At 39.0% G+C, this 288358-nt stretch overlaps 3 protein-coding genes and 1 pseudogene across 4 annotated transcripts; 1 reads left to right on the top strand and 3 right to left on the bottom strand.

The window, feature by feature from the left end:
- Positions 1-89491: 89491 nt before the first annotated feature.
- On the bottom strand, positions 89492-96952 carry gja1b (gap junction protein alpha 1b). Its single transcript, XM_042503037.2, has 2 exons — positions 96794-96952; positions 89492-93788 (listed from the first exon to the last, which is right to left on the bottom strand). The coding sequence occupies exon 2, from the start codon at positions 93770-93772 to the stop codon at positions 92606-92608; it is 1167 nt and encodes a 388-aa protein (XP_042358971.1). The 5' UTR covers positions 93773-93788; positions 96794-96952; the 3' UTR covers positions 89492-92605.
- A 50241-nt stretch (positions 96953-147193) lies between these two features.
- Positions 147194-148520, top strand: LOC148186932 (uncharacterized; annotated as a pseudogene).
- Positions 148521-150091: 1571 nt separating this feature from the next.
- On the bottom strand, positions 150092-171674 carry lbr (lamin B receptor). Of its 2 annotated transcripts, none has more exons than XM_042503736.2 (14): positions 171499-171674; positions 166803-166977; positions 164165-164380; positions 162453-162551; positions 160142-160328; positions 159031-159227; positions 158464-158518; positions 157165-157359; positions 156955-157058; positions 155210-155335; positions 154836-155004; positions 154519-154599; positions 154190-154312; positions 150092-151088 (listed from the first exon to the last, which is right to left on the bottom strand). In XM_042503736.2, exons 2-14 carry the CDS (start codon positions 166965-166967, stop codon positions 150928-150930), a joined length of 1878 nt encoding a protein of 625 aa, XP_042359670.2. In that variant the 5' UTR covers positions 166968-166977; positions 171499-171674; the 3' UTR covers positions 150092-150927. The 2 variants fall into 2 exon arrangements, with proteins under 2 accessions (XP_042359670.2, XP_087945675.1); XM_088089549.1 differs by lacking the exon at positions 171499-171674 and adding an exon at positions 169962-170065.
- Positions 171675-175191: 3517 nt separating this feature from the next.
- On the bottom strand, positions 175192-268346 carry enah (ENAH actin regulator). Its single transcript, XM_088089311.1, is given in 17 exon segments — positions 175192-179977; positions 182140-182197; positions 184885-184969; positions 187764-187830; positions 188090-188141; positions 189337-189385; positions 189727-189869; positions 191351-191565; positions 191598-191684; positions 194593-194844; positions 194847-194896; positions 194898-195381; positions 202353-202720; positions 216098-216170; positions 243494-243671; positions 249396-249561; positions 268081-268346. Coding segments are annotated over 17 exon segments (2457 nt in total). The 5' UTR covers positions 268173-268346; the 3' UTR covers positions 175192-179939.
- Positions 268347-288358: the final 20012 nt, after the last annotated feature.

The raw sequence follows: 288358 nt of genomic DNA, 5'->3' as shown, positions 1-288358 counted from the left end.
TCTCAATGCAACCACAGTTGGTGATTGTTGAAACAGTGGAAAGATGAGACTGCTTTTGGGAGTTTTCATTTGTTTCCTTCTGACTTTGAACAAAGTGTTTCACGATAATAAAATTGCCCTTTAATTGAATGGAGTCTGGTTGGTTTGCTGATGGCGATTTCTGGGCTTTTTCCGGTTCAATAAAAAAAATTTATCACTCTTAAACAAAAGAGTCTGTATCTGTCGGGATCTTTTGCTTGTAAGTGTATAAACAGGGCACATTAGTTTCTAGAAAGACATGATTCAGTTGTAACAAAAAGGGAACACAATTATGTCCAGTCTGTGGGCCAACATGGTCATACCATTTGGATGTTGGTGCCACAGCTATCAGACATGGAGATATGTGGTTGCTGAATAGACTGAGTATGCAGTCAGCTGTTAACTTGAAATGCACTTTAGAAGATGTCTGTAGGCAATTAGGAGATGTTCTTTTTAGATAGAGTTTGGAGTCCGCCTCAAAGCAGAACGGTCTCCGATTAGCTCTCAGAGTCACTCCAGGCCTTGGAACTGACCCACAAGCAGACCATGTTAACATATTTGCTGATGCCTACAAATATTTCAGGAAAAAACTGACAAGAGAATACTTTGAAAATGCAAAACTGAGCTTGGACTGTATGTTTATTCTCTTCAAACTAAAAATTAGCAAAAATAAATAAATAAATAAAAATAATATAAAATAACCAAAAAAATTAGGGTAAAAAAGAAAAGAAAAAAGGTTTTAAAAAAAACAAAAAGTAAACAAATCTACTAATTTCTAGCAATTTGCATAAAATGTCTTGCCAAGTTGCTAATTAATTAATTAATTCATTTTTTTTTTATTTTATTTTTATTTTTATTTTTTTTTTTACATTTTTTCAAAAGAAAAGCAAACCATTTCTTAACCAGGGTTAAAATACTTATGGAGGCCTCTGAATGCAGCAGTGATGCTGATCTGGGTTTCAAAGGGTTACTGTGTAGCAGAACCACATGGATTTAAAATGACCAATGTTGGTTCTAGAGGGTGCAATCAGAAATATTCGTAATGCTCAAAACAACCAGAATATACCTGTGTTTCATAGTCCCAGTGACCTGACATGAACTATGTGGTGCCAGCCAGAACAGCAGTAAAACACTGTGTGAGGGAAGTTCCCCCGTCACTTTCAATCCTCGGGCCAGTTAATGAATGCCACTGTGAACACAGCACATGTTCAGTGGCAGCACACACACTAAAGAGTTTCATGCAGGTCCAGTCCAAACTTAACACTGTGCACAGCAAAGGTTGAATGCTTGCAAGGAGAAATTTTTTAGTAGCAGGAAATGGACCATTGAGTGCACATGCAGGGCCAATGCAAAGGTCAGACTGCAGGCAGGTCAGACTGCAGGCAGGTCTGACTGCAGGCAGGTCTGACTGCAGAGCAGGTTGAAACAAAATGCATTATGTATATGCAGGTAAATGAGGGCCAAACGCTTTGATAATTTGAATAAAGAAATTGAAACACTAAAAGCTGAAACTGAAACTTAAAGTTTCTTGAATTTGAATTTGAATCTTGAATTTTTGAACTGTAGTGACTATTTAGTGGCAGCAGAAGAAGTCAAAAACAGTTGTTAGAAAGCAAGATTATAGTGATATATTTATATTATTATATTAATTATATATATATATATATTATAGTGTACATACTTTCTTATATATATATATATATATTTTCTCGACTGTTTTTGTTGGCACATTGTAATTTTATTTTATTCTTTAGTTTTAGTTACTGTTTTTGCACTTTTTTTTAAATCATGCTTGGCACCTTGTTTTTTTATTATCTATCATTTTAATATTTTATATTTGTAATTATCTTTTTCTATTGTATTGTTCTTTCTCTGCTTCTACTTCATCGTACCTCATAGCTGCTGTAACATTGTGAATTTCCCCACTATGGGACTAACAAAGGATTATCTTATCTTATTCTATCATTTCTTACAAGCTCGTTTTTTCATCTCTACCAACTCCTGATGGAGACTTTTGTCTCTTTAGCTTCTAAATGCTTCATTATGTTCACCAGCTAGTTTCTAACTGCATCTGCTGTTTGCTGCTGAGCTGAAGTGTAAAGTGGCTTTATCAGAAGCTTTTCACTGACACCAGCTGCTAACAGAAATGAGGATGATGAGGGCAGAGTCAGTGGGCCGGAAAACCAAAATAATGAGCTAATGAGCTAACAGCTAAAGTAGCCTATAGTGTTTGCAGACTTGGGAAACTGCAGAGCTGGTGATATTTCTCTGTTGGTTCATCACTGTGGACACCTTTCCAATCACCTGCTGTTAATTTTTATTAAAAAAATGATCAGTGCAACTTTAAGGCAAAAATCAGACAGATCTGCACACTGTATTGAAAGCTCCCAGTAAATTTAAATATGCAGTGTTTCACTCTTCATCAGGCATTGTCAAATCACCATCACAAAGCAGAGCAAGCATTATATAGCCACAAACACAGCCATCTTTCAGGTAATTGTAATCTGCATGATTGCATGAGAGTCAGTCCATTCTCAGGCTGAAACAATCAGGTTGAGCCAATCAGAGCAGAGCAGAGTTGAGCACGCTCTGAATGCAACACATCAAAAGTTACATCAAATATGTGTCAGAAATCATCCAAAAAAAACATAAAAACTGCAAAATGGAAAAATACAGTGAAAACGTACAGAAAACAAAACAAAACAAACAAAATAAAAAACCCAGCAGCAAATCATTTTCCCAAAAAACCAAAAAAAAGACACAGCCAAGTTGAGTCTGGCAGAAAACTAGATTTTGTGTTGGTAAGACAGGGAGGACAACCAGCATGTTCTCTTCCCAAGTCATCATGTGTTGCCGCTTTGCAGTAGACTTCTGTGTCTTCATAATACGCTCTGCATGTGCTATTTATGCTCTGCAGTGCTGTGACAAATGCACATGTTGGGATTCTGCTACATGTGGCTTTGCTTACACAATGCAAGCACATGGCAACCCACGGCAGGGTGTCAACAAAAGCACATGCTGGCACAGATGGCTAGGATTAGGCAAAAGGGCACATTTGTTGGACCCATGCACCACCTCTTCCACCTGCCCAAAAGGGACTGTCATGTTCCTTATATTACAGCGTTTTGATCTGACACTGTCAGGTGAGGTATAATGCAGACACAAGAGGTTCCAGACGGCCAGCCGGTACTTACAGTACTGTCAGGCAGCGTCTTCAGCTGATGCTGTCCAGTGGCCTCATGCAGACACGAAAGGGGACTTTTTACACTGGGATCTTATGCAAAAAGAACTGCAAGACCGGCGGTATTTGATGACAAGAAAGGACAGAACAAGAACGAGCTGGCTACAGAAGTCGCTGCTCCAGATGGTCATGCGGTAATAGAGTTTTTTTCAGGCTTCTGATTGGCCAACATCTTCTTCTTCTTCTTTGCATGGCTTTGAGGGCGTTCCACCTGTTGGTTGGGTATGCTCTTGACTGTGCCTCAGTTGTGTTTTGCATTTTCATTTTGATGGAAAAAAATATACCTGTGCACATGTGGACCCGGCCATAGTGACATGCATCATTATGGTTTTCTGTGTATGCGATGGTGTTGTGTTATATTACATTTACTAGTAATGGAGCTTTACAATAGGACCATGAGTGTCTTTGCACCCAAACTATAAGCTGCTTGTTCTGCTCTGTGTGTATAGTATGTGTTGTGGAGGGTTTTTTTTAGTTCTGAGGACACACTCAGAGTTGCTGCTTTCCACAGGGTCTGCTCCCAGAGGAGCAGTTAGACAGAGTCACTGTTTCCTCTGTGCACACTCATTTCCTGTGTGCAGCCGCTCAGTCAGCATGCATCTGACTTCTGAAGGAGAGAAAGCTTTCACATTCCATGCATTTCTTAATAGCGCTGAATTTGATTTCGTCTTACTGTATTTTTCAACAAACTACTTTAATGCGAGAAGTTAGCTGTATTTGCAGCATTTTGTTACAGTGTATGTTCAGACATTGTTTTAACTCCACATTAAAACTGTTTCATACAGATTGATAACAAAACTTTTACCTGGTGGTTCAAAAACTGTAAAATTTGAAATTAAATTTTCCCCTTAAATAGCAATCCCTCTCATGATCACTGACCAATTTTATTTCTTTAGGTGCTTTGAAGACATCTGAGATGTGCTGAAGAACAATCACTCAGTGAGGTAAATTTGGTAATGTAATAATAAATGCACACAGCAGTAAATTAGCACAGTAAAAAGCATTCCTTGCGATTGATTTGATTATCATTGGCTTTCCCACTTTTTCCCACTAACCCTAACCCTAACCCTTATAGTAGTTATTATGTGTTGTCTAAATGCTCTTCATTGTCAGATCCAGAAAATGTTGACTTTGGTTCATTCCAGCCATGACTTTGCTTTATGTATTTGTCCATGTAAAAAGCAGAAAACAAGGGGTTGCAAAAAACTGACCTTTAGAAAAAGTCAGCCAAACCATGAGGAGGTTTTAGTCAGCAGAAGCCTCAGCGCACTATTGGTAGCTAATGTGCCATGTTGTCAAGCTTTTGACGTCAGCTGAAAGGAATAAACTGAGTCTCAACTCCATTGATCTGGTATTATTTCCCTGTGGCAGGATGGAATTTTCCAAACCAGATCGTGGGTGAATGAAGCCAACAGCTTTTAGTCACGATGGCCGGAGGCTGTTTTACTGAAAGGGAGAATTAATGTTCACCCATGACTTAAGGTTGTGGAAAAGTTTTTTTTTTGTTTTTTTTTTTAATAAAAGCAGAGTGGAGCCAGGTATTTGTCCTGTGTGGAGGAGAGTTATCAGTGTTGAAAATGCCAGACGTAAAATTTGTTGCATACATTTTTACACTCCATTTAGATCATAGTAATAACATTTCCCTTGTGCTGCAGCTGACACATCATGGCACCATCAGTAGCTTATCTGCCATGAGTTCAGTTACCGGATGAAGCTTTGGAATAAGATATATATAAGCAATTATAGTTAAAGGTTCTACAACAGGAATTATTATTCAGCTTGTTTTGGATAAAAAAATGTTTTCCCTTTTGTTTCCATGGGTGCTAAGTGCAGGTTGTGGCAGTGAGACAGAGGAATGTTGGAGCAGCTCTGTAACATTTCCTGGTCACCAGAACCACTGACGAGCTGCTGTGTCATTTAACATGCGGCTGACCGCACCGGCTACTAATAGAAAAAGTCAAACTAAGAATTTATAGACTCTGTTTAATCCTAGACTTGTTAAAATACAAAGCTAAAGATGTGTTCATTCTCAAATCATGCTCATTTTGAGGTTCAAACTTGCATGATGATGACGTGGTTCCACAGACCTTCTTGTGAGCAGTTTCATGTAGGAACTATTTTCTTTAACCAAACTAGCTCCGCCAACTGTATCACCACACAGAAGTAAGTGTGAATGTTGTAGAGAAGGCGGACATCTCTATGGCCGTTATGTACTGTTGATTTCTGGGTGAGGTGTCCCTTTGAGGGTTGGTTCACCTATATTTTCTCTCTTACCTCTGGTGGCATCTAGCTTTGGTTTTACTGTATTTGCCCAGGTTTTCAGGTGCCTAAAAATGTATGTCCTCATCACGAGTTTATGGTGCTTAAAGCACTGAAAACACTGGAAAAAGTCTTTGCACAGTCAGTGCTCCACTTACTGTCAATGATCCAGGGAACATGCTGCCATTCGATTTCATACTGAGTGCTTCTAAATTAAAAAGTAGTTCCACTGGATTTATCCTCCTCAGACAAAGTTCCTGAGGACAGTCTGACTGTTTTTTTTTTTTATAATTTGTGTTAAATTTTCATCTTGTGATTGGTGTCCCAGTTCTGTCCCTCATCAGCCAGATCCTTCACCAACTCGTGAGTTCAGAGCACTTCTGGTAAAAGGCAAAGATGGATGACTGACTAACTGATGAAACTGGGTGTGTGCTTTGGTTTTTGTTTGAAGCTGTACTTTGAAGACTCTGTCACACATGCTGGCGCTCCCTCTGCAGTGATGTCGACAACACGGCCCATCCAAAACTAACAGTCCACAGTGAAACTCGCAGCACTGATGGCACACTGTAAATACTACTGGACTCTACCAATCTGCTTCTTACTTCAAAACTGTCACCATCCTGCACAGCAAGGCTGCCCTGCCACATATTATAGTTAGGGTAAAAAGCACTGTTTACAATTTACTTCCTACATTCAACCTTCCAGCTTTCAAGTGAGTCGTTTACTTTACACATTCCTCCCTTTGATGAAAACTCTGGAAAACTGACCACAAGATTTGACAAAAACTGACACGTAAAAATTAGCATTTTCATCCCATCAGAATGTCTGTGGTTTGATCCCTGGTCCCTGCAATCAACATCTCTGCAGTCAACAACTCTGAGTGTCTCTGGGCAACATACTGAACTCCTTTTTGTTCCCAATGGCTGTGCCATTGGTGTGTGAGTGTGCATGTGAATGGTTTTCGCTCCTATGAGCAGGTGGCATCTTGCGTGGCAGCCACTGCCACTAGAGTATAAATGTGTGTATGAATGGATGAAGGCTGGCTTGAGTTGTAAAGCATTTTGAGTGGTCGCCAAGACTGGAAAAGCACATGAATGCAAACCATTTACTGCAGTCCCACAGTGAGGTAAAATGTTAAACTCATCTCTTTACATTTCCTTAGCAACCTATGTTGCTCTTACAACACTTGACACAACACTGACAGCTTGTCATATTCTGTGATATAACCCATAATATCCTTTGCATGCATATAATGTTGAGTTGGTTGGCTGTCAACAAGGTGATTCACAGTTTAGACAGAAAAAGGCAGGTGAAGAGAAGCAGATATTTCTGAGTTGTAGTTGTCATCCACTGATGAGAATACACTACGACTGCATGAAAAAAGGGTTAAAAATGAGTATTTCTGTGACACTGTGTGTGGACAGTCGCTAAGGTGCTAAAAACAAAAGGCTCTGGAATGAATTGTGTGTGTGTGTGTGTGTGTGTGTGTGAGAGAGAGAGAGAGAGGGAGAGAGAGAGGCAGAGAGAGAAAGATGTTTGGATGAAAACACAGTCTTCGAGACCAGAAAAAACCCCAAAACACCACTTTCTTGAGTCCAACACTTTTACACTTGCTGTAAACAGTCATTATCTGGAGAAAAGACGATGACTGTTTACAGTTACAAAACAAATCAAGTTAGTCTTGTGAATAGAATGTATATTAGATTTTGTCATATTATTCGGTTATTACTGCTTTTTCATTTTTCTTATTGACACGTCTCTCCTCTGACAGCACAGAAGATCTAAACAATCAGCACAGGTTCAAGGTGAACACCAAAATTAGTGTCACCAGTTCAAAACCTGACCAAATGTCTCCCCTTCTGTTCCTGATTTGATGAAAAAGTGTTTTTGTGAAATATTATAATGTCAAAGAAGAGTTGACCTTTGACATTTTGGATTTACGATGACATCATTCACATACATTATTTTATCCTATTAGACATGTGTGTGAAATTGTCATATATTAATCTTAAGTCTTGAGTTACAGCCAAAAACATGTTTTGCAAGGTCACAGTGACTTTGACCTTTGACATTCAACCACCAATTTTGAAAAAGCTCATTACTGAGTCACAGTAGACATTTGTGCCAAATTTAAGAATGTTGCACATAAACGAGAACACAACACATGGGCCCACCAATAACTGTGCTGTATCCAGACCTCAGCAACATATCAAGGTCCTACAAGCAGCAACATCCGTCGTCCCTGTCTGTGTTCTAGTTGTCTTTGCACCCACACACACACACACACACACACACACACACACACACACGTTTTCTTTTTTAACACATTCTAATTGGACAAAATATGAATCTAGCCATTTATCTTAATCAATGAAACGGTCCTCCCAGAGAAAGACAGAATACATCTGTGAATGAAAAGGTCAACAAGTTAAGGGAGCATTAAGTGTACGACTGGAAATTACACATTAGTCGAACATATAGGTCTAATAGCTAGTTATTTATCTAATTAAAACCAGAAAAAAAAACGCCCTTTACCCATAAAACTCAAATGTGTGTGTTGTGTTGGCTGCAGCTTTAGAGCACTGGCACTGGCTTTTATTCCAGTTCCAAGGTGCCAAAATGTGATACAGTGTGCAACGTAACGTGGTGTGGTGATTCAGACTCTCTGTTTTTCTAATGATCTCTGAGGGAAATTTTTACATACTGACTAACATGCTGATTAGTATGACACTGGTTGCGCTAGTGTTGCTATGTGGGACTACTTTACAGTGGTGGAAAAAAACCAGAGGAAACAGAGTCTGTTCGTCACCTCGTCTTGCTCTGGATGCGCAAATGTGTTGGGCACATTGGCTGTCGACTCCTATTATTCAGTGTTTTCATTTTAAACAACATACTGGCAAATCCAGCCGTTATATAGTCCTGTCTCCATACCACACGGGGCCAGACTTTATGGTGGGGCAGAGAACACACAGAGGCTCTATATTTTCAATTGCTAAATTGGGTATAAAGAACAGGTTTATTGTGCAGCTAACAATGCTATTTTCAAGCGATTACAGCATACTCTTATATAGTGCATATGTGCTGAAGGTCTGATATCGTGTGTGTGTGTGTGTGTGTGTGTGTGTGTGTGTGTGTGTGTGTGTGTGTGTATGCATGTCGGTGAGTCGGTGTCTATATGAGGCAGTTGAAAAGGCAGGAAGCAGGGGAACAGTGCTGTTTTCAATTAGCATGCCAGTCTGAAAGTCATGTTCGGGTGGGAGGACTTTACAAGCAGCTACACTACATGCTAGATGAATGAGAGATATATACGCTATCTCTGTGTGGGAGAGAGAGCAACACTTACCTCCTGCTACTATGTAACATATTGTAAAAGTTCTCTCTGGATGTGTGTGCGCGTGTGTGCGCACGCGAGCGGAGTCTTGGCCTGTGTGAAACCTTTCCATTTCTCCCAAAGGGCATGTGAGGACACGTCAGTAGATCTACACCAACTCTCGATTTACAAAATGACTGTTTATGAGGGACTTCGTGTTATTTTGCTCACTTTCTCCAATAAAGATGTTGCCCTCTAGACACATGGTTACTCACCGACCCATCAGCCTGTTTTAATGGGAGAACTAGTGGAGGCTCAGTAACAGATTTATTAAATTTAGCAGTGTAGAGGCTTGCTGAATGTAAGTTTTGAAGTGGCCTCTGGGCATGGGATGAATTCCTCCTGTGTTTTATTGGACTCCCTTGTGCAAAAACTGAAATTCAACTTATTTGAACCTGTGTTCTGTGTGACTGGATTAAAGAGAGCACAAAATCATAAAATATATGTTAATATATGTAAAATATATGTATGTATGCATATATATATATATATATATATATATATATAATGGAGATGCATGTAAGATGCGGTGGCCACCTAAACTGACAAAGCAGCAAAGATAAAGGACCAATCAGTCTTTTTTTTAACCACAAATTACAGGATGGAATAAAGGCCTATTTATCTCCTGTTGTACAAAACAAAGTCATGCAAAGAAAGTAATAACAAATATAAACCTTATTGAGAAACTGATTGTTGACGATTTTTAAATTGTTTAAAAAGTCTGTCTCATTGCCATCTCCTCTCACCAGACAAGACGATATTGGACAATTCTAGGAATCCCGAAATTACATTAAATAACAGCATATTTATTAGGATCTCGCTCTAACTTTTGAAATATGGCAGCTTGGTTTAATGACCCTATGCATCAAACTATGATGCTCTAGGCAGCTCTAGCATCAGTTGTGGGTGCTGAAGGACGCTGTATCAGTTTCTGTTTGCACAGTCTCTTGTCCAAATAAACATCCTTATTCAGCACAAACATGGGATTTGTCACCAAAACTACTTGAGGTTTAGCCAATAAAATGACTTAGTTAGGTTTAGGAAAAAGACCATGCTTTGGGTTAAAATTGCTTATTTTAATGCATGGTAATATAAATCAGCTTGGTAAATAAATGAACCCGTATGAGATGTGACATATGTGACATGACATATGATATATCGTATGTGACGTATGATAGGTATGTCACATGACATGTATTTCACATAATATGTATGTCACATGATGTTAACCGTGTGACGTAGTAAATAAAAGCTCATTGTTGACTTTTGGTTTCACATGGGACACAAACAGTGGCTTCCTGGGTGAAAGTCCTGTGTTCATTTGATCTGTCCTCATCCCCTCCCCTCCCATGTGGACTTTCTAGCCTCATACAAGGTTTATTTGTGCGAATCAGATGCTGACAGCGACTGAAAAGTTTCCACATTAGATGCCCTGTGAATGAGATCGGGCTGCTTGGTAACTCCAAACATATAGAACATCACCTTCATTTGTGGCAAATGGAAGTATTAATAAATTCAATACTTTCCTACAAACTTGGCTAAAATAATGTCAGAAATCCCTTACACATGGCTGCGCCCACGTGTAAGGGGGTTGCCTTTCCGTTATCGCTCTCATAATAAGCCTACGTCACCTTCAATTGGAAATAATAGTGAGGCCGCTGCGATAGAAATAAACCTGCTGGTGTTTTGAACACGCCATGCTTCTTAGAATGTTATTGTGAAAGGAGAAATCGCAGAACATCGCTCAGTGGAAACGCAGTCATCTCACAATCATGTTTTAAAAACATAAAAAAATATCGCTCGATTTTCGTGCAAATTTTTGTGCAAATCTGTAATGGAGACCCGCCTATTGTGTCACTCGATTGATAAAAAAGCAAACAAACTGTGTCAGTGTTTGTGTTGAAATACCACTGTGACCCTGTGCTTGGTAGGAGAAAGAACTCAGCGTTATTCGTCTCCACTGGTTACACTCATAGATGCTCCAAGTTGTCACAAAACATTCAAAGAACAATGATGTTGTTTCTAGGGCTATGTCCTGGAGAAGCAGTGTATTTGCTACATACCTGAATGTGGATGTATAGGTGTGCATATGTTTTGAACCTTCGGCTGTAACACTATTGCTCTCAGCAGCTTGCCGTCTAAATAATAAAAGCATTATATCCTAAGCCAAACAGGTCCATGCAGTGTTCAAAGTATATTGCCTTTTCATAAAACCAAGCGCTGGGATTGAGAGGAGACCTTGGAGGGGTTTCTGGGTACTTTGCTGTTTAGAGGAAGAGGCAAAATGAGCTTTTCATTCCAACTTTGGCACAGTCTCTATCAAAGTGGGGCTTAAAAGAGGCAGTATGGAGGTTGGGCTTCTCAGTGTGCTTTTCACGTTTTCCCAGGCACATCCAAAATAAAAGTCCCACGGTGCTTTTGTTGCTGATGGTTGCACAACTTCAGCAGGACTACCCAGTGTTTTTCATGGACCTGCACAGCTGAAGGACTTGTGTTAACTCCTAGGTGGCATAGATACATTAAAGAAGGTTTCTTCGGTGATTTAATAGTTTTTCTTCATGGCTGCGGACAAAAGACCAAACAGCATGAAGCAAACAAATCTCTCATCAAGTGCAACTAACTTTCTTAGCAGCTCATCAAACAGCTTCATGTGATTTTTAGGGCACATCCACACCCTTGTGCTGTGTTTTTAACACACTGGCTCAGGTATTTTGTTGAGTGCATGTTTTCCAAGCCTGTTGACTGCACATACATACACAAGAAGAAAATAATATTTTTAAAAGCCTGTCAGTGTATTACAATTCATCACCACATACTATTAAAAAAGCTTAAAGTAGGGACAGGAAAGCAAGAAACAGAACTCCAGACAAAAAATGAGGACAAACTGACAACAAACAAAGGAATCAAGCAGGTATATGTAGGAGACACTACTTAGGGAAGTGAAAACAGGTGAGTAGACTGCAGGACTAGTGAGGGACAGGTGAAACTATTCAGGGCGGGGCAGACAATCAGTAAGGTCAGAGAACACACAAAGGAAGGAAGTAAAACCAGATATCACGTATAAGGATTAAACCTACAAAATAAATCAGGAAACAGACTAAAGATAAATTAATACATGAAACAAGGAAAAACACCAATATATGAACGTGTGTGGGTGAATGTGACTTATAGTTTGAAAGCACTTTAAGTTGTGAAAATGTCAAGAAAAGTGTTATTCAAGTGCAGGTCCATTTACCAATATTATAACTCTTTGGGATCATTCTGCCCAACAAGTACTTTAACTTCAGGACCTTTTACTGCCCATGTTATTGTAAATTCAGTACCTGTCAAAATTTTGAGAACAACCTCAATTTTCCCATTTTTTGGTGTAATTTAAGCATTTGGAGTCTGGTGAATAACCTGAAATGGCAGAAAGGTAAACTGCCAGAGGTTAACCCTTTAAAGTCTGGATGGACATCAGTTTTCTTGCACAGTGGTAGTACACTTTTCGCAAGTATTTAAACCTTTGAAATGGGATTTCTTTCAAAAACACAGAAAATGAAAAATCAGCTGTTGGAACAAACTATGTTACTATACCCTCTGATTATTATGTGCAATACTGCAGTGCAGAAAGTTCTATATTGCTATCATAATGGCAAGACAAGAGCAATTAATAAAGGAAGCCAGATAACTGATATATCCCTTAAAAGTCTAGGATTTTCCTTTCGGGAAATTGCAAAAAAAAACAAAAAACAAGGTGCACAGTTTCCCACATCATCAAAAGGCACTTGCAGACTGGAGGAAACTCTGACAGGAAGAAGTTTGGCAGACCCAAAGCCACAACAACATCAGAGAACAAGTTTCTGAGAGTCAATAGCTTGCATGATAGGCAGCTCACAGGCTGACAGGTATAAGCACAGCTTAGCACTGGTTGAAGTAAGTAACCAGTTTTAAGTTTGAAGAGAAAACAGGTCAAATGGAAATAAGAAAGGTATTGCTATGATAAGAAGAGTTTTGGCTGAGCAATAAAGTAACGCTAGCAGAATACTAAAGACGGATAGAAGGTCTTATGGCATGCAATACCCTCTGGCCAATGCCGTGCTGGTCAGAGGTTCATCCTACATCAAGATAATTACCCAAAACATGCTCTATTTACGGGCTATGTCACAGCTATCTTGGAGGAAAAAACAAGACCTTTGGCTTCAAATCCTGGAATTGGCAGCACAGCCTCTGGACCTAAACCTCATCAAGCTGGATGGGATGAACTGGGCAGAGGGGTGAAAGCAAAGCAATCTACAAGTATGACACATTTGCAGGAACTTCTGCAACCATGAAGGGAAGCATTCTCCAAACAACATATAATATTTTATTTACAATATACTGCAAGTATGACTGACTCAAAAGAACTGGATATAGCCAGCTTAACATCGGTCGTTGGCTTGTGCTGTTCTGAAGCCTCGAGTTTGGTATGTTGGCTGTTACCATCTTAGTGGATCAATCTGCAAACCTGAGGAGTATTTTGTGGCAGCATCTTGTAATTTGCTACCCATGCTCTAAAACATACCCTGCTTTACTGTTTGTTTTACTCTACATGAGACTAAAATTTACAAAATGAAATCATGTTGTGTTGAAAAACATTCAAAACTAACAATTACGGCCATAATCTCATAAGGAAAATATTTACTGGTTATAAAATCAAGTGAGAGGTAGGGTCATTTTTATACACATAGTTGTATACAATTGGACTTCAAAATCGCCACCCACTGGCCAATAGAGAGAATGCAGGTTTACTTTATTTGGATATTAGCTTCACTTTTCTGACCATGGAGATTCCCTAATGGTTTAGCTGTAATATCTTCAAGCAGTACCTACTTTAATTACTCAAAAATGCAGGTTAAATTGAGTTAAAACAATTATCACCAATTGTTTATTTGTCCTGTGCTTTATTGATAGAATACATAGAAATATTACACTATGTAAATTACAACAAAAACAGGGAAAATAGCTTTGTTCTAAAACTTTTGACTGGTGGTGTGAGCGGTATCTGGAACATAAGACTTTTAATTGTGAGAGAGTATTTTTACAGAGTTGCTGCTCAGGATATAACTATTTCTTCCACTGCTGACCTCACACAGCTAAACAATGGGCCTGCCCACCTAATTCAAGTGGGTGTCAGCTAACTCAATATGTTGGAAATAATTTTAAAATCACTTTGTTTATTAATTTCTGACCATAGTCTGAAATCTAACCAATAAGCTACTTGAGCATTAACAAGGATAATGAGTCACTTACAATCTCCCTCGAAAAAACTGGAGAACTTAAAAAGTGCTGTTTTCATGAGAGTCAAAGATAACAGAGGCAGACTGATATCATCACCACATCTGTCAGACTTTTGCCTGGCGCCTGTTGAAGACACCACTATCACCATTATCCCAGTGTGCAGTGTAATCAGACAGCACAGTTCTTTAGATATTGGGGGGAAAAAAGGATCTCCAAAGGATGTAATCAGGTTCTAGTTTCTTTCCAGTATCAATTCCGAGAATCCACCAAAGGCAGCTGTCCTCATTTTCTATTCATCAGGCCTACATGAGCCCTGGTCTGCTCTTACCTTGTCCTGTTTCCTTTGAACCTCAACATCGTGCTCTTTCATCTCAACATGAAAAGTTGGAGGAAAATACTTCAGTTTAGATCACACGGCAAAGGTACTGCCCCCTGACTGGCTGACACAAGCCCTGTCAATGGTTTGATTTTCTCTGTGCTCTTCAACATTCATAAAGCATATACAAATTTAAAAGAAGATTTCTATCTTATTCCCTGAGTTGTTGTATTCTAACGTGAAATCAGCAGACTTGAACCAGTTGCTATTGTACATCCGGCATAAGAATTTTAGCACAATAAATTCATAAGGCCGGGGCCAAAGAGGTATTTTATCTTTATTACCAAGGAAAGCAAAAGGTATTTAAAGTAGCAATTGTCAGAAATGTAATATGACTATATATACTATATATATATATATATATATGTGTGTGTGTGTGTGTGTGTGTGTGTGTTGTTGTGTGTTGTGTGTATATATACATGTTTTTTTTTCTTCTTACCTCCTTTTTCATTTCTTCTCTTTAATTCTCTTTTTTTTTTACTAATTTGCTTGTACTTTGTACTCATTTATTGTTATTTTCAGGGCCATTTTTCCTTTCATTGCTCATTGCCTTCTTCCCATGTTTGTGAAAGAAATCAAGCCAATTTGTGCTTAGTATAGCAGGAGTCAAAGAAAATGATGTCCAACAATGTGACATCAAAAACTTGAACTTGAATCATAAATGTGTGTATGAAATGGGGAAATGAGCATTAAATCACAAACTGTGTCATTTACATTTAAAAACATTTAAAAAAAAACTTTAAAAAAAAAACTTAGGTATTGTTTGCCACAGAAATGAAAAGTTGTTGCTTTTCAAACTGTTCTCAGCCATTGTCTCAGTCATATGGAACATATTTCTCATGCTTTTTCTGCAGGCTTGCTGATGGGTAGTGTGATGCCCAATCTTACATTCTTGGGGGCTTTTAGAGCTTTTGATGAAACAGTAGGGGAGAGAGGCTGGCGGTCTGGGCTGACATGTTGGGGAAGGTAATTAGTGCAGAAATCCCACAGAAATATCTCTCATTAAACTCCAGTCAGACCGCCGTCCCAGCTTCCATCTGGAGGCCTTTCCCTCACTTTCTTTTATTGACAAATGTTAGAGCTTTTATGACACATTTTTATAGTCCCCATCAGAAACCTATCTGGCTGTATTAATTCAAACATACATTTAAAAAGCCTGTTCAGATTCACAGTGTGGACCCCCAGGACATATACGGTACTCAAATAGTAGTTCATAAAAATAGCACATACACATCGGTATGCATTTTAGATTTTTTTTTTCTTTCTATATACTTCTTACACGTTTGTCCATGTGCACTTTATGTTTAATGAACCACATGTTTCAGTAATGCAGAACTGTTAAAGCATTCTAAAGCATGTATATGTAAAAATACGTTAAAAAATAAAAAATATTTTAAACTTGGGCTTACAAATTTTAAAATTAATTGGTGAATTTCAATAGTAAATCGCAATTAATCACATTTTTTGCAAGGTTTAGAATTCAGTTTTTTTGCATTCCAAAAAGAAATTATTACCAGATTGCATTTATGAGAACCAAATGACAAGATTTGCATCTTTCAAAGTTTTAGTTTAGTTGCTTTCTTGAAATTATACAGGTCCTTTCTGCTTGAAACTGTCCTTTCCCACGTTAAAGGCATATGACTGGTCAAAACATGCCAACCTGAGGACATCACTTAGACCTAAGTCTTCTACAAGTTGGTTGATCTGCAGTCAGTTGCCACCCGTTTAACAGCACTGTGGTTAACTTCTACAATTTAGTTTTGCGTCTGTGGCGATTCATCCACTCCAAAATAGTGGCTTTGCTGGATTCAGTGATAAAGATGCCCGCTGACATCAGTCGGTTAGTTGGACCTGTGTGCCCAGCTTGTAGGTGGTAGCAATTTCAAACCTGTTTAGGGACCCTAATATGCAGAAGTATTCTGATACAATAGGCAAAATAACACATTTATACTGCATGCAAAAAACTGCCCCAAACTGTATGGGACTATGGGTCTGTCTGTTACTCACAAGTACCCATAGAACCATTTCCATTTGGCTATGTTGAGTTGAGAAGTTACGGGAATTGGCCATAGGGTTTTTACTTGTCAAAATGTAGCCTAAATTTGGAGTATTATTTGGCCCCCTTCCCTCAAATGTAACATGACATAGTTGGTACCACGTGATTTATTAGGTCTTCTGACTACATACGATACCAATATCATCACGCTAGCTTTAAAACTCAGCCCAGTACAGCCTCTTAAAGACAGGAATGCCAGCCAGAATCACAGGTGATGAATGCGATTTAAAAAAAGATAAATAAAATAAAATAAAAAAAAAAAACCTTATGAGATTAACACTTTAATGCTGACAGCCCTATCGTATGCTGTTGTCGAACTGGGAACACTTAATGATAGCAACACTGTAATTCACTGATAATCCACTAGTTTATGAGAAAATATTCTTTTTTCTATCAGTTGGAAAAAAAACATCATCATAATTGCCAAGATGCACATCATAAGTATTAAAGAAATTATTTTAGTAAATGTCACATCTAGGACAGTCCAGTAGACCTTTTAATAACACTGGCCTATACAGTGTCCTGCCAGAAACATTAACTTTCATATCATGGGCTTGTGACTGCTAAAGGAATGCCTCTTTACAGTAATAACACAAAGTTAACCTTCAGCAACTGCTACCTGCCTGCATCCTCGGTCCAAGTCCAACGATGTGATGAACGTGCTCTGACAAGGAAGTCAAGTGACTCATCAACACATGGCGAGGGGCACCTACTGACCTGTGTCAAACCTCTAGAGTCCACAAGGAACCTTGGGTCAGCCCTGGACCTGTTTACAATCTAGACTGAAGCAGCCCATAATGGCTCAATGATACCCAAAACACTGCAGTGCTGTTTCAGAGCAGTAGATCAATACTTGCTCAGCCAATATTCACTTCCCAAATATAAACACGTCCTAGCCCGAAACTGACCTGTGTTCAACACAAATTCTCTCACTGACCCATTCAGATCGACTGCTGACACACAGGTTAAAAGTTGGGATTGGGTTCTTAATTTTCTAAAATCAGTGGCAGTTTAGTTCAACCCCTCTCCCTTCCAACACACACACACACACACACACACACACGCGCACACACACACACACACACACACACACACACACACACACACACACACACACACACACACACTTCCATACCATGAAAGCCCCACACACACTAATCCCTGCTGTCGGCGGCCTCTTTGTTTTCAGCATCATTTCACTTCTTTACAGGTGACTGAGTGACCCCTGCCTGGAGATTAACTAATTTCTTTAACAACTTTGAGCAGCATGTCACATTTACTACTGTCTCTGCCTTCAGAAGACATGACTGGAAAACGGGCAACTGAGCTTATATATACTGTAAGTGTATGTGTATGTGTGTGCGTGTGTGTGTGTGTGTGTGTGTGTGTGTGTGTGTGTGTGTGTAATGGAATCCTGTGTTGTCAAGTGGCTTTGATGGGTCACTATCAGCTAAAATCATTTTAGAAGAGATTATTTCCAAAGGGCAGAAAGACACTGTAATGAGCTGCTTGATGAGTCAAGATGGATTCCTGAAAGAAGACTAGAATACAAGATTATGAGAGTCAGTGATCAGGGAGCTGACCCGACCATTAGGTTTATCCCTATTTTGAACTGACAGGCAGTCTCTGTATTATTCAGGCAGTAATATGTGATCAGTTACTGCTAACTGATGTTAATTCTATAAATTAACTGATTACTTAGTGTTATTTCAGTCACAGTACTGCCTGGTCATAATACCTGGTTACAAGAACTGAACCTTTCCAACCAGTGTTGGAGGAAAAGTTTAAAGGTTTTTTTGTTTGTTTGTTTGTTTGTTTTTGTTTTTGTTTTTGTTTTGTTTTTTTGGTTGTTTTTTTTGTAGATTTTTGGTTTGGTTGGCTTTTTTTCTTTAATATGATTATTTTGTGTCTTATATATGAATGTTAAATTATTGTTATCATAGTATTATTACTATTATTATTATTGTTATTATTTCCTTTAATAAAGCGTGCCGCAGGGTGAAGGGTGGTCGTGGAGGGAAGAGTAAAGTGGGCACACTTGTATAATGAACTATCATCTATCTATTTGATTTAAATCAAATAAAACACATCCACAAAGTATGACTTGAACACACCCTTTGACCTTCCTATTACCTTTGGGGTAAATTCGACCCAGAGGATAAAAGTGTTAGTATATCGCTACCTAGCTGACTTACAGGACCTAAGCCATCTATTCATGTTCTATACCATGAAACCTGAGCCACTTTCCATTACCTAGGCTACCTAACTGGACCCAATTTTCAATTAAACTTACTCTTTCGTGAGCCAGTCATTTTGGCTAATCTCTAAGGGTAAAGATCTGCATATGAATGCAGATACATTTTTTTAAAAAGTTCAATAAAGCTAAATTGTCATCATGTTCCAACCAACAGGCTCTGAAGTTGCGTTTTGGCCCATGCGTTCAGCCTCTCAACACGGACTGTTTGCCTGCCAGTCAAATGAGATTGGTCAATACTACTCAGACTACAAACAGAAACCAGAACACTTCCAATGCCAAAATGTCACGTCACCTACAGATTCTGCATATATGTATGAGTGATATGTCTGATATAAAGAACATCATCCAAGGACTTTGGACCATTGATCAGTTATGGTTTTGTTAAAATTGTGAATGTGGCGATTTAGACATTGCATTTCACCACTTGTTACTTATGTATATGTCAAATAAATCAATGAATCTGTGAATACTTGACAGTGAATTGAGCCAGGTTTTTTAGGCTATTCCATCCACCTACCCATTATGACCATTCACAACTCAAGTACCACCTCATCAGCCTCACCCATCTCACTCAAGGCTCTGGGCTCTTGTCCAGTTTGTTAAATAGATAAATATTTAGTACAAGGCCTTTGGCAAGGTCCTATTAACAGTCCACCTGTTTGTTGGACCTTGCAGATGATGATGATTGCACAGTTTTTTATCTGTGGCTATGAAGTCAAACCCAATTTTCACTTTCCAAACTGTTTTGTCTTAGCAAACAAAAGACGAGTCCCTTGGTTTCCTTAATGTCGATATACAAATGTATTTCTGCAATCTTCTCACATATACTGGTCACCATCAAGTATCTTCATCACTACCTGCAAGGGATGAGAAAACACAAGAAGACCAAGCAGGGTAGGTACACAGCATGGGTTGTTGCAACACTGAGTAAGAGCTTAGATGTAAGGCAGCACTGAGAAAGCTGAACTGCATAAAGTGGTAAAGTCCTCACTAACCTAAATACATGCCGTGTGAGGATCTCCTGCCATCTGTGAGTAATGTGTTTTTATTAAGTGCTGCTCCTATTTTAAAAGCACCTAAGAACCTATTTTGGTCAGATAGCGCACTTTCTTGCTTTGTTAAAGGTTGAATTCAAGAGGTCAGATGGAAACATTTGCAGCTGACATTATGTAATCTAGAGTGATGATTTACTTCATCAGGAGCTTGAAGGATGGCTTCAGGATGAAGGAACCACAAGTATCTATCTGGATCACTCACACATGAAAAGATTATGGTCTGTGTTGAAAAAGGGATAGGGTTAGGGGACCTTCATTATCATAGTTACAATAATAACCTTGTGGGTAAAGTCAGGGGAAAACAATGTGACCTCATAAAAAGGTTGCTATGATATCCTACGAAAATGTACACTCAACAGTATGATACTCTTTGAATTAGGGCCTAAAAATGATTGTATATACTTACTACTATATAAGTTGTGTACTTAATGATAAGTTACAGAGGTTAGGGTTAGGCAAATAAGATTATTGTAGTTAGGTTTTGGAAAAGAAACATGGTGACAATGTAAAATGACTCAAAGTTAACATAGGTCTTTGGGGGAAGTCCACCCTGCCTCCTTTCCAAACCGCTCTCATCTTTACTCCCATCCATGCATTGGTCATACAATCACAGCCTTCCCAAATATGTGGGTATTAAACAGATTACTAGTTTGCAATCATGTAAAAATTTTGGTGCATTTGTTTTTGGCATAATAGCCAGGCTAGCAACTTCATTGTAATTGATAGGTGCCATCTTGGGGTCCAGCATCTAAGTATTATTAAAATCCATGAGCTTGTCTGACCTAGCATCGCTTGACTAACTAAGGGTGCTGGGACTTTGGATTGGTCAACTATGGCCAATAGTGGGCGCTGTCACTTCAACAGACATGGATGTTGTTGAGGGGTTTTTGTTGGAGCGAGTGATGCTGTTGTTCCTCTTGACAGTACAGTTTTAATAAATGATGCATTGAGTGTTCTTAGTAGAACTGCAACAATGTTTAAACTAATTACTAACTGCTGTTGTTTAGTAACTGATGAGTCTTTTCAATCATGCATGCGCTCTTTTCCCACAGTTATCATCGAACACTTGAACTTGTGATCCAATGCTGTTGATATCCCACCAACAGCTGTATGTGGGTTTAAATGCTCTAAAGTAAAGTCCTCATTCTAAACAACAGGAATATTTCAAAATGACCCACAGGAACATTACTGAAATGTAATACAATCAGAACGCTCTCTGATCTGCCTAATTCTAACCACCTCTTGGTTAGGGTTAGAGAAAGATGGTGGTCATGGTTAAAACAAACCATTGTTGGCTGTAGGTCGTAGGTGGGATGTGAAACAAGATCTCTGGTTTCAAAGACACTTTGTACTATCCACCAGACCTCCTTCCTACAAGGTTTTGTGGTGCTATAAACAATGTCATGCTACAACCACTTTTGCTTCTGAGTGATGTCAATCATTACGCACACCACCACAGATGCTGGCTTGTTAGGATAAATAATCATAGGTCATTTTAAGTGCTGGAGATGCTGACTGATTGTAATCATGATCGGAATAATGGCTTCTGAATATGGTACCTGCATTTCATGGACTAACCAAATTTCTGTAGTCTGTCTGTCTGCACTCTAATTGCACAAGAAAGTCAGCAACAAATGATTCATACTGCATGTGACTCATTGCTGTAAACTGGCAATTATGTCGTTAGACTTTTCTTTTAATATCCACAGAGACCATTTTGGGACTGCTGTTTAAGTACAGAGAAGTTTCAAAGTAGATTAATTGTATGAAATAATGATACAACAGCTGTTGTTTGAAAAAGCTTATTGAGGCAAATAAATATATCATATGTATGTAAATCTTATATTATTAGCTGGATATAACCAGCATGATGGAGATGAAGCTAAGGTTGTGCACCACTGCTTCCTCTGGTTCATAATAAATGCATTAAAGAAAAGCTCTAGGGCACTTATTTTTTTGGATGGTGGTTTAAATCTTTATACTCAAAGAGATTTGACTGAATGTGAAAAATTATCAGTCGCCTGTGAGTCCTCCAACCTTATGTATGCGAAAAATTAGACCACCGGAGTAGCTCTTTTAAAATGGACATGTGCGATCAGTTGGAAACAATTAAAAGCTTAATGTTATTCATTTATCAGCGCATGGCACACAAGGGAATTTGCTCAAGGAGTGATGTGTAAGTTCTACAAAACAAACCAAGCTGTTCAGGCTGCAAACAGGTGATCACCAGTTATTTATATCTATTTATATTTGTCATATGTTCATGTTGTCCTTCTTGTCAACCCAACTGCCACAAAAATAGTTCATATTGTATGTTTCTGCAAACCATGGATAAGGTAGTTTTGTGCATTATTTTTAGCAGGTATGAATCTTTATATTTCTCAACAAAGCTGTGGTGAAGGTGTTGTTAGTTTTAGGCACAATCACCACTTGGTTATGGTTCGGAAAGATCATGTTTTGGCTTGAAAAACAAAACCTCTCATTTGTTGGCACAAAAGCGGCAAGAAAAGCATGGCCAGGTTGGTGAAGAAAACACAGGTTGCATGGCTTAAATGCCACTGGGAAACACCACGATAAGTTGGAAAAAATGGTGGCTCGAATGCTGCTGGGAAATGTTGCAATGTGTTGGAAAAACTCCCAGATTACAGTGGCACAAATTAAACTGGAAAGTGTCTCAATGCATCGATGAAAAATGCCCAGGTTCTGTGGCTAAAATATTGCTAGGAAATGCTGCGATGTATAAGTGTAAAACACCCAGGTTTGGTGGCTTAAATGCTGCAATGTGTTGGCAAGAAACACCCAAGTTTTATGACTCAAGCGTAGCTGGGAAAAAAAAAAGTGTGATGTGTCGGTAAAAAATGCCCAGGTTTTGTGGCTTAAACGCAGTTGGGAAATGCCGGGATGTTTCAGTTAAAAACACCCATGTATGGTGCCAATAAAACCAGTGGATATGCTGCGAGGGGTCACCAAAAATTCGTTTGTTGGTCTGGAACATTGGTCAGCATTTTGGCAGCCATCTGGCTTAGGTGTCACACCATCCTCCATCTCCTAATGATAAAATCTGTTGATATACTATGTCACTTTAGCAATGTTAAAATGCTATGAAATGTACAAATGTATCCATAGTTTGCAGAAACGTACAATGCAAACGTCTTCTTCTGGTGACATGGGCTTCTCTTGCCCAACGGCCAGTAAGTAACCAAGTAAAAAGTGTGAATCCTTGCAGTCCTTTACAGAGGCTGCAACTGTTTTATTTAAAACATTTTATTGTTCAAAGGGAATAACTGTCTTTTATTTAGGAGGCTCAGGTGGTGCTTTTTGAGGGAAAAATATGTGTCTCCAAAAATACATTTCAATTCATATTTCTGTTATGACTTTTACTTTTTTTTCTTACATTACAAATACTTTCTAAGACTGCACTGTATACGGGAAATGTCAGGTCTTGTAATTCACAGATCATATTTGAACGTATGCTCTCTGTAGGGGGGAGGAACCTCTGCACAGTTGGAGACATGGCAGGCTCAGCATGATGCTTATTACGCCCAAACGACATCTTTACTGTGGCTTGAGAATAAATCTGGGACAAATTAAACCATCAAATGACACGTACCAATTACAAAGTTACAAAGTAAAAAATCTGTTCACATAGTTATAATCCATTACCAATGGGCTAGGTTTTTATAATTGATGCCAGTCTGACTCAGTCGCTGATTGTTTTAATTGGTAGCACGTTTATATGTTTGTGTGTGTGTGTGTGTGTGTGTGTGTGTGTGTGTGTGTGTGTGTGTGTGTGTGTGTGTGTGTGTGTGTGTGTGTGTGTGTGTGTGCGAGGGGGTCGTTCTGGCCTCAATAAATGCCGAGGTCATGGTGACACTTAGATACTTCCATGTCAGATGACTGAGGGAGTTAATTGGAGGGTAAGTAGGGGAAGGATCAGAGTTGGGGAGGTCTGAGGGTGGGTTGGGGGTAATTTCCAGCAAAAAAAGTCTATTTTGCAAAGGAACATGTGCAGTGTTGGAAGCTGTGACAGTTAAACGTGCTCGAAAGAGACAGAGAAACAGAGAGGTCCAAGTCAGCTAACGTTGAATTTCAGGAATGCCTTTGCTGCTGTGAGCAACCACCGTAAGACTCTTTGTGGCGACTAGGAGACAATCCACACAAGAGAAAAATGCCTCAACCGCTCGCTGTGCATTCAGATTGTAAACAGCACTGCACAGAAAAAAATGTAAGGACCTGTGAGGATTACTTTGAAGGTTTATATTAGATGCCAAAACAATGCAGAGCAATTTATAATGAGACAAATGTTTACATCTCTGTTAAGTTATTAGTGACTCTCATTCATTTTATCCTTCATAATAATCTAACCAGGAATGTGTGCTTGCACATATTTGTTTGGCCAATGCAGTGTGTTGCTGGGTGTAGAAGGGTTCAAATTTGTCTTTAATTACTGAATGAATGAGCCAAATATTAAACCAAGCACCACTATCTTCTTGTTTTATTGCATGTTGTAAATAGTCAGCTAAATTAAGTTATACAATGTAATCATATTTGCAGCTAAAAAAGGCTAATGTTAAGCACGTTAGTCTTTTCACTCATTGGTGCCAGCAAATACCAGACATCCACTTAAAGTGCCACCGGGTAATATAAGGTGTTTAACATGGCCTCATTTATGCTTAACAATTTGGAGAGAACATGCAAGGTTCACTGAAAACCAGGAAATGTCACCTTTGCTGCTGGTGCTCAGACTCGTAAACTTATATTTGCCATGCAGTTCAAGTAGTGGCTGACATCTGTTTACATTTGATAGGGCAGGAGCTCTCACATAACTTGCACCTGACCTAGTTAGTAATGCCTTGTGAAATTAAATGTTGCACAATGTTGTATGAGGGAGAGCTGCGAAAAAATGTTTATGTGATGCAAAACTGTTTCATTTTGTATATATATGTATTTAAAAATTATGTCTTTCTGCAGCGATGCCAGAATCCACCTGAAGCCAGCACTGTACCTAATGGCCCCCCACAGCCTCATAGAGGTGGCCAATTGAGTGTATTTATCTCCATGGTACATATGCATATATATATATATATATATATATATATATATATATATATATATATATATATATACACTCTCACACACACACACACACACACACACACACATATATATATATATATATATATATATATATATATATATATATATATATATGACAGGGCCAGGACCACATATCCAACTTTTTTCCAACTGCAGAAATGTATGTTTGACCATTTAAATCCTTTGTTCTTACTAATGTCATACCTCCAGTTCATTGGTGCCAAAATGAGTAATGTTTAATTGATTTGCTTTCTGCTTCAGATGATATGATGAAGTTGCTAATGTAGCTGATATGCACTTGTCAATGTGATATGTTGTTCACAGAAAGTAACAAACAGACCACATGGCTAATTATTACGCAGAATTAAGTTATTAGACCACTGGGTGCCATTCTGTCAGACCATAATCAAACCTTCCATGGTTGGCATTATGTAGTGTGTCATTCAGAGGTAACATTATGACGGTACTTGATCGCCTTATTGTTCCTTTATGGATAGGTGATCGTTTGTCAGATCTGAAGTCTGTTGGTAAGGTTGGCACGTTATCAGACGTCATATACTGATTTTCCCAATCCAGTATTGGCAGTTACAGTAGTAATATATCTTTTCCAAGTAGTACGAATTTCTAATAGGATTTACGTATCACAGTTACCCCAAAAAGAAATAATTTGTTACGATCTTTGTTTGTTGTTGTTGTCACCCAACTACTGATTTGAAATATAACGATCAATCACATCCTCAGATTCATTTTCACAGTTGTTGTGCATGTCACCAAGCAGCAAGCCAGGCTGGAAGATGGACATTACAGACAAAGTTTGTAAAGTTATTAGCTCTATTTCTTATTGAGTCTTTCATTTAGCTACATTACAGCTAGCAACATTAGTGGTTAGCAGTTTAGTACTTATACAAGTGCCAAGTTCCACGGTCAAAAAAATGAAGTCAACACAGAATTTTTTTGTTTTCTTAGTGGTAGTAAAGTACTGAAGTGGTGTTGATCATACAGTAAATACTAGGCAGGGTGTGTTTGTGCCCAGGTCAGGTCTGAGTTGGTAGCTGGGGTATGCCAGTGTGCCTGACAGGCCTCCTCCAGGCTCTCTCTAATAGGTGCTAATTGCATTCCATCCTCGCTGGTCAGCAGCCAGAGGGAATGTGGCTGTTATTACGGTGGAGTCCTGGAGCCACGGGCCATCAGCACATTCTTCTGAACTCAGTCAAAACACGCCTCCTGCAACCACAAAGGTGTGAGGCAGGCTGCTGGGAGAGCAGCCCCGGCACAAGGCTTTCTGATCGGAGTGGAGATGGACATGTGTGTGTTCAGGATGATATTAAATAAGGAGTGACAAAACGACAAATGATAGCAGCTTGCGAGCCCTGCCAGGAATGCATGTTAAACAAGCACGGAGTAACTGTCAAACTGAGGCTGTTGCTTAAATAAAATGACCAGTAACACATCTGATCCCCATACATACTGTATATATAATGACAATGGAAACCAGCAGATCAAATGTGCTTATTTATTGTTAAGTTAATTTGTGTTTTACTTTATTTTCTAATTCAAACATCACTTTTACATCAAACATCCCTCAACAAGAATATCAGTGTTCAGAATAAAAGTATGACCTGAAAAATGAAAAAAGCCTCCTGTGAGTGTGTAAGAGTCTCTTGTTAACCTCATTCTTAAAGCATGTTCTGTTATGAGATGGCACTTGTGTTAAGATTCTGAATTTTAGAGTCCCCTTAGTCTTCAGATGTTTTTTTTTGGAAACAAGGCTTTAACCTTCAGAAATTCTAATTTTTTTTACCAAAACTTAAAACATCTCTGACAGTACCCTCTCCTGGTTCTAGTTCTACCTCTCTGACAAACAGTGGTATCCTCCAGGGTTTGGTGCTTGGTCCCCTTCTTTTTATACTTTTTATGCAGATGAAACTCAACTCTACTTCTCCATAACCATCACTGCTGCCACCCAATTTTCTGAAACTTAAACTGCAGTAAAGAAAAGTTACCTGCCCCACCATATTAATTTTTGATCACATGTAAAGTGTACTATGGTATTAATGTTAACTGCTATCCATGTAGAGTGATATACTATAAAAATAAAAAGTATATTATATATATATATATATATATATATATATATATATATATATATATATATATATATATATATACACGACTGGGTTTAAAGGCATAGATGCTAAGCCCATTTATTAAAGGCTTTTTTTACTTTTGCAAAGCAGTGTGCCTTTCTGTTTCTTTGGTTAGGACTTATTGACAAAGCAATTTACAAGTCTTATCTCTCCCTACTTTTTTTGGTTACATTTGTTAATTATCGATTTTTATTTATACATATATATTTGATTTCTTAATCTAAAGACTGGTACAAGTAAATCTCAGAGCAGAGTAAACAGTATGACAAAGAAAGAGGAGAGGCTTGGGAGGGGAGGATTTTGTGGAAAAACAGAGTTCAGTCTGGTTAGTCTGTCTCAGGTTCTCTGTTAGCTTTTCCATTGGCTGGCCCACTGGTCATTGTGTGAGACCACGCTGAGGACTGGACTACTGCCAGCTGAAGACAGAGGACACACAAAATTAAAGTAAAACACCAGCTCCCACACAGTATGGATGCTCTCATCCAGTGAAATGTTAATACAGTGTTAATACTGATGGGAGCTGCTCTCCCACCTGAGGAGTCATTTCATAACTATTCTCTGGTCAGTGGGATACTTAAAGGGCCTCTAACTCTGTGTGTGTGTGTGTGTGTGTGTGTGTGTGAGAGAGAGAGAGATGAAGTTATATTAGAGTTGTGGGATGACCTCGGATCCGGAGTCCCCCCTGTGAAAACACTGAAGGGAAGTGGGCTATGTCGGTGCCTGTCTCTCTCTCTGTCTCTCTCGCTGTCTTCCCAGCAGCTCATTGTGTGCCAACGACCGGAGAGGAAGAAAATTAACTCTCTTATCCTTCCTGCCTCTCCTCAGCTGATTTGTCTGCTTCCCAGTATTGTTCGGGGCATACAGCAGATGAGTAACACACGCACCGAATGTGGGTGTAGCTGTTCTTCTGTGGAGCAGCGGTTTATAGGTTCTATGTAAAGGCGATGATCATTACCGAAAGTGACGCTGATTAGACTGAATGATGTGATTTGTGTTCAGAATGTTGTCATGAATCAGTGTTTCTTTGTGAATAAAATACAGCAATCACTAATTTCCCTGCGTGTTGTGTGTGTGTGTTAGATGCAAATGTAGGTGGACCAGTTTGTTTTCCAAAAGTTGAACGTTGAACAATAGAATGAAGGAGACAGGTCAACAGGCTGACAGTCGGTCCAGAATGTTTTCTCTGGCTGGTAATATTACGTCAGATCCCTCCCATACATTATTTGAAGAATATTAGCTTTTGCCATCACACAGGAGATTTAGGGTAACAGGTTGCGAAACTCTTTTGTTTCTCAGTCTGTTCAGTCTATTAAATCAGAGTGAGACTTCGAAGTAGCCTCAGTGTACCTGAGTTGAACACTGAATGTATCAGGTAATGAATAATATGTTGCACAGCATTTGAGTTTTATGTCTCTGATGATTTGTTGCATTTATTGTTTGATTTAGTTGTTTAAATACTTGTGTTTTCATGTGTTTTTATGTGAAACAGTTGACGTCCTGGGATGCAAGACAAATTGTAGAATTACTTTTGACAATAAAGTAAAATCTAATTCAGAACTGTTGGGGTAAGCCTTTAGTGGATTCCATCCCCTCGTAATTTGTGTTTCTGCCCGTGCTTCCTTCTTTGGGCGGCAGCGGCAGGTAACGGCATGGGGCAAGGCATGTCGACATGAGCTTTAGCTGTGCACAACAGTCTCTGCTGTTATTCTCCTCTCCATCTCAGCACCTGCTGGTTCAGTGGGGTGCAGCAGCATGGAGCCAGGGCTCAGCCGCGACTGTTCTGTTATCTAAGTCAAAGTGAAAGGATTCACCTTACTGTTGTGATTGTCATGTCAGAGGCCCCTCTGAAAGCTGCTGGGAAGGAGATAACAAAGCTCTCAGGCGGGGCAGATGGCTCTCTCCATCAACAAACAATCTCTGATCTTTGTTGAACATGGCTGTTTGAGCAGATGTGTCAAGTCAAATAAATAGAAGGGAGAGTCCATTAAATCCAGATCTTCTCTCTGAGTGAGAGGGCAGCAACATATGCCAAGCTGAAAAATAATTCCTTTTTTTGTCATGTTTGAATACTATATAATATAGCATATGTAACGCTAATAGTACAAATCCCAGAATGTACCACAAGTGCGTTGGCACGTCAATCAAGACCTGCAAGCGTCCCCTCCTCCTCTGTTGACAGTCATTAGTCACCTCGGGCAAATTTAAGCTATTCCTCCCAAAAAATGGTGGACTTTAAAAACAGGAGCTTTCTAGACAGGTGAGAGGCAGAGTATCTGTTCATAAACATAAAGGACAGACCTGGTTGGATTTTCATTGAAGAAAATTAGTAATATTCTTTGATTGATTTGTTGTTGGCCTGTGAAAACAGGTTTCCATTGAAAATGAACTTGAAAGGCTACATATAGAGAGAGGGATTTTTTATTATTATTTTTTTTATTTTTTTTATTTTTTTATTTTTATTATTTTTATTTTATTTTCTTTATTTAGATTGAAATAAATGAATGCCACTGATGTGTTTTTTATTTGAAGTTTATTTCTCCTGTGTTTATAGTATTAATAAGCTTTGCTTGTTTCAGATTCAATGTTTACACAAAACTTAAGTTTGTTTCCATATGAAAAAGTTTATCATCATATATCTGGAGAGAAGGGAAAACATGCTCAATTGTAGTCAGTTTTTCAATTTGGCCCACTGTGTATTTGAGTTTGACACCCCTGGTCTAGAGGATCATTCAGGATTATAACCTTATTTTCTATTTTTTTTTTTTTTTTTTCGATTTAGTAGCATTATCCCTACCAAAATAACTGCTAAGATCTAGAAAGATCTGAATTAAAGTGAAGTCTGACAGGTCTAGAAACACAGTTATTAACTCTTTATCCAGATTATGTAAACTAAAAGTGAATGTACCTGAAAGGTTGATCATGATCGCTGATGGCACAGAAAAACTGTGCATTCATTCCTGTTATTAATAAAGTCGTCAAAGTAGAAGTATATATATGTATATATGGGCAAAACTACGATAACGTGATACAAGTCATAAAATAACAGAATTATCCTTTAAGAAAAGCACTAATGGTATGGTGTCCCCACCATGCTATAAGGTCCACTTACTTGGATATCCTAAAGCTTTTAGCCACATCTCATGACCTTCATCAATGGATGAAGTTTTCTCAGTTGTCATGTCATCATCATATGACTAAATGGGACAATGGACAATAGGAGAAAATGCCAGTGATGTTGGGTGTTTTTCTTCGCTCTGTATTAAGTTTTTTTTAACCAGGGGTGTTGAGGGCGCCTCTGCAAAAATGCAAGGTACATAGACTGGAAAAACTCGAGGAGCTCAGCAGTGCAAAAGCAGCAAGCATACTCTTCACTCTCAGTGCAAACCTATACAGAATGGAATAGTTTCTGCTGTGTGGCATGAATGATAAAAAAACATCACAGTATGTCATCTTGTTGCCTCAAAAATGCCAGAGAACAAGTTAGTAGGATATACCCTATTGGGGAACTTGAATGTCTGAATAAATGGCATCTTAATCCATTCAGTAGATGCTGGGATATATCAATCTGAACCAGAGGTGGACAAACCGACTGATCGTCAGACAGACATTACCTTCCTTAAGGCCCCGCTGCTGGCTAAAAGAACAATCCTTTTAGGAATGATTGCATACCTTTGAATCCTGTCTAAATCAAAGGCTAATCTTCCTCTGCAGTGATGAGAAAGCTGAGAGCTGGACTGTTTCAAGTGGAGATAAAATCTGTGTTGTGTGAATGACAAACGTAAGCAGATGGCTGTGCTGTGAGCTTGAAGTGAACTGTGGTGTGCAGACATCCCTAATCAAGTTTAGAAAATGTTTCGAGATCTTACAGGAGGAGCCATGTGGTCACACATGTATGCACGCAAATGCATGCAAATGCAAACCACATCTCTCGAGGCTGTCTACTTTTAGTTTGGTGTCTTCATACTGACACAGTCCCAGAAAGTGTGTGTATGTGGTTTGTGTGTTGCCTGTTTAATGATCTACAGCCTGAAGGGAGCAATGACTGCAGGACAGTGTCATTTATATATCCACTGACAGGAACGTTTGCATTGAGGTTGTAGTTCTTAATCAAAATATACCATTTTAACAATTCGATTAGCCCAACTAATTTCCTGCATTATGTAGTCTGTTAAAGTGGATTCATCTTGCAGTTGTACTTTCCAGAAAAAGAAAAGGGGGAAAAAAGCAAAAACAAGAGAGGCAAACAGATGTTAAAAAGTTCTGACCACAGATACATATCAGATATCCTGATCTTATCAATAGTGCTATTTATTAGTGTAGATTGTTTGTTTTTTTTTGTGCAAGTTGCCAAGAGTTCAAGATATTGGAACTAGATGGCACTTGGCTCGTGGTGCTCAAAGTGCCAGAAATATATTTGAAAAACATATCAGCAATGTTTCTCTCCAGAAATCATGAGCCAGTTACTTAAAATAATCCACAGATAGCATGTCTGGAAACATGCTAACATGACATAACTCTGTGTCCTGGGATAAATTCCTCCTTCAACCTGCCTCTTTATGCTGATGACTTTTTACTTTTTACTCCCATCGGCGCATTGGTTACCATATCGCAGCCTTCCCAGTCATGTGGATAATTAACAAATACTGACTCATGATTACATAGTATTGTAGATGTACGTACTAACTGTGCATCAGAACAGCCTGTATATTAAACTGCTCACAACAAGGTCTGTTGATAAACTTCAGTAACTGGCTCATGATTTTTGGAAAGAAAATTGCTGTTGAGCTTTTCAAAAGTATTTTCTGGCACTTTGAGCACTTAATGTGAGCACCATCTAGTTCCATTATATTTGAGATAAGGCAGATATCTCTATGACCTATATCTACAACACAGCAACTCATACCCAAACAATCTAGACTAATAAACAGCACTACAGGTAAAAGGAAATATTTTTTTTAATTTGGGTGTGAACTGTCCCTTTAAGTCATGATCAAGAAAGCATTATTTAAAATCACATTATAACAAAAATCACTGGAAATTTGTTTTCTCAATGAAATTCAGTTTTGCTCATCTTTAATATTAGATATCATAACTAATACAACTTTTTCACAGCCTGTCCTGCTGCCAAGGTGGACCCGAGGAGCTCGGTTATTCCCTGCCGTGAGGCTGTAGAGGAAATGCATGTCATAACGGCACAGCTTGGCACGGCAAGTCTAAAGCGGATCCACCTGGTCCCAAAGAAAAATCCTAAACTGTTGCTCTGTTTCCAACCTTTCTGTTCATGTTGTTGTTATAGTGATATCACCATGCAAATCTTGACAATGACGGCCAAATGATGGCCAAAATCCCAAACTATAACAGCAGTCAGTAAAGCAGTTAGTAAGTCTTAAATGATTACTGACAGCTTTCCATCTCTGTAAAAGATTTCATAGATTGTTATTTTAACCCATAACAATTTGTAGCCAAACAATCAGTGAGCATGTCTGCACTGTACAGAGTTAAAATCAATGCGGAAAGTCTCAGTGGACATGGGTGAAGACTGTCACCAGGTTTCTTTGCAGTGTGACTGAAACAGCTGCGACTAATGTGTCCGAACAGATGTGTTTGAAGTCCAGACGTGCCAGTGGGCGTCGCTCTAAAGCAGGGTCCAGTGTTAGCACAGTGTCATGTCCATCCTGGTATTATTGTTGGTGTCAAGCGTGGGGATGGAGGGGAGCTTGGGAACCAGTGACTAGCTTTGTTCTCTGCCATTGTATGTCTTCAGGATGTCCTTCAGGAATGTTACACAGGAGGTCAGAGGAGCAGCTCTGTATTACTGCCTGGAGGAGAGCCAGCAGGACCCAAGTCCTCTGATGTCCCTGGAAGACTAACAACAAACAGTCAACCTTTTGTTCCACTGGGATACAAACTGTTCATATAATGTGGGTAGGTGGGGCTTTGTGCAAAGTTGTTGATGCCTGGTGCTTTATTTACTGACAGTATTTTAGGTAAGAGTTTGTTGACAATGCCACAGCCATCTGCAGTTTGACTGAATAACCAAAATATTTTATTTTACATTGATAGATCAGATTTTTTTTTTAAAGCAATTATTTCATGTCAGCTTTACATTATTGTACTTTACTCCCCAGAAAGAGGCAAGCACTATGCCAAGAAAGCTCAATTTAGCAGCTGGAATCTGTGATCTTCCCCTTACGGTTGCTATCCAAAAGCTCATGACCATGTGTAAGGAATGAAATCTAGATCCACTGATACATCAAGTGCTTCATCTTCAGGATCAGCTCCCTCTTCATCATGACGCGCTATGGTAAAGCGTCAGCATTACTGCTAAGACCTCACTGATTGATCTGTGGATTTCATGTTCCCATCATATCTCAAGATACCTTAACTCCTTCACTTGGGACAACAGCTCACAACCAACCTCTAGTGACCAATGGAAAATAACATATAATGTGCCTGCACTTTGCATTGCAGGCACCCTAAGCTAGTGTTGTCATGTATAGTAATCCTACCTCAAATGCTGATGCCATTACTATAATAAATAACCGTTTTGTTTTATATTTCTGGCTCTAAGACAACTCATTGGAGATTAATGGAATTTAATCCTTTTAGTTTTGCTCCTATCCACAATTTGTTCTTATTTTGTAAATATCCATTGATTTCTGGAATTCATCAATGTTGTTTTGTTGTTGTTTGTGGTGGTGTTTTTGGGGTTTTCCTTTAAACTCCTCTCCTCTCTTTTTTTATGAGTTAAGAGCACTCTTACCAAGATTAGAGAAAAACATCTAATTTTCACAGTCCATAAATTGTTTATCCAACTCAAGAAAACATGAGTTTTAAATTTCAGGAACATAAAATGCATTAATTCATTCGTTCATTGGCCATAACCACTTATCCTCTTATGGGTCGCAGGGAGGCTGGAGATGGGGTACATCTTGGACAGATCCACAGACTGTTGCAGGGCTGACACATACAAACAGACAACTGTTCATGCTCACATTCACATCTACAGTCAATTTAGAGTCACCAGTTAACCTGCATGTCTTTAGACTATGAGAGGAAGCCAAAAATCCCAGAGAAAACCCACACTGACCGCACAAAAAGAGCCCACGCATCCAAGGTCTGAAACTCGCCCCAACCCAAATTTGACCCTTTTGCTGTAAAGCATCAGTGCTAACCACTACACCACCATGCTGCTCATAAAATGCATGAATATCACATATATTTTATGTTTTAAATTAATTATAATGATGGTCTTATTAAATGTGTGGGCTAAAGAAATGTTTTTGGTCCAATGATGCCAAATAAGTTTATGAAAACCCTTGGGCAATGTGCTTTTTTGCAATTTCCTGTCAAAACATTTCCTTTTCATTTCAGATTTTTTTTGCAATTTGGGTGGATTCTTAATGCTAAACCCACCGGGGTCTTCAGATTTTCATTGTTGTAGTTTTGTCCATCATTGTAATCAGTAATAACATTGTACCCATCAAGATCTGAAAACACTTTGATCACCAAAAGGGACAAACATATTCAAGAAAATAAATGTAAACTTTAAAGAAAATATCACATTTATGTAGGCTAAAGTATCCATGGCAATTTATTAATGTGCAGTCTTTAACATTTACCTGTTGGGGAATATTTTACACCCAAATGATCATTTGCACAACCAATCATTCACCCATTATGAAGAATTCTTAAAGAAAACGTGTTTGTCTTGCATGTCTTTGGTGAACAAAGAATCCAAAATGGATGTAGTTTCTGTCATTGTTAGACTTTAGTGTCTTAAAGTGTTAGTTCAGATGAGCCAAAAGTCACACAATTACATAAACTTACTAACTGATTGAGGCAGTGTTAGTCCAGCAGCTCCCATGTTTGGCGAGTTAAAATTATTTTTTTCGTCAACAGAGTCTGGCTTTGAGGAAAACATTGATATTTTTAAACTTTAAATCTTTTCCCCGTTGGAAAGGACTGTCTGTTAGGGAAGTACTGACTGAATAAACGAAACTTCGATTATACTGCACAAGTCCTGTGAAAGTTTTTAAATGGAGTTTTTGATATAATTTTGCTTTTGTTAAATGCAGACCTCTTTTACTAAGTCATCAAGATTTTGTCACCGTGGAGGAATGCTTGAAAAAACATTCTTCATGAATACAAAATAACACAGGGTTGAGTAATTGATATACAAATGGTAATTTGGGGGATGAAGTATTCCTGTAAGGAACTGTTGGACAACTAATGGAAATATGCTACTTGTTCCAACATAATAATTTCATATGTGTGTGACAGAGTGTGCTGAAGGTTATTTTTTTTTTATTTTCTCTAAAAAAAGACACAAACAATACATGGACAAGGTTCAAGGCCAGTCAAGTCTGTCACTCATGTACCCCGCAGATGTTGATTTATTCATCGCAAAGGGTTTTATTAGAACAACGATTGTTGGACTTGGGGTTTTTTATGGATTTCCTGAGTGGATTGGCTCTTCAGACAATAGGCTCCCCCATAGAGTCTAGAGTTCAAATTACAACCAGCGATGGTTGGAAACATCTGTCCTCAGTGTGGTTTCCTCTGCTCTATGTTCCCTGGTAATGAAGCCTGTCTGCACTGTTATTTGTACTCAGCAACAGTGGGGTATACTGATGGAGCAAAGAGGGCACTATTTGATCCTTTGGACTTTATGTGTGTACGTGTGTGTCTGCGTGTGTGTGTGTGCGTGTGTGTGTGTGCAAAGGGAGCTGGGAAGGCAATTACATGAAGAAGCAACCCATGACGGCATTTACTGTTCTCATAAGCAAGGCGTAGAGGAGTACTGAGTGTGACCAGGCAGCTTGAAGAATGTCAGCACACACACACACACACACACACACACACACACACACACGCACACACACAAACACACACACACATAGGCACGCTTGCTCTCACACCCACTTCCATCACTTTATGTGTATGTAGTCGTCCGTCCAGGCCAGACAGTCTTGTTTCTCCTCTTTATTTTTCAGCCTGCAGTGAGACGGTGTGATTTGTGCCATATCATCATCCAGCCTGAGAGCAGTAATTATCTCTGAACATGGATGTCAGTGCAAACATCAAACCCTCATTTAGTGCCTGGCTGGCTGCTGAGATCCCACCATAAATAATGATATTTCTCATTTTGATATCCTCACTCGCTTACATTGTGGCCAACTCTCTATTCTTTGGTCCTAAGTGGCATTTAAATCATTGAGATAATTACTATCATCTTCTGCAGGCATTATGCCGTATTTAAGAGCTGCGACTACAATAGCAGACATTGTAACAAAGCTGAGCTTCTGTTTTTCACGTCAGGCCTGACACAGATTTAAAACAGTCAGGGTTTGGAACATGGGAGGAACCACACACTGAAATTTGAGTCAAGATCTTATTGTTTTATTTACTGGCAAAATAAGTAAGCAACATTTGAGCAAAATAGTCAAGAGTTTCACTTTGTGGAGTAAAAAGAGATAAACATCTGACTTTTAAAAAAAACCATCTAATTTTCACAGTCCATAAATTGTTTGTCCAATTCAAGCAAACATGAGACTTAAATTTCAGGAACAAAAAATCCATTCATTCATTTATTAATAATAATAATAACTTTATTTATATAGCACCTTTTAAAACAGAGCTTACAAAGTGCTTTGACAAACAAGGCAGAGCAGCTGTGAGAGGTGTTTCACGGATAAGTAACATGACCAAAAAGAGCCGAAAAGTAATACTGAACTAAAGCCAGACAAACGAGGGAAACCATCACAAAACAGAAATATCAACAGCAACCCTTTACCAGTATGAATAAATGCTGTTTGAAGAGTGTTTGCAGTAATCACAGAATTAATAGTACTTGTAACAGACTTAAACATTGCCAGGGCAGAATGAAAATAAATAAATTAAATGATAAAAACAATAAATAGATAAATAAATATATAAAATAGATGAATTAAATAAACCAATTAAAAAGAATTAAGATAAGATAAAATAAAATTAAGATAAAATTAAAATACAGACAACCATTCATGCTCTGAAACTCGCCCCAACCCGAATTTGAACCTTTTGCTGTAAAGCATCAGTGCTAACCACTACACCACCATGCTGCCCATAAAATGCATGAATATGATATATATTTTATGCTTTAAATTAATAATAATGATTGTATTATGAAATGTGTGGGCTAAAGAAATGTTTTTGGTCCAGTGATGCCAAATAAGTTTATGAAAACCCTTGGGCAACGCGCTTTTTTGCAATTTCCTGTCCAACCATTTCCTTTTCATTTCAGATTCTGTGCGTCACTCTGCTGCTGACATGGCATTACAGCATCACAAATGCTTTTTCTGCTGCTGGGTTTTTGATATTCCTGTGATGCCAGTTCGGAAGTTTATTTAACAGTAGGTCAGTGTCATTACTGCTGAAGTTCTTCTTCTTACAACCTTTTTTGGTTGCATCTCTCACCTTTTTGAGTGTGTGGAAGAGTATTTGGATAAGGCACAAAACCTGCCTTTATATGTTACATATTGTTTGGAGTAAGGTGAGGTAGATGTCTGGCTTTTGCATCTTTTTTGTGCTTACAACATCCTCATCCTCAAGAAGCTTATTAGGATTATTATTTCAATTTTGTTCTGTTGTTTTTTATGTTCTATACATACACACCATGTTAAATTCTGTACATCACTCTCCAGTACCTATCATGGCCATACCTATAAAACCCACCACTTTCACACTTTCTGTTTTGTTTTTACAGGAATAAAAACACTACTGTTTTACACTTTCTGTTTTGTTTTTACAGGAATAAAAACACTACTGTTTTACACTTTCTGCTTTGTTTTGCACCAGTAAAAAAATACTGCTGTTTTTTTTCACAAAAAAACTACTCTCATTGTTTTATCTATCTATCTATCTATCTATCTATCTATCTATCTATCTATCTATCTGTTTCTGTATCAATCTATCAATAAAAACACTACCGTTTTACACTTTGGGTTTTTTTGTTTGTTTGTTTGTTTGTTTGTTTGTTTGAAGGTTTTTTTGCACAAGTTTAAAAGATAAATTAACTTTATTTTGTTTTTGCAGCATCAAATGTTTTTTTTCTTTCTTTCTTTCTTTCTTTCTTTTTTTTTTAAACAAGCAGCTCAAACAGCTATCAACTCTCAGTTGATAAGGCTGCGACCTCTGCTACTTGTTCCAGTGGAAAAGTAAAGTATTCATTCCATTGCTGAAAAAGATCCAGCAGGTCAAAGCAAAGCTTTATTTAAAAAGCATGCTGCCCAGAGCAAATGTGTGTTATGGTCTTCAGTCTTAGATGCCTTCAGACTTTTTATGCAGACAGAACAAAGTGTAAATGACTCATTTTAAGTTTTTAGTCTGTCTATTTTCAGTTGGCTGGTTTATTATTCAGAAGATTGTGCTTTCTAGGTGTTTGAGTTTCCGTTTACTGTGTTTTTACGCTCCTGTGTTTCACTGCTGTCTTTAACTCATGTACCCATCTACACACCTGCTCTGCATCCGCCTCATGAGTCCTTCCTGCTCCTCTGCTCCTCTCAGCCAATCAGCTCCCTGCCTGCTCCTCTGTCTAATCACCTTATTCCCCTCACATGAGCGTTGAGGTTTTATTTGGTTGTGAGATCTTAAATTTACTGTTTCCCTGCTTGGAAGATTAATCTAATCCAGTCATCTGCATTCTCCTGCATTTGGGTTCACCTACTCCACAAGTCATGACAGTGAAGAATGAAAACTTGTAAGTTACACAAAATTTTGATAAAAAAATTTAAAAAGCATGGTACTACACTGTGGAGTTTGCATGTCCTCCCCATGTTGTCACCCATGGTCCAAAGTCATGCAGGTCAGATTAATTGGTGACTCTAAATTACCCGCAGGTGCAGCTGTGAATGTGAGCCTGAATGGCGTCGGTCTTAGCCCAGTGATAGTCTGGCTCCGTTCACCTCCCACCAAACCTTAATGGACAATCTGCACACAGATGACTGAAACAAGACACAGGTGAAACATCAAAACAGCAGGAAAACTCTGGAAATAAAAGTTAAAGAAGGTATTCAGGATTCTTTCTAATAGTCATTCAAACAAATGCAGTGTATATCTAGGACTCCCAGTCACAGGCTGCATATTTCTACCAGCGGCAGGTTAAGTAAGGTAAAAACACAACCTGAAAGAACCCGCTGACTGTGGTTGGGCCCAATTGAGTCCAGGCAGAGAATCAAACCTCTAAACTGGATTCACTTACTGTGAAACAAAGTGCTCATATGGTATTCAGCTTACAGCAGAGCTGTCTGTAGGAAACCCAGCCCAAGCTCTATGTTTTCCCACCGCTACAATTATTTTGAGAGTGTGAGCAAGTGCATTAATAAAAGAGCTGACACCCAAAAAAACTGCTGTTTATAACCTGAAGAAACAGACATACTGTATATTACACGGCTGAACTCTCCCACCCTCATCTACAGCAGCTCCCACCACACCTAGAGGTCAGGACCTCTCTCACAAGCCGTAGAATGGGCTTCACATAGGCCCGACCCCCCCTGAACCTCCTAATGCAACAATAATAGGAGGTGTTCACTCCAAACACATGGAACAATGATTTGCAACTGGCAGATGTTTTCGTTTTCCTCCGAGCTGCTCTCATGCTCCACAGTCACCTGGCCTGGAAAAACACTGAGGAGCCTGCACTAACACCATCATGTTGTCCTTACATACAAACATATCCTCTCATCATTTTTAAATACAAAAAAAAGACTATAGTTTGTACAAGCAGGCAATTATAACTCGTGTTTACATTTAGCGTTTACATTTTACATTTACCACACTACAGGTGGCGACCTGTAGTGACTGTAGTAATAATGACAATAACAATGGATAAAGTCATATGACAAGAGCGACAAAGTCCAGGTAAGAAGATTTGGGATGTCAGACCAGTCAAACAAATACAGGACATTAACTTAAGAGACCAGGTTTGTGTCCCATGTTAAAAAAAAGTCAGTGTTGAGTTATTTTAACTCTTAAAAAATGGAGGGAATTGGCTTGATGTTTTTTTATAATGGGAAGAGGGCAAATAGCAACTTAAGAAAAAAAAAAAGATTAAAAAAAAGGTTAGGCCTGCAAGAAAATTACCTGAAAGTTATCACAAAAAAAGTTAAATGAGTTTTTAAAGGGTTTAAAAAGTATTAAAATATGATAATATTAGTAAATGCAGTTTTGCATAACACAATTTTAATTATCTTATTTTAATATAGTTTTCCCTTTTTTGGATAATTTTCCAGTGATTTTCTCTCTCTTTTTCTCTCGCTTGTGATATGGAAATTGAGGAAAGTGATTACAGTACATTAAAGTGTTGGATGAACTTGCAGGCAGCAGAAATACAAAAGAGAGAAAAGTGATTTTTCCACAACTTGACTGATTTGCCCAGTGTGGACCCAGTCGTCATTACAAATTACCTTGTCCTCCAGGATAAAGGCAGACTTTGTTAGTAACATAGAGGCAAGTACCAAATGCAAATAAATTACATTTCTATTGCTGGAATAATGATAAGAATAAATATGAACAAATACTGTATGGGGTTTGATATACAGAAAATCCTGTGGACTACGAGTTGATGGGGTTCAAACCTGTTAAGGTTTGGAAGGTCTGAGAAGAGGCAAAGTGCAGATAACAGGTGTGTCTCGGGAACTGTGTAAATCTGGAATTTAATTGAGCTATCGCTAAGCCCCGCCCTCAAACACCACAAGCCAATCACATTTTGTGCAGCTGCACAACGCACTCTGACATTCTGCTTGTATACCTTCATAGAAAAGCATCAGAAATTTATATTTTCCTGCAGTTTTATTTATATTTGTGCAAATATAATTTTAAAAATGGTCAAACGATGTGCATGGGGTAAATGTAACACTGACATATCCTGAAAGGCTGGAGAATGGAGTGTTTTTTATCCTGTTCCCTAAACCTCACATAAACAGAGCAAAGTGTCTCCTTTGGATTATGCTTTGTGGCACGTAAAGAAGAAAAAAACACAAAACAAGGATGTCTACATTTCTTTGAAGGTAAGGTAAAATTTTGTTAGCAAAATGTGCTGCAAAGTGACGTCACCAATGTCACCTTGTGGCAAACTTTGCTAGGTAATGCTAGCTTAAGTTAGCTAATAGTCACTTACATCATGGCCGGCTTCAGCTTCGTAGCTCTTCATGTCATCTTTTCAACTTAGTCTTACGCCATGTTCACACCAAACAAGATAAAAATCTTTGCGTTGCATTACTCTCGCACATAAAGCCGTTGGAGTATTTTTGGAGCATTTTGAAACTTGCGAAAATTCACCCTCAACAGCAGTGGTTGTGCTTGCGTTAGCAAGGAGAGGCAGCTAACGGCTAACGGGGTTTGCAGTGAAATAAAACAGAAAGCTGGACGTAAACACGCAGGCTCTGTGCTCTGACGCAGAGTGTACCAAATGAACCAAAACTACTGCCACAGCAGCACATTACATGCCATCCATTGTTTACGTCCACACTAAAAGACCATTTTCAATGACTCAACAAAGTAACTCAACAAAATAGCTTACACAAGACACATTTTATTTATTATTTTATTTTCAGCGCTTATCATGAAATTGACATTTTTTTTGTTGCATTCAAATCTATTTTTTTTTTTGTTTCAGACAGTTTTTTTTCCTCTTTTACTTATCTTTATTTTGAAAAGGTTTTAATTTTTTTTATTATTATTCAAGATCAAAACTTGAACTTCCAATTTTAATTTTTTTTTTTTCATCTTTTTTTTTTCCAAACTAACAAACCTTTTGGCCTTGATCTGGCTATATACTCCTGTCCCCAGAAGTTCTGTTTCTCATCACTGGATATGTCTTTGACAATGGCAGCTGCTATTGTTAGTTTAGGTAGCTTGCAGATTGTTTGTCTGAGTGAGCTAGGGGTGCGGGGATGAGCAATAGGGCAATTAAATTTAAGCTCGCCAACTTTACAGTTCAAGTAATGAGGCAGGTATGTGAAGAAATACCGACTTTACAGTAACATTTCTATTTTTGTTCTGACCAAAGCAGAGCTAAATCAGCAGAGTTAAATCAGCATAGTTTACCCTGCATCTAATAATAATCCAATTGTGTCTCACTGATGTTTTGTTCTTTTCCACTGATTAATTTGTTTATTCAGCTGCCTTTGCTGACACTCATAATTTTCTAAAAAAGCAAAACAAAGAGAAACAGTCACCCAGCACAGAGAATTACAAACCAAACAGATGAAGTCAGTTCTGATAAAATCACTTTTGGCAGCCTGAGATGTGACCTGACGTTGGGACAGTAATTAAATATTGTCTTAAAAATAACAAAACAATGTGTCATCTGTTATGTTAGCTTTTAACCTGTTAGCAGCTCTGTGACAACTCTTGTTTCTGATAAGTGAATGACTGAAAAATGTTGTAATACCGCAAGTGTTTCATAAGAACTGATCAGTAATTATGATTTGATGCTTTTCTGATCAGATTGTCCAGCCATGTGGGTGTGTGCGTGTGTATGTGTGCGTGTGTGCATGCGTGTGTGTTTGCCTGCATTATATCCGTTTGTTTGTGTTTCTGTACTTTTGACCTTCGAAGGGTTTCACCTCGTCCTACCTAATTGCTCTCACGCAGAAATTGCTCAGTTGTGGCACAACTGAGCTCCTGTTTGCAGAGCTTTCAACCTTCATCAACATGAAGCTCAGTATTTGTGGAACTGTGGATGTCCATTGTTCATTAACTTCTATTTTCTCCTCCAAAAAAACTTGTCTTGTTTGTCTTGAGCTTGTTTCAAACCTGTGTAATGGTCTCATGTTCCTTCTTTTCAGTGGTGTCACCATGTTCCCAGATGTCAGAGATCAACCTAGTGAGTACAGTTTCATTATCACAGATCTAAATGATGGAAAAAACTAGACCTAACACCAAAAAGAACTAAAGCCACACATGGGCGGTCATGGGACAGTAGGCCATTGGGCACAGACATGCAAGAGGCCCCACCACCTCCACTACACTTTTTTGTTTTACATCTTTCTTTTTTTACATCTTTTTCTTTTTGTTTGTCACAAACTACAAAACCAAACCTTAAATAAAAACAAGCTAAAAAGTATAAATAAATAAATCATAAATACAAGCTCCAAAATGATCTGCTTCTTCACCAATGTAATTTTTATAGCACTTAGTTTTTGCAACTTTTTTATAGTTGTCAGCATCTTTTTGTGGATTTTGTGTCTTTGTGGTAATTTTGTGTTCATTTGTAATCATATGTGTCTTCTTAAAGACATGTCTGTGTGGTTGTAGTTCCTTTGCCTCTCTATGTAGTTATTTTAAGTCTCTTTGAGTCTCCTCCTGGTTGATATGTGTTCATTTAAGTGACATTTTGCAGTTGAAGGGCCAGGGGGCCCTTGACACATTGCCCCCCTGGGTCTATGCTTGGTAGGCTGTACAGCAATGCATCCATGAAACTTGTAGTTTAAGGATGTAACAGTTAACATCAAGAGCAAAGGTTAAGAAATGAATGTAATCAATTTCCTATGATGTAAACAAGCACAAACTTAACAGGGTGTGTATGTAATCGTGTGTCTGGTTTTTGACCCCGGAAGGCCACAGACACTGATCCGTCTCGAGGGTTTTGAGTGCTGTTAGCACATGAGAGTGTTTATTTTAATCTAATAATACATGGTAAAAGGCTTTACTGACTGCTGTACACAGCTGAAGGGCTTATTCTGTCTGTTTCATGTGATTCTCATACTGAAGTACTTGCAGCCACAGAAGTCTATTATTTCACTGTAAGCAAGCCGGGGTCTGCAGCACTTTGTACCAAAAGAAGAGCCATGCTGTTGCAGCAGGTGACATGGGTTTTTCATTTCTTCTTAAGCTATCAAAGCTGTATAAACACAGAACTGTGCACCTGTGAGCATGCTCAGTATGAGCTGCCTGACACAGAGCTGCTTGTCCATCAAGTCACACAGATGTTTCAGAATAAACTGCACTTGATTGCATTAAAGTTACTAAGTATAATGTTGTACTGCTAAACTGCAGTGCCATGTAAAACTCAGCCCTGCTGTTAAACCTAATTTTAAGTACAGTAGTTGTAGTTAAACTCAGATTTACTCATCTGCAGCAGCTGTTGTCTAGTCATGGTTCATTCTACTGACCAGTTGACATACTTACAGTAGACGTGTCTTCTTTGGTTCTGGGGGAGCTTTGTCAAGACTTGAGAGTCTAATGTTGTCGTAGTGATGTCATCAAGGTTATCTTAGCTCGGCTTTAGACGTGACAAATCCATAATAGAAAATCTGCTTTAGAAAAGGTGTACAGTTTGAAACGTGTGGGTTTTTATCACGCAGGGTGGGGCTAATGACACGATGCCATCAAGCTGCATGATGGTAATGGAATGTGGCATCCCAGCTCATACTCACTCCCAGGTCGTCAAATACCGACACGTTGTCACACCCCTCTGTGTGTTATCGTGACACTATAATACACACTAGCTATGAGTCAGCACATCTATGTCTGACCCAAATATATTAGGTTAATTGTTAATGTTGTGAAATGGTCACAATTAGGTTTAGTCCACAAAACAACTCTGGGAATGAGAATGAGCTGAGTATCCATTGTTTTCTAAGCTTGAGCCATACTAGGGACTGAAATTAAGGAGAACTTACTGGAGTACTCTTTCAATGTGGGGTTCTAAAATGCACTCAACTGGTGATGATGCACCATCGATGGTTCCCATCAATCCAAGGCTCCTGACAATACTGCATTGGTAAACACACGTCATTTATGGCTGTGTGCTCCTCAGGGACCTCACAAAGTGTTGTGTTATGCTGGCTTCACACTGGGCACGGTAGAGCTGTGAAACGCACCGATTTTTCATAAATTGCTACCTGCTAACTTTTGGTTTTCATGTTAACCATTTGTGCTGTTCAAAGGAAGTTTGCCGTGGTGCCAAGCTCTGCTGCTGGCTCACAAACTTACAGAGAAAGTTTCAGCTTCTGGTTTGTTTGTTTTTTCTGCAAGCTGGAAACACACTGAAAATCTATTGCAAATGATTTAACACTCGGTCTACCAGAATTCTGCAACTACTAGAATGACCATAGCAGTCATTTTGACTGCTCGGACATTATTTGATTATAATTTGGATTATCATTAAAAACATCTAAGAATAAATTGGTGGAATAGGTAAAAAACACATCAAGACACTAAATGAAAACTATAATGAATCAGTGTTTTATTTATTTAATTGACACAACATAACTTCTCTGCAATTACACAGGCAAACTCGAACTGCAACCATTTTCTCTGTGAAATAAAAACAAATGTACCCTGCTTTCAAAATAGGTTGGTGTCATCATTAGACCTTAACAATGAAAAATGTTAACTATTATGAAGATTCCAAAATGCTGTGATGGCTGCCAGCCAGCTGAAGACACTAAATTAAATTATTAAATTATTAAATTATTTAGAGGCCCCCTGCAATACCTAAATAAAGGCTAAGGCTAAGGCTAAAGGCTCACAAGATCACATAAAACTAGCACAGGCTTACATTACAGAAATATGCATTATAGCAAACAATAGCCTAATAATAATGATGATAATAAGGAGTCCTCCTGTAGGCCTCATACCTTGAAAATTAGCAGATGGGATGTCAGCAAGTGTGGAATTCGATGTTTCCAGTCGTCTTTTTTTGCTAGTGGGCATCTCTGAAATGATTTCTGAATCACTCTCAGAGCTAGATGAAGCTTCTTCCAAACACCAAGAGACATCACTCTCTGAACCTGCTCCTCCATCAGATTCTTCCTCATCAAGACTCTGAAGCAAGGCTGAAGCCTCCATAACAGACATTTTCTTTCTACTTGTCATTTTTGTCTCTCTTGGGTTTAGAGTGAAGCTATAACTAGGTTTTAGCTTCACAGAGCATAAAAAACAAACAGACAATAGAGCAGGAGAAAGAGCGGGAAAATGTAGCAAATAGTGAAATATGACACCCCCTGTAAAAAACATCATTGGTCATTCGAGGTAGTAATACTCAGTGTTTTGAAATTTTAATAATAAAACAATATTAAAATAAAATATACACACATTTAGGAAAAGTCAGGGTCCTATTGGTACATAGGTTTTTTTTAAACCAAGTTATGACGTCGCAAATTTTGAAAGCAGTCAAAATGACTGCCTTGGTAGTTCTAGTGGTAAAGGACATATTAGACTGATATAAATAATGTGACTAAATTATAGAGTATGCATGCCACACTTACTTATTTAGATGATATGCATATTATTATTATTATATTTGTCAGTTGTGTCTAAACAGGGAGCAAGAGAGATGAGTAGACACACACACACACACACACAAGCAGACAGAGACAGAGCTCTATATGTGCTGAGAAAAGAGCAGAGGAGCAAAATTGCTCACTGACCAGTTTTTCTTTCTTTGTCTTTCTTTCTTTCTGTCTTTCTTTCTTTCTGCTGGCAGCTGTTGCTCCACATGTGTTATGTGTATTATGTAAAAGCTCCTTTTCTGCATAGTAAGGAAATCTTCAGTGTATGAAAGTTACTCTGCATTTTTTTTTAACTGTGGCTTTATGGTGATGGCATAAAGTGGGACACATGAAAGGCAGTGTGGGCGTAGCTGTAACATCAGTGTAAACACAGAGCAGATATGGAATGGCGGTCATCCGGCCACTTCCTGTCTCCTTGCAGGCTGATAGTTGACATGGATGGCCTGTATATGTCCTTTGGGGATACAGAATCTTTATTGCTTGTGTGTGTGTGTGTGTGTGTGTGTGTGTGTGTGTGTGTGTGTGTGTGTGTGTGTGTGTGTGTGTCTGTAGGCCCCAGCAAGCAGCACTGGCTACCAGATGCAATAAAAAAAGCTAAATACATAAACACACACAATACACTCTCCACTCGTACTCTTTCTTCACTTACATTACTGTTTCAGAATGAGAATAATTTCAATACACTCAATCATATTTATGTTTCAGTGGGAGAAACTACAGATTTTTTTTTTCAAATTCTATGCACAAACATGATCCATGCAGGCATTCAAATACAGTACAAATGGCAATGCCTGGTCTGACCGGCACATCACGCAACTCAGGTGAACACTCTCAACTTGCACCATTATGCACCGGTGGCAGTAACACACTTTAGTCCATAAGGGGGCGATCAGACGGCTGATCTGATCTGATCAGACGTTTTTTTTTATCTGTAGTTTCAATGATGGAAGTGGCATGAATATGTCAAACGACATGTTCAGCTACAGCTTTGTTGTACTGGACGGTCGTGGTTGTTTTGAGTCGAAGTAAACCCAAGCAAACGAAATCAGCTTTCTCTGTTATTTCATGCTATAGCGCTCAGTAAGGGCAACACTCTGACTGCAGCTCGTGCTTGTGTTGTGTTAACATTCTGCGTTCATGTACTTGTTTTTGTGCCCTATCTTGTTAAGCAGTGGTGCCATAGCTGCCTCTGGGGATATGGAGGTCATGTCTTTGGTATTCTGTCTGGGAATTTAGGGTTTTTTAAAAAACATTCTGCAATCAAAAACTTGTTTTTTTAAAATAGGCTGATGCCAGTATTTTTTTGAGTCAATGTATTTATTTTGACCACTTTTTAACCAACAAAGGATTCATTACCAGAATTCAGCATTTCTGCACCACATGTTATTCCTGGTAGTGTGGATAAAGGGAGGGGGTGTTGGCACACGCATCACCATATTGTTTTTGTATCTGGCTTGTTGGTTTGGCTATAACAAGAGATGGCAATGCAATTAAAACATTTGTTTTGGTGCCTCGGAGTGAAATGGATGTGACCAATGTTTTTTTACGACAGCTTTTTCTCATCATAAAGTTTTCAAGTTACGACTAATTGCTTGTTTAGTGCTCCAAGGAACAAAAATAAAGTACTTGCCACTGTGTGTTTGTGTGTGTGTGTGTGTGTGTGTGTGTGTGTGTGTGTGTGTGTGTGTCAGGGTTCAGGGTGTGATTTCTACAATCTAAACATGGTGTTTTTCCTCTTACCAGCTCCTCTCATTCACACAGTATCAGTATCCAGTAAACTTTGACTGGATGTTTCCACAGCCATGGTGATAAGGCCTGACTCTAAATGATCTTTATTTTTTTTATTTTAAGTGCACTTCTAAGTTTAGTCTATTTTTCTTCGTCATTCATATTTCAGAGAACATAATCTCATCTTTTCATGAACTATAAACTGTATATTTAGTAAATAGGCTGTCCTAACCTTGGACATGGACTATGTCAAAATTTATTTACATTAATAATATCCTCTGACAATAAGATGACCAAGTGGTGGATGAAGAACTGAAGAAATCTGTTTTTGAGTCTGGACAAAACATTGCTTACTGTTAAATCCAATGGTTGGAATAGGAGTCTGGGAAAACTGGCCTGGGATCAGGGTTTAGATCAAGTTAGCCTGCCATACAGTATGGTCCTGTACCACAAGATTAGTGAGTTAGTCATATATCTTTACAGCTAAACCAAGTGGCAACTACTAAGGCTGAAAAATAAAGTCAATGCTGAAGTGCCAAAAACTGCAGTTCCTCTAATGGCCACTTGAGACTGGCCCCAAGAACAAGTCAATCCATGTAGACACCTACTGTATATCCATGTTAAAATGACAAACTTTGCAACATAAATAAACTTGTTTACAGCCTGGTACAAATAAAATGTTTTTGGTTTCTATGGCTAATTTCAACATTTATGATAACTGTCCAGTGGTGAGTTGGGTTTTTTTTTATTTATTTTTTTTTATAACCCATCCATTTACATTTTTATTAAGGCCCAAAGTTTCGTATATTTAAGGAAATTGCAGCTTGAGGCTGTCTGGAAATCCTCATCACCATCTCATCTATGAGTCATATCCATCCCTTGCTCCTTATCTCCAACCTCTCATCCAAATATGGTATCCTCTGGCTCGAAAAAAAACCCAAGATGGCAATCTCCAAAAGCCTGAACTCGAGGCTTCAAAACAGCAGTCTACAAACCAGCTGTTGACATCATGGTAGCTATGTCTATTATTTTACAGTCTTTGGGCTTAACTCAAGTTTCCCAGTATCACAAAGAAGATCACCATGGTAACCTATGCTGAAAAGCTAACCTCCTCCGAAGCAGGTTCAGTTCAAGGAATCAGATCAAAACCTGTCAACAGCCCAATACTGGCCAATCAGCTCAATGGGAAGATGGAGTCATCATTCAGCATCAAACAGGATCCTGACGTGGATCAAAATGTTTTTACGGTGGAGTGCCAAGTGACACAGAGTTCCAATTTTTAAAAGATAATTCAATTATAATAATAACAATAATAATAATAAATAGGATAATTTTCTTCGTTAAATTTCTGTTATTCCTTCCAGGAATCCTGAAATTAGACAGATCTGTTGACTTGCTAGTTCTCCTTTTTTGAAATTTCTTCAACTTTTTTTGTTGTTTTTATGCTTGTTTTTGTTACTAGCAATTGGCAGTAAATGTAGGACTTCTGCTTCTACTCTCAGTATTACCTCTGCTACCTCTGGCTCTGATACAGCCATAGACTGTATATAGGGAGTGGAGGTAGCCACCATGATATCACCCATTGATTTGTAGACCGCAGTTTTAAAGCCTTAAGTTCAGCATTTTCGGCTGTAATCATCTTGGCTTTTGGAGCCATCGGTGAGTGGAGCTGTGGAGGAGCAATGGGTGGATCTGACTGAGAACCCGCCATGGCAGCAGCTTGTCAATTACAAAGTAGCTGCACCCCGCCTCATACCCTGCCTCATCATCTCTTTTACGCTAATTAGGAACATAATTTAAAAAATAAATACCATGCTATACTGAAGACTTCAAACTGGCGACTGAGACCATAACCTTATTATGAAAATGTTTATTGAGGTAATGGATCAAGTCAGAAACAGGGTCATTTTCTCAAAGATTTGTATACAATCGCGTATCTTTTTGTTCCCAGTGGAGTCGCCCCATGCTGGCCACTTGAAAGAATGCAATTTTAAGGCACTTCCAATTTGGCTTCACTTCTCAGACCCTGAGATAACCCCTGACTACTACAACCACCACTCCACTTGACTGGTGCTGACTGTTCTCCCTAATGACCCATCAACTCCCTGTGGCCTGTTCATTCCTGTAATAGGAATGGTTCATGTCTCCATGCGAGTGTGACATGGCCATGATATCCTTTTACACTCTGATGACTAAATGCCTGCACTGATTATCAGGTCATTCCACTGACACTCCTCTAGAGTTCACTCTGCTTGATGCTCGCTGCTCACAACGGACACACATCTTTATAGAATCTTCAACATTTTTACCCTTGTGCATTTTTTTAAATCTAATGACTCTCCGTGATATTTTACAGCAGCAAATAGCACTCTAGTTTCATAATGTTTTCCAGCTCACAGCTCATGATTGAGCTTGAAGATATCAGCAGTGAGCTGGGAGGAAATGAGGGTGCTTTAAAGTGCTATTAGATGCCAGAGAAATTTTAAAAATATCTTGGCATTTATCTGTAAAGTTAAAAAAACATATCAGCTTAAGAAATTATTTTTTATCGATGAACAGAACAAAAATGTCTTGAGCAGAGGGGTGACACAATGGTCAGTGTATGGTCACCCTTTAATCACGCAGATTTCGCGATTGGGCTGCAATGGAGACGCTTCATTACGCCAGCTTTGCTTTATCGCACAGAGCCAAAAAATGGCGGCATCAGGTCGCCCCAGTGTGTGATAGCAGATAAAACGAAAAACTTCTACTCTACTATATTCCTGAGGGAAATGTTGTACTTTTTGTTACATTTATCTGCAAGCTTTAGTAACCAGTTACTTTGCAAATTCCTTTTTTTCAAAAAGCATAAGAAAGACTTGTAAAATTTGAATCAAACTACCCAAAAGCTAATACAAATACAGCTGAAACAATTAGTCCATTAATCAGTTAGCCTCAGAAAATCTGTTGGCAACTATTTTTGATCAATATTTAGGTTGTTTTCTAATTTCATATTTCATAATTTTGAGTTATTTGTCGTTCTTTTGTTGTAGTTTTAGATTTTTCTAGAGTGGGTACTTTTACTTGTAATACTTTAAGTAATTGTTCCTAATTATTTGCAATGAGGAACTTTTACTTATAACAGAGTATTTTTACAGTGTGGTATTAGTTATTTTATTTCACAGTCCTGTCCTGTCCTGTCCTGCTGGCTGTCCCTTTTACACAGACATCAATTCGGCACTGTTAATACCTCCATTGCTCGCAACACATATGAAAAATACTTAGATAGACAACAGTGTGACAATCCCACCTGGAACATACTTTAAAAGGGGTTAATATTACTATGGCAACCTTACCTTATTCCTGCTCATTGTGAGAAATCACTCAGTGTATCACTAGTCTATTGAAGATGTTTCTGGAAAGTACAGCTTTAGGCAAGTCAGTAACCTAGTGGGATAAAACATTTTATGCTCATAGGGCCTTATCATTTATACTCATAATGTGCAGTAGCTTTCAAAAACCAAGTCATCACCCCTCACATCCTCAGTTCACTAGGTCTGATTAGTCATCAGGATGAAAAAGGTCTTTCCAGCAAAGACAGAGAGCTATTTGTATGTGGGTGGGGAATGTGGATGTAATCACGTAACAGAGGAAACATACATATGCACTCAAAGACCTTAGCCCCACTCTGCTGGAGTGTGTCCAGTGAACAACAGGAAGGACTCCCCCTGTGTTGTGGTAATGCAGCATGAGCTAGGCTGTTTATGACTAAACTAGTTTCTTGGTTTTGGAAACTTGACGTAAAATTCCTTCCACAAGATTAATGTTTCATTCTTGACAACTGATGAGGACAGAAGGAACGTATTTGTACAGTTGTAGTGATTCCATATGAATGCATGGGAAACATACATGGGAAATGATTTCTTCATGGCCCATAACAATACCACTTAAAGCCAGGAGCAAAGCCAAAACTCCTAAAAGATGGGTTAACAATTTTTCAAGTCTATTTTTAAACAATAGTCATTATATGAACTTTGAAACAAGTTTTTCTTGCGGTGATCATTCCTCCTGTTCATAACAGTCATTAAGTGACCCCATTCCAAATGGAGTATTGGACAGAATTCACATTCTCTAAGTGGTTCCGTGTAAAAATATATTATAATATATATATTAGTACCAGTACCAAACCTTCACTGTAAAGGTGGTAGATCATAAAACACTGACGGGGATTTTTTAAACAGTCCAGCCTAGTTGCCAGAATGAAATGTTGGCGTTGTACATATCTGCAAACCACAGATACATTACATTTGTATTTAATTCGTATCATATCAACTTTTCTAAAGGGATGTAGTTCTGATTACATGCATATGAACTGGGTTTCTCATCATGAGGGCGGGATGGTGGATGGCAAGACACCGGGCCAAGATGGCTGCCAAGCAGCAGACCACTGTTTGAGACCAATAAACAACAAATTGGGTATTCTTTTAAAGACACGGGACATTTACAGCCGTGTTTGTGATGACCAAACTGGGTGTTTTAAGTGAAAACATGATCTTCTCCCAATCCTAACCGTAACCAAGTGTTTTCTGTGCCTAAACTTTACCACAACTTTGTCACAATGTAAAATATAAAGTTGAAACTTAAGAAACATGCTTAGGTTTAACAAATCTGCTGCATATGAAATGTACAAATGTAAGATATTGGTGGTTTTCATTACCATAATGCAACATGTATTCTGTCGCCTGGGTTAAACAATCACATGGGTTGTTTTGGATGATACTGAAAAATAAATTTTCTTGCATATAGATATGAGGACATGTTTGTTTATCATCATTTGAGATATATAAAGCATGTCTGATATGACATCAAACTGATTTGATACCAATCAGAAGGACAGACGCTTGACATTAAAACCACCACACACTACAAGGTATCTTCACACACTTCACAGATGTATTGTAAACCCCCAGAGTCTGAAAGTATTTCAAGGAATTAAAACACATGACACAAGAAAAGAGCTGGCTCTTCTTTTCCAGCACAGCCTCATAGAAATGCATACAATGGACACAACCTCTGAACAATGAAAGTGGTGGTCCGCAAGAAATGTTTTAAAACTGCAAGCTGGCAACACAAAAGCAATGTCAGTGCAAAGTCTATTACAAACGTTTGCAGTTTTGTTGGGTGTACAGAAACACTTTAGAGTTAGTGAAGAAAACAATGCACGGTCAAGTCAAGGAAAAGGTTGTGGTTTCTGTTAAAATATGCATGTATGGGATGTAAGCTTGTGTTTTGCATACATAAAGTATCAATGTAAATTACTTTGCGCTGTTGAGTCGATAAAATCATGTAACTAAAGTGACTTTTGGTTTCTGCAGGACATAAACTGCAGTCTCCTGGTTGAAAAAGTCACTATCTCCTGGTTAAAATGTGTGTTTGACCCATCCACATCCCTTGCCATCAACCCCACATGGACTTTCTCTTCTCTGTTATACTTAATTTGTGTATCCGCCACAAGAAGTGATCCACATTGACTTTGCATTGACATCGTTTTCGTGTTGCCAGCACTTAAATTCAACACATTTCGTTACCAACTCCACATACTGTGTCGTTAAGACGTTGTGCCCATTTCATACACTTCTATGAGATCATGCTGAGGAAGGTACAGACTGAACAGTATCGATCTCAACTTACACAACTGTTTCGGTGACTTTTACTATCTTATATATACAGACACATGTTCTTAACGCAAGAGGTCTATTTGTAGTATCACTTGTGGGAGAATAAGGCCTTCGTCTCACAGTCAGCACCTCACAGTATCATTACATAAGCCATGTTAATGCAGCCAGAGCACCGGGGGATTAGAAAGGACTGTTATGTTTGTTCCAAATGTCCTGCAGCCTGAGCAGCCAGCCTGAGCACATATTACTGTCCTCCCAACAATTAACTCCCAGTCACACACAACAAAGTGAGCAACATTATGGTGTGTGTTTATGTCCTCCTGCTTTCATTAGACAGTGGATGATACAGTATAATCAGTGTGTATGACACTGCTCAAACTCAGACTATTAACTTGGCACAATCCACTGACTTTTTTCTTCTTTTTTTTTAAGTAGTGGTTTATGTTATTTTTCAGGTAAAAATGTGGCTTTAGATTGTTGTTCTGCTAGCTATGATGCACCATCGCTTTAAAATATTGCTACTTTACCTAATGCTGTTTATAAAACCTTGCACAGATGATATGTTTTCGGAAATGTTGAAATAACTGCAAAGATGAGCGTGATTGGCACATGATCAGGAGTTTGTTTACTCTGTAAACATATAGAATCTCCCGGCCGTCTCATTTGTGTGTTCAGCTGAGTGTTGCTGAATTGAGGAATTCCATTTTCTCTCCACTTCGCCCTCTCTGCTGCAAACATTCCAGAGGAGAGCGGAGGTCACAGCTCCAGCACGGCAGGTGTATACTTCATTGCACATGTAATCAGTGTTGTGCACGTTCACACTTTGACAGAGCTAGCTCCAAGTTGCATTCACACGCATTAAAATGAACTAGTTTATGTTCATTTCTTCAGTTAAAAAAAAATAAAAAATAAAAGTGATCATTATTCACTTGCAGATATTTCAACCCTGTCTGACACCTAAGTCATCAAATTCTGAAGCTTGGTCAGCGGTCATTAGCATCAGACACTGATACACTGTGGCACCTTTAGCAGAAGCGTGAGCGACACCTGGTACTGGCAGTTTTTGAAGCTCTACTATATTATAAAGAGCCAGAAAATCCAGGAACAGGTTGTGAAGGAGAGGGGATGGAGGCGTCAGAAGGGAGGCAAAACGGCCAAACAAACTACAGATTTTTACCCAGAAGAACAGTTTGTGTCCCATGTGAAGTCAAAAGTCGTTCAAGTTATTAAGTACTACGCTAGTGACGTATATCATCTAACATGTTACATTATATTACGTTAGTAACAACGCACTAATTTTAAGCCAACCAATAATGTTTTTTTCTAAACCCAACCACATGCCTTTTTGTTGCCTAAACCTAAGGACGTAAACCTAAAATCCAAGTGTTTTTTTACATACATTGTAAGTTTATTTTGTGAGACTGCATGCATTTCAGGGGCAGAAACTTATTTTCTTAGTTTATTTGTGGAAGACACCATGCACGTAACCGTAAATTGACAAGCTATCCTTGTTAGTGCAAAACTGATGCAGGAGAGGTACCTGTTGTGTCATATTTTTATGCAATGAGTCACTGAGCTGATTTTTTTTTTATCCAGAATTTTTTTTGAAATATTAATGTTAACTGGTTCCAGCAGTACTGTTATCTGCATGAATTATGCCCCCTCCTTCAGGTGTAGGAAAAGGTTTGGCTCAGATTTAGGCAGGGAGAAACACAAATCAATGGGGAAACAGTCTTTGACATAGCAGCAGCATCACCCCTGTGTAGATATATAAGATACATTCAGTCCAAAGTTCACTGAAAACATGACAAACAAAGAACACATGCATTTAGCACGCTCATGCACAGTGCTGCATGTAATTTTATATATTGTAACCTCACACCCACATTACCACAGTCTGTCATGTTTTAGCTACGGAGAAGCATCAGGTCTTTCTAGAAATCTGTTCTGATCTGCTCTTGGAATAAAAGCCCATGAACTATATTTTTTACTCCCTAGTTTCTCTTCTAAGTATTTCCCAAGCCTTTCTTTTTTTGTGATTTTGCCCAACTAGACTCTAAGCCTCTGTTGGTGGTTTGTATCTGTCTCTTAGTCTGACTGGATCTCTGTCATTTTCTGAATCGATGTTCATTCTTTTTTTTTTTTTTTGGTTGGATTTTGTGCTGATTTGTTCTTCAACCCCTTCAAGCATTCATGTAAACTGGCTTCAGCATTATCCGTAGCTGCTTTTCTGAATTACCAGTTTTGCTTGCTATGCCAGTCTTGTGTCTAAGTCCGTTCCCTCATCAAAAAGTGATTCCCTCCTGTTTAAATGTGTGAAGCCACTCTCCATGGTCAGGTGTAGGAAAAGCTTTGGTTCAGATTTAGGTAGGGAGAAACACATATAAACGGGGAAACAGTCTTTGGCATAACAGCATCTTCAGCAGCCTGTGCAGACATAATAAGATACATTCACCACAAAGTTCACCGAAAACATGACCACGTTCAAAGAACACACGCTCAGTTAGCATGTTCTTGCATAAAGATGCATGTAATTGAATATATGTTAACCTCACACCCACACTACCACAGTCGGTCATGGTACAGCTGTATTTTTATGGAGAAGCATTCGGTCTTTCCTGAAATCTGTTCTAGTTCTGCTCTTGGAATCAAAGCAGAGAATGGACTAAAATGTTCAGCTTCTCTAGCTTCTCTTCTAAGTATTCCCTCAGCCTTTCTTTTTTCATAATGTTTTCCCAACTAGACTTTAGACCTCTGTTGGCGGCCTGTTTGTGTCTATAAGTATCACGGGATTTCTATCATTCGCTGGAATTGGGAGGATCAAGACCAGTCTGCTTTTTTTTCTGTTGTGTTCTGTACTGATTTGTTTTTCAACTCCTTCAAACATCAATGTGAACTTCAGCAGTACTGATAACTGTGCTGTCTGAATTACCAATTGTGTTCGCTATGCCGGTCTTGTGTCTAAGTCTGTTCCCTCATCAAATAACGTTTCCTTCCTGTTTAAGTGTGTAAACCCTCCCTCTATGGTCAGGTGAAAGAAAAGCTTTGGTTCAAATTTAGGTAGGGAGAAACACGTAACAATGGAAAAAACGTCTTTGATACAACAGCAGCATCATAAGCCTGTGTAATAACAAACATTCATTCCAAACTTCACAGAAAACATAACCATGTTCAAAGACTATGCATGCTCATTTAACATGTTCATGCACGAAATTGCATGTAATTGAATATATTTTAACCTCACACCCACACAGTCTGTCATGGTACAGCTGTATTTTATGGAGAAGCATCAGGTCTTTTCTGAAATCTTCTCTAGTTCTGCTCTTGGAATCAAAGCCCAGAATGGACTAAAATGTTGTACTCACTAGCTTCTCTTCTAAGTATTTCCTCAGCCTTTATTTTTTGGTGATTTTGCTCAGCTAGACTCTAGACCTCTGTTGGTGGCCTGTTTGTGTCTATAAGTACCATGGGATGTCATTTGCTGGAATTGGGAGGATCAAGACCAATGTGCCTTTTTTTCTTCTCTGTTGGATTATGTCCTGATTTGTTTTTGAATTTCTTAAAACAGTCATGTGAACTGACTTTGGCAGTACTGATAACCACAAACCCTGTCTGAATTACCAGGTGTGCTTGTCATGCCGGTGTTGTGTCTAAGTCATGGATGTATTGTAGAGTCTGGATACAGCCATGGGGGTGGGGCCTTGTTCATTCCTATGAGAGCTGCTCAGTGGCGCATGAGGCAGAACAAGCTATTTTTTTGGCTGTAGGGCCCATGGAGCATGCATACTAGAGACTCACAGTGTCCGAGTGCATCCGAGTTTGGCCAAGTGTGCCCAAAGGGGTAACTTCTGCTGACAGAGCCACTGACTTCCTAATTAGTTCCTCACTAGCTTGATTTACAATCCAAAAAATTTTGACTCTCGTAGACTTTCCAAAATGTTATCGAACTGGATGTTTTAAATCTACACAGTGAAATAAGTTGTTTCGCAGGCGGGTTCAATGCACACAAAAAATTATTTACTGATTTACAGACGTCTCTATCCCAGTGTTAGTGTCAGTGGGGAAAAGTCTTTCTGGGCCATTATCACAAGATCAACTTAAATGGTGTACTTTCACTTTTGGCCACTATGTAAAATTTGCATCAGAGTCTGACACACTTCCTGGGGGCTTGGTCCAAGTCTGTTCCCTCATCAAATACTGTTTCCTTCCTGTTAAAATGTGTAAAGCACCCCTCTATGGTCAGGTGGGGGAAAAGTTTTTTTTCAGATTGAGGTAGAGAGAAACACATATCAACAGGAAACAGTATTATATCTACAAAGACTATGTCTTCAGCAGCCTGTGTAAATATAATAATATATATTTAGTCCAAAGTTTACTGTAAATATGACCATGTTCAAAGAACACACACTCATTTAGCATGTTCTTGCACAAAGTTGCATGTAATTGAATATATGTTAACCTCAAACACACACACACTACCACAGTCTGTCATGGTACAGTTGTATATTTATGGAGAAGCATCAGGTCTTTCCGTAAATCTGTTCTAGTTCTGCTCTCGGAATCGAGGCCCAGAATGGACTGAAGTTCAGCTCACCAGCTTCTCTTCTAAGTATTTCCTCAGCCTTTCTTTTTTTGTGATTTTGCCCATTAGACTGTAGACCTCTGTTGGTGGCCTGTGTGTATCTGACTGGAAGTCTCACAGGATCTCTGTCATTTGCTGGATTTGGGAGGATCCAGACCAAACTTACCACAGTACACATTCCTCACAGCTTTTTTCCTGCTGTGGGACTCATGCAGTCGTCCTCTGCTGCTCTTGATCTAGTGTTCCAGTTCTTACTCTTAATGATTTTAATGATTTGTCCTTCAGAGCAACCTTTTGCAGCCCCTGGTAGTATTTGTAATGCTGCACCCTGTGAAGGGGCTAGACGCAGTGAGTCTGCATGATGTAATGGCTGCATATTATGTCATTTAAAATGTAATAAAACTCATAATGTAATAACTTGCCTGTAATGTAATAATAATTTTGAGCTGAAAACACAATAATTACATTCTTGCTTGTTTCACTGATGTATGATTTTGGCACCAATAACTGAGGGTTTTATGGATAAATTCACAGTTATACTTTTTTTTTTTTTTTTTTTAGCAATTATTGTTACTGTTATACTCAAACACACACATCGCAATATCAGCTATGGACCACACATCCCAAGCTATGTGTTTTAAATCCTAAACAAGTGGGACCACATTTTTAAACATTTTTAATACATTTATGTAATTTACATTGTATTACCTGTATTGTATGTATTATTTTCACTGATAAAAAAATAAGTATTTGAAAACTTTTCTTCCCACCCCTGAAGCATAACTCACCTCTTCTGTACTGTAAGATTTCCACCAGAATATGACTTAAATAAACTGCCTCTGACAATCATTCACCAGTCCGCTGACTAAACAATCAAAAAGTTGAATGTAAAATTGAATTTATGGACTCGGGAAGGTTATAATTTCAAAAAGATAAAGTGCAATCAGTGCAAGTCAGAATTTCTTTACACTAAATTCCAAATATTTTTAGGTTTTTGTCATCAAGTAGCCTTGAGTTTGACTCCTTCACGTGACATGACTCCACATTTCTGGTCCACAGCGAGCTGAAAGACGCAGAACAAGGATGTTATACATGTGCAGCCTCTAATTTGAGAGAGGTGTATTGTAGGCTACATGTATATTTTGGAAAATGTCTCTACCAGGAAAACAACATTACATGTAACTGCAGAGGTGGACGTACCTCAGAATATTGACTCAATTACTACTTGTGTTTCTATTTTATGGTACTTTATACTTTGACTCTCAAAAGTTCGTACTAAATCATTCTACTTTTACACTACTACTTACTACTTATTTGACAGATATGGTTACTACATTTAGGCTGCTACACTAGTTCCCTTGAAACTTAAAACTTTACCCCAAAATGAAGTGCCAAGAACTGCAGTTCCTCTAATGAGGCTGGCTTGAAAACAGTCAATACCTATAGACCCCCAGCAGAAATAAACACATTTACAGCCTGGCACAAAAACTGTTTTGGTCTCTATAGCTAATCTGACAATTCATGACAGCTGTACAAGGGTACATTTTCATGTAACGCACCCATTTATATTTTATTAAGGCTCTAAATTACACATAATTAAGGGCGTGTGGTCGCTTTGAGTGACGGGCTATCTGTGAGGCATCACCACAATACTGTTTATTGCACATTTTTATTTCACTATAGTGTTACCAGGGCAACAGCTAATCTTCCTGGGGTTCATTTTTAGAACATATTTCACACACATGCTTTCACATACATGCACACAGAAATACATCACATCACTCAAAAGATCCAAGATGACCAAACTCAAACTTACAAACAATATAATGATCAGTTTATGAACTTTGGTTTTCAACTAAAGAGGTGGGTTACCATGCTAATCAATAGCATAATAAAACACCTCTTAAGCTGAAACCTAATATCATATAGATTAATTGACACATCTACACATTTGAATGCTGTGTGCATGTTAACATGTCTTCAATAACAAATAAATTACACGTTATAAAGTAATCCCCCAAAAACACACTTCTGCATAGTAATTACCACTTTTGAAAATTAAATTTTTGCTCATAATAATCCTGTTCTTTTACTTATTTTATAATAATGGCATCCAAACTACGGCCCAACAACATCAGCTGTGTCTTGTTCAGAATCCTGACACTCATTTCTACAAATTCAGTAACTACGTTTAACCAGACCAAGAGTGCAGTTTTCTCATCCTACTGATATTTTGTACTTGTTTGTGAAATAAACTCTAATATAGAAGAAAATATGACTTTACAGTAAGTTCGCTGACTACTGGCAGAGCTGGGTTTTTTTTGTTTGTTTGTTTCTTTTTTTGTTTGTGTGTGAGGGGGTCATTTAAATTATTAACACTATCGCATTTTATTTAGGTATATTGCAAGATATTTGATTAAGCGGCAATACATTGCTGATTAAGATCACTGTCAAATGTAACAGCCAGTGCACATTTGTGCGCACCCCTTTCAGGACTCAAGCAAAGTTTAGAGATAAACTGATATGTAGAGTGGAGGGAGTGTGTGTGATTGTGTAGAAAGCAACACAGAGGTAGAGGCAAGACAGATAGAACGAAAGAGACAGTGAGAGACACGAAGAAAAAGAGAGTGAGATTAAGAGAGAAAAAAGAGAGAGAGAGACTGGGCCTTATGCATGACTGAGCCATTTGTTGCGCAAGAACCATAAGGTGTAAAATTGACTACATAAACTGAACCTCTGGAATGGCAACTTCAAACCGTTGTGATAAAATAATACAGGATTATGTCGGCTCAGCACGGGGACAGCTAGTTCCTGTGAATAACAGCCCAGAAAACCTCCAGACACCACAGCCAGCCTGATGCACATCTGAGCTCCACAGCTGCTCCAATCAGTCAGTCACTTTATCAATTTATTTGTCACATGAAATCACACAAGGTACAATTCTGGTAAAATGTAATTCAGTTAGCTTTAGTTCCTTCATGCGTCCTTAACTGCTCTTTTTACACTCTAGGTTGCTATTTTATAATTGTCCATGTTTCCAGACTGCAGCCGTAAGTGTCTGGCTGCAGGGCATCTGTTTATTGTTCAGGTGTTGTTATTGAATATTAAAAATGTTCTTATTGTATATTTTGTATTTACACTTTCCATTAGACAGGCAGATTTAAATGGGTAGTCCAGTCATTTAGTATTGCATTTCCATATAGCTGCAAGTTATGAGAGACAAAATAAATGGACGGTCAAAACCGAAGCAGCAGGTTCATCAACAAGCTTATTTTGTCTGACTTGACTGACCGCCTCCAGGGCACGTTGTACAGTTGTTATCACAAGCTGCTGAGTCGCAATCATGACAAGCAAACTGTCCTTAATGTGCAACATTAAGATATTAGTTTAATTAGAGGTCCTTTTTGTTTTTACATGTGCACATAACTGATGTGGTTCTGGAGGTTAAACTGGCATTCGTCATTTTAACATGCTGAAAACTGTTTTCTCATCATGGTTAGTACTTAATGTATGTTAGTGAAGCTATCATGTTGCACTTGAACAGATTTTTAGGGGGTTGCCCACATCTCCGCTTTTGCTGCTCTGTGTTTTAATCTGTCTCTTAAAAATTGGATTTCAAAATTGCCATTCTTTATGGGATTTTTCATACACATTAACCAAAAACAAACCAAACATCCCAGTATGTTAACTCACCATTATTTAACAGCACAATACATGAATATCATCATCAGGCAAAAAAAAAAGAAAAGACAAAGACCTTCCGCAACCAATGTTTTTGAGAGACATATAACCCAGAACAGAAAACTACAGAAAAGTTTTACCATAATACGTGAAACACACATCATACCTACACACCGAGATCAAAGAGATTCTTGGCTTTACTTAAAAGATCTACAAGAACAAATGCTGGTCTGTTTTGTGATTTCAAAGACAACTTATTTCAGCAACACACACAGGGGAAAAGGCATCTCCCTTAAAGCCCACACACTCCCAGAAGAGGAATCATGGGGGGGGGGGACTTGAGGGGCGTGATCACAAAGGTTCCTTGAACAAATTTGCTCCTACAGACGAAATTCTATTAAAAAATCTAATAACTACTGTATGGATTTTTCTATTAATTTACCCTTACAGTTAAGACAGGATCCTGATTAAGATATAGGTTCAAAGAGCTTCTAAGGCAAAAAACTGTTAGGAGAAGTGTAGGAGGATTTTTACTGTCAAGCGTCCTGCAGACTGTGCAACATGGATCTAATAAACTTGGGTACGACATAGACTTCAATGTATGCAGACTGTACAATGACAGCTCTTACTGAATCACAGGCTACAACATACATCTATCGACGTCAATACACAAGAACAAAACATCGGCATGTGACATCCATAATGCTGCTGTAGTGGTAAGACAAAATGTAAACAATAAATCGAGCTCTCGCTATACTGGCATTCATGTGTCAAACAAAGTCTGAAGAAGAGGGGGAGGAGAATGTGAACACGGTCATGGCTGAGGAAAAGAGGCCAACTGGCATACTAATTTTGCAACGATAGCCCGAAGTAAGTGTTTATTATCATCTATTAACATTTAGCAGTGTTGTGCTGATCAGTGCGCCATTTCACGCTGCATTTCCATTGGTGGGTTACCAGACAAAGGTCATAACAGCAGTCACACAGTTATATGGTCATCCCAAATTTCTGACACTGTCAGAGCTTTATCCTGTCTTTTACCGCACAACAATGGCCATCCCTTAAGCTCTCTCACTGAGTGACATGGGACCACTGTTTTAGAGCCACGACCAAAGATATCACCACGTTTCTTTCACATTGGTCATCTTTGGTCTGGAACTGTCCAAAATCGCACAGTGTATACCAATCTTAAAAGGCTTAAGAGTTTCCAAAAAGTCTAGTGTGTAGGATTTTTTGGATATCTAAATCGATCAGCAATTTTGCCTTGCCTTAACTTCTAAACATAAGGTTGCAGATTGAAACCAACTGAAGCCTCTCCAGTGTGCCGAGCATGTGGAACTACAGTGGCCAATGTCAAAACACAAATGGCCCTTTCTACAGCCGGCATGCATGTGGATAATAGGCGTAACAATAGGCATGTAGGGACACTAATGTGTTTCAAAACCAAAACTTATTAGTGTTGATGTTGCCTTTATCACTGGAATCTGCAGAGTGGCTCATTAGGAGCGATGGCTGACACCTGGGTTGGTGTGACTGCTCAGCTCTCTGGGTTACTGGGTTTGGTTATCTTTGTTTTCTTACATCTTTACATGATCACACATCCACACACTGCACACATTACTGAGGAGCTTACTGCATACTTAATGTTGCGCCATGACATTATGCAGACAGGCTTATCATCCATACATCAGGCTGACGTGTAAATTGAAGCAGCTTGAGTTGAGTTGCAGTGGTCAGTATTACTCCCAGGCACAGCATCAATCCAGTCCAGCCAGTCAGTTTACTGCTACAGCGACTCGCTGACTCAGACTTGTTAGGGAGAGTCAAGCCAGGCCACAAACAGAAAGAGCTGCAACTTTCTCATGTAAAACCACTGGATACTGTACACGCTGTGTGTGCATTTGTGTGTATGTGTGTGTGTGTGTGTGTGTGTGTGTGTTTGCAAGAGGCTGTACACATGGCATAGCTTTTTTCTGCCGAGTCAGTTCTGTTCTCGAGCATGCAATTGATTGTGCTGCGGCTTTGCCAGCCAAAAGCAGTTAAAAATACCCAGCCCAACCAAATGAGGTGCAATTTGTTTGTTTCTCTTCAAGCCTGTAAAGTGGAACCATGTGAAGCAAAGACTTATATCTCCTGGAGGCTGTTTTCTTTCTTGTCTTCTTTGAAAATAATTGGAAATCTCGATATTCTAGTTACCACATTTCAAACATAATTACAAGCTGTGGGCATTGTTCTCTTGTCTGATGTGGTCCCATGTCTTTTTTCTCTCTGGTATAAAAAGGCTAAACAAGCATGAATTGTTTCTTTTTTTTCTGTCTTCGTCCTAATTTGTTTCAAAACTGCCCTTTTATTAAAGTCCTGTAGGCCAGGAAACGTTGAGGCAAGCTTCAAATTCGACTCTAAGAATGCAAAGGTCGACTGACTAATACATATCCTCTTTCATGGCTCTGTCTTCTCGAGTGTGCAATAACTGCAGTCTCAACAGAAAGTCGTTTTAGCTTCAGATCACGTGTGCTTGTTCTCCAGAACAAAGGTGATGAAAGATAGTCTGGACTCCAGCGCAGGATAGATCATGGCTGCTCTTTGGGCAACGCCCCTGCAGTCACAGTGTGGTGAGGTGGCTGAGATGAAGCCCGGCAGCACTGAAAACTATAATCTTCAAAAACTGTAATCACAGGCTGAGGCTTGGAGAGAGGCATCTTCTCTCCTCTGTCAGCCTCACAGCGTTTTCACCACGGGGAGAAACAGGGGAGCTGTTTCACGGTTTGTGTTTAGGGTGTGGTTCCACTTTCTACACAAAAGTTGAACTACGGTATCTGATTAAATGATTTGTTTTATTTGATGGAATCATCACACAAACATCTGTTTGTTACCCTTCTCTTTGACTAAGAGGTGAACGAGGGTTGAAATAGTGGAGTCTACTTCTTCTGCATATCTGAGTGGCTTTTCATTAGTTCTCAGTGTGGGACAGCAACAGATAAGGGCAACGATAAATGCAGATGTATAGTATTTCTTAGGTTGATTAATATAGTTTCTAATCACTTATACAACTTAGCTACTCTAGTTGTTCATGTTCAAGACCATAATTGCTGGCAGCTCTAACAACAGCCAAGAAAATGTTGGCACTGTACATTTTGGCAAATTGCAGGTGCATTTGTACATCTTAAATGTATCTTATGATTGTTCCTATCGAGGGGGCCTCTATGCTTGAGGCTAGAATATGGTGATGGTGATATCATTCAGTCTGAGCAGTAGCAATATTTGCCGTGGGGGAGTTCCCACCAAAACACCTATGTAACCAATCACAAACAGCCCCATTGAATGGGAGCGCATGGATTGGCTGACACAGCTGTCAATCATGGTGGTAAATCCCCTTTTTGTAGTACTGAATAACTCATTTAAACCAAAACATATCATATAAACAAACACTTGAACAAACATAAGGGTGATTAGAACTACCTTCAGTGTCAGAAACCATCTTTGAGAAAAAATTTATTTGGTGTGTACTTTAGTTTTTAGCTTGGCCTGTATTCCATTCACTAATATGGAGGGGCAGGATTTATGATCTATACTGCAGCCAGACACCAGGGGGCAATCGTGATTAAAACATTACAATTTTGGGGAACTGTCATGTTGTCCATTTTTATATACAGTCTGTGTTTGAAGATTATCAAAACATAACACTGGTTGATTTTTTGGCGACATGTCTGTTGGGATTTCACGTTCTTTAAGATCCAAAAGCAGACTCAATAGCAATAGCAAACCTTGTTTCTGTCCAAAGATGTTCTCTCAGATATGAAAGTCCAAAATCAAGTCCTGGTTGATGACCAGTAAATGCTTTGACTGTTGTTGGCCTCAGGTTTGCTATATGTCCGTTAGTTTGTCATAATTTTATAAAGATAGCTCTGTATAGGAATATGCACGATGTAAGAATAATATCAACTGAATTACCAAAGGTAGATTTGAACACTGATTTTTCTTGTCTTCTGGGTGGAGAAGCAAAGAGCTTAAGCTAGTGGGTGGTTTGTGTTAAGTGTTGACTTCTCGTGACTTGAAGACTATACGTTCCAGCCATGTAAGGGAGAAGTGGACCTTGGACTTGGGATTACTTTGTCACATATACCGTTGGGTTTCATAGACGTAGAGTGATCTCACCATATTGTCAACAAGTTTGAAATAGTGTTCTTTAAAGCCTTTGAATTTACTGGTTAACTGTATAGAGTGCTTGCAGGACTGAGTCCCAAAACCCAGAAATTAATTTGCATATTTGCACTTCCTGTTCTCTCTCTCTCTTCCCTGAATGGCTTTAAATGCTGGTTGGATGCCTGAAATGAGATCTGTGGTTAATACAAACTTAAAAATATTCATAGCATAGTGTGGGGGGTGTCGAAGTCATGCGAATGTGGTGTAGTCTGTTTATGGCCTGCTGTCTTTTTTACTTCTGACGATTGCATTTACAGTTCTAAAATCATAAAAGTTATGTACATTTGTGACGAGCCTTGCTGAATAAAAAGTGTGAGTATTAAACTTCTGTTTGCCACAGAGCTTTGTATTCCATAATCCAAAATCCAATGGATAAATCCTATCGGGTTTTGTCAAACTGGTCTATACCCAAATTAAAAACTGTTTATGCAAATGTGCAAATCCTTTATAGGTAGGATTACAGTTATTAATACGTAAATGCTTTTAAACATCTTAATATAGAATAAAGGGCTTAGTTCTTAAATGAATATGTGAAAAGATTTTTTTACATTCATGCTTCTATTTTGTATACAATTTATACTGCTCAGGGTCATTGAGGGCTGGAGCCTATCCCAGCATGCATTGTGTGAGTGGATGGCTACACCCTGAATAGGCCTGAGCTAACATGCAAGTCTTCAGACTGTGGGAGTGAAACCCACACAAACACAGGGCGAACATGTAGCCCATAATTCACACAGAAAAACTCCAGCCAGCAGGGTGGCAATTATTAACTGTTGCTGTATGTGTAGTAAGGGTACATTATTATGTGCTTTCATGTGTGTTTATTTGCTCATGTTAATTGTCTGTGTGCTATAACAGCAAACAGGCATCGTATACCCCAAAACACACACTGTGGGAATGTGAGAGAAAAAAAAAAGATACAACAACAACAGATACACCAACACAGGTTCACAGGCCTGTTTGTGGAAAGGCTTATAACATGACGACATTTCCTGAATGACTCTGTTGTGACAGCTGCGACAATGTTTGAAAGTTGTTTCATCCCTGCACACTCAGCAAGTTAAAATACATTTTGTAAATATGTTCAGTGCTTCAAATATGAAATAACATAATTTCACCCTGATTGTGGGTTTCTTAAAAGAGCTGTACAGCATTTAGATCATATCCATAATTGGTGTCTGACTCAGATGGTCTGCACACAGCTCTAAATGTAAGTTAGTGAGCTGAGCTAGTAGTTATTGGTGCTAACAGTGCAAACTGCACTAACAATGGCAACAGTGCTGATAGAGTTAACAGTTTTAAGCTTGGGGGGGTCATCAGAGGGTGGGCGATAAGCTTCCCTGATTATGCCGTGGGTCAGAATGGTGTTATCAGCAGTAACCACTATATGAGCGGAGTGCAGAGCAGCAGCAATCAGCAGTATACACACAAACAGACTCATAAACACTAACGTGCACAGGCAGCCGGAGTGTCTTTCACAACAAAAAATAGAGAAGCTCAGATCACAACACACACACAGGCAGCATTATTTCATTCTTTGGTCAAAAAACTATTAGCAAATAGTTGCTATAATATTAATTCTCTTAATGCCCTGTATAGCTCCTTTAAGCACATTATTAGTATAGTTATGGGTTACTGTAAACTCCAAAAAAGTACTTGGAATCCTGCTAGAGGTTTAGATAAGATTAGAACAAATATTGAAGGTAATCATTGTAATGTTTGCCTCAGTTTTGGTGTCATAATCACTTTAGATAAGATGCTGAGACCGGACGCATGTCTGAAGGCTCCTGCTGCTCTGAGAGAGTCTCTTGAACAAGAGAGAAAAAGAGAGAGAAAGAAGCTGGCACAGAAAATGTGTGTGTGTGTGTGTGTGTGTGTGTGTGTGTGTGTGTGTGTGTGTGTGTGTGTGTGTGTGTTCATGTTTTAACATAGGCATCTTACAGGACACATTTCAGAGTAAAGACCAGTTAACTGGGGGCAGCTTGTGCAACTGGGGACAAAGTCTTTGTCCCAAAATGGGAAAAAGCAGATTTTTGGGTCAGTGGTTAAGGTTAGGGTTGGATAGGTCAGGGTTAGGGTTAAAGGTTAGGCAAGTTGTGGGTACGGTTCCGGGGAATGAATGTAGATCTATGTAATGTCTCCAAAAGTGACACAAGTATGTGTGTGTGTGTGTGTGTGTGTGTGTGTGCGTGTGTGTGTGTGTGTGTGTATGCGTGCTTCAGGGGCAGGGACACAGTCAACAGCCAAAAACACTTAGCTATAAAAGGGATAATTTCTTTGTTTCTGCTTCATGCTGACTGCACTGCCTGGAAACCCCAAATCATTTCACAAGGCATTTAAGACCCAGGAACATGATAACTAGAAAACCAAATAAATTGCCTCAGCTCCAAACAATCGCTTTTCGAGACCGCCAGACTCTTTCTAACGACTTCACCTCCCAACCTTTTTCTTAGCACACACAGTTTCTTCACTGAATTTTATCTTTATTATTGTCCTGTGCAGATTTTTGGCCTTTTATCACCACAGTTGCTGCTGTTTCTAGCAATTGTTGACGTGGAGAGAGCTTTCAACATTTAAAGGTCCTCATACCAAAAGACTATAACCAGTTGTCAGAAGTAGGGATGTAAATGAAAACCAATATTTTTTTTTGGATATGTGCAGATACAAAAAGTCATATATGCAGTAATATTAATCTCCCTAACAGGCCGTACCTATTCTTGTTATTTACATACCTTTGCTTCATTCCCACTCCACAAAAAATCTGCTAACACATGCTAACTAATGGCTTTTTAATGAATTAGGAATGTATACAATCAGCATTTACATATGGGCCAAATGACTCTGCAGTAGTAACAGGTATTTATCACCTCCGGCTTTGATCGGTATTGATGGAAATGCAATACCCTGATTTTAGCCCCTGAACAAGCGAAAGTAATGATACGCCACCTCTAAATATACACAAAGAGGTCACGACTGTAAAGTCTTCACAGAGCTCTGATACTGCCGCTCTCTATGTTTTACCTGTTCTCCAGTCTGTTTGTGACACATGGACACACAAAAAAAACCACCCACACACAAAATGCACACTCGTCTGCTGCAGAGCCGTGTACAAGCTCTGCTTTACTGTCAGTGGGAAAGCAGCCCCCAGCCTCTTTTTATTGGATTTACCTGTTTTTAAAACCCACCTGTATGCACAAATTTTGGTGGGAAAGGGGTACATGATACAATCAGGCCTTTGTTTTAAGTGGCTAAAATATGTTTTGCTGTCAGCTCCCCTCAACACAGGTTCATAACTGAGCTTCTGGGGTGGTGGTTCTGTCTGTTTCTGTGAACAGGTAGTGTTCTGACCGCCATCTACTGTATGTAACAATGCATCTCATACAGCCCCACAGCACAAAACCCGAACTATCCCTTTACAATGTGCATTTTTTAGGATAGGAAGTAGGTAGGATGTTTTTTAGACTAAAATGTTTTTGACTTGAATAAATCTTTGCCAAAGATTAAACACACATTAGCTTAGTAGGTTTCCATCAACATTCAGTCCGTAGTTTGTGTTTCAGAACACAAATGTTCTCATTTACTCAAGACATAACAGCACTTGCAGAGGGATAGAAAAGTGTTTCTCTTTAAGTGCTTTTGTCCTCCTCTCTTGTAAAGTGTTCAGCTGGCACCTCACCTCTTGTGATCATTTCCTCTGCAGACAGATCTCAGGCTACAATTAAGGCAACTCACAGTGTGAAAGTCAGTGTTTGAACAGGGACTTAGTTCATCCGGAAAAGAAACATGAGCTTCCTCAGAAGCAACAAAATTTAGAGTTTGGAAGGTCTCGAAAAAAGGGATAGATAAAAATTAGGATTTCTAATGCTTCAACAAATTCTGTATACAAATATATTACTCATGACAAATATCGTATGCCTTTGGTCATTTTAAATATGTGTGCACAACAACAGGATCAGATGGCTTGTAGCAATGGCTCGAGTACCCAATACTCCCACACTATTCCCTGCAAGACTGCAGCCTGCTCCAAGTCAACAAAACACATGCAAAGTGTATGGTCAAACTCCCATGACTTCGCACCATGCCACATCGCAAAAACTGTTTCGGAATAGCCTGAGGAACATGACAAATTGCTCAAGTGTTGAGCATTTGTTGGATGTGCCGGTACTCTAGAGAAACCCTGGATCCATGGTCAGACCTCCTCGGATCAGACTTGGCTCTGATGCCTCTGGAGTGTCTTGTGGTGTCCGGCACCAGTTTGTTGGCAGGAAATCCTTTCAGTCTTTCAGATTTGTTAGGCGGGGCACCAGCAAACCCACATGTGCTTGATCAGGTTGGGTTGTGGGGAATTTTGAGGCCAGGTGAACGACTTCAGGTCTTTGTCATGTTTCTTGGGCCATTTGGCCATTTCTCAGCAATCCATTGACAGGACATTTCCCATCAGAACATTGCATTGTAATGAATTGATGGAAGTCAAGAGGTTTTAATGTTTTGGCTGAATGGGGTATATCATATTAGTAGCTGTCCATCTTACAGAAGCTCTGCTTCCTTCCCCGCCAGAGAGGTGATTTTGCATAATCCTAGAACCAGTCTGTGATGCCAGGGGTCAGAATACCTTGGACTTTTCTTAGCCTTCTGCGCCACTGATAATACACCTTACCCAATACCTTCCCTTATGGATGGGACCACAGGGCAGCAGCTCCATAGTTCTTTGGGGTTATGCCCAATTGGGCTCAATGGGTTAAGGCCCAACCTCTAGATGCTCCTATCTCCAGTCTGGCACCAGTCTTCCCTTTTCCATGTATCTGTGAATCCACACAGGTTAAAAAACCCAGTCTCTGGCGTCAAAGTCCTAGGTTCTGAATATATAGCATCCACTGGGACCACCTCACTAGAACTTCTCTGTGGTTAAAAAATGTCATACTTTCTGGATTAGAAAAAAAGTTGCCAAATTACATATTTAATGCAGCAACAACATTTGCTACTGTAATGTAATGCACTTGACAAATCTATTTAAAATACACCATAGCTTTAAGAAGACTGGTTGTGGGACAGTTCCATAAACATTGCTCTAAATTTGTACTTTTAGCTTAATCTATATCACAAGTGCTGATTTCAGCAAAAAGCCTCACCAATGAGCCCTGAGTGCCAACACTAAGATTTAACGATATTTTATAGAAGTCATATCTGGGATGGCACATTGGAAAAGTTAGTTAGCACTGTCACGTCACAGCAAAAAGGCTCTGCCAACCTGCCAGCCAGAGTTTTTCTCCACATGCCTGTGTGGGTTTTCTCCTGGTGTTTTTGGTTTCCTCCCACATTCCAAAGACATGCAGGTTTGGTTAAATGGAGACTCTCAATGTGTGTAAACGTGACCTGTCTAGGCTGTAATCCATGGGTATATATGTAGGTGATGGAGGGTTTTGTTTTAGCATGTTAACTTTTAGGTATTTTGAGCTATAATTATATTAATTTTTATGAAATTTGCATTTTATTGTTTCAAATTCAGAATAACCTATTAAGATGAATAGACCTCAACACTGGGCATTTTCTGATATGCATGCTGCTGTTAATGGATTATTCTTTATATATGAGAAGCTAACAGCTCTGTTAAATGAAAACATGTCTTGTTCTTTCCTCTGCCAGTGCTGCTGCATTAATTGTTTCCAGGGCTGTAGGTTCCACTGAAAACTCTGAGGTCACATTCTCTGTGGGTTTTATTCTAACAATTTAGAAGTTTTAGTAACCTGAAATGCAGGTTAGTTACATATCGTAGGCCATGTTACACAGTTACAGTATGCTAACTGTCTGTTTCTGTTTATATGCTGACATAATTTCACTACAGGCTGGTGGCTGTGCAAACTACAGGCACTATTCTATCTCGCATTGAATGGAAAAATGTTTAAAATCAAGGAGTTGTTGCAAAGCTGTGTGCTAAGTTTTGGTTGGTAACACAATGGCTTTTAATACCTGAAACTAGTACAAGCAAAATCCTGACACAGGGCCAATAAAAAACGTTGGAGGATACAACAGACAGTGTTGGACTGGTTTTCAGTGACAGTCAATCACATCTGCTCTTCTCATCCTGACACCAAAGAAAATGATGTTATCAAGGAGAAATTGTATTTCAAGCTTTGCTTCAAATAATTATGTCCTATATTTTTTCTTGGAGCTCTGGATGCATGTAAGAGACATACATATTGCAAATGATTTTATGCTATGAACCTGGAATCTGTTTGGAATAAAAGCTAACTAGTATAGGAGATAGTTTACCTGTTTTGTTCAACACACTCTCATCTCAACTCTTTGAATACCACCACCTTGACAGTTGACCGACACATCAAAATATGACATACTAGGTACATTCCTGCATCTGTTTTGGATGTTCAGGATGTGTCAATTTATGCTTGCTACATCTATTGTGTCTTTTCAACATACACTGGAAATTTACAGTTTCTGCTCACCTCATGCAAAAATCTTTTTCAAAATGAATTCAAATGATGGTAAAATATTTTGTTATTTTGTTTATTTCCTAAACTTTAAGTGACAAAAGTCTGTGGTAGATTTTGACAACAAAAACACGGGATAGGTTAAGAAAAAACTTGTCGGGGCGTGTGGTGGCTTAGTGGATAAAGCAAGCACCCCATATATGAAGGCAGTGTACTTGCTGCAGTGGCTGGGGGTTCATTCCAGCTTGCAGCCCTTCGCTGCATGTCATCCCCTCTCTCTACCCCTTTCTTGCTATCACTCTGTCCTATCTAATAAAGGCAAAAATGCCAAAAAAAAATCTTTAAAAATAAAAGAAAAAGAAAAAAGAAAAAACTTGTCTAGATTTGGCTTGTCACATACGTCACTAGCAAAGAATGCTACACATACTAGCAAACTATATTATTCTTGGAATCACTAAACTATGGGTTTCACATGAGAAATATACAGCTGGCTCCAGAGTGAAAGTCCAGAGTTTGTTTGACCCACCATGAAGGGTGCCTCTTTGCATTGGTGCCTGATGCTGACTTCCACTGTCAAAGCAGAGGTATTTGACGAGTTTCGTTGTTGCCTGCTGCATCAAAAAATTGCGCTGCCCAGTGCGCATCCAATCGCCGTAAAGGGTGCCTCTGTGCATCAGTGTATGATGCTGCAATCACTGACCAGATGGCAGTATTTGACCAGTTGGGAGTGAGAACAGGCTGGTTTTGTTATATCCGGGTGCTGTTAAAATTTTTAAATAATTGATGATGGGTCCATTGTGGTGTTATCATGTGTAGATTATGTCCAACACATCCTTCAAATTCAAACTTTTAAATGAAATTCATGTATCATGACTGTTGCTGTATGATGGCTACAGGTAAAAAGGAAGGATTGTATATATTCTCCAAGCAGTTATGGGTGACATTCAACTAACAAACATTAACAAACAAAGAAAGGGTTTATGTGGCGGTCAGTGTATGTCTCGCCACAACTAAAACCACAAAAATGTGTTTCTGTGCTTGTGTGATGTGTTGGCCCGAACAGAATGTCATACCAAAATTACACTGTGCTGCCTGATCTGCATAAACACAACCTCAGCAACACCACTTGGCACAAATAGGTTTGGTTTATTTGGAGCCAGGAAATTACCAAATCAGACACAAAAAATAGACCAGAAGTAAACGGCATCAAGGCTGCATTGGTGATACCACGGAATGCTTGGAAATGGTAACTGAGGAGGCAGTATGCAGGACGCCTCCAGGCCTCCTACTGCCCACCGCTCTGTCTCTGATGGATGTTTGAGGCTCTTGCTGAGTGCAGCCCTGTATTTCATGAGAAACAGGGAAGTTAGCTTTATTGAAAAAGCAGCACTCACTGATTTAAAGCCACATAAATATTTCACCAGACACTTAATAAAGCTCAGCTTCAAAACACGAGACAAGGCTGGAGGTCTGTACGACTTTTACATGTCGTCTCTTTCTCTCTCAGTTCTTTACATTCGCTGAACTCAACCAAGAATGAAGACACAGATGTTACCGTTCAATGTCACGTAGCGGTGTGGTGTTACTTTTAAAAAATCACTGGTGTGTGAAAGAAATACAAATCTTGTCCAACAGGTTTTATATCTGTACAAAGACATGTTGAAGGTTAAAAGGAACTCAGTGGCTCTATAAACTGTCTCCCTGCCTTTGGCGTTAAGTGGCCATATCTTTTCTGACCTTATATTTGATCTCCATCAGCACTGTAAGCGGTCATGTCTCTGGGTTTTGGCTCTGAAATCTTAACAAAGTGCCACAGGGCTGAACATAATCATAACTGTGTCTAAAGCCAGGCCTGCCTGCTGTAAACCAATGAAGAGCCAAAATGGACTTCTTGTCCCAGGGCACGTCTCACTCTACCGCCTGACCGCAGAAATTCAGAAAGGAGCTCTCTCGGAGTTCATTTTATTAAGATGGAAAAATGCAACGAGTTTATTTTGAAACACAAGAAATCTAAAACACACAGATGTGTCTAAGCAAGTCCCTCAAACTGACAGACAAACAAGATTGCCAAAGTCTTCATCAGGGTTGTTTTTTCTCATGATAATGTATTAATTTGAGATCTCTGGGATCTTCTTTTATCTACTAACTTACTTATCTACCTCACCAAAGAGCATCCGTGAGACAAGTCATCAGAGCCAAGTGGTGCTACTGTCTTCCATTGTAACCTAATTTTGTTATGTATTTCTTTCCAAAAGGTTACATCTACAGGTATATATCCTGAATAAATGAATCAGCTTTTTCTAAGTACCTTTCCACACCATCACTATTACAGAAAGAGTAGGTGAGGCCATTTTCTGATTTGCCACTCTCTGTGGTAAAACATAGAAACACTATGTCGCTGAGGTCAGTGAATGATTGCTCTCATCCTGATAATATACCAAGTTGACTGTTGACATGTATTGGGGAACAAACTGTGCTCTCTTATTTCAAAGTTAGGGACTTTATTGAGATATTGAGAAATGCTGTTGCAATATTGTGGGTTAGAGTACTCAATTGTTTATAAAGTACTTAAAATCGGATAAATTAAGCATTAAGTATGGCCTGAAAATGGTGTTTTCACAGTAATTCATCAGTATAAACAAGTACTATAATATAAATCTTCTGTTCATTTGTTTGTTTAAAAAGGGCTAATCATGTGCATGTGTACTTTTATTTTTGATCGCATTTTGATGATAATATTTCTGAACCAGTATTTATACAGTGTGTGCCACCTTTAGGAGAGGAATACTAGTTAGAATTAATGATCAAAACTTGTTTTTCTTACATGCCTTCACAGTGAATGGAGAATCAAAAAAAGTGAATAGTCTTCATAAAGTGACGTAAGCTAGGCAGTGTTTAACAACAGCAAAACTTATAGTACTTTAAGCGATATTTAAAGTATTTCCAAAATACATGCATTTTTGTTTTTACGTTATGATTTAAAGGCTACCAACGGGCCCTGATCATGAGCATGCATACAAGCTCTGTTTGAACAGTTCAAACTTGTGCATGAGACTGTTTGCACTAACATGTTTGAAATGACTTTTTAGCAAAAATGCATGTGTTGGGGGAGTACTGAGCATATTGCATGACTTTTGTGAGAGTTTGTGAAGAGATGTTTTGATATAAATTTGCTGTTGTTAAATATCGACTCCATTTACTTCAGTCAATGAAGAATGTTCACCTTGGATTCTGTGTTCACCATGGAGGCATGTTAGAAAAACAAGTTTTGATCACTAATTCAACAAAACACGTGGTGAGTAACTGATATACAAATAGTTATTTTGAGAGTCAAGCAAGTATCGGATCTGGGTGCTTCTTTCACCACTGCAGAAAAGTAAGGCTACAGTCAAACACATAAACAGTTGGAAACGCGGAAATCATGGAACCATGAGAAGCTTGTGAATTATATCACCCTGTTTAACAGTGTGAGCTCACTGGCTTCTTGTGCGCTCACCATGTGCACACTAACGGGCTGCTTCATAATGAGGAACATTAATAATGAACTGTAATTGCTGCATTAATAGGAAACAACAAAGCAAATGGAATACGTACTTCTGGGCTGGGAGGGTGTTTGTTTTAGAACCTCCATAAAAGCATCCAGCATTTGGCATGCAGTTTAAGTATGTGTCAAAGTCTTTGTTGCTTCAAACACAGAGGCAAACAGTCCAAATGAAGGGTGGAGGAATGGAGGATGAGGAGGAAGACAGGAAAAATCTATTTTGTCTTGTTATTAAGCGCAAAATATTTCCTGTTATCTCCCTTGCTATGGAGGTGAAGCCTTACTTTATCCTTATAAATGGCCCTTATCTTTCTACACCTTGCAGAAATTTCGTGTTACTGTTGGTTTGCTAACAAAGCTTGTCATTGAATATTCCAAGACAAAAAGTACACAGACACGCTAAAGTGCTAACCCTATCCAAAATATCAATAAATGATGTGGATTCAACATGACAACATTTATACAACAGCTAACAAGTGTATGCTGTATACATTAGTCCATTTTCCATAACGTGTACAACGCTGGGTCAATCGAGGTAGCTCAGACCTTTCCTTCTAATACTTGGGACTGCAAGATGGTCCCAGGCCAGGTGGATCACATAAAGGTGTTCTGGGACTGCTGGGTCTCCTCACAGTTGGACATGATTACAGAACTGCCACAGGGAGCCATACAAAAGGCATCCTGATCAGATGCCCAAGCTACCTCAACTGACTCTTTCTAGTGTGAAGTTCTACCCCGACTCCTTCAGCATGTCTGAGCCATAGACTGTATAAAATAATGGACTTAGAGGGTGGAGCTGTTGGGTGTGCATTTGTCATAAATGTTGAAGTTATAGAGACCAAAACTGTTTTTGTACCAGGCTGTTAACACATTTATTTCTGCTATAAAGTTGGTCATTTTGACATGGGTCTCTATAGAAAACCCCAAGAATGAGTCCTTAAACTCAGAAATGAGTTAGCATTACAGCACCTCCTATTCCCTCGTGTGGAAGTCAGTGGACTTTTTGAATGGTTGTTGGTTATACACCTGAAATAAGGCTGTGGTTAACCCAAGCTTCAGAGACTTTCACTTTTCGTTCAATGTCAGAAAATACCCCACTTGTGAATTTTAAAGCTTTTATGTGCCTTAAAAAAAAGGCGGTCACTAACTAGGGGCATGAGACAACAGAACGTCATCAAGCGGAGCCGCGCTGAAGACTTTAGAGACTCATAGCTGTGGCAACGTCAAATCCTGTGACTGTAGTGTGGTTTGTTAATAGCCTAACAATAGCATTTTACTTCTGGCAATTGTATTTAGTCTTTAAAAATCCTGAAAGTGGTGATCATTTGGGAAGTTTATCTTGCGGAACAAAACGTATAAGTATCATAAATGTTTGTTCGCTACAGAGCTTATTGTCTACAATGATCCGAAGTCCAATAGAAAATTCCCATAGGCTTTTTAATGAGGGAACCATGGCAATGTTAACTTCCACATCAGCCTAGAGAAAAACATCATCCCTGGAGCACTCTATAAGGATTGACTGGCTTTTGGAGCCAGCCTCAAGTGGCCATCAGAGAAACTGCAGTTTATGTCATTTCTGTGTTGGCTTCTTTTTTTTTCCCTGGAGGTTGCTACTTCTGAGTTCCCCCAGCCACATTTCAGACACTTCACCATCAATTATCTCATTATTTCAGTTGGTATTCACAGCTCATGACCATAAGTGAGGCCTAGAACACAGATCATCAGGTACTATGACTGTCTGGTGCAATGCTTGTATCAATGATCCATTATTCATGCATTGTTGTGAGTGGAGATGTGAGTGAGGAAATCAAGAACTGAGAAGGTTGAAGCATTTACAGTATATGTTTTGATAATTTTACCAAACTTCCCATATAGACAACCAAACCTGCACACTGGGTTGCTAAGACACATTCACACTTGTTATTCAAATCATTTAAGCTGGCACCTGAAAGGAATCTCCAAACACAGCTGTTTCCTGTCAATTTCACAGTCAGAAGAAATAACACACATAGTTTCTGCATGTGTATCCAATACAAAGAAAGATACATGTAGTTGATCTGGCAGATTATACAAGCTTAGAAGAGGAAGCATAGACTATCAACAGAGGAAAATGATAAACTTATGGCCAAAAGTCAGTGGACACGTCTACTTTTTATGTAATTCAGGTGTTTTAGTTCCACTCATTGCCAACAGATGCATAAAACCCAGCATAAAGCCATTAAATTCCCTTAGGCAAACATTTCGAATGGGTCATAAAGAGCTCTCTCACTTTAAACATCACTCTTATACAGAGGCTACCTTCTAGTTTTAGAAATTCTAGAAGAATAAGTCTAACTTGGTAAAGTTTTAATTTTATTTAAGAACTAGGCTTATCCAGTAAGAGGAAATTCCATAGAGTTGATTATGTTGAATTCTGAATGACTTTTTTTTTTCATTTTAAAATAAAACAGTCTGACTTCTGCTGACTAAAATCATAGGGTATAAGCAAATTTGGAAATGCTGCTTCACAACCTCCCAATTTTCCCTGCTTAAGGTGGTTCTTCATCAAATAAAAGAAAATACAACCTCATTAGTCCCCATGAGAGAATTAATCTTCTGTATTTAAACCATCCAAACACCCTACACACACAAGAGAGGCTTGAGAAACAATGGCAGGAGCTTGCAACTGCCCATGACTCCCTTAACAATCTAATTGCCAGCTGTCTTATTAAAGGATTTGAACTAACAACCTTCAGGCTATCTACTGCCAAAGTTGCCCACCTATTATTTCCACCAGCCCACCCTTATAGAGCACATCTAAACCAGCCCTGTGCACAGTGCATCATGGGTAGTTCAGGGAGCCTCTTAGATTAGAACATTCAACACAAAAACAGGACCGGCTCAGCCTGTTTAGACAGCTTAAAGCATCAGCAGCCAATACAAAACCAAAAAGGTGATTAGAAACTAATAACAAAACGTAAAAGCACCAGTCCTAAGTAGGTCAATGACAGGTGAGGGTCAAGTTATTTGTTTGTAATAAACTATAAGGAAACACAGTCACTGCGGCACAGTTGTTTGGTGCACGTGCATGAGCTGGTTTGGTGACCCTGAAACCTTGGGCTGAACCCCTGCTAACTAAACTAGTGCCCGTTTTCCATCTGCTTGTTTCCATTTTCTCCTCCTATACAAACGGTCTTGTGTTTGGACTTAAATGTCATAATCGTTTGGTTTAGCCTCTTAATGCACTTTAAGCCATTTTCCGACACAGTACATAGACACACATGCACATACACACCCTGTGTACTAACAAACAGCTTGTGTTTCATTAAGGCTGTAGGACCAGTAACTGTCCGTTGGACAGCCTTAAGGTCCAGGCGATGAGAACCGACTGAACTCCTGATTCAGCTTGTCAAGGGCAGATGGAAACTCACCTGAAGGAAATAACAGAGAATGGAAAAACACAAATGGACCCAGAATGAAATCCATTGAAAACCAGGAAGATATTTATTGCGTTCTAATGTTGTTTTTTTAATATTCCAAAAAATAAAGTGTAAATTTAAAGGGATTACTTTATGGAAACGAGGGAAGATTTTCTTGTGCATTTACAAGAGAATTACACAAATAATAGGATGAGACATGAAAGATACATTTAGCTGGATTTACTGAGGTCTCAGTATTTATACCGGGCAAATTCTCAGTTTCTAAAGAACCAAAAGAATGGTTGTGTTAGGGGGGAAAAGAAATGGGCATTGAACATAAACTTAATTATAACCAAAAATGGAGTAGTAGAAAGAAAAATTGAACATAGGCTTTGACTGATGAGTACAGACACTAATAACTGTCATGCAAAGGAATAGCTGAAGAGGTTTGTGGTTTGTGTTCATTAAATTTGCACTGTACAGGGTTCCCACACGTTTTAATAGACAAGATTTCAAAACTTTTCCATGACTTTTCTCTTTTACCAACTTTTTTTTCCCTTGTCCTACTTGCCCGGCTTTTTTTTAAACATATCAGATTCAAAGTATATTTAGACATAATTTCAGGTATCTGGCATACGTGAAGAGAGAGACAGAACAGAAAAAATAGAGAAATGTGCATGACGGGAAGAAAATGTCACAAATCGATACAAATTAGAGTGACATTACAGTCGAGAGAAAGATTACTGTAAACTGTTTCATTACACAACAAAATTCCATGACTCTTCCAAAACTAATTTGCTAATTGCATCACTTTTCCAGGCCTGGAAAATGTGATTGTCAAATTTCATGACTTTTCTAGGTTTTACATGACCGTGGCTACTAAACTTTTATTCCTTTTGTTAAGACATTTACAGTGTGGCTGCATGTCCCTCGTCACAGTTCGAATATGCTGGAGCATTGATGGGTATGATGTATGAAGTTTATGTAGGGCAATGAAGTCAGTGAAAATGAGAAGGCAAAAGCCATCCAGAGAGCAGCACAAAAAAGTTTCAAAGGAAGAAGACAAAATTGTCAAATTTGCATATACTTTATTCTGTCAGCGTTTGTTATTTATTGTTATTTGTTAGTTTTGTAGTTCATTTGTGTTGATTCCTGATTAGCTCTTGCTCTTGTTTGTAAGAAATACAACACAGTGATTTGGGTTGGGGGATTACTGCCTTGAGCACTAAATGTTCTAGGTCCAGCACTGGTTCCTTGCATGTATTTTCTGTATGTGGTTGTCTTATTATATCACTCCTTTTTGTTTTCCATGAACAAATGTAATGCTTCCTGGTGTGCTAACAATTATGCTAAAGACCACTATATCATACTTTTATGAGTAGGCTAATACTTTGTTTTTTCCTTCGGTCGAGTTGGCCACAGTAAAAGGAAACAAAAACACTACGTCATCAGTTCTTCATGAACACAATGATCTAACAGAAATCCCACAGCTGTACTTATTGCGCTCTCCCTTACTCGCAGTATGTGTCCTGGTGGGTAGTACCAGGATCAGTCCAGGAGCTGACTGAGCTTCTGTCTTAACAAAGTGGTGCTGAATGAAAAGCGCAGTGTACACCACAGAATTCATATTCAAAAAAACACAGAACTAATCTTACTTGTCCTTTTGGATGGGTTTGCACTCCTGATGTGAAGCTTATAAATGGCTTTTTATGATGGTTTTCTGAGGCTGATTTATTAGGGCTGCATGAGGAGAGGCACACTGGAGGTGTGAACAAATGTAAATAGAGGAAGGTGAGAGATGTGCATGGTAAGAGAATCAGTAAGGTAACTGCAGTCATGGAGAGAACAAGAGGACACATGAAAGAAGGACGGAGATAGAAAACATACAAAGAAAGTGTCTACTCTATATATGAAAGCTTCTGGATCATTAACTTCCAAACACAAGCGTGTTTGTTTGAGCACATTTCTACAAGTTTATTGATCATGAGTCACACTTTCCAGATGTTTAACCATTTCCAACTGCACACACACTTGTCAGTAGGACATTCCAGTTTATGTCCCAATTTAAAGGCTCAGATGCTCAGGCTTATGCTAAACTAACCAAGTATGGTGGCCAATTTCAGAAAATAAAACCTTTTCTAAATGCAATTAGTGATGAGTCACTTAGTCGTAAATTTGTAATTGTACTTTCACAAGCAGCCTCTAGCAGCCTAATACAATTATTGCAGGAAGTTAGATAATAAGTTTGCACATGTTGCCTTATTCAACTTATTTCTGAGTAATCAGATTTATTCCTTTTTTCCTAGAATATTTATGTGCCAGTATTCAAATCAACAGTGTAGAATTAAAAGTCTGGCCCTGTGAATATATGCTTTCTTTCTCTCTGAACTGAGAAAGGATGATTATACTTCACTGGAGCAGACAGACAGACAGATGAACAGGTAGGTAGGTAAATAGATAGATAGACAGATAGATAGATAGACAGATAGATAGATAGATAGATAGATAGATAGATAGATAGATAGATAGATAGATAGATAGATAGATAGATAGATAGATAGATAGATAGATAGATAGATAGATAGATAGATCTAGACATATATAATGACATTTAGTCATAGGGTATGGAGAACAAACCCAGCATCTGCAAATTGTCATATTGTTTACGTCCACAATGAGAAATTGTAAAATTGTCAGACATTTAATATATGGTCAACCTGATTCTCATTCCATTCATAATTTATCATCTGTCCAACGTAAGAGTCCAACATCTTCCTTATGTCATGTTGACATCTTGCGCCAGCTGGATGAGGTCATTCTGCTTCATTTATCATCAAGATAACTATCAAAATGCTTATACATTTAATCTATTTGCCAATATCAGACCATGTGTTTAGTTGAAAGTTGGCTGATGTCTGATTTTACCTTCTTTATAAAAAGAAAAGAAAAATCTTTGATTCTCAAAAATATCAAATGACGGTGTTTTGATTGATTATTTTGCTCCAGTCTTACAGTAAGAGTGAGCTCGATATTGCATTAATAACAAAATAATTAAACCGTTTCTTGTTCCGTCGCCAATGCTAAAATTGGGGAATAGTTAATAAAATACAGCATCTGGTAAGACTGATGAAAAAGAAATATATCCAAAGCTGAATCAACAGCTCATTGCGAAAACAGCTACAGGATTAGAAACAGAAAACAGAAAAATGTGAGAGCCACAATTCAGAGTGCAGTATTGATGTAGGTTGCAGTTGTGTATAGTACACTGATTCTGGTTAAAAGGAATGCCTTAAAAGAAATGCAATCTATCAAAAACTTTTTCTTGATGCTCTTAAAGAAGTATCATCACTTTTGTGCCATAGTTAGTGTCACAGCACAGATGATACTGGTAAAATAATTTATTAGGTCTATGACTTTCAATAACTACTAAGTCTCTACATACAAACGATCCCCAACAAACTTTGAATGTCCTAGTTGCCAAAAGACCCAAACCTGACTAGCTGTCTTTATCTCTCTTCGGCTGGTGTTTTTTGACAGGCACATTTTAGACCTGCTCTGTTAAAGCAACAAACCAAAATCATAAATGACAACTATGAGACCTTGACATTAGAGGTGGTGCTGTGCAATATAATCTGAATTTGTACTATTTTCCACACAGGATGCGGCAAACTTTTGAAAAAAAAAAAAAACAGTGTTGCATGTGGGACTGAAAGTGACAATGGATAAAAGTCCTCAAAGATCAAACTTAATGTCTAGAGTGTTTTGAGGTGACGTCCCAGTGCGTCCTGAAACAAAGACACTGTAAGAGGACTTGTTACTGTAACACTCATCCTTGACAAAAACCTACTATGCAACCAAGGCCATGTGTGCAGCATGTTATCTTTTAGATAGGAGACTTCTGTGTAATTTGCCACTTAAAAGCACTCCGATGAGTTTTCTTTTAACAAGCAAAGTTCATTTCACATCTAGTACTCCTCATCCAAGTGTATCATATGTAACTTTGAGCTCTAATAAACATGCATTTCAATGCACTTTCTTACAATGTATTTCCATTTCATGAGGTGTTGTTTAACACTTCCGAGAAAGTTGATGTCTCGGGTAACAGGCAGCAACAGTTAAAGATAGGTTAACTACAGTATGAGCTGTTTTTTTAACTAACTAACTAATTTTTTCCTAACTGATAGAAAGTCAATCTGCATTACCTCCCTCTTCTCCTTTTTCCTCAAGAAAATGTGAGCAGACCAAAATACTACATGGTTCATCATAGGATGGAAACTGAACACAGTGCCATCTCATGTTGCAGTTAATGGCATTTTGTTGATGTAAAATGTGTGACGCATGTACATTAGAATGTATTCTTGTTATCCTCATATGAAAATATTTAATAGTTCATAGAAAGACCACTTGATTTGTTTGTTTTTTTTCTTCGGCATGACATCTAGATGAAGACACCTGTATGTCTTGACGCATGGTGTTGATGATGGTCACTTATGGGCTATATCTAATATGGCAGTGTTCAGTGGTTTATGTGCTCTTTCACAACTGTGCTCACAAAGAGGGCATTGTACGGTCATTGCGTATTAAAATGGTACATGCAAGGACTATTGTGGTTGTGTGTTTGCCAGACATGCAGAAATGCAGAAATGCAACCTTTCAGTCAGTTGACGTGATAAAGAGCTTAGGCTGACAGCCGGGTAAACAGTCCCCATTCCTCCTCAGAGTTACGAGGGATGATGATACACACTGATATGTGTAAAAATGAGAACATATTAACAAACTGACCCCATGTTTGGCACAGGAGTACACTGTGTTTGACCCATTCATATTAGACTCTTGGTACTGGTTAATTTCCAGCAAGTCCTTCAACCCATACAACCATATAGTCCATAAGTCTCAGCCCATTTTAATTCTAGTCATCCATTACTGCCCCTTTTGCAGTGATTTTGTTGGAAGAACCTGACACCAAAAGCTACCTTTCATGGCTATGTGATATGTCACTTGATGGCTGGATGGCACCAGCAAGATACACGGATGGCCGGCGTTGTTGATGTCCCAGCATTGGTTGCCATGTGCTTTTTTTGCCTAAACATAACTGCACGCTTTTGTTGCATAATCTCATCATGTGTTTGTTGAAGACCCGGTGTCAGTAGAAGCATCTTGGAGCAGCAGATGCAGGGGGATACCTAGAGCATAATATGTAGACGTGGAAGTCCACTGACAAAGTGGCAATATGTGATAACCCTTTGACCCTTTGTGGCAACAAGCCTGTACTGCACTGAAAAATCTTGACGCTGTCTGTCCTTATATTTGCCTCTGGTAAATATAGTGAACCCAAACGGAAGCAGAAGCAGGAAGGTTGGTTCCCATATCATAAAACTAAACGTTGACTATGTTTTCTTTTTGAATTCTCTTCCTAAACTTTATCCTCCTGTCTTTGCTGGGCTTTTTTGTGACATCAAATGCATTTTCTTGCTGCCAGCTGGTTTTGGTTTGAACATGACGTCATGGTTCAAAGACCTCGTTGAAAGGCCATTTTTAGCAAGCACCCTCGCAAATATACACACTATCTATGTATTTTTGCCAAGTAAGCCATAGTTCCACCCTGTCTCTGTGGTGTGCGGTTATAAGTCAGTCGGTGACGTCTCTGGATGTCTGAGAGCGGCAAACCAGCTGCAGTACAACAGCTGCCACCCTCAATGTTCATTTACACACCAAAAATAAGCCCAGCCACCATGACATGCGTGCACAGTGTCTAGCCCAGTAAAATAACATTACGCTTGGAAACATTTACAGTCCAACCCCTTTGACTTTTTTTTGTTGACTTTTTTCCCACATATGGCTCCACAATTTGGACATGGAGTATACTATACAGTTATGTTCTGAGCAGCTTTACCCTTGAAAAAATGTCTGTGAACATGGTCTATGCAGCGATTATGTTTTCCATCTAACGCCCACATTCTAGTTAGGGGTGGAAGGTGGCTTTTGGCGTCAGGCTCGTGTGCCGAAAGCACTGATAAAGCTGTGCTATTTGACAAGTTCGGAGTGAGAACAGGCTGAATATTTCAAATTTCCACAGAAATGTTGAAATTTAGGAATCTAGATATAATCTGTGTAATTCAACTGGAACGCAACTTTTGTTCAATGTTTTGTGATAGCCACTGAGATCAGCTAAAAAAGTCTGCTAACCACTCGAGGTTGCTCAGGTCAACAAGGTCATGGCTTTCCCTCTTAGATCTCCAAGAATAGAAGCTCTCCAGAACTGTCAAACAAGTAAACCAATGCACATCTGATTGGTACATTATGTTAGTGTATTATTGTTAGTGTATAGTTTGCAACAGGAAATTCACTGTAATGAATCGCCTTTGACTGGATGAGATTAATAGTTTTCACCAGGGTGCTCATTACATTACAAATTGCTTCCTGTGACTGATATTCCCATGTGGTATCAATAAAACTGTATTTTTGAAAATATATTTTTTATTTTAAAATTATTCACGGGTCATATGAAGTAATTGTTGGGCCACAGGGCCTGTGGGTCATAGTTTTGACATCCGTATTGTAGAGCCTTTGTAATGTCTTAGAATATCTTCAACTTCTAGCAGTTTGATATAGTAACTTCTCAATACTCTATGATACAGTGCCATTTCAGCTGAAGGTTGGATATGAAACAGGTTAAAGGAGTTACAGTGTGTGCACATTTGACCAGGAAGCATCAACTGCAAAGCACTTTTAAAAACAAAAACAAGCAAAAAATATAGAAATATATGAAAAGTAATAATAATTACAATAATAATAATAGTTGTGAATATAGTTTTGTAGGCATTTTCTGTATTTTTTCTAATTGCTAACTTCAAATAGTTTCTCTCTCTTTTTAAAACAAAAATTTTCAGTCAGTTTCCTAATTTCTTGCAGTTTGTGGGACATCATTCATTCATTATGTTAACTGACTTTTTAGCCACATTTAAAAAAAAAAAAAAATCAAACCAATTTGCTCAAATTTCAAAGGTTTAATGTTTGTGAGAAGTGTCCAAACACAGCAATAGAAAACTGATGTTTTTCCAGGTTTCAAATGATCGGACCTTAAAATGTTAGTTCTTTAAATTCAGAACTTTACTTTAGTAAACATTTGAGTGTCATCGTAAATTCTGACACTTTAATATTCTATTCCTAACAAAGACAAATATGCTGTGTTTTATGAATGTATCTGAAGACTGCCGAAAAAATAACACCAAACAAAAAACATCCACTGCTCTCCTCTGTCTGAACTTCACACATAACAATGGAATTAAAGGGCACCTTTTGCTCTGTGAGAAATACAGGAATTACACGACATCTCTAATGCTGGTCGATACACCGTCAGCTTCTTGAAATTATAATAAATAAGTCATTAATGAAAGTCCTCCTCTCCCTTTCTAACTGTGAGCCACATGTGGTCTCCAAGCTGCAGCTCAGCTCTCTGAGCACATGTGTTTTGATTTAGTACTGTGGAAAGATTAAATAGGAAACTTGGAGAAGCGGAAAAGAGCAGTGTCCTTTCATATTATGAAATTTAACTGCATCTCTCGGAAGCCTTTATCAAAGCCACAGCATACTTTAGGACTGATTACCTGCTGAACCCAATCGCTCTGCTTTATCGGGAGCATGGCTTGGTTTATGGTGTTCACAAGGCTTCACCAGTGATGGCTAGACAGAGTTACCTCTGTTTTAGGCACATGATGCAATCCTCCAGAAATGTTACAATAGTAAACTGAGAAATACTTTCATCGTAAAGTTAAAAGATCGTATAATTGCTAATATGGTCATATTTATGAATCCAAGGTAACACAGGGTGAGTCATTGACATACTAACGATGATTTGGGGGAGAAAGTATTCATGTCATTAACAAAAAACTGTGACAAAAAAAGATTTATTTGTGACCTTTTTACTATGACAACAGACTAAAACACAAAAAAGTAGCATTGTTTAGTTAATGTTATGACACTGTAAATGTCAGGCAAGAAGGAGTATCACATCAGCTGGAACTAACCATGAAAACATGAAGACCAGCATTTTAAAAACAGAAAGCTAATGCCAACAAAACATCATCAAGGGCTAAGGATCTGAAGGTAACACTTCTTGTAGTTGATGACTTTTTTGTATTTATTAACAGAAAGGAATGCAGAATTAAAGTCAGCCATCCAAGTCTTTCTCTAGATTAGACGTCCTCACAGTTCAGACTCTTGTCCATGGCAAGTCAATCCAAACCCAGCGCACACCTCATAAAAGGAGTGCAATAATACAATGTAATGAAGTGTACATTTCCTACTTTTTACGCTTATGAATAAATTGTTTTATACAATATGGTCAATGTGGAGACAGTTACAGCGATCCTGGCCTGAGATTAAGCCTTAAAGGTCATAGCTTCCCTGTTTTACATCATTGTCATGGCAAATCATCACGTGTCAGAATTCAAGGTTTGGCTTATAGACATTTGCAGGAAATGTGGTATTACATTTGTGGGAAATGTATTACGCCTGTGGGATTATTACACTAAAAGTTACGGATTTGTATTACGTTTGTGGGTAATTATATTTGTGGGCTGTTATTATCTTTGCAGGTGTTACATGGGTATTCACGTTCTGTCGTGCGGGAAAGAGAAAGCAAGACTTCAGCATCTTCTGTCAGAGTACATTACGTCGCTAATGCAGTGAGGTAAGTTTTAAACAAATTTAATAAAAGTCATTTGCTTATCACCAGTCGTTCCAGACCTTTGGCCTTGAAAATAAATCAGATTCAGACCTTTGTATATTAATTTTAAGAACCCCCGCTCTCGATGGTTACTTCAGGAATACAGTGGTTTTAGCTGCGTGTCTCAAGTTAAACCCAGACAACAGTAGCAGAAACTGTAGCAGACAGCAAGCAGCTCTGTTTTAACAACCAGACTTTTGTTTTGTAACAGCAGCTATAACCTCAATGAATGAAAGGCATGCAGTACCCAATCTTGTAATAATTTCCTTAAAATGTTATTATACCTGAATTAAATAACATTTTCAGAAATGTAATTTAACACAATGTTGTAATAACGTGACCAATAATTTGATAAAATGTCCTGACTGATACTAATACCTTTTTACCAATCATGTTATATTTTATTACATTATTGAGAATTTATTATATAGTAAGTAAAAGCAGTTGCTCTTAAACTTTTTGAAGTCAGGCCCCCCTTTCATAAACTAGAAAGTCTGTGATTAGATCACATCATCATAACCCATGGCGGTGCATTTGAGTAAAAGTAAAAAAAAAAGAAAATCTATTTTTACATGTACTTAAGTGTTGAGGTAAACTTTTTTTCTTTTTTTGTCAATTTAAATTTTTTTATTTTGTTTTTGAATGCAGATCAGGTGAAGCGACACACTCTTCATTCAATAAAATCCATTTTTTACTTATAAAAAAGAACGTTTCATGGAGACTGAATCGACTGCTTTGCCTTTATTGTTCGTTGTGTAACATTGGTCATCTTCTGCAGCCTTTGTCATCTTCTGATGGTGTCTACTCTAAGATCCACAGTGGTCTAATAGACAGCCCTTTACTCAACGACCAATCAGCATAGGTACTGGTGGTTCATTTTCCAATGATAGGGATTTTAGTTTAATGCATCATTGCCTCATAACAACATACCACTTGACATCTGTTCATTTCAAATAAACCTGACTCACTTGAAATAAACCTTAACCATAAACAAAAAATGACAAATGACCTTAAAATGTTCCTAAAAACAAATGTACTTCTGGACTGGCGGTTCATTCAAATCACTGTGATGCCAAAGAGAAAGCCTTGCAATGAAACCAATCAATCAGTGATTAAGACAGAAAAATATTTATTGGTTAAAATAGCTTTTCACAGATACAATTAATGAGTTTTTTTTTTGTTTTGCTATCATGCACTTACACTGTACAACAGTGGATCCCCATGGATTAGCATTGTCTGACAAATGACTATTGCTCCTGTTCTGTCAATGGAAGACATCTCTCACAATGAAACCAGTGGTCAGATGTCCGATATTATGCACTGTAGTGATTTCTGTGTTATAAAATAAATTAGTAACATGTGAAAACTCTTACCACTAACGTTGTGCATCATATTACATCTCTATCACCAAGATCTCAGTGCAAATGCCATTGTAGCTGAAAGATCCATGACACATGTAAGTACCGACAAAATGATGCACAAATGACAATTTATTTTTTTTAAATTACAATAAAAAAGGAAAAAAAAGCCCAAATTGAGATTCATCCTAGTGTTTGGTAGTTGTGGAGCTACATTGGCATACATTTTAATATAACTGACTAAATATTAGTCCAGATCTATAAGCAGTCTTCTAAAAACTCACATTTTTTTTATTGTGACACAGTTAGCTTGATTTACAGTACTAAATATCTATTTCTCAAGCAGCAACGGTTACATTGAGTCTGAAAAACAAAACAATACCTACAAAACGAAAAGAAAAAAAATCATTCATTCAAATATGTAAAACACAGATAATCATTCTACTGTCTTTCTCTATAGCCCATGAAAGATGAAATAAAAATAGAAAAGATAACACACAGTAATAAAGCCTTTCTTTATGGAAGCCACATAAAAGCAGATCAGAATTTGCTGTGTCACAGAAGCCTGAACCCTCAGCCCTGCCACTCTCACACACACCCCAAAAAAAGACAAAATAAAACCACAAAATGAAAACATAACACCACATAAATTCAAAGTTTATCAGGAAACAACAGTCCATGATGACTGACGAAGTTACTAAAGAGGAAAAAAAATGCTTTTACTGTCAATAAATATACAGTTTGTGGGGAGTTAATGTTAGATGTTTTCTGTGAGTGAGAGATACCGGATAGTAGTCAATTTTTCCTCTTAGTGGTAGGTGTCCTACAGATGCCAAGCAATAAATATTCACTACAACTGATATTAAGCATTCTCCCAAAATCCCCTTACCATAAGTAACAGGCAAAGGATGAGCCAAGTGATAAACACTTTACATACAGTTGTCTGGACAATAACTCTTGTCTTTGCTGTGACTGACATGTGATTTTAACTGAGAACTGTTTTAAGAGTTTTGATGTAAGTGAAAACAGAAAAAAGATGTATTAATGTTGATTTACACATACATTTATTACACAAGCAAACTGTAAGAGCAAGTCAACGCAGGTAAGGCCATCAAACTATCTGTTAATGCAAACATGCATGTGTTTGTGTGTTCATTGCAACTTGGATTTATTGTTCTATTTCATGCTTGTGTTGGTCTTTCCTGACGGTTATGATAATGCCTCATTGATAAGCACAGCTTTATAACAGTGCACCTAGTGATCACACAGGGCTGTCCTCACCTAAAAAAAATGTCATTTTTTCAAACAAGCTAATATGCTCACGACTTTTCTCTCTCAGGGGCTAAGGTGGAAGTAGTGTGACATCATTCTGCTGTAATACCTTTTGCGGATGAAGAAAGTGATGCAGAGTTTACATTTCCCACCAAAACTAAGTCTGACCATAAAAAAAGACTAACTAAATAGTTTTAGTTAATTGAGACTCAGGGGTGGCAGATTAGAGAACTTTCATGAGTCAAGTTTGGTTCACCTTCAACTTATACTGCGTGCACATGGAATCAGGAAGATGGCAGACAGCAAACAAGGTATCATTTTGGTGAACGAGAGCAGAACGGTAAAATAAGGTGAGCTCAGGAGAGAATACCGGCAAAGCTAATGGTAGACAACATTGCCATTCAATGCTGCTATACTTAAAAAATAAAAAGTAATGACTTTTAACTATAATCAGAGTGTCTCGAAACAAAACCATGCGCCTCTATCACACCTAGTGTCTTGACCCAGTGCAGCACCCCCTCATTTTTTTCTAAAATACTCAAATTTTTGCCACCTTTTACAACAGAATTTACAATAAGATGTAGGTAGCTCCACACAAGGCAAAAACAAGGATTATCTGGACAGTTACTGGAAAAAAATACATAAACTATTAACACAAAATTACCTTTTTTAAATATATATTATTCAGTTTTATGTAAACAACACATCACCATAGTAACATAACAGCATGCATGTTTGGTTTTACCACCCTGTTGTACTGTTTGTCTTTGTTTTTACCTGTGCTGTTCAGAAGCTGTTGTTGATCTGAACTCTACTGTCCGCCTGATCCCATGTGAACGCTGCAGTACTTTTTCAATTCTAAATTGTACGTCGTAGATAATTTGACTAAATTAAGGGTTTGGAACATGTGGGTATGGAGATTTTTGTCTTGCACTACTGGATTCTTTCTTTTTTGTCTTTATTTGACAAGAACAATGCTCATGGATTAACAGAGACAAAAAGAACTGTAAAAAAAAAAAAAATAAACCAGAGTTTACCCAGAAGGCAAATTTTTAATCTGGTCCATGTTAAAAAGACACAACTAAGAAGGCACCCTGTTGTAAAGCTGTCACCATACCTTCAGAAACCAGCTATGACGGTAAGTAAAATGCTGTCACCAATAAGAAGAATAGCAGAAACTATAAAAACAAGAAGAAAACAGAATTGTCCTTTAATGTTACCATGGCAAACCAGATCAGCCACTTTGACCAGTATGGTCCTCTGTTCTTGAACTGATCAGTGACTGGTTCTAACTGGTTCTCACCTCTGCACCATTCCCGTGGCTGCTCTGTTCTCTTAAAGCTGGGTTAGCTCCACTAAAAGGTTATGGTAACAGTCATTGAGAAAAAAAAAATATTTGCAACTTGTACCTTTGACAGTGTTACATAACAAGTTTTAATGTCTCTTCGAGTGACTAAGAGTCTCTATGTTGAAGACAGTGATTGAGGTTAGCCCCACCTCTCATATGAACCCACGTGATTGAGGGTTTCCTGATTCTCTGGCTGCAGCCGCACATCCCGTCAGCCAGGCAGAGGTGGGAGGAGGCGGCACCGGGGCTTACACGTCCAGGTCGTCTGGCCTGGCTCGGCTGCTCATCCGGCTGCTGGCCCGGCTACAGGGCCTGGCGTCCATCAGCGCCAGTGGCTGCAGCTCGTGTCCTGCTGTTGAGGACAGTTTCTTATGCTCATGGGTGTCATCTGGGAACTCAAAGGCTTGTGCATGGGAGTTTGAAATAGTGCTTCCTCCACCGTTCTGGCCGAGCCGGTTCTGCTCTGTGGAGTAGTTGGCCCAGTTCTGCTCATTGGCCTGCTTATTGTAATTACGGCATGAGCCGGTTCCCCGCTCCCCTGTGGCCAGTTTGTAGCCTGGGGGGGACATGGGTGAGAGAGGGGCAGTTGGGGAGGAACAGCCGTTATAGTAGGCATACTTGGTGGTGGACAGCTCTTTAGGGGTTGGACTCAAGGTGCCCCCACTTGGGTAGAGCATGGGCTGCTGTTTGCCTTTCACACGATCTTTGATCCTCTTGAAAAACACATAAAAAAGCTCAATGACGTTGAGCAGCAGGGACACCAGTGACACCACCAGCATGAAGATGATGAAGACGGTCTTCTCTGTGGGACGGGACAGGAAACAGTCCACCCTGTGTGGGCATGGGGACCTCTCACAGGTGTAGACCGCAGACAGGCTGAAGCCGTATATGTACCACTGGATAATCAGGAAGCCCACCTCAAACATCGACTTGAAGAAAATGCTGACTATATAGGTTCTGAGCAGGGCACCTTTCATCTTCACTTTGCCGTGCTCCTCAATGCCATACTTTAGCTTTTTCATCTCAATTTTCTTCAGCGGGATGTCAACATCGCCGCCATCGTTTTGCACGGCTTTAAGCTCCTCCTCCTTCCTGTTGAATTTCTGCTCCTTCCTGTTCAGGTAGAAGACATGAGCCAGGTAGAGGAGTGTCGGCGTTGATACAAAGATGATCTGGAGGACCCAGAAGCGGACATGGGAGATGGGGAAGGATTTGTCATAGCAGACGTTCTCACAACCAGGCTGCTGGGTGTTACATTTGAACGCAGACTGCTCATCCCCCCAGGCTGATTCCACTGCAGTGCCCAGGACCAGGATCCTGAAGATGAAGAGGACTGACAGCCAGACCTTCCCCCCGGCAGTAGAGTAGGCCTGGACCTTGTCCAGCAAACGACCCAGAGCACTCCAGTCGCCCATTCTCGGGGAGCATTAGCTGGTGAAAAAAAAGTTGACCAATATTAATCTGGCAGTAATATACAGACAGCACCAACTACAAAAGTTCAGGCAGAAATGGTGTAACATATGAATGCTCTAAACTAGTTTGGATTTTTGGGGAAGATTAACAGGATTTTGGAATTTTGGCAGCATTATGTAATTAAATAGCATTGTTATTGAAGGAGACAAAACTGGATGTTTCATGACGCAAAACACAGGTTAATCCAATTACCGAGAGCAGGTCCGGAAAACACATTTTGTTCGGTTTATGCAACAACCAGGCAAGGATGTGAAATTATGAAAAGAAATTTGACTTGTTTAGTAAAGAAAATCTTGAGCAAAGTTTGTATTCATCAAAAATAACAAAGTGCTTTAGAATGAATTGAAAGAGCATGTTTAAAGGTGCTGAATGTAACTCTGGAGACAGATATTTGGTTATTGAGTCTCAATCCCAGGACGACACTTTGAGTCTGTGGTCTGTGGTGGACAGACTACCATCCCGAAGCATCGGTATTTGAAAATTGGAGAATGAGACTCGACCATAAACTATCTTTCGCCAAAGGTAAAGGGTAACACAGAGAGAATAAACCCTTAATCACGTTATTTTCGAAAAATCAGCAAGATGATCAAATTATGGACCTTCAACAATTCTACATTAACCCCTCCAATAAGGAGCAATGGTAAAAATAGGGATGTGGAGGAAAATTTAATATTAATTGAATAGTGAAAGTCATGTGCAACAATTAGCATCTTAAAACAATTTCCCTCACTGTCTTGAACACAGTCATCAACTGGGTGAGCAGTCCTGGAAAAAAACCCATATTTCAGTCACATGAGGGGATTCTACCTGCAGTGCATTTCTGCAGCACTTCTTCCTCAGAGGTCCAAACTGTTTCATGAGAATAGCCACTAAATTTTGTCTGGTTCATCTTTGAGGCCAGTTTTTAAAAAAATATGTCAAAGTTTATATATGACAACTTGAATGACTCTTTATCACTTTACTCCTGTTCTTGTAGGAAAAGTATCTGCTTCACTGTTTTAAACTGCAAACCTCAATCCTGCAATTCCTCAGTAGTTGTTCTTGTCTGTGAAGCACAAAGCAAGCAGGAGAGAATAAATGAGGAAAGAAGACGCAAATCTGGATCATCAGCAGACCGAGTATGTCTGCTCCAGAGAACAGTAGAAAATCTACTGAATGCCATCCAGTATGAGGTTGCTGGAAAACAGCCACTATACTGCGTGATTGTGTACTCAATCTGATAAGTGTGTGGCAGAACAGACGGTGCAGTAAATCTTGTCAGTGAGGCCTGCAGTGTGCTTCTTTGCTCTGTGCTTACAGACAAGCCCTGCAGATACAAAGAATATTTCCTCAAAGAAGATCAGCCAGTTACAAAAAAGAGTGACATCAGCTCCTGCGGACGGTTTACACCTGACCAGTGTCAAACAATTTGGTTCCAAAGCTTTCGACAGGGTCACGCTGACGACTTAGCTACACTTTTATTTCACTACAAATAAAACCATTACAGTGAAAAGATGCACGGCAGTGTGCTGTGCTCGTCAAGGCTCATCCATTTAAAACGAGCACCCTCATTGGTCAAAATGAGACATTACTGTCGGCTGATATAAGTTTGGAAGATGCAGAACAAAAGAAAATCACTGCTGAGTTCATCTGACCATGTAGTCATTAATGATAATTCACAAAACAATACAATAAATCAGAATTAGTCATAAAGGGTCCTTAAAGGGATTCTGGGAGTCTTCTGGGACTTTCTGTGGGGGGTCTGTGGTCACCGGTGCTGCAAAATTAGCAGAGCACAGTGTGATTCTAACTGAAATCTAGTGATAAACCACAGATTGTAAAACAGTTTTAATCCCGTTTTCACTTTCACCTCCACAGCTCAACCTTTCTAAATGAAATCATTAGTCTTATCAGGAATCTGATGGAGGTATTTAACTCTAAAGTGGATCTTTTTACCCACTCTGACTTGAAAATAACTAAGAAGAGCTGTTAAAAGGTCAGAGTAGATCTTATGAGGTAAAGATGAAAAGCATCCAACAGATAAAGACATTTTACTCCAGGGATCAGCAGGAATCTTAATGTGGAAAAATTAGAAAATCCAGTCAACTGGTGCCAAACTAACCGCATGGGCTCTCATTTATCTTATGATAAACCACATATTATGACCTGGAAGACATACAGAATGCACTGCCATTCTGTAGAAATCACCTTTAATATGTGAGTCTTTAGCAGGCAGGATATTTAAACATGAAGCATAAAGAAATAGGAGTTAAGTCATTAACAAAGCAAAAAAAGGAAAAAGTTATTAGACAGAAAGATGTCCCGCCACTTTCTACATGAGTGAGTTTGTCTGGTGAAAATGACCAAGACAGCAGAGAACAATAGAGTGCAAAACAATGACTCTCTGAGCAGACCTCTCAGATCTTACTGAAAAATCTGCACACTGGTTTCAGTGAGGAGTCACAGGATATGAATGAAAAACGACTGGACATTCCAGAAGAAAAAAAATCAGTGTTTTTTAAAGTAAAATGGCTTATGGGAGAGTTTTATAATATGAAACAAAGCTTTCCTTGAGTTAAAAGTCCCGAGGACAGATCAGTGGGCCACAGTGCGGATTAAGTTAAAGCCAGCACAACAGCAACAGGAAGTTTTGGATGAAAAAAAAGAATAAACATAACGCGCTCAAGATTTCAGTGCGCCTTAAATGTATCTAATAAATCAATCAGCTCCTATGTTTATCACAAAGCCTTTGTGTAATGTGATAGTATCAAGTTATCTATATAAACTTAAAAAAAAAAAGCTTTAAAAGAACCAAACTATCTAAGCGCTTTTTTTCACACAGTGGGGGAAAACTCTTAAAGTTTTTAAGTTGCGCTGCGTACAGGAGCGCACCGCAGCTTTCCCCACTATTTCTAACGGGATTCCTGACAAGGAGGGAAAGTTTCCTCAGACAACAAATCAAAGAGAAAAGTGGTCTAACTTACCCGGAAAGTTGCAGATAGAAAGAAGAGAGCCCAGAGGGACTTTCTCCACCACTTGCAGAAAGTTGAAATCCAAGTTTGGGACCAGGAGGGAAACTGAGTCGAACTTGTCAAACTTCCCTTATAACTGTCCCGTCAGAGAAGTTAGAGTCACCTGATCTCTACGTCAAGACCGGAGCGGCTGTCTGCTGGGAGGAGAGAGCGAAGACTCCCGCAGGAAAAGCCAAGGTGTGGAGTTTGGTTTATTGTTTCATGTAGAATAGATCATGTGTGAGGGGAAAACACATGGTTATAATGCGCAACCTGAGCTTATTCATCTATGTCTTTATTTTTTTTAAAAAACAGGTATTTTTACTGAAGTGCTGCACTTTTTTGAGATTCTGTTACTTACTTGTTTCTTTTTTCTACTACTTTATACTTCTGACACCTGGAGTTATTGATTATTGTGTACATTCAAACAAAAGTAAGTTAAGTTAATTTAAACAAAGTAAGTTTGCTTACTTTCCCATTCCTCTCTTTCTTTCTGTTTTGTTTGTTTGTTTTGTTGTTTGGAACCTCAATTTATATTTTTGGGGAAAAGACATGACAGTGTACATTGGTGCTCCAGCAGCATAAGCAGTCAATCACTCAGCTTCACCCTTTGAAACCTGAGCACATTGGTTTGATTTCTTGCAAAAACTAAGAAATTAGTTTTTAAAAAAAGGCAAGGCAAGAAAATTACTTAAAAATGAGGGAGAAAAAAAGAAGAAAATGCCCCCCCCCCCCCAAAAAAGAAAAAAAGGCTTGAAAATGCAACAAAAATATCTAATAATCTTAAATATCCACCCTTTTTAAGAACTAATTTCTTAAAATGTCTTTTTCGTATAACTTCTTACTAATTTCTTGCAGTATGGGAGATCTCTTGCCAGGTTGCTCACTACCTCTTCCCCAATGAAATCAAACTGATTAGCCTGGGTTTCAAAAGTTTGACAAGCTTGTAAGGGGTTTCTGAGCGCAGCACAGGAAAACTGATGATGATCCAGGTTTCAAAGGGTTAACCTACGTTTAGAGACAAATGATAATAATATGGGGGGGCAGACTGGGTTGACAGGGGTCTTTTTTTTTTATTCATACAACTAATTTATTCATCCGATTTTAATTTAGTTATGACACTAAATATTTAGAAATAAATAGCTTCAAATAAAACAGAACATGTCATTCCAGGTTTTTTGAGGGCCCCCCTCCCTTTTGAGCCCAGGGTAATCAGCCCCACTTCTCCCCCCACTATGACACTCCTGTCCACATGAATCCATCGGTTACAATGAAACACTGATAACACTGCACAATAAGTACTTTTACTTTTCATTTTGATACTTGAGTACACGCTACTGATGACTGTTGTGTGCATTTGTGTCAGTACAGTACAAATTTAGGACTTTTTCTTTTCGTGGAGTATGTTTACATTGCGGTATTGACACTGAAATATAGGGAACTTTATCCCCCAGTTACTGTAATAAATTGTATTTTTTATTAATTTGACTAAGTCATTCAACTAATTAATGAGTTTGGGAATCTTTTTCTACAAATAACACAAAACATTCAGTGGCCAAGTTTTCACCTCACAGGATATTGAGGCTTTTCTACTGCCAGCCTTGTTCTTTTGTGTTTCGAGACAAATCCTGGAACAAAGCTGCACTAAATAAGCACATTTATCTCTTGTTGTAAGGAAAACAAGTCTTAATCATCAATCAGTTAATCATCATTTATTTGTCACATGGAAATAATACATGGTATTATTCCAATGAATTGGGATCCCAACACGTATGTAGGAGTAAATGACTTGTTAAGATGTTTTTTTTACAGTGTTTAAGCCTTACATTAAAAACATTACACTGTTTTACTGACAATGTACGTATGATAGAATTATCATGGGCTTTTATGGCTTCATACCGTCATATAATGTCTATTAATGTAGTTTTTAGTTGTCTTAAAGCTTTGTTATGATGGCTTATCCCTACAAATGGTGCTATGTTTGAGATATTATTCTGTAATATCTTAAAGTGCTCTCAGTGTTCAAGTGTTTTTTTCTGATGCCTCCCAGTGCTCATTTGCTGTGAAACAATATTATTGTAGTGACTTCAAGCACCACTCCTAAAGTCAAACTAAAACCTGTTGATGGTGAACTGTTGTGTATTTTGTAACTTTCCATTAACACTTGGGTCTCCCATACTTTACTTAACAGTGCACAGCACCACCTAGTGATGGAAATAATGTAATGCAGGTGTATACATGAAAATATGCCATTTTGTACATGTTAGAGTAGCACATAGTACTTAATGGACTGTACATGCTTTAGGATTAAACATGGCCATTGGCGTAACAAAGAGAATAAGAGCACAAGCCACTTACCCCCCACACATATAAACACACGCACATATAGCTATTTCTATATCTATTACTATCAACCTCAAGAGAGCAGTGCAGCAGGGACATTTTGCCATATGTGATATAGTGTGGACTTATAGTGTTCAGAATATACGGCTTCAGAATGGACTGACAGAAATGACCATGATGACCATGTCAGTCCACCCATTAGTGTTTCATATAGGCCTTTAAAAAGCAGCAGCCTATGTCTTATGGACAGTGTTTCCTCTGCAGCTGCTTTGTTGCAGTGGTGATTGTGCAAAATTTTTGTTGACCGTTTATTCACCATCCATGTCCTCTTATTAGTTCTTGTGCAGGCAATAATACCAAAGCATTTCTTTTATATTTGAGGAAATAATAATAATAATAGCTATTTGATGCTCCAATTATTATTATAATCTCTTTCTAACACACCTGAGTAGGAAGGAGTTCTGAGAGAGACGGGTGGGTGGACCTGATAATAATGATAATAATAATTATTAGTATTAATATTATTATTGGACTGTAGGTAATACGTATTGTCAAACATAAAGTAATTCAGTTTCAAAATAAACTTAGTGAGTGACAAAAGCAATTCCACAGGGAGTGAATATTTCTTAGGCTCAAGCTAAAAGCTCATGGCTTCTCGTCCATAATCGTGCGATATTTTAGCGTATGTAAAACTGTGTGTAAACTTTCCACATCAGGTGAAACCAAAAAGGAGTTGTCTGACATAGAGATGTCAACCAGCAATTTCAAAATATCTTCAGTGTCCGCCACATATGTTGGTAAAGTCTTTACAATGAAAAATGTATTGGAGAGAATGCAGCCCAGTCCGAGAGGTGGTCATTGAATTAATATCCAGAGGCATTCTGGATTCATGAACTGCACACCATTGAGCCTTTTGGATTACATGAAGCACAGGATTTGAGTTGTTTTCTGTGATAGTAGTTTCCTTTTTTTTGTGATGAAATGGTTGATTTGTACTATCTTTAGATATTATTGCGTTTATTGTGAATTATGACATCTTTGCTACTTTATGGGCCTTTGTAAATATCGCCATGTTTTTTTATTGCTCACTTTTGAAAATGTTATTTATATATTGTAAAATAATGAGAGGTGACGTTGACAATTTGTCACGTGACTCATGCGAAGCTATTTAGCACACCTGTGCATGCGCATGTGATTTCGCCGAGCAAACCTGAAGAAGCCACAGGCGAAACGCGTCGCTCGCTCTGAAAAAGTCACAGTAAAGTCATTCAGTGTGCGGTGCTCTTCTTTGTTTTCCACTTCATATGTCCCTGCTACCAACCAGCACCTGACGATAACATTAACTGTGCACCATGGATATATGTGCACGGGGAGTTTTGCATACTGCTTCACTATTAGAGACTTTGCCAGGAGTTTCCTCTTCCTTGATCGCCGGCGAGCGGACCAAGATGGCCAAACAGAGCACCTGTAACACCCGGCGTGCCTCTTCTTCAGTGACACGGAGACGCAAAATATAACCTCTCAAGCATTCCCTCTATGAAGATCACCGGAAGGGGACTCCGACAGTAAGTCCAAACGATCAGAAATCAGAGTTGAAATATTTGGAGAAAAAAGATATCCGCCTGAAGTGGTATGGGATTGCAATGTCTGAATGCTGGCGCAACAAACAAATTCCCAGAGGACCGAGAAAAAACAAGAAACCCACACTCGGCATCTTTTGGTCATTGGATTTTCCGTTCAAAAACGGGTATTAAAAATATTTTTTAAAAAGTGGTTGTTAGATTTTCGATGTAAAATGCAAAAATTAGAACTGAAATACAAGGCGTTTTTTTTCTTTTTCATGGTCATAAGGGATAAGCAAAATTTAAGAATTGGTTTTATTTGAATTCAATTTTATTATCTATTTATCATATCAAAAAACAAAATCACTTAGAGGCAGAAACTTAAAAAAGCTTTTTTTTTTTTCATTTTCTGTGACCGGATGTGGTCATAGCGAGAGCGCAAGCAGTGTGCTAGTGAGCTCGCGATAAAACTAATACAGGCGGCTTTTCCGAAGTGGCGAGAGCAAACGGGACCTTAACGGACTCCGTAGGAGGGTAAGTTGGCCTCATTTCTGCTTCACAGCTAAATGACTGCACTATCGCTGCAGGCTGTATGTTGTGTTGCTGTGATGCTGCTGTGGAGCTAACGTTAGCGTTATTCCAGTGTTTGGGCTGGTTAGCATTGACTTATTTCAGAGTGGTTAAAATGCCTTTGAAGTGACCCAACATGTTTGTAAGTTTGGTTTTATTACTGATATTATATATGCGCTCGCGGTTTCATTTTATCACCACTTGTAGTACCGCTTAGTAAGCTCTCCGTTTACTACAGTCTCTGTTAACAAACAAAAAACACATGCTAACGTTTTTTTTTCCAACTTTTTTTATTGGGTTTTGCAGACGTATACAATTTTATGCACTTCTATGTATAAAGGGTCAAGTATAAAAGTTTTTTTTGTTTTAATAGAAACTGCTGTACATACGTTTTCACAGCAAAACGATTTATCCGTCTGCTGATTATGCATCTGTCACCGCACAGGCTGCGGATGTTGGAAAGCAATGCTGTGGCTGTCACAGCTGTAGCTGTGGCTGTCACTGTCAGGTAGTGAAATGTCAAATAACATCTGGTGGTGAAAAAAGTGTCAGATCACACATCTAAATATGTCTGCTCTTTCTACAGGACTGGCCTTTGCATCAGGGATCAAATCCTCCAGCACTATTTCATCTTATTTTAGAATATTGTAGTCTTGTTTTAATATTTAACAAATTTTGTAGCATGATGCACAAATGTGTAAATCTTACTTTCTATTTCATTTATTTTCATGGGAGCATAATGCACATATTTTTGAATGCAGTTTTTATTTAGATGTATTATTCTCTTTGCTTTCCGCTTAGTAAGCTCTCCGTTTACTACAGTCTCTGTTAACAAACAAAAAGCACATGCTAAAGTTTTGTTTTGGGTTTTTTTCGGACTTTTTTTATTGGGTTTTGCAGAAGTATACAATTTTATGCACTTCTATGTATAAAGGGTCAAGTATAAAAGTTTTTTTGTTTTAATAGAAACTGCTGTACATACGTTTTCACAGCAAAACGATTTATCCATCTGCTGATTATGCATCTGTCACCGCACAGGCTGCGGTTGTTGGAACAAATTTTGTAGCATGATGCACAAATGTGCAAATCTTACTTTCTATTTCATTTATTTTCATGGAAGCATAATGCACATATTTTTGAATGCAGTTTTTATTTAGATGTTTTATTCTCTTTGCTTATATGTAGAATGAGTGCAAACTATAAAAATGTCACAATTTTCTCCTTGAGATCAATAAGCATTTATGATTCTATTCCAACTGTAAATTTGCTTTTTATTCATGTATTGTACCCACCTACCATGTATTTCAGTCATCTACCAAATAAAACTTGTTAAGTGAAATGTTAAGTGTCATTATTTGATTTCATGAGCTTATTCTCAGGTATTACTTTTGAGACGTTACTTTTTAACATGCTAAAATTTGACATTCATGGTTGTTTTTGGTCCTTTCTTCATCATGCTACACTATTACGCATCTCGACAGGCTATTCTATGTTATTTCAGCCATTTTTTTGATGTCATATTTTGACATTTTTGGCAATGTTCTACTATGCGATTTTTGTTCATTTTTTCAACATCCTAAAACATGACATTCTTGATTGTTTTTAGTCATTTCTTCACCATGCTACACTATTGCACATCTCAACCAGCTATTCTATGTTGTTTTCAGCCCTTTTTTTGACACGTCATACTTTCTGGCAATACTATACTAAGTGATTTTGGGTAATTTTTTCAACATGCGGATATATTACATTTTTGGTTGCTTTTGGTTGTTTCTTCACCATGCTACACTATTGCGTGTCTCGACAGGCTATTCTGTGTTGTTTTCATATGTCATATTTTGACATTTTTGCCTCACTATAGCCTTGCATTTTTGGTGGATTCTTCAACATGCTATTTTATGGTGTTTCTGGCCATTTTTGCAATTTCCTTTGCTATGGCGTGTCTCGGCATGCTATTAAATACAGTTTAATGTGGTTTTCAGCAGTTTTTTGGACATGTCATATTTTGACATTTTTGCCTTACTATAGCCTTGCATTTTTGGTGGATTTTTCAACATGCTATTTTATGGTGTTTTTGGCCTTTTTTGCAATTTCCTTTACTATGGCGTGTCTCGGAACGCTATTAAATACAGTTTAATGTGGTTTTCAGCAGTTTTTTGGACATGTCATATTTTGACATTTTTGCCTTACTATAGCCTTGCATTTTTGGTGGATTTTTCAACATGCTATTTTATGGTGTTTCTGGCTATTTTTGCAATTTCCTTTACTATGGCGTGTCTCAGAACGCTATTAAATACAGTTTGATTTGGTTTTCAGCAATTTTTTGGACATGTCATATTTTGACATTTTTGCCTTACTATAGCCTTGCATTTTTGGTGGATTTTTCAACATGCTATTTTATGGTGTTTTTGGCCGTTTTTGCAATTTCCATTACTACGGCGTATCTCAGCATGCTATTTTACGCGGTTTAATGTGGTTTTCAGCAGTTTTTTGGACATGTCATATTTTGAAATTTTTGCCTTACTATAGCCTTGCATTTTTGGTGGATTTTTCAACATGCTATTTTATGGTGTTTTTGGCCTTTTTGCAATTTCCATTGCTATGGCGTGTCTCAGCATGCTATTAAATACAGTTTAATGTGGTTTTTAGCAGTTTTTTGGACATGTCATATTTTGACATTTTTTCCTTACTATAGCCTTGCATTTTTGGTGGATTTTTCAACATGCTATTTTATGGTGTTTATGGCCGTTTTTGCAATTTCCTTTGCTATGGCGTGTCTCGGAACGCTATTAAATCCAGTTTAATGTGGTTTTCAGCAGTTTGTTGGACATGTCATATTTTGACATTTTTGTCTTACTATAGCCTTGCATTTTTGGTGGCTTTTTCAACATGCTTTTTTATGGTGTTTTTGGCCGTTTTTGCAATTTCCTTTGCTATGGCGTGTCTCGGCATGCTAATTTATGCAGTTTAATGTGGTTTTCAGCAGTATTTTGGACATGTCATATTTTGACATTTTTGCCTTACTATAGCCTTGCATTTTTGGTTGATTTTTCAACATGCTTTTTTATGGTGTTTTTGGCCGTTTTTGCAATTTCCTTTGTTATGGCGTGTCTCAGAACACTATTAAATACAGTTTAATATGGTTTTCAGCAGTTTTTGGACATGTCATATTTTGACATTTTGCCTTACTATAGCCTTGCATTTTTGGTGGATTTTTCAACATGCTATTTTATGGTGTTTTTGGCCTTTTTGCAATTTCCTTTGCTATGGCGTGTCTCGAACATGCTATTATATCCAGTTTAATGTGGTTTTCAGCAGTTTTTTGGACATGTCATATTTTGACATTTTTGCCTTACTATAGCCTTGCATTTTTGGTGTATTTCTCAACATGCTATTTTATGGTGTTTTTGGCTGTTTTTGCAATTTCCTTTGCTATGGCGTGTCTCGGCATGCTATTTCACGCGGTTTAATGTGGTTTTTAGCAATTTTTTGGACATGTCATATTTTGACATTTTTGCCTTACTATAGCCTTGCATTTTTGGTGGATTTTTCAACATGCTTTTTTATGGTGTTTCTGGCTATTTTTGCAATTTCCTTTACTATGGCGTGTCTCAGCATGCTATTTTACGCGGTTTAATGTGGTTTTCAGCAGTTTTTTGGACATGTCATATTTTGACATTTTTGCCTTACTATAGCCTTGCATTTTTGGTGGATTTTTCAACATGCTATTTTATGGTGTTTTTGGGCCTTTTGCAATTTCCTTTACTATGGCGTGTCTCAGCATGCTATTAAATACAGTTTAATGTGGTTTTCAGCAGTTTTTGGGCATGTCATATTTTGACATTTTTGCCTTACTATAGCCTTGCATTTTTGGTGGATTTTTCAACATGCTATTTTATGGTGTTTGTGGCCTTTTTGCAATTTCCTTTACTATGGCGTGTCTCAGAACGCTATTAAATACAGTTTAATGTGGTTTTCAGCAGTTTTTTGGACATGTCATATTTTGACATTTTTGCCTTACTATAGCCTTGCATTTTTGGTGGATTTTTCAACATGCTATTTTATGGTGTTTTTGGCCGTTTTTGCAATTTCCTTTGCTACGGAGTGTCTCAGCATGCTATTTTACGCGGTTTAATGTGGTTTTCAGCAGTTTTTTGGGCATGTCATATTTTGACATTTTTGCCTTACTATGGCCTTGCATTTTTGGTGGATTTTTCAACATGCTTTTTTATGGTGTTTTTGGCCGTTTTTGCAATTTCCTTTGTTATGGCGTGTCTCAGAACACTATTAAATACAGTTTAATATGGTTTTCAGCAGTTTTTTGGACATGTCATATTTTGACACTTTTGCCTTACTATAGCCTTGCATTTTTGGTGGATTTTTCAACATGCTATTTTATGGTGTTTTTGGCCGTTTTTGCAATTTCCTTTGCTATGGCGTGTCTCAGAACGCTATTAAATACAGTTTAATGTGGTTTTCAGCAGTTTTTTGGACATGTCATATTTTGACATTTTTGCCTTACTATAGCCTTGCATTTTTGGTGGATTTTTCAACATGCTATTTTATGGTGTTTTGGGCCTTTTTTACAGTTTCCTTTGCTATGGCGTGTCTCGGAACGCTATTAAATACAGTTTAATGTGGTTTTCAGCAGTGTTTTGGACATGTCATATTTTGACATTTTTGCCTTACTATAGCCTTGCATTTTTGGTGGATTTTTCAACATGCTATTTTATGGTGTTTTTGGCCTTTTTTGCAATTTCCTTTGCTATGGTGTTTCTCAGAATGCTTTTAAATACAGTTTAATGTGGTTTTCAGCAATTTTTTGGACATGTCATATTTTGACATTTTTGCCTTACTATAGCCTTGCATTTTTGGTGGATTTTTCAACATGCTATTTTATGGTGTTTCTGGCTATTTTTGCAATTTCCTTTACTATGGCGTGTCTCAGAACGCTATTAAATACAGTTTAATGTGGTTTTCAGCAGTTTTTGGACATGTCATATTTTGACATTTTGCCTTACTATAGCCTTGCATTTTTGGTGGATTTTTCAACATGCTATTTTATGGTGTTTTTGGCCTTTTTGAAATTTCCTTTACTATGGCGTGTCTCGCATGCTATTAAATCCAGTTTAATGTGGTTTTCAGCAGTTTTTGGACATGTCATATTTTGACATTTTTGCCTTACTATAGCCTTGCATTTTTGGTGGATTTTTCAACATGCTATTTTATGGTGTTTTTGGCCGTTTTTGCAATTTCCTTTGCTATGGCGTGTCTCGGCATGCTAATTTATGCAGTTTAATGTGGTTTTCAGCAGTTTTTTGGACATGTCATATTTTGACATTTTTGCCTTACTATAGCCTTGCATTTTTGGTGGATTTTTCAACATGCTATTTTATGGTGTTTCTGGCTATTTTTGCAATTTCCTTTACTATGGCGTGTCTCAGCATGCTAATTTAAATACAGTTTAATGTGGTTTTCAGCAGTTTTTGGACATGTCATATTTTGACATTTTTGCCTTACTATAGCCTTGCATTTTTGGTGGATTTTTCAACATGCTATTTTATGGTGTTTTTGGCCTTTTTGAAATTTCCTTTACTATGGCGTGTCTCGAACGCTATTAAATACAGTTTAATGTGGTTTTCAGCAGTGTTTTGGACATGTCATATTTTGACATTTTGCCTTACTATAGCCTTGCATTTTGGTGGATTTTTCAACATGCTATTTTATGGTTTTTCTGGCTTTTTTTGCACTTTCCTTTGCCATGGCGTGTCTCGGCATGCTAATTTATGCAGTTTAATGTGGTTTTCAGCAGTTTTTTGGACATGTCATATTTTGACATTTTTGCCTTACTATAGCCTTGCATTTTTGGTGGATTTTTCAACATGCTATTTTATGGTGTTTTTGGCCTTTTTTGCAATTTCCTTTGCTATGGCGTGTCTCAGAACGCTATTAAATACAGTTTAATGTGGTTTTCAGCAGTTTTTTGGACATGTCATATTTTGACATTTTTGCCTTACTATAGCCTTGCATTTTTGGTGGATTTTTCAACATGCTATTTTATGGTGTTTTTGGCCTTTTTTGCAATTTCCTTTACTCTGGCGTGTCTCGAACGCTATTAAATACAGTTTAATGTGGTTTTCAGCAGTTTTTTGGACATGTCATATTTTGACATTTTGCCTTACTATAGCCTTGCATTTTTGGTGGATTTTTCAACATGCTTTTTTATGGTGTTTTGGGCCTTTTTGCAATTTCCTTTGCTATGGCGTGTCTCGGCATGCTATTAAATGCAGTTGAATGTGGTTTTCAGCAGTTTTTGGACATGTCATATTTTGACATTTTTGCCTTACTATAGCCTTGCATTTTGGTGGATTTTTCAACATGCTATTTTATGGTGTTTCTGGCTATTTTGCAATTTCCTTTACTATGGCGTGTTTCAGAACGCTATTAAATCCAGTTTAATGTGGTTTTCAGCAGTTTTTTGGACATGTCATATTTTGACATTTTTGCCTTACTATAGCCTTGCATTTTTGGTGGATTTTTCAACGTGTTATTTTATGGTGTTTTGGGCCTTTTTTGCAGTTTCCTTTGCTATGGCGTGTCTCGGAACGCTATTAAATACAGTTTAATGTGGTTTTCAGCAGTTTTTTGGACATGTCATATTTTGACATTTTTGCCTTACTATAGCCTTGCATTTTTGGTGGATTTTTCAACATGCTATTTTATGGTGTTTTGGGCCTTTTTTGCAATTTCCTTTGCTATGGCGTGTCTCAGCATGCTATTAAATCCAGTTTAATGTGGTTTTCAGCAGTTTTTGGACATGTCATATTTTGACATTTTTGCCTTACTATAGCCTTGCATTTTTGGTGGATTTTTCAACATGCTATTTTATGGTGTTTTTGGCCTTTTGCAATTTCCTTTGCTATGGCGTGTCTCGGCATGCTAATTAAATACAGTTTAATGTGGTTTTCAGCAGTTTTTTGGACATGTCATATTTTGACATTTTTGCCTTACTATAGCCTTGCATTTTTGGTGGATTTTTAAACATGCTATTTTATGGTGTTTTTGGCCGTTTTTGCAGTTTCCTTTGCTATAGCGTGTCTCGGAACGCTATTAAATACAGTTTAATGTGGTTTTTAGCAGTTTTTTGGACATGTCATATTTTGACATTTTTGCCTTACTATAGCCTTGCATTTTTGGTGGATTTTTCAACATGCTATTTTATGGTGTTTTTGGCCGTTTTTGCAATTTCCTTTGCTACGGCGTGTCTCAGCATGCTATTTTACGCGGTTTAATGTGGTTTTCAGCAGTTTTTTGGACATGTCATATTTTGACATTTTTGCCTTACTATAGCCTTGCATTTTTGGTGGATTTTTCAACATGCTATTTTATGGTGTTTTTGGCCTTTTTTGCAATTTCCTTTACTATGGCGTGTCTCAGCACGCTATTTAATACAGTTTAATGTGGTTTTCAGCAGTTTTTTGGGCATGTCATATTTTGACATTTTTGCCTTACTATGGCCTTGCATTTTTGGTGGATTTTTCAACATGCTTTTTTATGGTGTTTCTGGCTATTTTTGCAATTTCCTTTACTATGGCGTGTCTCAGAATGCTATTAAATCCAGTTTAATGTGGTTTTCAGCAGTTTTTTGGACATGTCATATTTTGACATTTTTGCCTTACTATAGCCTTGCATTTTTGGTGGATTTTTCAACATGCTATTTTATGGTGTTTTTGGTCATTTTCGCAATTTCCTTTGCTATGGCGTGTCTTGGCACGCTATTAAATGCAGTTTAATGTGGTTTTCAGCAGTGTTTTGGACATGTCATATTTTGACATTTTTGCCTTACTATAGCCTTGCATTTTCGGTGGATTTTTCAACATGCTATTTTATGGTGTTTCTGGCTATTTTTGCAATTTCCTTTGCTACGGCGTGTCTCAGCATGCTATTTTACGCGGTTTAATGTGGTTTTCAGCAGTTTTTTGGACATGTCATATTTTGAAATTTTTGCCTTACTATAGCCTTGCATTTTTGGTGGATTTTTCAACATGCTATTTTATGGTGTTTTTGGCCGTTTTGCAATTTCCTTTGCTACGGCGTGTCTCAGCATGCTATTTTACGCGGTTTAATGTGGTTTTCAGCAGTGTTTTGGACATGTCATATTTTGACATTTTTGCCTTACTATAGCCTTGCATTTTTGGTGGATTTTTCAACATGCTTTTTTATGGTGTTTTTGGCCGTTTTTGCAATTTCCTTTGCTATGGCGTGTCTCGGCATGCTAATTTATGCAGTTTAATGTGGTTTTCAGCAGTTTTTTGGACATGTCATATTTTGACATTTTTGCCTTACTATAGCCTTGCATTTTTGGTGGATTTTTCAACATGCTTTTTTATGGTGTTTCTGGCTATTTTTTGCAATTTCCTTTACTATGGCGTGTCTCGGAACGCTATTAAATACAGTTTAATGTGGTTTTCAGCAGTTTTTTGGACATGTCATATTTTGACATTTTTGCCTTACTATAGCCTTGCATTTTTGGTGGATTTTTCAACATGCTATTTTATGGTGTTTTTGGCTGTTTTTGCAATTTCCTTTGCTATGGCGTGTCTCGGCATGCTAATTTATGCAGTTTAATGTGGTTTTCAGCAGTTTTTGGACATGTCATATTTTGACATTTTTGCCTTTACTATAGCCTTGCATTTTTGGTGGATTTTTCAACATGCTATTTTATCGTGTTTTGGGCCTTTTTGCAATTTCCTTTGTTATGGCGTGTCTCAGAACGCTATTAAATACAGTTTAATGTGGTTTTCAGCAGTTTTTTGGACATGTCATATTTTGACATTTTTGCCTTACTATAGCCTTGCATTTTTGGTGGATTTTTCAACATGCTATTTTATGGTGTTTTTGGCCTTTTTTGCAATTTCCTTTACTATGGCGTGTCTCGGAACGCTATTAAATACAGTTTAATGTGGTTTTCAGCAGTTTTTTGGACATGTCATATTTTGACATTTTTGCCTTACTATAGCCTTGCATTTTGGTGGATTTTTCAACATGCTATTTTATGGTGTTTTTGGGCCTTTTTGCAATTTCCTTTGCTATGGCGTGTCTCGCATGCTATTAAATACAGTTTAATGTGGTTTTCAGCAGTTTTTGGACATGTCATATTTTGACATTTTGCCTTACTATAGCCTTTGCATTTTTGGTGGATTTTTCAACATGCTATTTTATGGTGTTTCTGGCTATTTTGCAATTTCCTTTGCTATGGCGTGTCTCAGCATGCTATTTTAATGGTTTAATGTGGTTTTCAGCAGTTTTTGGACATGTCATATTTTGACATTTTTGCCTTTACTATAGCCTTGCATTTTTGGTGGATTTTTCAACATGCTTTTTTATGGTGTTTCTGGCTATTTTTGCAATTTCCTTTACTATGGCGTGTCTCAGCATGCTATTTTACGCGGTTTAATGTGGTTTTCAGCAGTTTTTTGGACATGTCATATTTTGACATTTTTGCCTTACTATAGCCTTGCATTTTTGGTGGATTTTTCAACATGCTATTTTATGGTGTTTTGGGCCGTTTTTGCAATTTCCTTTGCTATGGCGTGTCTCAGCATGCTATTTTACGCGGTTTAATGTGGTTTTCAGCAGTTTTTTGGACATGTCATATTTTGACATTTTGCCTTACTATAGCCTTGCATTTTTGGTGGATTTTTCAACATGCTATTTTATGGTGTTTTGGCCGCTTTTGCAATTTCCTTTGCTATGGCGTGTCTCAGAACACTATTAAATACAGTTTAATGTGGTTTTCAGCAGTTTTTGGACATGTCATATTTTGACATTTTGCCTTACTATAGCCTTGCATTTTTGGTGGATTTTCAACATGCTATTTTATGGTGTTTTGGCCTTTTTTGCAATTTCCTTTGCTATGGCGTGTCTCAGAACGCTATTAAATACAGTTTAATGTGGTTTTCAGCAGTTTTTGGACATGTCATATTTTGACACTTTTGCCTTACTATAGCCTTGCATTTTTGGTGGATTTTTCAACATGCTATTTTATGGTGTTTTTGGCCGTTTTTGCAATTTCCTTTGCTATGGCGTGTCTCGGCATGCTAATTTATGCAGTTTAATGTGGTTTTCAGTAGTGTTTTGGACATGTCATATTTTGACATTTTTGCCTTACTATAGCCTTGCATTTTTGGTGGATTTTTCAACATGCTATTTTATGGTGTTTCTGGCTGTTTTTGCAATTTCCTTTGCTATGGCGTGTCTCAGCATGCTATTAAATCCAGTTTAATGTGGTTTTCAGCAGTTTTTGGACATGTCATATTTTGACATTTTGCCTTACTATAGCCTTGCATTTTTGGTGGATTTTTCAACATGCTATTTTATGGTGTTTTGGCCGTTTTGCAATTTCCTTTGCTATGGCGTGTCTCAGCATGCTATTTTACAGTTTAATGTGGTTTTTAGCAGTTTTTTGGACATGTCATATTTTGACATTTTTGCCTTACTATAGCCTTGCATTTTTGGTGGATTTTTTAACGTGCTATTTTATGGTGTTTTTGGCCATTTTTGCAATTTCCTTTGCTATGGTGTGTCTCGGAACGCTATTAAATACAGTTTAATGTGGTTTTCATCAGTTTGTTGGACATGTCATATTTTGACATTTTTGCCTTACTATAGCCTTGCATTTTTGGTGGATTTTTCAACATGCTATTTTATGGTGTTTTTGGCCTTTTTTGCAATTTCCTTTGCTATGGCGTGTCTCAGAACGCTATTAAATACAGTTTAATGTGGTTTTCAGCAGTTTTTTGGACATGTCATATTTTGCCATTTTGCCTTACTATAGCCTTGCATTTTGGTGGATTTTTCAACATGCTATTTTATGGTGTTTTTGGCTGTTTTTGCAATTTCCTTTGCTATGGCGTGTCTCAGCATGCTATTTTATGCAGTTTAATGTGGTTTTCAGCAGTTTTTTGGACATGTCATATTTTGACATTTTTGCCTTACTATAGCCTTGCATTTTTGGTGGATTTTTCAACATGCTATTTTATGGTGTTTCTGGCTTTTTTTGCAATTTCCTTTGCTATGGCGTGTCTCAGAATGCTATTAAATCCAGTTTAATGTGGTTTTCAGCAGTTTTTGGACATGTCATATTTTGACATTTTTGCCTTACTATAGCCTTTGCATTTTTGGTGGATTTTTCAACATGCTATTTTATGGTGTTTTTGGCCGTTTTGCAATTTCCTTTGCTATGGCGTGTCTCAACATGCTATTTTACCCAGTTTAATGTGGTTTTCAGCAGTTTTTTGGACATGTCATATTTTGACATTTTTGCCTTACTATAGCCTTGCATTTTCGGTGGATTTTTCAACATGCTATTTTATGGTGTTTTTGGCCTTTTTTGCAATTTCCTTTGCTATGGCGTGTCTCAGAACGCTATTAAATACAGTTTAATGTGGTTTTCAGCAGTTTTTGGACATGTCATCTTTTGACATTTTGCCTTTACTATAGCCTTGCATTTTTGGTGGGTTTTTCGACATGCTATTTTATGGTGTTTTTGGCCGTTTTTGCAATTTCCTTTGCTATGGCGTGTCTCAGAATGCTATTAAATACAGTTTAATGTGGTTTTCAGCAGTTTTTTGGACATGTCATATTTTGACATTTTTGCCTTACTATAGCCTTGCATTTTTGGTGGATTTTTCAACATGCTATTTTATGGTGTTTTGGGCCGTTTTGCAATTTCCTTTGCTATGGCGTGTCTCAGCATGCTATTAAATACAGTTTAATGTGGTTTTCAGCAGTTTTTGGACATGTCATATTTTGACATTTTTGCCTTACTATAGCCTTGCATTTTTGGTGGATTTTTCAACATGCTATTTTATGGTGTTTTTGGCCTTTTTGCAATTTCCTTTGCTATGGCGTGTCTCAGCATGCTATTAAATACAGTTTAATGTGGTTTTCAGCAGTTTTTTGGACATGTCATATTTTGACATTTTGCCTTACTATAGCCTTTGCATTTTTGGTGGATTTTCAACATGCTATTTTATGGTGTTTTTGGCCGTTTTGCAATTTCCTTTGCTATGGCGTGTCTCAGCATGCTATTTTACAGCAGTTTAATGTGGTTTTCAGCAGTTTTTGGACATGTCATATTTTGACATTTTTGCCTTACTATAGCCTTGCATTTTTGGTGGATTTTTCAACATGCTATTTTATGGTGTTTTTGGCCGTTTTTGCAATTTCCTTTGCTATGGCGTGTCTCAGCATGCTATTTTATGCGGTTTAATGTGGTTTTCAGCAGTTTTTTGGACATGTCATATTTTGACATTTTGCCTTACTATAGCCTTGCATTTTGGTGGATTTTTCAACATGCTATTTTATGGTGTTTTTGGCCGTTTTGCAATTTCCTTTGCTATGGCGTGTCTCAGCATGCTATTAAATACAGCAGTTTAATGTGGTTTTCAGCAGTTTTTGGACATGTCATATTTTGACATTTTGCCTTACTATAGCCTTGCATTTTTGGTGGATTTTTCTCAATGCTATTTTATGGTGTTTTTGGACGTTTTTGCAGTTTCCTTTGCTATGGTGTGTCTCGGAACGCTATTAAATACAGTTTAATGTGGTTTTCTTCAGTTTGTTGGACATGTCATATTTTGACATTTTTTCCTTACTATAGCCTTGCATTTTTGGTGGATTTTTCACAATGCTATTTTATGGTGTTTTTGGCCGTTTTTGCAATTTCCTTTGCTATGGCGTGTCTCGGCATGCTAATTTATGCAGTTTAATGTGGTTTTCAGCAGTTTTTTGGACATGTCATATTTTGACATTTTTGCCTTACTATAGCCTTGCATTTTTGGTGGATTTTTCAACATGCTATTTTATGGTGTTTTTGGCCTTTTTTGCAATTTCCTTTGCTATGGCGTGTCTCAGAACGCTATTAAATACAGTTTAATGTGGTTTTCAGCAGTTTTTGGACATGTCATATTTTGACATTTTTGCCTTACTATAGCCTTGCATTTTTGGTGGATTTTTCAACATGCTATTTTATGGTGTTTTTGGCCTTTTTTTGCAATTTCCTTTCCTATGGCGTGTCTCAGCATGCTATTAAATACAGTTTAATGTGGTTTTCAGCAGTTTTTGGACATGTCATATTTTGACATTTTTGCCTTACTATAGCCTTGCATTTTTGGTGGATTTTTCACAATGCTATTTTATGGTGTTTTTGGCCGTTTTTGCAATTTCCTTTGCTACGGTGTGTCTCAGCATGCTATTTTACACGGTTTAATATGGTTTATAGCAGTTTTTTGCACATGTCATATTTTGACATTTTTGCCTTACTATAGCCTTGCATTTTTGGTGGATTTTTCAACATGCTATTTTATGGTGTTTTTGGCTATTTTGCAATTTCCTTTGCTATGGCGTGTCTCAGCATGCTATTAAATACAGTTTAATGTGGTTTTCAGCAGTTTTTTGGACATGTCATATTTTGACATTTTGCCTTACTATAGCCTTGCATTTTGGTGGATTTTTCAACATGCTATTTTATGGTGTTTCTGGCCTTTTTGCAATTTCCTTTACTATGGCGTGTCTCAGCATGCTATTATATACAGTTTAATGTGGTTTTCAGCAGTTTTTTGGACATGTCATATTTTGACATTTTTGCCTTACTATAGCCTTGCATTTTCGGTGGATTTTTGAACATGCGATTTTATGATGTTTTTCGCTAATTTGCAATATCCTTTGTTATGGCATGTCTCAGCATGCTATTTTTTTGGTTTAATGTGGTTTTTGGCAGTCTTTTGGACATGTCATATTTTGACATATTTACCTTACTATAGCCTTGGATTTTTGGTGGCTTTTTAAACATGCGATTTTATGATGTGTTTGGCCTTTTTGCAATTTCCTTTGCTATGGCGTGTCTCAGAATGCTATTAAATACAGTTTAATGTGGTTTTCAGCAGTTTTTTGGACATGTCATATTTTGACATTTTTGCCTTACTATAGCCTTGCATTTTGGTGGATTTTTCAACATGCTATTTTATGGTGTTTTTGGCCTTTTTGCAATTTCCTTTGCTATGGCGTGTCTCAGAACGCTATTAAATACAGTTTAATGTGGTTTTCAGCAGTTTTTGGACATGTCATATTTTGACATTTTTGCCTTACTATAGCCTTGCATTTTGGTGGATTTTTCAACATGCTATTTTATGGTGTTTTTGGCCTTTTTGCAATTTCCTTTGCTATGGCGTGTCTCAGAACGCTATTAAATACAGTTTAATGTGGTTTTCAGCAGTTTTTGGACATGTCATATTTTGACATTTTTGCCTTACTATAGCCTTGCATTTTCGGTGGATTTTTCAACATGCTATTTTATGGTGTTTTTGGCCTTTTTTGCAATTTCCTTTGCTATGGCGTGTCTCAGAACGCTATTAAATACAGTTTAATGTGGTTTTCAGCAGGTTTTGTGGCATGTCATATTTTGACATTTTTGCCTTACTATAGCCTTGCATTTTTGGTGGATTTTTCAACATGCTATTTTATGGTGTTTTTGGCCTTTTTTGCAATTTCCTTTACTATGGCGTGTCTCGGAACGCTATTAAATACAGTTTAATGTGGTTTTCAGCAGTTTTTTGGACATGTCATATTTTGACATTTTTGCCTTACTATAGCCTTGCATTTTGGTGGATTTTTCAACATGCTATTTTATGGTGTTTTTGGCCTTTTTGCAATTTCCTTTGCTATGGCGTGTCTCAGAATGCTATTAAATACAGTTTAATGTGGTTTTCAGCAGTTTTTTGGACATGTCATATTTTGACATTTTGCCTTACTATAGCCTTGCATTTTTGGTGGATTTTTCAACATGCTATTTTATGGTGTTTTGGCCTTTTTGCAATTTCCTTTGCTATGGCGTGTCTCAGAATGCTATTAAATCCAGTTTAATGTGGTTTTCAGCAGTTTTTTGGACATGTCATATTTTGACATTTTTGCCTTACTATAGCCTTGCATTTTTGGTGGATTTTTCAACATGCTATTTTATGGTGTTTTTGGCCTTTTTTGCAATTTCCTTTGCTATGGCGTGTCTCAGAACGCTATTAAATACAGTTTAATGTGGTTTTCAGCAGTTTTTTGGACATGTCATATTTTGACATTTTTGCCTTACTATAGCCTTGCATTTTTGGTGGATTTTTCAACATGCTATTTTATGGTGTTTTTGGCCGTTTTTGCAATTTCCTTTGCTATGGCGTGTCTCAGCATGCTCTTTAATACAGGTTTATGTGGTTTTCATCAGATTTTTGGACATGTCATATTTTGACATTTTGCCTTACTATAGCCTTGCATTTTGGTGGATTTTTCAACATGCTATTTTATGGTGTTTTTGGCCTTTTTGCAATTTCCTTTGCTATGGCGTGTCTCAGCATGCTATTAAATACAGTTTAATGTGGTTTTCAGCAGTTTTTGGACATGTCATATTTTGACATTTTGCCTTACTATAGCCTTGCATTTTCGGTGGATTTTTCAACATGCTATTTTATGGTGTTTTTGGCCGTTTATCCAATTTCCTTTGCTACGGCGTGTCTCAGCATGCTATTTTATGCGGTTTAATGTGGTTTTCAGCAGTTTTTTGGACATGTCATATTTTGACATTTTTGCCTTACTATAGCCTTGCATTTTTGGTGGATTTTTCAACATGCTATTTTATGGTGTTTTGGGCCTTTTTTGCAATTTCCTTTGCTATGGCGTGTCTCAGAACGCTATTAAATACAGTTTAATGTGGTTTTCAGCAGTTTTTTGGACATGTCATATTTTGACATTTTTGCCTTACTATAGCCTTGCATTTTTGGTGGATTTTTCAACATGCTATTTTATGGTGTTTTTGGCCGTTTTTGCAATTTCCTTTGCTATGGCGTGTCTCAGCATGCTATTAAATACAGTTTAATGTGGTTTTCAGCAGTTTTTGGACATGTCATATTTTGACATTTTTGCCTTACTATAGCCTTGCATTTTGGTGGATTTTTCAACATGCTATTTTATGGTGTTTTTGGCCTTTTTGCAATTTCCTTTGCTATGGCGTGTCTCAGCATGCTATTAAATACAGTTTAATGTGGTTTTCAGCAGTTTTTTGGACATGTCATATTTTGACATTTTTGCCTTACTATAGCCTTGCATTTTTGGTGGATTTTTCAACATGCTATTTTATGGTGTTTTGGCCGTTTTTGCAATTTCCTTTGCTATGGCGTGTCTCGGCATGCTAATTTATGCAGTTTAATGTGGTTTTCAGCAGTTTTTTGGACATGTCATATTTTGACATTTTTGCCTTACTATAGCCTTGCATTTTTGGTGGATTTTTCAACATGCTATTTTATGGTGTTTTTGGCCGTTTTTGCAATTTCCTTTGCTATGGCGTGTCTCGGAACGCTATTAAATCCAGTTTAATGTGGTTTTTAGCAGTGTTTTGGACGTGTCATATTTTGACATTTTTTCCTTACTATAGCTTTGCATTTTTGGTGGATTTTTCAACATGCTATTTTATGGTGTTTTTGGCTATTTTGCAATTTCCTTTGCTATGGCGTGTCTCAGCATGCTATTTTATGCAGTTTAATGTGGTTTTCAGCAGTTTTTGGACATGTCATATTTTGACATTTTGCCTTACTATAGCCTTGCATTTTTGGTGGATTTTTCAACATGCTATTTTATGGTGTTTTTGGCCTTTTGCAATTTCCTTTGCTATGGCGTGTCTCAGCATGCTATTAAATACAGTTTAATGTGGTTTTCAGCAGTTTTTGGACATGTCATATTTTGACATTTTTGCCTTACTATAGCCTTGCATTTTTGGTGGATTTTTCAACATGCTATTTTATGGTGTTTTGGGCCTTTTTTGCAATTTCCTTTGCTATGGCGTGTCTCGGAACGCTATTAAATACAGTTTAATGTGGTTTTCAGCAGTTTTTTGGACATGTCATATTTTGACATTTTTGCCTTACTATAGCCTTGCATTTTTGGTGGATTTTTAAACATGCTATTTTATGGTGTTTTTGGGCCTTTTTGCAATTTCCTTTGCTATGGCGTGTCTCAGAACGCTATTAAATACAGTTTAATGTGGTTTTCAGCAGTTTTTGGACATGTCATATTTTGACATTTTGCCTTACTATAGCCTTGCATTTTTGGTGGATTTTTCAACATGCTATTTTATGGTGTTTTGGCCGTTTTGCAATTTCCTTTGCTATGGCGTGTCTCAGCATGCTATTAAATACAGTTTAATGTGGTTTTCAGCAGTTTTTGGACATGTCATATTTTGACATTTTGCCTTACTATAGCCTTGCATTTTTGGTGGATTTTTCAACATGCTATTTTATGGTGTTTTGGCCTTTTGCAATTTCCTTTGCTATGGCGTGTCTCAGCATGCTATTAAATACAGTTTAATGTGGTTTTCAGTAGTGTTTTGGACATGTCATATTTTGACATTTTTGCCTTACTATAGCCTTGCATTTTTGGTGGATTTTTCAACATGCTATTTTATGGTGTTTTTGGCCGTTTTGCAATTTCCTTTGCTATGGCGTGTCTCAGCATGCTATTTTATACAGTTTAATGTGGTTTTCAGCAGTATTTTGGACATGTCATATTTTGACATTTTTGCCTTACTATAGCCTTGCATTTTGGTGGATTTTTCAACATGCTATTTTATGGTGTTTTGGCCTTTTGCAATTTCCTTTGCTATGGCGTGTCTCAGAACGCTATTAAATCCAGTTTAATGTGGTTTTCAGCAGTTTTTTGGACATGTCATATTTTGACATTTTTGCCTTACTATAGCCTTGCATTTTTGGTGGATTTTTCAACATGCTATTTTATGGTGTTTTTGGCCTTTTTTGCAATTTCCTTTGCTATGGCGTGTCTCAGAACGCTATTAAATCCAGTTTAATGTGGTTTTCAGCAGTTTTTTGGACATGTCATATTTTGACATTTTTGCCTTACTATAGCCTTGCATTTTTGGTGGATTTTTCAACATGCTATTTTATGGTGTTTTTGGCCGTTTTTGCAATTTCCTTTGCTACGGCGTGTCTCAGCATGCTATTTTATGCGGTTTAATGTGGTTTTCAGCAGTGTTTTGGACATGTCATATTTTGAAATTTTTGCCTTACTATAGCCTTGCATTTTTGGTGGATTTTTCAACATGCTTTTTTATGGTGTTTCTGGCTATTTTTGCAATTTCCTTTACTATGGCGTGTCTCAGAACGCTATTAAATCCAGTTTAATGTGGTTTTCAGCAGTTTTTTGGACATGTCATATTTTGACATTTTGCCTTACTATAGCCTTGCATTTTTGGTGGATTTTTCAACATGCTATTTTATGGTGTTTTTGGCCGTTTTTGCAATTTCCTTTGCTATGGCGTGTCTCGGCATGCTATTTTATGCGGTTTAATGTGGTTTTCAGCAGTTTTTTGGACATGTCATATTTTGACATTTTTGCCTTACTATAGCCTTGCATTTTTGGTGGATTTTTCAACATGCTATTTTATGGTGTTTTGGGCCTTTTTTGCAATTTCCTTTGCTATGGCGTGTCTCGGAACGCTATTAAATACAGTTTAATGTGGTTTTCAGCAGTTTTTTGGACATGTCATATTTTGACATTTTTGCCTTACTATAGCCTTGCATTTTTGGTGGATTTTTCAACATGCTTTTTTATGGTGTTTTTGGCCGTTTTTGCAATTTCCTTTGCCATGGCGTGTCTCGGCATGCTAATTTATGCAGTTTAATGTGGTTTTCAGCAGTTTTTTGGACATGTCATATTTTGACATTTTTGCCTTACTATAGCCTTGCATTTTTGGTGGATTTTTCAACATGCTATTTTATGGTGTTTTTGGCCGTTTTTGCAATTTCCTTTGCTATGGCGTGTCTCAGAACGCTATTAAATACAGTTTAATGTGGTTTTCAGCAGTTTTTTGGACATGTCATATTTTGACATTTTTGCCTTACTATAGCCTTGCATTTTTGGTGGATTTTTCAACATGCTATTTTATGGTGTTTTTGGCCGTTTTTGCAATTTCCTTTGCTATGGCGTGTCTCCGCATGCTATTTTATGCGGTTTAATGTGGTTTTCAGCAGTTTTTTGGACATGTCATATTTTGACATTTTTGCCTTACTATAGCCTTGCATTTTTGGTGGATTTTTCAACATGCTATTTTATGGTGTTTTTGGCCGTTTTTGCAATTTCCTTTACTATGGCGTGTCTCGGAACGCTATTAAATACAGTTTAATGTGGTTTTCAGCAGTTTTTTGGACATGTCATATTTTGACATTTTTGCCTTACTATAGCCTTGCATTTTGGGTGGATTTTTCAACATGCTTTTTTATGGTGTTTTTGGCCGTTTTTGCAATTTCCTTTGCTATGGCGTGTCTCGGCATGCTAATTTATGCAGTTTAATGTGGTTTTCAGCAGTTTTTTGGACATGTCATATTTTGACCTCTTTGCCTTACTATAGCCTTGCATTTTTGGTGGATTTTTCAACATGCTATTTTATGGTGTTTTTGGCCTTTTTTGCAATTTCCTTTGCTATGGCGTGTCTCAGAACGCTATTAAATACAGTTTAATGTGGTTTTCAGCAGTTTTTTGGACATGTCATATTTTGACATTTTTGCCTTACTATAGCCTTGCATTTTTGGTGGATTTTTCAACATGCTATTTTATGGTGTTTTGGGCCTTTTTGCAATTTCCTTTGCTATGGCGTGTCTCAGCATGCTATTAAATACAGTTTAATGTGGTTTTCAGCAGTTTGTTGGACATGTCATATTTTGACATTTTTGCCTTACTATAGCCTTGCATTTTTGGTGGATTTTTCAACATGCTATTTTATGGTGTTTCTGGCTATTTTTGCAATTTCCTTTACTATGGCGTGTCTCAGAACGCTATTAAATACAGTTTAATGTGGTTTTCAGCAGTTTTTTGGACATGTCATATTTTGACATTTTTGCCTTACTATAGCCTTGCATTTTTGGTGGATTTTTCAACATGCTATTTTATGGTGTTTTTGGCCTTTTTTTGCAATTTCCTTTGCTATGGCGTGTCTCGGCATGCTAATTTATGCAGTTTAATGTGGTTTTCAGCAGTTTTTTGGACATGTCATATTTTGACATTTTTGCCTTACTATAGCCTTGCATTTTTGGTGGATTTTTCAACATGCTATTTTATGGTGTTTTTGGCCTTTTTTGCAATTTCCTTTGCTATGGCGTGTCTCGGCATGCTAATTTATGCAGTTTAATGTGGTTTTCAGCAGTTTTTTGGACATGTCATATTTTGACATTTTTGCCTTACTATAGCCTTGCATTTTTGGTGGATTTTTCAACATGCTATTTTATGGTGTTTTTGGCCTTTTTGCAATTTCCTTTGCTATGGCGTGTCTCAGAACGCTATTAAATACAGTTTAATGTGGTTTTCAGCAGTTTTTTGGACATGTCATATTTTGACATTTTTGCCTTACTATAGCCTTGCATTTTTGGTGGATTTTTCAACATGCTATTTTATGGTGTTTTTGGCCTTTTTTGCAATTTCCTTTGCTATGGCGTGTCTCAGAACGCTATTAAATACAGTTTAATGTGGTTTTCAGCAGTTTTTTGGACATGTCATATTTTGACATTTTTGCCTTACTATAGCCTTGCATTTTTGGTGGATTTTTAAACATGCTATTTTATGGTGTTTTTGGCCTTTTTGCAATTTCCTTTGCTATGGCGTGTCTCAGAATGCTATTAAATACAGTTTAATGTGGTTTTCAGCAGTTTTTTGGACATGTCATATTTTGACATTTTTGCCTTACTATAGCCTTGCATTTTTGGTGGATTTTTCAACATGCTATTTTATGGTGTTTTTGGCCTTTTTTGCAATTTCCTTTGCTATGGCGTGTCTCAGAACGCTATTAAATCCAGTTTAATGTGGTTTTCAGCAGTTTATTGGACATGTGATATTTTGACATTTTTTCCTTACTATAGCCTTTGCATTTTTGGTGGATTTTTCAACATGCTATTTTATGGTGTTTTGGCTGTTTTTGCAATTTCCTTTGCTATGGCGTGTCTCAGCATGCTATTTTTCTAGTTTAATGTGGTTTTCAGCAGTTTTTTGGACATGTCATATTTTGACATTTTTGCCTTACTATAGCCTTGCATTTTTGGTGGATTTTTCAACATGCTATTTTATGGTGTTTTTGGCCTTTTTTGCAATTTCCTTTGCTATGGCGTGTCTCAGAACGCTATTAAATACAGTTTAATGTGGTTTTCAGCAATGTTTTGGACATGTCATATTTTGACATTTTTGCCTTACTATAGCCTTGCATTTTTGGTGGATTTTTCAACATGCTATTTTATGGTGTTTTTGGCCTTTTTTGCAATTTCCTTTGCTATGGCGTGTCTCAGCATGCTATTAAATCCAGTTTAATGTGGTTTTCAGCAGTTTTTGGACATGTCATATTTTGACATTTTTGCCTTACTATAGCCTTGCATTTTCGGTGGATTTTTCAACATGCTATTTTATGGTGTTTTTGGCCTTTTTTGCAATTTCCTTTGCTATGGCGTGTCTCAGAACGCTATTAAATACAGTTTAATGTGGTTTTCAGCAGTTTTTTGGACATGTCATATTTTGACATTTTTGCCTTACTATAGCCTTTGCATTTTTGGTGGATTTTTCAACATGCTATTTTATGGTGTTTTTGGCCTTTTATGCAATTTCCTTTGCTATGGCGTGTCTCAGCATGCTATTTTATGCAGTTTAATGTGGTTTTCAGCAGTTTTTTGGACATGTCATATTTTGACATTTTTGCCTTACTATAGCCTTGCATTTTTGGTGGATTTTTCAACATGCTATTTTATGGTGTTTCTGGCTATTTTTGCAATTTCCTTTACTATGGCGTGTCTCAGAACGCTATTAAATACAGTTTAATGTGGTTTTCAGCAGTTTTTTGGACATGTCATATTTTGACATTTTTGCCTTACTATAGCCTTGCATTTTGGGTGGATTTTTCAACATGCTTTTTTATGGTGTTTTTGGCCGTTTTTGCAATTTCCTTTGCTATGGCGTGTCTCGGCATGCTAATTTATGCAGTTTAATGTGGTTTTCAGCAGTTTTTTGGACATGTCATATTTTGACATTTTTGCCTTACTATAGCCTTGCATTTTCGGTGGATTTTTCAACATGCTATTTTATGGTGTTTTTGGCCTTTTTTGCAATTTCCTTTGCTATGGCGTGTCTCAGAATGCTATTAAATCCAGTTTAATGTGGTTTTCAGCAATTTTTTGGACATGTCATATTTTGACATTTTTGCCTTACTATAGCCTTGCATTTTGGTGGATTTTTCAACATGCTATTTTATGGTGTTTTGGCCTTTTTGCAATTTCCTTTGCTATTGCGTGTCTCAGAACGCTATTAAATACAGTTTAATGTGGTTTTCAGCAGTTTTTTGGACATGTCATATTTTGACATTTTTGCCTTACTATAGCCTTGCATTTTTGGTGGATTTTTCAACATGCTATTTTATGGTGTTTCTGGCTATTTTTGCAATTTCCTTTCCTATGGCGTGTCTCAGAACGCTATTAAATACAGTTTAATGTGGTTTTCAGCAGTTTTTTGGACATGTCATATTTTGACATTTTTGCCTTACTATAGCCTTGCATTTTTGGTGGATTTTTCAGCATGCTATTTTTTGGTGTTTTTGGCCTTTTTTGCAATTTCCTTTGCTATGGCGAGTCTCGGCATGCTAATTTATGCAGTTTAATGTGGTTTTCAGTAGTGTTTTGGACATGTCATATTTTGACATTTTTGCCTTACTATAGCCTTGCATTTTTGGTGGATTTTTCAACATGCTATTTTATGGTGTTTTGGCCTTTTTGCAATTTCCTTTGCTATGGCGTGTCTCGGCATGCTAATTTATGCAGTTTAATGTGGTTTTCAGCAGTTTTTGGACATGTCATATTTTGACATTTTTGCCTTTACTATAGCCTTGCATTTTTGGTGGATTTTTCAACATGCTATTTTATGGTGTTTTTGGCCTTTTTGCAATTTCCTTTGCTATGGCGTGTCTCAGAACGCTATTAAATACAGTTTAATGTGGTTTTCAGCAGTTTTTGGACATGTCATATTTTGACATTTTGCCTTACTATAGCCTTTGCATTTTTGGTGGATTTTTCAACATGCTATTTTATGGTGTTTTGGCCGTTTTGCAATTTCCTTTGCTATGGCGTGTCTCAGCATGCTAATTCATACAGTTTAATGTGGTTTTCAGCAGTTTTTGGACATGTCATATTTTGACATTTTGCCTTACTATAGCCTTTGCATTTTGGTGGATTTTCAACATGCTATTTTATGGTGTTTTTGGCCTTTTTGCAATTTCCTTTGCTATGGCGTGTCTCAGAACGCTATTAAATCCAGTTTAATGTGGTTTTCAGCAGTGTTTTGGACATGTCATATTTTGAAATTTTTGCCTTACTATAGCCTTGCATTTTTGGTGGATTTTTCAACATGCTTTTTTATGGTGTTTCTGGCTATTTTTGCAATTTCCTTCACTATGGCGTGTCTCGGAACGCTATTAAATCCAGTTTAATGTGGTTTTCAGCAGTGTTTTGGACATGTCATATTTTGACATTTTGCCTTACTATAGCCTTGCATTTTGGTGGATTTTTCAACATGCTATTTTATGGTGTTTCTGGCTATTTTTGCAATTTCCTTTGCTATGGCGTGTCTCAGCATGCTATTTTACAGTTTAATGTGGTTTTCAGCAGTTTTTTGGACATGTCATATTTTGACATTTTTGCCTTACTATAGCCTTGCATTTTTGGTGGATTTTTCAACATGCTATTTTATGGTGTTTTGGGCCGTTTTTGCAATTTCCTTTGCTATGGCGTGTCTCGGCATGCTATTTTATGCAGTTGAATGTGGTTTTCAGCAGTTTTTTGGACATGTCATATTTTGACCTTTTTGCCTTACTATAGCCTTGCATTTTTGGTGGATTTTTAAACATGCTATTTTATGGTGTTTTGGGCCTTTTTTGCAATTTCCTTTGCTATGGCGTGTCTCAGAATGCTATTAAATCCAGTTTAATGTGGTTTTCAGCAGTTTTTTGGACATGTCATATTTTGACATTTTTGCCTTACTATAGCCTTGCATTTTTGGTGGATTTTTCAACATGCTATTTTATGGTGTTTTTAGCCTTTTTTGCAATTTCCTTTACTATGGCGTGTCTCAGAATGCTTTTAAATACAGTTTAATGTGGTTTTCAGCAGTATTTTGGACATGTCATATTTTGACACTTTTGCCTTACTATAGCCTTGCATTTTTGGTGGATTTTTCAACATGCTTTTTTATGGTGTTTCTGGCTATTTTTGCAATTTCCTTTACTATGGCGTGTCTCGGAACGCTATTAAATCCAGTTTAATGTGGTTTTCAGCAGTTTTTTGGACATGTCATATTTTGACATTTTTGCCTTACTATAGCCTTGCATTTTTGGTGGATTTTTCAACATGCTTTTTTATGGTGTTTTTGGCCGTTTTTGCAATTTCCTTTGCTATGGCGTGTCTCGGCATGCTAATTTATGCAGTTTAATGTGGTTTTCAGCAGTTTTTTGGACATGTCATATTTTGACATTTTTGCCTTGCATTTTTGGTGGATTTTTCAACATGCTATTTTATGGTGTTTTTGGCCGTTTTTGCAATTTCCTTTGCTACGGAGTGTCTCAGCATGCTATTTTACGCGGTTTAATGTGGTTTTCAGCTGTTTTTTGGGCATGTCATATTTTGACATTTTTGCCTTACTATAGCCTTGCATTTTCGGTGGATTTTTCAACATGCTATTTTATGGTGTTTTGGGCCTTTTTTGCAATTTCCTTTGCTATGGCGTGTCTCAGAATGCTATTAAATACAGTTTAATGTGGTTTTCAGCAGTGTTTTGGACATGTCATATTTTGAAATTTTTGCCTTACTATAGCCTTGCATTTTTGGTGGATTTTTCAACATGCTATTTTATGGTGTTTTTGGCCGTTTTTGCAATTTCCTTTGCTATGGCGTGTCTCGGCATGCTAATTTATGCAGTTTAATGTGGTTTTCAGCAGTTTTTTGGACATGTCATATTTTGACATTTTTGCCTTACTATAGCCTTGCATTTTTGGTGGATTTTTCAACATGCTATTTTATGGTGTTTTTGGCCTTTTTTGCAATTTCCTTTGCTATGGCGTGTCTCAGAACGCTATTAAATACAGTTTAATGTGGTTTTCAGCAGTGTTTTGGACATGTCATATTTTGACACTTTTGCCTTACTATAGCCTTGCATTTTTGGTGGATTTTTCAACATGCTATTTTATGGTATTTTGGGCCTTTTTTGCAATTTCCTTTGCTATGGCGTGTCTCAGAACGCTATTAAATCCAGTTTAATGTGGTTTTCAGCAGTGTTTTGGACATGTCATATTTTGACATTTTTGCCTTACTATAGCCTTGCATTTTTGGTGGATTTTTCAACATGCTATTTTATCGTGTTTCTGGCTATTTTTGCAATTTCCTTTACTATGGCGTGTCTCAGAACGCTATTAAATACAGTTTGATTTGGTTTTCAGCAGTTTTTTGGACATGTCATATTTTGACATTTTTGCCTTACTATAGCCTTGCATTTTTGGTGGATTTTTCAACATGCTATTTTATGGTGTTTTTGGCCGTTTTTGCAATTTCCTTTGCTACGGCGTGTCTCAGAATGCTATTAAATACAGTTTAATGTGGTTTTCAGCAGTGTTTTGGACATGTCATATTTTGACATTTTTGCCGTACTATAGCCTTGCATTTTTGGTGGATTTTTCAACATGCTTTTTTATGGTGTTTCTGGCTATTTTTGCAGTTTCCTTTACTATGGCGTGTCTCAGAACGCTATTAAATACAGTTTGATTTGGTTTTCAGCAGTTTTTTGGACATGTCATATTTTGACATTTTTGCCTTACTATAGCCTTGCATTTTTGGTGGATTTTTCAACATGCTATTTTATGGTGTTTTGGGCTGTTTTTGCAATTTCCTTTGCTACGGCGTGTCTCAGCATGCTATTTTACGCGGTTTAATGTGGTTTTCAGCAGTTTTTTGGACATGTCATATTTTGACATTTTTGCCTTACTATAGCCTTGCATTTTTGGTGGATTTTTCAACATGCTATTTTATCGTGTTTTTGGCCTTTTTTGCAATTTCCTTTGCTATGGCGTGTCTCAGAATGCTATTAAATACAGTTTAATGTGGTTTTCAGCAGTGTTTTGGACATGTCATATTTTGACATTTTTGCCTTACTATAGCCTTGCATTTTTGGTGGATTTTTCAACATGCTTTTTTATGGTGTTTCTGGCTATTTTTGCAATTTCCTTTACTATGGCGTGTCTCAGAACGCTATTAAATCCAGTTTAATGTGGTTTTCAGCAGTTTTTTGGACATGTCATATTTTGACACTTTTGCCTTACTATAGCCTTGCATTTTTGGTGGATTTTTCAACATGCTATTTTATGGTGTTTTTGGCCGTTTTTGCAATTTCCTTTGCTATGGCGTGTCTCAGAATGCTTTTAAATCCAGTTTAATGTGGTTTTCAGCAATTTTTTGGACATGTCATATTTTGACATTTTTGCCTTACTATAGCCTTGAATTTTTGGTGGATTTTTCAACATGCTATTTTATAGGGTTTTTGGCCGTTTTTGCAATTTCCTTTGCTACGGAGTGTCTCAGCATGCTATTTTACGCGGTTTAATGTGGTTTTCAGCAGTTTTTTGGGCATTTCATATTTTGACATTTTTGCCTTACTTTTGCCTTGCATTTTTGGTGGATTTTTCAACATGCTTTTTTATGGTGTTTCTGGCTATTTTTGCAGTTTCCTTTACTATGGCGTGTCTCAGAACGCTATTAAATACAGTTTGATTTGGTTTTCAGCAGTTTTTTGGACATGTCATATTTTGACATTTTTGCCTTACTATAGCCTTGCATTTTTGGTGGATTTTTCAACATGCTATTTAATCGTGTTTTGGGCCTTTTTTGCAATTTCCTTTGCTATGGCGTGTCTTGGAACACTATTAAATCCAGTTTAATGTGGTTTTCAGCAGTTTTTTGGACATGCCATATTTTGACATTTTTGCCTTACTATAGCCTTGCATTTTTGGTGGATTTTTCAACATGTTATTTTATGGTGTTTTTGGCCGTTTTTGCAATTTCCTTTGCTACGGCGTGTCTCAGCATGCTATTTTACGCGGTTTAATGTGGTTTTCAGCAGTTTTTTGGACATGTCATATTTTGACATTTTTGCCTTACTATAGCCTTGCATTTTTGGTGGATTTTTCAACATGCTATTTCATGGTGTTTTGGGCCTTTTTTGCAATTTCCTTTGCTATGGCGTGTCTCGGAACGCTATTAAATCCAGTTTAATGTGGTTTTCAGCAGTTTTTTGGACATGTCATATTTTGACATTTTTGCCTTACTATAGCCTTGCATTTTTGGTGGATTTTTCAACATGCTATTTTATGGTGTTTTTGGCCGTTTTTGCAATTTCCTTTGCTACGGCGTGTCTCAGCATGCTATTTTACGCGGTTTAATGTGGTTTTCAGCAGTTTTTTGGACATGTCATATTTTGACATTTTTGCCTTACTATAGCCTTGCATTTTTGGTGGATTTTTCAACATGCTATTTTATGGTGTTTTGGGCCTTTTTTGCAATTTCCTTTGCTATGGCGTGTCTCAGAACGCTATTAAATATAGTTTAATGTGGTTTTCAGCGATTTTTTGGACATGTCATATTTTGACATTTTTGCCTTACTATAGCCTTGCATTTTTGGTGGATTTTTCAACATGCTGTTTTATGGTGTTTTTGGCCTTTTTTGCAATTTCCTTTGCTATGGCGTGTCTCAGAATGCTATTAAATACAGTTTAATGTGGTTTTCAGCAATTTTTTGGACATGTCATATTTTGACATTTTTGCCTTACTATAGCCTTGAATTTTTGGTGGCTTTTTCAACATGCTATTTTATGGTGTTTTGGGCCTTTTTTGCAATTTCCTTTGCTATGGCGTGTCTTGGAACACTATTAAATCCAGTTTAATGTGGTTTTCAGCAGTTTTTTGGACATGTCATATTTTGACATTTTTGCCTTACTATAGCCTTGCATTTTTGGTGGATTTTTCAACATGCTATTTCATGGTGTTTTGGGCCTTTTTTGCAATTTCATTTGCTATGGCGTGTCTCGGAACACTATTAAATCCAGTTTAATGTGGTTTTCAGCAGTTTTTTGGACATGTCATATTTTGACATTTTTGCCTTACTATAGCCTTGCATTTTTGGTGGATTTTTCAACATGCTATTTTATGGTGTTTTGGGCCTTTTTTGCAATTTCCTTTGCTATGGCGTGTCTCAGCATGCTATTTTACGCGGTTTAATGTGGTTTTCAGCAGTTTTTTGGACATGTCATATTTTGACATTTTTGCCTTACTATAGCCTTGCATTTTTGGTGGATTTTTCAACATGCTATTTTATGGTGTTTCTGGCTATTTTTGCAATTTCCTTTACTATGGCGTGTCTCAGAACGCTATTAAATACAGTTTAATGTGGTTTTCAGCAATTTTTTGGACATGTCATATTTTGACATTTTTGCCTTACTATAGCCTTGCATTTTTGGTGGATTTTTCAACATGCTATTTCATGGTGTTTTGGGCCTTTTTTGCAATTTCCTTTGCTATGGCGTGTCTCGGAACGCTATTAAATCCAGTTTAATGTGGTTTTCAGCAGTTTTTTGGACATGTCATATTTTGACATTTTTGCCTTACTATAGCCTTGCATTTTCGGTGGATTTTTCAACATGCTATTTTATGGTGTTTTTGGCCGTTTTTGCAATTTCCTTTGCTACGGCGTGTCTCAGCATGCTATTTTACGCGGTTTAATGTGGTTTTCAGCAGTTTTTTGGACATGTCATATTTTGACATTTTTGCCTTACTATAGCCTTGCATTTTTGGTGGATTTTTCAACATGCTTTTTTATGGTGTTTCTGGCTATTTTTGCAATTTCCTTTACTATGGCGTGTCTCAGAACGCTATTAAATCCAGTTTAATGTGGTTTTCAGCAGTTTTTTGGACATGTCATATTTTGACATTTTTGCCTTACTATAGCCTTGAATTTTTGGTGGATTTTTCAACATGCTATTTTATAGTGTTTTTGGCCGTTTTTGCAATTTCCTTTGCTACGGAGTGTCTCAGCATGCTATTTTACGCGGTTTAATGTGGTTTTCAGCAGTTTTTTGGGCATGTCATATTTTGACATTTTTGCCTTACTTTTGCCTTGCATTTTTGGTGGATTTTTCAACATGCTTTTTTATGGTGTTTCTGGCTATTTTTTCAGTTTCCTTTACTATGGCGTGTCTCAGAACGCTATTAAATACAGTTTGATTTGGTTTTCAGCAGTTTTTTGGACATGTCATATTTTGACATTTTTGCCTTACTATAGCCTTGCATTTTTGGTGGATTTTTCAACATGCTGTTTTATGGTGTTTTTGGCCTTTTTTGCAATTTCCTTTGCTATGGCGTGTCTCAGAATGCTATTAAATACAGTTTAATGTGGTTTTCAGCAATTTTTTGGACATGTCATATTTTGACATTTTTGCCTTACTATAGCCTTGCATTTTTGGTGGATTTTTCAACATGCTATTTCATGGTGTTTTGGGCCTTTTTTGCAATTTCCTTTGCTATGGCGTGTCTCGGAACGCTATTAAATCCAGTTTAATGTGGTTTTCAGCAGTTTTTTGGACATGTCATATTTTGACATTTTTGCCTTACTATAGCCTTGCATTTTTGGTGGATTTTTCAACATGCTATTTTATGGTGTTTTGGCCGTTTTGCAATTTCCTTTGCTATGGGCGTGTCTCAGCATGCTATTTTATGCGGTTTAATGTGGTTTTCAGCAGTTTTTTGGACATGTCATATTTTGACATTTTTGCCTTACTATAGCCTTGCATTTTTGGTGGATTTTTCAACATGCTATTTTATGGTGTTTCTGGCTATTTTTGCAATTTCCTTTACTATGGCGTGTCTCAGAACGCTATTAAATCCATTTTAATGTGGTTTTCAGCAGTTTTTTGGACATGTCATATTTTGACATTTTTGCCTTACTATAGCCTTGCATTTTTGGTGGATTTTTCAACATGCTATTTTATAGGGTTTTTGGCCGTTTTTGCAATTTCCTTTGCTATGAGTGTCTCAGCATGCTATTTTATGCGGTTTAATGTGGTTTTCAGCAGTTTTTGGGCATGTCATATTTTGACATTTTTGCCTTTACTTTTGCCTTGCATTTTGGTGTATTTTTCAACATGCTTTTTTATGGTGTTTCTGGCTATTTTTGCAGTTTCCTTTACTATGGCGTGTCTCAGAACGCTATTAAATACAGTTTGATTTGGTTTTCAGCAGTTTTTTGGACATGTCATATTTTGACATTTTTGCCTTACTATAGCCTTGCATTTTTGGTGGATTTTTCAACATGCTATTTTATGGTGTTTTGGGCCTTTTTTGCAATTTCCTTTGCTATGGCGTGTCTCAGAACGCTATTAAATATAGTTTAATGTGGTTTTCAGCGATTTTTTGGACATGTCATATTTTGACATTTTTGCCTTACTATAGCCTTGCATTTTTGGTGGATTTTTCAACATGCTATTTAATCGTGTTTTGGGCCTTTTTTGCAATTTCCTTTGTTATGGCGTGTCTCGGAACACTATTAAATCCAGTTTAATGTGGTTTTCAGCAGTTTTTTGGACATGTCATATTTTGACATTTTTGCCTTACTATAGCCTTGCATTTTTGGTGGATTTTTCAACATGCTGTTTTATGGTGTTTTTGGCCTTTTTTGCAATTTCCTTTGCTATGGCGTGTCTCAGAATGCTATTAAATACAGTTTAATGTGGTTTTCAGCAATTTTTTGGACATGTCATATTTTTACATTTTTGCCTTACTATAGCCTTGAATTTTTGGTGGCTTTTTCAACATGCTATTTTATGGTGTTTTGGGCCTTTTTTGCAATTTCCTTTGCTATGGCGTGTCTTGGAACACTATTAAATCCAGTTTAATGTGGTTTTCAGCAGTTTTTTGGACATGCCATATTTTGACATTTTGCCTTACTATAGCCTTGCATTTTGGTGGATTTTTCAACATGTTATTTTATGGTGTTTTTGGCCGTTTTTGCAATTTCCTTTGCTACGGCGTGTCTCAGCATGCTATTTTACGCGGTTTAATGTGGTTTTCAGCAGTTTTTTGGACATGTCATATTTTGACATTTTTGCCTTACTATAGCCTTGCATTTTTGGTGGATTTTTCAACATGCTATTTCATGGTGTTTTGGGCCTTTTTTGCAATTTCATTTGCTATGGCGTGTCTCAGAATACTACTAAACCCAGTTTAATGTGGTTTTCAGCAGTTTTTTGGACATGTCATATTTTGACATTTTTGCCTTACTATAGCCTTGCATTTTTGGTGGATTTTTCAACATGCTATTTTATGGTGTTTTGGGCCTTTTTTGCAATTTCCTTTGCTATGGCGTGTCTCAGCATGCTATTTTACGCGGTTTAATGTGGTTTTCAGCAGTTTTTGGACATGTCATATTTTGACATTTTGCCTTACTATAGCCTTGCATTTTTGGTGGATTTTTCAACATGCTATTTTATGGTGTTTCTGGCTATTTTTGCAATTTCCTTTACTATGGCGTGTCTCAGAACGCTATTAAATACATTTTAATGTGGTTTTCAGCAATTTTTTGGACATGTCATATTTTGACATTTTTGCCTTACTATAGCCTTGCATTTTGGTGGATTTTTCAACATGCTATTTCATGGTGTTTTGGGCCTTTTGCAATTTCCTTTGCTATGGCGTGTCTCGAACGCTATTAAATCCAGTTTAATGTGGTTTTCAGCAGTTTTTGGACATGTCATATTTTGACATTTTGCCTTACTATAGCCTTGCATTTTCGGTGGATTTTTCAACATGCTATTTTATGGTGTTTTTGGCCGTTTTTGCAATTTCCTTTGCTTTCTGGCGTGTCTCAGCATGCTATTTTACGCGGTTTAATGTGGTTTTCAGCAGTTTTTGGACATGTCATATTTTGACATTTTTGCCTTACTATAGCCTTGCATTTTTGGTGGATTTTTCAACATGCTATTTTATGGTGTTTTGGGCCTTTTTTGCAATTTCCTTTGCTATGGCGTGTCTCAGAACGCTATTAAATATAGTTTAATGTGGTTTTCAGCGATTTTTTGGACATGTCATATTTTGACATTTTTGCCTTACTATAGCCTTGCATTTTTGGTGGATTTTTCAACATGCTGTTTTATGGTGTTTTTGGCCTTTTTTGCAATTTCCTTTGCTATGGCGTGTCTCAGAATGCTATTAAATACAGTTTAATGTGGTTTTCAGCAATTTTTGGACATGTCATATTTTGACATTTTGCCTTACTATAGCCTTGCATTTTTGGTGGATTTTTCAACATGCTATTTCATGGTGTTTTGGGCCTTTTTGCAATTTCCTTTGCTATGGCGTGTCTCGAACGCTATTAAATCCAGTTTAATGTGGTTTTCAGCAGTTTTTGGACATGTCATATTTTGACATTTTGCCTTACTATAGCCTTGCATTTTTGGTGGATTTTCAACATGCTATTTTATGGTGTTTTTGGCCGTTTTGCAATTTCCTTTGCTCTGGCGTGTCTCAGCATGCTATTTTATGCCGGTTTAATGTGGTTTTCAGCAGTTTTTGGACATGTCATATTTTGACATTTTTGCCTTACTATAGCCTTGCATTTTGGTGGATTTTTCAACATGCTATTTTATGGTGTTTCTGGCTATTTTTGCAATTTCCTTTACTATGGCGTGTCTCAGAACGCTATTAAATCCAGTTTAATGTGGTTTTCAGCAGTTTTTTGGACATGTCATATTTTGACATTTTTGCCTTACTATAGCCTTGAATTTTTGGTGGATTTTTCAACATGCTATTTTATAGTGTTTTTGGCCGTTTTTGCAATTTCCTTTGCTACGGAGTGTCTCAGCATGCTATTTTACAGCAGTTTAATGTGGTTTTCAGCAGTGTTTTGGACATGTCATATTTTGACATTTTGCCTTACTATAGCCTTGCATTTTGGTGGATTTTTCAACATGCTATTTTATAGGGTTTTTGGCCGTTTTTGCAATTTCCTTTGCTACGGCGTGTCTCAGCATGCTATTTTACGCGGTTTATTGTGGTTTTCAGCAGTTTTTGGGCATGTCATATTTTGACATTTTGCCTTACTTTTGCCTTGCATTTTTGGTGGATTTTTCAACATGCTTTTTTATGGTGTTTCTGGCTATTTTGCAGTTTCCTTTACTATGGCGTGTCTCAGAACGCTATTAAATACAGTTTGATTTGGTTTTCAGCAGTTTTTGGACATGTCATATTTTGACATTTTTGCCTTACTATAGCCTTGCATTTTTGGTGGATTTTTCAACATGCTATTTTATGGTGTTTTGGGCCTTTTTTGCAATTTCCTTTGCTATGGCGTGTCTCAGAACGCTATTAAATATAGTTTAATGTGGTTTTCAGCGATTTTTTGGACATGTCATATTTTGACATTTTTGCCTTACTATAGCCTTGCATTTTTGGTGGATTTTTCAACATGCTATTTAATCGTGTTTTGGGCCTTTTTTGCAATTTCCTTTGTTATGGCGTGTCTCGGAACGCTATTAAATCCAGTTTAATGTGGTTTTCAGCAGTTTTTTGGACATGTCATATTTTGACATTTTTGCCTTACTATAGCCTTGCATTTTTGGTGGATTTTTCAACATGCTATTTTATGGTGTTTTGGGCCTTTTTTGCAATTTCCTTTGCTATGGCGTGTCTCAGAACACTATTAAATCCAGTTTAATGTGGTTTTCAGCAGTTTTTGGACATGTCATATTTTGACATTTTGCCTTACTATAGCCTTGCATTTTTGGTGGATTTTTCAACATGCTATTTTATGGTGTTTTGGCCGTTTTTGCAATTTCCTTTGCTACGGCGTGTCTCAGCATGCTATTTTACGCGGTTTAATGTGGTTTTCAGCAGTGTTTTGGACATGTCATATTTTGACATTTTTGCCTTACTATAGCCTTGCATTTTTGGTGGATTTTTCAACATGCTATTTTATGGTGTTTTGGGCCTTTTTTGCAATTTCCTTTGCTATGGCGTGTCTCAGAACGCTATTAAATACAGTTTAATGTGGTTTTCAGCAGTTTTTTGGACATGTCATATTTTGACATTTTTGCTTTACTATAGCCTTGCATTTTCGGTGGATTTTTCAACATGCTTTTTTATGGTGTTTTTGGCCGTTTTTGCAATTTCCTTTGCTATGGCGTGTCTCGGCATGCTAATTTATGCAGTTTAATGTGGTTTTCAGCAGTATTTTGGACATGTCATATTTTGACATTTTTGCCTTACTATAGCCTTGCATTTTTGGTGGATTTTTCAACATGCTATTTTATGGTGTTTTTGGCCTTTTTTGCAATTTCCTTTGCTATGGCGTGTCTCAGCATGCTATTAAATACAGTTTAATGTGGTTTTCAGCAGTTTTTGGACATGTCATATTTTGACATTTTTGCCTTACTATAGCCTTGCATTTTTGGTGGATTTTTCAACATGCTATTTTATGGTGTTTCTGGCTATTTTTGCAATTTCCTTTACTATGGCGTGTCTCAGAACGCTATTAAATCCAGTTTAATGTGGTTTTCAGCAGTTTTTTGGACATGTCATATTTTGACATTTTTGCCTTACTATAGCCTTGCATTTTTGGTGGATTTTTCAACATGCTATTTTATAGTGTTTTTGGCCGTTTTTGCAATTTCCTTTGCTACGGAGTGTCTCAGCATGCTATTTTACGCGGTTTAATGTGGTTTTCAGCAGTGTTTTGGACATGTCATATTTTGACATTTTTGCCTTACTATAGCCTTGCATTTTTGGTGGATTTTTCAACATGCTATTTTATGGTGTTTTTGGCCGTTTTTGCAATTTCCTTTGCTATGGCGTGTCTCAGAATGCTATTTTACGCGGTTTAATGTGGTTTTCAGCAGTTTTTTGGGCATGTCATATTTTGACATTTTTGCCTTACTTTTGCCTTGCATTTTTGGTGGATTTTTCAACATGCTTTTTTATGGTGTTTCTGGCTATTTTTGCAGTTTCCTTTACTATGGCGTGTCTCAGAACGCTATTAAATACAGTTTGATTTGGTTTTCAGCAGTTTTTTGGACATGTCATATTTTGACATTTTTGCCTTACTATAGCCTTGCATTTTTGGTGGATTTTTCAACATGCTATTTTATGGTGTTTTGGGCCTTTTTTGCAATTTCCTTTGCTATGGCGTGTCTCGGAACGCTATTAAATATAGTTTAATGTGGTTTTCAGCGATTTTTTGGACATGTCATATTTTGACATTTTTGCCTTACTATAGCCTTGCATTTTTGGTGGATTTTTCAACATGCTATTTAATCGTGTTTTGGGCCTTTTTTGCAATTTCCTTTGTTATGGCGTGTCTCGGAACACTATTAAATCCAGTTTAATGTGGTTTTCAGCAGTTTTTTGGACATGTCATATTTTGACATTTTGCCTTACTATAGCCTTGCATTTTGGTGGATTTTTCAACATGCTGTTTTATGGTGTTTTTGGCCTTTTTTGCAATTTCCTTTGCTATGGCGTGTCTCAGAATGCTATTAAATACAGTTTAATGTGGTTTTCAGCAATTTTTTGGACATGTCATATTTTGACATTTTTGCCTTACTATAGCCTTGAATTTTTGGTGGCTTTTTCAACATGCTATTTTATGGTGTTTTGGGCCTTTTTTGCAATTTCCTTTGCTATGGCGTGTCTTGGAACACTATTAAATCCAGTTTAATGTGGTTTTCAGCAGTTTTTTGGACATGTCATATTTTGACATTTTTGCCTTACTATAGCCTTGCATTTTTGGTGGATTTTTCAACATGCTATTTCATGGTGTTTTGGGCCTTTTTTGCAATTTCCTTTGCTATGGCGTGTCTCGGAACGCTATTAAATCCAGTTTAATGTGGTTTTCAGCAGTTTTTTGGACATGTCATTTTTTGACATTTTGCCTTACTATAGCCTTGAATTTTTGGTGGATTTTCAACATGCTATTTTATAGTGTTTTTGGCCGTTTTGCAATTTCCTTTGCTATGGAGTGTCTCAGCATGCTATTTTATACAGTTTAATGTGGTTTTCAGCAGTGTTTTGGACATGTCATATTTTGACATTTTTGCCTTACTATAGCCTTGCATTTTTGGTGGATTTTTCAACATGCTATTTTATAGGGTTTTTGGCCGTTTTTGCAATTTCCTTTGCTACGGAGTGTCTCAGCATGCTATTTTACGCGGTTTAATGTGGTTTTCAGCAGTTTTTTGGGCATGTCATATTTTGACATTTTTGCCTTACTTTTGCCTTGCATTTTTGGTGGATTTTTCAACATGCTTTTTTATGGTGTTTCTGGCTATTTTTGCAGTTTCCTTTACTATGGCGTGTCTCAGAACGCTATTAAATACAGTTTGATTTGGTTTTCAGCAGTTTTTTGGACATGTCATATTTTGACATTTTTGCCTTACTATAGCCTTGCATTTTTGGTGGATTTTTCAACATGCTATTTTATGGTGTTTTGGGCCTTTTTTGCAATTTCCTTTGCTATGGCGTGTCTCAGAACGCTATTAAATATAGTTTAATGTGGTTTTCAGCGATTTTTTGGACATGTCATATTTTGACATTTTTGCCTTACTATAGCCTTGCATTTTTGGTGGATTTTTCAACATGCTATTTAATCGTGTTTTGGGCCTTTTTTGCAATTTCCTTTGTTATGGCGTGTCTCGGAACACTATTAAATCCAGTTTAATGTGGTTTTCAGCAGTTTTTTGGACATGTCATATTTTGACATTTTTGCCTTACTATAGCCTTGCATTTTTGGTGGATTTTTCAACATGCTGTTTTATGGTGTTTTTGGCCTTTTTTGCAATTTCCTTTGCTATGGCGTGTCTCAGAATGCTATTAAATACAGTTTAATGTGGTTTTCAGCAATTTTTTGGACATGTCATATTTTGACATTTTTGCCTTACTATAGCCTTGAATTTTTGGTGGCTTTTTCAACATGCTATTTTATGGTGTTTTGGGCCTTTTTTGCAATTTCCTTTGCTATGGCGTGTCTTGGAACACTATTAAATCCAGTTTAATGTGGTTTTCAGCAGTTTTTTGGACATGTCATATTTTGACATTTTTGCCTTACTATAGCCTTGCATTTTTGGTGGATTTTTCAACATGTTATTTTATGGTGTTTTTGGCCGTTTTTGCAATTTCCTTTGCTATGGCGTGTCTCAGCATGCTATTTTACGCGGTTTAATGTGGTTTTCAGCAGTTTTTTGGACATGTCATATTTTGACATTTTGCCTTACTATAGCCTTGCATTTTTGGTGGATTTTTCAACATGCTATTTCATGGTGTTTTGGGCCTTTTTTGCAATTTCATTTGCTATGGCGTGTCTCGGAACACTATTAAATCCAGTTTAATGTGGTTTTCAGCAGTTTTTTGGACATGTCATATTTTGACATTTTTGCCTTACTATAGCCTTGCATTTTTGGTGGATTTTTCAACATGCTATTTTATGGTGTTTTGGGCCTTTTTTGCAATTTCCTTTGCTATGGCGTGTCTCAGCATGCTATTTTACGCGGTTTAATGTGGTTTTCAGCAGTTTTTTGGACATGTCATATTTTGACATTTTTGCCTTACTATAGCCTTGCATTTTTGGTGGATTTTTCAACATGCTATTTTATGGTGTTTCTGGCTATTTTTGCAATTTCCTTTACTATGGCGTGTCTCAGAACGCTATTAAATACAGTTTAATGTGGTTTTCAGCAATTTTTTGGACATGTCATATTTTGACATTTTTGCCTTACTATAGCCTTGCATTTTTGGTGGATTTTTCAACATGCTATTTCATGGTGTTTTGGGCCTTTTTTGCAATTTCCTTTGCTATGGCGTGTCTCGGAACACTATTAAATCCAGTTTAATGTGGTTTTCAGCAGTTTTTGGACATGTCATATTTTGACATTTTTGCCTTACTATAGCCTTGCATTTTTGGTGGATTTTTAAACATGCTATTTTATGGTGTTTTTGGCCGTTTTTGCAATTTCCTTTGCTATGGCGAGTCTCAGAATGCTATTTTATGCGGTTTAATGTGGTTTTTAGCAGTTTTTTGGACATGTCACATCTTGACATTTTTGCCTTACTATAGCCTTGCATTTTTGGTGGATTTTTCAACATGCTGTTTTATGGTGTTTTTGGCCTTTTTTGCAATTTCCTTTGCTATGGCGTGTCTCAGAATGCAATTAAATACAGTTTAATGTGGTTTTCAGCAATTTTTGGACATGTCATATTTTGACATTTTTGCCTTACTATAGCCTTGCATTTTTGGTGGATTTTTCAACATGCTATTTTATGGTGTTTTGGCCGTTTTTTGCAATTTCCTTTGCTATGGCGTGTCTCAGCATGCTATTTCTGCAGTTTAATGTGGTTTTCAGCAGTTTTTTGGACATGTCATATTTTGACATTTTTGCCTTACTATAGCCTTGCATTTTTGGTGGATTTTTCAACATGCTATTTTATGGTGTTTTGGCCTTTTGCAATTTCCTTTGCTATGGCGTATCTCAGAACGCTATTAAATACAGTTTAATGTGGTTTTCATCAATGTTTTGGACATGTCATATTTTGACATTTTTGCCTTACTATAGCCTTGCATTTTCGGTGGATTTTTCAACATACTATTTTATGGTGTTTTTGGCCGTTTTGCAATTTCCTTTGCTATGGCGTGTCTCAGCATGCTATTTTACAGGTTTAATGTGGTTTTCAGCAGTTTTTGGACATGTCATATTTTGACATTTTGCCTTACTATAGCCTTGCATTTTTGGTGGATTTTTCAACATGCTATTTTATGGTGTTTTGGCCTTTTTGCAATTTCCTTTGCTATGGCGTGTATCTCAGAACGCTATTAAATACAGTTTAATGTGGTTTTCAGCAATGTTTTGGACATGTCATATTTTGACATTTTGCCTTACTATAGCCTTGCATTTTGGTGGATTTTTCAACATACTATTTTATGGTGTTTTTGGCCGTTTTTGCAATTTCCTTTGCTACGGCGTGTCTCAGCATGCTATTTTACGCGGTTTAATGTGGTTTTCAGCAGTTTTTTGGACATGTCATATTTTGACATTTTTGCCTTACTTTAGTGTTGGATTTTTCAACATGCTTTTTTATTGTGTTTTGGCCTTTTTGCAATTTCCTTTGCTATGGCGTATCTCAGAACGCTATTAAATACAGTTTAATGTGGTTTTCAGCAATGTTTTGGACATGTCATATTTTGACATTTTGCCTTACTATAGCCTTGCATTTTGGTGGATTTTTCAACATGTTATTTTATGGTGTTTTGGCCGTTTTGCAATTTCCTTTGCTACGGCGTGTCTCAGCATGCTATTTTACGCGGTTTAATGTGGTTTTCAGCAGTTTTTTGGACATGTCATATTTTGACATTTTTGCCTTACTATAGCCTTGCATTTTTGGTGGATTTTTCAACATGCTATTTTATAGTGTTTTTGGCCGTTTTTGCAATTTCCTTTGCTACGGAGTGTCTCAGCATGCTATTTTACGCAGTTTAATGTGGTTTTCAGCAGTGTTTTGGACATGTCATATTTTGACATTTTTGCCTTACTATAGCCTTGCATTTTTGGTGGATTTTTCAACATGCTATTTTATAGGGTTTTTGGCCGTTTTTGCAATTTCCTTTGCTACGGAGTGTCTCAGCATGCTATTTTACGCGGTTTAATGTGGTTTTCAGCAGTTTTTTGGGCATGTCATATTTTGACATTTTTGCCTTACTTTTGCCTTGCATTTTTGGTGGATTTTTCAACATGCTTTTTTATGGTGTTTCTGGCTATTTTGCAGTTTCCTTTACTATGGCGTGTCTCAGAACGCTATTAAATACAGTTTGATTTGGTTTTCAGCAGTTTTTGGACATGTCATATTTTGACATTTTGCCTTACTATAGCCTTGCATTTTTGGTGGATTTTTCAACATGCTATTTTATGGTGTTTTGGGCCTTTTTTGCAATTTCCTTTGCTATGGCGTGTCTCAGAACGCTATTAAATATAGTTTAATGTGGTTTTCAGCGATTTTTTGGACATGTCATATTTTGACATTTTTGCCTTACTATAGCCTTGCATTTTTGGTGGATTTTTCAACATGCTATTTAATCGTGTTTTGGGCCTTTTTTGCAATTTCCTTTGTTATGGCGTGTCTCGGAACACTATTAAATCCAGTTTAATGTGGTTTTCAGCAGTTTTTTGGACATGTCATATTTTGACATTTTTGCCTTACTATAGCCTTGCATTTTTGGTGGATTTTTCAACATGCTGTTTTATGGTGTTTTTGGCCTTTTTTGCAATTTCCTTTGCTATGGCGTGTCTCAGAATGCTATTAAATACAGTTTAATGTGGTTTTCAGCAATTTTTTGGACATGTCATATTTTGACATTTTTGCCTTACTATAGCCTTGAATTTTTGGTGGCTTTTTCAACATGCTATTTTATGGTGTTTTGGGCCTTTTTTGCAATTTCCTTTGCTATGGCGTGTCTTGGAACACTATTAAATCCAGTTTAATGTGGTTTTCAGCAGTTTTTTGGACATGTCATATTTTGACATTTTTGCCTTACTATAGCCTTGCATTTTTGGTGGATTTTTCAACATGCTATTTCATGGTGTTTTTGGCCTTTTGCAATTTCCTTTGCTATGGCGTGTCTCGGAACGCTATTAAATCCAGTTTAATGTGGTTTTCAGCAGTTTTTTGGACATGTCATATTTTGACATTTTTGCCTTACTATAGCCTTGAATTTTTGGTGGATTTTTCAACATGCTATTTTATAGTGTTTTTGGCCGTTTTTGCAATTTCCTTTGCTACGGAGTGTCTCAGCATGCTATTTTACGCGGTTTAATGTGGTTTTCAGCAGTGTTTTGGACATGTCATATTTTGACATTTTGCCTTACTATAGCCTTGCATTTTTGGTGGATTTTTCAACATGCTATTTTATAGGGTTTTTTGGCCGTTTTGCAATTTCCTTTGCTACGGAGTGTCTCAGCATGCTATTTTACGCGGTTTAATGTGGTTTTCAGCAGTTTTTTGGGCATGTCATATTTTGACATTTTTGCCTTACTTTTGCCTTGCATTTTTGGTGGATTTTTCAACATGCTTTTTTATGGTGTTTCTGGCTATTTTTGCAGTTTCCTTTACTATGGCGTGTCTCAGAACGCTATTAAATACAGTTTGATTTGGTTTTCAGCAGTTTTTTGGACATGTCATATTTTGACATTTTGCCTTACTATAGCCTTGCATTTTGGTGGATTTTTCAACATGCTATTTTATGGTGTTTTGGGCCTTTTTGCAATTTCCTTTGCTATGGCGTGTCTCAGAACGCTATTAAATATAGTTTAATGTGGTTTTCAGCGATTTTTTGGACATGTCATATTTTGACATTTTTGCCTTACTATAGCCTTGCATTTTTGGTGGATTTTTCAACATGCTATTTAATCGTGTTTTGGGCCTTTTTTGCAATTTCCTTTGTTATGGCGTGTCGGAACACTATTAAATCCAGTTTAATGTGGTTTTCAGCAGTTTTTGGACATGTCATATTTTGACATTTTTGCCTTACTATAGCCTTGCATTTTGGTGGATTTTTCAACATGCTGTTTTATGGTGTTTTTGGCCTTTTTTGCAATTTCCTTTGCTATGGCGTGTCTCAGAATGCTATTAAATACAGTTTAATGTGGTTTTCAGCAATTTTTTGGACATGTCATATTTTGACATTTTTGCCTTACTATAGCCTTGAATTTTTGGTGGCTTTTTCAACATGCTATTTTATGGTGTTTTGGGCCTTTTTTGCAATTTCCTTTGCTATGGCGTGTCTTGGAACACTATTAAATCCAGTTTAATGTGGTTTTCAGCAGTTTTTTGGACATGTCATATTTTGACATTTTTGCCTTACTATAGCCTTGCATTTTTGGTGGATTTTTCAACGTGTTATTTTATGGTGTTTTGGGCCGTTTTGCAATTTCCTTTGCTATGGCGTGTCTCAGCATGCTATTAAATACAGTTTAATGTGGTTTTCAGCAGTTTTTGGACATGTCATATTTTGACATTTTTGCCTTACTATAGCCTTGCATTTTTGGTGGATTTTTCAACATGCTATTTCATGGTGTTTTGGGCCTTTTTTGCAATTTCATTTGCTATGGCGTGTCTCGGAACACTATTAAATCCAGTTTAATGTGGTTTTCAGCAGTTTTTTGGACATGTCATATTTTGACATTTTTGCCGTACTATAGCCTTGCATTTTTGGTGGATTTTTCAACATGCTATTTTATGGTGTTTTGGGCCTTTTCGCAATTTCCTTTGCTATGGCGTGTCTCAGCATGCTATTTTACGCGGTTTAATGTGGTTTTCAGCAGTTTTTTGGACATGTCATATTTTGACATTTTTGCCTTACTATAGCCTTGCATTTTTGGTGGATTTTTCAACATGCTATTTTATGGTGTTTCTGGCTATTTTTGCAATTTCCTTTACTATGGCGTGTCTCAGAACGCTATTAAATACAGTTTAATGTGGTTTTCAGCAATTTTTGGACATGTCATATTTTGACATTTTGCCTTACTATAGCCTTGCATTTTTGGTGGATTTTTCAACATGCTATTTCATGGTGTTTTGGGCCTTTTTTGCAATTTCCTTTGCTATGGCGTGTCTCGGAACACTATTAAATCCAGTTTAATGTGGTTTTCAGCAGTTTTTTGGACATGTCATATTTTGACATTTTTGCCTTACTATAGCCTTGCATTTTTGGTGGATTTTTCAACATGCTATTTTATGGTGTTTTTGGCCGTTTTTGCAATTTCCTTTGCTTTCTGGCGTGTCTCAGCATGCTATTTTACGCAGTTTAATGTGGTTTTCAGCAGTTTTTGGACATGTCATATTTTGACATTTTTGCCTTACTATAGCCTTGCATTTTTGGTGGATTTTTCAACATGCTGTTTTATGGTGTTGTTGGCCTTTTTTGCAATTTCCTTTGCTATGGCGTGTCTCAGAATGCAATTAAATACAGTTTAATGTGGTTTTCAGCAATTTTTTGGACATGTCATATTTTGACATTTTTGCCTTACTATAGCCTTGCATTTTTGGTGGATTTTTCAACATGCTATTTTATGGTGTTTTGGCCGTTTTGCAATTTCCTTTGCTACGGGCGTGTCTCAGCATGCTATTTTACGCAGTTTAATGTGGTTTTCAGCAGTTTTTTGGACATGTCATATTTTGACATTTTTGCCTTACTATAGCCTTGCATTTTTGGTGGATTTTTCAACATGCTATTTTATGGTGTTTTTGGCCTTTTTTGCAATTTCCTTTGCTATGGCGTATCTCAGAACGCTATTAAATACAGTTTAATGTGGTTTTCAGCAATGTTTTGGACATGTCATATTTTGACATTTTTGCCTTACTATAGCCTTGCATTTTTGGTGGATTTTTCAACATGCTATTTTATGGTGTTTTTGGCCGTTTTTGCAATTTCCTTTGCTACGGCGTGTCTCAGCATGCTATTTTACGCGGTTTAATGTGGTTTTCAGCAGTTTTTTGGACATGTCATATTTTGACATTTTGCCTTACTATAGCCTTGCATTTTTGGTGGATTTTCAACATGCTATTTTATGGTGTTTTTGGCCTTTTTTGCAATTTCCTTTGCTATGGCGTATCTCAGAACGCTATTAAATACAGTTTAATGTGGTTTTCAGCAATGTTTTGGACATGTCATATTTTGACATTTTTGCCTTACTATAGCCTTGCATTTTCGGTGGATTTTTCAACATGCTATTTTATGGTGTTTCTGGCCTTTTTTGCAATTTCCTTTGCTACGGCGTGTCTCAGCATGCTATTTTCCTGGTTTAATGTGGTTTTCAGCAGTTTTTTGGACATGTCATATTTTGACATTTTTGCCTTACTATAGCCTTGCATTTTTGGTGGATTTTTCAACATGCTATTTTATGGTGTTTTTGGCCTTTTTTGCAATTTCCTTTGCTATGGCGTATCTCAGAACGCTATTAAATACAGTTTAATGTGGTTTTCAGCAATGTTTTGGACATGTCATATTTTGACATTTTTGCCTTACTATAGCCTTGCATTTTTGGTGGATTTTTCAACATGCTATTTTATGGTGTTTTTGGCCGTTTTTGCAATTTCCTTTGCTACGGCGTGTCTCAGCATGCTATTTTACAGGTTTAATGTGGTTTTCAGCAGTTTTTGGACATGTCATATTTTGACATTTTTGCCTTACTATAGCCTTGCATTTTTGGTGGATTTTTCAACATGCTATTTTATGGTGTTTTTGGCCTTTTTTGCAATTTCCTTTGCTATGGCGTATCTCAGAACGCTATTAAATACAGTTTAATGTGGTTTTCAGCAATGTTTTGGACATGTCATATTTTGACATTTTTGCCTTACTATAGCCTTGCATTTTTGGTGGATTTTTCAACATGCTTTTTTATGGTGTTTTTGGCCGTTTTTGCAATTTCCTTTGCTATGGCGTGTCTCGGCATGCTATTTTACGCGGTTTAATGTGGTTTTCAGCAGTTTTTTGGACATGTCATATTTTGACATTTTTGCCTTACTATAGCCTTGCATTTTTGGTGGATTTTTCAACATGTTATTTTATGGTGTTTTTGGCCGTTTTTGCAATTTCCTTTGCTACGGCGTGTCTCAGCATGCTATTTTACGCGGTTTAATGTGGTTTTCAGCAGTTTTTTGGACATGTCATATTTTGACATTTTTGCCTTACTATAGCCTTGCATTTTTGGTGGATTTTTCAACATGCTATTTTATGGTGTTTTTGGCCTTTTTTGCAATTTCCTTTGCTATGGCGTGTCTCGGAACGCTATTAAATACAGTTTAATGTGGTTTTCAGCAATGTTTTGGACATGTCATATTTTGACATTTTTGCCTTACTATAGCCTTGCATTTTTGGTGGATTTTTCAACATGCTATTTTATGGTGTTTTGGGCCTGTTTTGCAATTTCCTTTGCTATGGCGTGTCTCGGAACGCTATTAAATACAGTTTAATGTGGTTTTCAGCAGTTTTTTGGACATGTCATATTTTGACATTTTTGCCTTACTATACATATTCGGTAATTTTTTCAACATACTAAAATATGATATTTTTGGTTGTTTTTGGTCGTTTTTTTATCATACTAAAGTATTACGCGTCGCGACAAGTTATGTCTATGTTGTTTTCAGCCCTTTCTTTTATGTGATATTTAAACATTTTCTGCCACAATATATCTTGCCATTTTTGGTTATTTTTTTGACATGCTCAAATATTTCATATTTTGACATTCGGTGCCTGTCGTTGCGGCAACCAAAGGACCTGCTGGTGGACACCAGCTGTGACGGAGGCCCTCATTGACTCAGGGGTCTCCTGAAACAGCAGACAGGTACTGGTTGGCCAGAAGGGCTGCAGCTGAGGGATTCGCCAAAGCAAAAACTCAGGTGTGGGAGGAGTTCTGGGAGGCCAATAGAGGAGGACTTTCGGTTGGCTTTAAGGAAGTTCTGGCAAACCGTGAGACACATCCGGAAGGAAAAGCAGGGCTTGTCTGACCAGGACTGGAGATATTGTCGAGCGGTGGAAGGAGCACTTTGAGGAGCTCCTGAATTCAGTCACCACATCCTCCATAGAGGAGGCAGAGTCTGAAGACTTGGGGTAACCTTTGTCCATATCCCTGGCAGAGGTCGTTGACGTAGTCAAGAAGGTCTTAGGCGGCAAGGCGTGTGTAGATGAGATTTGCCCAGAGATGCTGAGGGCTCTGACCGATAGTAAAATGTCGGATTCAGGAGGAACAATGTGGGTTCTGTCCTGGTTGTGGAACAGTGCACCAGCTCTTTATTCTTGCAAGGCTGCTGAAGGGGTAGTGGGAGTTTGCTAATCGTTTTTTCCTTTTTTTTTTGCGGACGTTGAGAGGGCTTACAACCCACAAGGCTCTGGGATTCCTGTGGGGGGTACTGCACGAATACGGGGTACTGGGGTCACTGCTGTAAGCCATCCGGTCCCTGTATGACCAAAGTGAGAGCTGTGTCGGCATGCTCAGCATAAAATCAAACGCGTTACCAGTTTGTGTTGGCCTCTGCCAGGCTTGCTCCTTGTCTCCGATCCTGTTTGTGATATTCATCTACAGGATCTCAAGGCACAGTCAAGTGGTAGAAGGGGTTTGGTTTAAAAATTGCAAATTGCGGTCCTGCTGGCTTCATCACACTGTGACCTCTGGCATGCCCTGGGGTGGTTTGCAGCCGAGTGTGAAGCGGTCAAGATGAGAGTCATCACCTCCAAATCTGAGGCCATGGTCCTCTGCCAGAAAACAGTGGACTGACCTCTCTGGGTGGGGAGGGAGATGTTGCCCCAAGTGAAGGAGTTCAGATATCTCAGGGTCTTGTTCACGAGTGAGGGTAGAACGGAGTGTGAGATGGACAGACAGTTTGGTACTGCGTCTTCAGTGATGTGGTGAAGAAGGAGCTGAGCCAGAGGGCAAAGCTCTCGATTTACCAGTCCATCTACGTTTCCATCCTTCCCTATGGCCATGAGCTCTGGGTTGTGACAGAAAGAATGAGATTGCGGATAAAAGCAGTCGAAATGAGTTTCCTCCACAGGGTGGCTGGGTTCAGCCTTAGAGATAGGGTGCGGAGCTCAGTCATGCGGGAGGAGGTCAGAGTAGGGCTGCTGATCCTTTGTATTGAAAGGGGCCAGATAAGGTGGTTTGGGCCTCTGATCAGGATGTCTCCCGGGCGCCTCCCGTTAGAGGTGTTCTGGGCACATCCAACTGGTATGGAAGGAGGCCCTGTGGCAGTCCCAGAACACGCTGGCCTGGGACCACCTTGGGATCCTCCAGGAGGACCTGGAAAGTATTGCTGGGGAGAGGGACGTCTGGAATGCGCTGCTCCGCCTGTTGCCCCCGTGACCCGACCCGGATAAGTGGAAGAAAATGGATAGATGTACTATGACATGTCTCAACATGCTACACTATGTGGTATTTTATTATCCAAATCCATGTACTATTTTGTCATCCAAAACAGCATAAACTCTCCTACTATGATGTGCTATCCAAAATAGCATCAAGCACTGGCTGATTATTTTGTTATCCAAAGTCCTGTAAGGAAAGTTAGTGAATAGCATGTCATAAAAACTCATAGGGCTCTATGTTGTGCTCGGCGCAGCGCAGATGTCATTGCTATTCTCAGACCGGCGCATTTGTCATTTTCACACCCGACCGTATTCAATAACTTACTTTTAAGAATGAACTGATCATGGTGATCAGTTCATTCTTAAATCTAAATGGATGATTGTGCCAGATTTGAGGAAACTCCCTAAAACCCATCATCAGATACTGCGTTCACAAAAATGAGACGGATGCAAGGTCACAGTGACCTTGGCCTTCAATCACCAAACCTAATCAGTTCATCCTTGAGTCCAAGTTGATAAGTGTGCTATGTTTGAAGAAATTCCCTCAAGGCGTTCTCGAAATACTGCATTCACAAGAATGGCCAGATGGACAACCCGAAAACATTATGCCCCAGCCTCAGCTATTGCTGGCATGGAGGCACAACCACTGAGTGCAAATGGACTCTGTCTCGTTCTGCACTGTTCATCACTTAGCCGCTCAACAAGCCTATAAATGAACAATGACCACAAAAAGTGGCAAAAGGGTAAACTGTAAACCTTTATTTTATGCTGCAACATTTGTACAGACAAGCTCTTTCAAGCCACTGTCCCCCTCACTTACAGCCTGCTGGACCTGGTTACTTCTCATTCATTGTTGTCATATGTCTAAGTACATCCAACGCACAGCTTTCCATTAAGACTGCCAAAAAAGGTAGAAGACATTTTTGCCACCATAATATTTTTTAAAAAAACACCATAATTTTTCCTGGGGCATACAAGAGTGGCATGACTAATATCAAACAATATTTTCCAGAAACATGGCAGATCTAAGTGTAAACATAACTACAGTGGTCAAAATTATGTAGTTAACTTAAAAAAAAAAATCCAAACGAATAAAAAGTAATATTAAATATCTAATGAGAAACATTACTATAATCACTACTGTCACATCCTTTACTGAAAATAACAGGATTCAAAAACAAAAAAAAACAAAACAATATGTACATGTTATTCAGTCAGCACAGCATAAAAAATGCTACCTAGTCTAGTTAATTATTGCTACTGATGTATTCATCTACAGCTGCACAGGCGCAATAATACGTTTTTTTGGGTTCGCAAATGCAGTTTGTAAATGCTAACACAGTCAACAGCTCTTCATGTTGTCACAGTATTAACTTCATTAAAATCGGCGTTGTCATACAACCAGGCAAATTAAAGCTTAAATAAGCCAAATTCAAGTGGCAGTGGTGGAATATATCACATATATATTATATATGTATATATATATATATATATATATATATATATATATATATATATATATATATATATATATATATATATATATATATATATATATATATATATATATATATATATATATATGTATATCATAATAGAGAAAATGCCCCAGAATCTAGCCAAAAAAAAAAATTACAGATATTTCAACAGCACCCTATAAATGCAAGAGTTAGGTTTAGGCATAACAAGTTTGATGGGTGTCACTTGTTCACAGAAAATAGTAACGTTATTGTTGAAATGAATAACGGTCTAACTTTTTTTTTTTACTTTAAGCAGTGACATCACACTCATAATTACACACAGGAAGAACTGCAGAGTGAGTGAACCTGAGGTAGCAAAGCCAAATCAAATACACTTTGGGATTGATAATATAAGAAAAAATATATATGCCGTAACACATTAGTGCATTTTTCTTGAAACCTCCAAAATCATTTTACACTCTCAAGTCTAAACTACAAATCTATATAAAATTATACACAACAAAATTATTAAGACAAAACTTCTGATTTCTGACAAATTTCTGGGTCCTGAGAAAGAGTCCTAGTTACACTGTGCAGATTTTTTTTAAGTCGCATTTTTAATCCCATCCTTCACAATATGCACAAGCAGTATAATCATAGTCGGAAGGCTTACTTACAAAATTATTCATAATAGCCAAGCTGATATTGTAACATTGTGAATTTTGGAGCAAGGAGCAAAACTTACCAAAATTATGCAAACGGTGAGATATTCTTGAAGTATAAAAACAAATGTGTATATACAAAAATATACATCCTAAAAAGACATTCCTAGCAGAGGCATCTCAATTTCCCCCAGATTTTGCAGAGTTTCAAACTCTGTATTTTTGAATATTTACTATTAAAAAAGGCAATTCTTCAAATAGTTCACAATTATTCTTTTTTTGACATCAAAAAATATTTTTTTTAAAAGAACTGTAGCTCCTTCAGTCCAGAATCAAGATTTTAAGAAGTCCAATCAGTCCACTCATATTTGACATTTTTTTTGCTGAGCTTTCAGAGTCAGAATTTTGGGTTTAAAAAGGCCTCAGCTGGGGAGTGTCCGGCTACAGGTTGCTCAGTAGACATGCGGAATGATCCGGTAGCGAACAGTTCGGCAGTACTCATCCCACGCTGAGCCGTACTTCCTCCTGCACTCGCTCATGTCGCGAGAGTCTCGGTGTACGAGCAGGATGATGAAGTAGATCATGTAGTACCATGGCAGCAGGTGGCTGAAGCCTGTAGGTGTGAATAATAAAAGAACATTTTAACCTGATAGCGAATTCAGCAATTGGTTAAAAAAAAATAGAAGTTGCTCTAATCTGCAATGTTATCAACAAAGTCACTAAATAAACTAAACTTCTCTAATTTCAGTCTTTCTGTTTTGTTTTGTTTTTTGGCCTTTTCTTGCCTTTAATTGACAGGACAGTGTTTCACTGGAAACAACAGTATCAGTCAGTCCTCCGGTCCTCTGTCCTTCTTTCTCTGTTGCTGATGTGACTCTGCAGGTATTGCTGATACGTTTTACGATATGTGGCAACGAAGCTAAATAGTTAAACGTCATACAGACGGCTGTCATTTTAGCTTGTTTGTAACAATTTGCTACTAGCTGAGCAGGCGTGCTGCACTGGTGTAAAACAAAATGGATGAGAGACTGCGGACAGAGCTGATTAAAACACTGCTTTCTACATAATTATGCCTGTTAAACAGGTGATTTGACTTTTACTTGCTAAGGTTTTGTTGCACTTACTTACAGTTTTGAGCGCTGTTTGTTGTCTCCACTGCGGCCTGTCTGCTGCTCTGACTTCTCTCTGTTTAGTGTGTCTTTAAAGTACTGATACAAGTGCCGGCAATGTCGGACTGTATCAGTGCCACGGTCTTTGGCCCGGGGCCCATCCCTTACTGCTGTTAGAGCTTCATTTCTGAACGCAGCACACAAAATGGTCCCTTCTGAGGTGGTGTCGCGTTGGTCGCCAGGGTGCAAAAGCCCATGATGGGAGCTAAAACATCGCTTAAAATGACCTCCTTAAGAATTGCTAGCTAGCACAGGTCTCTAATTTTAATATATATATATATATATATATATTTTTTTTTTCTCTCGCTGTTAATATATATAAACCTACCATGAATACCATTATTTCTTTGTCAGCAGACAAACTTACAAAATCAGCAAGGGATCAAATAATTATTTCCCTTACTGAACACTCTTTTATGCAGGAATGTGTGAAACAAAATTCAATAACATTTACAAAACTTTCTTGGTATAATTCATTTTCCAAAAAGCTATTTACAAATTCCATGACTTTTCCAAGTTTTTCATGGACTAACTATGTGTATTAAGACTAAAGAATCATGATACATCGATAATATCACCTCAGGCGTTGTCCAAAGTCTGGCCTGGGGGCCAGCCACGGCCCTCGGACCAATTTTAACCCTTTGAGACCAAGAGTGACATCATTTTTCTTGTGCTGCTTTCAGACTCCTTTCGCAAGTATTTAAACCTTTGAACTCTGAGGAAATTGGTGCAAATTTGAATTAAATTGCACCAATTTCATCACTGGAAAAAAAGCAATGAGCAACTTAGTAAGAAATGCTCTACAAATTGAGAGAAAATAGTGGATTTTGAATTTTATATTTTAAAAATGTCAAGGGAAAAATGAAAAAAAGCTATGGAAAACAATATTTATAAAGGCCATAATTATATATTAATAATAACATTACAGAATTCTGATCATTTTCAGGACTTTTCCCTTTTGCCTTGTTTTTTTTTTGTTGTTTCCTTTTAATTATTTTTTAAAACTACCTTTCAGGTATTTTTGCTTTCTTTTTTTTATTTCTTGCTATTTTGGGCTAATTTCTTCTTTCAATGCTCATTGCTTTCTCTCTATGTATCTGCAATTAAACGGATTTACTCAGGTTTCAAAAGGGTTGAACTGCCCTCAGCTAGTTGTTTCATGTATACTATATGTGGCCCCACACGTTTTGGGTTAATAAAGCCAGATCACTTTGCATTTTTTCCCATTCACATCACAGTGGCAGGACTATAGCGCAGTGTGTACACATGTACCAAGAAGAAATTACACAGGTTGAACAAATGCAAGCAAACAAACAAACAGTAACCTAACAGCAGATGGCTCCTGCTGGTAGCAGACATCGACACAGCAAAGTAGGGTTGAAAGAAAATGTTGATACACCTGAGCATCTCAGAAAAGTTTAAAAAGAGTTTGAACCCCTGGCTGCTAGTTTGCAGTGTTGTAATCTGTCTTCAATTATATGAATCTCCCACTCTGACTTAACAACATGTTCCTTGCGTGTTACAGGTGCTGTAATAAAAACAGATCCTACTGTGCTCATTGCATTATAAAAGTAGACTTGACTTTAAGACATCTTTTCCTTTAAATTAGATATTAAAAAAACCCACAATATATTCCTTTCTTACAGTACTGCAGTGTATCCCGATACTGAATTGTAACCTTTGTTGTGGTTTGTATTGTATGTCCAGATTCTTGCAGATACCGAGCCCTGCAGCAAAGAAGTGTTAAATCGACAGCAAATTCTTTTTCACTAAAAGATGAAACAGTTGTTTTCCTTATTTGTAGAGTTTTTTCCCCCAAAAAACATGATGATATAAGAAGCAGCTGGCCCCCTGCTATTTTCACATTATCTAGTCTGGTCCCCATTCACGGATGTTTGGACAGCCCTGCCTCAGGTTATTCCCAGTCCTGTTGTTGTTTCTTTGATTCCCTTTTATGTCACGCTGTTGCACAACACTCACACTAACTTCTGTACAGTTGTTGACTCCCTTGTCAACAGTTTTTTGGCAACATTTTACCTTATAATACAGTGTTTCATGTTTTGACATTATGCTGTGAGTCAGTATGACACTTCAACATTTCAGCCACAAGAGGTCAGTGCAGGAAGACTTTTCTTCCACACCCTTTAATGTGGCTTTGCCCCTGAACAGCCACCTAACTGCAGGAAAGTACTGACAACATGCACTACTCTAGACCACACTCTTCATATATTTGATTAAGAACATATTCTTAATATGTTGGCTCTTAAACACAAATGTGCCTATTGAGGGGATCAATGTGGTTCCAAACAGAAATGCAAAGCAGTGCTTTTATTTCATGTTTCTGGAAAGGTTACTATGTAATCATGCACATTTGCACTTGCAACTCTTTGCCTTCCACCCATTTTTCTTTATAAAAGTCTGGACTCTAAACATTATTACCAAACAGGGTATTTACCGGTGTTTGAAAAACCTGCTTACATGCACTTATTTTGGTGGGAAAGGGGTATTAGTGTCCAATTACTTGTGGTGTAAATGTGAAACTCACCACAGGGTAGGGACCAGGCCAGAGCCATCAGAAGGTCTCCCAGGTAGTTCGGGTGGCGGACCACACCCCACCAGCCAGACACGATCAGACTCTTCCCTGTAGCTGTGGGGATAGTCTTCAGATCTGAAGATCGCAGAAAAACAGACAGTTTAGCAGAGAAAAATGGACACAAAAAAAAGACGGACAAAAAGGTGGAGGCAAACGTTTTGGCACCAAAATATTTGAAATGTTACTCAACAGTACTTTTTGTTTAAATGGAGGGCAAAAAAAAGTAATCTTACGAGTTATGGCATATTTATAACAATCAGCCTTAAGCCTGCAGAACTTACGAGACAGTTTGGGGTCTGACGGGTTTCGCCTGAAGTTGTTCTTCTCAGAGTTGGATTTCCTGAAGATGTAGAAGCCAACGACTGCAAGACAGAGACACCAAGAAAAAACTTAAACACCATGAGCTTTACAAACTGGGAAAGGATTATGATCACTGAAATGTTAACATCCTCTCATCATCTTAAGACTAAACAGCGTGTTTTTATCTCATTGAGTAGCCAAAAGAAAACTAGACAAATGCAGTTATGAAAAGAAAATAGTCCAAACCCTGAAACTGAGACCGTCAGTGACTTCAGTTTGATGTTCTGCTGCTACTTACACTTGAGTGTGATGATGAATGCGAGGGCGGGGAGGCTCAGGGGGTTGGGGTGGCTGACCAAGTAATACGCCTGCAGCGTGTAAGTGAAGGGAACCCACACCAGGTCACCAAAAGCCAACATGAAGCCAAAACCATCGTGCATCAAGTCCATGGTGGTCAGGATGGCCTCCTGAGGAGACAAAATCACACATTCAGCATTCTCTATTTTTTTTGTTTGCTAAATAAAGTAAGATGGGTTTAAAAGTTGTTAACCTGATCACAAAAGCAATTATTTTCTTTATTTATTAATGTTTTATCGAATTCCCGTCGAGTGATACCGCTAAGAAAATATTTATGTTACAGCACGAGTTGGACTTGTGTTCTGCGGAGCGTACCTCGTTCCAGAGGCCGTCCACCACGTAGAGCAGCTGGAAGAGGTTCACTAGGATCATGGAGTAAGACGGAGCATCCAATTTCTGCACCTTCATCTCGGCCAGCGCCATCGCAAAGTTGATCAAACACTGTACAAGGACACACAAAGGAAATCCAAAATTATGGGTATTTCTTCATAATCCAGAATGCTGTATAGCTATTTGTAAATGTGCATGCCAACTCCTATTCAAGGTATTCAAGGAAGAGTGTAGATCTGATGCTTCACCGAAACAGCAGGTTAAGTCCTCTCATGTTTAACTCTTAAGGGACTGTTAAGCACATTTTATGTGTTTTTCATTCTTTGATAATTTGGGCTGTGTTCATGTATATGGCATACATTTTTGGCAAGATTGTGTTTTTTTTTTAAATCTTGGAATTTCCAGCTCAGCTCCTACAATACGTTTAAAATACACTGTGCAAATTCGACTGCAACATTCGTTCATTCATTCAAGTGAAAAATAAAAGCGTCACTGAAACCCATCCAAACTGCAATTTTTGATCCCACAGTCAAAGCATAAAAATGTGTTGTATTATTTCTGGGTGTCATTTTTACCATATTTTGCATATGGATAAAATACATGCTATTTCCACCAGGTGCACTGTCACAATAAATGTTGCTGACAATCACTGACATATCCCAGGCTGCGATAATCAAAAATAAATCAAAATCTACTACTGTTACTGCATGTGGTATATTAGAAAATAATTCTTTTTTTTTATCTAAAAACATAGTGGCAACATGACAAAAATCTGGCATTTAAAGGGTTGGAATTCTGAAAATGAAGGAATATTTGATATTTTTGATTAGGGCTGTTGGTAAAAAAATTAACTCAGTAGAAGTAGAAAATCATATTTATGTATAGTATTTTTTAAAGCTCAATTTTGAAAAGCGCATTTTGTGCGCAAAGCGGTACACGTATGTGTAATATTAAAGAGGGCCCTAAAGGGTTAAGGATTGACGCCCAGTAAAATTCTTCACATTTTTGACTACATTAACAACATGAACCCTCATTAATCAGCTAAAAATCTCCCATCACAGTTACTCATGTTCACAAGCTGTGGTTCTTAAATGGTATAAATCTCAGCTCAAAGTCTGCAGTGACCTCATAGCCCCAAAGAAACACCACGTTCACTGAGTTCATGCCACAAATCTGAGGTCCAAAATAAATTCCACATTTGGCCACCAGAGAGCGCAGTGTGTGTAAGTCCTATTAAAACAGATAAGGTGGCAAATTGATCTACTGTGTAGTCAGCTGTGGTGTACAGGTACGTTTTTAAAATCAAGACACAATGACTACAGGTTACTCAACTAGTCAGTCATTTTCTGTAACCGCTTGTCCTCGTAAGGGTCGCGGGGGGGCTGGAGCCAATCCCAGCTGTCATCGGGCGGAAGGCGGGGTACACCCTGGACAGTTCGCCAGACTATCGCAGGGCCGACACATATAGACTAACAACCATACACACTCACAGTCACACCTAAGGGCAATTTAGAGTCATCAATTAACCTGAGCTGCATGTCTTTGGACCGTGGGAGGAAGCCGGAGAGAACCCACGCGGACACGGGGAGAACATGCAAACTCCACACAGAAGGGCCCCCGCCCGGACCGAGCCAGATACATGACTGTTTCATTTACAATGAAAACAACAAAAGTCTTCTTAATTGCTCAATAAATGTGTTTTTGGGAATGTCCAGTGTCCTGTGACTCACCCAGCCAATCAGACCAGGTCTCATCTCACAGAAGAATTTCAGATCAAATTCTTTGATGCGGGGGTTGAGCTCATGTCCTTTGAAGAAGTCATAAACCACATTGCCTGGTGAAACAAAGGGAGAGAAAAGAAATCAGAAAACTGCAAAATAAATGAATGAATCAAAGAGGCACAACACAGCATGTGTGATCAGTGAGAAGCTCACTCCTACCAGAGCTTCCTCCCAGTGCCAGCTGCTCTGGGGCAGCATATCGAGAGCGGACATACAGGTAGACGCTGAGCAGGACGGAGATGAGGAAGGTGGACGCAGCCAGCTGCAGGAAGTGGCTGTGGATGTAGGTGAGATCGACACCCTGGTGCATCGCCACTGCTACTGCGACAGCACTCACCACGATGGCAAAAAAACCTGGAGGGACACAAAGAGGATTTGATACAAGCCCCATTTACAGTGTTGCTTCAAGGTGGGAATATCGCAGTGTTATGATGCCTCGTCATTCTGTATGAAAGGTATGACTGTGGAATGAGGGGCCAGTTTTCTCGCTTTTAAGCCACCATGGGAAGTAGTCTATGTAAAAGGGACAGCTGACAGGACGAGGTCATGGGCATAGCGGGTGTGCGGCTCTGGTTGCGAGTGACTGGCAGGAGACTTAAAAAGAAGCTTGAAGCAGTCAGCATCTAACTCAAAACAAAAAACCCAGCAGCTTTAAATGTCTGCAAATCGGTAAAACAATGACATTTGTGAGCTCCTTGCCAACCGAGCAGAGGACGAGATCAGCTGCCATATAGCAGCAATGATAAATGATTGTTATTGCCACGTTATGCTGCTGTTAGTTTAGAAAGTGCTGGCAAGGCGTATGTTATATGTCAAGCGAGATGTTGATGCTGATGCTGTCGTGTTAAACATCACGCCTATCATGCGATCAAAAATGATACACCGAAACGGCATGATACCACCGTTGTTTGGTTCTGTGTAAAAACCCAAAGGTGTCATAAAGGAGGGACTCTTTTTGGATCTCAGTGTAAAAATGGCTGCACATGGGCAGGAGAAAGCTAAAACGTGGAAGACAAAAAGCTAGGAGATTAAGGCCATGTTGAGATGCGAACGGCCCTTCTAAAAATGGAAAAGTCTTTGCACTTTCAAAAAATATTCCCGTTCATGTGATAACACTGTAAGGCCGTTGTTGTGTGAACAAAAGGCCAAACCCCAACAAAAGTTCAACATTTCATGCAAGAAGCATTGCTGTGTAAACGGCCCCTAAAATTCAATTCAAACTACAAAAAAGGTAGTTGAAAGATAAATATGTTTAACTTTCCAAAACAACAGTAAAAGCATTGTCCCATAATGATCGTAAATGAATGCTCGAAGCCTGTAGTGATCAGAGGGAGTCTGCAGCTCAAGAGTAGCTGTCAGAATTGGCTTTTTGTAGTGAAAACAAATTCCTTCATTCAAATGAGGTTTACGTGCAGTTAAAGACACTAACTGATGGTAGTGTTGGACCCTGAGCCTCACCATTGGTTCTGTACTTCAGCTTCTCCCCAGACCTCAGTGGCATGCCCTCGCTCAGCTACAAGACAGAAAAACAGCAAACTGGGATGAACAGTTGACCAAGAGCACATTTTAGTCACTTGCTCACAAGTGAACACATGCATGCTAAAACCTACTATTAGTATAGTCAACATATGTCAGTGGAGACGTATAGTATATCCTCATTTTACCACTGTGGTGACAAGAAGATTAAAGCCATAAAGTCATTTTTAATCTACACTAGAGGAAAATACTACATGGACTGAAATGATAAACACGAAACATGTAATGTGATTATAAGGTTTATCATTCAGGTGAGCAGAGAGTAATCTCTGCTCAGAGGCAGAGAAGACACTGGAGGAACACAACAAGAGCTTCCTTTTTACTGTGGGGCATCTCAGTAAGTGTTACTCCTGACCATTAATCCAATTTGTGCCTCCTGCAACAGCTAATAAACTGAAAAAGTCGAGCTCTGGTCCAAGGAAGGGAAGGGAAACACACTGTATTATGTAATATCTCTGGTTTTGTGTTTTTACAGTTCTTCCCACTCACCTTTCCAACAGGCAGGATGTAGAGCAGGGCTTGGAATAAGATCCAGAGCACGACAAAGCCGAGAGCCTGGGCATCCCAGAAGTCTTCAAGGGGGGGCAGAGGAGGAGGTAAGTTGGTCAGACTGGGGTCCTCCCGCTTCACTTGGAGTACCAGGAACAGGACCCAGGCTGGCAGGAAGAGCAGCCAGAAGTATGCTCCTAGAGGAGGGACAGAAGTTTGTGATCAGCTTCACCTTACTGCAACACAAACACCACCTTCACACAGACACACTCACACAGATCAATTAGTCGATTTATCTGTTATCCCTAAAGCCAACTGGTTTTCCCAGTGACTAACATCATCCAAATAAATTAATACAGTATACTCAGTGACCAGAAATGTAGAAATCTCTGCAGTACAATAATACTGCAATACTGAATGAAATTTTACTTTGTGAAATCACAAAGATGTATGTTGCCTTCTGAGGAACTTGTATTATTAATTACACACTTTCATTTTTTCCCATTTAGATTATTGTAATTCCCTGTACACTTGCCTCAGTCAAACTGCTCTAAATCGTTTACAAGTGGTTCAAAACGCAGCTGCAAGACTACTAACTAGGACGAGCCGTCAGCCCCACATTACACCTGTTCTTGCAGCCCTCCACCAGCTTCCTGTAAAATTCAGAGTAACCTACAAGATCCAGTTGATTACAATCAAGGCACTGCACGACCTCGCCCCCTACATTTCTGATCTCATTGTTCCTTATTCTACTTCTTGATCACTCCAATCCTAAAATTTCAGCCTCTTATCCATCCCCCGCTCCAACTTCAAAACAAAAGGTGAGCGCGCTTTTGCTGGTTTAGCCCCGACCCTCTGGAACAAGTCCATGGACCGTTTTCAGCATCTACTAAAAACCCCCCTTTATAGGCAAGCCCTCCTATAGACATCTCCACGTGTGATGTTTTCTTTGTTTGTTTTGGTCTCGTCTGTCTCTCATTGTACTGTGTTCCATATGTAATTTATTAAAACTTGAATTATTCAATCATTCATTCATTTTAAGTGTGAGTACATGTGTTGGTGAAGCTCCATGTAACTGCACGTTTTAAAAAGTGTAACCTGTGTAACCTACCTATCTTACCACCAAAGTCGAGCGGGGTGGAGACGGAGGCAGCAGGAGCTGCGGCCAGCTTGGCATCCTTCTCCTCCAGCTGCTGTGCTTTGGCCTCGACTTGTTTGGCTTCTCCATCGTCCTTCCTGCGGCGCAGATTGTATCGGCCTTGGTTTGCCGCGGGCTCTGCCTCTACTGCAGCTTTGGACTTGGGAAAAAAAGATTTTAGTTAATTAAAACATGCAAAAAGAATTAATTCAAATTCAAAAGTTCACCGTAAAATCAGTGTTGACTGACTGAATATTTGACTGAAAAGAAAACAAAGAATTATGCACACATTAATAACTTTTTCACACTTTATTGAGGAGGTTTCGGTCATCAGACCTACAACAGGTAAAATTCCTATAGACAAAACCACATACAGTACAGGCTGGGTGCTTCAATGTAAACGTTTCGTTTGTAAGAACTTTACCTGATGGAGGTTAAGTAGTATTTCACCGATATTAGAGTCCTCACATAATAAAAAGCTGTCTCTGCAGTAGTAAGTTGCAAATACTTTTGAAATTGTGCTACGTGACCAGAGAAAACAGTAAAAAAGAATATTTTGCTCAAGAGGGAGAAAACCCACAACTACCATAATGCATCACGCCTTACCAGACGCACGTCTGAGTGAAACAATGGCGGCCGGTGATCTCGTGTTATAGTTGAACAGTACGCTAAAACACGTTTCTGAAAACATTTGAGGTGAGAAATAAGCAACTTAGTGACAGAATCTTGGTTTATATTTGAAGAACAGCAGCCGTAAGTGTCTGCAAATTGGGAAAATAATGAGAATCGTGAGCTCCTTATCGTCCAAGCAGAGGATAAGATCAGCGGCCAGAGATGGTAAATTATTGTTATTGTTTAGAAAGTGCTGCCAAAAGATACTGTTGTGTTAAATATTTCGCCCAGGCAAGATTCTTTTACTTTCGGGATGCCAGTATGCTGTCTAAAATCACAAATAAGAGCAACATGATGCTGCCATCGTTTGGCTCTGTGTAAAAATGGGACGGAGGTAATAAGAAGGAACTCGGTTTCAGCCCTACAGCGCGATCTCTGTGTGAAAAAGGCTAATGACAAATGAAGCAAACAAAGTCTGTAGGAGATGTTTTGCATTATTTAACCATCATTTGAGAAACATATACTATTGGTTTTACTGGTCTTCAGCAACAATATTCCTTAAGGCTAAATATTTCTTCATAGACAAATTAAAACATTTAGATAAAAATATCAAATACTTCTCTCATGATTGAAATTAAATTTTATATCAAATTACAAGCAAAAGATTAGAAATTAAATCCTAGAGTTTTCCAAAGATTCCCATCAGTATTACTTTACAGCTGTGAAACCCTTTGTTCCTCACTCGACCGAGTTCTTTAGTAAAGTTCACTCTGTTCATGAAGTAAGGCGTTACTCTCCCGTTAACTGAAAAATACTTTCACAAAGTCAGCTATATCTGAGCTGCTTGTTTTTCTTAGAAAGCTTCTCACAGAGGGTATAACTTTCAAGGATTACAGATTAGGCTACATAACCACACACACTAACAATGACTTTAGAGGCTCTGGTCTCATGTCTGCAATTCAACTCAGGGATCTGATTTAGACAAAAAACAAAACAGCAAAGATAGCAAACGGGGACAAAACTGGATTGAAATAGCATGTATTTCTGTTTTGTTTTTTTTAAACACACCTACTACTCTACACTTTGTCTACATGACCCCTGTGGAGCTGTCAGAACATTTTGAAAGGGATGGAAAGTAGAGAAATGGCACATGTTGGTACGCCATGTGACTGGCTAAATGAAGCTCGATCTTGTGAGGGGAGCCTCCCTCGGTTGGAAAACACACTCAAACACACGCCCCCCCCAACGTGCATGCATCATGACATTCCTTTAGCTCTAACTTACCTCAAAGCCCATTCACTATTAGACTGTGAGCAGCGCCTGGAACATCAGTTGTTGTTTTGGTTCTAATAGCATCTATGTGGCAAAACTCATTTCAACTCAGGAGAAACTCAACAGGAAAAAACGCTTGAGAATAAAGTAGAAATTATTCTTTCTAATGCAACGGCCCAGAGACATGGTGTGTGTTTACATGTTTTTCCACATACTTAACAGTTCAATTTTTTGTGCGCTTTTTCTTGAGTCTATACCATAACTTTAGTCTGTCTTCATGTGAGAGCAGCTGGGCGATTCAACAGTCCACCAGTACTCTATTTCTGGACCTTTCATTTAAATGATTATGGACCTTTTTTCCAAACAGAGGAACATTTTTCAATTACAAAATAAAACTCACCTCATTTACTTTGTTAGCAGTGTTATTCTCCTCTTTTTGTTTCTCCTCTGTCTTTTCATGCTCATTGTTGCTATTGTTCTCTGCTGTCTTTGTCTGTTGCTGTTCGTCAAACAATGGAGGGAGATTGATGGAGATGAAGAGAGACAAAAAGGGCAAAAACAAAAAAAAGCAACGTGAGGAACAGGCAGAGGGAACGTGACGGTGTCATGGTCAAAATCCAGAATGACAGAAAGACAGAAACGCACACATTTCTCACAATGACAAGGTACTGATGATTTAGGACATTTGACGAGATCATCTAGGACATGTGTTTCATTTTTAGAATAATTAATGGCACAAATTTGACTTGCATCAAGGGACTTTGATTTAAAAACCCCAATATTTTAAAACGCACATTTCCCTCAAGAGGCTTTAATGTACGTATCTGTACTTGACCAATACTTGGAACAGTATCATCTCATCCACAGTGACATTACCCTCTTACCACTCAATGCTTGATAACCAAACAAAAGCCACACCAATGACCTTTGCTCTCGTCATGATCATGCGAAATAAGTGACGTTTCGAGCCAAAACACTCTTCCTCAGTCAGAATAAAATCCTTTAAGGGGAGCTTCCTAGGATGCGGATCTCTATCTTTTTACATTATGATTTTATATTACAACAAACCCAGAGTATAATTTTTATTGCAATTACTTCCAATTCCCCGCTAGAGAAAGTTAGAGAATAAGGAAGCTCAACAGAGCATTCTAATGTAGTGAGGCACCAGATTTCACCACTACTATTACACAAACTGTATCTATGTGTGGTGAACGGAAATTACAGAACTTCACAGAGAACGCAACCACAATCAAATCACAATTTACCCCATCAGCCTGAATGCTCTGTAACATGCTGTATGACTGAGATGGTGTCAAACATGTAACTGCTTCTCCCAAACTCAAGGCAGTGGAGTAAAGACTCTTTGAACATTACTAACAAAATGTAACTCCAGGAAGTAAAATCTGAATTAGTAGAGGCATTGCTGAGGGCCAGTGTCCACACAGCATTTTTTTCAGCACCAATGTCCTTTTTTTCAGTTTTTCCCTATGAGTAGCAGGTGTATCTTTTTTTGAGGCATTCTGCCTTTTTTGTGTGGTAGCTCCGAGCGCTTCTAGTTGAAAATCTCTGCTGGTGAGATGTGCTTTTGTCACTGTACCTTGTTAAGCTTGGTTTTAACAGTGTAATAAACTCTGTATATGTAGTGTCACGTTGGCTTACTAGCTAATGACATGATGACAATGTCAAGATTTTGTTGTCATAGAAGCATGTGTAGCGTATTATTTTTAAACAAGGGTTGAAGCGCTCCCAGCACCTTGCTCTGCAGAAGAAAAAGGCTGTGTGGAAACAGGCCCATAGCGATGCAACCTTACGATGAATGACATGGTTGACACTCAGCTGGCTATTATTCATTTTTCATTACAAATTCTTCACTGTTTATGGGATGTTATTTCTTTGATAGATTACGTGACTTGATTTGGTTTGATTGGGCAGTTTACAACCATGTAAATATCAGAGGTAGGCAGTGTCTCTACTAATGTACTAACTGCAAGTCTGTTTCTGACCTGCCAAATAACACTTTCTGACAATATCCTTTATCTGTTTCTGTGCATCAGATCCTAAAACAGCACCACGAATATGACGAGAGAATGAGAAGGCAGCTGTGGCACTTACCACGGGACTGGGCTCGACTTCTAGTGAATCCTTCAGCTTCGTATCCCTGCGGGAGGACGGAGCGCTCTCTGTTATAGCTGCAGTAGCAGCAGCCGCCGCCGTGCGGGAAGATGAGCGCCGCGTGGTCCTCGCTGGGGAGCGCGACCGGCTGCGACGACGGCCTGGTGACCGAGAACGAGAACGGGAGCGAGAAAGGCTCTGGAAAACAGCAGGACTCTGAGGGAGAACAGCAGATGAAAGGAAAGAGATTTAAGTCATTTTTAACAACTGTACCTCATTTTTAAAAGTGAAACAGAAAAGATATTTAAAAAAAGTCTACCTCATCTTTTGTTTATATATTCAGTTCAAATACAGTTAAAATTTCACATAGCAGGGTCAATAAGCTAGCTTTATCTGAATCCAGGTTCAATAGTAAACTTTGGTTTAACAACTGTTAACGCTGAACACATCAAACCATTGTTACCACTTTTGAAGTTTTCATTCCATCTTAACCTTTCCCTAACAAACTTTGTTAACTGAACATTATCCTGTGATTAGACCTTTGCTCTCATAATACTGACTCCCTCCTCAGGAAGGGACAGAGCGGATTGTTCCTTCTGACTCCTGACCTCCTGAGACTCAGATCTCTCAGTGTGTGCAACAGGCTCCTGCAGCTCTTCTATCAGTCTGTAGTAACCAGTACACTGTTATTTGCTGTGTTGTGTCGGGGTGGTGACTTTGTGGCTGGTATGGCCAGAAGAATCAACAAGCTGGTTAGGAGGGTCAGCTCTGTTGTCAGGCTGGAACTGGTGAGTGAAGTCAGTGGCGGAGAGGAGGATGTCACTTTCTCTATGACAAGCTGTGGCAGATGGGCAGATTCAGCTACCGGATCATCCCACTAAACTGAGCACTTCACGCACTGCTTCGTGTCCACTGCAATCAGACTGAACCACAGCAGTGGAGACCACAGACTGTCCCATTCACTTTGACCAGCCAGCCAAAATCAAAACACACACACCCATTTCCCAAAACGCCCGGCACACTCTCCCTTCCCATTGTCTCAATTGGACTTGATTTGCTTATTATTACAATTAGTACTTTTATCATCCATTATATATTATACTAAGCTCACTATGCTTTACTAACCACGTTTTCAACAGGAGCCCACAACACTTACAGTAGTCAGGTCTAAAGTGCTGGCTGCAGGCCAATTTTTGGCCTTGAGACCAATTTCAAGCAGCCCTCATCTTGTCTACTGATATTATGATTAATCAAGCAAGATCACTTTGCATATATCTTCATTCACCTCACAATGGCAGGACAATCATGTGGTTTGTAGACATGCACCAAGAAGGAGCAGTGTAGGCAAAACTTATGGGTTTTCATAAATAAATAAGAAAACTAACGGTTACAAAACACCAGATATTTTCTGCAAGGTAGCAGATATGGCAACGGCAAAGATGCATAAAGTCTACAGTGAGGGCCACCGCTTTCAGGAGCAGTACAACTATATATAACATATATGAAAAATATCTATTTGTATGAGATTATTTTTAAATAATCCGTATGATTTGAGAAACAGCTGGCCCCCAGGTATTTTCACATGATCTAATCTGGCCTCCATTCAAAAAATGTGGACTGCCTGCACTGGGGGGTCCTCAGAGTAACCTCATAAGATACAACAAAATAATGCTTGACCATTGAAGTTTTGATGTATCTATTTTTGCATAAATTAATTTTGGTCTAAAAGTTCACATTGAACAGAATCCAACATATTAGCAAGGATTAATTGGCCTACTAATAAAAATGTAAAGACAACATCTAATTTACAGTTCACAACATCAATAACAAGCTAGCTGCTGCTACCCATGAATTCTTGAACAATCATGTGAACTAGTCAGCTAACAGTGTATTACATTCTTATGAGTCACAATGGATAGTGTTGAAACTTTTTGGGCAAGAGTGTCTGACACACCAGCCACTTCAGAGACCACTGGCGAAAGTGCAGAGGGTGACGCTAATGCAACTAGCTTTGTCACAACTGCTGCTAGCTTAGCATGTACAGCAATAAGAGAAGACCCTAAAATATCTCAAGTGCAACTATATTTCCCACAATATATGTAGTAGGGTTCCTGGCTCTGTCTCTCTTTCAGCTAAGGGTTCCTTGGCCAGAAAAACACTGTAGACTCCTGCTTTATTATATTTTACAACCTGTTCTATACTACTGTACTATACTGCAAATTATGTTATACTACGTCAATACATTTCACATAGTTAAAGTACAACTACCGTATGCGTAGTATAATGCTTGCATTGTAATTTCGCAACTTATTTCTTTTTCATAATTTTATGCTGTTCTTGTTTTATTTAATATTCTTTATGTTATTTATACCTTTCTCTATGTACACATATTTAGTGTACTTTTTTTATGTTCTTGTGTTGTTACAACAGCCAAGTTTCACCTCACCACAGCCAAGAATCAATAAAAGCTTATCTGATTTTATCTTAACTCCCTGTGGCTCTAACCTGTAGTACTTTCATAGCAGAAAGCCCTAGATAAAAAAAGATTACACTAACACTGAAAATAAGATGAATTCACCAAGATACTACACAAAAAGAAAAGATAAAGTGACATTCAGTTTGTAAGTGTCTATGTTACCTTGATGTCTTGCTCCTTGAGCTCCAGCTCTGTGCCATCCTTGTAGATTACGGTGTAAAGCTGATATTTGGTATCATAGCCCAACACCCTGACCTCATAAAAAAGGTTGCTGCCGGGCCAGCGGCCCATCACCATGTCCCCTCTCTGATACTTTACCAAAGGCATCCTCACTGACCTGAGAATAAGTAAAAGACAAGAGATGGAGTGAGACCAGACGATATAATAAAGTGGAGAGAAGAAAGAGACAAAAAATGAAAGAGGGAGGACAACAAAAAAAAGGAGGGGAAATACATTAGAGTGGACAGGCGGGAGATGTGAGAGAGGTAAAAAGGCAAACAAAAAAGAAAGGACATAAAACATAATTGTTCTAAAGAATAAATATATTTTTAAATGCTTTTATGTAAACAATGTAGATTAGTTTTAGATTTTTTAACAGTAGAAAAATAAAAAAGTATAGTGAGTATAGTAAAGGCCACGTTGATACAATGGGCGCTGTCATTGCAACCAGTCATGTCTGTTTCCATACAGTCCACTGAAGCACAGCATGAGCTCAACAATCTGCTTGAATCACGACTAAAGTGGCATCTCAAAATGTCAATGGGCTCATTGTCACTCACACTGCTCTGACAGTTACATACTTGGCATCCTTTCTCTCTGTCCGCTGCATTTACATACAGCGTCACCGTGGCTGGACAATAATTAAGTATTATGATGCAATATCATTCAAAAGAGTTATATACAATGTGAAATATAGTTTGGCGTTATAAATTGTTCTGTTGCCGTTATTAATGAAGCAAATAGCCAAATCAAAAACTAAAATAATCCTACAAACAACAGCATGCAAAGTCTCGCACAAAACAGAAAAATATGCCTTTTGTCATGTGATCGTGCTTAGCAGATGTTATTCAAAAACACACACAGCCAAGGATTAGAGCGAGTACAGAAAATTTCACTTCAGGCCATAAGATGCTCTTGAGCGAAAATAAAAAAAAGGTGAGAAAAATCAAGCCCTTCTTACTACAACAGCACCAGAGATGGGATAACTTGTTTTGGCCACTGCCTACAGGCTATACTCTTCACAATAATTAATGGGGAATATGTTTAACCCTAGGACAACATTAAAAAAAAAAAAAACTCTAGTCACAGTGCAGACTAAAACTGCTTGGGGGAAAACCTTACGCACACAGAAAAAAAGTCCCCTAAATCTGTGTTTCCGATTTAACTCTGTTCACTTAGGTGTGAAACGAACTTGGCAGTTGTATAGTGCAGCTATGTGAGGTCATCCTTGCACTGAAAAAAACACAGGTTAAACTCTACTTTTGTCAACCAACTTTTCTGCTAGTTGTCTGGGAAATAATCTATAGATTATCAGCCTGGCTGATTATTGGGGCAGATATTTGGAATTTTGACGATTATCTGTATCAGCATTTTATTTTAATGATCACCAATAAAATTAATTAATTAACAAGTGCAAAGAAAGTGTCAGCATGGGGGGAAGTTTTACTTTTTAAAACCTCATGGAGGTATTTTTATTTATTTATTTTTCATTAAAATTTCCACTTGACTTTATAAAAAAAGGTTGCTTGGAACTTGCATTATGTAATGTTAAGTTTCAGTTTTAAGCATTTAAACAATGTTTTGTATTAGAGTTTGTAATATTCCAAATTTTAAATATTGAGAGAAAGATTCTCATTTTGTTTTGTAAATGCACATTGGTTCCAAATCAGTAATCAATCTCAATAACTACTAATAATGAGTTTTGAGCCTGATTATCATATGGGGGAGTAAAGTGACAATTTACCACAGTAGGTCAAAAAAGTCTCATTACATTTTCAGGTTACATAAGATATACTATCTAAATTATCAATTTAGCATCAGACACCATCTCTGGTTGGCTGTCTTTTTAGCTTAAACTTTAAATTGTGCACGTTTATACTCTTCATTTAGTACATAGGCTACATAGGCATCCTTGGTTTACAATTTCAAAACCATGCAAACATTGTGAGGGGCTGGGCAACCTCCACTAGCTAACACTTTAGAATGGCAAAATCCGAGTGCAGTGCACACCGCTTGACACAATGAGGTAGGCCGGGCAAGGTCAGCAGTATGGAACATTAGGGACCAGGGAGGCTCAGTGTCTAGAAAACCACCACACTACTGCAGAACTGCTGACAGGTCTGTCCCTGCTAGGTTTACCCAAAGCTGTCTGTCTGACAGAGTTAACCATTCAAGTCACAGCAGGCAAGGAATTTTAGACCAGCCACTGTACAAACGACAGAAAACTAAACTGTGGTGGTTGTGGCTGTTAGGTTTGCCAAATCTAGCAGCCGACAACCATAAAATTAAAACATTGATAACAGCTGGTCAATTTTACTACTAGACACCCATTGAGTTCACTGTACAAACATGATTTTCTTCCATGCAGCAGAAACAAACACCAGCTGAAAAATAATTCAAACAATGCACAAGCATACTGTGTTACACAGCTCATTCATAAAAGCCCCACATTAACCAAGATAAACAGAAGCATGTGCATGTTTTCGCTACTCTAAATCACTTTTTCATGTCAATTAGCTACTGTCACATCATGATCACAGATAAAACACTGCAGTATGCAAGAAATGTTTGATCTGTAGCACATTTTTAAAAAAAAAAACATTAACTAACTGGGAAGAAAGAAAACTGACTTAAAAACACACTCAGACTTTAGTATCAGTCCAGCTCTGTACTGGTGACAATTTTAGCCACATACCCTAATGACAGGCTCCTGTCACTGGTCTTGCTAATTAAAATTCCAGCAGTTTACACAGCACCATGCCTCAGCAGATGGCAGATAGCATATAGAAACTATTTGAGGTTAAGATCAGTTGTTAGGTTGATGCTTTTTATCCAAAATATCACACAAATTACACATCAAAGAATCCATTCATGTTAAACTTGACAACCACAGCTGATTATTGAGGACTACACCACTCTGCAGTACAAAGAAATCCATAAACATAACTCCTAACAGTCCATTGAGAAGTTGGCTCTCAAGGATTACTACAAACAGGCAGGGAGAGTCAAATATGCAGCCAACCCCTAATCTAATGGTAACTGATCTAATCTGGTGAAACACAAAAATCCACAACATCTGAAAACCATCTCAATATGACACACCCAAAGTAAGTCCCTGCGCTGCTCCGAGTCCCATATAGGATGTGGAAGTCTGGGCTGAATCGTGACTGATGAGAGTTTCCCATCAGATCTCAGGCAGGGCTGATGAAAGGATATGGGCTCTACTGTAGGTGGAGTTTTAAATAGAAGTCACACACACACACACACACACATATCCCCCCTTTGTGCGAAAAACTGCTGTTTAGCTCCACCTGGTATGCAGCCCCCTTTGAAATGTATCGTGAGTTTAGTTGTAAACACACCAGACAGGCGTTAACCTGTTGTGTTAACCCTGCAATCCATTATTATTAGAGTTATATTTCATAATGGTGGGATAAATGTGAGTGGTTAACTTTTATGGGCAAAATAAATAACTCGTTTTAACACTAAAAAATAACTTTAATCACAATTTTGACGTTAACTCGCCATTTCAAGACAGCTATAAAGTCGGAAGATCAACGATCGCTAGTTAACATTATTCTGGATGGTTAGGATAATTTCTTTACAAGAATATTTAATGTCAACAATCTATCACAATAACACTTGCAACGAATTGATACAAACATTAGGCTTTAAAAAGTAAGTTGTGTCAAAAGGAAAAGTACTTCGACACCGTGACATCTGTTTTTCATCTTGCAATGTCTCCTGTGCAATTTTCATTGCGTTATGATCTGGGATTTGACAGCAGGCTATAATGAATAATTCTGGAGCACTTTTATTCATTATTTCGTTAAAATAACCTGCATTTTCCCTTCTACGTTCCATTAAATAAAGATATTTTACTGCTGGACACATGGATTGGTGCTTGGCTTGGCTGTTAGTAAAATAGTTCTACGTTTTATGCCACAACTAAACTGTAATATATCGGAGCTGTTTCTTTAACAAAATGCGCCTAACGTTAGCTTTGTTAGCTTCCACGTAGCCCCCATGCAGCTGCAAGCAACAGAAAGAAAGGAGGGAAAACGTCATGCATTCAAATACTGCTGGTGATGAAAACAAATGCATCAGTCAAACTATCAACCCGCGAGCACATGTGGATAAGTTTAATGCAGCTGAATTCAGTGACGGTAGCCCAGCAAAACATTTAAAACATTTGATACGCATGCAATCGTGAAGCCGACGGGGCTAATGTTAGCTTTACAATCTAATAAACCTTGTCTTTGACAGGGTAGACACAGTCTAATTTCTGATCAGCCTGTTGTGGTGTGCCGTTAATCTGGACGTTCACGTCAGTGTGTATAACGGCAACGTTCACGTCACAGGGCTGCTTGCCACAACTATTAAACATTTCCACTAAAACTATGAGCTATCAAGGAGAAGGGTTGCAATTTAACATGTAACCTAACAGTTCCCCTGGCATTTTTACTTAGACTGGTGGACCCAAGTTAAGGTTCCAGGAAATAGTCGGAGCCTACCCTCGGAGCGCCGTTATACAGGCAGCTTGAGTTAGCTCCGGCTAATACCTAGTTTCTCAACAAAGAAGCATAAAGCGTTTTGCTATTCTGCACCACAAGCACACGCGTTTAACACATGCACTTACCTTATTATCACGCGAGTAACTCCAGTGACTTAAACCGACAAAATAGTCCTCGACAAGACCAGGAATTAATAAATTAAGATTTATATTTTAAAAACTGACGGTGCTAACGTTTGACGTAGCGCTCTTTCTCCCTCCCTCTCTGGGCAAAACCCACCAGTGACTAGGAAGGCGCGAAGGCCGCTGATTGGCTTGTGCAGGGTTCAATTCAAACAGCCCTCTAACCTGATTGGCTATCGGTGGATTTTAAATGAGTCGGGATTGGCTCTGAGGGAGTCACGACTACTTTGTTTACTGGTGTCAAATTACTGTCAGCCAAAATGGTAGAGGTGAAAAAGAGAAATACCTCAAAAATAATACACAATATTTAGATTATGGGGAACACCTTTTGCTACATTATTCTTAGTTTTTAACACTTTGCAACCTGGATCAACATCAGGTTTCTTGTGCTGCATTCGGAGGCCTTTCACAACCATTTAAGCTCCTGAAATGTGAGCAAATAGGTATGTTGTCTGTCAAAAACAGGAAAAGGCGATCAGCAATATGGCAAGGAATATTCTGCAAAATACAAAAAAAAATCTAAAAAGGTGAAAGAGAGAGAATAATTAGAAAATTATCAAAAAAGAAAACCTGCAGGGAAATATCCAGAAAGCTATAGCTGTAATTATAATTATATATGTAAAATTCTTTAATAGAAGTAAAAATATTGGCTCTTGATGATTTTTTAAAAATTATTTTCATACTTTTTTCTTTTTTTTAAACTTTCTTTTCTTTTTTTCTGCTATTTTTCAAGTGATTATCTTGTAACTTTTTTATAATTCAATTTCTTATTTTGAGGCCATTTCTTTTTAAGCTGTTCATGACATTTTTTTAAAATGTTTTTGAATGAAATCAATCTAATTTGGTCAGGTTTCATAGGGTTAATAAGATATCCCTGACACTAACATAAAGGCTATAATATAAACTAATTCATACAAAAAATAGTCAAAGAAAGTAGTCAAATATAAATCACCTAAACTGTGATATCAAAATACTTACATTACATTTTTATATTAATGAAAGATAATATGTCCATGTAGAAAAGTTTTAAAATATTCAAAAAGAAGCTGTCATCATAGTGGTGCTGTATACTTCTCCTGGGAGACTTATTGTTGTCAAATAAGTTAATCAAGCTCTACAGACACATGCAATCAATCATTTGAAAGGGTCTGGCTGCACTTTTGTTGCACAGTGTTCAGATATGATGCAGAATTTATCAATGTGCATTCATGAAAACATTTACTAAATATTAAAAACAATTGCACAAACCTGTATAGTTATTTTTACACAGTAAACACTTGTATATCCCTATCTGTCCTCATATTTCTAGTAGGCTATCATGAGGAAACCATAAAAAAATAGTAATTATGTATCACACTGTAACTTCTCTGAGGGAAAGTGCACCATCAGCTGAAAGTGACTACATCAAACCGCTTTCTTGCAAGTGAACCAAATCATTCACTCACAGAGTCTGAGATAAGCAACTGCTTCATGGGACACCTGTTGCTCATAACCAAAGCTCACACAGTAAACACAATAAAAGGAAGAAAACTGATTTTGAAAAATTCAGACTCTCCTATTCAATTAAAGCATCAACCCTCTCTCAGCTTCCTCGTCTCTCTCGGCAGCTCAGAGTGTTTTCCTGTCTTAGTGCAGCTGCAGCCACAGTGCAGTCCTTCTCTGGTTACAAGTCACACAAAACCTCAAATGAACTGCAGATGCACTGCCAGGCCTCCCCATGCTCCGCCCACAGGAAGTGCTGGTGTAAGTGAAGCTGCACAGAAACATTTTGACAGGTAATAAAGTGCGGGAAGTCTGTTAAATCTGACACGCAGGTTTTATAATGCAAACTGGAAGTATAAAAGAACATACTGTATGTGGAAACTGCAGTATTTCAAAATGTAACCCCCCTACAATAAAAACACAGAAACTGGCCTCTCTTGAATAATATTAAAGACAAGATGATTAAAAAATAAGTAAACAAATAAATAAAAAATAATGTAGCTGAGGAAAAGTGAAAAAACAAACAAAGAGATTTTGCACAGTCAAAAATGATTAAATGTAGAAAAGGTGTGATTCATCTGACTCTGGAGGGTTGAGCAAACTGAAAGTAAGAAACCACAACATACATTAATATATGTTCAAATCTTGGTCTTGACCCCAGTTCTGTCTTCTTTCCACCCTCCAGCAAGAGTTTGGCTCAGCTCACTGAGGCAGCAGTACAAGAAGGAAGAGCTGCAGAGGGACATCATGCATCATCAATCAGACTTTAAAAAAAATAAAAAATCATGCTCTCATCTTCCTCTTCCTGTTCTCCACCGCTAAGCGTGAATGTGAGGCGCTGTCAGACATGTTGTCGCTGTAATCGGGCTGTGAGACAAAGGCTGACCTGGTGTAATAAGAGATGTGGGCACACCAGGAGGGAAAGAGGCCTGCAGGGAATTTAAAGTCAATGCTCACTTAAAGCAAACCAACCCCTAAACACTCCAAGGCCGTGCTGGGGAAACCCAAAAATCAGCCCACATGAGAATTTGGACCTTAACTTCTACAATTACCTGAATGTATCCTTGTGGCCTCCCTGGTGATGGAGGTAGTGAGGGTCACACATGATTATGATTTCACAGAGTGTTGTTTTACATTTGTATGTTGTGTAAATGTAAATTCACATAATTGTCTTGTTCTTTTACACACAATTCCAGTTTGATGCCTTTTGTTGTGCACCAATACGGAGAAGATAACACAATCTTCTTGTTGAAAAAGCAAAGTTGAGTTCAAAAGCAATAAAAAGCTAGCTCAGTTTATTACACTGGGTTAAATACACCAATAGGCTAGCTTACAGTGGGTAATGTTAGCTGAAGTTAGCTCACTATAAATAGATATTGCAGTGTAACTGATATTACCAGGTGTGGACTCAACTCACATGACTTGGACTTGAGATTTGATGACTTCAGACTACACGAAATTAAAAAAAGACTTGCAACTCGACCTGGACTTTAACACAAATCACTCGTGACTTCACTTAGACTTGAGCACATTGATTCTAAAAAAATTGCATTATTTGATGCCACAAATCAGTTCATTTCCTGAATCAGCTAACATTAACACTATTCCACACAAGCTGCAGGAGAGAACCACGAACAACTAACACTACATCACCCAGCAGCGTTTATCTTTTTACGTCATTCAGACATAAAACATGCAGAAATACACAATATCACTTCAAAGGAAGAACTGTCTCACAGAAAATGTCTTCAATAAAGTCATGGACATTTTCCAATATGAAGTGAGTTAAATACATCAATCAAATACAAACCGGACCTTTAAAATGGCATTACATTTGACAAAGAGTGCCCCATGACTTGGACCTTGAAACTCAAATTTTAGGACTTGGGACTTGTCTGTCTTGACTTTGGACTTGAGAATTTCAAACAATGACTTGGTCCCACGTCTGGATATTACTGAGTCAATTCATTTACTTAAAGAGTTAGTAAATGATAAAGTTACACACAGAGATCTTACATGGAATTGAAATTTGAAAGGAGATCATGAGAAACATTGGCCAAAATATTCTGATGATATTCAATATTTATTGTAAGAGGCTTGCTTTGAAAAACTGTTTAAGGTTCCAAACACCATTTTAAAAGAGACAACTTCTAGTCTCGTATTGCAATTTTTATTTAATTTGCTCAAACAAAACAATATGTTAGCATGTAAGAAAAGACTAATTAACATGAGAACAGTATGGTACAATGCAGATGATAAAAGAATAAGTCTGGAAACCCATCCATTCAAACTTGCTTCAGCCAAATTCATCCCCGCAAATTCACAACTCTCTCGGTTCCCTCGGCAGAAAACTGGGTTTACGGACAAAGAGAAATGATTCCATCAGCAATCTGACATCAACACGGAGCAGACCTCACTGCAGAGGACAAAACACATTTCCAAGTGTGTAAAGGAAGCGAAGCTGCTGAACACACACACACACACACACACTGTCTCTGTGACATTTAAACGGCATCACAGAACACTGCAGTCAGACTCATCTGGACTTTATGTTTAGAAAAAAAAATCATCATCGGAGCAAAGATCATCTTTAAACTCTTCCAGGCCTCAAAGGCTTGATTGTACTTCTGAGCTGTTAGAAAAGCAACCTCACAACTGTATGGAAATAAACATGTATGTAAAAAAAAAAAAACAACAAAGAAGATCTTGGTGCAAAGATGTTTTCTTGGTGGGGAACGGTACCAAGGTCATCAAACTCTCCCTTCAAACATGACCAGGATAGGAAAAAAAGAAAGCCAAACTACATAACAACTGCATGTGATCATAATGACAGTCTCTAGAGATTATTACTAGTCATCTTTATATCTTTGACATATTAAATGCAACTTCGGAACAAGGCACAAACCACATAGCTTCACACAGAGATAAACTTTTCTTGAACCAAACATTTTACCTTCCATCCCATCCAAAGGACTGAACATAGACATCTTACTTTTTTTTGTTAGATCTCTCGACAAAATGATACAAAAATAAGAAAGGCGACTTTGTAGAGAGTGATTATGTTTAGCAAGAGACTGCCGAGTTGAATCCTTTGGTGAGAAAGCCAGGCTGTTGGTGACAGAGGCTCTGTTGTCAGAGTATGTTGGATTGCTCTGCGGGTTTTTGTCTTAAAGTGCAATCGATGCTGTGTAAACACTCAGTACAGGGAGCCTCTTGGCTGGGTGTTTCCATTTTTAAAAAAAAGTGGATGAGAAGATGAAACGACTCAACAGAGAGATCATGAAACTGACCTGATCATAATTAAATCCATTTTTCTTCTCCGCATAGTTTTTTTTTTCAAACAAATTAGACCCAATCTGTATCTCAAATCTGTGACTTCTCATCTTCAAACATCCAAGCCCTTGAATATAGAGTCGTGTTGTATGAGAGCCATCAGCCACAGATAGCCACCGATTAACAAACCTTTTGTACAAGCAAAAGTGCATGACAAGCAATACACGATAGATCCCAATCTGCTTCTCATTATCATACCTTAAAAGGGCACTCCGACGATTTTACACCCGATAATTAGTTTGGTCAGGAGAGGAACAATTCAGACTGTGAAAACAGTTGTACATTGCATTCTCCGCTTTACAGATGACGTCATAGTGATATCATCAGGGTTATCTCAACATAGGGTTCGTGACTTTTTAAAAAAAAAACAGAAATCTAGTATTACAAACTGTGCAGAGTTTGAATAGTTGCCAGAATAAAATGTTTTCATTGTACATTAGTTCCAATTACATACATGAGTTGAGTCAGGACATTTCCAGCCATGTTTGTAGCAACAAACCTTTTAGCGAGACGTCGGGACATTTCCGCGCGTGTATGTGCTGACAAAAGCGGGTATTTTTAACTACACATTGGGACATTTCCAGATGTATATGTGGCAACAATACTGAGCTGATTTTAACAAAATGTCAGGACATTTCCAACCCTGTTTGTGGCAACAAAACCAGGTATTTTTAACAAGACGCTTGGACATATCTGCATAATTTGTGGAGACAAAACCGGGCATTTTAACGAGACATCAGGACGTTTCCAGTCATGCGCGTGGTAACAAAACAAGGTATTCTTTAACGAGATATCGCAACTTTCCCAGTCATGTTTGTGGCAACAACACTTGGTATTTTAACAATACATCAGGACATTTCCAGCTGTGTTTACGGTGACAAAACAGGATATTTTTAGCTACACCTTGGGACATTTCCAGCCATGTTTGTGGCAACAAATCCACAAACAAGACGTCAGAACATTTCCCGCAATTTCGGGATTGACAAAATGAGATATTTCAAGACAAAACATGATCTTTTCCTTTCTTTCTCTCCTAACCATGTTAACCATATCATCAGAACATAAAATTGAAGACTGAAAGGTAGAGAAACTTAAAGTTTCAACAAATCTGTTACATGTGAAACATGCAAATGTTACATGTGGTTTGCAGACACACACAATGCAAACATTTATTCTGGCGATTGTGTTGGTGCCTACATTTACCAGAAGGGAATAATCTAATAAAAATGCAATTGGGTTGAATTAGGGGAATTGTAAGACATAAAGTCAGGATATTTTGGCTTTTGTTGATTAATTTGTCCATTCTTTCTTCTACTGCAAAGTTTAAATTATTATTAAGTCACTGGAGTGCCCCTTTAAGTTGGAAACACTTTTACTGTTGTAAGTGAGCCAGAGCTGCGACATTAAGGGTGAACAGTGGTGACAGTATGCACACTAGCCCACACTGTTCTCCATCAATATACCATAAAATTCACGCTGTATTCTATCACCTTGTATTCCTTTGGAAAGTCAGAAAGGTTGTTTTCAAGCTTGTCCTGCAAACCCCACAGTGGGTGGCTGTATTCATGAAGCTGTCCCTCCTTAGGATCTCAGAGTACAGAATTGTAACATGGTTTTTTTTTTTTATCTGTTACCTTCACATGTGATCTTGGTGCAATAGCCAATGACATCAGTCTCTCAGCTCCCTACATTTCCCTCTCAGGTTGATTGTACTTTTAGTGAAACCAACTCAGCACCTAACTGAAAGAAATGCTGAAACAAAAGTGTTTTTTCAGAATAAAGTGACAGTCCTGTTATCAATGTAAAATCTCAGGGAAAATACAGTTTCTCATTTCTAAGGATTTGACATTGGCAGGAGAAAAAGGCAAAGAAAAGAAAAGATGAAACAAACACGTCATCAGTAAGCACTAGAAATAGTAAATGGCACATTCACGTCCTCTTTTGGACACCAACGCTTACACATTTGGGTTATCTTGTGCACTTTTCAACAGTCTCACTTTATAAATGCAGTAAATAATCATAATAAAGGATAAAAAAATCACTTCAGCTCCAATGTGGCTAAAGACACAGTATCCTTGGATTTTATAGAAATCAAAAATAAAAAAATGGAGAGTATTGTGATTCAGAAATGGTGTGCCATGAAATCATGTCTTACAGTGTTGCTGATATTCTTTCACGTCCGCCTTCAGTTTCACAGAACATCTGCGACCAAAGTTGACACACAGTAACATCGTCCAATGAGGGCCCGAAAAAGGACAGATGGACATCGAAAAGTGTTTGGTGGTGTTAGGACTGGGGAGGGGGAGGGGGAGGGGGCCTTGAAATAGATGCTACACTTATTGCTTGTAATAAAACTTGCGACAGATAATGCAGTTTCGTGGCAGACTTGTGACCCTCACCATATAAAGAAAAGAAGCGTACGTGCACCAAACGGAAGAGGTGACAGACGTGATGGAGAAAAAAGGGGAGAGAGTCAAATCAAAAACGGACAGAAAGTCAGGTCTATCTACACGTCTGGCCGTGGTCGAGTAGCATGACGAGTATTAGCAAATCAGCACTTATCGTCGACGGTGAACGTTTGGTAGAGAGCTACAGCGGCTGCTGCGTGACAGGCAGCTACCCTCCGTGTCTCGTCCGCCTGCCACTCAACAGTATGAACAAAAAAATGAAACGCGTCAACAGAGCGCACACTTCAGGAGGGAGACGACACGAAGAGACAGACAAGACAGCATCCTTTTGAAAGATTGGATTATTGAGCTACTTGATACGGCCGTAGATCTACACTGAAACAGACATGGTTGATAGATGCTTTTTTTTATCTTCTAAATAACTTTTTCTCTCTTTTGTACATATTCAGGTTAAAATAGTATTTGAGGAAGACAAGCTTTACAGTGTCCTGCAGTGGTGGACTTCACCAGAGACTGTCAGTCCCCCATACACACTCACACACACTCACACACGCACGCACGCTACCCCTATGGCATTATGGGAAAAAAAGTTTTTTTTTGTTTTTTTTTTTTAAATTTTCCATCCCCACCTTCTTCCTGTCTCTCTAAATAAAACGTGCCTTTTGATAGTAACTCACGAGATTCTTAGCATCACCGTTCACTTATGCGCCAATGGTTAATACAGTATCATCGAAGATTTTTTTTTGTGTGTGTGTGTTTTTTCATGTTATTATAGGACAATGAGAGAGAAATCATCTTTGCATAAAAGACATTTGCTTCTCTTTCACACCGTGCACTGTCCTCCGGGTTGCCCTCGGCGGGAGGAGTAGGAGGGGGAGGAGGAGGAGGAGGGGGGAGGGGCGTGGAGGCAGCGGACGCACGAGGCTTCATCGAATGGATTCTGTAAGTCAGAGTTACAAGCCTCCCACCACCACCACCCTGCCTATTGTTGTTCTTTCCGATGCTGTCCCAGAATAATGTCCTCTCTCAGTATTAATATGATTATTGTCATCATCACCGTTTTTTGTTGATTTGATTTTATTTTACGCTGTTGTGTTGTCTTTGTATTGACCGTGGTTGTCTGTTGGGTCGCGTGTATGTAGAAGTTGTGAAGAGGATCTTCTATGCCGTGCTGGACTTCCCCAGCTCCTCCCTGATTGCTGAGGACACAAAGACAGAGAGAAGACATGTGACTCACCCAGTTACTTCTAACAAGAGCTCAACTTTACATGTGAAGGGGGTTCTAGGTTGGTCCTACCTTTTTTAGAGGGCTGTTGCAGCAGTTTGGGGTGTACGCTTAAGTAGGGTTGGATATCATTTAGAAAATCGATAGAGTACTTCATTGAATGTCTTTTTTTTCTAATTCATTCGATACCTATCATGTGAGTGGAAACATTCATTTACTATATGCCAGAGGAGAGTAACAGTAGGTGGGTTTCCATTACAGATTTGCGCAAAACTTAAGCAATAATTTTGAAAAAGTTGATAAATCACAATTGCAAGATGACTGTGTTTCCACTAAGTTATGTTATACGTCTTCTCCTCTCACAACAACATTCCAACAAGCATGGTGATGGATGCTCAAAACATTAGCAGGTTTATTTCTATTGCAGCCACCGCACAAGCCATCATTATATCCAACTGAAGGAGAAGTAGGTGTGTTATGTGAGCGATAATGGAGGTGGCACCTTATACGGTAGCCTTGGCCAGCAGTGTATGAATGTGTATGTGAAAGTGCGTGTGACTTGTAGTGTAAAAGCTCTTTGAGTGGTCAGAAGACAAGAAAAGCGCTATGCAAGTGCAGGTCCATTTACCATTTTACAGAGTTATTTCAGTCAATACCGTAAAAAGTATCAAGTACCCATACCCAGCACTAATGGTAAGGTACAAAACACAACGGCTTGCGTCTGAAATCTATAATATAGAGTGTAGCTAGATAATAGTGCATCACCATAATTCTTAATTCTGCTTTATCAGACTGCACTAAATACAGATGCTGATAGCTGGGTGTCATATTCGAAAGAAAATGCTATTAGAAAAAGTATACATCACATCAAGGGGCCGGCACAGATGATGATGCTCAACTACGTATGACGCACACTACTGTTGACCTCCTCAGGGATATTTCTCGTTTATAAAAACTTATTTCCAAGGTTTTGGGCATGATTCTCATCATTAATAATAATAACATTATATTTATATGGGAACACAGTGACACTGCTAAAAATAATCCAGATGGGACAAGAAACACAAGTTTTTTTCTTTCTTTTTTTTTTTTAAAAAAGCTCCATGGCATCTTACTTGGGAAGAAAAAACAAGGGCGAATATTAAAAATATTACCAAACTGTCTGTTACAAACATGCATCACAGTTTTCCTGTTCATGGAAAGATCATTATTGACATTTTGGGTGAGCTCACTTTCAGTTTGACCTTAAAGTGGCTTCTGGATGTACTGCTTTAGAACCTGTCTAGTTGTATGACCACTTGTATCAGCCCTGTTGGCCTTTAATACTTCTTTTACTTCTCTTTACTTTATTAACAAAGATGTAATAATCCAGAATCATACTTTTATTTATTCCTTATATTCAGGGCTGGATTAACTCATGACAAATGAATAACGCTATTAGGGGGCATTCAGAGCTCCTGCTGACCTTCCTGTGTCCTGTAGGTATAACTCCTGGTTGCGTTACTAAGTGCAACATTATTTTTGAAAGGCATGTTTTGTTACTTTATAAGAATTGCAGGTGTCCATATTTTGGTTTAAGGTGTCAAAGACAACAGCTCATTAAACTGGTTCACATTTCTGACATCCCTCCCAGAAGGTTGACCAGCATGGAGCTGCTTTGCCCACATACAGTGTTGGGGCAGCTGTGCGGACTGGAAACCCTCAGGCGGTCCGTCTGCAGCTGAGCATCACACTGCAAAATCATGCCAACTGTTGCAACAACATCAGTGCTGCAGCTACGTGCACTGATGCATGCGAACAGAAAGCTTATGCTCACATGAACAAAAACCACATTCTGAGTTTCTATAAGTTATGAGTCATAATAATACGGTGCCTAAGACAAATGAATAACGCTATTTTTTAAAAAAAAAAAGACTTTGTGTCACTTCCTGTCTTTAGTTAGCATTTCAGTTTTAAACCTAATAACCCATGAAGATACGAGTTAAATAATTAAAACAGGAAAAAAGGAAAGTAAAACAGAAAAAAAAGATAGACTGCTGCACTGTTAGTTTTGGTGTATAGATTCACAGGAAGTGGAAGGAAGGTGTCTGACGGTTTTGCTGTGAAAACAGAGAGCACAGGTTTGGACATAATTACCATCAATGAGCTCTTCTTTTAGCTTCGACAGCTCCTTCCTCATCTCATCCAGAATGTCCTAAAAGATAAACATGACAAAGTCACCCTTCCATACAAACATGATACATGTCAGACATATGAGAAGAGACAAAGCAGTTTTCTCACCTTCCACTCCTCTTGGACACTCACATCACATTAAAGGGGGCGTGTAAGGCTCATTTTCAGGTTCAGATTTGTATTTTGGGTTTCTACTAGACCATGTTTACATGCTTCAGTTTTCAAAAAAACACTTATTCTCCTCATACGGTCTGTGCTGGAACACCTGTATTCACCCTCTGTCTGAAACTCTCACTTTAAGCGCCTGTCTCTCTAAGCCTTCCTACCAAAACAGCCTAGTCTGCTGTAATTGGTCAGCATTTCCAGGTCTTCTGAATCTTTGCAACCTCTCAAAAAAACCACAATAAAAACTTCAAACCAAAATCTTCACAAGTGGACATGTTCTAGCTGCAATGTGTTCCGAAATTGGGTAGAAATTAACAACATCTGCAACTAAGATTAAATTTCCCTGTTGTTAGTATGTAGCTACATGTTGCAGTGAACTTGCGCCTGGGTAATGGTTTTAATAGTGGCACTTTTTTCGGTGAAAAATCACTCATAGTAGCTTCTAAACCAAAATCTTCACAATCAGACATGTTCCAAAACTGGGCAGAAATTAACAACACTAGCAACCAAGATTACATGTTTTCCTGATGTTAGCATGTAGCTATATACAGCAGTGTACTTGCAGTCCGGAAATGACTGTACAGCAGCACTTTCTACCATGAAAAATCTAATATATTTTTTACAAGTGGAAATGTTCCAGGAGGAATATGATCCAGATTAACAGAGACATTAACAAAATTGGTGACCAAGATTACATGTTTCACTGAGTTTAGCATGTAGCTACACATAGCTACATGTAGCTACATGTAGCAGTGTAGCTATGTAAGGTAAACACTTGCAATGCCGTGCCTGGAGAAGAAATCTGTCATGGGGTGATGCCAGCTTGCCTCAAAAATGTCAAAACAGTCCAAAACCTGTGGTTTTTGCTTACAGGGATTGCTTTTATACACGTTAACCGTCATTATTTGAAGTTTGTCCATGGTTAATGTGAACATAAAATCGTAACATTAAATGTGTATGACAGAAAACAAGGAAGAGAATAATAAGTCCAGTTTAAGATGGCATGCTAACACAGCGAGACAGCGTTTCCCTTGACTTTTGGATCTAGTTAGTTGAGGCTCTGCCAACTGGCAAAGGGAGATTCTCCGTCTTCCTTTCAAAGAAGCTAATCCCAGTGTGGGGACTCCCTGTGAGATTAGCCTTTAAGACTCACTTAATAACAGCAAGACATAAACAAACTGACAGAGAGATGAGTAAATCACTATTATGAATTCTAACTTTACTCTTCTTTATCTCCAGTCAGACTGAATAAGAAGCGCAAATGACAGTGAGTACAGTCATATACAGGTGTCGTCTGTCCCTCAGTCCCGCTGCAGTGAGCAGTTGTGCTGGCAGATAGGCAGGACTCAGAGACTCTGGACTTATCTAACAGGCTCATTGACAGAGGTCAGAGGGAGGAGCTGCCTTATAACAGGACGGGTCACTGCACACACCCACACCGTCTCTCTTCATAACAGGACTGCATAATGAGTTAGAGTTAGAGTAAAAATAATAGACCTTGTGTGTGTCAGTGTAAGCTTTGCCTGAAATAAAATGAGATGACTGCTTATCACAATAGGATGTCAAACATGAGCATTTAAGAAGCACATTATCAGTACAACCAACATATTTTTTATGAACAGTATCTTGGATTATAATTACATAAAGATCTCATGTCATTCAGGAGTTTATTCCAAACAGCTGTGTTTCATATAAATGTGTTCAACAAATATCAATGGTTATCTGTGGCTGTTATTGAAAAGTTATAGGTTCCATGCTAAGTAGCTAACTGCAGCAGCTAAAATGTCAAAGTGTTTTTCGTAGAGAAAATCATGTTTTTCGTATTCATACATTGCAGTTTAAAATTAAGTAATACATTTTGGTCCCGTACAGAAGTAGGTAGGTTCTATGTAGGATTTCTAACACAAGAAATGTGGACTCTGGGGCGCTTGGTGGCTCAGTGGATGGAGCAACGCCCCATGGGCAGAGGTTGTGTCCCCGCTGCAGCGGCCGCGGGTTCGATTCTAGCCTCGACCCTTTGCTGCATGCCACCCCCCAGATATAGTTTTGCTGTTGGTAAACATGGCCCCCATTTACTTCAATTCATCAAAAAAAAAAAATTGGATCATTTATTCACCATAGAGGCATGCAAGAAAAATTTAGTTTTCTTCATGAATTCAATGTTACACAGGGTGAGTAACTGATATACAAATGATCATTTTGGGGGTGAAGTATTCCTTTAAGAAAGTGAAAAAGGTGAAGTATGTGAGTTGTGGAAGAAACTGAAGCAATTGCATTAAACCATTTAATATGAAAGCCTATGCAGGAAGCAATAACAATAATAACGCAAAACAACTGCTACACAGCTTCCTTGTCCTCGTCTCAATAGACTGTCTACAAACTTTCAGAGGAATATTGATCTGTTTGGGTGACTTTTGTGACACAGATTTTGTTACGTATTGACAGACAGGCACAGCATAAAAATAAAATCCATATATCCTGTGCAGTGACATAATGTCAAAACCAAAGTTTTCCCTTGTTTAATGTTAAAGTGTGTTCACCTACCTGTTTCAACCTGTCATAGTCAACAGCTTCTGTTGGCACACCGTTGGCACTTAAGGATGCAGTAGGTGTAGGAGTGGATTTAGGTCTGAGAGGAGAGACATAGGACAGCAAATAAACTCAGCGCAGGGAAAAAAAGAAGACAAGAAGACGAATGTGAGGTGGAAAAACAGGATGCTCATAGACCGGTTGCTGCATTATTATCATGTACATCAAATAAATCAAATTTTGGATTTATTAAGGTCACTCAAACAACAGAATCTTAATTCATACTAGCACCTAAAATAAAATATTAGTATGCAACTCATCTGGATCTTGACTGATGGAAAACAACTAAACCCAGTGTAAAGCTGGATTACTATGGCACAAACTTGAATGTCTAATTTAAAGAAATATGATATCAATATTTTGATTGAAAACCTGAAAATCAACGATGATTTGTTATCACACACAGAGAAGCTCTTTGCTGAGCCTTTCAGTTAGTTGCTGCGGCAGCAAAAACACATTGAAGTTACGCTGTAGTTAAAAGATGTTGCCAAAACTGCAGTTAGGAACCAAATCCTGTTTATAGCATGCACACACATTTTGAGAAATGCACTCGCCTAGACATGCATGTAAGCACACACGCGCACACACGCTCGCACACGCACGCACACACACACACACACACACACACACACACAGACACACATACACACAAACATACTGATGTCATGTTAAGAATTTCTAAAACTTAATAACATCCTCCTATGGTGCAGCAAGTGTCCATGTGTCATTTATTTCAAGTGTTCCTCAAAGTGACTTTTTTGCTAGGTGCAGCTGATTAGCAGCTCAGCTCCTTTTTTTTTCTTCTTGCGTGTCTGAAGAAAAGCGATAAGCCAGGAGGATGCCACCAAGTCAGAAAAGCAGCCACGCCGAGTCCTTGCTCTATATGAGAGTCATGGGAGGGGGGGGGTTAATAGAGCAGCCAATCACTTTCAAGAGAGGAAGTGTGACAGGAAGGAGAAGTGAAAGAAAAGGAAATGAGCTCGGCAGCGGTTCATTTAGTAGCTATGGGTTGGAAATACTGCATAGCCAGAACACGGAAACTATGTTCATGATGCTTTAGCGCTACTTTTCAGAGTGTTTCCCGTCTTAAGAAGATGAAGGTAGAGCAGAAGAAAAGAGATTCAGAGTCACAGCTGCACACTTTACACTCAGTCTTACTCAAACTTTTACGATATCCAAACTAGGAAAAATGAAAATTCATGGTGTTTTCTTTAAGAAATTAAAAGCAAAATGCAATGAATGCTGCTTTCCTTTGTAACTTCATGCTCACTGGATGATTTAATCTATGTCATTAGAAGTGAATAAAATACTATAAAAACTTGCAGCATTGCAAGTTCATGTGCTCCAAAAAGCGTGCTCCGCTCTCTGTGGGTCACACATTAAAGTTATTATAAACTGGAATCCAAAACGCCCATCTGGTCTTATCAGCCTTATCTGTGAGTGCCTGCTGGATCTGCTCTGGCTCTACAATGATAATACTGTGCCAAGTCTGGTCTGCACTGGGCGGACACATATTTCTGTGAGTTTGTGTGCATGATAGGGTGGGTGTACAGTGTGTGACGCGTACATTTGGATTTCCCTGTTCGAAAGAGAAAAGCAGAGAAAAAAGGGGCAGCAGGCAGAGCAGCATGCCAAAGCAATGACTCGATCATGTTAGAAATCAATGACTGGTTTAGGAAACAAAGCAAAGTAATGCAGCAAATGGCACATATCAAACCGCAGACAGAGCTAGCTCCTGCAGGTTGGTACATTTGGAAAAGAACACAAAGACAACACAGGATCCATTCCAAATGTTTCATCCAAGCATTTGAGGGGAAACCCCTCTTCAACAAAACCACGCCCATCACAGCAAACCTGCATGATTGTTTTAAAGAAAAGGATTTCTCAAACTCTCCCAGGGCCTTTTCTCTCTACCTGCTGGAGGAATCTGCTCCCATGGGATTTCTCCACGGAGACTCTCGTCTGTGTGAGCAGCAGAGACACTGACTTTACAAATTACAGCTTATTTTCTATCTGTGTGCCGAATGAGATGGCTCTGGCTCAGGGCTGTTCATATCGCCCACTCGGCTTTACTCAAAAGGCTACTATGCTCTAATATTAACGCTTCCTTCTACAGTGACCAGGTCAGATCTGAGGGATCGGTGTCAGGCCCAATAAATGCTTTTTTTTTTTAATTGATCAAGATCAGTTATTTTTGAGCACACACCTCACCTGATCTTTGGTTTATGTCCACTGTCACACAGGTGTCATAAACGAAGAGTACGATTTGCGGCAGATATTCAGGTTTTATTGTAATGCCGCTATTCCAATAAGTAAAAGTTTAAATCCATCCAAAAAGCCCCAAAGGCTGTTCACAGCTGATTGTCGCCCAACGTTAGCAGTAAAATAAGGGAAACTAGATTTTAGAGATACAACATAGCTGACAACATGGAATAAAATCTGTCCCTTTGATAGCTGCTAAGCTAAATTTGATACTAACTTCTTCCTCTTCATTCACACACACAGACTTTTCTGCTTTAAGTTGGGCGTCGGACGTACATCCAACGAGCACACGAATGCGGCGTAAGCTTTAGTGATGTTAGCCACTGCTGAACGGCCTCAGCAGTGCACCATGCTAAAGCTAGCTGATGCTAAAGCTTTAATATGCGCCTGTGGTGGACATTTAGTAGCAACGCTGATAGCCATTCAGGGAGGCAACACACATGAATGATGTGGGAAATAAAATACACTTTGGAAAGTGAAACTTGAGAAACATATTAGGATATGAAATATACTTTCAAATGCAACAATAAACAAAAACACATGTTGAAAGGAGACATGGAGCGATTCTGTACCTTCCGATAACTGGAGATTTGCTACCGTTCATGGTGTTTGTTCTTTCCCATGGCTTCCTGGGCATGTCTGGAGTATGACAAAGCAAAAACAAAGCTGAAACATAAAACCAAACTCCTCTTACCATGTCGCATAGAGTTCTGCTATCCCTTGATGATAATTATTGTAAAAAAAACCAAAAACAAGTTAACCATCAATAACGATAAAACAGCAGATTTGCTGCAGTAAGAAGTGATGTGAGAAATGATGTTGATGTCGCCTGTGTGAGGAAGATGCATATTCATTCCTGTAGTTGTTGCTGAGTCCTCAGATTCCATCAGACACTCACCTGGTGTGCTACAGGCTGACACTTTAGGGGTTGTGTTGATATCGCCCTCCTCCTGTTGGACAGACACACAAGGTTCAAAGGTCAAACAGGAGTCCCACTCAGAGGAGAGTTTCTACATAGACTGCACAAAAGAGATCATTATAAAAGTACAAGCTTTTACACAGTAAAAGCTTCTTTTGTCTGTGCTCAAACAGTAACAGTAAGACACGGCTAGCCTTGAATTAATTAAATGTAAGACACACACGATCAAGGCTAATGTCCCTGTAGATGTATCAAGATGCTGTGAAGTAATAAAGAGATAGATAATCATAATCAGTCAGATATATGACCATCCCTTTATCTGTACTGTTTTATGTGTACAAAAAAAATGTGGAAAAAAATTATGGTGGAAAAAAAAGTTGTTTTTTCAACCATAAAAATAACAAGACAACAACAAACATCAAAAAACTAAAAATTTTAAACAAAAAAAAAAAACATTTCTCAAAACTCAAAATAATTTTTTAAAAAAGGAGGAAATGTTTTTGTTTTTTGTTTTTTTTAAAAAGGAAAAAGACTTAAATATTAATCATAACTGGCAATCAATATTCTGTGAATGGACTGATTGATTAATCAACTATTAGAGTTGAACTTGCATAAACTGTTTGGTAATTTCATCTACAACAAAACATCATATTTTATAAAATCTCCTCATGTTTTTTACGCACAAATCTTAATTTGTAAAGTAACTAAAGCATTCAGATAAATGTAGCGAAGTAAAAAGTACAATATTTCCCTCTGGGACATAGTGGAGTAAAAGTATTAGGTGTCATGAAAAGAAAATACTCAAGTAAAGTACAAGTAACTCGAATTTATACTTAAATTTATACTTGAGTCAATGTCCTTGGTTACATTCCACCACTGATCTGACATAAATATGATATATACTTTCTATAAATACAGGCCTGGTTTCCTCTGGAGTTCAGGTGAGTATAAGACTTCATGGTATGTGAAAGAAGTGACTACAGACTGGAATGTAGTATATGAAATCTACCCAAGGCATGCAGACTATCACACAGACAAAGCACTGAGTGACTGTGGACATATTTCAGACAGGAATGCAGTGAATGTCTTTCACCATGTACAGCCTGGACACACTGAGGAAACCATGACTGTTATTATCACACAGATGAGCTATTGTTCAGTCTTGTATTTTAGAGCTAAATCAAAGGAAGCGTAGATGTGTCAGACATGACTCTGGTGATACTTACTGATCTCTGGTCAGGTTCAGGTGACGAGCCCTTCTCTGCGATTCTTCTCCTGTGAGACATAAAGCCAAAAACAGTGAGGAGAGGTTTCATGTTGAGTAATAGCAAGTTGCCTTTTTTTGACATTAGCATCACAGACCACAGCTCAAAACAATTCAGATCTACCTTAATTTCAAAGTTTATTTAATGGACAGTGATAAAATGCAGTAAAACTAGGATTTTACTACAAATCCATACAGAATACATACATTGAAGATGATGATAAGACCAACAGGATTTTTATTTCAAAATTCTGACATATGAAACAAGATTCTGAATTGATCATGAACGCTAATTGTGTGTGCCAAGCTTGGAATATATTGAAGCTAATGCTAATATGTGATGTGACGCTACCTTCTGGCCAACAAGGCGCTCATCTCCTCCATCAGGCCTCCTCCTCCGGGCAGAGGCCCGTTGCCTCTGGCTTCAGATTTGGCCCCCGCGGCCCCTCCAGCCCCCAACATGGCTGCTGCCAGAGCGGCCCCTGCATCGTCACTCTGAAAGGACACAAGCAACATCTTCCTTAGTAGAAGTATAGTAGTATAAGTATTAACCCACCTTCCTGAATCATACAAGAATTAAAAACATAAAATTGGTATTTTTTATGATAATTTATATCAGAAAAGAACAAAGGAGGGTTAGGGCCACATTGAAAATAAATGAATAAATGTAGATATTGAGAATGAAGTCATAATATTACAAGAATTAGGAATGAATTGTGAGAAATATGGTTTTAACATTACAGGAGAAAAGTTGCAGATTAAGGCCGCAAAGTCAGTTAACAGGGACCTTTTTTGGGAGGAAATTACAACTTTACTCTTAAAATATTATAACTTTGTTTTCAAAATAATATGACTTCAATATTAGAATATTAATCCTGTAATATTGTTACTTTTTTCACAAAATTATGACTTTTGTTCTTGTAATATCAAGATTTTTTCTTGTAATATGATTTTTTTCAAGAAAATAGGATTTTTTCTTGTAAAATTACAACTTTATTCTTGTAATATTATGACTTAATTCATGTAATATATTGGCTGTATTCTCATGATATTATAACTTTGTAATATTATTACTTTATTCTCAACAGTATAACTTTTTGCTTGTAATATGACTTTTTTCTTGTAATATTATCACTTAATTTACATAATATTACGACTTTATTACTGTTAGATTGTAACTTTATTCTTGTAATAAGATTAATTTATTTAATTCAGAATACTATGACTTTATTCTTGTAATATTATGACTTTCTTCTTGTAATTTTATGGCTTTTTCTTGAAATTATGACTTTGTTCTCTTAATCTATTTTTCCCCAATATGGCTTTGACCCTCTTTTACAGAAAAGCCATACATATTGAACAACATAAAATGTTTGTGTTCAATTTCTAGTTGATTTCTGTATTTTGTCAGGTTAAACACACACGAAGATGTGCAGATTTGGTGCAGGAAGGCTGCATTGCATGTAAACCTCCTCGGAGGCTGAGATGAGATGTGACAGATGGTGACTGTGTGTGTGTGTGTGTGTGTGTGTGTGTGATGATTTGTGCATGAGTGCCTCAGTGACAGTGATTCTGTGTGATTATGTATGAAAATAATGTGCGAGGGCTGTGTGTGTATCAACAGCGTTTCTGTCAAGTCAGTGTTGCACTGAAAACAAAGGACACAAAGATCGATTGAAGAATAACATTTTGTGGGTGCAAGTTGTCACTTACTTTGACGCATAATTTTGTATGCATATAATACTCTATTTTATATTCTATTTAGGCCATTCCATTGTATCTTACATCTAATTGTTACTTCATCTTATTTTATCATTTGTGTTAACCTAAATATAACTAATAAGTTGAAGTGAGACCTGAAACACATGCAGCTAATCACCTTATTGTTGTGTTAATGTAAAATAACCTGTATGGTAGTGACATGAAGAGATAGAGACATGATGTGTCAATCTTTAAACAACCAATCAGGTGCTCACCCTTGGCACTTTACGCAGCTTGGCTCCGGCGAGGGCAGCGGCCAGGCCTGAGACGGGACGGTCCTCTGCAGGAGAGAACAGTCCAGCGGGAAGGGGGGGTGCTGGGGGAGGGAGTGGGGCTCCAGGAGGAGGGGGCGGACCCGGTGGAGGAGGAGGTGTCCCAACTGGAGTCAGTGTGGGAGGGAGTGGAGGAGGTGGGGGTGGGGGAGGTGGCCGGCTGGGGTGGAGGGGGTGGCAGCCGGGGTGGCGGCCGCAGAGGTCACAGTGGAGCCGGGTGGCAGGGGTGGTGGTGGGGGAGGGGTGGGGATGGTCAACCCTGGGGTCTGCACCACGTCTGTTAGGGGGAGGAGAGAGGGTGGGGGATGGGCGAAGACACAGGGATGAAAAAATAAGCTCAAACTGTCACTTTTTTAGGAAAACACAGTTTTTCAGTTTGGTCACAAAATCATTCTATCTTCTGCCTTAAATCACCCTGCTCGCTGTGCAACTGTCTGTGACTCAAAGTCAAACTAGCTCACTAACTCTCCATGTAGTATAAGCAGAATTATGATTTCGCCTTTTGAAAATAATGGATGTTGTCAAATTTCTGTATCCATCTGCTCTGTCATATATTCATTCACCAAACCTGTAATCTCCTACTAATATCACTGTAATATTGTAGTACTAGTTTCAGCCTGTGTAAGTCTACATCAACAGGTTAAACCAACTGCCACTAAACTTTAAGGTCAATAATGGTGGATCATTTTCTACGAACATGGAATACACACGTAATGTATGACAGCATGCCACGTCATATCACAACAAATATTTGATCAACATGCAACATTAGTGACAAGTAGTGGCAGTTAGAACTAGGGCTGGGCAACACAATGAAATTGGTAAGTTAGAAATAATAACAATAGCTATCAGTATGTTATTTGCCCAACCCTATTGTACATTCTGATACATGGAGCAGAGACAAAGCAATCAACACTGAGCATTAAACTACTGAAATGCACTTGTTGATGCAATGACACACACACACACACACACACACACACACACACACACACACACACACACACACACACACACACACACAATAACGCATAATGACCAAAAGATGATCAACAAAGGAACATAGGCAGCAGTCGTATTTAGGTCGACATCAGCTGCATAAATATGATAGAAATCATAGCTTGCCAAAAGGTAGTATAATTTGCAATCTGATAAATATGAACTAAGTTCTGTTTTTTTAATACAGAATGAACAAATGTTTACTTTCTAATTGTTATAATCAATAAAATTTTTATGACGCCCAGTTCTCGTCACAGACCTTATTACATGATCAATAATCTATGATGGAATGTGCACATCCTTTGCTGTGATCAATATTGAACCAGTCTAGCTAATCAGTTTGATGATATCTGAGGCCAAGGGTGAGTAGAACATCCCCCTGAGGATAATAAGAGAAATGCCAAGGGTCACTGGAGCACTGGAGCATTACCATATGTATGCTGCTCGTCTGATGTTTTATTTCAAGAAAGATTTAAACTTGTATATCAACAACTGGGCTTCAATTATAATCACATAAAATAGTGATAATCACTAAGAGAATCATTCAAGTTAAGTGTCTTCGTGAAAGGCTTGATGTCCCCCTTCCTCTGAGGGATAATAGCACAGCCAGTGATCCACCAAAGCCTCATTCAGAGACAGCATCCAGTTGTGACTAGACACAAGCGCCCCTTTTACACTCCCTGTTCAAGGCAGGGACATCTTGTCATGATGCCACCTCGCTGTTCTGTATTAAAGGGTGCGATTGCAGAATTGGGGGACAGAGTATCATCACCTTTAAGCCGCCAAGGGAGGAAGTAAAAGTGCAGAAGCTGTGTTTGTATAAATAGGAAAGCTACGAGACGTGATTGTGGGCGGGACATTTTGACGTGTTATGTGTGCCACCTACTGCGGGAGATGTAATAAGCAGCTAGTAGCTCTTAGCAGCTACTCCAGAGGAAAAGAGCAGAGGCCGTAAAAGTCACACTAGAGGCTGATGCTGTTATGTTAAAGTCACGCTCATCACACCTCTTTTGGTTCCTCGATGCCGGCATGCTGACTAAAATCACACACTGATGCTGTCATTTGGTTCTGTGTAAAAATGCAAAGGTGGAATTTAGAAGGGACTTAGAGGGGGCCCTATTGCTTGATGTCTTTCCGAGCGCATCCTGTTGTGACTAGATAAAGACTTACAATAAGTTTGACTTACTGCACTCATTTTAGTTCAGGGGCCAAATGCAGTCCAATTTGATGTCAAGTGGGCCGGACCAGCTCAGATATTTTACAGTTTATCAAACAGTGAAATTCATTTGAGATGTCTTGAACTCAAAATTTTAGTTATTGTCAGGAATTATGGAGCAATGTTTTTGTTTTTGTAGTGTCTTGATCTTCAGTCATTTCAGGATAAATATGTAGGACTTTCATTTTGGAATATTTCTAAATTTGTGTATATAGTCAGAGATATCCTAAACTGAAATGTGCCAGTCAATGTCAGGAATTATCTATCTTAATTTTATTTTCAGCAACCCTGAAAATCAATGAATAGAGACATTTTCCCCACAATTTTGTGGTATTTACTTTTTAATCTATCTGAGATAAAATCGAAACAACTTTTTTTTCACACTTTGCAAAGTCATCAAAAAAGGGCTGGACTGGACCCTTTAGCAGACCGATTTGGGCTGTATGTTTAACACCACTGGACCAGAGAAATTGTCAAATGAAGGATAATCAAATGGCAAAAATCACAAAATCAGCACAAAGGTGAGAAAAATGCAACACTATGGTTGAGAAATGGATTGACAAAAGAAAAAAAAAAACATCCACCAGTAAATGAAAGAGACAAGTGTTGACTTCCATCAGTGCCATGCTAAACGACCACACATACCTTATATCAAATGAACAGCCAGACACATGGACATACATGCAGTTTATGAGACTGACGGAGTCATTAGACAGGCCTGAGCAACAATGACTCGACACCAGGAGACCCGACAGCAGTCACCACAGCAGCTGTTTGAATGTAACAGAGGTCAGGACCTACACCTTCCTCCTCTGATATCAGCCTGCATTATGGGGCTTACTTTGTGGCCAGCTCAGAAGCACGGTAACATCTGACAGTCGCCCCTCTGTTAGTGAGTGAGTCACAGAGCAGTGAGAGACAGAGAGGGGACAGGGGCAGTGAGAAAGACAGTCTGGACAGGAGGCCTTACCCTGGGGCTGACAGGAGGAGCCCCCCTGAGGCAGGTGGGTCTCTGGGCCTGTAGCTGCGTCCGGCTCCCACGGCCCCGACAGGCCCAGGCCCACGGGGAGGGAGAGGTGCTCAGCGGAGGCAGAGGTGGCGGCGGCGGCAGCAGCAGGGGGTGCTGTGGAGGGAGAGGGCACACCAGGAGCCTGGGATGAGGAGGGGGGAGACGAGACGAAGGAGGAAGACGGAAGGGGAGCTATGGGGGAGGGGAGAGGGGCGGGGTGGGTGGAGGAGGTGGGGTGGGGCAGGCGATGCCGATCGGGGTGTCTTGGGATGGTCACGGGAGAAGGTGCAGGGAACATGGGCGGGCCATTGGGGGCCGGCGAAGGGGGCTTCTGGGTGAGAGGGGAAGGTGCTGCGATGGGGATGAGTGGCCGCGGACCTGCAGCCTTTCCTGGCGGGCTGCTTATCATGACAGGGGGCGACGGCGGCAGCGGGGTGAAGTTGCACGCCGACCACACCACGGATTTTGGAGGAGGAGGCGGGGTTGGCACGGGGGCTGGAGCAGGAGGTGGGGCTTGGGGGAAAGCTTGCTGTCGTCTGGGAACCGTTGCGTAATGAGGCAGGACCGGGTGGAAGGCAGAACCGAGCGAAGTGGCGAATCGGGAGGCAGAGTGCCTTAGAGGCGGGGTTGGCGGAGTGGTGGCGGAGGGCGTCCCAGGGGCTGGGTAGGTGGGCGTGGATGGAGATACGGGCGTGGAGGACGTCCTGCTGTACTCCTGAGGCGTGGGGGTGTACAGAGTGCTTTCGAAGGCTACATGTACGCCACGCGAATGGACAAACCGATCAAAGACAAGACAGGACAGAAGGGAAGGAGTGACGAAAGGAAGGAAGGAAGGAAGGAGAGAAGGCAGGAAGGAAGCAGCCGTCATGCACACAGGAGGGAAAGACAGCAGGTCAGGAGAGAGAGAAGGAAGGAGGGAGGGAGGAAAAAAGAGAAGGGGGCAGATGAAGCAGGAAAAACCAGCACAGAGCTATACCAAAGTTTTATTCCAGGTTGTGTGTACCGTCTCGGACACTACTGTGTTAGTGGACAGGTGTTAGCACTGTGGACAGAGCCAGAGACACAGAGCCTGTTCACAGGAGAAGACAGGAACACGATCAGACTGAGGAGCAAGAGTTTACTACACAACCGTAGAAGAGTGACCGAGTAGATGCAGCTCATCACCAACATCACAGAGCCTGTCCAATCAGCAATGGGACACTAAGTTGCACCCAAAGGCCCAAAATACACAACTTCATATAACGTTCATCAACAACACAGTGTGTCAGTAACAAGTAGAGCCAAACAACTCTACAACCAAAATCACATTCAACGGTGAAAAGACAGTGAGTTCAATAAAGTGCATGTGTCTGTGTCTAAGTGTGTGTCAGAACATGGTCTTATCGAACTGCTTACAAGTATGAACAAATGAAGACTTGCAGCTTATTTTTTAACTTTACAGGACATACTTGTACTTTATTGTGTAGTTCGACGATGCAAAAGGGTATCCTATGTCACCTGATTTCCTCCTTTGCTCCTTTAATAGTTTCTATGGCCACTAGAGATCAAAGACAAACAATAAACATAAATATGGCTCGTAATAAGCTGCTTGTACAAATGACCTATGGGGTGGTATTTTGGAGGCCTCATCGATGACTGTGCATTTCCAGTACAGTGGGTAGTGTCAGGGCTGGTTATTATATTTTACTATGTGGCATTTTATAATCACGCCTCACACCTCTCTCTACTTTACAAGTCTTTATGGTATTGAATAAGCCTCTTCCTTCTTTTTATTGCGGTTTATCAGGAGTGGGTGGAAGGACTTATTGTCTCATATCATTTAAATGTGGTGATTTTGTCTTAAATCCCTCCTCCGTTTCATTATGTGTCTATCCCAGCTGAGCCGAGCTCTCGCTAACTCATTACCTTGATTGTGTTTATGTACTCCTTTAGCGCTTAGCGTAACCTGGACGGTGCTGTATGGAGCTGCCATATGTTTTCTGTGTGCGTAAGGTTGTTAATCTGCTGTTCACCTTCTGCTCCACTTCTTCTTAGTAGTGATGTCATTCGACACTTCACTCTTGACTGGATTTTAATGTTTTTTGTTCATGTTTGATACTATAATACTAATTGTTGCACTGAAAACCATACGTCCATTCCACTCATTTTTCTCTTACCTGACATACAGGAAATCTCACACTTACTCACAGACACGGTTCAAATCTACACACACAGATGCATGCATAATCAGACATAACACACACCTTCTTTCTCACATACACACCATGACATTGACCCGACTGCCAGGTCACACACACACACACACACACACACACACACACACACACACACACACACACACACACACGGCAGCACCAAAACTGGAGTTCATGTGAACACCTAACAAGCAGTCACAAGACAGATAACCTGATGGATTCGTAAGACTGTTTGGCTCTTTTCCAACCCCTCCTCCTCCTGCTCTGTGTGACTTCTGTTCCTCCCAGCTGAGCGCTCTGACAGCTCATGCTGCATTTACCATTTATCCTCTCTAACTGGAGTCAATGCTCGTTCCGACTTCCACTCCACTACACACACAGTTTCTCTCTTACATCTCTTTTTTTAACAACATTTCTATACACGTTTTGCTTCTTCCTCTGTACGACTTTCACCGCACCACACTGCTACACAATCACCTCCCTTATGGCTCACGTCTCTTTCTTTGACTAAATTTTGACCTTTTCCACACTTCTCCATCATTCCACCACCCCCTCTTGTTTCATCATCCTCTCGCCGCGTCTCTCTGTAGCTCTGGGCGGGTCATGTGACTCAGAGGCCCCAGCTTTGCTCTGCCATTCCACAACACACGGTCAGAACACACTGATTACACGGAGGGCTGGGCACGTGCACACAGGAATATTAAGCGCACATGCACACACATGAGAAGACGGCAAAGCCATACTGCAGCCAAGCTCTTCTGCAGCGAACCCATTTCAACAACAACTTCAACATAAAAAAGCAGTAACAGCAACAGAGGCGGTATATCCACCAGACCACCTTACAAAAACTGTTTTTCACAGATCTAATTAAGCCAATTAAAAGCCATGGTGTGTACTCTGACAACAATTGTGTCTGTGTGTGTGTGTGTGTGTGTGTGTGTGTGTGTGTGTGTGTGTGTGACAGGAGATGTAGGACATTTTTATCATGATTACTGGCCAGAAACATGCAATTACTGGGTAAAGAAGTTGTCAAAGGGAAAAGGCTCGCACACACAATTTTGAATTCCACTGTCTTTGTCACTGAGTGAGAAAAAAGTGTCCTGCAGGTCTCTCCTCTCCTTTCAGAAACAGTGAACATAATCAGTTTGAGTAGCCATACTCTGCAGCATTTCTAATTAAAAATGCTAACAACGCTATTTAGCCATTTTCAACCAACCGAAGCACCAAATATAAAGCTTCAACAAGATCTTCAAAAAAGTAAACAACTGCAAAGGAAATTACAAAAAAAAAAAAAAAAGTAATACAGATTTCAGAAAAATGTTGGGGAGAGTGCTTGTGACAATTCAACTGCTCTGGGGTAGTGAGTGAACGACAATCGGTTAGGTACAGTTGGTCTGTCAGGCTTCTAAACTGCTGAAGAAAACAGCGACAGGAGCACAGTGTTCACAGTTCAGTTTCCCACAGAATTGCATTCTTGTCATGGTGGTAGCTGACAGGAGTGGTTTGCTCAAGTTAGCCGCTGTAGCAACTTGAATTCAACCAGTGAAAGGGTCTGATCCCAGTCTGCCCCGACGCCCCACCAGATCGGCAAGCTTCCTGTTGCTGCCTTTACACAGGTTAAACCCACAGAAAGTATAAAGTAATGGACATTTCTCCCATGATGTCACCCACTGATTTGTGGACTCACATTTTCAAGCCTCAAGTTTGTGAGCCTGTCGCCATCTTGTATTTTTGGAGCCAGAAGTGAACATGTTTGGTAAAGATGTTGGAGCTTTGAAAGGGGTAAGGGGTGGATCTGACTCATAGACATATGGACTCACAAACAGCCTGTCACTCAAAGCTGTCCTGCCTTTGTTTGTGTATAACTTTCACCCTTAATAAAACTTAAAAAGGTTTTCCCAGTTAAAGTTTTTTTTTGGGGGGGGGGGGTCTTATCTGTTGTGAGGGTTCAGGGGCAGAGGGATGTCTTATGCTGTAAAGCCCTTTAAGGTTGTAAAAAAAAAAAGTAGTCATAGAGACCAGAACCCTTTTTGTACTCAGCTGTAAACGTGTTTACTTGTGCTGTCAGGTTTAGCGTGGTGATCGATGGGGGTTGACTCACTTCTGAGGTCAGCCTCAAGTGGCCATTAGAGGAACTGCAGTTTCCGGCACTTCTGTGTTGGCTTCATTTTTAAGCTCCAGAGGTTACCGCTTTATTTAGTCCCAGTGCTGCTACCACTGGCCCGTTGTGACTCTGGGGTTTGTGCAGATTTGATTAAAGTTACTAGAGTAGCTAAATGAAGGCCTATCTCTGGAGCTGCGGCCCACTCTCCTCCGGGCAAAGGAGTCTCCTAGCAATGAGGAGTGAGGTGGATTGACCACGGGGTGAACTTATATTAGCTAGCACATCCTTGTCTCATCTTTAGTCTGTTAAACAGTGAGAGAGAGTGAGGCAAGAAGGGGCTGAGCGAATCAATGTGCCGCATGCAGCTCTACAATCAACTAAGATTTTACCCATCAATTTAAGGCGGTCATGTTGATACTGTGGCAGTTGCTACAAATAAAAAATGTACAAGAAACGGTGCAGCTACTCAGACACTTCAAACACTTGACTCATTGACTTCAGTGTAACTGTATAACTAGATTCAACCATACACACACACAGTTATCCTGTAAGAGAGAAACACTGTTATGAAGCGTTAAATATTAAATCACAAGCTCACATCAAACCCAACACACACATGTTCTGATTGATCCAGTGTGTTTGTTCTCTGTATGACATATGAATTAAATCCACCCTCTTGTCCTGGGGCATTTTCATGCAAGTACACACACACACACACACACACACACACACACACACACACACACACACACACACACACACACACATTTAACCCTTGGGCTCTCACCAGCATTCTCCCTGATGATGTATTTTTAGCCTCTGAGTAATGCTGCCGAACTGTGTCTGCTTGCCTATGTGTGTGTGTGTGTGTGTGTGTGTGTGTGTGTTTATGCATGCGTATGTTAATAGGCCAAGCATGGCATTGAAGCGTGCCACACAACGCTGCCTTCCCTACTGACCCAGTCTTTAAAAGTAGCAAATTTCCATTCCTATCACACAACTTTATAATCTGTGTGCTCCATCTGTGGCTCCACCTTGTTGCTGCTGCTGGATTTAAGTCTAATTAGACTGCACCAAAAACAGTTTTAAGAGTATTTTTTTGCTAAATGCTTCAAATATTCTGAGTCCACTGAGAGGTGAATAATTATTATATTTCTGTAAAGGATTGGCAGTTACCCAAACCAAGGTGTATAAAGCCAGCATATCTTCACACCAACACCATTCGTCTTCATTTTTGGTGAGTGTTTCAAGTGTCGGAAATTACATGTGCGACTGGTGTAAGGGCTGGCGGCCATGTTTCAAAAATAATGCACTCATCCCTAAACTCACGTGCACAGACTAACATTCAACCCTTTATGCCCCACTGCCTTAGCAATCTGTTCAGAGCGCCTTTCCAGCCTATGGGCACAGAGCAGAGTGCAGGCCATACTGTAGCTTAGCACTGACACAGGAAGCTAGCACTGTCTGGAGAATGCAAAAGAGACAGAGAGCTGCGTCCTCTCAGAAAGTATCCCCCTCCAATGCTCAAAATCCTGCATCTAGAAGACGTTTAGGAATGTTAGAGAAGAGCTCTCTCTTTATCTGAAGCATTTTCATCTGAAGCTTCAAAGCCTCACTAGACGCTGTGAGATAAAAAAGGGTTAAACTAAAACTATGGACTATTAAGAAATCTGCAACATTTATATCATGTTAAAGTTCAACTTAATGTGTCCCAACTCCATACAGCATGCTAAATCTAAACAGGTTTTGAGTAAGTAGTGTATTGACTGTCCACACTGGAAGAGACAGCGTGTACTCAAAACACAATCGCCGGACAAAATGTTTCTGCAAACCACAGATATGTCACATTTGTACATTATGATGTGGTTAGGTTTAGGCACACAATCGACTTGGTTATGGTTATTTAAAGATGATACTTTGGCTGAATATACCCATGTCTGGTGGCACAGAGACTGCTGGTAAAGCAGGGCCAGAACGGTGAAAAGCACCCTGATTCGGTGCCACAATTGCAGGCAGAAATGCTGTGAAGGTTTGCCGCATCACTTTGGAAGTGTTGAATACCTCCCCCTCTGTTCCTGACTTTTGATGTTGAATAATGGCTTGAAAAGTGCTTTTGCAAAACATTATGGTGTCACAGTGAAGTTGACCTTTGACATTTGGATATATACAGTATATAATTCCACACTTCATCATTAGTTTATCCTATTAGACATTCGTGTTCACAGTGACCTTTGACCACCAAATTCTAATCAGTTCATTCTTGATTCCAAGTGGACGTGTGTGCCAAATTTTAAGAATACCCTAAAATGTTCTTGTTTTGCAGGGGATATGTTTAAACTTTGTGTTTCTCAACAAGGCTGTGGTGACGGTGTGGTTATGTTTTGGCTCATAACACCCACACTTGGTGGCTCAAATGCCGTTGGAAAAGAAGTGATGTGTCGGTGAAAAACATCCAGGTTCAGTGCTAAAAATGCAGGTGGAACTGTTGTGGAGGGTCACCAAAAGACATCCATTGTGTGTTGGTTTCAAACAGCATCTCCTCCACCTCCTGCTGTCATTTATCACTTTAAAACTTTTGATATGCTACATATAAGACATTCAAATGAAATCTATTTGTGGTTTGCAGAAATGTACAATGTTTTCTTCTACAACTGGGCTGCAAAATGGTAATCCTGCATCCTAAAAACGGCATGATTTTTGAGTGTGTCGTTGATATACACCACTCTCCCACAATGCAATGCACAAAGAGAATGACAGAGCTGCTCAGAGCTGCGAAATTCAAAGCAAATTGTTCACGGTGGTAAAACATCTGTGTGTCGACACAGCAGAAAACAAATCTATTACAACCTTGAAAAACGTTTTCATGTCTGTTTGAGAAATTTAATTGGCTGTGTCATTCAAGTAACGGTTTGACTGACGTGCACTGAAGCATGAATTTTAGCATTTTATGCTCGTGTTTAATATTTTGTAAAATGTTAACTGCAAAAACAGAATAGTTAGACTGATTTATACTGATACATTTAATTTATGGTATAATGTCTACTGTATACAGTTGGGATGAAGTAGGGAATTGGGACACACTTGAGATTCAACTAAGTCCAAGGTGCAAGATTTTAGTTTTACATGAGAATAACACAAGAAACAACCTCCATTCAAAAATTAAGTCAAAAATATTCAGTCTACAGTCAGCCTTTGGTTAAGTTCTGTTCTTACAGGACGCCATATCAATCAGAATAACCCCCGAAGACAACCTTTATTGATCTATTGCTCAAAAAAGCAAGAAAATTATCAAATTTTAATATACAAATCAACAAAACTGTGCCCATATTTAGTCCAAAACTCTCAATACTGGCCTTCCAAAACTCAAAGTGTGTGTGTGTGTGTGTGTGTGTGTAAGCAGAAAATCAAATTGCATCACTCACCGGCGTTGGAGATGCGTCTCCCTCTCTCCCAGTCCTGCTGCTCTCTGTCCAACTGCTCCTGCTGCTCCCTCTCTGTCTTCTCCCTCTCCATCAGCTCACGCTCGCTGCGCTCCTGCTGCTCCTGGCGCTCCCTCTCCGCCTGCACCTCCCTCTCCAGACGCTCACGTTCCTGACGCTCACGTTCCTGACGCTCACGCTCTTGACGCTCGCGCTCCAGCATCTCTCGCTCCAGGCGCTCCCGCTCCTGACGCTCCTTCTCTTGACGTTCCCTCTCCTGACGCTCTCGCTCCAAACGCTCTCGTTCCAGACGCTCTCGCTCCTGATTCTCCCGCTCCATCTCCTTCTGCCTCTGCAGCTCCTGAAGCTGCCTGGAGGAGGAGAGGAAAGGAAACAAGAGAGGAGAGGAAACAAGAGGAGAGGAGAGAGGAGACATTAATGCAAAATTCACAATATGTCAGTTGTCTCTGTTAAAATGTCACATTAAAACTCGTCTTATAGCAGCTTCCTGTCAGCCAGAGTTTACAGTCATCGCTTTTTATTTTTTATAAAGACTTCAGCCACCAATGCTTAAAAAGAGGTTACGTGACAGATGAAAGAGGAACTGAGGTTGAGAAAATATTTAAATAAAGACAGGCAGTAAATTAGTGTGAGGCCTGTCCTGACCACCCTCTGACCCACAGGCAATTACTGTTGTCATTATATAAGTTAAAGCTATTTTGGGCGCATCAAACACACACACTGAGGACTGCCTGTGGTAAAAACACTCCCTTGGCTGCACAATGCAGCACAGAGCCGACACTGTGTCTGACAGGAGAAAAACAAGAAAATAAAGGCTAAATAAAAGCTCTTTTTTAATGGATGCAGCATCATTAAAAGTGATGTTAATGATGTTGAAGTACGGTGTGTTCAGGAAGCTTTTCCTGCAGGTATTTAATGCAAACTGGTACTGTAGATCCAAGTTTAATCACTAGGTGTCAGTAGAAGGCAGCAGTAAGAAGAATAGTGCAATTGCAGCAGCGGAGGGAATGGATCATGAAAGCAGTGTGTGTGTGTGTGTGTGTGTGTGTGTGTGTGTCTGTTCAAAGTTTGACAGAGAAAGGCAGACATTTACTATATCCGACACTTGATGAAAGAGCTGTAACGACGGGAAACTGGATGTTGTTTGTACAACACATGAACATAAAGACATACAGAGTCAGTCAGTCAAGTTACACTCACAGTTCACATCCATGTCTGTGAAAACACAGATGCCTCAATACAATTCTACATTGCACTGACAAGAGTTCGACAGATGAGATGGCAGTGATCTTGACCTTCAACCACTAAATTCTAATCAGTTCGATTCTGTGTCCGAGTGAACGTTTTTTGCCAAATTTGAGGAACTTCCCTCCGGGCAGTCTTTCACAAGACTGAGACCATGCAAGTTCACACTGACCTTGACCTTTGACCACCAAAATCAAATCAGTTATTCAGTGAGTCCAAGTGGACATTTTTGCCAAACTTGAGGAACCCCATCAAGACCTTCTTGGTTAGCAAAATTTGAGACGGTTCATCTCTGAGTCCAAGTGAACGTTTGTGTCAAATTTGAAAGAAATCCCTCAGTGTTTCTGAGACATCCTGTTGACAAAAGTGAGACAGATCAGGTCACAGTGACTTTGACCTTTGACTTATGACCACCACAACATAGTTATTTTATTGTTAATTCGAAGTGGACGTTTGTGTCAAATTTGAAGAAACTTAATAGAAGCATTCTTGAGATATTAGGTCCACCAGAATGGGATGGAAGTATGGATGGACAACCCCAAAACACAATGCCTCCGACCATAGCCATCCCTGGCGTGGAAGCAAAATAAATAGCAGCATAGTTTACTCAAGACACTGAATAGATATATACAGGATGTGTAAAGAAATATACAGGTCTATACTCACATGAACAAGTATACAAGTGTCTTGTAGATGTATAAAAGGAAAGCTTCACAATCAGTCCTTCATCAAAATGAATGACAGGTAGTGTGAAGGATTTTTATGAATAAATAATCAGAAGAGAGAGGGGGTGTGTGTTTGAATGAATGGGGGGAATAACAGAGACCTAAAATGTGAGGGGGAGAGCAGATGCAAACTGTGGGAGGTTGTCATTTGTCAGGTTCTCACACACACACACACACACACACACACACACACACACACACACACACACACACACACACACACACACACACACACACATTTCCCAGCAAATCTGTCATTTAATTGGAAAGACTCAACTGTCGTGACACATTCCGCTGTGATTTATTTGGTCATAAATTGCATTGGCTGCAAATGAACGAGTGTTACATTCATAAATTACACAAGCAGGGAGAGAGTTGGTGGGAAATGGAGCTAAATGCCAACATGCACTATCCCTGACACAGACACACACACACACACACACACACACACACACACACACACACACACATACACACACACTAGCTCGTCTGCCCTCACTCCTCCTGTTCTGCTGACAGTTGACTCACAGCTAAAAGTCAATCATCAGCATAAATGTTGCTTAATGTAAACACTCACTCTTCTTTCCTTCCATCTGCCCCCGGTGACACACACTAACCTCACTCTACCAGTGACACAGACACATGTCTCAAGGCTTGTTTGGACCAGCAGGTTCACTCGCTAACACACACACACACACACACACACACACACACACACACACACACACACACACACACACACACACACACACACACACACACACACACACACACACACACACACACACACACACACAGTAAGCGATGTCGTGGTTGTCATTGTGTTCCCAGGTTGCGTTTTGGGAAAAGCTCCCATGCATCTGTGAGAAACTTTACTGCTTCCGCTGAGTCATTCACCAAGAGACAGACATGTTCATTACATCACTGTCATCACGTCAAATACAGACATGCTCTTTACACAGAATGTTTTCCTGCTTTTTCAAACTAAGGAAAGCTGGTGATTTCACTAACCAACATCAAGAAAGTGCAAAAATTTAAACCCAACAATTTGCTGATTTTTGAGATTGTTTGGAGTTGGCATTAGTTGTGAAAATGATGTCATCAAGAGAGAGTTGGCACATATTTGGCCAACCTGTTCTCATTCTCAAGTCATCAAATACCAAAGCTTTGTTTACACCTCCTTGGTTGACGGGTTGTCATTACAAATTTCAACAAAATGTAGGCATTATTTTCCAAATGGTGTGTTTCCATTGCAGTTTTGCAAAATACAGCTTTTTTGAATCACCTGAAATAACACCTCATGTGAGCGAAAACACTTTTTTGCCATATTTTTTTTTTTAAATTGATGTGTTTCCATTTGGCGTTTTTTATATTTGTAGTTTCAATTTGCGCATTTTGAGGGTTAATGGAAACCTGCTTAGTGTCTGATTCTGATGTGCAAAGCACCCTTTAGTGTCTGTATGAGATACACAGCTGTCTCCTGGTTGAAACATGTTGTAACGTGACTTAACCTTGTGAAATGTTTGCAGTGAGTATCAGGTGAAAAAACTAAAAATGCATCATGGTTTATATTAAAATGATTACATTTGTTTTACATAAAGTGACATTGCCAAATTGCGATTTAGTCAAAAGCTGATGAGTTCCAAGACTGCATTTCAGCAAATTTATTCTCCACATGCAGGCAATCAAAGCCTGCTTATATGTGATTGGTCAATACTATTCAGACTACAAATAAATACCAGAACACTTACAATACCAAAATCTTGTCCTGTTGCCTTGCAGATTTCACATTCATATGCAGATATTTGGTCATAGAGATTATATAATATTTTGCACCAAGTCTTTTTCTCTGTGCCCCCTTTTTACAGACATTCATCCAGTGAAAAGAATATAATCAGAGATTTGACCTAATGCAGTGTTTGGTTGCATAATAACTGATGAAAATTAATGAAAGTAGCACCAATGCTAATTCCCTCAAACCCGCAGAGAGACGTGATAGCCAAGAGCTCAGAGGCTAAGATCCACCTATTGGCTCCACAGGATTATCCTGACCAATATGATGCAAGTGAGAGGTGTGAAGGAGAAAATTGTCTTATGAGTGCTACACCTCAATCTCACCAACTTATATCCGTTCAATACAGGAGTGAGTGCAGCACCAGATTTCCCCCGGTCTTGTTTCTCCATCGAAAAAGACACACCATTACCCATCCTGCCCCAATATACATGGATGGCTGTGCACACACACACACACACACACACATACACAAAGTGTCCCAGTTCTCACGGTGTCTCAGTGGTCCATTGATGTAATTACAGAAACACAGGGGTAAGCTGGATTTTCGGCCGATGGAAGCGTTGCGGGGTCGGGTCTCTGAGGATACAGTCTCCTCTGGGGGCTTCCCTCATCTACACTAATATATCATTTTCTCTTAAATGAGTCCCTGTGGGATCCTCTGCAATGTAACAGCAGCAGAACATCTTCATGATTAAACACAGCTCATGATGTAATGCTGTGACAGTGCGAAAATCAGTCTAATCAGGCAGATCAGAGAGGGGGGGGGGGTTCCACATTTTATTTATTCAAGCTGCTTTTTTTTTCTATGCAAAGACAGCTAAACTTGCCAACAGCCAGCAGCCAAATGCTGGCAGGACCAAGCCGCTACAGCTGGTGCAATTTGTCGATGAACAACGTTGGCAGGTAAGTGCCATCTTGTCTGTACAAAACACATATGTGATTTGTTAAACAGCTAGAGCAAATACTCTGATACTTTACTCCACTAGTTTACTGTTCTGATTTGTAAGTCAGCTGTTGTCTAAACGGGGTTAAATAGCTAGAAGAACACCCACATCCACATTATCAACATGCCAAGTGGTTCAAGTTTGGTAGTCCAATAACTAAGGCAGCAGAGGGTCAAGTCTCACACACACACATACACACATGCACACACAAGAAAGGACTTGGGCAGAGGGTCATGGGGGGGCTGGTGGTGATGCAATGTACAGGCAACATGCACTTCTCATTTACTCAGAGACGAGTACAGAGGAGCTACAGCTGTCAGGTCTCGATATCGAGAACTAACTGATTTTATTGCCTCAACCGGTGCTTTAACATCGTCATTGGTGCAGATCATGGTGCAGTGAAGTTCATTTTGCTTGCGGAATAGCTGAAGCAAAGCGTTTAGAGGTAACACAGGTAATAAAATGAAGAGAGCAACATATAATATCTACAGTCTCTCTTATTGAGTGCTGGCAACAACATTAAAGTTCATACTTGTATTTTGGGTTTCAACCAGAACATGTTTACCTGCTTAAATGTTAAAAAAAAAAACACTTCCTTTTACTCATACTGTCTGTACTTGACCACCTGCAATCACCCTCTGACAGAAACTCACACATTTTAGTGTCTGTGTCCCTTAGCCCCTCTCCCTAGTAAAAGCTTCTACACCGTAATCTTCACAATTAGACATGTTCCAGCAGGAATGTGATCAGAAATTTTTTACGACAACACAAGCCAAAAGTTTGTCGAGTCTAACTAGTTTAAAGCTTATAAACATCAGTGTGTCTAGATAGTAAATTGCTGTGTCAGGAAAATGCAGAATTTTGAGCTACAGCATATTCTCATTCTCTGTGACTTATTCAATTGCTCAAGGATCCCTTTAGCGTCTGTATGAAATGCACCGGACTTTCAACTAACTCCAATGTAAAGCCACCTGTGGCAATATTTGACACACTCAGAGAAACTGACACAGTGACAAGAGCTAAAAAGTCCATGCAAGGAGGCAGTCAGGGTGGTGACCGGGTCAAACAAACGCAGGACTTTCACCCAGGAAGCCGCTATTTGTGTGAAAGGTCGACATTGAATTTTTTCACCATGTAAAATACATTAAGTTATGTAACAAACATACTTGTTTTAACCGAACAAGTTTTTCTCTTGAACTAACCAAGCACTATTTTTAGCTGAAATGTTAAATAGTTGCCGAAACCTACATTTCCTGTGAGCACAGACGTTTATTTTGAAAAGAAGCAAAAAGACACTGACCAAGCTGCTGCGTTTGATGAGTTGAGTGAGAAGGAGTTGTGAAGGACTTAGTATCTGGCTGAAAAATACAAAACCAGCGATTGGCCACTGGAACAAAATCTGGTTGCTTTTTGTATTTACTACAGCTGATCTTCCTGTTTCCTGTTCTGCATCCTGTAATGGGACATTTCAGTCTCTAACATCTAAGCTACCACGTCCACTGTTTCCACAGGGACTTCTGCTGTAGGAGCAATTTCCAACAAAGAAAAGTCAACTGACAGAGTCAGAGTAATTTGTCTTGCACGATGCCTCATTTTTTCTCGTTACACTCGTTGGTGTGAGGGGGTACTTGCTGAATCTGTCCTAATTAGAGCCGAGAGGCAACCTCAGCTGTACTGATGTCTAGTTGGACTGCTGTTTCCTTTGTTGCGGTTAAATGCTTGTGCTGGCGTTGATGAATGTCTCCTAGCTTGGAGGCTTTTTAAACATTTGACTGTTGGCCAAATTTGTGCTGAAAGGACAATAGAGTGGTGAATTAGTTGCTTCAGGATTCCTGATAGAATAAGTAATGTTCAGGGCTGGTTTCTGCACACATAAAAACACACACTTCACCATGGCATTTACAAATGTTACACACACACACACACACATATACACACACACACATACACACAGCATTCCCCTTAGCAAGAGACATGACATTCCTAAACAATGTGCACACACACACACACACACACACACACACACACACACACACACTAATAAATAACCTATTTGACAAGGGTTTTAGACGTATTTGAGGTGTGTGTGTCAAATAGGTTATTTATTAGTGTGTGTGTGTGTGTGTGTGTGTGTGTGTGTGAACATTTCGTGTATGTCTGCGTTTGGCCTGGGATCCAAATTGACATAGACTTTTATCCCTCCACATGTTACATTAATGTCTTTGAATTTGTTATGCATACATTTTGGACTATTATTCCTATACACTGCAAATATTCTTTATTCTGTGAAATTCAGTGCATCCTCTGTTCAATATTTCTGTACACTCCGAAACAAAAACTATGTACAGCAGTCTCATTTTACAACTGTTATACTTTGTATCATTTTCATTGTATTTTGTTGTATTTCTGTTGCAAGGTTTCTAGTCTGTATTTATGTTTTAAACTTTTGCAGTATTTTGCTTTTATTGGGATTTCCTTTTAATACGTTTAATGTAGTGCACCAAACATTAAGGCATATTCTTGTATGTGCAAACCTACTCGGCATTCTGATACTTAAGACAGTGTGTGTAGATATGAGACTTTGTACGTGTCTGTGAGGCAGTGAAACTAAAAGTGATAAAACCTGTTTTGAAAGAAGATAAGTTGACGTGTCAAGCACAGGTTTAATTGACGCATTGCATTGCAATAGGTATTGGAAGGGAGCCATTGTTAATGTTATCACATCCACCTGTGCATTTCTTGATACAGTATGTAAGAATATAACAGGTCTATGATCCTTTCCGACTTTTGGAAACAAGAGAGCTCAGATCAAGACTCGGAATATCAAGATTTATCCAATAAACAAAACAAAATGTAAAGTACAAGATGGATGGACTTTTGACTGAGAAGAAAATAAAAAAAGGTGATTCTTACAGTTGGTCAAATCCAAAATATATTTTTTTAAAAGGCTACTGAACTGGAGTCAATTGTCAGTATACATTAGCAGAAGAGCCCCAAAGTTACTGTGTACCAAAAACTTGAAAATTTGGGCTTCTTGTTATGCATCTGCAACAGAAAATAACAAGAATCATACAGAAAACAGCCGTACAGTTCATGTTCTTGATTTTGATAAAATCCAACTTAGCCGCTTTTGTTACAAATTCATCAATGTTGTCACTGTTGTAAAAAAAAAACAAATAATATGAGAAACAGGCCATGTGATTCCAAAGGGGGTTATGACATCAAACGTTTAAGAGCCACTGAAAAAGGCTATTTTCAGTTCTGGGCTGGTGTACCAGGGGCATCAGTGTGCATGAAAGCCTGTTACTCACAGTTTTTCCAAAGTGCATCAAAACACTTCTGACTGGAGGGTGACAGCACGACACAGGAACAGTGTACTTAACTGTATTTTGGCATTATATGGCAAAAAATATGATTCGAGCACAGGGACACAGATTTGAATCTATTCTTTGAAAAGATATCAGTTTAAATCAACAATGTAGATATAAACTAAGGGCAATTAGTTCATCTATCTTATAACTTTGAGGGCACCGATGCAGTGACTCCCACATGAAACCCTGCTCCTGTATGCACTGTCTCCATATTTCCTGCCTCTGATAGCTGAACCTAAAACAGGTTTCTCTTCCCTCCACGTCCCTCTCTGCCTTGCAGGGAAACGTTACAGGATTCAAAGCTGTGAAAAGCCTCCTGCACGGTTAAACTGGCGTCTCACTCGCCTCCTGACAGGAGTTGCCAGGGAAACCGTTGCTAGGGGAGCGTGGGCGGCGGCACGGCTTGAATCCCCACATGCACATAGACATATGTGCACATGCACACATATTCCTTTCCTCTTTGCAGCAACTTACTATGAGTGAGTTGGAGTCACTCCGAGGCAGAGTCAGAGAGGATTTGGGGCAATATTGAAAACATGAAATGGCTTGTTGTCAAAATTTAGAGCCAAGGAACATGAAGAAGGAGAGCTGCATAGGCAAAATGCAAATAATGTTATAGGATCTGCAGTCGAATGGTGTGAAGATCAAAGGCTTGCTAAGGCCCCCAAAACCATTACATTGTTTCAGTTTAATAGTTAGCAGTGTATTCATTAGCTACAGAAAATGATTAAAAAACTGCAGATTCTGCAGTGGAGAAACACCTGAGGGATTTATCCAACCAACCAGCGTCTGAAATTAGCACCCACCACTGCCAAATGTGGGTGAATTGTTGGCAGTGGCGTGTAATATTGTTAGGCATTGCTCACTTTGGTGAACAGAGTGAACACACTACAGAAATACACATTTGTATGCTTTGATAGAGCCACACATTTAAAAGTCCCTTGCAGCTGCTACATAAGAACATCACTTGTGGCTGTAAAACCTTATTTGTGTGGATTGACAGCTCATAGAATTCTAACCAATCACCACTGACCAGGCTACATAAATACCGACTTGATACTATATCAGCTTTACTAGCTACCTGACATTTATCAGTATCTGCAGTATCACAGTATACCAGGCTATTTAGAAATCAATACCATCATAAATAATATAGGGCCCTCCTCTTTCTAGTGAACTCATTATTTGTAGTGCACAGCATGCACCACCAGAGCTCAGTTTTTGCTCTCTACTGGTGGAACAAGCAGCTGAGCTGAAAGCCCCTGCAACACCTCTTTTGTTTCTGTTGAGTTTGAATGAAGTGTGTTTTATGATAAATTAACGAGGAAAATGAAATTCTAAATGTTAAAGCTTCTTTCTTGCACTTTGTGGAACATTTATTACCAAGTTGCTAATTGCCTTGTTCTTTTTTACAAGTTTTTATCATCCCGGGTTGCAGATCTCCTGGTTTCTTTACGTCCCCCTATATCTTCCAATGACTTTAGGAATTCTACTGTTGTTCTACTACATAAATATCACATGATGTCATATTTACGAGCTCACTTGACCACTTTTGCATGCACTGATCTTTCAGCCTCTGTTCGACAGTTTGTTTCAACCAGCTGATGTTAAGGTTTTGTGTTAGCCAGAGACAAACTTCAGTATTCCAGTATCGCTTTGGTGGATATCCCTTTTCGTTTCAATTATCACTAATACAAATGCTGTTTTGAGGCTAAATTCACTTATTTATTATTCTATCTTTCACACTCTGAATATTATATAGCCTACAGTTGTATACATTTTCATTTTTTCCTTGAGCAAAAGATGATTCCTGCCACTCTGCGACAAGTGACAACTGTGCTTAATCTACAGGGAAACTGAAGTCTGGCAAAATCTGTTGGCCAGCTGGACTCAGTGGCTCGCCTGATTGGCTCACAGAACCAGGAAATGTATGAATGGACAAAAGCCCAGATGGACCATATGGACCTACTCTAGTGAGGATGCAGTCCAAGAGTGCAATACACACGCACATGCGTGCACACACACACACACACACACACACACACACACACACACACACAAACCATGTGTCATGTGTCCCACTAACATTAGACCCCAACCTTGTAATCAAAGCCAAGCTAACATATTGGTTTTTAGAGATGTTTCTGTGTGTGTGTGTGTGTGTGTGTGTGTGTGTGCGCGCGCGCGCACGTGTCACTGTCATTTGGGAATAAATTCGGATGTCAACACGTGTTCATGACAATGTGCAACCCAGAGCAGCTGCTGGTGTTTTCATCCTCTCAGTGTTAAATACCAGCAGCTACGTGCTAACAGCTAACACAAATCTAACACACTCGATTTCCTTCCCACTTCTCCATCCTCACTTTCATTCAAGACGCATGTGACACATCTCCTCTCTCTCTCTCTCTCTCTCTCTCTCTCTCCCAACACACACTCCCTCGCTCCCACGCACCACACAGCTATTTATACCGCAGCCTATTATTTCCAGCTCATGTCTTTTTAATCTGAGGGTAGCACCATGCATTTCTGAACAGGTGGTTTATCCGCGCTCTCTCCCTCAGCCGTCCGTGACTCCGCTCACACATGCGGTGAATATTTACAACAATCCATCAATCATCGCTGAAGCATCATGGCCGGCCTGCTATATGCCTCTTCTTCACCCATCTCTGTCACCATGAAGAGGAGGATTAAAGAGGAGATGGAGGAGATAAATGGAGTTGGGGGACACACAGCGCATCATATTTTCCTGCTCTTGTGTCACCCCCCATTACAGAGACACTTGAAATGTCTCCACAGATGAATGATCTCAGTGTTTACTCCTCAAAGAGTGAGCAAGAGGAGGCCACACTGATGACTGTTGACCGTGTGGTCCCTAAGGAATGAGGTGAGCTCATCCTCCTCAATGAGGCGGAGAGGAGCGTCACTGTCACTCATCCATATCTCCGATTCTTTGTTCTCTCTCTTCTTCCATCGCCATGTCAGGTTCAAAGTGATACGCACTCCTAAACAAAAGCATTAACCCGCTGAGATCAACCATCCATTCCAATGGACAGAACTTTTCTAGGATGTTTAGATCTATGATGACTAAATCTAAACACAAAGACTTATTTGACGAGATGTCAAAAAAGCCAATCACGGTGATCTATGTCATCTAAAGTTGACTGCAGTAGAGTCACGCCCCCTTTTTAAACGAGCATGGCCCGACTGTGGGGGAAGGAGAGATCGCAAGGCATGTTTTAGTCTATAATTCATATTGTTAAAATACATAATACTCTACGTCTTAAAACAGCTTTTAAAGTTAACATGAGATGTTGTAATGCTAATACAAGTCAAAAAATCATATGACAGATTTACAGGTTTTACTCTGGATTTAAACTTTTTTAAAAAAAATCCATCCATTCGAATGGACGATGGATCTAAATGTCACCAGAAAACTGATACGACCACTCTTGTGAATCATTTGACATGTTTGACATAAAGATCTATCTATCTCTCGAATATAATATAGCACTTCTGTCAATAGATGCTCCGAACTCATACACACTGGACCTTTAAATACATGCAAATAGCACGGGATTACTGAGACGCTATTTACTTGGCAGCGCAGTCAGGGGCGCATTTCACCCTTTGCGGGTGCTTTGAGCATTACACAATATCTTTTTGTCTTATTTATGCAGCTTTAGCAGTCGAAAATGCGGCGCAGTCCTTTTGTGAATCAGCCAGTCAGTCTGTAAACTGACTGGATTACTGACAGCGGCGCACTGATTCGAGGTGAAACAGCTGCTCAAAAACAACCTGACCATGTTTGTTGGCAAAACAGACCTTCTCCATCTTCCAAAGCTTACAGCGTGTTAGCTCTCCTTTTAAAGAAGCAGAAGTGTGCTGCCAATTCATTTCTACACTGCTCTCCTCCTCCTTCGCCTCACACTTCTTTCATCCTATTCTCACTCTGCTCCACACAGCCTCTCGTACGGGACTCATCTTGGCCTCTGTATCAGCGGATGACCTCAGTCACTGATCCACTGGCTGCCTGTCTGTCATCCGCTGCTAAATATGGAGCATGACCGGAACCGAGGGGGGGGGGGGGCAAATGAAGCTAGACGGAGACAAAAGGGTAAAAGTGAGAAAGCAGGAGGGGGAAGGAAGAAATGTAGAAGAAAGGGAGAGCGGGGAGCTGGCAGCAAGATCCATCAGGCTCTTTCAGACCTACAGAGTCCGTAAAATCCCTGGCAGATCCAAATTCACTGCAAATGCATTGACTCACACCTGAAGAATGCTTTACTACTCGTGTGTGTGTGAGAGAGAGAGAGAGACAGAGAGCAAAAGGAAAGAAACAGAGCATATCAAATAGCGACTGCATGTCTGAAGGATGACGGAACGAACATGTTGTACTTTCAAATAATCCACATATTAGCATCACTCACCTTAGCGGGAATCTAACCTGTGACGCTGGCAATGTTAGTGCCCACACAAACAAACATGGACGCCTCACATCAGCGACAAGCAGTAACCTCCAGGACTGAAAAATGAAGCCAATGAGGAATAGTGAAAAACTGCAGTTCCTCTAATGGCCACTTGAGGCTGGCTCCAAGAGCGAGTCCATCTCCATAGACCTCCATGTTAAAATGCCAAAATTAACAGCAGAAATAAACATATTAACAGCCTGGTACAAAAACATATTTTAGTCCCTGCAGCTTATTTCCACGTTCATGACAGCTGTACAGGGAGGAATTTTTCTACAGTTCACATTGTTGGTGATGACAGCAGGCTCCTGCTACCAGAATCAGCCAATAGCAAAACTGAATCGCAATAGCCAGGTTTCAACCTTTAGAGGGCACTCACTGCGAATATTTCTAATACAATATGTATAATTGTAATACTTTTCACTCAAATGTCAAGAGTTGACCCTGAATCAATCAACAACACTACTAAATATTGCTTTTCAACTAAAAAAAAAAAGGTTTAATTACTCTTTAAATATTTGTATTTTGATGATTCGGCAGAGTTATCCCTCCAGCATCCCTCCAGTTGTCAGTCATGCCATTACATTGTGGTGAGCAGCAGCTGCCCTCTCTCTGAACTGGTTACCGAAGCAGCCATCACTGTTTGGCTGGTGTAACGGATACTAAAGTTAGATGTTTACGTCTCTGTGTGTGGTCACGTTTGTGGTGAATATAGTCCATGACGTCTCCCCGTCTGTGTTTGCATGTGAGAGTGTGCGCAGGCAGTTCAGACTGATGAAATCCTTCAACCAGGTTTCTGGTGAACAGGTTCGAAGCCTCGGCCAACAGCTGGCCCCCATTAATACGGCTCTGTGTGTATGTATGCAAGTATGTGTGTGATGTGTTTTCTAGCCGATCCAGAGCTTCATTATTACCTGAGGGAAAGAGTGGCCTTGTATGGGGAAGAAAAACAACTGTGAGTATGCAAGGTTTTGTCTAAGTGTGTGTGTGTGTGTGTGTGTGTGTGTGTGTGTGTGTGTGTGTGTGTGGCTATGTAAAACAGTGATAGACTGGTTGGGGGAAAAAAGAATAGAAATGGAAAAAATGGAGGGACAAATATGGAAAAAACAATGTTGCCTTACACAGTGAAGACAGTTTCTATTGTTCCATTCTGTATGTGGTCTTTGTGTTTATGAGGTCCGTACCTTCTCTGCAGGTCCATCTCCTCTGGTGTGGGGCCATTCTGAACCTGGGGGCCCTGTCTGGGCAATGTGGGGCCTGTAGAGGGCGACACAACACAGAGACAGCTCCTGTTAGACATTCAACCGACATCCTCATTACAACCGACACGCAAATCCTCAGGTACTTTTTCAGCAAACAAAACGTACATGTACTGTGAGAATCATAAATGTTATCACACAAATTTAAAAGGAATTTCATATTTTGCAGCAAGACACTTAAGAATTTTAATAAAACCTTTCAAAATGAAGCTGGAGAGATAAGCCATTATGGTAAAGTGGGTCGGGGAAAGACCCTCCTTCTGCTTTTCTTATGTGGATATCTCTGATCTCTGAGGTTGTGGAAAAAATAGGACATTATTTTTCACGAGATGGACTCATCTGTCTCTGCAAAAATGGAAGAAACTGTTGGAATCCCTTGGACATAAATATAATTTGAACCTAAACAGAAAAATACTGTGGACGACTTTCTGAACTGAGGACACTGGGTATGAATTGAATTAAAATAATATTTTATATTTATGTCTATTTAAAAACAATGTCGCTTTTATCGACCAGTCATGTAATATAATGCAGTCATTTATTGAAAAAAAAGAATAAAAAATAAATAAATAGAATAAACTGTCAAAAGAATCTGAATCAGAAATACTTATGTGATCCCTGAGGCAAAATTGGAACAACTTACAGTTGCCCTTATAGTTATCTCAGTTATATCAAGCCACCTGTGCAGAGAGCTCTATGAATGCAGTTCAGGAGGAAACAGTGAGATACTACTGGTTGTCATGGCAGCACAATGTTTGGCAAAAGATCTGCAGAGTATTTAGCTTCTGTAGATCTCAGGTGCAAAGGGTTGCAGAGAAGTCACCTGTGTGTTCTGTTAAATCGGTCAAACACTTAGTAGATTTTTTTTTTGTTCGGGACTTGCAGTATGGACTCTAAAGAACATTACTGAATGCAGCTGTAGTTGGTAACTGACCTGTGGCACTTATCTTTAACTGGCTGGGAACTGTATACATATTGAGTGAAAGTAGCCACATTCAAAATAAATACCTCATTCAATATGTGTCCAAGTATTGACAGTGTAATGCCTTCTGGTAAGTTCAGGCAGGCAGAGAAGTTACTATAAGGTCCAAACACATAAGACCATAACACTAAGCGGGCCGTATAAGCATTCCCTCTGCATACACTGCAGACTGAACTCCCTCCCCAGCGTCCTCCTGCATTAGCATACAGGTTGCTGTGAATGTTTTTCTCTCGGATGTTTTGTATGACTGTGTTGGAGGGCTGTGAGCTCAGGGACAGTCTGTGTCAAGCTCGGCCAGATTAGATTCTGGAGCATTGCACAAGCAGAGACGCCACCAAACTCCAAAATGTGGCTGAGAGGAATATTCAGACTGCTAAAGTAGGCCTACTGATGCATTAAGAGGATAGTTTCAGAGTTTTTTAGGTGGAGTTGTATAAGTTAACTATCCATAGTCAGTGAATTACATGCAGTAGATTGTTATCTGTGCACCCCCAGGTTGGAGAAACAAGCAGGAGTATCGCCATAGAAGCTACCTAATGGACAGCTGTGGACTGAGATGAAGTCTGAACAAATAGAGTTCAAAATGAGCTATCAATACAATGTGCACACACAACATTCCTTTAGAGGCAAAACATTTCCCAGTGAACACAGCCATATGCTTAACCACAATTTGATCTACTGGAATAGTATTCCACTCCAGTGGATCGATTGTTAATGGTAGCTCACTCTGACTGGGTAGCAGCGGCAGCAAAATGTATTTTAGCCACCTAAAAAAAGAGCAAACCTTAAAAAAGATCAACATCAGTTTAAGAGTATGGCGTATTTAGAGTATTTTCACTGCTTTGCCTTAATGTCGGACAGCCTTTTCCGACAGGGAACTAAACTGAAAGTGAAACTCATCTTTTCAAAGCCAGACTCCATTGACAAAAAGTCATTTGACCTCATTAGAGTTGCGTTTTGTCCACACATCTTCAGAGGTTCTACGAGTTTATCAATATTAATTAACCAATTAATCACAAATGGTGGTGGTGTTATGCATGTAGACACACCAACAGAGACAGAATGGAGTCATAATGAGGGTCTAAACTGAAGGATCAACACAAATGCAAAGACAGTACTCTGTGTTTTATCTGCGTTTCATCCCACACCTGACTTCATATTAACCTATTAGCCTTCAAGTGAGCAGCTGGTTTTGCATAAAGGAAATGACAAACACGAATGCCCCGAAAGGTCAGTTTAAACCAGGTACACGTTCTAGTGAAAGAAGCGCAGTCCACAGCATAAACAGTGAAACACTGTCAACACTCGCTGACATACCCTCGGCAGCCTCTGGCACCAGAACAAGAGACACCCAGACATCACTGTCTCATTTACACTTGCTAATGAGCTGTGTTTTCTGCAAAACCTGAGCAGAGCCAGATGGACCAACATGGTGCTCCTTCTCCCGCTGTACACCAACCACACACACACATGCACACACACGCACACACTGGATCTGGATGAAGCTGAAAAGGGAGCAAATTTGACTGCAATTAGTGTTCAGCCAAGTCTGAGGGGACAGACAGACAGACTGAGTTGAAACGGGCAGAATCTGGGTCGCAGCCAAGCTGAAGACTGTTTCTGAACAGCAACGTGCTCACACACACTGACCCCACTTAACACTGTGACCGTCGTTAGTATTGGCATTGGCTGCTTTTCCACAAGAGAAGAAGATAGGGTTTGCCACGTCTGAGTAAAATCAAGTTTTCAGATGTTTGTATCCTCAGTGGGAAGGCATTTCTGTTGCCAGCAAATGTGTAAAATAAAGGTGCTGCGATCTGTCAGCCACCAATAATTATCAGCCAATATTCATTCTAAATAGTTTGATTTGTGTTTTCTGTGAAGGCTGACTGGAGGCACCGATTAGATGCAAAACACAAGACAATTTTTGCAGCCGCTGCTAAAATGGCATCAATCTGGTAGTTCTATCAAGTGCAAGTCAATGACAATAAATTTGCAATTTGCGTGGTGTTTTCCAAGGAAATCCCTCACGGAGGAATGCAACCAAAAAATTTCAACACCACAAACTTCATCAGACATTTGAGGGTTCGTCAAGTCAAGGAATATGACAAGTTTTCAAAGCAAGCGAGGCAGAGAGAGAGAACTCAATCTCCGCTCACTCAGCCAACTGTAGCAGAGATATTGCAACGGCAGCAACCCTCCAGCAAGGACATCGAAACAAACAGTAAAGACTTGTGTAGTCCTTGGCAAATAATGACTAAGCGCTGACGCACATCAAGAGTTACTGGAAACCAGTCTACTGACCACTAGTAATGTCAGCACAGAGAATCTTGTCTGATGAGTCAGCACAGGAACCACAACCCCCATAAATGGACCAGTAAGTTTACTGGTGTCACAACATCAATGGTTTCTTACTGATATCATGTGACAAGAGTGGAGTTTATTCCTAAAATAAAACTTTTTCTTCTCTTCGCCTCACTGATGAATAACAGAAGTCTTCCCTTGTATTTTAGTGAGTAGCTTGACATTTAACTCATGCCGGCCTTTCAGCAAAAGACTTTTTTAAGCAAGAGAGTTTTACTAGAGTTTTGGTGCGCTAACGTGAACTTGATCGATTGGTGCAAGGTAGTCTTAAAACTCAGTCTGAGCCCTCAGTCAGTGTTTTTCTTGTCTTAGCATCATGGGAAAATCAAACTTTTAAAAGTTTTTAACGAACCAGGAAGACACGTGAGTCACATGAATGGTACTCCAAGGAGGTGCAAAAAAAGTCTTGGTTCTCGTGGACTCTCGTGCTTTAATGTAGCCTGGATCTGATCTACTAGCACTTTTTTAAGTGAGATATATTCTCACGGTCTCCTCCCAATTAAATAACACAGCTACCAATACCAATGGAGGCTCGTAGCAAGTTGAGACAACAAGAACCAAAATGTAAAGTTTGTATGCAAATACAATTTATTTTCATGGAATATATTGATGCTAAGTTGACAAGAGTGATGTCAACATATTAGGCCTTTTATCTCGTGTTTCTAGAGTGTTTTCTGTGGACATGTAAGGGATAATAGTAGGATAACTAATAGGAATAATAGTTAATATTTCTTAAATAGAATTTGGTGTAATATTTCTCATCAGGGGCAAGATGAGAAATAATCCAAAAGGGGAATCTAGTTGTAGTCTTTCAAACAGGGCCCCTACAAGATCCCCAGTCTTCGCAAAATTTGTGACAAAAAACTCAACACTGTCTTTGATGTGAGAGGGTGTCAGACTTTAGCTTTTTAAAAGACTTTTTAAAGTCTTCCAGCATGTGGTAGGCATAAATCTGCCTATGACTCCAGCATTTATGTAAGCTTCTTTTCTTTAACCCCGAACAGCAAACATCCGCAGGGGAAGCTGTGGATCAATGGTGTGTTCAGAAGGTAAAGCCCTATGTGTGTGAGTGTGTGCAGACTGGAAACCATTCAGTGAGGGTGTGACTCACCAACACTATTTAAGGTGTCTGTAATAAGGACTGGGTTTGCATCTCCCTTTGTGATGTCCTAAGAGGTGAACTCATATAAAGTGGAATATTTCAATACAGACGTGATGACTAATGCCCAGTGGACATGACGAAGTGTCTCATTCTTCACGGTCCAGATTTAATCTCTTCTAGCTTCAACAAAAGCTATTTATACTGTGCAAATATCACATTTTCCACAGACTTTATCAGGACTACGTTCATGTGCCAATAAGTATAGGTAACTCACATTATTCAGTCTTGGGACAGCTGTGCCAGTTTTAGTGCCAAAATCTGTTTGGCGTCAGTCTCGTCACTGTAACAGAATCTAATATCTCTTATCAAAACTTCTTGCTCTGATGGTTTTCCAAAAGCCGGACAAAGAAATGATCACACGGCTGTCAGGGGATCAGCGTTTTTGACAAACTGACTACAAGTGTAAATCACAGACAGCGAAGGAAACATTGATTCATAGACTGCCGTCACATGTTTCACCCTTCTTCTCCAGATCCCTGTCAGTTTATATACTATCAGATGAAGGAAACAGCTGGTGCTGAAACCACTGACTGATTATTCAAAAAGTGCAACATCTCTTAGAGTTTCTGTATTGTTTTATGTAATGTCTGTAAAATATTTGTCAGGTCCAGGTCCTCAAATGTGACGATTTAGTCCCTGTCTACATGTTTACAGTTTCAGGTCACTAGATTTTTGAAAATGCTTTGTTAAGTGCAGATTTTACAAAACTTTGGTTACTTTGTATCGATGTGGACTTGTAAAACAGTGGATTTGGGAAATGAGCAAGCAACAGAAGCACTGACAATGGCAGTCTACCAGTATGCTAACATTTTCTTAGCACTGCTCGACTACTTTACACTTTAATTTAATGTTGCTGCACCACCACCAGTGTTTGCGGTTTAAAGTCTGCCTTTTAAATAAGACCCAGTCGGACCAGAAGATGGTGGGATGATGTGGAGAGTGGGATTTGTTGATGTGGAATGGAAGGAAAACTTTTACATGTCCAGAGCATCCCTAATATATCTGAGTGAGCTCTGTCGTCCTTATATTGAGAGGGAATCGGCGATGATGAGTTCTCCAGTGCGTGCTTTGAAAAAGGTAGCCTGCACACCTACTTCATCACCTTTGTGACGAGGTGAGACTGTGGAAGACGGCTAATGCCGTTAAGTGCTTGGAGTCATTTTGGCGTTCTAGTGTTGATGGAGATATTTTGTAAAATGAAGGTTGCATGGTCAGAATTTTAAATGGTGGAGGAAAATATGTTTTCAAAGACATCTATGCTGTAGAAAAAGCCTAATCTCACACAAGGATGAGTTCTGATATATGGTTCCAGTTTATTTGAGCTCAAACACTAACAAATCTCCTATCCAATCTTTTATTTCTTCATGCTAATTATCACTAGCAAAGACCAATTTCGACAATATGCAGATGACACCTGGTTGTGAGTGGAAAGACACATCACTCACTGTTTGTGTTTGTAGGTCAACAGTGTGGCAACTATGAAAGGCTCTTACAATTGAATTAAAACAAGCTAGTTACTAATAAATGCCGTGTTAACATGCTGTACTTCTTATCAAAAGTTACCCAGTAAACCAGAGATGAACAGCACTTTAGAATTGAATGGTTTGATAGTTTGAAATATCCCTCACACAGTTGCGGAGACAAAAATGTCATCAAAAACTACAAACTCAGACAGTTTGGAAGCCACTTCCAAAGCATTCGAGTTAACCTGACTTTAACAATGGAAAGAGAAAATGATGTAGAGCATCTCCAGGGGGACGCAAAATAACCATTCCTACATCTAGCTCTCTATCTGCCGTCATTATGCACATCCTCTCATCTTATTACCATCTTGATGGTTCTCCTTCTTGTATGGGCTGCATTGAAATAGCATTGAATTAAGTCGAGTCCACAGGCACTCGATTTCTGCGACTGTAATTGCTGACATGGTCTCCCGTCTCCATCTTCCGCTGCCTGTGGGTGTAATTGTGTTACTGTCTGCTCTAATAGAGCTTATGTGCTAATGACAGAACACAGACAGCAGCCTAGCGGGGCAGGAGGGAGGACTTAAGATCAGATAAACTTGCCTGGCATTCATTTAAGCTTCATTTCCCTATTAGAAATCTTATCATATAACGATTTGAACACAAGGAACTGTAATTTTATGGCATCTCACATTTCTAAGGCTCAGTCCCCCACTTAACACTTATGCCCTTACCCCTCCATTTTGCACGGTGACTTGACTAGAGGTAGGGTGAAGTGTTAAGGCAACATGGCCCTCAAAACTGAGAGGCACACTCCATTCACACCTGCCTTGCAATCCTCACAGTATCTAGACATAACCCCGAGGAGCCATATGTGAAAATCAGTTAATTCTGACTTTGTCTATTAGCTCCATTATGCAAAATCTGTGTGTGAAGACTGGAGGACTGATGATATTAGATAACGTCTGTCAGTAAGGGCCGGACCTGGAAACATCAGAAAAATTAAAGGAACGGCAAGAGACTGTTATTTAGGACCAAATTACCAACCGGCTAGGGGACCATGGTGTAACAATGTCATGTCTTGCCTGCTGCACGTTCTACCCAGATGCCATCCCTCACCAAAACCAAAAACAGCATTTTCAGTGGGTGAGAATGCTTTTCGACATGGACAATCATATGTGTTACATTTGTGAAATAGAAACTTCAGATAATGTCATGACCTGATTTTCCTGACTTATTTTCAGATTTAATGTAAGAAAACGGCTCCAGTGGAAAAAGAAATAGTCTGCAAGGTGGCTGAACAAGCAACAAAAGAAATGCACTAATATATTTTCTTTAAGTAAGAATTAAACATGACAGTAACCATCGTATTATCTTATAGTTTTAAGATGTTTCAATGTATAGTATAGTATAGTATTTTTCTGTCAAACAAGCATAACAAAAATTTGCTAGTAGTTTGCCGATGTCTCAGCAGCTAACTAGCTAGCTACCGTTACATTGTTAATCCTGATTTTTGCATGGCAATCATGCAATTTGACATATTTCCATTTTGCATTCCTCCCACCTTTGATGATCTGAAACTTAACTAAAGTCCAGAAGTGAAGCTGCTGCACATGTTGCTAATGTTAGCCTACAGAGCACCACTAGTGGCCTGGTAATGATAGTGATATTGTTTATTTGATGGCATGTTTGATCGATTGATGGAGACACTTATGTTGTTCGTGTATTTGATAAATTGCAAATGTCAAATGTAATAATACCATTATTGCCATGGTCTGTTTATGTAAACGCTATCAATGTCTTGAGGGATTGTCCCATTTCTTAGGGAAAGTTTTCAGCCACTGCCCCTTTTATATCTATACCAAGGGGTAAAGGGGCACTTCAAAATGAGAGGTAGGGGTACAAATAAGAAATGGGATCAGGCCTCAGTGTTAATGTCTCAATACCCACAAGACTCACTGACTCTCAAGGTGCCTTCTCCAAACAGACATTGAGTCATTTTCTCTTCTCGTAAAATGGAAGGACTAAAAAGACGTGAATTGATTCAATGACCTAAGACAACAGCACTTAGGCTTGGCCCGCGTCCAAAAACATTATCTGACACAATACTGGGTAAGACAGGGCAAAGAGAAAAGCCATGAAGTAAAGCCAAAAAAGAGGTATTTACAGACAAAAGCAGAGAGAGAACAAAGAGAAACTGGGCTGGGCTGTGCTACAGTATATTAGCTGGCCATGAGATCACTATCTGCTACTTTGTAATATCTCCACAGCAGGAGGACAAAGCTGATAATAGTTTACGGGACTGAAAGGGAGAAAAACAAGAGGGTAATGATAAAAGGAATAATTCCACAACTGATAATAACATTTTCTAGCCGATGTCGACCTTAAAATGTTAAACACACACACAAACAGTAAACCAACTATAGAAGTCTGTTCCCATGGCTCTGTACCTACATGAAGGCAGCGTCAGTGTGGGCCTCCTCTGGCAGCAAACGTAGCGCCACAGTCCATGTGGGGCCCCGTCTGACCCGTTGCCAGGCCTCAGTGCGACCACCACCCTGCTGCCAGCTCCCCCAGCACAATCCTGGGAGCTCACATACAGAACCATAGCTCAAGCTTCCAAAAGGTCCAATTCAATTCCCTTTCAATTTCCTGTGCCTCAGCCCTGCATCATCCACACTGCTGGAGGTCTGATGGTCATAAAGTTCAGCTGCACCACGAGAAGATAATAACAAATACTGAGCCTTCTTCTGATGCAGCAGCCGGTTAAGTTGTTTATCCTCTGTAATGTGAAGCCTTAATATCCTGACGGTACACCTTTAAAGATGATGCTGAAATGCCTTGGCGTGGTCGTTCTTTGTGCCGACTCTCCAATAGATCAGAATTGATGGAAACAAAGGAAGAGGAGAGGGAGGGATGGAGAATGGGAGGGAGGGATGAACATAAAGAGGCAGAGAGGGAGAGGAAGACTGAGCTGGGGATTAAGACGGAGAGTGTGAGCCGGACAGAGATAGAGAAAGAGGAGAAACAAACTGATGAAACATAAAAGGCAGAGAGAGACGGAAATAGAGAGAGAGAGAGAGAGAGAGAGAGAGAGAGAGAGAGATGCGTACAGGATGTGGTGGGACTCTCTACCTGATGGGTTGGTCGGCCAGTTTGTGCTTCCTGGATCCAATCTATTATTCATACGCTGGATACAGAGAAGGACACCGCTGGCCTCAATATCATTACCAGTGTGTGTATGAAGCGATGTAGTGAAGGATACTTCATATCTTTATTTTCAATAATTCATTCAGATCACAGGAAGTAGCGTTCAACATGAAGGGTGGGGTCACCAAAATAAAAGGAAAAGACCTTTTCTAGTCACGCAGACAGTTTTGCTGTGAAAGATTTTTGCCTATATCAGCTGCAGGAGACCATTGACATTTACTGAATCCAAGCACTGTCACATAAATGTAACTATTTTTGTGCGTTTCTATAAATTTACGGCAAGTTTCAACTTCGACTTCTCCCTAAGTGCCTGTCTGAATACAGGCCTGCAAAGAGCACTCTTCCTGCACGACCACCCCAACAACATGAAGGGGAATAGAAATTTTATTTGTGATGCACCCAGCATTAAGAAATCAAGTTAAATAATTCAACAATGTTTTTTTTTTTTCCAGAAGAAGTTTCCCCAATTATCCTCTATCTCAATGAGGACTTTTGTCTTTTCATGTTACACTGTTTTGTTTGGCCAACACGTTTCATCGCAGCGATTGAACAGGATTCTTTCTCTTTGTGGAGGACATGCTATTGAAGTGTTAAACATTTCCCACAGTGTTAAAAAACAAGACAAAAGATAATGTCTCAAAATAATAAGAAACCTTTAACAGAATGATGAGTTAGTATCTCAAAATAATAACTTTTACAAAATAGTGACTAAGAATCTAAAAAATAATGAGAAACATTCATTTTGAGATACAAACTCTTTTTTTAAGTTTCTAATTGTTTTGAAAAACTTGCTTGTTATTTTAAGTTACTAAGTCAATATTTTGCAGTAAGTAAGTCGTTAATGTAAGAGTTTCTCATAATTTTGAGCAACTTTGACATTATAATAACTCAACGAGATCTTTTTTGTTCCCAATCACACTGGCAGAAATTGGCTTCCATAGAGGATCCTGCAAACTGCTAATTTCAGTCTGAAAATGGACAAATAAGCTTATTTTGCCATCTGGATGGGACAAACTTTTACAGCATTTTAGAAATGTGTGGTCCTGTAATTTAGTGTAATGACATAGTGCATTATAAAAATTTAAAGTCAAAAATGGCCCAGCCTAACATAAGAAAATTGCAACTTTGCCAAAGCTCCACCACATTTGTGGCTACCCCCCATAATGTTTTACAGTATAATGTTAGTCTAATTACAGCTATACAACACAGTTATATCTACTACAGCATGGTGGCGTGTAGCCCATACTATTTGGGGTTTAATCACATGTCATATTGCCTTATAAACTGTATTGTAAAGTACAGTATGGGCTTGTGGCGTATATATTTCTTTATACCTGAATATGTTCCTGTCATTTCAGCAGGGTATACAATGTATGATAGCATTTATGTGTGCTGCCTGTGTTGCTAAAATTACACCCCCACTTGCCTTGTTAACTCAAACAAAACAAACTCAAACAAACTTCATCCAAACTTAACATGAACAAAATAAAACTCATCAAAATTGTCTTAGTCTTCCTAGTCAATCACCAACTCCGGTTTGGTTGAAATAAACCCTTAATTAATGAAATTACATGAAAAAATATGCGGTTTTTCCCACGGTCTGCTGTTGCTGGTCAGCTGTCTACAGTCCTATAACGCTCTCCCCACCACTCTCAGTCACCACCTTTTTCAGCTCAGCTGCAACCAACTTACTGCTCATCATCATTCATCATTGGCAAAATCATCTTCATAATCATCAAGTCAGAATAACTCGGTTTCCCGCAGTTGCTAACACTAAGAAAGAACATTATAATTTTAGTTGTCATTTTTAAGTTGCAACAGCTTCACAAAAATAATTAAGTACAGCTTAATTTCCAGTAAACAAAACACTTAGACATAAAGTCAACATAAAATAATATTTAGTTATTATAACTTTCCATTTTCAAGGCAATCGCTTTCCCAGATTATTTTATATAAAATCAACATGTCAGATTTTACAGTGTTGTCCGTGTTACTGACATTGCAGTTTTATTCAGTCACATTCCAGAAATGCATATTTCTTCAGCTGAATATCAACACAGTCGAGTACATTTCAAAATATAATGAAGCATTAAAAAAAAACAGAAAAACAGTGATCATAGTTTAACATGGTTATGATTTTGTATTGCAAAGCTATGAAAAACACACAGTGCTGCTTGCAAAATGAGGCAGAGAGACGACTGCCTCTCCGTCCCCACAGTGACACAAAGTTTGATGTTCACTGTAAAAAAAGTTATCACCTCATCAACAAATAAGAAAACATAAAAGGTCTTAAACTATATACAGCAGGTTTTATGCAAAAAGTAAACCTTGTTTTTTATTTGCACTGCCTGCCTGTCACTGTCACTGTGTGTCACTGTAGCTGACAAAGCTGTCTGTAATCTGCTGCAGCAGGTAGGTGCTGTGATACACGTAATTCTTGGATCGGAAGAAGTAGGAGAAAAAGGAGAAAAACAGGTGACACGAAAAAAGACAAAAAGACAAACACCAAAGGAGGGATTGTTTGTCAGGATGTCTGGGAAAAGGACGGACCAAAGTAAAGGACGGGTCATTCTCCTTTGTTTTACCTGCCCACACCAGAGAAACAACCTGTCATCAGAGCTGCCATCCATCTATGTTTGTAAGTGAGGAGCTGACGGTGTCTCCTGTCAGGAGGTCAAGGTGGTTCTGTATATGTGCTGGATGAGCATTTGTTCAGTGCGTCCATCCATCATCCCGTCAGACACAAACAGACTAAAGAGCACACGGAGGTTGTGAATAATATATGAAGCTCAGACGCTTTGATCCAAAGCGCCTTGCAGTATGGTGAGTGTGTACATTTTTAGCATGTGTGGCTCTGGTGGGAACCGAGGCCAGTAAATCTTCACGCTCACAGCTACATGACGTACACACTCTGCAATCACAGACAAAACGCAAAGGAAATTCCAACTGTCTTCACTCTGTCAAAGTTTACGTGACTGTAACATATATCAGGACGTCCAGGTTTATTTAGACCGTCTGGTAACAGCACAGAGAGAAGGATTACAGGGCAGACACATTTTTCAAAAGGGAGATATTGTATCACATTTAGCTCATGATGTCATCGTCCAAGCATCTATAGCAACATCTTGTGATTGGCTACAACCCAGGCTGAGCAGGAGGAGAAAATGACAACTGCTCCATAGAAACATATTCCTCTAGTAAATAGTATGACATGTGGGCCATGGGCCAGGATCAGATATTGGCTGGTCTTTATCAAGACAGAATCTACGACTAAAAACATTCCTATTTCAGAGTAGGATATATTTCTGTCTACACTGACTGATTCCTCCAAGAGAGGGAATGTGACAGTGTAGACATTACGTGTCGAGGAAATGTGAAACTGAGGTAACCACAACGATTATATCTGCAAAAATACGAGGCCAAATTAATAAATGGCTTATATGGCGTAATGATATTCACAGTAAACTATGTTTATGCAAACAAAGATCATAGGTCGTTTGACTGCATGAACTGATCCTACAGTATTTGCCAATCCAACAACGCCTAGAACAGTGTATTGTGACATGATCTGTGGGCTGATGCATTTCGCTCATCTTTCACTTTTAATCACATCATTCGTTAACTTAAAGGAGGTCTATGCCATTTTTGGGGCATATGTATGATTGAGAGATTGTCTGCACATGGCTCTTAACATGGAGGCAGCCAGCAACTGATGGTGCTAACAGCGCGAACATTGCCAAAAACAGCAACAGTGCTAAACGAGCTAACTGTTAACCATAGAGTGTATATAAAGATGGACGATATGACAGCTCACCCAAAGTGAAGCCAAAACATCCAAATCACCCCCTGGTGGCTGGCTGCTATAAGGGTCATAAACCCTGTCCCGATGTCAGCAGATAGGAAATGGGCCAAACTGAAAACTCACAGCTGCGTGTGCCAGTCGGCGTGATCAATAGCGCTGCTCATGATTGGTCAGACGCAGTATGGGCAGGGCTCTATCCGGAATATTTTGGCTTCATTTTTCTACAGTGAGAGGAAGTGGAGACGCGATGTCCATCTTTATAGACAGTCATTGGTGTTAACCAGGGAGTGAACTGGATGATTGGTGCTACGCTTTCACGACACTGCCGTCCCAATATCAGCAGAAACTGTGCTATTAGTACAATTCAGTTTAGCTAGCTAGTGCATGGAGTGCACAAACAGGCACATGCGGCTGGACCGTCAACCACAATAACGAACAGAGAAGCTCAAATGAAAACACGCAGAGGTAGCATGACTTCATTCTCTGCTCAGGACTCCACTATATCTTTACATGGCAAATAGTGGTTTTCTGCAATGCTCTGAATGTCAATGCTCATTTGAGTCCCTTTGTTGGGAGAACATTTAGTCATGTGATGTCTAACAGTGTGTCCAGTTTTATAACTCTGTTTAACTGATTTAAGAAATTTAATTTAACACACTTTATTAGATTTTATCTGCTAAAATTCAGTTGTGACATCTTTTGTCAGAATTAATCAGGTGACCAGTTAGGAGGACATAAAAGTATTCAAATACAAGCCCTTGCTGGGCACATTATCTTTATGAAGCACTGAAAAGAGCTATTATATCGCAATAAAGAGCTTTCAAAGTTTGATTCTTCGTCCTGACACAATCATCAAGTTCCACTGCAAAAAAAGAATGAGGTTGTAAAGACGCTGGTGTCTACCAAAAGCACCAGCCAAAGGTCAGTCACATAAAAAGTCACAGTTCTTGTCAAAACTGTGAGCTAACAATAAGCTTATTATCATGAAGCATAAAGCATTAAGCCATCTCCTGGCAGCTCCTAAAAGCTTAGACGCCTTTGGAGCTCTTGGAAATATTGGCAGAGATATGAGTCATTTCCAGGTTAACAGAATTTTCGATAAATTGCCTAGGACTAAGTACATGTTGCTCTGATATTTTTCAGTTACTACTGATTTCCTCCACTGAGACACTTAATAAATCTGGGCCCAGATCTAAAGGCCCAAACCACCTGTGACTGAAAACCGAAAGGTTTGCACTGCAGGAAGAATTAAAAGAATGTGTGAGGAACACAGACGGGAATGTGCCGGCCTAATGGCTCCTATGCTGCTGCGTCTCCCTCACCGGCTTCCTGCTGAGGTCAGTGTTTCCAGCAGAAGATGGGAAATACTTCTTTGAGGTCTGATTAGGACGCTCCATCAATAACCATTACAGTAGACGGCCAATGAAAATGGGCTACCTGGCACACAAAGACCCACTTCAAATTCTCTTTTTGGCTTCCAACTCCAACTGTTATCTCGGCACCTCTGTCCTTTGTCTTACCTCCGCTGACCATATCATTGTCTTCATTACATTAAAACCATCTCACCATCGATACAGTAGGGACCTCAGAGCTAAGACACACACACTCTTGGCTATTTAGCTCAAGGAGTTCTTGATGACTTTCAGTGTCTTGTTTATTGCGATTCAAGGACTCAAAGTGTTACTGTGAGTCATGTCCGTAGGCCTCACCTTGCAAAGTCATTTCTTTGGAAAGTGCCGCTCTGACAAAGCAAACCTCCAGCGTCCTGAGGCACGCTAAGAAATTACGATGCTTTACTTTGATCAACAAGAAAATACCTTCTTTTTTTTTTTCTAAATCCACAAATTCTGAAGAACCGAAGCCTCTGGGAGCCCTGATAAATAATTTATGAGTTAATGAGCTGATGAATGAACTTCTTGTAACACTGGATGATGAAATTCTCTTGGTTCATTTCATACCCCGAATGTTTGAGGTCAAGCTTTAAAAAGACGCGAGTTTGACTCACACAGGATTAGCATTTTCATAGGAGCTCTGTCTTGATCAAAGTACAGTAATATCTTAATGAGCACTGGATTCTTTAACAGACAGATTGAATTTACTGTAGGTCCAGTGTGAATAGAGCTGTTCTCCGTCTGTTTCTGTGCCTATCTTTGACTCCTTCACCATGTCCTACAAGTTGAGGGATTATTTTGGGGCTTGAGGGAGTCAGGATGTCTAGAAGGGCAGTAGGATACCGACATCTACACCTCTGCCGTCCTCAGCTCCTATGGATGACTGCTGGACATTTGATTCCAACCCACTGCCCTGTTAATATATTTCAGTGACATGGCGGCGGACGATCCTCAGAGTGACACAGCCTGCTAACATGTACTTATTATAGTTTCAGATCTGCCCGGCAACAAGTGGGCCGGTCTTCTAGACGCCCTTGAGGGGTGAAGGTAAACACCAGGATATTCACTGGGGGATTAGAGTTAGTATGCACTTGTTGTTGTGTTTTTGTCATGGACCTGGGAAAAACAAGCAGTTAAAAGCATCCAACCTTTAACTTTTTAATGACAGATTGTTGTTCAAGGAAAATTGCCACCAATTTGTTGTTCCCAGCATCTAAAAGGTGAAGATTTCCTGTTTTAGTGCCTCCACTAAATACAGAAGTAAACTGAATGACTAAGGTTGGATTGCACCAGCAAAGACTAACTTTAAAACCTGATCAAATCATGGTTTAAGTTTAAATTCTGTTGCACCAAACTGAACGGTACGAACCATCTCAGTACACTGAGTGATGGGCCCAAATTATTGGTTACAGTGTTTCAAATTAGGGTTTGACCGATATTGGTTTGTCAGGGCCAATACCAATACTGATTATAAAGTAGTTAATGGGACTAATAATTGACATTTGGAACCGATATGCATTTAAAATAAAAATGAAAATCTTCCTGCCAATATTTAGAATTTAGAATATAACAAACTCCAACAAAAAAACCTTTGTTTAAATGCCTTTGGCAAATGTTTAATCAAAACTGAGACTTTCAACATCATAAACAGTAAGTTCCCAGCAACTTTTTTTATAAAGTCAATGAAACTTTTAAATAAAAAGTGAATGAATAAAAATAGCTCCCTGAGGTTTTACAAAGTAATAGTTCCTCCCATTCTTTTCATTTTTTTTTTATTAATTAATCTTGTCAGCGATCATTAAAATATAATACAGATAAAAATAATCAGCAAAATATTGGCCCCGATAATCAGCCAAGCCAAAAATCTTTGTTTTATTTTATTTTATTTTATTTTTTCAAGGAAGGAAAGGGGCTGGCTGGGATGTGTAGGTAGCTGTAACCTCCAACTCACCCATAAGCATCTTTTAGACACTCTAAACCAATACTGCCATGAATTATACATCGCTGCATGACTCATCATCAGCTCGCCAAGCTAATGGCAACGAAAAAGACCAAATTCTTTGAACTGCAGTGTGTGAAATGCACAGCCAGACAGTGACAAAGACAGATGTAGCTTTCCACCATCTCCTCCTACATGTATTCTCCATTGTAAAAGCCTGAATAATATAAAGAAAGAGAAAAGAACATGATGAACTGGGGAGGAAAATCAAGGGGGAAACGAGGAAAGAAGCACAGGAGGAGGCAGCTGCGCACAAATATGCCCCATCAGCTTCTCCGCTGAACGGATTCTCCGATCATTCACAACTGGCTCGATAAATAGTGAAAAGGCTCATTTTTGTTGACACTAAATTATAAGGGACAGCGGCAGATCATTTCAAAAGGAGAGGAAGGGGCATGCCACTGGTATATAATTCATCATCAGAGCTGACAGCATATTTCATACAGATATTTTATCCGTCAGAGCATTTTTGCTGCCTGCATCAAACTTCTAGAGATCTCAACAAATACACAATTATGGTTAGTGGCATGACATGAATGTAGAAATGTTGGTTTTGTTATGACTTCTTCCAGTTCAATTTGGAGTTTTATGGATAGAAAATTACCAAGTCTGGGATTTGATCATTCTTCAGTGTTGTTACTTGCTTTTCAAATACAGACAACAACTGCCCGAACACACAACTCATGGTTGTTTACATCTGTTCAGCTCAAAACATGACAGAAGCATCAGAAGATGGCTCAATAATCATTTTTCTAACCCAGGACTGAATGCTCAAGACACGTTAAGGTCTCACTGTGGAAAATGAGATGGAAGCATTTTAGATGCAACATCCGAATAAAGACAAAGAAGCAATTTTACTAGAACATGCGATCAGTCTCGATGATTTCCAATACCTGTCCTGGCTTTTACAGATCCCCATGTAAGCTTGGTAATATGGCTACTTTAGTCACTGGCAAGACGTGAAGATATTCAATCCCAAAAGATGGACAACTGAGTTGTGGGAAAGCAATGTCAAGTTCTGAGTGTTTTTGTGTTGGAACAGTTTTGGGTCATTTATTATTATTCCGTATTCAAGACATAATGAGAAACCTTTTGTCTCACTTAGTGGCGAATATTAGTCTACTGCAGATATATTAGTATCTGTGTGAATTCCTGCAGATAAGAAGCAGGAAATTGTAGAGAGAAAAGCCAAACCAGGTTTGAGGTAATGTCGAATCTGTGTCTCCATTACATGGTTTGCTCATAAAAGATGATTAATTTCTCTAACACCTCAGCTATCACTTTTCTGTCTTTATACTTTTGGCTTTTGCACAGAAAGCTGACAACCGCATTCTGCTGTGTTTTTTGCATCCTCAAATCTATTGTTGTCCATGTAAATGCTCAGAGGGCATGCTCCAAAGCAAGAGTAATGCTTTTGCAGCAAGCAAGAGTTCTTAAATGTCCATTTTTCAGGGTGTGATCGCTGCGTCCTGAAATAAACAAACTTCAATTTTTGGAATGCAGCACACTGCATGTGCAACAACAAAATACCGCGAGCAGATATCTTTCCTTTAATCTGTAAATATCAGTTTGTGTTAAATAAGGAAGAGAAGTTGATCATTTTAGTGCCACCTAGTAGGCTTGGGCGTTATCACGCTATTGAGGTATACCCGGGTATTTCAAAATCCCGCAGCTATGTTTTTCAATACTGTCAGAAATACAGACGCTCCTCTTTCTATTAAATTCATTGTATGTAGTGCACAGCACAAACCACCAGACACAGCAACACTTAGTGGTGGAGGGATAAGTTACAGGAATGTAAACAGCCAGCAACAGGGGAAATAATATCATGTTTTTCACATCTAACTTGGTGAATAAAAGATTTATTTCGACCAACCAGAGCTGGTGATTGTTAGAACAGTGGACTCAAACACTAGATAACTAGCAAGAGTAACCAAGACGGTTATGGATAGGCAAAAATGCATAGTTTGAGCAACAGCCTTAGAGCCAGCAACAATCCTGAGCTGGGAGATCTTGGCACAGGCAAGATCAAGTAAAGTTTATCATAGTTCATTTACTCATACTGCCCACACTGTTAGGATACAAAGCTGGTTGAAAAGCAGCAAAGACCCCCTTTCATAACCAATTCCTGGAGGAAGATCAATACAGAACTCTTCAGAACTTTCTAGAGAGTAGGCTATGATATGGTGCTGGTTAGAGTCACTTGGCAACATCAGGCGCAACCTGCCTCCAGGCCCCATGAAAGTGCCACAAGTAACCTGCGCCCAAACTCGTGTTTTCTAGGCAGTAAAAGTGTGTATGAGCCGCAATGCTTTCTGCAAAGCTTCACTTCCTCCACTGGGGAAAGAACTGTTACACAGCACAACAGCAGACCTCTTTAAATCAGAGATGTAAGCAGCTATTGTGAGGTCTGGAACCAGGCTGGTGCTTACCCATGGCATGCTACAATACATACTTAAACTTGCTCGTGTTTTTTTAATGTTTGGGATTTCTTGGTCATGTTTATTCATCAGAATTAGAAAAGCTCTTATGTCGCTCCAATAGCGGCTTATACTTTTGTTTATTGGCATTTGTATAACTTCAGCATACACTTTAGTACCCTGCCAAAGAAATCCACACACACACTATTGACACACTACACACCAAGATACATTCATGCTGTGTCTCACTTGCACAATTAAACTTAAACCTCTCTCCCAAAGATCAGGAGACCATGGCAACTGTGGGCAGTCCTCCCTCCAGCCTCTTCACACTGTTGCTACATGACAACTGGAGCGCAGCTTAACCAATGAAATGACAGAATTGCTCTGTAGCCAATGACAGGAAGTCTCTATGGAGGCCTTGCTTCCGGCTAAAATGTGTCTGAGGCTCGTGGGACAGAACTGCTTAACGCTGAAACACGAACTGGCACACACACACATGGATGTTTCACACACTTAATTACTTGTACAAGAAAGCAGCGGTGGAATACATTTATGTGTGATGTTTAATTTAACTGCATGAAACTGAGTAGGGATGAACTCAGTCTACACTTTTCTCTCCTGACTGACTGTTTGGGTAATGAAAGATAAGTTCTTTTTATTTTTACAACTTCAAGTATGTATATCTAACTTTAGCAAGTAACACAAACAACCTTAACTACAGGCAAAGATGGTCATATTCCAACATTATGTGGGCTAAAATATCTAGTATGTTCTTTCACTATTATACAATATTACATATTATCAGATCAGTCACATCCTGATTCCTAGAATAAAGTGTTGGGCATCAGTAAAAGCACCAAAAAAGCGGCAACCTTCAGGGCTAAAAATGAAGCAAATGCAAAAGTGCCAAAAACTACAGTTCCTCTTATGACCACTTGGGGCTGGCTCCAAAACTGAGTCAATCTCCATAGACCCTCATGTAAAAATGCCCAGTTTGACATTATAAATAAATATGTTTACAGCCTCAAGCTTTGATGGTTTTGGCCTTTTATATAACTCGCTTATTTACATTTTATTCAGGCTTAAAGTTAAACATAATTTAGGGCGTGGACACTTTGAGTGACAGCTGGGTGTACAGTTGTGTTGACAAAATGCTATACCACAGTAACCATGTTGTAACTCCAGATTTACAGAGTATAAGTGTAGCCATAGCTATCATTATTTGTGTTTTCAGTTCATGAAAGGTAATTGTAACATTTTGTTTGCAAAAATCTGGGATGGCAACAGCGAAAAAGCTGAACTTGAGGCTGCAAAACTGGAGTCTGCAAACCAATGGCTGACGTAACGGCACTATGTCCGTTAGTTCTTATGCAGTCTTTGACCAAAACCATTTCAGTAACCAGATTGGTGCATCATTGATAACTGATATTTTATACATTGCTGTTGTATGTGGGGTTGCAATCATCTTCATAATCAATTAATGTGTCAATTAATGATGTAGTTTGAAAGTCAGAAAATGTAGAAAAATGCCTCTCAGTTTTTCATACCTATGTATTCAAATCACTGTGTGATTAGGTCCAAAACTCCAAAGACTTAAATAACTTAATTAAAAAAAATCCTCATGTTTATAAGGAACCAGAGAATGTTGATGAGGAAATATTCACTAATTGACTAATAATTTCAGCAGCCATTTTACCCAAACAAACCTATACTGCAGTTCAGTCCTGTGGATTCTGATGTCGTTCAGAAGACAAAGACAGACACGAGAGTTGCCTTCAGGAACAAACAGTTCTGCTCTACTCACTCCTCAGGATGATTTGAGCACGGCTGATCTTCTGTCGATCCTGGGGGAATCGGTGAACTCTAGCTGCAGCAGGCATGTCTGCGGATACCTCAGTGATGGGGCCTTAGGGGGTCGTTGCTTTATCAAGCCACTAGCAGCAGCAGTCGGAAAATATCGAAAGAAACTGGTGACCTCTGAGCTTTCCTTTCCTCTCACTTACTTTTTCACTTTCTCACAACTTTCTTATTAACTCTTTCTGCTCACTTCTTTGCCTTCCCTTTCTGATGTCTTTCCAAGCCTTGCTCTCTTTACTAGTATGTCTGTCTCTTCCAATGTCTGCGTCGCTGTCTGCTGTGTTCCAGCTGTGCTGCAAGTGTGTAGTCTACCACTTTGCCAACCGGGGGGGGGGTCTGCTGCCAGAGACCATGAGCTCATCAAGAAAAAGAAAAGTGGGGCAGGTGGACAGATGGAGGGGTCACGCGCTGTCACGATCCGCTGAGCACAAACACATGCCAGACTGATGTGGCGCTCTGTCGGAGGGGCCGCCGTACCCCGAAATGTTTACATCATCCTGACCTGCAAAAACAAACCAGTCGTGGCCGGGGGACGTCGGCTGTTTCTATGGGACGGGGATGAAGTGTCCCTCTGTGTGTCTCTGCCTCTCTCAGGTTTCAGCCCCCGCCTCCCCACAAAGCGTTCACATGACGGGGAGCCACAGGGAGCACTGTTGGCAGGGGCCATAAAAACTGAAAATAAGTTAACTTTCACATGTCTCCGTGGAGACAAGCTACTGCCAAGTCTAAAAGTGCTGCTGACACGATAATTCATCGATATTTATGATCTAATAATAACCTATAGCTAATGATGTAATAGTTTAAATGAGATCATTCTATTCTTTGATTGTTTTTACTTTTCATATTTTACTTTCAACATTGTGATATTTATGTTTTCACTTGCTGAAAGCAAAGAATCCAGCACTGGGCTCTATTTCTACTAACTGCTCATGTTAAATACTGTAATCTTGTAAAATTTTGACAAGTTCATCATTTTCTTTTAAACCACAGTTAGTGTACATAACTAATAAGATAAACTTCCTGTTTCTAAAAAGCACCCAGAAACCCTGACTGAGATATTTTTGTTTAAACCTAGAACGTGGCTTATAATTTCACTTTATCAGGTGCCATTTCTTAAGGTGTCAACGCTGGTTTATATATAATTTCAAAATCATGATTTTCATTTTTATCTGATGTTGCAAAAAAAAATATTCAGCCCCAAATAGAATCTGATCTTACTGATTGCTTGTCAAAAAAAACACAGAAAAGGCCAGTAAGAGAAATGTCGTCTGACTCGCTTCACTACTGCAGAATTACAGCTATTCAATATCTTGTTTAGTCAATCAACAGGAAATTAAATAACAATTTCAAAAATCAATCCATAATCTCAGATGTGTATCATGCAAAAATAGCCAAATGTTCTCTGGTTCTTTGGTTTCCTTGTTTTATATAATTGTAAAGAGTTTGTCAGGGAAACATTTTTAAAAAATAATAATAACAAAGAAAACAATAATTAAAGAAAAAAATAAAGGATTTGGGTCATTAGAGAGAAAATTCTGGACTGGAGCCCCAGAGGCTTCCCTTTCACTCTTCCTCCTGAAACTGACCAAAACAGTCCAACAAAAAAAAAAAGAGGCACATAGAGAAAAATATGCATAAAAGCAGGCCTAAATATTCAGCTGTGGGGGTGCTGAACTTCATCCATTCCCACCGACTGATGAGGCCGATGATCATGCTGCTGCTCACGCTCCTCCTGTAGCTGTTTTAACAGAGTGCTTTTATAAGCGGCGAGCGCTCACACACATCTAATACAACGGCACAGGTCAGGCCAGGACAGCGTTGTTTTTCTGACCCTTTATTCAACAAGGTTCAAAGAGGGGGACACACAGGACACAGTGTTATCGTCCTGGAACATGAAACTTCATAAACAAATCTTTCCAAAACTTGTTTCTTTTCAGAGAATCTTAGAGATATTTGTCACATTTATATCCATCCATCAGTGTGTACCCTTCACCTCGTCGTCACCCCCCCCCCCGTCCTGACCTGGCAGGAGAGGATTATTGGCCAGACCACAACAGAGACAGACGCCCAGCGGCCTGTGACCCGTCCCTCCCTCTCCTGAACCCGGCCATCCATCCCGCTCTACTTTCGCCTTTTTAGGAGAAAAGAGAAACACGGATAAACACAATGTGAGCGACTGGACCTGCACTCGACTGTGTGTGAGCTCACAGTTTTTTCACTCGGAGTCAGAGGAAGAGACTCTGCTGTCCTTCTGACTCAACACTAACGATAAAGTCAAGATGCAGGCTGTTTCACTGACGTAAGGCCAGGTGATGAAATTGTGTGGTGTGTGTGCACACACCTACTGTAAACAGACACAAAGCTATGTGTGTGTGTCATGATTTTAATAGCCCTATTAGATGCACACACGTAAATACACACGTCGCCACGTCCACTCGCTTCTGTAAGATGGAAACTATTCTGTGCTTTGTTCAATAGCTTACTCACACATTCCTTCATGGCTTAGAAGAGCAGACGCGCGCACACACACACACACACACACACACACACACACACACACACACACACACACACACACACACACACGCACGTGCGCACACGCACACACACACACACACACACACACACACACACACACACACACTCTTGACTCAACAAAGCGGAGATAGATCACAGAAAAGGATGGACCCCCAACCATTTTCTAAATCACAATATAAATAAAGTGATTCACACTGGGAACTGGTTCTGTACTTTTAGTATGGTGTCAGACTGCATAAAAAAGCATCAAAATAGAGATGGTTTATCAAAAAAAGTGCCAGTGGAGGATCCCCACACAGCCCCAACAAGAGGTCCAAACTAAGCACCTAATATCCTAAAATCCTAGAGACGTCCATTCCAGGAATAAATCGCATCGGTCTCATTTATCAGAGCAACTCTTTGTAACCGTAACTGTGTCAGTACGTGTCTGCCCCGCGCTGCTTCTTTACATCATCTCCACACACAATAAAAATGTGCCCTCTAACCTCACATACACATGATTTTCACAGCCGGTGACAGTCGCCCACTGCATCACTGAGCATGGAGCTACATGAATCAGATGGAAGCACAGGAGGTGCAGCAGCACCCTGTGGTGGCTGGAGGACGGGTCAGCGGAGCCATGTTCTCACTGTACACTTCTGCACATAAATCAGAATTACCGTCTCGTAGTTGTGTGCCTTTGCCAGCCAGTCAAGTTAAGATGTTCATCCATATGTCTCATCTCATATGTATGTGCACATGCTTTGGCTTTATTAAATGTTGTGGCAATTCTTTTTTTGTTTCATTTGGAACCTAACACTTGAAATGTTGTAAAACAGGACGATGAATAGGAAAGTGATTTCTCAAGTACAGCTTGAAAAAGTAAAAGATGTTGTTTAGATTTAAACGTCTCCTCATCTCCTTTCCACTCTCCATAACAGCAGATACCAGTCTTATAAATATGTGAAGGCTGCTCAGTGTGCTCTCAGGCCCAGAATAAAAGCACCCACAGGCCACCAGCACAACATAAATCACAGTGAAGATTCTGTAAATGTTCCAGCAGCTGCAAAGATGATGCTCCATTGAAGAGCTGGCTCGGAGAATTTCTGCCATTACTGAGCAGTTTGTCTCGTTCCATTTAAGCGTCCTCACTGTGGATTGTTACCTGAGGATTTACGTCTCCATTGATTATCGACCTGGACCTGAGGAGTGTGAACACTGGATCAGGTCACTAATATTTACAGGTACTCTAAAGCACTTCAGATAAAAGCTTTAGATAGCGCCTTTACAGCACCACGTCATAAATCAACACTTGCTTATTTGCTTGTGAGAGAACCACAAAACAAGTCAAACAGATGGCAGCTTTTTTTTCTTCCTAACATGCTAATGTAATACAGTAAAGATGTTGGCACTGAGCCAGAAAGGTCACAGTTAAGGCATGAAGCAGATTATTAAAAGCTTCCGCTAAATCATTCGCATTGGCGCATATCAGCACATGCAACGAAAGAGCGATCCGGCTCAGATGCTGTCATGTGGCAGGAGTGAGGGATGGAGGGGAGGATTGTCAGGTCCACAGATGACTACGGCTGAAATAGGCGCCACCGAGAGCAGCTGTCAGGACAGAAATACAGTAGCGAAACAGTGGGAGTGAAAGGGGAAACCCTGTCGCCTTCCCGTGGCTTCTGTATGCAGCTCACTGCGCCGCTGAACGAGGGGAAGGAGGGAGGGAAGGAAAGCGGGGTGTGAGGAGCATTAGTGGCAGAGAGGGAGTCGGGGGAGATCAGGCGAGGTAAAAAAATGGAAATGCCGCTGAAGAGGGAAGAGAAGAGCTAGAGATGAGGGAGCAAGAAGTGAGAAAATAATAAGAGTGGAGGAAAGTGCCTGAGGCGGTGCTGTTTGCTAGTAAGACTCTTCTCTGCCTAACAAACACCATAGTATGAGACTGTGGATCTATCACTGATTACACATTCAGGTCACACTCTATAGGAGCCACAGCATCCCCAATACACAACGATTCATCTGTGGTTAGGCAGGACAGGGGTGTGTCTGATATCTCACAGTCTGATACCGTCATGATACATGGGTGCCAATTTGTTAGAATTGTGATTTTTTTAAGTATTGCAATTCTATGATACGATTTACTGTGATTTTTGCATACTTTTTAACACGAAAACATGGTGAAAAAGTTGCGACATACACTTCCAGAGTTTCTATGATTATATATGAGTCATATTTCCAAAAACAACACACATCTCATGTAACTGAGTTGGGTAGTTAAATCACAAAATGAACTGAATTGATTCACAGAGAAAAATAATTTAATAAATCACTCTGCCTTCCTCAGACACGTAAGCATGTGATGCATATTCTGTTATTTCAAGAATTCAGGTAATGTCTACGATATGACATATCCTTTATGTCATGCATTTTATATTGTTAGTGTGTCTTCCTGCCAGATACACTCACAGTGTGTCCAGTGTCAACAGCCCAGTTTGTTAATATTGGAGCCCAAAGGTAGCTGCCAGCTTGCTCTACTGTTATTGGAGCACAGAGCCAAAGGGGGCGGGACTTAGGAAGGGCTATTTCTCCATTGAGCTTTTTTTTGAACAGTATATATGGATAAAGTTCCCTTTTAACTGAGTTTCTCCTTTTGTAACTCTGATACTCTGCCATCTCTTGTCCTCTCACACACAAACATACCACACACACCTCGTAGCACCATTAGCATAATGAGGCGCATCCCTATCAGGTTAATTAGCGGATGGGATTAGAGTGTGATGAGAGGCATGGCTCAGGGAGGGAGGAGGGGATGCACTCTGGAGTGGAGGGTGTGCGGCACAGCAGGTCATGCAGAGCAGCATCTGGATGCTGAGATCACATAAATACAAAGAGGGTGCAATTAAAACCTCTGCTTTGTCTTTGTTAGGAGAGGAAAACAAAAAAAAAAAAGAGGGAAGGAGAGGAATCGGCTGCAAGTTCTGCCTCAAACATGGAAGCTGCAGATTAGTCTTCGCTTTGGGAGTCTGAATCTGAGCGCAAACACTCATCTGGGTAACAATGCTCTCCCTCCCTTCCTCCCCCTCTCATCCCTTCCGGCAGCTGAAGATAAATGAAGATGCACAGCCAGAGGATGGAGCTACGTAATGAATACCAAGGTCGTGTTGTGCCACTGGAGTTACAGCCTGCAAATATTTGAGGCCGGATTCGATGGCGCTTAGTGAACGTGCATGTGTCGAGCTAACTGACGTTCCCTCTTTTATGCTCAGATCTACACAGGATTTATAAATGATCTCTGACTGGCAGATGTGAGCACAGATCATGCTCAATGATACTCATAAACAAATCATCCCATTAACTGACGCTGTTGCCACGAGCCGTCGATCATTAACTGCCTGCTGGGCTCTCAGGCTGTCGGCTCTGACACAAAGTTTGAATCAAGTCAAGTGACTACAGTCCTCAGTCTCTGCGGTGAGCTTCCTGTGATTAACTCAGAGATGTCACTGAAAATATTTCACCACATAAAAATGGTTTTATTGTTGACAGATGTCTTTAGTTATCCTGCATCTTTCGAATAATGTTCCCAGCCACTGCAGTACAGCTTCCCTCGTGTATTACAGCTTCTATATTACTAGATTCGTGTAAATCTCTCAGACCTTCAGAATAAAAGCCCTCATGTGTTGGTCACCATAATGAAAAGGACAACTAACATATCCTGTGTTTATATCTCCGTGTTTAAATGTTTCTTGAGACTGGCTTGTTTTGTCACCCCAAAAAACACATGGACTTTCAAGTAAATTTCACAACGTGGACTGGTGCTCAGTTCAGCAGTGAATTGTGCACCGCCTGGCAGGAACTACTACCTGTTATACTGTTTGTCTATTTATAACAAACACAGTATTATGTAAATCACACTGTCCTGTTTCTTATTACAAACAGCGATAGTAGAAAGATAGAGCTCTGTGACACTTTGAAAGGCAGCTCAACTAAAGTCCTGCGGTCTGTCTGAACCTGGCATCTCCAAATAACTCAATGGCTGGCTTTCGGGGGGTTTTGTTGTGCTCCTGCTCCCTGTCTGAAACTGTCATTCCAACCCAAATGTGTTTTTTTGGTAACAACATTTGGGAACACAAAACAGCAGCCGGTAGTCCTACCTGCATCCTGGGAGTTGAGCACCTCCAGGGCGTGCATCATGGCACTGGCGAATACATTGGCGTCCTCCTTGCTGCCAAAGTTGAGGCCATAGACCTGCCGGGCGTCGCGCCACTGGTGGAAGGTCTGCGTGGCCTGGTTGTACTTCAGCCCCTTAGGAATGGCACAGTTTATCACCACCTGGAGATGTCCATGATGAACAAGGAGGGGGGGGGGCAACAACATTTTTTAGATTAGTAATGATTAATGAGAAACTGTTCAAAATACTTTATCTACAGAGAGGCCAAGAACAACAGGCTCTCAGGAGTCCTGTAAAGCTGTTTTTGAAGTGTTGAGAGCTTAAACTGACAGGAAATAGCCTTGTGGAAAAGATTAGGAAAACTGAAACCTGACAGCATGTTTCAAGGCTGAACTGAGATTTAAGGCTTAGTAGCTCAAATAGAGACACAAAAACAGGGAGAGAAAATATCGCGGTGTCACTGCGTCAATCACTTTTTCCTGTCAGTGGTGACACTACACCTGCTGCCACGCTCAGGAGACAGAAGATGATTCACAACAAACTCACACACTCCCTGATATTGTCCCTCTAAAAAGCCCGATCTTATTAAACACAGGGTGACAACGCCGAGACTCTGTAGCCATTATGTGGTAAAAGGTCAGTTTCACCTGCTCGTAAAGTGACTTTATGATCCCGTCACTCTGTGTTTAAGGTGCTTTTGGTGTTAATATCGGGGGTGTTTAGCGTCCTGGGCAAACAGCAGCCAAGCAGAAAGCTACTCATCTCTCAGTTATTGAGACGGAGAACCAGAGGGACAACAGCAGATTTTCCTCTCTCCACTTCCTCCAGACACACGATGTGAAGAGCAGGATCTTTAATCTGCATCATAATCAGCTAATGAATCGTTGGGATGATGTAAAAACACTTCATCTGATACAGCTGAAATACCCTGAAAGATTGTGTAAAGTGGATTAAATTCATAATCACTGTGTCATCTCATGTCCAGACTAATAAGAGGCTGAATCTAAAACATTTCCCTGCAGGGACCCTGTGGTCCAACGCTTATCTTTACGGGGCCCCGTGGTTAGTTAAGATTTCAGAAACCCTGTAATGAAAGAGATTAACCCTTTGAAACCTGGATCGACATCACTTTCCTTGTGCTGCGTTCAATTGCCTTTCACAAGTATTTAAACCTTTGAACTGATCGAGCATATTGATTTGATTTGCTTTTGAAAAAAGTAATGAGCAACTTGGCAAGAAACGAAATTAGTAGAGTAGAGTTGAGTATTTTTTTTTCAGTTTGTTTTCTTGTTTTTGTTTTGTTTGTTGTTTGAATGTTGGCTTCATTTTTTTTGCTTCCTTTTGCTAATTTCAAGTTAATTTTCTTGTATTTTTTACTAATTTTTTGTGGGTCATTTTTTCGTAAGTTGCTCATTGCATTCTTCCCATGTTTTGAAAGAAATCAAGCAAATTCCCCCAGGTTTCAATGGGTTAAACTGCCTTCAAAAAGGTAATATTCTCTCCTGAGCTCAATATTTCTTTAGCCAATAAACATCTCTTCTTGCACTAAAACCCAGAACCAATCGGCTAGTTTATAGAACGAGGTCTAGCGCTGATGCCGGCAAAATTTATTTGAACCCAGCAAGAAATAATCTAGCATCAATTTCTGTGCTTATTATAATGTCTCTCTGGCAGGCGGGAAGTGATTCCCACAAACGTTCTTCTGCTGTGGAAGGACTGAGTATGAAAACAAGCAGCCAGTAAATGTGAGAGGGAACTGAGATGGTGCAACTCTAGATGCTTATTGTAGGTGGCAGTGAATAAAACAAACAGAGGAAATGTGCATCTTTTGATTGCGGTGCCACACAAACTGAAAATCAGCCTGAAGCTCAGAGTGTGAACCGCTAACACAAACGCAGCCGGTCCTCCCACTGGTGTCCCATTCCCTTTATCAAAGAGGTCTATTATGCTTTTCTATATTTTCTCTTATATATATATATATATATATACAGTATATATAGACATATTATTTTAATGTCGACTGTTCTTATTAAATGTTGCCAAAGTTTCAAATAATGAGGTCAACATTTGTAAAAGTGATTCCTTTGCACAAGAACCTCAGGCTTCAGACTGGTCTGAATACTGTTTTTAGTGGGTTGGTGGGTTTTTTTCCAGGACAACTTTATATGGTCATCTGCTCCAAGCGCTGCAAGTGTTTACATTACACACTGCAACATGCTGCTATATGCTAATGTCAAGGAAACATGAATTCTTAGTTGCAGATGCTGTTAATTTTTCCTTGATTTCAGATTATATGGTACATGTGGGGTTGTGAAGATTTGGATTAAGAAGCTTTTTATCACTGATTTTCATGGTAGAAAGCGCAATTATAGTCATTTCCTGGATGCAAGTGCACAGCTGTGTGTATCTACATGCATAGAAACATGTAAACTTGGTTGCTGATTTTGCAATTTTTTTCCCAAATTTCAGATCAATATTCTTGCTGGAGCATGTCTGGTTGTGAAGATTTTGATTCAAAAGCTTTTATGGATTTTTTTTTTAATGGTAAAAAGTGTCGCTGTACTCCGTTAAAGTAATTCCCCAGCTGCAAGTACACTGCTACATGTAGCTACATGCTAACATCAGGGAAACATGTAATTTTGTTTGCTGATGCGGTTAATATCTTCACAATACTGGGTCACATTTCCGCTTGAAAGATGTTCTGTAAAATCCTTAAAATGAGCCTTATGGGTCCCCTTTAAATGCCAGAGGTCGATTGTTTGATAAGATCAAACTTCAGCTGGTGTTTGTAGCTTATTTGTGAATTTCAGGATTTCAGGGTTAATTGTGAATTCTTGTAAAACATTTTTTTGATCTGCTCCCATATTAATTAATTGTTAGCACTTCCTCTTAGTTTCTCTTTTCAACATAAATACTGTTGTCAATCATTAAATAAGTCCACTCAGGTCGACTTTCCCAACTTTTCTACTGGAAGTCAACTCTCCCTGCACAGATTTTTTCCAGCTGCACAAAGGAGACAATCTACCCCTTTACCTGTTCACTTTTACTGTGAAAGATTGAAGTGTTGAGTTTCATTGACAGTGGCTTTACAACAAAAATAATAGGCTATAACATGGCTTGAATGCTAATGAGGAGGTCAAAACTCCACGCAGCATTTGTAGTGTAAAAACATACAATACAAAGAACATTTAAAAGTGTTTTCATTGTTCTTTGCATTTCTCTTTTCCATGACTTTCCAGAAATTCTTGCTGTTATGACCTGATGTTGTGGCACTGATTGTAGAAGAATGAAGATTTGCTGAAGACACAGAGGCATCATGACTTATCCTCGTCCTTCCCTCCAGCCACAGGAGGGAAACAGACAATAAGGCAGAGAGGATTGTGGGATTGCAGAGGCAGTGTGTGCTGACCCATGGGAGGGAATCACTCACATGCTGTCATCACAAACACACGCACACTCACACACATACAGACACAAGCCCCCAGTGGTCCTCATCCACTCATAATTGCCTTTTCTTCCAACAGCTACTTGCTGTGTTTTGTTCTTGTGCTGCTGCACATGTAAAAATAAAAGCACAGTGGCCTCGCTGTCGTGTGTACACACACCCATAGTGCATCAGCCCTGTATCGGATGCTCCTGGAGCTGCAATAATTTATCAATTAGCTGTCAACTATTAAATTAATCACCAACTAATGTGATAAACAACTGGTGTGAGGTTGCTGGGTTTTTTTTTCCAAAGACAAAAAAAGAACAAAAAGGCAAAATTGTGTGTTCTAGCCTCTTTAACGTGAAGGATTTCTGCTTTCTTTACTCCTCTATAACAGTTAACTGAATATTTTTGGGCTGGGGACAAAAAAAAACATTTGACGATGTCATCGTGGACTTAGGAAACAACTGATCAATAACGTATTGATTAATCAAGAAAAAAAATCAACAGAATAATTGACAATGAAAAGAATTGTAGCTTCGTTGCTATAAGTAGCTCTTATAGAAAGTGAATATTATGCTTGTTATCAAGCTGTGAGTTGATTTTCTGCTGATGCATTCAGAGTGTGTGCTCATGCGAGCTTTGGTGCGTTAGGGCTGTAACTGTTTGTGCATTCTTGCCAAAGTGTCATGGTGCGAGGATCACGGACTGGTGCATGCAACCATGCACAGAATACATCGTGAGCAGATTGATGTGCCAAATGTGGAACCAAAGTTTAAAAAGCTTATGTTTCACCCAGAAACTTTTGGCTGTACACCGTTAGCAACATGTGCTGAGATTTGCACAAAAATGTAATTGGCATGCTAGTCAGTCAGACGTCGGTGAGCACAAATAAAAACAGCTGATCTGGAAGACCTGCCCGTTGGTCCTGGTCAGCTACTACAACAACAGACAGAAAACTGTGTGTCCTTATTGTGCCGTAGATATAGACTGTGATGGAAACACATCCGACATGCTAATGCTCATTTGACAGCATCACGAGGTCTGCCTATAGCTGCCTTCACATGCTCCTCGGAAACGTCGTGTTCATGAGTTATGAACACATGGACAGCCCTCCAAAGTCGTAATTACAAGTGAGAAACTGGGACATTTTGATGATGCCTGAGTCAACAATCGACAGTAAAAAGTTATATATTTTGTTATTTTGTTCTGAATAGCTATCATTTACTTTTAGTTGTTGCACATTTTAGTGCACATTTTAGTATCTGCATCTATTAGCTGTAGCAAGAAAGCAAACTTTTAACAATTAAACATGCCAGGTGAGTATACAAACATTGATAACAAGGTTTTTTTACAACACAACACACAACATGCATAAACACGGCAGGCAAAATTCAATGTTTGGTCAATGGTAAGAAACTTTTAGAAATTCACTTACTAAATATCAATTTTTGATCACATGTTAAGGGTAATATGGTGTTAATGTGTTACTGCTGTCCATGTACAGTGCCCTAGATTAAATAGAAAATATGATATATTATATATAAAATAATATATAAATAATAAATAATAAATATCAATAAACAAAGAACAGCTATCAACTTCTTTTTTAAACACTCTTAGCATTAAAATGCAACCCATTAGCTTCCATGTTGTTCCCACCTCACAACCTCAAAGCACGTGAACACAACAAAGTCGGAAAAACAACTTCCAAACACAAAAACTACAACCTTCTGAATCACATGAATGTAGCAGATTACCAGGATGATAAATGTTTGCTTTGAATGTAAAACCCACAGTGGAAATAACTGAAACACTTTTCCTAATGAATGTGCTTTATTTTTTTATTTTTCTGTTTATTTTGTATTTTTAATTTTAATATCATAAGAGGCACTTTTCAGTTTGTTAGCCTTTTTGGGAAATAGTCCAGTGTTGCTACAGTGTTATATGTAAGTGTTTTAAATCTTCCTTATATTTATAATGAAAATAGTTCACCAAAGTTGCCAGTAGTCAAAATGTTCGCTCAGTCCCCTGCAGAGGATTGTGTTTGTCTCTGACACTTTTCACAAAGAAATGAAAATCAATAGATCCCTATGCATTTGTCTTTTTTTATTATCTCATGCAAGAGATTAAATAGTCATACCCAAAAGTTCTTGGGAAATTTAATAAACTGATTCACTGGCTCTTAAAGTTTGAGTTTGGCTCTGGGGACATCCTCGTGACTCTCTGTCCCTCATACCTGCTGACACATCCTTTAAACTGTATTACTGAATATTAGATTGAACAAGCTTTAAATTATTTACAGTCCTTTGTCAACCTGAGAGAGTGCTGAGCTCACACTGTCACATCTGATGCCAAACTGTATGTGTGCACATGACTTCAACTTAAAACAGCAATTATTCAACCTTGACTTGGCTCCTCTACTGTAAATAAAACATTTAGTTCCACGTCCACTGACCTGATGATCTTGGATCTTGCGTCCCACGACACGGAAGGCGTTGTTGCCCGTATGGTGGTAGATGTGGACTCTGCTGAAGCCCGTGGAACCACCGGCTGGGACCCACTTCTTATTGGCATCGTCATACACCATAACAGCGGCTCGCGCCTGGCAGATACTCTGTTCACTGCAAAAACACAACGACAGGAAATCATTCAACAGTCTGATCTGATGGCCAAAAGTTTATTTCAACTGAGCTGATAATTCCCACCTCGTGTGGCCCCTGGGAGCTTGATACCCATCTTTGATTTCACCTTTGTTTTTGTCTTTTGTGTCTTTTTTTGTTTTAAGTAAACCTTTAATACAACATGTGTTCAGTCTGAAATACACAACAGCCAGAGGGGAGCTCTGAACTGTGATTATAGCTACGATGGTGATGCAGCAGGTATGCGGTCAAGCCACGAGAGTACAGCCTGCTCTGCCACAAACGCTGCTGTAATTAAAAAGACATGGCAGCATCTTTTTCTCTGGTCAAAATGACCCTGCTACACACAAAAACAACACATCGCTAAATACTTTAGACAGTGTGTCCCCTACTGCTGCACAGGCCACTATTAGACCAACAGAATTGTTTTTTAATGCCACTATTAACACAAAATACTTATGACTGTGGAAAATGTTTTTTTTTCCTTCACTGATTTTCTACAAGTCTTTTTGAAGTAAAGTTTATGATTTTCTTTCTTGTCGTGTAACGGCTATGCTATTACATTTGCCTCTGTTATCAGTATGCTCATCTCAATGTTATAATCCATGTTTTATATGGTTAAACATAATATTACTCCTGTTATCAAACACAGCACTCTCTCTCTGATTTAAACTAAACTGAAGTTATCACAACATAACCACAATATCAACATCATTTCTTTTTAGCAAGCGCATGTCATCAGTGCTGCAATTTAAAATGAACTATCAAAGCTTCTTAAAGCTTCTTATATAAAATCTCCTCATGTTCCAACAGGAAAAAAATTTACATCATCGGCAACCAACTTTATATCTTTCCTTAACATTAGCATGTAGCTACATGTAGCAGAGTACTTGCAGTTGGGAATGCCTGTAACCAAGTATAGCTACATGTTCTACCTATGCTCCAGCATAATTTGATGACAAATTGGGGATAAATCGACAAAACAGGCAAACAGGATTACATATTTCCGTGATGTTAGCATGCAGCTACAAGTAGCAATGTAGGGTGCGTCATATAAACTCTTGCAGCAGCAGCATGCCAGAAGCAGATGGCTATATAAAGATATCTGTCATGTGCTGACATCAGCCTGTCTCGAAAGTACATTTTCCTTTTTACTTGAAACTTCAACCACATTTAATAGAAACATCCAACATTAACACATAAAACAGAAAATAAGGACAAACTCAATAGGTTCACTTTAACCAATTAAAGAATGCAGCAAAGCTCTTTAGATTCTACACATTCCTCAATGACGTGTTGATCCAGATTCCCTTAAACACAGAGATGATGTAAGAATAGACGAAAGGGCAAAATTTGGCATTAACAACTTAAAGAGAGAGACAGAATCACATCAACATCTCCTTTAGCATCTTATAAAGTCTACAGACTGCTATCACAAACACAAGGAGTGAGTTCATATGGGATCCAGAGCATTTTCAGCCCTGGAGCACAAAACTAATGAAATCTGCTTCATGGGTGGCTGGCTCTGTTTTGTATCTTTCACTAAATAACACACCTTGCAGTTGTGTGCCATGTATTTAAAGGGGCATTTCATCAATTTAGTATTACAGTTAGTTCCAAAAGAGTTGGGGGTCTCAGACAAGACCATTTTTTTTAAAAAGGTAAAAAGATATCACTTATCTATGATATCTGGAATTTAGTCCTTAAACTGTGATCCTATAATTCCCATGATGCCTTTAACATGAGCATGATAGATGCAGCATGATAAATGCTCATGAGGGTACATCAAAAGGGTAATTTTCTCCTCCAGACACACAAAGACGAAATCAGTGTTTTTAGAGGCTGTGTAGTACGCTAGTAAACTCACCTTTATCTTATGTCTGACACACAAAGTGGACTGAATGCAACTTTATGACAGACAACAGGAAGGAAAATTACAACTACTTACACCAGCGAAGGACAGTGGAGAAAACAGATCAGCATAAAGCACTTTGGCAATATGAATTTCAATATTAGAACCTGAGTTTGAGAAGAGAAATAGACGGAAAGTGAGAGGAGACGAAAAATAGGGAGAAGAGTTCGAGAAGCGGTGAGTGTAAAACTGGACTAAATGACAGGCATAAATTGCTTCAGGAGAAGAAGAGAAAGGGTGACGGAGTGAGAGAAACAAGTGGGGAGGGAGGTGATAAGAAGAGGACAGATCCATTTCCACTGAGATACACGTTTTGCGTCAAGTATGTTTCGAGTTTGGAAAACGCATGAAAAAAGAAGACACACAAAGAGGCTCACACACGTGCGCACTCTGCTACACGTGCAGAAGCTACTTAACATGCACTCCAGGTTTGAAACTTTCCGTAACAATCTTCTTGAAACGGCTCTGAAACATTTATCTCTGTGGGCGCTCAAGGACACACAGACACAAACACACACACACACCCGCACACGACTGTATCCATACGAGCAAATCCAGCTCTCACACACACTCTCACACCTCTGCTAATGTGCTTCATTATGACAACAGAGGCTGAACTGTGTTAGCGCTCTGCAGCAGCTGTTGAACCGCCATTACCTTTTTTTTTTTTTTTTTTTGCACAAATCTCTTCGATGCTGCATTAAGAGTTAACACCTCAGCCTATCTTACATCTAGCTGTGAGCAAAACAAAAAAAAAAAGAGCCGGAGCCGGTGATGGAGAGAAAAAAAGAAATCAAGGCAGGATAATTCATTCATGGCTTTTTACATATTCTACAGGCAAATGATTAAATCTTGCATCTTCATTAAACTAGGCAAATTGACTAAGATCCATTAATTTTTTTCCACAGAGGCTCAGAGCAGCAGCTACAGCGGTTACATGGTTGGATGAACACTGTAAAGTCTGACAAGTTGATCTTACTTCAATTAATCTTGAAAACTGACTGACTTAAAAAAGGAAAGTAAATATAACAATTAATCTTAATCTGTGTTTACACTGTGAAATCTGACAAGCAGATCTTACTTTTTTAAAAATATAGGACGCCGATTGCTCTGAAAATGGCAAGTGATATAAAGTAAACATAATAGTTATACCTACATGTAAGGTTTGCTTCAAATTTTGTCAAAGTCAACTGAAAAATGACAAGTGAAATTAACTTGTTCTTTCTAAGTGATAGCAACTTAATCTAACTACCGCAGTCTGACTTAATGCAATCTGCAATTCTGAACATTGAAGCATGTAAACATGTTCCAGTGGAAACCAAAAAAATACCAGTATGAACCTGAAAATGACAACAAGGGGTCCCTCTGAACGAGGGATTTCATCTGTATGACTCCAGAGCTCCTCTACGGTCTGGTTTGAGACTGGGTGGCTCTCTTGATTGCACGCAGCCAATCAAAGAGGGTACTTTAAGCAATCACATCCGAGCGGTAAAAAATAATGATCGCATTGCTGCATGTTTCATTGATTGTGGTCACATTGGTCAGATGGGATGTCGGCGTGTTCTCATACCATGGAATAAATTCAGGATCACTGCAGAGACCACAGCCTTTGCCTGCGATGGTCTAAGTCACAAACCTTCACCACAATGTGCCTCTGTGTCCAAAAAAATATCAGTACACTACACACGACTGTACATTTTTGTGTCGTGAATGTGCTGCGGTCTGCATGTGTGTGGAGGGTGATTATAAGTGTGCGTGATTCAGCTCAAGGCCCCACTTCTTTACAACCGCTGTGAGCTAAAAGCCAGAGGAATCCATCCCAAAGTGTTCTGAGAGGAAGAAAATGTGGCGACCGAAAGAAGGAAAAACAACATGAGACATGAAGAGAAAATGAGAGGAGCACACTCTCATAGAAATAAAGGTTCCAAAAGGGTTCATTTTGAAGAGCTGTGGTTCTACCCAAAACCATCTGCTACTACAGAACCTTTTTTTTGAAGACAGGGTTCTTCAAGACAAAAAGATCCATTAAGAACTACAACCATTAGTTATTGGAGGAGAGATCTATGGGTAATGTAGTCAGTTATTATCTTTAGAGCCCTTGTGGGTTCTAGATGAAACCCTTGGAATATAAAAGCATTCTTGGTCGAATCCCCTGGGTGGATTCTTGAGGAGAACCTCGAAATATCAATGAGTTCTCGGTTGAACCTCCTGCGTGGGTTCTTGATGAAATTCTTGGAGTACAAAATGGTTTTCAGTAAAAGCTCTTGGGTGGGTTCTTGTTAGCACCCTTAGAAGGTGGAAAGGTTCTGGATAGAACCTCCAGAGAGGGTTCTGGTTGGAGCCATTACACCATAAAATGGTTTTCTGTAGTACCTCTCATAGGGGGCTCTGGCTGAAACCTTTCACAGATGGTTCTAGCTATTACCCTTCATGCAGGGTTCAAGGTAGATCCCTCTGAAAGGGCTCTAGTTGGAACTTTAATAAAAGTTTCTACAAAAAACCAAAAACCTTTATGGTAGTCCTACAGTAACAAGCCTAAAACCCCTGTATGGTTCTATTTAGCACTTTTCTTTCTAATAGTGGAGAGTACATGACACAGTTGGTCCGTTCACTGCTGAATTACTTTGACATTTATGCTTTTTGTCTCTGAGCAGATGTAGGATACATTACCAGGGAAACACAGTGTACAGCTATCTCTCATTTACATTAATGGCAGCAGATTACTGTGCATTATGTGTTGGTGTATTGCCCCTTTGTCTTTGCAGCTACTTGAGGGAAATGATGTCAGAGAAAATCACAGTGAAATGTGGATTTCCGCTTGTTAAGTACTTGACTGGTGTAATCTAGCCCTGTTGACCCTCCTCATCTCCTTGTTAACTCTTCCACCGAACACGTCAACTGCTGTCTCCCTCCCGCTCTCTCCACTGAGACAACGCCGCTGCCCACCGTCAGCATGCCGGCACATACTCCGGGGTTCCCTTTGTTTCTGCCTCACACAGCTCAGAAATACGGTGCATTTCAATGGGTTCTATATCAAGTTACACTGTAATGTCTTAATACGAGATAAATCAACCAACGTAATGCTTCTCAGTTTTCTTTTCAAGGTGATTTCACAGCTTCACAGACACATCAGGGCGAGTCCATTTAGACATCTCTCTGCTTCTAGCCCAGTTATACACCTACTGTTTGAGGACATTACTTTGGGTTAAAAGGTCTCTAATGGAGTGGAAGGACTCACACAGACACACACACACACACAAAGACAAAATCTGCAGATGTGACGAGAATAGGAACGGAGAATGGGATATGAGATGAGAATATTTTCATCTCCTTCATTAATGTTAATGAGGCTCCGAGTTAAGAACGGTTCCGACTTCAAAGAGGAACAGAACAGCTCCAGGGGCTTCACCGCCATGATGTCACATCCTGCCAGGATCGGGGTGGGTGTGAGCGGGTGTATAGAGATAGCGATGAGAGATAAACGAGGCGAAGAAGGCTACAGAAAGATGTTTACACTGCATCTTAAACGGTCAGACGATTCCTTCTAAATGTGGGACATGAAAATCCCAGTCTTCATGTCATGATTATTGTGTTTTTGCTGTGATTCCAGATATATTCATATCTCATCCAATCCCTAAAACATTCAATCCTGTTCTCTCTTCTTACTACTTAATGAAAAATATGCCAACATGCTGATTTCTGACAATATCACAAACATGTCCAAAACATCAACCCAAAGTTGCAGTGTTTTTCTTATGTAGCACAATGAATGAATGAATATTACATACACTGAAAAAAAAGTCAATTCCACTGCAGATGAGACTTGATGATCACAAAAATACGTCGATATATATTGATATCGGTATCAATTATCGGCCAGATGAGTTTTCATATCCACATATTTGATACTGGCAAAAAATCTGATAACGCACAACCTCCATAAATTACTAGAGAAGCTGCAGAGGGGATAAAGGACATCCTTGATGCATCCCCTGATTGCACTGACTCACTACATCACTACTACGGGTGGAAATTGTGACTAATTTCACTGCTGATAGGCCAAAGTTACATAATGAGCCAACCGTCTAAATATAGAAACAAACCAAAAAGGGGTAACTGAAATCTCATTGAGAGGAGTTGAGTTGCACTGAGTCTACTGTACGAATGCGGAGAATCACTGGTATCAGCGCGTCACATCATGTCGTGCACCACAGCTTGTCCATCTGATTAGATTTTTACACCTGATTGCTACAATGTGTTACAATGTAATGTGATGTTAATCACTGAATATGTTAGCTTAATTAATGACCCCCCCCAAGCATAACTCATCATCTTTACATCTGATTACGAGAATGTTTGCTTCTGCACGAACCGTACAGAGTGTGATAAAGAGCTGAATGCTTGACGGACAGACAGACTTGGACCTGGCAGAGCTCTGGGATCATGCTGTCAGCTGTATGAGATGAAACACTCACACTATCTCCTCATGGCTGGGATTGGTTTTAGAAATCAGACGTTTTCCTCTCACTGCAGCCTCAACTCAATGTTTTAAAGATTTTGCATTTTCCATGTGATGATTTTTGTATTTTGGCCTGACATGTAGTTTGGAGCAAAATAATAAATTTGTTTAAATGCATTGTTTTGTGGTAAATTGTGTTTATAATCAGTGGTATATTTTAGAAAAGCAGTGCTGAAAACAAATTTGGTCAGATGTAGTTTGACACTACAGGAGAGCAAATTAAGTGTTAAATGAACACCACTGAGATTTTCTTTTGACATATAGTGTCAAGATTCAGCGACAGTGTTAATGGATGTTTGAACTTACCTCTATCAGAGCCGTCTTTTCACTGTATGAGAGTCAATTATCAACACAATAGTGTGTAAAATCAACACTCTTCAGAGTTACTGGCCCATCAGTGTAAAAGTTTAATAACTCAATTTAGTGTTATTGACTTTTTGAATTTTACTCGAATAGAGTTGGTTTGATACAACAGAAGAGTAAATTATCAGCACTACCGGGAGTATTTTTTTTTTTTACACTCATCATTATTATCATTATCATCATATCATTATTATCATTATCATCATATCATTATCCTTTAGTGTTGATTTTTAATAACAATATACAGTGTAAATGAGTGTTACATTTTTACTCTCTTTAGAGTTAATTTAACTCATTTTAACACTAGGGAAAGACTTAATTTAACACCAATTCCGAGCGGGAAGTGTTTCTTTAACACTGCAAAATGTACCGTGTGATACTTACAGCATAAGTGTTTTAATCTTGTTTTAAGCACAAATGTTTCAGATGAACTCAGTTGGGTTTTTTTTCTTCTTCTTTTTCTTTTTATGATTTTAAAAAGGTCGTTTTGTGTTTGCATTGCAAGAACTAGAAACAATCGTAGTTGTTAAAATGATTTTTTTGACAACTTTTTTTCAAGTCTATTTAAGAGGAGGAACTCTTCCAGCACAAGAACAACTGTGAGGGATTAAGTGTACCGCGATGGTGAACACATGCACCAATGCAGCACCGGCAACTGCCATTTTTAAATAACCATGGCTTTGTAAATACCAGACAACAAAAGACACAAATAACAGCTCATAACTAAGAAAATGGAAGAAAATGCAGGCAAATGGGCGGACCGTAAAGTCCAGGTTACACAGGATGCATGTGACTGGCAAGACACAACGCTATTTTGACTTGACAAAGCAAAAGTGACGATGCTACAGCAAGCCAGCTCACATCACTTTAGCGCTCCTGTTGCTGTTACAAATGCAAACAGAGTAATAAAAGCCCTTGGGGTATGTAGCTCCCGGGGGTGCTCCCCAGAGCTGTTTAGTCCAAAAGCGCCTAAAGCGTTTTTTTTCACCTTCCAGGAACGTCATCAGGGTATACAGTTTATGACGAAAAAAAAGATGGAAACCTCTTATTACTTGTTGCGTCTTGTCACCAGGTTAGAGCAGCCACACTGACGCCGTGAGCAGCGCTGCTGAGCTGCAGCACGTCTAGAGAAATGGAGTCTCGACAAATTTTTCAGCATGATGCATGCTCTTTTTAGCAAAAACAGACAGGAAACATGGTCTTTTGATAATTAAATTAACTCTATACCAGCTTTTATTACAGTTTTAAAGTCTCTCTCTATCACAGACATGAGGAAATACAAAAATGTCTGTTTCACTTAATCTTTCTTGATTGTTTCAAAATAAAAGCCCTTTGACAATGTTTCTGTTGACAGAATCCTTTCAGTTGTTGACACAAGGCATTTTATTGTGAAATATTTGCAGGACTGTGTTGTTGGCAGTGCAGTAGCTTGCATGGCCTCATAAATGAGTGGAGTATGGGCTCTTAATTGTGGAAATTAGGGGCTGAGAGATTATCAGTCTGACTGATTATTGGGGCCAATAGTTCTTGTGTTTCAAATACATGGGCCAGACGTGACCATCGAACAGACCATGGGGGTCTGGCACCGTGTAGGTCCTAGAGCATGATATCGCCCATGCCTAGTGGAAAGGTGTTGCATGTGCCAAAGAAGAACTCATAAAATCTTGGATTGGATATGAATTACGGGGCAAACAGACAAATTATCTTTCACTTTCATTAGCAATGCAAGTTGGCCTTTGCGCTCTCCAAGTGCCCCTCTAGTTTCCACAAAAATCACTGGAATCAGCTGCTTAGACTCACTCAATCAGCTGCTTTTGAATATGGCACCATTATCTCTTTCACCTTCAGACAATCATATGATGAAAAGGTATGTGCCCCTGCCACACACAATACTCTGACTTTACAAAAGATTCATCAGTAACTGACTCATTGCAGCGGTATTTCTTTTCTCTGACTACTTCACTCTCTTACTAAATTCACTCTCTTTCGGCAGTTTGCCCTTTTTGGCTTCAAATCATCAGGCAATAAACTGACGCTCTGCTCTGAAAGGCCAGAGTCAGCTGCCTCTAAACTGGGAGAGGATGATAAAAACCGTGAAACAAAACACACGGGCAGAATCATAGAAATGTTAAGAAAAGGATTTCCCAAGCATGGGTGTGGAGTCCAGGGGGAGTCCTCGCTGTAAAAATGAACGAGAGAGGAAGAAAGAAAAAGAGGTATCCTGGGACGGAGGAGTGCAGCTGGCCCCGGACGGAAGGAAAGGAGTTCAGGATGGAGGAGCTCTGGAGAGCATCCCCACCACATCTGCATCCTTCCTCGCTCTGCAACCATGTCTTCAACTTTCAGCTTTTTTTACTCAATACAGAACTTTCCGCCTCACTGACTCTTCCTCCTTAAACCATTTTTTTTTCCCGTCTGTCCTTTTCTGTCTCCTCTTTCTGCCTGTCATTAATCAGCAATCACTTATGGTGTGGTGCAGAGTTTGCAGAGTGCTTCCAGCCCATATGGAAGTGATCAGAGGCAGGCAAGGGAGGAACAGCAGAGGCCCCACAGACAAGAGAAAGTCCCCGTTGAACCGCTGCCTGCAGGTATCGTGCCAATGTTTGGGATCACACTAAATCAATGCAGCGGATTCCAAAGTGGGGTCAAGGGAGCAGCAGAGACTCATAAATGCTCTCAGGTTGTTGTTATTGAGAAAAATTATCACTGCATTTCAGCAAAGCCATTACCGAAGCAGTCATTTGTTTTATACTCTTCTCATTACTGTTATCTGTATTACAGATCTCCTGAAGCCACGTTATTTAATAGAACCTCTATCAACACTCAGCACCCAGTAAAGCTGGAACAAATCTGAAGTGATTCATTTCATTGTCGACTAATCTGTTTATCGTTTCTTTCAATTATGGTTTCATATTGCGTGTTTTGTCCAACCAACAAGCCAAAGCCAAGAGGTATTTAAAGGAATACTTCATCCCCTGAATGACTATTTGTTTATCTGTTACTCACCCCATGTTACGTAGAATCGGTGCCTAAAACTCGCATGCCTCCATAATCCAAAAATGGAGAAAATTCTTGATGAATCAAAATGATAGGGCTTCACCTTTAACATATGTTGAGTACTTCCCAACCAGACAGCCCCTCCTGATGGGAAACTTTCACTAAAGTGAAACTGATCTGTGCTCTCTTCAAAGCCAGACTCCATTGACGGAAACTGTAATTTTACTTCGCTAAACATGGAAGCTATTGGTCTACTGCTGCCTCAATCAGTTAGTATGTTTGTGCTATTGTGCGACTTTGGTGACCCAAACCAACCCTTTAAAACTCCAAAGTCACACAATAACACATATGGACTGACTGCTCGAGGCAGCAATGGACCAGCAGCTCCCGTGTTCAGCGATGTAAAATTACAGTTTTTATCTATGGAGTCTGGCTTTGAAGAGAGTATAGATAAGTTTTACTTTCCGCTACGATCCCCATCAGAAGGGGCTGTCTGTTTGGGATAAAAACACACCAATACAAATAACGCAGTCTGGCTTCATTTTCTTGTCTCTATATACAACCTTATGAATTGTGTCTTTCCAAGTGACAAGCTGCAACAACAAAAAAAGACAGAAACTATTCATCTAACTATCATAGTGTGTGGGTTTTCACTTAATGACTGAGTCTATATATGGAGTTGGAACACTGACAGTAAGTTTTGGCATAAAAAATAAATTTTGGCGTTGAAAAATGAAACACTGGCAATGGAGAAAAAATCCACTAAAAAATAAAAGACGGGTAGTAAAATTATTTTTATATTTTTTGAATTTTGATGTGTTTTTCCATGAAAATCTTTTTTTTTCTGTATGTCGCTTTTTTTACAGTGTAAATTTTAGGTGACACTGGAAAAAAGAGTGAAATGAAGGGGGAAAAAGGAGATTGTAATTGAAAACACCAGAATACAATAAAATAAAATATTCTTTAATGCATACTTTTATTTTTTAAAGAGGATTTTTTTCAGAGCCAATGTTTCCTTTCTCAATGCCAAATTTTAATTTCATTGCCAAAACTTACTGCAACTGTAGCTCCAAATGCCACAAAACCGAGCTGAAAATGATGGATAGGCCCAGCAGACATCAGCTGGTCACTGCACAACCCCACACTCCTACACTGGACTCCACATCACCTCCCTTTCCAACCCTGCTGCCTTTTTATAGGAACTGCAAACCGAGTCGTCACCCTAGCAACACAGCCGTACATGGGCGGAGGTTTGTGCGCTGCTAAAAAGAGAGAAAGAGAGAGTGTGGGAGGGAGAGGAGCAGATGTGTACAGGTGTGAACACATGAACCTGGTCGCCAGTCAGCCATTAACAGCTGTTTGTCTGCATAGAGGTTACCTGCTCTCTACTTTGCTGAAACACACACACATACACACACACACATACACACGATATTATAGAGCCACGAGAAAATACCCTGCGCTCACAATTATGAGTCATCCACTCTACCAGATGGTAGGAGAGAAAGAGACGGAGCAGGAGAGGACCAGTGTGTGGCATGATCACAGAACAAACACCAAAGGTGTGACAAAGAAGCCATAACCACTAGTGGCTATATATAACCCAGCACATCCTACAGCGATACACTGAGTGGTATGACAGTGTGTGTGTGTGTGTGTGTGTTTGTGGAAGGCAGACACACAGCTACTCTCAAAAACGGAGTGATGATTCTCGGCTCTGGTTCTGCGAGCAAAGGTCACAGTCTAGCCAATAACTTTGTCAGGATTCAGTAACGGCGTACAGTCTCATTTATATTTGGTACAGTGTTTTATCAGTGCCGGTCTCAAAGGGCTTCACAACACCCACGCTCCAAAACCGTGACTCAAATGACACCCTTCTATATTAAATTGTCAATGAGAACCAAGAGAAAAAGCTCATTAGGAACAGCGACATGGGAGAGGAAATGATAAGGGCATCACAGGCTGCCGTTAACAACCACGAATCAGCCCTAACTTTAGCGTTTTTACAGCACATCCTCAGCGGCTACAGAAATATCAGCACCCTTCCCCCCTAAACTGAATAATATGGATTAAGTCATCTATTATGGCATATGTAATCCTCAATTTCAACATAATATGTTCAGAACTATAAAATATAATGAGAAACATTTATTAGCAAAATAACAGATGGCCACGTTGATTTTTTGTGAATCCTATTAAACAAATACTTAACAGTATAAAGTACACAACATAAAACTGATACAAAGATGCTGTAAATCCAATACTGGCACAAAGCAGCCCTGTTTTTCGATTTGAAACATTACACTAAATGTCCTGTATACAACTACAGATATATAAGGGATGAACAAAGTACAGCAAAGTGATTAGGGTTCGATGGTTTAATGTATATTGTAATAGAGGAGCATGCTGTATACCATAACATCATATTTCACCCCAGCTGTACACTTCTAGTGATGTTTTCTTTTTTCTTTTTCATTCCATGCCATTTCTAAAGGCCCTTTCAGTGTTTTCCATTTCCATTCATTACCATTTTTTATAATTAATGTTTCGTAAATGTTCTATGGTTACTCAATCAATAGTAACTAGCATTTCAGTTTTTTGTTTGTGTGGTTGGTAGGTTGGATTATTTTTTCACTTACTCAAAATATGTATATTTAGGGATATTTGGGGATTTTCCAGTTAATGCTACAAAGTTCTTAATTGCAGGTGAATTTGTAGAGATACTTTGAACAATAAAAACGAAACGTGAACAATGTACATGTTAAATAAATATTAATAATGAAAATATTTAAGTTAACCATAATTGATTTAATGTATACTGTGAAATCAAAATACCGTTTTAAAGGTAGCCTACTCGATCAGGGATGTTTGCTGAACTTACAATAACCAAGTAAAAGCTACTTATTTAACAATGTCGTTTAACTTACAAAAATTAAGTTGGTGAAACTTTAAATTGTCACCAGTTTTTGTTAAGATTTGATTATCGCGCTTTACAGTGCATTGTTTGACGTTGTCGTAGCATATCTGCTTTATCTAAAGTGGAACAGGGGAACAAGCTCATATATTAAAACTGCAGATCAGGGATAAAACGGCCTATTCTGAGTGTGTACCTGAACATAATCACAGATCAGCGCCAACACTTGATGTGCTCAGGCAACAAAGCAGATTTTTGTGTTGCTGCAGTTTTCCTTCATCAGTCTTCCTGTTCTGTACAGAAATGTAATTAAGATAGTAAAGATTTAACTTCAGCATGCTTTGAGGGGATGACAGACAGAAAACCAGCAGTGAATGAAGGAAAGGGACATTTTACAGCAAGTGCACAGCATGGGTTTCCAGAATTACACCTTTGGACTTTGTTCAGTGCTCTATTTTTCTTACCTCACCGACATGCATTACAAGCCAAACTACACTGTAAAATCTGACAAGCTGATTTTATTTATTTTTTTAAATCTAGGGAACCGACTGTCTTGAAAAATGCAAGTAAATATAACTATTTGTCTTATTTGCTGTTTACGTTTTACGTAATGTTAAGTTTGCTTAAAATTTTGTTATATTTACTTAATATTGTGAAGTTGTTGCAACTTAAAAATGACAAGTTTACCTGAATCAGTCTTTCTCATTTTTAGCAACTTCAGCAAACTAAGTTTAGTGTGCTACATATCTGTATTCTGCCGCCTGCAAACTAGTCAATCATATTTGTTTACTCTGACACATATTAGAAAAACCAGAACTCACAGATCTTCTTAATCCATCATTGGCAGAATTCTGTCAGTATCAAGTTAATTTAATTAAATAGTTAATGATTTACTTTCTTTACTGAAGTTGCTTTTGAGTTGCAGTAATTTTGCAAAATTGAGTAAAGAATAGCTACACTTTTAGTAAACTTAACAATTAAATACAAAGAAAACATAAATTAAGATAAATTATATTTAAGTCATATTTACTTTCCTTTTTCAAGGAAATTGGTTTCCAAGATTATTTTAGGTAAGCTAAACTTGTCAGATTTTACAGCACAGTCATCCTTTAAAAAAATGGTACTATGTGTCTTACTCAGTGAATTAATATATGTGCTGTTAAATGAAACTGAGAATTACATGTAACATCTGTGCTACATTACAGTACTGCTGTGTTGTTGTCCCCTAATTATTTTCACATTACCTAATTCAGGTCATTATGGTGTAAAACATTATTGCCCAGTAATTACCTGGACCATCGACTGGCCCATTCAAGCACCACGCTTGTTTAAGGAGAGGTTGGACCAGATACACACAGTCCTCTTGGATTCAATTAGGCTTTGAGCGACTCACTCACAGAAACCATTAGCTGAGTGAAGAGGCAGAGCCCCAGAGGAGGGATCCACAGGTGGCTCCCCCTCTCTCATTGCCTTTAATGACTCTGCCCTTTTCATCGCCATGGTAACCAGCATCATTGCGATCAACCCCTGGAGAGCAGGGTGTGAATCCCCTCAACAAGCCCGTCTGACCTTTCTTTAAATAAAATAGCTCACTTTGTTAAATGGGTTACAAACATTTCAAAGTATAGATGTAAGACATGTTTGGCTGACTCTAACTGCAGACTTATGGGCAAGAACACAGTAGGAGGAAGTAGAAGTTATTTTGAGAAGAAAGGCAGTTAGCTTGATGAAGCAGCAACTCTTTGGCAACCATCCTCGAAGTGAGAGAAAAGTGGGAAACAGAGAAATGAGTAAAGGACCAGGGTATGTAGAATAGTATGTTTTTTAATACCGTCATAAATACAGGTGGTCCTCTTTCTGTTAAACTCATATGTAGCGCACAGCATGCACCACAAGACCTCAGTCTCAAGTCTCTACTAGTGCAAAATGCAGCTGAGCAGAGAGACATCACGACATCTTCTGGTGGAGGGAGAAGTTACAGGACTGTAAACAGCCAGCAGCCAGCCATAGCAGAGAAAGACCATGGGAGATGGGAACGTTTTTTTTTCTTTTACATCTTACGTGGTCAATTAAGGATTTATTTCGACCACACTGGACCTGGTGATTGTTGGAACAGTGGACCTACTAGCTAGATTACTCAAAAGAGTCACCAAGACTATTAGAGTGAGTTTTCTTTTGTTTCTGTCAAGTTTTAATGAAGTATGTTTTATGATGAGTGAATGAGGCAGTTAAGCATAGTCAGTCTTCTGTTGAATTCAAAAAGGGAATATTAAAATATTACAAGAATGTTACTTTTCTTAACATTTTGTGGGTTTCTATTGCATATTTACTTGACTATAAAAGCTGAATGTAAGTTGCACAACTCACAGTTATGTGTGTTAGCACCACACACATATCATATACTCTGACATTTCAGAAAGGTATTAAAGTATGAAATATTACATACTGCCCAAGCATATAAGAAATCATACAAACTATACAAACACACTGAAATCATACATGGTAGCTCAGTTTAATATACGCCTGCAAGAATCACCTCTACATACTGTAACAACTGACGGGTCTGGGACCCCAACACACTCCAGATGCTGTTTATGCACCAAACACACACGCGCACACACACAGAAGTGCATTGCAGAGCGTTTCCAGGGTTCAGAGTGCAGCCCGTGTGTTAACTGGGAGCCTGGCACATTTTACAAGAGGCCAATCATGTTCCCATTCACACAGAGACAGGGGACACATTGACCACAGAGCAGGTCTGGACTGCACTGAACAGAACCAGTCGTTTGTAACCATTATAACCAACAAGTGAAGCCTTCATAAAAACAACTGTACAGGTTTGTTTTAACTGCACTGTGAATACAACAGTGGATTGAGGCCAAATGGCCTTCAAGAGTCCATAAAATGCCTGTGAGATTCTGTTGAGTTGCCAAATATTCACGTGTGAATTGGACGTTTGTCTTAGTGTGGGAAATGTTAGGCTGTGTCCTATATCACTGACCACTCACTGTATAGTTAGAGTCACAACGATTAGTTGTCAGCGATTAAATTAATCGCTATCTTATCGGTTTGAACCATTTTTAAAAAGAAAAAAAAAGTCAAAATTCACTGACTCCAGTGCCTTATGTGAATATCTTCTGGTTTCATTCTTCCTCTACAGGAGTAAACTGAATATCTTCAGGTTGCAGACAAAACACGACATTTAGGGACGTCATCTTGAGCTTTGGGAAACACTGGTCTACATTTTTCAACATTTTCAGATATTTCATAGACCAAACAACTGATCAACTTATCGAGAAAATAACTGACAGATTAACCAACCATGAACATAACTGTTAGTTGGTTTGTGTACAACCGATGGTCACTAACAAATCACTTTTTACCATCATTTGTGCATTTAAGGAAAAATGGGAGTCAAACAAGAGAAGTGAGAGAAGTGTGTTTATAACCTGTACAACAAATGTAAAAGTTTGAATGCTTGTGAGAACAAAAAAAAAAAGACTGTTATTGGGCTGCATTTTCAAGCGGTTTAGTATTATTCAAAAAAAGTGCAGTTTGTTTTTCCTTATGATGACAGGAACAAGTATAGGAAACAAAAAGGAGACTTAAAAAGTTCATTTTAACAGCAACACACAGATCTGTTGCCATCCATGCTGCCTTGCTATCAAGTTTTGTTCCCCTTTATTTGTTTTATTGTGTTTTAAAAACTGTGTATATACCGATACAAACAGCGGAGCTTCTCTCACATTGTTTCACCACTTTGTTTTTATATATTAAGAAACACACATTTTAGCACCGATGAGATTGACTTAACTGTAGCCCGAGCTGCTTGTGTTTCCTGTAAACACTGGCACTGGTGGAAACATTTGCAGATTACGCTGGGAGTGTTTGAGGAGCTGTTTCTGATGTAAATGCTTCCTTACAATGTTGGCTATCAATCACTTCTCTCTCCAAGGCCTGACACACACACACACACACACACACACACACACACACACACAAACACACACACACGTCTGGGCACAACACTATGCTGTTCACGCAGAAAGACAGACAGACCGGAATAACTAGCTAAGCTCACCTCATCCACCAAGCTGATCACAAAATCACTGACTTGATGAAAAAGGAAACAGGACAACTTGTGAAACATTTCCTGAATTCTGGATTGTTTTTTCATTGTACAGTCTTTATCAGACACCACGCCACAGCATGTCTCTGCAGCCCAACACCCCACTTTCCTACTGGCCACCTAACGTATTAGTTTTACCTTCAGTCTTTCCTTTCCTCCAAGAAACAGGGTTCCCACACACTTAAACCTGCTGATGCCTGAGTAAATTGGCTTGATTTTTTTCAAAAACATGGGAAGGCAATGTGCAAGGGAAAAAGAAATGATGTCAAACTAGCAGGAAATCTGCAAAAAGCAGAAGTAAATTGCCTGAAAATTAGTAAAAGAAAAAGAAGAAAGAAAAAGCAAGCTAAATAAATGCTTAAAAATTCTAAGAATTCTGTAATAATTTTTAAATATGTAATTATGATAATTATACATACAGTTTTTTCCCAGCTTTTTTTCTTTGTTCCCCTAGCTTTTTTTTCTTAATTTTAAAATCCTCTAATTTCTAAATTTGCCGTTACCTTCCATGATGAGGAAGGTTATCCACTTGCTTTCAAATAACAATTTATCGATTCATTAATTATTAATTTTACCAATAATCAATTAAGGAAAGTGCTTGCAATTTGCAACCCTATTATCCACTGAATACACCTACACCACCAAAAAAAATCCATGATTTTTCCAAAACTTTCAATGATTTGTACCACTTCCTTGATTTTTCCTTGCCTGAAAATATGTGATTGTGAAATTTCAGGACTTTTCCAGGTTTTCCATGACTGTGGGAACCCTGAAGGAAACTCCAGAATTAGACTAAATTGGTGACACTTGCTGAATTTTGTTGAAAACCCCCAATATCCTAAAGGCTACATCAGTTGTTAGAGAATATATTCAAAATGCATGTGATGCATGTTTCAGTGCATGAATAATGCTGCAGGGAGGTCAGGGGTCAGGCACAGACCATCATCCCTAGAGCTGGGACATTCAGTAACCAGCTAAAGGACACGGACACAGTGTGGATTCTTGCTGGGCGTGTAGCTGGAGGACGGTCTCTCGGTCCATAAAGGACGTTCAGAAACAATGAGATGGATTTGTGTCTTTTTGTTTCACACTCACAAGCAGCCATTTGCTTTTACTGAGGACCATTTATGTTTGTTTTTGAAGAAAAAACTAATAAAAAAATAAAAAAAACAAGAGAATGGCTTGTATAAATAAATTAATTAATTAATTAACTATTAATAATAATTTTAAAATAACTTTGACCATTATAAATATTGTTTTTTGGACCTTTGGACAATCTTCCTTTAAATATTTACCAAAGGTACTAATTTCTTGCAATTTGCTGACCAGTTCTTGCAAAGTTGCTCATTTCCTTTTTTCCCATGTTTTCAAAACAAAGCAAACCAATTTGCTCAGATTTCTAAATACTTGTGAAGTCATCTGAACGCAGCGCAAGAAAAGTGATGTCTGTCCTGGCATCAAAGGGTTAAAGGCTTGAGATTTCCTCCTTATTTGTCTTCAGTTAAACTACTCATTAATGAGACATAAGGCCTTAAACGCTCACAAAAAAAAATGATTAAAAAAATAAAATAAAATAAAGTCGGATGTCAACAAGGTTCCTGCACAACACCAGAGGCTGATGGAGAAACACAGAAGAAGAACCCACTTGAATGACAGCAGGTACGTACCGGTGGATTTCCATTTTGGAGGCCAGCACACATCTCTGACTGAGGATGAAGCTGGAGGCTTTGGACTGTGGACCAGAAGACTGGATCTGCATGTCTCCACACAGCCGCTTCCCGCGCAACTAAAACCCCAGCCACCCGCGCTCCGCTCCGCTCCTCTGTCTCGGGGTCTCGCCTCCACTAACGTCCTCTCTTTGACTCGCTAGCCAAGGTAATCTCTGCTTTCTCCCCCTCTCTAACAAACAGCTTTCTTCATCATCCAAAAGCAGAGTGCCAGTCCCCCACCCCACCCCCTCCCACCCCACTGTCCCACCCCCGGCCTCCCACCTCCTCTCCTCACAGCCCCCGTTTCTGGGTGATTCCTTCCTTGTGCATATGTGCGATATCAGCGCCAGCGAGCGAGCGAGCCGTCCAGACACTCAGCCAGCTGTGGTTCCCCCATGGCCGCGGCACCAGCCGGCAAACACGCACGCTTCAGCCCTGGCTTTGGGGCGACAGCGGGGGTATCCAGGCAACAGGCTCCCGCTCCCGCACAGCCCACTCTGGCGCTCCGTGGCTGTTAGCGGGGAAATCACCGCGGCGGGATCACGCAGCACGCCTCGGCTCGGCTCAGGAGGGTTCAAGCGCGGGGAGGGGAGGAGGCTTCCTGTCTTCTGTTGCTCTCTGTGTTTTCTTCCTCCCGCCCGGCTCCCTCTCTGCTACATCTATGTCACACCTTTTGTCTCTCAGTTGATCTCTCCCGCTTTCATCTGCACGCGGCTCCCTCCCATCCTCCCTCCCTGCTCCTCGCTCCGCTTTTATCTATGCGACTCTCCACGCGCTCGCACTCTCTCTATTTCTAACTCGTCACACACCCACCCAACTCATCTCCCTCACTCCCTCCACAGAGATGTGCCGGGGAGAGCTGGGGAGGACGGGCGGCCAGAATTAGTGGTGTTTGGCAGCGCTGGAGCGGGGATTAGCAAAGCGTTTCGCAGCATCTGACAGACACAGAGCTCTGACAGGAGGGATTCTCCTTTTCACCGCATGGCTCCACAGTCACTGTCTAAATGCGGTGCATCTTACTGGAGTTCATTTTCAGTCTTTCCTTTGCAGCTGCAATCGACTGGCACTGAATAAAAAACACACTGCATGTATACTGAAGTCAGAGCGCAGAAACACAGCTGCACTGAGTCAATCATGTAATCAATAATGCAATAATGTAACTATTACCTACAGTACGCACATCAGTCTTAATAATGTTCACTACTGTTCTCATGTGAAATCATAATCAAAAGTTAGAATATCTGTCATCTAGATAGTAAGGCAGGACCTATATTTAGACTGTGTTTTGGGCTTTCCCACTGAGCTGATATTTATACTGCAACCCTTACTGGGTTTTATTGGTTGCTATGCCAACTCTTAGGTAACTTGGGAGCAGGATGGCCATCATTTTCTCTGCTGTGTTTTCTTTTATGTATTTATAGAGCTCAGAAGAAAAAAAGGTGTATCTTTAAAACAGTGATACTCAACTTGCTTTGCTTGGGGGCCACTTTTGCAAAATGACAGGAGGCCAAGGGCCAGTCAGCAGTCCCATACATCTATCTAGGATTTGAAGACGTTTTTAGGATTTTAGAGCATTACGAGTATTTTAGAACATTTCTAGTTTTTAAGGACATTTCTGGGATTTTAGGACATTTCTAGGATTCCGAGACGTTTCTAGGATTTTAGGATGTTTGGGGGATTTCAGAACATCAGGGGCTTAGCAGTAGAAAGACACAAAGACTTAGTAAATTGGTGCTATGACCAGAGAAAACAGAGAAAAAGGACTTGGGGCAATAACTTTTGCTCAAGTTGAAGAAAACCTACAAGTACCAGAATGCACTGCATTGCACCAGACAAATAAACGCTTCTGCTGGTGGTTGACGTAGTGCAGGTTTGGCTGTTTGTTTTTTTTTACAGGGAAACAATAATGTAGCCAGCTAAAAACAAGCTATCTCCTATTAAAGCCAAACAGTGCACTGAAATATGTCTTTTAAAACATTATAGGCAAAAAATATGCAACACAGTAACAGAATCTTGGATCCTATTTGATCATTTGATCTCAGTTTTTTCAGCCTCTGTTTTTATGATACAGAAAATAGTATGCAAACCACTTCTGGTTCACAAAATCCAATATTACAGCCAAACAGTTCACTTAAATATGTTTTTGGAAAATTTAAGATGAGAAATGACAACACAGCAACAGAATCTTGGTTCATATTTGATGAACATTGCTTAGTGTTACAGTTTGATCTCAGTTTATACAGCCTCTGTCACACAACAAAGGAAACAGTATGGCCTCCACTTTCTGATCACAAACTCTCACATTACAATTAAACGGTGCACTAAAATATGTTTCTGATGAAATTTAAGGTGAGAAATAGTGAAACACAGTAACAGAGTCTTGGTTTTAGTTTTAACCCCCGTGGATGTACAGAAATGAAGAAAGCACAGTTTGAGCAACAGTATAAGAGTCAGCAAAACCTACCAGATGACACACAGCCTCAGGTCAGTAAAACACCCGTATTTGCTCCAAAGTTCACAAATCTACACATTTGACCTCTTCTTTCTCTCTTTTTTTACCCACAATGTGAAAAACATACAGGCAAACACCAGCAACTACAGATCATATCAGCCGTGAATAATAAAAGCTAATGCCGTTGGTAACTTTCCCAAAGGTCACAGTGACGCTTGGCTGTTGTCCAGCGAGTGTGGCCTCTGTCTGTTCTCAGCCAAACATTATTAGTGAGGTAAGTTTAGCACCACTCTCCAACATCAGCATCATAAGTAAACACGGTGCTTTAGTAGTTTATATAAGCAGACAGAGAGGAGAATATCTCTGGTTAATATCTCTAGAGTCTGGTGTCTAAATATTCCTGTCCAAAGCGTTCCTGTTTCCTGTGTCCACCTCATAGTTCTGAATGGTGACCACCAGCATTTTGAGTAAGTGCCAATGCCTTGAGACCTATAAAAGCCAAAAGCCTTACTTTTTGGAAACCTTTTTTGCTCAAAATAGAAAACTTGAGAATCAGGTGAGTTATGAAACATTTCTCACGGTATGGTAACTTTATCAGTAACAGATTAAATGTCATATGCACAAAGTGTTACTTTTGGAAAAAAATCATGCTGTTCCATGTGCACTAAAAGGTTTAGTTTCTTTGACAAATGGCAGAAATTACAGTCCAATACTATTTGTGTTTATTGAGCTTAAAAGCAAGGAATAATATATTGCAGGGATGCACGATAGTATCGGCACAGTAATAACAGCCAAGAAAAGGACAATTAGGATATTTACTGATATTGTCTCATATGTCTCGCAGGCCCCTGAATAGTATCAAATCAAAAAACGATACTGGCCGACTTTATATGAGCCAATATCGTATTTTGATTAATCTTGGGATTTACACCCCTACATCATGTAAACAAACAACAAACCTGTCAGCTGTATGCACAAGATCATACTGGAGACGTAACCACTTTAAACTTTGATTGCAAACTGGGTTTCGGGTTCATTATGAGTGGCCCGCATGTGACTCCCGGACATGTCAAGTTTGTTAATAACACACTTCATTTTGAATTTTTGGTACAGGGCTTTTATTTTGAAGTGCAGTCTCCTGCTGTTCAGCTGCTATTTTATTGCCCAGTTCTTGGTATTATTTGGCCTATTAAGGTGCTGTGACTTCGCTGAGTTTTTATGTCACTCATCTTGAAGCAATTATGGGCACTTTTTGGTTGCAGTGCTATTTATTTACTAAGCTTTAAGTAATTGTACTTAATTCTTTCATTATGTGTTATTTAATTGTGTTTTAAGCCATTTTGTGAAATAAAATATGTGGTAATTTATCTTATGTCTGGACCTTGAACGAATGAGGACAAAATCTGGACCCTGTGGCTGGACCAGTTGGGAACCACTGACTTAAAAGATGGATGAGTGCTTGCTGTCTTGCTAAGTCTGTACTTTGAAACAAAAAAACACACATTTTAAATTCTGATATTTACTAGAAATAGCATACAATATAGGCAAAGGTAAATGGTAAATGGACTATACTTGTATAGTGCTTTTCTAGTCTTATTGAAGGCAAAAATTCAATTTGCCTTCAATATTTACCAGAAAATTTCAACTTCGTGGCAATCTTTCCAGCCAGGTGCTATTTTATTTAGGTGAATAGGTTTAATATAGATATTTTCTCATGTTAACGTCATGAATCAGCTGTTTCTTGTCCATTGTGGCACCTTCAATATGAGCCACAAGAATAAATAGAAACAGGGCATCAGACAAAAGTTCAGCTGGATCACATTGCATTGCTCGTGGCCAGTTAGGACATGCCAACAGAAAACAACGCAATCAAACTGATTTTGATGCACACGCTCGTGTCGCATTCAGTTAGGACAGAGTGCCTCCAAGGTAATTATTTTCACCAAATTTTATTACCAAATATGTGGACGCTAAATGTGCTAAACATACACAACACATGCTAAACATAAATGGTTACAACTGTGCATGAAATGAAGGTAGATGTACTAAAGCTGAGAACACTACTGTGACATGCCTTTGCACTGAACATTATGAGGTATAAATGAACCACGTGATCGGCTTTATTACATATTAGATAGTTCAGTATAGATTTGTTATGCTAAACAATGGAGCTCATCAGCTTCCTGCACAGCTGTGACTAACAATGGACCAACTTGTTGAACACATGCTTTTTCCAGGGTTTGAATCAATTTGTGATTCACCCTGAAGGCTACAAAACTAATTCAAGGGTTGATGTAATTACTACACATGTTGCAAATAAAGCATTTTTTTTCCCCCTTTTCCCATCGGACAGCTGGCTCGACAGGCATGAAATCATCCACAATAAGGCAGTGCATTTCTATCAGAATGTGCTGTGTTTTCAGGGTAGGGCATAGAGATACACACACACACACACACACACACACACACACACACACACACACACACACACACACACACACACACACACACACACACACACACACACACACACAGCCGGGGACAGGGCTGCGAGGGAAGGCTGTACCAAACTCTGGAGGTCGGAACAACATGGGCTCTAGGAGATATACATATTTGTGCCTTTTGTTGAGCACATAAACGTGCACGCTGACGCTTTCAGCCAACGCTGTGCTCAACTGAGCCTTTAACACGACACATCGCTGACTGACACATGCATACCTACACACACAAACAGTGCGTTACTGCTTTAACAATCATCAGCGTAGAAATAATGGCAAAAGTATAGTTTTGCAGTGGTGAAAGATGATGATTTATGATCGTATACAATTAATCACTGGTGTGGCCCTAAAGTGGAGCAGAGCTATTAAAATGACTTTTTAAGAGCCCGGAGAGGCAGCGTGTGCCCCGGGAAACGGGCTGTGACGGATGAAAAGTCTACGACGAGAGCAGTTTGTCACACTTGGGTTAAGCACACAGTCAAAAAGCTGTCTAAACACTGCGCGCACATCAAGAGCTGTTACAATCAATTAGAGGGAGAGGACGACGGGGAGGGATGAGGAGGAGGAAGAGGGGGAAATGACAGAGCAGCGTGAGGCACCTGTGAGAAGCTCCTGCCTCTTTTAGCAGCACAGATGATGCGAGGGTGGAGAGGAGGAGGAGGAGGGAGAGGGGGAGGAAGGCGGGGAGCAGAGGGGTATAGAGGATGGAAAGGGAAACACAGAAGGAGGAGGGGTGAGAGCTCTCAGTCACCAGATATAACCATCGTGATAGAAATGCATAAAAGTGTTTGATTTGTGCCAAAACTCCCAACTGTCCAAGTTTTAAACTTAGCTTTGTGCCGTCAAACGCACAGAACAGAAATGCGACTCATCAGTATAACGCCCTCATATTCACAAAGTTTCTTTTTTTGCCAGTGGCTTAGTTTAGTAACACGTTAAAAGGGCTGTCTGTTTAGGGAACAAATTCTCACTCCCAACTCGTCAGTTCGGTCAGGTAACCTTGCACGTTAACCTTTGATGTTTTAGGTATACTTCCCATGTCAGGCTATGACGTCCTGGGATGCCGCTACAGAAATGCACATGGTGGGATGATGTCATGATGGGATGATGCTACCCGTTACCATGATGTCAACAAATGAACGTGTGGTGGGATCAGGTGGCACGGTCTATATGTTCACACAACAGCCTGGACTTTCACCACGGTTGGGATTAGGCACCAAAGTCACAGATGGTTAGGTTTAGGCAAAAAGGCACATGGTAAAGTGTACACACACACACACACACACACACACACACACACACACCATTCAGGGTAACACAGGACTGATATACAAATGCTCATTTAGAGGATGAAGGATTCCTTTAACTTTCTTTGGAAAATGTGTTGACTCTTTGCAACCCTGACTGGGACCACAGCACTCAACATATTAGTCGGGCTTAGTGCTACGGGCACAGGTATCCCACCTGAACACAGAGAAAGATGGAAAAGGTGAAGAATGGATGATGGAGAATGAATAGAGAAAGTAGAAAAGTTGTAAATAGTCCTGCTAATGGAAACAAAGGCAGCGGGAGAAGAAAGAGATGGAGGAGAGCAGCAAGACGTCTCCTCTCCCCCGAGGCCTGATGCCGTATCAGCTCGCGTCACCGCAGGAAGCTGCAGGGCACAGGTGGCTCAAATGCCACAGACGCGCACACTCACATGCCTCATAAACCACAAGCTATTTCCCTCAAAAGACTCTGAAAAGACCCCAGATAAGATATAAGATGCTGTGCAGCGCTGTGTGCCCGTTGAGAAAGAGAGGAATCGTAACAATGACATATACTAAAGAGTCGGCTTGTACGCACGCTTAAGTGCATACAAGGTCACGCAGATCAAACACAGAGAGCCTGAAATAAACACTCAGAAATATTACAATGTAATCCGTATTTAATTAGAGACTTTCGGCTGTTATAACAACAGTGTCTTTAAGCAGCCCTCTGACCGAGTCCCACTGAGGGGACAATAATTCACCGTCAGCCCTCCTCTTTAATTAAACTCTACAAACAGCCTCCTCCTTGAAATGTGTTTGTGTGTGTGTGTGTGTGTGTGTGTGTGTGTGTGTGTGTGTGTGTGTGTGGTGCTGAGGAAAGTAGATGACATCATCAGGCCAGTCAGCAGTCGAGAAAAAAGCAACTCCAGCTGACTAAATAGAAACAGAGGAGACAGAGCTGCTGTTCTCTCTTTTCTTTTGTGTGTTCAGAGTGGAGACCCCCCCCCCCTCCAACTCCTGGACCTGCCTTCAAAATAAAAGCATCAGTTTGCAATCATTCTTACTGGCTGCACTGGAATGAAAATATCATGAATCTGATTATTAGGTAAAATGTCCAGAGGGTCAGATTTGGGGCCACAGAAGTGTTTTCTCTCAGCCTGCAGTCTTCAAACATGACGTTCTGGGATACTGTATTTCTGCCATGTCTGAGCCAGCAGATGACTATGATAAGATGTACTGGGCTTACTGGACAATTTTGAGGCTGACTCATTCCTCTGGGCACACAGCAGATGGAGATGCAGACAGTGAGGTAGAAATTTACTATCCCATCAGCATTAAGGTCGCAAACAATCTATCGACAATCTATCGGCATCACTTTTCTTGTGCTGTGCTCAGACACCTTTCACAAGTACTAACCCCAAGCAAATTTGATGAATTCTTTTAAAAATACTGGAAAAAGGGCAATGAGCAACTTGCCAACAAATTGAAATTAGTAAATTTTCAAAAGCTAGGGAAAAAAGTATAGCCAGAAAACTCTACTTGTAATTATGCAAACTATAGTTTTGCAAATTATGCTACAAAATGATATATTATATATATATATATATATATATATATACACTAAACTTACTTTTTAAACACTTTCACACAATTTTCATTTTTCTGTTGTTTGCTTTTTTGGGACGGGGGTGCAAATTTTCAGGTTATCTTTTACTTTTTTACAGATTTATTGCAGATTTTTGAGTGATTTCTTCTCATGTTCTTCATTGTCCCCTTCCCATCTTTTTTAAAAGAAAGGGGGGTGACATGCAGCAAAGGGCCACAGGTTCAAACCCGCGGCTGCTGAATTATTTTCTAATATTGTTCTATATTTTATTGGGCTAGGTATAGCTAGGTGTAGCCAAATAAAACAAATGGTTTGAGAAAAACCAACATTTTTTAGGCAGAGTGGGCAAAGTGGAAGATAAATGTTGCACTGTCAGGGCTGAATGGAGAGCATGCAGGGAGAACAGAGGAGAGATGTGAGGCAGTGATACAGCACAGCAACAGAGACAGAACAAACAGGGATGGAGTGAGGGCTGAGAGAAGGCAGAGATGACGAGGCAAGAAGAGATGGAGAAGAAGATGGGATGAAGCTGGACAACGTTTGAAACCTTAAACCTTTGAAACCTTGATCAACATGATTTTTTGCAGCACTTTTTCTGGGCCTTTTCTTTTGTGCCCATTTTCAGGTTGTTTTTTTTTTTTTTTTTTTACATTTTTTTTAATTTCTACTAATTTTCTGCTAATTTTTGGGCCATGTTTTGTCACGTAGCTTGTTTTCACCTGATCATTTTGAAAGAAATCAAATATTTCAAAAGGATTAAAACAGAGCCTGAACTTAGAAGAAAAGACGGGGAATATAGTGCCAAAGAAATTATAAAAAGGAGAATATTGCTTAATCTATCATATACTTAATCATCCCTTGACTTGGACAAACCCTGGGACACAAACAAGACCAACAGAATCCGGTGACAGCAAGGTCACAAGCTGAGCTCATCCATTTCTGTCAAAGCGTCCTTGTGCAGACAGTGAAGCGTGTTTGCTGCAGGGTAACTCCACAAACTGTGTGTCCTGCAGCTGAAACACAGACATGGACATGTCTCAGGGGACATGCATAGCAAATAAGTTCCATATCAAGTGGCAAACAGGTGCACCAAGACAGTGAGGGAGGTGTGTCCATGAGACAGCGCTGCTGCTGTGATAACAATGGTGCATATTTCATTCTCTGACAGCGCATGATATAGTTACTGTCCTCACACAACTCACAGGGTGTGAGAACACTCCCTTCCAGTAGACAGAGAGCTTTCTGTTACTGCCGAGCTGGCAAAACTGACTAGAAAACAGCGAAAAACAGCAGCCTTTGTCCTTTCAGAACTCCCACAGGACATCAGGTACACCCAGATGCTCCCGGATCATTTTACATGAGAGCGCACCGAAAAGAAAGCCGTTTTTTTTTTTATCCGCAGCTTAACCCTGAGACTAAGGTGTGAAGCAAACCTTCACTGATCTTAGATGAAGAACACAACCTCTGATCTGATTCCCATCTGAAAGCACCGTTTCCTTTCATCTGTTGTGTGAGCAATCATGGTTCTCCTCGGCCATAAAACCAGAGGCAAAATAACAAGACTTCACCTGCCAACAGTGACATCATGTCAGCTGGCAGGTGTGCCGGTGCCGCAGGTGATTCACTCTTGCAGAGATGTGAGGAAAGGAAGCATTTTATTGACCTTCATTTTACAAGCTGAGAAAATATGCTTTGCGAAGGGCCTGTTGTGCTATTAATAAGAGCAGAGATTACACAAGCGTTATTACAAAGATCTACAACTGGTATGAAACAACTGAGGGCCCATTAGTTGTAGTTTCACATTATAACACCTAAACTTTTTCAAATGAATTAACCAAATACAACATTTCGTCTGCCCTCGCCCATTTTTATTAGCAATTATTAAAAAATGCTCAAGTAGCAGGCTTCTCATTTTCAGCTGGCAGTCAGGGTCAGACCCTGTCTTTGAAATGAATGACTTGTTGCCGGTGGCAGCTGTAACTACTTAATGACAGGAGCATTTGTCTGAAGCAGCGCAGGAGTGTTTTCGTAGTTCAACAGAGTGGAAAGTCTTCTTTAATGAAACAATCTAGCTGTGTGGGAATCTCCCAATTCAAGTCGCCCTCCTGACACGTTTTAAAGTATGTAAAAATAGTGATGAATGTATTAATATTTGTTTTACATGGTTTTCAAACGTAAAAAGTAACTAGAACTACCGCCTCACACTTGTATGCCTCTGGGGTTACTGTTTACCTCCATGTTTGTCCACACTCACATGTAGCCATGACAGCAGACAATACTTCAAATATGGATGCAAAGAGGCTATAAATTCTAAAATATGGATGCTTTACACACACCTGCAACCCGGCAGCAAAGAAGATCTATAGAGTCAGCGCAGTTTCATGATTAGTGTCACCAGGTCAGTATCTGATCAAATGTCTCCCCCTCTGTTCCTGAGATATGTCAAGTAACGGCCAGAAAAGATTTAGCAAACCATTATGATGTCCCAGTTAAGTTGACCTTTTCAATATAAAATGTCATCACCTCATTTATGTATCCTATTAGACATTTGTGTTAAATTTCTTCTTAAATATTCTTAAAGTATGGCCAAAAACATGTTTTGTGAGGTCACTGTGACTTGTCCTTTGACCTTAAACCACAAAACGTTTGTGCCAAATTTGAAGAAATTCCCTCATGGTGATCTTGAGATATCGCATTCACAAGAATGAGACTGATACAAGGTCACACTGACCTTGACCTTTGATTACCAAAATCCAAATAGTTTTTAACCGAGTCCAAATGAACATTTTTTCCCATATTTGAAAAAAAACCTCCCAAGGTGTTCTTGACATATAATGTTCAAAATAATGAGACAGATGAGGCCACCTTGATCTTTGGCCTTTGATCACCAAAATCTAATCAGTTTATCAGCTAGACCAAGTGGACTTTTGTGCCAAATTTAAAGAAATTCCTGCGAGGCATTCTTGAGATATTGTGTTCACAAAAATGGGACGTGCCAAAAAGCATAATGCCTCTGGCCAGGGCTACCACTGACGCTGAGGCATAAACAACCTGAGATCACACAGAGCAACAGAACTGTGTGTTGTTGTCATCTGACCTGCACCGCTCCTGTTGTCCACCCTGGACAATGATGTCATTGTTGCCGGGTGAACTGACGGACAACAGGTGACATGCAGACAGATGCTAAATCAACACTGAAGCTCTTAGGAGATGATGTCACGCTGAGCAATGGATGAATACAAACAGAAATCACTAATTGAGCGTCATTAGTTATAATTGTTTCATTGAGACATGAGCACACTTTGAACATCACATGTAACCACAAATGGAGAGCTCATAGGAAACTGGTAACTGCAAAAACTGCACAAACACAGGTGAAAAATGCTGTGTTGTTTTTGGGGGGTTGCCTACATTACTTGCTGGGATGCAACTACTTAATGGTCACCTTTAATTATTTATACATGGAAGAAAAAATTGGTAAAAATTAGCATTTAAGGACACAAATCAGCAAGTGTCTCCACCACAGTGCTTTTAGTGATAAGACAGCAGATACTGAATTTGCAAACAGTGAATGAAACACATGAAACACCCCCCATCACCACCACAAACAAACACTACTATAACCCCCAAAAAAGTCAACTGAGAGCTTTTCTATATGTTTCCACAGCAGCTCCAGATGCAGCATCGCCTCACGTTAAGTCATATCTTATATCCTGTATGTGAGCAATAACTCCCTCTGATTGGACTCTGAGGAGTTTCACGGCCGCAGCGGTTCTATAAATACATAAGCTTCTCATGTGGTGAGAGGCTCCAAATAATGAATGAATAGGTGGACGGCGCTAAAAGCTAAAGCTCGTTCCTCATCTGAGTGGGAAGAAAGGCCAAAGAGTTGAACTAAAGTACAAGTAGCCTGGTAGAAAGGCAGGCTAATCCTCAGTCATAAGCCTGTACTGTACATGTTAAACCTGCTTTAAAGGTGATGGTAAAGAAATGGAAAATGTTTAACACAGACCATTAAGCTTTCTATTATACGACAGTACGACCTTCTAAATCCTACAGCAGCTCCACTGCCTCTCAACCACCCGCTGAAACTTACGAGTCACGAGTCATCTCGGCGTCTCGGGTGAATCCGGCACCTCCGCCTCACAGAGAATCTGTCGTTGGTCTATTTCTTGAAGTGTCCACTTTCTCTACAGACTGACTAAGCGAGCAGCTGCGTTGCTGGCTCAAACTCGACTGGCTGACTTCAGAGGGGGGAAAGTGAAGCGGCGTTTAGACGGACAGTGACAGTGGCGAGGTGCCCACCCACCCACCCAACCGCAAGGACTGCTGGTAGCACCCCTCCTCATTTCCCCCATGCACCCACCCACACTGGAGCCAGGGCTAAAAGTGGAGCAGCTGGGTGGGGGTGCGGGGGGTGCAATGGGTCTACACTTGGGGGTCGTTTGGGAGGGGAATGTCTCCCTACACTTTCCAAAATTAGATATTCTGACGCGCACACATCATCAGCTTAGATTATGTGGAGGATTGTTGGAGGTTTATAAATCTGATACAGGTGTTCCTTTGGTCACCAAAGAAGGAGACATGACTAAGCAAATGAAGCCATTGTAGAAGTCAGACAAGAGTTTCCCCACATCACTCAAAGACGGGACAACTTTGTATTATTGGCTTCCACCTTGAGCTGAAACGATCAGCATTTAAGTCAATTGGCAGAAATAATTGGCAATATTTCACACATTTCAGTAAAACGTAGCTCATGGTGTCGCAGTTACGGTCTTTAAAGTGTTAACCTTCAAAAGGAGAACAAAAGTAGCAGCGAGCGGGATTTGAACTTCATTCTCAAGTCCTCTTTTTCACTCTTAACACATCTGCCATCATATTTTGTGTCTACAACCGAGTGCAACACCACGGATGTGTTTGAGTTTGTCTGAAAGCACGCGTCTCCATTTCTTTACTGTTGAGACAGCAAAGACGTACAAAAGACTGTGAGCTCTTTGAGAGGAATTGGGAGGGCAGTGCGATGACAGATACCGACGCCTTCACTCCACTGAATTGAAAAGGGTAGAAATGGATTTCCAATCAATTATGTTCGACCGGTGTGTATTGTTCAATGCAAAAATGTCAGTTTGATTGACAGTTAATACTTAATAACCCTAACATAAGTGACAGTGTATCAGTACTCTGAGCCTTGAGTTACATACAGCACAGAGGCCTTTATGTAGCCTGGCTGCACTCAGATCAATGGAAGTCCAGGAATAGAGCTGTTGGGCCTTCAGGCCTCCTGCGGGGACATGAAAACGCAGTCTGAGGGCCGTGGAGAGAAACACTCAATAGACCCATTCTGAGGACCGCACTCTGAAGTGTTTCAGGTCAATATGAAATCTATTCATGGTCATTAAGAGAGTGCCGGTGGAGAATGGGTGCAGAGGTAAAGGGAACCTGCGGGGGGCGTGATCCGACACTTATGACTTTGCATGACTTTGAAGAGCTGATTTTTCAGTAGGTGCGTTTCAATCCACCTGTTTCTATGCACATTTTTAATTTGCACATACACAAACCTAAATGGAAACACCAAAAAAATAACAAAACTTTGAATAATTGCAAAAACTTTTCATGCTTGGGTGAGGTAGAGTGTATCAATCATTTATTTGTGGCAGCCCACCATGGATGAAACATCTGCTGCCACGAATAGATTTTCTATTTTTGGAGGTGAACCGCTCATTAGGAGCACTGTTGGAACATATTTACTGTTCAGTTATGCATTACACCTCATGGAGCACAGAGCACACTCTGGGCACAGACGGAGCAGCAGAATGTCAGGTACACTGACAGTTAAAATTTCAGCGTTCATTTAGCTGGGTCTAGAAGTTTGCATTCCTTTGCACCAGCTGCTTCTCTCATCCATTGATCTGATCTGATCGAATGATACAAACAAAAACCCACTTAATTAAAAGGAAAAAAAAGCAAAAAAAATGCTGTTATTCCTTTATTTGAGGTTTAACTGACATTCTTTGACATCATCTCATTGCTCACACTTCTTTTGCAGTGGCATAGTGGCACTACCAATGTTTGCACAACAGCAGTAGATGGAAAAGTGCAGAAACATGCATTTTCTTTGGCCAATTTTCCAAATTTGGTTAAAATTTGTGATACAATTGGATGGAAACCTAGCTGATGACTTTTAATGGCATGTGCTATATTCACCTGAGAGACACAAACACAGGGAGATTTATGACACTGCAACACCGATACAAGTCTATCACTCAGTCACATATGGCCTTGACCCTAATAGAATATTTAGGTCACGTAAAATACACCTTGGAGGTCAAAGGCCAAACGTATCCAATGTCTGTCGTCCAAGAGGAACCAGGAGTCGGTCAGGTTTACTGGTGTGACCCACTGCTACAGTATGTCAGCTCTTAAATAGCCCGAGCTGTCTGCACATTCTTCACCCTTCCGTCACCAAAGACTCAAATAGATACAGTATGTCTGTCATCACGGTCTGTGACAAAATGTTGCCATTCTAATGCAGCATGAAGACTGAATAAGTGAGCTCAAAAAGAAGAAGAATCCCATACAACACGATTAACAAACAAAATCTGAAACTAGACCTATTAACCACAAAGGTGGGTGGTGTAGTTCAAGTTACAGTGTACAGTACAGGGTGGTAATGAAGCAATGAAGCAAGTCAGAAAATTTAAAAAAACATCTGCCACAATAAAAAAAATAAAAGATTAAAAAAAAAAACATCATATGAAGTAGGTCTTTGGATGCACAACCCACCCTCATGTCATTTATTGTACAAACGAGGCAATTTATTGATCACCTTCATCTGGTGCCTGTCTGGGAAGCACTGAAGGCTTTCTGGGCCTTACGAAGGGTTTACAAATTGCACCCTAACCTTGAAAGGGAAGCTTTTCAAGGAAATCCTTGTGTGATCCATTAATACTCTTCAACACTGGTTTGTTATATCCCTGGTGGCCATAACCTGAAAAATAGAGGTCAGTTTATACACTAACAATAGTAAGGGTGATGATAAAACTGCAAAGGTCTAGAGAGAAAAACTCAATTACATTTCCATCAATGCTCCATTAATGAAGCCAAATGAACAGCGTTGTTTCCCCGAGACTGACTGATTTGGGGTGACAGGACTGAGGAAACTTTGAATTCATGATTAAAATGATCACAAGTTTCATCACGATATTGTCTACACTTACACACATGTAACCTGGCTTATCAAGAGCATTTATACATTTTTACAATTTTATTCCCTTTCAACCAAACCTTGCTAATATCAGTCTTGTAGAGCCACAAGGAGTATTTCTTCTCTGACAGCTAAGATGAATCAAAGCCCATCTTCATGTGCTTGTCGGGGTTTCTGCAGCGTCAGCAGTCAGTGCTGCCAGTGCTTTGGCCAGGACCAGCTTCCTTCCCATTAACAGCAGAGCTGCTAGCATCCTCACCACTATGCCACTACTGCCAGATCCAGTTTGGCCGAGGCGTTTACGAAACACTTATATTTCATCTTGATTTTCAGAAATTTGGGTCGGTTAATGTCTGACCATCTTTGGTATTTAGAAACTTTTGGGAGTTTTTATTGCATAAAACATAAACTGCCATAGACTCGTGTAGGGCTGAGCGGTAGGGCTTAAAAATAAAACTGATACATTTTATAGGCTATATCACAATACACAATATATATTTTGATATTTTGAAAATCCTCTAAACTACTGTTGACCTCTAAAACACAAAATTTAATGAACTTCTTTTACAATGAAGTAGCTTCGGTTATATACTAAAATTCAACCCAGTCTCACTCCGATATCATCACTTTTGTGAAGTTAAATAAAGTGCTGTTATAATTATGTCAAATAAGAACTGTTAGGCACTGTCGTAATGAAGTTAACCAAAGTACTGTTATAATTTAGGTAAATAAAGTACTGTTATAATTATGATGAATGAAGTACTGTTATATTAAAGTTAACCACAGTATTGTTGAAGTAAAGTTAACCAAAGTACCTTTATAAGTTAGGTACATAAAGTATGATAAATAAAGTACTGTTATAATAAAGTTAAGCAAGGCACTGTTAAAATTAAGGTACATAAAGTACTGCTAAAATTATGATCAATGAAGCACTTTTATAATAAAGTTAAATAAAGTAGCCTACTGAAGTACAGTTATAATAAAGTTAACCAAAGTATTGTTATAACAAAGTGAAATAAAGTGCTGTTATAATTATGATCAAAGTTAAATAAAGTATTAAATAATTATTAAATATGATTAAAGATTAAGTATGATTAAATCAATCAAAGCGGCACTCATGGTGTAAAACACTGACATAAATAACAGGAAAATGCAGTAAAGATTCTTATACTGAGCAGAAACGGAACAAATGCACATGCACTACGTTTCTGAACAGCGCCGCACAAAAGCCTTCATTAAAGCAAATAAATGATTTCTGAATAAAATATTTGGTGTTATTTTTGTCAGTGAAAAAACATGAAGTTATTTTTGGCCTGGCAGGGGTTACCCCTCAGGAAAAACACTGAATAGTATATTAAAAGGGCTGACTGTAGATTTTTGTATGCATCCTATTTCCCAATAGACTTTTGCAAAAAGAGGCTGACACAGGAGCACTACATGACCTGTGGACAGAGACAGACAGGCAGTGAGAGAGAGAGACAGGCAGTGGCAAGGGAAGCAGAATTATCCATGGCAATAAACCTCCTCCTTGACTAAACAGAGAAAGAGCCAATGTATCACTTCTTTTAAAGTTTCCCACTCCCCCCTCCTTCCACCTACTCTCAAACACACTCTCCATTCATTCATCCCTTTCCCTGCAGCCCATTCTCTCGCTCCCTTCTTCCCCCAGTATCTCCTCTTTTCCCCCTCTGTCCGTCCTCAACTCTGCGCGCTCCCGCTCTCTCTCTTTCACTCTCTCACTCCCTCATTCACCGTCTCTTCTCTCGTCTCCTCAGCTCACCTCTCATGCTAATAGGCCATTGATGCGGTCTCTATGGTGATGTACTTTTCATTCCATTGGAGAGGAACGGGCCAATGGACTGACAGGATTAGGGAGACACTGAGCGACCTGTGAATGTGTGTGTGTGTGTGTGTGTGTGTGTGTGTGTGTGTGTGTGTGTGTGTGTGTGTGTGTGTGTGTGCGTGCGCGCACGGTTGTGTTTGAGCTACACATAGTGGGAAACAGATTATTCCAGCTTTTTCCATTTAGAGTAGTGAGTGTGTGTGTGTGTCCATGTGACTCAGTGATAAGTTCAAAAAAACTTCATCTTATCTTTAAATCCACAGTTGGGCAAAATGATTATTGCAGGTACAACGACAGATTCATCAGATACACAAATCAGAGATTTCATTATTGATTTCATCATTGATTTTTGACTTTTTGATGTCCATCATTTTATTTATATTTGCTGATATCATAAAGTCTGCCACTAAAGCGGCCTGTGGGCAATATGAGACGACATCAGCAAACATCCTGATTGTTTTTTTTCTTAGCTGCTTACCATTATCTGCCTGGTCCTAGGCCATCAGCACCATTCGAACATTTAGGAAGGAGGAGTGAAAACGGTGACACAGACCTGCCATGGGAATTTCAAAATAAAGGCATGATATGTGTATATGCTTTCACTTTGCATCAACAATAGTGGATTGTTGCTGTTATGCTGTTATGTATCATTACACCCATGAATGTCAGTAATACTTCAAAAAATAGTGTCAGATTACACCCTACAGAATACATTTAACATTAAGTTGTTCATAAGCAACATATCCGATATTTCAAACCTAAAAAACTGCTTATATTTTGTAGTGATATTGCGTAGATTTTGTACCTTTTATTGTTGAAAATTTATGATCTCATTTCATTTGTGCCTTATTGTTGTTAGCTTACTGGACGCTGACTTTATCAAATGCTATTAGTGAGGGGCTGGGCGATGTGGAGAAAATTATAAAATCAAAATATATTTTACCAAATGATATTGCAACAATATTGTAGAGCTGGCTATTAATGCTTTAACCAAATATTTACAGAACACTTTTGGTAAATAATTGCCAACATTGTGGATGTAATGACTAAATGGGTAAAGGCAGATAATGAAATAGCCAACAGTCTGGTAAGTTCAGAAAATTCCATCACTGAACTGTAATGCAGCTTTTAAAACCAGGAAAAGACAGCACTTACAATATAATCATATCCAAAATCTAAGAAGAAGAAGATATCTAATTTTTTCATGATACTGATGTAATATCAATATATTGCCCAGCAACATTTTTATCACGAGTGTTGAGCTGATGAGCTGATTAATTGATAAGTCAAACTACAACTAAAACAAAACTGGTTGTAAAGAGTTGTTTTTTTTGTTTTTTTGTTTTTTTTTTTAGTTGTAAAAAATGTTTTGGTCTCCTTTTTATTCATCCTTCCTTAAGGGAACTTTTATGGATTACCACAACTTCTGTAGAAGTGCAGTCCCCAAATCATTTCACACACACACAGACACACACAGACACAAATATTTACACCAGGGATTTATTAGTCCCTAGCCAGAGCCTTACAGTAGCCTACATATCACTGTCACAGCTTGACCGGTTAAACCTGCAGAAAGTGTGTGTCTGTGAGTGTGTGTGTGTGTGTGTGTGTGTGTGTGTGTGTGTGTACATGACAAACAGATCCGCCAGCATGCTGGTGCTGACTCAGCAATCTGCAGAACAGCAAGAGTTAGCTGTGTTTGGTAGCAACGCCCTGTTGCTACAATAAGCTCCAAGACTCCCATCTATCAAACTCCAGTGTGGTTTCATGTGGACACACAAGAACATGAGAGGGTGAAAGAGAGATGGAAAGAGACGAAATACCATGAAAGAATTTCCTGTCCACAATAACGACACTAATCCATTTTTCCACGTTGTGAGAGCGAGAGGATTTCTAATGAGGGAGACTTTGTCGCAGATGAATGGGATGCTACATGATTTGAGTGAGAGGTCTTGGCACAGAATCCACAAACTGCACAGTGAGCAAAACCTGGACCCCTTAGCAGAACTCCCTGTAGGATGAGGATTAATCTGAAATGATGGTAGTCGCTTGTGAAACAGACAACAGTTAATAATTAAAGTCCAGTTTATGAAACGAAAAAGGTTTGAACAATGTGTGTTTCAGGACACTTCTGACTCGATGATATGATCATCCGCTCCAGGCACACTACTTCGAGTGTTTACATTACATAGTCTACACTGCTACATTATTACCATTATTGCTGTTGCATCTCTCCAACTCTCTCCCCCTTTCCTTTTTGTCATTATTGTGATTTTATTGTTATTTACGACATCTATTGCACGTCTGTCTATCCTGGAAGAGGGATCTCTCCTCAGTCGCTCTTCCTGAGGTTTCTACCATTGTTTTCCCCCGTTACAGGGTTGTTTTTGGGGAGTTTTTCCTTAGTCAATGTGAGTGTTTAAGGGCAGAGGGATGTCGTATGCTGTAAAGCCCTCTGAGGCTAACTGTGTTTTGTGATAATGGGCTTTATTGATAAAACTGACTTGACTTGACTTACACGTAGCAACATGCTAAAGTTAGGGAAACATATTATATAATACATAATACATAATCTTGGTTGCCCATGTTGTTAATTTCTCTGTGTTTCTTCCTGGTTTTGGATCATATTCCTGCTGGAAAATGTCTGGTCTGTTGATTTTTCATGGTAGGTCTAACACCTAGGTACGTTAGACCTAAACCACTGACCAATCAAAGCAGACAGGGCTTTTTCAGGAGGGGAATTAAAGTGACAGGCACTAAACCAGCGTGTCTTACAACGTTAAAACGCCATTCAAGGGGTGCTAATCTGAAATATACCATACAAATCACTGTATGAGGATACGTTGAAAAATCTAGTAATGCATGCACTTGACTTCCCAACCTGAGTTCTTGCAGTTACCCTCTACAAGATTATTCCACAAACCAGGCTAGTTAATGTCACCTGGTTTATTAATGCACAGGTAGTAAGCATCAGACTAACTGTGGGACTGAGAGGTTGTAGGCAATTTCATTAGCTGCACACACGCCATGATTGGTCCAATGCCAGAGGCACACAAAGCTTAACTGTACTATATGCAAATACAGTATCGGATCATGCTGTTGAGATTTGGACATTATCTCACTCACCAAACCTCATTATTTCTTTTGTTACATTAAAATCAGCAGCGTTTTATTCTGAAAAAGTAGTTAAAGCTGTTTTAAAGCCCCAGCTGATCCCCTCGCTATCTTCCGCTCCCTCCCTGTTTCTCCATGTGAGACACAAAGGTCTCTCAGGCAGCGCCTGCAAGATAACCGAAGCCTTCATTATATTCTACCTGGAGTAATCCACAGCATTAACACTCCTGTCTGACAACTGCTGACAAAGGAATTGTCTTCTGGGACTT

The sequence above is a fragment of the Plectropomus leopardus genome, chromosome 16 (genome assembly GCF_026936395.1).
Source record: "Plectropomus leopardus strain MGB_pleo_1.0 chromosome 16, ASM2693639v1, whole genome shotgun sequence".
Lineage (NCBI taxonomy): Eukaryota > Metazoa > Chordata > Actinopteri > Perciformes > Serranidae > Plectropomus > Plectropomus leopardus.
Note: the sequence above shows the minus strand (reverse complement) of the source record. Positions and strands in the feature narration are given on the sequence as shown.

Bases quoted from the DNA above. Each gene is read 5' to 3' on its own strand.
- lbr (XM_088089549.1), bottom strand. From the start codon at position 170,044: ATGGGAAACTCTCATCAGTCACGATTCAGCCCAGACTTCCACATCCTA. The intron at 154,313-154,518 runs GTAAGTTCTGCA...TGCGATCTTCAG, and splicing joins GTCAGACCCCAAACTGTCTC to ATCTGAAGACTATCCCCACA. The intron at 151,089-154,189 runs GTGAGTTTCACA...TCACACCTACAG, and splicing joins GGCCTGGTCCCTACCCTGTG to GCTTCAGCCACCTGCTGCCA.
- gja1b (XM_042503037.2), bottom strand. From the start codon at position 93,772: ATGGGCGACTGGAGTGCTCTGGGTCGTTTGCTGGACAAGGTCCAGGCC.